This window comes from Ambystoma mexicanum, chromosome 3q (genome assembly GCF_040938575.1).
Source record: "Ambystoma mexicanum isolate Mex_15411 chromosome 3q, UKY_AmexF1_1, whole genome shotgun sequence".
NCBI classification, from domain to species: Eukaryota; Metazoa; Chordata; class Amphibia; order Caudata; family Ambystomatidae; genus Ambystoma; species Ambystoma mexicanum.
The window spans coordinates 1036433739-1036677531 of record NC_090926.1 but is presented as its reverse complement, the minus strand read 5'-3'; the positions used below and the strand labels follow the sequence as shown (position 1 = coordinate 1036677531).

At 47.0% G+C, this 243793-nt stretch overlaps 1 protein-coding gene across 1 annotated transcript; it reads left to right on the top strand.

Moving 5' to 3' along the window:
- The first annotated feature begins 5741 nt into the window (after positions 1-5741).
- On the top strand, positions 5742-239728 carry ENGASE (endo-beta-N-acetylglucosaminidase). Its single transcript, XM_069655216.1, has 14 exons — positions 5742-5923; positions 98667-98743; positions 99278-99479; positions 100028-100176; positions 100724-100881; positions 103362-103510; positions 141541-141706; positions 145052-145155; positions 155370-155478; positions 155717-155916; positions 180312-180460; positions 213020-213131; positions 237195-237312; positions 239284-239728. Exons 1-14 carry the CDS (start codon positions 5871-5873, stop codon positions 239686-239688), a joined length of 2151 nt encoding a protein of 716 aa, XP_069511317.1. The 5' UTR covers positions 5742-5870; the 3' UTR covers positions 239689-239728.
- Positions 239729-243793: the final 4065 nt, after the last annotated feature.

Sequence of the window (243793 nt, the reverse complement as noted above, 5' to 3'; positions counted from 1 at the left end):
GACAATCTAATTCTAAACAGAAATACAATTATTAACCTATTCAAACAGATTCCAAGATTACGATGCGTCGAAAATCGAGATTTATGGATGGTAGAACCTTGTGAAACTGGGAGAAAAGATTGTTCATATCTACATATTAAGTCAGAAGTTATCAAAACGATGCTTGAGAACGAAACAGCAAACTTTGATATCCTGGGATATGATCTAAGGAAATCACGGATTAAGACGTCAAGACAAGAGGATGAGATAAAAGATACGCCTCATAAAAACATCGGAAATACTCAATGGGGAAACCTAAAAGGAAGGGAAAGGTCGAACAAAATCAAAAACACCCAGTAAAGGAGAAAGAAGAAAAAGAAAACCAACATGGATTAAGAGGAAGTAAAGACTCGGCCCATAAGAGTAACCATGGGTCGGAACATCTAAGAACATACCAAGATCGCTCTAAGGTCAAAACGTGTATAAGGTTAAAAGAAAACCAAGGAGATGGATCTTCTTCCCCTAGGGCCAACTATAATTGGGATGTGGATGACAAACTATCACATAAAGAAAGAAAGCAGGCTAAATCAGAAAAGGGTAAAGACACTGCTCGCAATCGCGCAGCGGAAATTGTGAGGAGATCACCGCCAAACTGGTCATGGAAAGTGTCGGACATATATATAAAGAAACACAATTAGCAACCAGAAAACCTGATCGGGACCCTTCAGGTTGATCAACTGGTAAAAGAATGTTCCTTATTGACACGGAGAAACTTTTTCATAGAAATGGCCTCTTGGAACACACAAGGGTTCAGTCACCTAACTGTAAAGAGTGACGTGAATCTAGGGCAATGGGATATACTATGTCTACAGGAGACATGGTTAACACAGAAACCAGAAATGGATGGATATTCTACATTCGCTATACCCGCAAAACAGGGCCTAAAAGGCCATCCCACAGCCGGCTTACTTACAGCAATAAGATCAGGTATCGGATTGGAGGTGATAGAACAAAAAAACTCTTGCGATCAATTCCAAGTTTTAATAATATCCTGGAAATATATAGACAGTAGTAGTAGAGAAAAGGAAGAGCGTATACTACTAATTAACACGTACTGGAACCCAGAGTCAAGCAGGGACGAGTTATATCTGGAAAATCTTATAAGTATTCTAGATGAAAATGCGGAAAACCAAACGTGTAATCACACTATAATCACAGGGGATTTCAATGCTATATGCAAGAACATTGGAAACCAACGACCACATTTACCAAAATCTGCGCCAATCTTGAAAAGAGGTGAACAACTCGAAAGAATACTGAGTTCAAGAGACCTGCACAACCTGCATTGGGTACGATCAGATAAAAACCTGATGATCCCTTCTTGGCAAAGAATTGAACAATCAGGGACATTAGACCACACATTTGTGTCCAAGGAGCTGCTGGGAACTATAGTCAGTTTTGCGATAGTAAGGACTCAAAATAGTGATCACAATTTACAGCATATAAGGTGGGCGAACTCACAGAAACCACAACAGCTCTTTAACCAAGAAATAGATGTGAACATCAAGGAATCCAGGTTAAAACTGACGGAGAACGCAATAAAGCAGATTTCTGAAAAATAGTCCAGGATAATGGATGGGGAAGTTAATACAAAAAAAAAGAAGTCAGAGAAGACGATGGATTATACACTTCTGTTAAATAAATACATGAAGACGACAAACAAAACCAAAAAGATCCCAATGAATCATCTTCATGCCTATAACCAGGAACTAGTAACAAGAAGAAGAACTGTACGAAAACTAAAGCGGATGGCGATCAGATCCGATACACAAGAGGCGCATGAAAGTTGGAAGAGCGCCAACAGGAACTATAAATCCTGGATAATACAAAAAAGGCACTCCCTTTACCAGGCAGATTCGGAGCTAATGTTAAAAACATTATGCGGGAAAAAATCAAGAGACTTTTGGACCCTTATAAAGGGAACTATGACGTCATCTACCACCGCCCTACAAAACTGTGTGGGAGAAGGGAGCTGGATCTCCCACTTCTCCAACCTATATGCACCACTGCCCGACATAGAGAGTGCCTGCCTGCGAAAAAGGAAAAAGGGGACTGACTCGCCGTGGGAGATCATAACAAAGGAAGAAGCTATCGTGGCAAAAATCAAAAAACTTAATAACTCAAGGGCCCCGGGGCCAGATGGGATCACAAATAGTGACCTAAAACAACACCAAGAAATATGGGCTCCCTTGATTAGTAACATCTTTAAAACCTGCAACCAGGAGCAAAATATACCAGCTTCATGGAGAAAAGCGATAGTGGTTCCAATCTTTAAACGTGGAGATCGAGAAGACCCATGCCACTACCGCCCAATATCCTTGTTGGATGTCATTGGGAAAATATACGGCGGGCTCGCCTTGGAAGCATTTCAAGCCTGGCTCATAGCCAAAAACGGGGGAGATCCATTCCAGACAGGATTTGTAAAAAATGCAGGAACATCGATCAATATACTGACGCTAACAACAATCAAGGCCAAGGCTATGCAGACCGGTCAACCCGTATATATGGCATTTGTTGACCTGGTACAGGCGTTTGACCAGGTCAACAGGGACAAACTATGGGAAAAGCTGGACGCTATGAAATGCCCTCCAGCTATTATGAGCCCGATTCAAACATTGTACCAGGACACATCTATTAAAGTAAGGCTTGGGCAAGATGGTCTATTGTCGAGGGAAATTCCAACTTCCAGGGGGGTGAAACAAGGCTGCCCCCTGGCCCCTGCTTTATTTAACGCTTACATCGCTGATTACGCTGAGCACGAGAAGGTAATAAGATGCTTCCCTCCTGCTATTGGTGGTGAAAAAATATTGTGCTTGTTATATGCAGACGATATTATTTTGATGGATAACACGCCGATAGGTCTGCAAAAACAGTTGACGAATCTGATCATATATCTAAAGCAGAATAACCTAAAGTTAAATCCAGAAAAAACCAAAATAATGACCTGGGAAGGCAAGAAAAAGAAGAACCAAAGCAAACAGAACTTGTTTGCGGAGGGGCAAAAATTGGAAAAAGTAAAAGACTTCAAATATCTGGGAGTCATGATGTCAATCAACGAGTCAGAAATAACAATGCAAAATCTGTTATGGACAAAGATAAAAACGTTAACAACACAAGCAAGGATGATTGACAAAAAATACGGGAAATTTTCATTATTGGCAGTTATCAACTTCTTTAAGGCAAAGGTGGTCCCTGCAATCCTTTATGGAGCGGATGCAATGTTCCTAATACCTGACATACTGTGGATTAAACTAGAGAGCTATTTCTGGAAGAAAGTGCTTAATCTGGCACAATCTACACCTATGCCACTGTTAAGGAGAGAGCTATGTCTCGTGTCATTAAAAGCGTTCCAGGAGAGAAACATGCTAATGCTATATCGAAAACTCCAACTGAAGAATAAACTAAAACCTTTGGAGTTGGTGAAAAACGAGATGACAACGAACAAGATTCGGGCACTAAAAGATTGGAAACTGAGAAATACGAGGTTATTGAAAGATCTAGATGTCACGGAAGAGATACTTGAAACAAACCCAGCCAAAATATCAAAAAAACTATTTGAAGCAGATTGGATTAGGACAGAGGACATAGCGCGATCATATAAACTGACGAAAGATTTCCCAACGGCCCCGAAAAAACTATACGATACAAGAGGTTATCTGAAAAAGTTCCCGGATAAAAGGCTGGCTAGAACATACTTGAGATTTCGATTAAATCAACTACATACTAACGAAATCCAATCTATAAGGAAATTGTCATCAGATAATAAATGTAGATACTGCAAATCAGAGGAGATAGTAGAAACTAGTCGACATCTTCTACTCGAATGTGAAGGTACCAATGCATCGAGAGCAGTTTATCTAGGGAAAATAATGCAATCGTTTTCCACACTGACAGAGGATAACTGGTGGCAAGCCTTTAACGAAGGAGAAAATAACAAAAATGTGATCGCAGTAGCATCCTTCTTTGAAAACCTTAAGCTAACAACTAAGTAAAAGTAATAGGAGGAACTTCCAGGGGAATAAAAAAAAGAATTTCATCGAAGTGAAAGACTTCATGTGTGAAAATGTGTGAGTACACGAAGAGACTTAAAGGATTAAATAAATAAATAAATGGAAGGAAGCTTGATAACAGAAATTGGTTAAAGACCTTGAGAACAAATAGAACTATGTAAAGAATCCAACAGGTCAGGCAGCGAAATAAACATTATGGGTCAAAATGGAAGACAATGAAGGGACTTTCATTTCGTGCTTTCTTTTGGATCACTTAAGGCTGAAAGGGACCTCTTTGGAATTTATGGAAATATTGGACTTTTTTTTTTATTTTTACCTTTGAAAAAATTGTTTGTACAATTAAATCAAATAAAAAAATATATATATATATGTTTAGATGTTGTGCTGCAAGTATCCTGAGTCGTAATTCTTAGTTCCTCCATGCTGCAGAGGATCACAAAGGCAGAGCTCTCGAAATGTCCCAGTTCCATAATTCGTGAGAAAGACATCCAGTATCTTTTTTCCCCTCGCAAATCTGTTATTTGTAGTCCTACATTTAAAATGAAAACTACAAGTTCCAAAATTCGGGGGGGGGGGGGGGTGGGGGTGAGGGGCTGGCTGCTTTCTTGAGGATGGAACTGAAACTTGAGAGTTCTGCAAAACTTTGCAGAGCTCTCGGGTTTCCCAGTAAATACACTTTTACTGCCTCCCTTATCCCAAACGCCTGGTTATAATGGAAGACCAGTGCTTAAAGTGGGCCGGGGCCTGCCGGGGCTGGGCCCCGGCAGTCTCCAAAAAGTGGGACTGAGCCGGGGCCCCCGTCCTACAGCAACATTGGCGGGAATCGCGGGATGCATTATCCCGTCGCGGCCGCAGCCGCGAAGGGAGATGTGCCTGCAATGAAGTCAGGCAAGCTGACAGAAGTGGCAGCCAGTCACAGCGACGCTGTGACTGGCTGCCACTTCCCTCAGTCATAGTAACTGCGTCTGGTGACCCCTCGCGCGAGCGGTCACCAGAGGCAGTTACTGACTTACTGTCCCTTTGTTTCCCCAGGTCGCCGAGGCGTCTTTAACCCTCGGCGGCTCTGGGGATTCCTCTTTATAAAAGATGGCTTGAATTGTCTACTTTCAAAGCCATCTTTTATAAACCCGAAATGTTTAAAAAAGATGGCCTGAAAACTAGTCAAACCGTAGGGTATGCACACAAATATATATAAATGTTATATATTTGTGTGCGTACCTTACTATGGGTTGTGTACTTTGCAAGCCATCTTTTATAAACGTAGAAATGTGTTACACATTTCTATGTTTAGAAAAGATGGCTTGCATAGTACACAACCCATAGTAAGGTACGCACACAAATATATAACATTTATATATATATTTGTGTGTATACAGTACGATTTGCGTACTTTTTAGGCCACGCCCCCCCCCACAAGCCACGCCCCCAAATGTGGGCCCCCTCGATTTCTTACCCCACTTAAAGCCCTGTGGAAGACACACTGAGGCTCTTGGAAGTATTAAAATCTTCGTTTACAGAAATGGCGACAACGGTCCTTGCATTCAATCGGGGAGTGGGGAGCACTGAGGAAGGGCAGGAGATGTGGTCCTCATGCGCGCAGTGGGTGAAAGTTCATTTGAAACATTTGTATTGCGGAAGCTTGAAGCCGTGTTTCCGCCCTGCGATAAACGTACGCGTAAGCTTTGAAACCATGGGGTTGCTTCACCGAAGGAGTGAAGGAGGAGGGCTGAGCACGCAGGACCAACCCAAGCCCCCTGCATGTGACAGGGGCGAGGCTGCAGCAGGAAGTGCGGCGGGAGGGAGGCAGATCTGCGCCCAGGCATGGAGCGGGAAGCGGTGGATGGCGCCGGCGGGGAACTATATCAGAAAGACAGGTATATGGGGGCGGTCCAGGCTGCCTGGTGTTGGATGATCTCCTGCAATCTTCCCGCCCTCAGAGCTACCAGGTGGGCGTGGCTTCAGGGCCTCACTCTGTCACGGGAAGAGCATAACATACGGCTTCCCATGTCAGAGTGAGGGATAGTGGCTGCTTTTTCTGTGCATGCCGTTGTAATAGATTGGCGTGCATAGAACGGCATACGTTGACTCTAGAGTGTGTATTAATGTGATGGTCCAGATTTCACAACACAGAGGTGAATCGGGCTACACAATTGACCCTATTTACGTAAGGCAAGTTTAAATGTCTGCTGCCGAGTAGGTGCTGGCGTTTGGTGTCTGCCACCGCTAGTTTCCTTCACCTTTACGAAAAGAGACTGCATGTTGCTTTAAGACATCCTGTCTACACTATAAGCGGTTGCATGTGTTTCTCACCCGGGAAAGCAATCTCATGTCGTAAACAATACACAAACCCATTGTGGCCACCCAAGACCGTGTATAGTAATCGGGACATCAAGACTAACCGGCATTTCTAAGGCAATAGCCTATCGCAACACATTTGGATCGATCGTGCGTGTGGAGCAATAGAGCACGCAGGCAGACCCAAACCCTTCAGTCTGAGTGGCTCTTGCAGTGTAGGCTGGAAGGCGCACACCGCGTTCCTACCAAAATGATTCGGATGAATGAAAACTGGTTCTCACGCTCTCACGTTTATCCAACGTGTGGAGCCAAGTATGCTGATCTGATAAAGGGCAGTGACTGTGCTTTGATGAATACAACGTTTCTCTATACGGTGACAGGAAACCAAAAATGGCTCCAAGCAGGAGCATCACTCTGGATCATATGACCAGTGAGCTTTGGCGGTTTGCTCCCAGAACAATTGACCAGATACTAACATGAGCAGAACTAGCATTTTTCGAGTCGTGTAAAGTGCAATACGATGCGGCACAATAACATAACTCGCACACTAACCGTATCACCCACTATGCTCGCACACGTCAACCCTGCTGCCTATAATCTCAACTCGCTTGTTAACCGCGCCACCAAGATTAACTATGCCTCCCCTGCCAACTATGATACGCAGTAACACCTCTGTCACTCTCCTGTTAAACATGCTATGCTAGCCTGCGACCTTGCCCTCTTTCGCAAATACTACCCCCTAGCCGTTTGTATACTACCTCTCCCGTGCACCACCCCAACCCCCCCTTTCATCAAAGCGCCAGATGCCCGCTAGCACTGCCTGCGTTGCTCCCTTCACGGCCATTTTGTGCATCAGCATAACCCCTAGCAGCCGAGGACACACCACTTCCCCCACCACCCTCACCCAACCAACCATCCCTGATCTGGATTGGCACCCAGACACCCATCTGCCAACTAACCCCTCCACCACAGTCCCACGCTCGTGTCCCAAAGCACACAGCCCTGCCACCCCCGTACCTACCACATTGCACCCAAACTGACCCTTTCCAATTTATCCCCCAACACACCATCAGTTGCCTGCTCAGGCATCACCAGACTGTCTCAGATCACGCCCCATGGCCTCCTTAACGCCCAACTACCATCACAGCCCCACCACCTCTACATCATTCAAACCTCTACTCACCGAAGCACATTGCCCCCTGGCCCCTCGAAGCCACTGACTGTGCCCTCATTAACGCTCACTCAATCTGCGCCCATGCACTTGATATCCATGACCTCCTACTACTGCACGAACTTGACCTGCTCGCCGTCATAAAGACTTGGCTACACGAAGCAGCTGGAGCCAATCTATCGCTTGCCCTCCCTCCCAACTACTCCATCCTCCGTTCTGACGGATGAGTCAACCACAGGGGTGAAGTCGCCATCATCTCCAAAACATCCCTCCCCATCAGAACCATCCCCGCTCCTCTTGGTTACGAAATCTACTCACCAAAATCAGTCTGAGACCACAAAGCACCACAAATGTCCTGCTCATTTACTGCCAGCACATCAGCTCCAGCACTCCAGACTCTGACATACCCCTCCTCATCGACCCACTCCTGAAGCCGAACCCCAAATTCCTGCTTCTAGGCAACTTCAATCTCGGATTCATGGACCCCACTGATAACTTGGCTTCTGCCCTCTCCACAACCATCCAAGAGATGAATTTTATGCAAGCCATCCATGCCCCCCAGCCACATCATTGGCCGGGCGCTCGGCTGAATCCTATCCCTCAACACCCCCACCCAAATCCTAGCCATCAACCCCATACCCTGGACAGACCACTCTCTGATTCTATTCGCCCTAGACTTCAATGTCACCACCAAAAATCTGCCCTCCAGCAGCCAACCTTTCACAGCTAGACACACAAAAAACTCCCAAAGGAACTGCTAGAGCCAACCATCCTGGCCTCCCTCGTGGCATGTCTTGACAACAACCACCCGGCGGCCATCCTTTCAGGATATAACTCTGTCCTGAGTTACACCCTGGACCTCCACGCCCAACTTAAAATGACCACTAGGAAAAAAGACCACACCACAACTGGTTCACCAAAGAATTAGCTACACTCCTCAAAGTCAAGCACTCTAAAGAACACATGTGGCGCAAGAACCCCTCTCCCTCCAACAAAGATGCCTTTAGCATTTGCACCGCCTCCTACAAAGTGGCTATCATCAACACCAAAGCTAGCATCTACAACACCTGCATTACGGAAGCATGTTCCAACACTAAAGAGTTGTTCAAAATACTCAGAGAATTGGAATCTCCCTTCCGTCTCAACCTTTCCCAAGGACAAAGCCTGGTGCTCCCTGGTGCAATCCACTTTAGCCAACAAAATAAAGAACCTCAGAGAAAAAAACATTCTCAAGAAATCACAGATCCCTCAAGTCAAATCTGACCCACCCACCCCTTCCCTCACCCAACACTCCTCCCTTACAATTCACCCCAGCAGAAACTCATGCCATCATCCAGTGCCTCAAAGCATCCAACTGCACTGGCCTGCCCCGCCCACATCAAGCTCTGATTGGGCAGCAGGCCCGTACTTCCTGCAGCCTGGGACCTAGTCCCCTTGATCCACGCAACCTCCTTACCTCCACCAAGGTGGAGGTAAGGCTGGTCTGAATCTCGTGCGCCCACCGGCATGCTATTGTAGAATTTATTTCTTTTCACTGTTAAGGCAATGCGCTTTTCAGCACACTCTCTCCCTTCCCATACCCTCTCCCACTTCCTGAATGCCTGCTGCCTCCTCCCGCCCACCATCCCGTTGATAGGCCAACCCCCTTTCCTCCTTTCAGGGCAGCCCTCTGCTCGTGCAGCCCCTGCGGCTAAGGGCCCCTAGGCAAAGGGAGGCTCCCACTGAGGCGGCTCCATTTCGTGTCTGCAGGTGTCAGCAGGGGAAGCCAGTGGCAAGCCGTCAACCAGCAGCGACTAGTAAGGTAGGAGTGGCCTACCTTTTGGATTTGGATAGAGCCACCCTCTACCTTATTACCCTGCCACTTAGCAACCTTACCTACACCAGAATAATACAGTGACTATTAGCCTGTGCCATTCTGAGATCACACTACGGTTATTGGCCGTACTTAAATTGTTTTGTGAAAGCTAGGCTTTTCTCCCACTATACAGGACTCTCAGACCTAGGTGTGTTGTCTCTGGTCTTAAATTACATTGGGAAAGTAGTGCTGTCTTTGGTCTTGCCATCTTAGCAAAGCGTTACACAGCAACCTGTTCTACTATTGCCTGAGCGCTTGTCGTTCTGTTCACTTGTGCACTATTGCCTCGCCTCTCCTTGTCTCGTCTGCTTGCGCCCCCTCCCTATGTTGTTCCCTAGTTTTCTCCCCTCTTCCTCTTCTCTCCCCACCTACTCTATGGTGTTCTCTATCTCTCCCATCTCTTCGAACTGCTTCTCTATCGACTATCCTGCTCTCCTTACTAAATCTGGTAGGAAGAAGTTTAAAAAGGACATCCTGGTCTCCAACCCAGGCCACCCTATCGCTGACACCTATAACAGTGTTTCCTCCAGGCCAACCCTCGCTGACATCCTCTGTCGTTCCCTCGCCAGACCTATGGACTTTCTCATATGGTCTCTGTGCTTTCACCCTTCTCTTCTTCTCCTATTAATGGTGGCACCCAGTGGGAGGCCCTCCTGGCCCCCTTCCACCACTCTAAGGTTATCATTAATGTTTACCTGAATGATACCGTATTGGTCCAAGGCCCTCAGGCCAACCTTCTCCTCTTTGATAGACTCTTCCTGCGCCTCATCGATTTCCTTTCTACTCCTGCTGTCCCCTCTCTTCCCTCCATCGCTTGCTTACGTCCCCCTGCTGTCTCCTCCATGGCTTCCTTGCCCTCTCCTCCTTTCCCTTCTGCCCCCGGTCTGAACACACCTATGGTAATTCACATCGCCTAACCCCCCTGGTGGTTAATTTAAACGGACACAAGTGGTCATCCTGTTTCAGATTTATTTTCGTCCCAACTAATGTATAGGAACCATCTAGCCCCTCCCTTGACTCCCCCATACCTTTTGATTGTGCGGGTGCAACATATCGTGGCCTGAGCGTACCGATGGTAATTTGCATCCCCTGCCTCTATGGGATTAACTCACAATGACACAAGTGGTCATCTGTTTTATATTTTCTCAGGTCCCAACCAATGTATTGGCACCATCTAACTCCTCCATGGACACCCCCATACCTTTTCATTGTGTGCATGCATGATATCATGGCCTTAACACACCTATGGCAATTCGCATACCGTGTTTTTCTGGCGTTTAACTCACACTGACACAGGTGGTCATCCTGTTTTATGTTTACTCTGGTCCCAACCAATGTATCGGCACCATCTAGCCCCTCCCTGGACACCCCCATACCTTTTCATTGTGTGCATGCATGATATCATGGCCTGAACACACCTATGGTAATTCGCATGCCCTGTTTTTCTGGCGTTAACTCACACTGACACAGGTGGTCATCCTGTTTTATGTTTACTCTGGTCCCAACCAATATATTGGCACATCTAACTCCTCCCTGGACACCCCCATACCGTTTCATTGTGGGGGTGCATGATATCATGCCTGAACGCACCTATGGTAATTTGCATCCCATGCCTCCCTGGGGTTAACTCACACTAACACAAGTGGTCATCCTGTTTTATGTTTAATCTGGTCCCAACTGAAGTACAGGTACCATCTAGCCTCTCCCTGGACACCCCATACCTTTTTATTGTGGAGGTGCAAGATATTATGGCCTTAACGCAACTATGGTAAATTTACATACCCTGTTTCTCTGGGGGTGATTTGCAGTAACAAAAGCACTAATCCGCGAATGTATGCCTCCTCGTACCCCCCAACCGATGTATATTCACCATCAAGCCCCTTCCTAGACACCCCAAAATCTTTTGATCAGTGAGGCGCACAGATGGTGGAACCGAGTGCTGAAGTATTTGAGGATGACTTGGATAGGGGTGCACTCTGTGTGGGAGTAGTACCGAGTGGTGAGAGTGGAGCTGCGATTGTACTTGAGATTGAATGGTAATGTACTGGTGGTGCAGGATGTAGAAGAGGTGTAGGGGGAAAAGTAGATGTCGAAGGAGAGCAAAGGGAGTGAGAGGTGAGTGGTGGAGAGAGGGAGTAGTTAGTGGTAGAGAGAGGAAGGTAGAGGCAGGAGTTGTAGAGGGCACGCATAAAGGGGTGGAGACTGTCAAAGGTGAAGGAGGAGAGTGTGAGAGATAAAAGGGCGAGGAGTCTGAGACGATCAGAGGAGGAAAGAGGTGGGAGGAGACAGGAAAAAGACAGTAAGGGGGACAGAATGGAGGGTGTCGGTAGTCAGAGAAAGTGGCAGTGTATGGCGCTAAGAGGTGAGAGAGTAGAAGACAAAATAAGAGAGTAAGGAGGTATAAAATCATGAAATGGGGTGAAAGAGACAGAGTACAGCTGCCCAGTTCTATTTCTGTACACAATACATTTCTGCACCATTTAGCCCTTTCCTGCATCCCCCACCAGGGATGTAACGGTATAACGGTATACCGTTAAAGATACCGTGAACCACTTAATCGAACAATAATAACCGTCACATTGTTTATACCGGTATACCGTTTATACCGTTAAGTGTGCTTTTCAATCTGATTTGTAAAGGCTGCAGTAAGCAAGTGCTGCGCAGTCTTGGTCTTGCACTGTTGGATGTGCCATCTGCAAAGTAGTTTCAGATGGAGCAGTTTTTAATGCCATTCCATAAACCACACGTGCCTGACACAAAATCACTATGTTAGCAATAGGAATAAATACAGTGCCAAGAAGGAAAAAGGTTTATTTTGGGTTGGCGGCTTTGGGGGTATATATTTATAATGGAGAATGTTTGCTAAACGTATGACAATGGGGGATTTCCCTGGCTCTATCATTGAATTTACATATAAGTCACACTGCGAAATTCACTAATCTGTGTGGGTATTCCCTGCTGCCTTACCAAAGGGTAACATGTCCGTGATTACTGAACACCTTTTGGCCCGCAAGTAAACTAAAGGCTGTAACGTACAGAGAGAGTGCGTGCGTGTGTGTGTGTGCGCACACAAGCGTATACTACCATCAGCCTCTATTGATCTGTGGCATGCAGGTTATCAAGATGGCAACATGTTCATTTTACCCAGTAGCCAGTGGGGGAGCTAAAAGCCTAAATGACCACTTACGAAAAGTTATTCAGTTTACTTTGCCAGTCGCAGCAGGGCTCCCCACCCCTCCTCCTCTCCACACGTGTTTGTGTTTGGTGGAAGCAAGGGGTGGCATTTCAGTGGAAAGTATGTTGAAAAGCCCAATTCTGGCCCTGGGTGCCTGATTTTGTTTGTGTTGATAAATCTGACAATTTATGACCTTTTAGAAATATTTGTTAAGATTAGTTAACTCCACCTGCTATACCGCGATAACCATAATATACCGTCATTTGGCAAGAAGGTTATCGTACCGTCGTAAAACTAATACCGTGACACCCCTATCCCCCACTCTTTTTTTTGTATTGTTAGGCTGCAAGCGATCATTGTCCCATACACATCTGTGATAATCTGCATCTTCTGATACAAAAGGGTTAACCACTTATACATCAGGATTGCCTCTTTTCTATGTATCTGATTGGTCTGAACTACGCAGCTACAACTGTACAATCCATAAAATGCTCACATACACATCTATCGAATTCATATGCCAAATTTTGCCCCTATCATACAACCCCATCTGGGATTATTTATATTCTTATCCAGAAAACTCCACCTCCTCTCGATTCCTCCTTAACCAGCACCTCCTTTTCATTTGAAATATTTCTCACTGAAGGCTCTCCATTCATGTTACCGTAGATGTTCCTGAATACCATTTTCCCCGAATAGGAAATCTTCAAAGTTTTTATTCTTCGAATTTGGTAGGGTAAATGGTTAAATTAGAAATGATAGATTAGGGTGGGGTAACAGTATAGGATAACGTACGGGCAGGTGGGGGGGTGCAGGGGGTCTCTACCCGCATAATAAAAATAATTTGAAGAAAAAACAATTCAAAGATTTCTCCATTAGGAGAAATCGATTCAATCACATGCATCCCTCCATTCATACTCCATATACTTTTCTTTATCATATAACATAGCAGTGAATATTTATTGGAATTTCAAGATATGGTTCTGTATCATATAGCACTCCCATAAATTACCCTCACCCTTTTTTATTGTGGAGGTTCAAGATATTATAGCTCCATAGACCCCCATCATGAAATTGCATCCCAGGGCAACTCATAGATGGACGCCAGGTAAACTGGTATTATGTTTGTGTTGCAAGCAATTGTTCTATACCGTGTAGAGATTATTGGATGATGGCATTCCATCATTTTTTTTTCATCAATCACATTGAAATGACCCATTGCTTAGATTAACCTTTTTAATACAAGCATTTTAGATGACGCAGATTGGTAACAATAGACTACCTTTATGAAAAGGAATAACTTGAAAACAGAAACATACATTTTTTAAAATACTGCAATTTTAGTGCAAAAGGAGGCACCAGTTGTAATGGAGACAGCGCCTTAGGGTCTAATGCTGAAAGAGTAGTGGTGGCAGCAGCAGGACTTCAGCCACTTTATACTGAGTATGTAGTGGTAACTCGGCCTGTACAGTAGTAGTTGTTGAGGTATTGGTTGTGGCAACTTGAAGAGTGCATTGTTGAAATGTGGCTGCTTTAGTGATGAGGCCATGAATCTAAGAAGCCTTTGAAGCAATAGGTCTTCTCGAGGATGCTGACCACTAAGGGATGAACCTGCTCAGCCTCTTCTGGCTTGAAATTTCCTAGCACAGTCCTTTCAGTTCTCACTATGCCATCACAAGGTCTGTAGAACTACATGAGAAAGTCCACCCAGTGTTTTAGACCTTTGAGGAACCTGATCCATGGCATCGCCAGCATAGTTTAGATCCTGTGAAGGGCCCCTCTGATTGACTGTGCGCCTCGTTTAGTCCTGGCGCAGGTTACATTGAAATCTGAGCAACTCATAACCCCCCCTTGCTTGCGTGCATGGAGTGATGCCCTAGAGAGTTACCCGAGTCCCACTCAACAAAGACCTGGAGGTAACAGAAGCTGAATAGGTTTGCCTGCAAAAAAGGAAATGCTTACATTTCAGATTTTATGTTTTTACATACATTATTTCCTTTCTCACTTTGGCAATAATCTATTTGTTTTATAGTCCTTACTTTAGAGACCATCACTGTTAACTGAAAAAAGGCCATTACACTTTAAATGCACAGGCATTGCAAATAATTTTCACTGCTTTAAGACAAAACACATGTTGTAAGAGTCTATTTTAATGCTCCTCTGTGGTGAAGTCTGTGAAGCTCACATGAGATGTAATCAGGTCCTTGACAACTTCCTTTGACATCTGTTGCACAGAAATTGTGCCTTGTCACATCTACCGGTCTTTGTTTTTCATCCACACGGTTCCAGAGGAACCATAGTTTGCATGCATCACAAGCAACCTGAAACAAGTTAAATCATATGAACAGAACAATTTCTATTACGTAAGTGTAATTATATTTTGTATGCAAATTCTACTTCCCATTTTTGCTACAAGCAGTCGCTTGTTTCACACAATATCACAATCATAAAGTCAGACATTTAATTGAATATATATCAAATAGTACAGCAGATGGGGGGGCGCTGTTGAGCAGCCTGCAAGATGGCTGCCTAGCTCTCTTGCTCCGTGGCCTGTCTGCTTCTATCCGCCTAAATCAGCGGTTCCCTGCTTCATCCGAGGCTGTGGCCGGGCTCATTGTGTAGCTTATTGACTCTGCGACATACTGGTCCTTGTCCGTGCGAAAATCGAAGCTCTGGAACTGATCTGCTCCCATGGAGGGCGCCTGACGACTGAGGCCTTCGGGGCCGCGTTCTCCAGCTGCGGCGCTGACCCCCTGTGTCCTGTGAGGGTCTGCTTCCCGACCCGGACTGGCTGCCTGGCTCTTTCGCCTTGCTGTGGGCTCCCGCTGGAGCGGTGGACCTGATTGCCCCTCTGCCTGCCCTGCTTCGGGGTCGGGCCCTTGCGCACCGCTGGGGTGGCGTTTCCTTCCTGGCCCCGCTCTTCCTGAGGCCGGGTGCCTGCGTCCTGCCCACGGGGTCCTCTCTCCGCCTGGCCCTGGGGCGACGGAGGCGGCGGCATCGCTACTGCAACTGGCGGTTTGAGGCATGGCGCCGCGGGGGCTGTTGGAGTGGCCCCCGGCAAAGAAGACAGCGGATACCGGAACACCTTGGCTGATCCGCTCCTGTGCCGGGCGCCTGATCATTGTGGCCTTCGGGGCCGCGTAATCCAGTTGCGGCCCTGACCCCCCTGTGTCCTGCGAGTGTCGGCTCTCCGACCCGGACTACTGCCTGTCTCCTCCGCCCAGCAGCGTGGTGTGCCTCCGCTTGTAGTGGTGCTTCCTGGGGAAATCGCCCGGCTTGGGGCGGGGGGCCAACGCCCGATGGGCGCATTCAATCGTGAAGAATGGGGAGAGTTGAGGATTTCCCAATAGGTCTCTCAGGAGATTTTCAACAGCTTGTTCCATTTTGCCCTTGAGGGCCGACTCCGGGACCCCCACAATGCGGATGTTGTTCCGGCGGGATCTGGACTCTAAGTCGTCGCACTTCGCCTTGACTTGCTTCATATCGCGCACCAGGTCTGAGACCGTGTTTTGGAGCATGTGGACCTCGTCCTCATTGGTCCTGAACCTGGTCTCGGCCTCAAGCAGTCTGGCGCCATGCTGATCCAGTGTGATGCGCAGTGAGGCTACATTAGCGTTGATGTCATCTAATTTTTCGTGGAATGACGCAAAATTCTTTGCCATAGTTTCCATCAGTGTTGTGAGGTCTGGCTGAGGGGAACATGAGGGTGTGTCTGGATCGTCCTGAGGCAAGGCGGCCCACCCTGCTCCTGTCTAGAGAGCGTCTTGGCATATTTGTCCATCGCTCCCGCTTTGTTAGCCCCACGCAGTTTACTGGACATGTTTGGGGACACACTGAGACCCTGGGGGCAGTCCTGTAGGAAGTTAGCACTGGGCCTCCGGGCTCTAGGGGAGGATCAGGAGGGGCCTCAACACCCCCCCCCCCAACCCCGGACCGACCGCTGTAAAGGAGCCGAGGTGCGACCTACACCAGGCGGGTGCGTTTCAGGGCGTTGGTACCCCCGTGCAAGAGCAGACAGCGCGTAAGGCAGTCTCAAGCGGCAGCGTGTACTGGTGGAAATATTGTCGGGCGGGGCGCACCACAGGGGCAGACGGGCCGCAGGCTATCAGTGCTGGGTGCGGAGGGCAGTGCCGTCAAAAGGATTCCGTCGAATGCGGGGCGTTGGCGGGCAGATGCACAGTTTGTGAAAGCTGTCCAGGTGCCTCAGGCCGCACAGCGATAGGGAAAGGGCAGCGATGGAACAGCCAGAAACAGGGCAGCACCTCACGGACCAAAGGGGGTCGCGCAGCCCCACAGGGGTTAAGGACACGTAGTCCCAAGGCAACAAGGTAAGTATGGGGGCAACTATGCCCTGTAAAGTGGAGTTAGCGCAGCCCCTGGGGACATCAGCCTGTAAAGGGACCAGTGCGCAGTAATCCCAGTCCCCCAGCTCCTCACCTGAAGTGCACAAGTCCAGCATGGGATGTGGGGGATAGTAAGAGCAGTATCAGGGCCCAATCCAAGAGTGGCAGCCGGCCCACGAGGCACCAGGAGGGGAGCCAAGTTGTCCCTGAGGAATCCGGACCGGCACAGCCACCGCCACGGGGCCGGGGAACTCGGAGGAGGAGCTGACAGTCGGATCTGGCCCGGTGTACTCGCTGCGGGGGACCGCTCCAGCAGCCCCCGCGGAGTGGTGGAGAGAATCCGCCCGCTGTAGGGGCGAAGCCGACGCCACGGCCGTTCCACCAGGGGGGGGAGGAAGCGCCACTACAAGCGGAGGCACACCACGCTGCTGGGCGGAGGAGACAGGCAGTAGTCCGGGTCGGAGAGCCGACACTCGCAGGACACAGGGGGGTCAGGGCCGCAACTGGATTACGCGGCCCCGAAGGCCACAATGATCAGGCGCCCGGCACAGGAGCGGATCAGCCAAGGTGTTCCGGTATCCGCTGTCTTCTTTGCCGGGGGCCACTCCAACAGCCCCCGCGGCGCCATGCCTCAAACCGCCAGTTGCAGTAGCGATGCCGCCGCCTCTGTTGCCCCAGGGCCAGGCGGAGAGAGGACCCCGTGGGCAGGACGCAGGCACCCGGCCTCAGGGAGAGCGGGGCCAGGAAGGAAACGCCACCCCAGCGGTGCGCAAGGGCCCGACCCCGAAGCAGGGCAGATCCCAGGGGGGATCCCAGCAGCGTGTAGCACTGTTCGTTGAACGTACATTGGCTATCAATGCAACGGCACGTTGATTCGCGCCCAGAGCCACTACTAACTTGCTAACTACAACTGTACCCCCCCTCCCTCACTGCCCCCCTCAACACAGCAGTGTCCAGTAACCCACCCGAAGACCAAGTGCGTGCGTGCCAGCCCCAACAGGGCAACGCTCGCCTGTATGCCCAACTGGGGCGCATCCAGTGATCATAACAAGCCAAACGCGGCATTGCAATTGCAGCAGGGGTCGCTGCTGCCATGAACCCGTCTAAAGTGAGTGATCGGTGCAGTACACCGTAGATCGTACAGCGGTATCACATATTAAGTTTCCAGAAGGCATTACAAGTTAAAACTAGCAATGGATATACAAGATAAAGGATTCACAAAATAGCAAGGAAGTGCAAATGTCAAACATGGCAGTGGCACAGATGGAGGCTCAGACACTGGGGTCAGGGCAGGCCACCTCAACCCTCATCCAATGGCATGTCCACCGGCCCAGGGAGCGGAATGTGGGATTCAATAAATGTTACCGCCTCCTCCGGGACTGTGAAGAAATATAGCTTATTGCGATGGGTGAGCTTCAGCCTTGCGGGGAACAACATGGCGTATTCAACTTTCCTTTCCCTGAGCAGCTTTTTCACACGGTTGAACTGCCTGCGCTCCATCTGAACATTAACAGAGAAGTCGGGAAAGATTCGGATAGTCTGAGACTCCAGTTTCAGTTCACCCCTCTCACGGGCAAGGCGCAGAATATGATCCCTATCCCTGAAGCTGAGAACCTTAGCAATAAATTGGCCTGGGGAAATCGCCCGGCTTGGGGCGGGGGGCCAACGCCCGATGGGCGCATTCAATCGTGAAGAATGGGGAGAGATGAGGATTTCCCAATAGGTCTCTCAGGAGATTTTCAACAGCTTGTTCCATTTTGCCCTTGAGGGCCGACTCCGGGACCCCCACAATGCGGATGTTGTTCCGGCGGGATCTGGACTCTAAGTCGTCGCACTTCACCTTGACTTGCTTCATATCGCGCACCAGGTCTGAGACCGTGTTTTGGAGCATGTGGACCTCGTCCTCATTGGTCCTGAACCTGGTCTCGGCCTCAAGCAGTCTGGCGCCATGCTGATCCAGTGTGGTGCGCAGTGAGGCTACATTAGCGTTGATGTCATCTAATTTTTCGTGGAATGACGCAAAATTCTTTGCCATAGTTTCCATCAGTGTTGTGAGGTCTGGCTGAGGGGAACATGAGGGTGTGTCTGGATCGTCCTGAGGCAAGGCAGCCCCCTCTGCTCCTGTCTAGAGAGCGTCTTGGCATATTTGTCCATCGCTCCCGCTTTGTTAGCCCCACGCAGTTTACTGGACATGTTTGGGGACACACCGAGACCCTGGGGGCAGTCCTGTAGGAAGTTAGCACTGGGCCTCCGGGCTCTAGGGGAGGGTCAAGAGGGGCCTCAACACCCCCCCCCAACCCCGGACCGACCGCTGTAAAGGAGCCGAGGTGCGACCTACACCAGGCGGGTGCGTTTCAGGGCGTTGGTACCCCCGTGCAAGAGCAGACAGCGCGTAAGGCAGTCTCAAGCGGCAGCGTGTACTGGTGGAAATATTGTCGGGCGGGGCGCACCACAGGGGCAGACGGGCCGCAGGCTATCAGTGCTGGGTGCGGAGGGCAGTGCCGTCAAAAGGATCCCGTCGAATGCGGGACGTTGGCGGGCAGATGCACAGTTTGTGAAAGCTGTCCAGGTGCCTCAGGCCGCACAGCGATAGGGAAAGGGCAGCGATGGAACAGCCAGAAACAGGGCAGCACCTCACGGACCAAAGGGGGTCGCGCAGCCCCACAGGGGTTAAGGACACGTAGTCCCAAGGCAACAAGGTAAGTATGGGGGCAACTATGCCCTGTAAAGTGGAGTTAGCGCAGCCCCTGGGGACATCAGCCTGTAAAGGGACCAGTGCGCAGTAATCCCAGTCCCCCAGCTCCTCATCTGAAGTGCACAAGTCCAGCATGGGATGTGGGGGATAGTAAGAGCAGTATCAGGGCCCAATCCAAGAGTGGCAGCCGGCCCACGAGGCACCAGGAGGGGAGCCAAGTTGTCCCTGAGGAATCCGGACCGGCACAGCCACCGCCACGGGGCCGGGGAACTTGGAGGAGGAGCTGACAGTCGGATCTGGCCCGGTGTACTCGCTGCGGGGGACCGCTCCAGCAGCCCCCGCGGAGTGGTGGAGAGAATCCGCCCGCTGTAGGGGCGAAGCCGACGACTTAGAGTCCAGATCCCGCCGGAACAACATCCGCATTGTGGGGGTCCCGGAGTCGGCCCTCAAGGGCAAAATGGAACAAGCTGTTGAAAATCTCCTGAGAGACCTATTGGGAAATCCTCAACTCTCCCCATTCTTCACGATTGAATGCGCCCATCGGGCGTTGGCCCCCCGCCCCAAGCCGGGCGATTTCCCCAGGCCAATTTATTGCTAAGGTTCTCAGCTTCAGGGATAGGGATCATATTCTGCGCCTTGCCCGTGAGAGGGGTGAACTGAAACTGGAGTCTCAGACTATCCGAATCTTTCCCGACTTCTCTGTTAATGTTCAGATGGAGCGCAGGCAGTTCAACCGTGTGAAAAAGCTGCTCAGGGAAAGGAAAGTTGAATACGCCATGTTGTTCCCCGCAAGGCTGAAGCTCACCCATCGCAATAAGCTATATTTCTTCACAGTCCCGGAGGAGGCGGTAACATTTATTGAATCCCGCATTCCGCTCCCTGGGCCGGTGGACATGCCATTGGATGAGGGTTGAGGTGGCCTGCCCTGACCCCAGTGTCTGAGCCTCCATCTGTGCCACTGCCATGTTTGACATTTGCACTTCCTTGCTATTTTGTGAATCCTTTATCTTGTATATCCATTGCTAGTTTTAACTTGTAATGCCTTCTGGAAACTTAATATGTGATACCGCTGTACGATCTACGGTGTACTGCACCGATCACTCACTTTAGACGGGTTCATGGCAGCAGCGACCCCTGCTGCAATTGCAATGCCGCGTTTGGCTTGTTATGATCACTGGATGCGCCCCAGTTGGGCATACAGGCGAGCGTTGCCCTGTTGGGGCTGGCACGCACGCACTTGGTCTTCGGGTGGGTTACTGCTGTGTTGAGGGGGGCAGTGAGGGAGGGGGGGTACAGTTGTGGGATGTTATAACAAAACTGGCAAGTTAGTAGTGGCTTTGGGCGTGAATCAACGTGCCGTTGCATTGATAGCCAATGTACGTTCAACGAACAGTGCTACACGCTGCTGGGATCCCCCCTGAGAACTACAGAATGGCTATTACGTTAATGTCTTGGAACATCAGAGGGCTCACCAACTTCACAAAGGCCCGCAGGATCACTGCTTACGTCCAGAGGCACGGGGTCAAAATACTCCTCTTGCAAGAAACCCATGCCCTCGCACACCTCTCGTCCTCTCTCGCTCCGGCATGGGCGCCCAACAAATATTATACGGTCTACTCCTCCCAGTTCAGGGGTGTCCTCACCTTAATTCACAAGTCTGTGGAATTCTCTCTGCGTACCAGCCATATAGATGGAGAGGGTAGGTATGTAATCCTCCACTGTCTGCTCGCCAACACAGAGTGCCTTCTGGTTAACATGTACGCCCCGAGCATAGATGCACCTGATTTTTTTGATCATATCGATGACATGCTCCAAAGAAATGTTGGGATCCCGATTATCTGGGGGTGGGGGACATGAACCTCATACTAGACTCTGAGTTGGACAGATCAGGAGCTGCACCCAGAATGATGTCCAGGGCCGCCCGCTGCCTCCACGCCACATGGTCCCTACTGGTCTGGTCGATGCCTGGAGAGCGCTCCACCCGCTGCCTAAAGAGTTCACATTCTACTCTTCTGTGCATGACAGCCATTCCAGGATTGACCTTTTCCTTCTTTCAGCTGGGCTCATTGGCAAAACTCTCGATGCACAGATACTGCCGCGCACCCTCTCTGACTACTCCCCGGTCACGTTGGATATAGCTCTGCAGCCTCCTTTCCCCTGTCACTCCAATTGGCGCTTTAAGTCGGAGGCATTACATGACATTGTCTTTAAGGCCGACATCCTTGCAGATATCGCCTCGTTTTTTGATAACAACAAACGCCACGACATAACAGATGGGATTAGATGGGAGGCATTCAAGGTTTTCATCAGGGGCATGTGTATCTCCAGGGAGGCTGGGGTCCTGCAAGGCATTAGAAACTCCTTACGTTGCTCCGAGTCCAGACTTAAGGGACTGGAGCGCGAGTACGCTTCTGCCCCTTCCCCACCCAAGTTAGCACAAATACGAACTGAACTGGACAGATTTGAATCCCTTGCCCTCAGCGAGATAAGATACTTTGCCCGACCCGTTGCGGCTCCGAAGTATGGCGAGGGAGAGAGGCCTGGTCGCACCCTTCCCCGTCTGGCCCGGAACGAGGGGATAGAGCCCGGATAGACAGTATTATCGACAAGGGCGGAGTCCGGCATTGGTCAGACCAACCCATTCTTGAGACCTTCGCAGATTTCTATGAAACCCTCTACGCACAACAGAGCGAGCACAGCCACAGGATCTGGACATGCTCCTTGACCGCATCCCTATGTCCCTAATATCCAGTGCCACTAAAGAGCAATTAGACACACCCTGCACCCTAGATGAAATCACAGCGGTCATCTCCTCCCTCCCTAAGGGAAAAGCTCCCGGTCCAGACGGCCTAACTGCCGAATTCTATCAAGAGCATGTTGCCCTACTGGCTCCTCGCCTGTACGAGGTGTGGGATGAGTTGCTACGCCTCACTACCCTCCCCCAGTTCCTGAGTGAGGCTGTCATCACTGTGCTCCCCAAGCCCGGTAAGCCTCTCGACGAATGCGGCTCCTACAGACCTCTGTCTCTCATGAACACCGACACCAAAATATTCGCCAAGATCATAGCAAATAGGTTCCTCCCCATCATGAAATATTTGATCCACCCGGATCAAAGTGGTTTTGTCCCCGCCCGCTCCACTGCTTTAAACATTCGGCGGCTGTTCAACGTCATTTCTAGGATTGACCCCAATGCCAACGCGGTTGCTGTGACACTAGATGCCCAGAAGGCGTTTCACATGGTTTCATGGCAATACCTGTGGGCAGTGCTTGAGAAGATGGGAATCGGCCCGTGCATGCTGTCCTACATTAAGCTGCTGTATACCAACCCCGTGGCCAAAGTCCTGGTTAACTCTCATCTGTCAGCTTCATTCACCCTCCACAGAGGGACACGTCAGGGATGCCCTTTCTCTCCCCTGCTGTTCGCGATGGTTATTGAGCCCATGGCGGATAGCGTAAGGGACAATCATACACGCAAGGGATACGACTACGGGATACCCCCGAGATTATATCACTCTATGCGGACGATGTACTTCTGTACATCAGGGACCCTTCGGTCCATCTTGACCCGATCATTCGTGAAATAATCAAAATTGGTACATTCTCGGGCTTCACCATAAACTATTCCAAGTCAGAAATCTTCCCCCTCACGCCCGCAACTCCTCAACCTGCATGCAAATTCCTGCTTAATTGGGCTCCTGGGGCATCAAGTACCTGGGGGTCCCAGGTGACCCTCTCGAAATCCTCTTTACTGGCCGATAACTACGAGGCTACTGCGCAATATGCTGAGGCCAGAATGAAGAGATGGTGTAACCTCCCCCTCTCACTATCAGGGAGACTATCGCTAATCAAAATGGTCATAGTTCCAAAACTCCTCTACATATTTGCTAACGTCCCACTCTGGCCCGGGAAACAATACTTCGCTGACCTGCATGCGGGGTGCGCCCGCTTTCTATGGCATTCTGGTGCCGTGCGCAGGTAGTGGCAGCATATGACACTACCCTATGAGAAAGGGGGCTTCAATGCACCGGATCTTGCCCTGTACTGGATAGCTGCACAAGCTCAGCACGCTATACACTGGTACCGACACCAGGGTCCTCCCCCGCATGTTAAGCTTGAGATCCTCGCGACGGGAGAGGTAAACGTTATGTCCCTGATCCTTTTCCACTCGTATCACTCAGATGCCCCAGCAGACCCAGTGGCCGCCACTATCAGGGTGTGGAGACAGGGTTTGCTGCCCCACTCTGACAACCGCCCGTACTACAAATGGCTACCCTTGTGGTCATTCCCGGGCCTGGCTCCCACACAGGATAAGCTCCTTATGCGTCATTGGCTAGACCTGGGATATCATTAATTCTCCGACTTATTCCCTGATGGGAAATTCATCACCCCGCAGACGTGGAGGCCGGGGCACTCCAAGTCCCCACATGAGCTGCTGCAATACTTTAGACTCAGAGCGGCAGTCCAAGACATGTGGCCTTCGTATCCGGACGAATCCCCCGAGATCTGCTACATTGCTAATTCCGCAGGGGGCAGGGGCATAGTGTCCGCCCTGTATAAAATGTTGATGGCACGGGCTGTAGAACCTCCCCACACGATCCGGGATGCTTGGAGCCGGGAGCTGGGGATGGACATCACTGATGGTATGTGGGCAAAAATGTGCATACACACACGTAGGGTTTACCTCAACTCTAGATTTAGACGTGTACAATACAAGCTACTTAATCGCCTGTACTACACTCCTCACGTGGTTGGGAAATTTGCACGGGATCTCCCCCACCCCTGCCAGAGATGCAGATCCATTGATGCGGATCACGCCCACATGTTCTGGTCTTGCGGGGTACTGGCTCCGTTCTGGGAGGTAGTGCTTGAGGCCCTTTCTGAGATGGTGGGGTTCCGGATCGTCCCTGACCCCCTGGCTCTATTGTTCGGGCTGTGGGAGGGGACCGAGGCAAGACGTGTCGCTAAATTCCTGAACGTGGGGGCGATAGTGGCTAAGAAATGCATTCTGCAGTGTTGGAAGCGACGTTCCCCCCCTTCACTAGAGATGTGGTTAAAGGCCCTTACCTGGACACAAATGTGTGAAGAGGACTATATCAACACGCTGCCTGTGAATGCTCACTCCAAAAATGTATGGACAGAGTTCTGTAGCTATCTGAACAGCAGAGCGGACCTAGAACTTCTATCCTCTCCCCCATCACCGGAGCAGGCGACTGAACAAGCTGAATTGTGAAGGTCCTTGTTGTAATGAACCTGTTCCTGTTGTTATGAGCGATTTCTGTAGAGCCTTTGCATTGGTATCCACGCTTTAAACTATGTAATGTTGGCTGTTGATGTAATGTGTAACGTGCCAGTCACTGGTTCTTGCCAATAAAGAAAAGTTTTAAAAATAAATAAATAAATAAATAAATAAATAAATAGTACAGCAGATATGGGTGGTAATCATATACTCTCATTAGATAGTAAGAGAGAAGCCAAGATGTTTATCTAAATGTAGAGCGGGGAGAGAGATTGAAAGAGGGGTTGAGATTGACAAGGGCAAAGTTAAATGGAAGCTGCAATAGTAAAAAGGCAAACTGTACAACTTTGTGCCAGGCAGTTTGGTGAACAAACTGTGAGACTCGCATTCATTCACAAAACTGGGCTCATGGTGACGATCAGATGTTGTAACATACAGGCAGTGAACCTCAACATAGTTATCCACCTGTGGTGCCTTGTTAGGAGTTGGGCAGCCGACAGGATGGGACCACCCGATTCCAGGATGATGGACTGCCATTTAAGGCCCTCTGCCAGCCCAAGTAGTTTCTCACACTTGCACGATCTGAATAGGCCAAGGCCTAGTAAGATCGTTTGGCTTGTCCTCCATCTGTTTTCCTTTCCTTGTCTTGTTGCGCCTAGGAACACTTGTGTACAGGTGCTTTAGAAATGACTTATATTATCATAATTACAGGATTAGGTACACATGAGAGAGCTGTGGTTTGATTGGGCCTCTGCCAATCGGAACTCCAGATCAAATTTCCCGGTCATGTTCTCCCACTTCCGCAGTAGAGGCCACAATTACTGACCTGTGAATAGTATGAAGAAGGGACGGTGAAAAGTGGACCTTAAGTGTGAGAAGAGCAAAAGAGGACTAAAGAAGGAGGGCAACATCAGGGAGGATGATGACTGAGGTGAAGAATGGAAGGAGAACCTGTAGCGAGGGCAAAGCAAGAGGTGGTAGGTGGCGCTAAGTGGGTCTTCATTTGAATAGGACCAGGCTAGCGGGGTAGAACCTGTACATTACCTGGTTGACCAGGGGCCGAGAGCTGGTGAAGCCCAAGCCACCACATTCTGTGACAATTCATGGGAATTCTTCACTTCTCCCCAGAGGGGAGCTCTTCCCTGTGAGGCTAGGGAGGGAAGCCCGCTACGCAACATTCCCCCTAGGGGTGGCAGTATGCTGAACTTCACAGGGACAGACTCCTGTCTTGGGAATAGGGACGCCCATGAAGGAACTTCCTAGTCCTCTTTTCTATGAGATCCTGAGAACCTTAGTGTACCAAGAAGTCCAACCTGAACACATTACTGTTTGCTATTGTAATACCTCTTCTTTTACTCAACCAAGTCCTAAATCTACTCGGACGAGGAAGAGTAAAAGAGGCATACAGCATGGCAATAGCTTGAAACCCAATAGTACTGAGAAGAAGAAAAGTGAAGGAGTAATAACAACTGCACCTTTTAATAGAGATAGACAGTACTGGGAAAAGTTGGCCCCAAGGAGGCATAAAGAATACCTATTGGAAACAAAGGAAGGACTCTTGATCCGCCGCTGGGGAGGATCCAGCTACTGATGATAAAAACCAACAAAGTAATATCTGAGGAGAGAAGCTGGCATCAAGCCAGCACATCCCGGGAAGTTCAAACTTGGGAAAGAGAGACAGGCCTACAGAGAAGTTAGTCATTAGTCGAAGGGACGACCTGGAACGATTGAAGAAGCAACCCGCGAGGACCGACTCACTTGAACAGTGGGGAAACCAAGGCAGTGTGTGATCTCTAGGAGGTGGACTTTGTGGTCCGCAAACACCGGAACCGTTAAGTCGAGGGCTTCATGGAGCCGGGTTGAGAAAGAAGAAGCTGGAAACGAAGACGTCGGGAATCTTTTCCAAAGCAGGGTCAACCCGCAGTCTCGGGTTGAAGTGGCGACCTGCACCCCCCAAGATACAGGTGGTGGGAGCCCTGGCAGAGGTATGTGGACTAAGAAAAGCCAAGAGGGCAACGGGAGTAATCTCCCTCGTCACAGTGATTGTAAGAACTGTAAGAAAACCACTACAGGAGTAATCTCACTTGTAGCAGTGATCATGAAAAGCCAAGAGGGGCATGGGAGTGGTCGCTCTCATCGCAGTGGTTGTAAAGTTTATGAAATAAAAGCCCCACCATGGGGGAAAGAGTCAAGTTGGACACTAAGGAGAAATAATCCTTAGACACTTGATAAAGGCGCAAGAAAGCCCCCTTGAGGAACTGCATGGGCTAATCGGTACTATTGCAAGAGACTGTAAGATCAGTCACTAAGGCCGAGTAAGCTGGGCCAGGAGAAGGGAGTCATCCTCCTGGGCCCCATTTTTATTTTACTGAATCCCTTTTTACCAGTAGTAAGGGTCAAAATAGGATAGTGCTTGGACAGAGGACGGACATTGTTGCGTTGGACAAACCACCCTGACGACAAGCACCCTAGTTAGTTAATTTATTTTATTAATGTGTTATAGTTTATTAATAAACTTTTCACATAATATAAATAATAATTACAATCATCTATTATTCATCAGCATATTACAACTACATTTAAATAAATCTATGATTACACATATCTAGTTAGTTTTGTTAGGTAGGGCAAACCATCTAGTATAGGAAAAGATAGGTCTTTTTCTTATTATTTAAATAAAGGCGGAGTGTATAAGAATGCCACCACTTTGTCCGACTCCTTCTTTTGACAATCCCTGAATCCTACTCTTGAGTGTTTCTAGCCGGGAGCCCCAAATATGGACATGGTGGAATTAGCAAGTCTGCCGAAACTAAACCTACTTGCCCAGGAGTCTGCATCCAACAGCTGATGACAGTCTTGCAATGTTGTCCCAGGCCAGGAGATGTTCACTATGGTCGAGCACAGCTGCTGACTGCAAAGACAAGCTCGGCAAGATTGTTCCCTTGGGTGGGGCTGGGCTGGCTATAATGAAAACGGCATGAAAATCCACCCATGACAGACAGGGAAGGAATTAACAGTCATTTTATACTCACCTGCAACCTGACTGTGAAGGAATTAATGGTCATTTTATACTTGCATGCAACCTGTTTTAGGGCCAGGAGCTCTCAAACTGTAGAGTCAATCTAGCAACTGTGAGTGACGCTTTGTTTTGGACTGGCATTTTTTGTAATGTATATATTTATAACGCGCCGAAAGCCCAGCAGCATTATGGCGCAGGCGGACATTTTATTGGCTTTAGTTGAAGTTTGCTAAGGAAACCGGATGAAAAACGTGCATAGAACATAGAACATGGATATGCATATGCTGCATATGTCATTTCTTCTGTCCTCATCACCTTGCTGGAACCATATCCACCCTGGTGCTCATGTTTTGTTCCACAATAGTGGTATTTGTGTACAGTAAACCTTGTTTTGCAACATTTGGCTTGTGTCTCGAATCCTCTGGAGGATTCCCATCTCGCTCATTGTGTGTATTTTGTTTTCAGAAAAGATGGGGATAAAAGAGGTTTTTAATTTACTAACAAGTTGTCAGGGTATGTATGCACCTCGTTAATATAGATTGTGACTATGATTACTATGCCTTGTAGCAATTAATTGCACCACTAACAGACAGCAAATTTTTCCAAGGAAAAGTTAGGAACAAGAGCACAAAAATAACAATTTCCCATTTTAAACGTCCTTCACTTCCTACTTCCACATTTGATGTCCTCTCCCCACATATGTGCCTCAAGCAGGGCCATCTTGAGCACATTTGAGACCCTGGGCATGGACATCTTTGGGGCACCCTTCCACCAAACCAAAGGAATTAAGTATATTAAGAATATCTGGTCGCACCCTTCGCCCCTACCCCACTTGTCGTGATCACAACCTATAGGTTGATATGCTGCTTCGCAAAAGTAAGCAGGTTTACTCTTAAGTCCCCTTTCCCTCTTCATTCTTGCTGTAATTAGAATGATAAACAAGTAGCATTTGAAGGCCAACATTAGCAGTCTACGAAGGGGTTACTTCTGTTCTAGTATAGATAAAGGACACTTGTTATCAATAGCATCCAGGAAGGTATGCAGCCTATACTATTAATGCATGAATGTGTGTAAAAGGTGCATGTAACACAGAATAGACAGAGCCCTCGCGGTAGCTGCCTCACAGAATGCAAAAGTGCTCAAGCATGTATACAAGAGATCAAGTGGAAGGAAGGAGAAAGCTACGCATGCCATAGCATGGATAGTGGATGCAGATTAGAAGCTACCAGGAAGGTGTCTGTATTCAGACCAACTGGGATTTGAAGTGGGACATGGTGTTCAAATAGTGCTGCCATTAGAGATCAAAGGAACAAGTACCTGTGGTGTGCTATATATAAATGTTCACTGTTATAGTGAAAGCAACACTGTAGCCAGTGAAACCATGGGTAAGTCTTTTATGAAGCTCATACCATGAGAAGGATATTACTCTGAAGGGCTGACAATTTTGAAAGGTTTAGGATCTGGCAATTTTCAGAGGTTGGGCAATACAAGATTAAATGAGGTGCCCAGTACCACACCTTGGTTAAGGGGTGAATCTGACATTTCTGCCAACTCTGCAATTTCTGCATTTAAACACTTTTCTTTTCCAGTTCTTACCATAAACTAAAATAATCTCATTTTATAAAACTGGCTTGGAAAGTACACAAATCACATTACAAAACATGACTATGCTTTCAAACAAAATGTTATATAAGGGTATTATGCACACTGGTAATGATTCTAGCTTTATTCTCTACATCAAGGGAGGTATAAAAGTACCAGCATACCAATTGATGTGTTTTAATCTGGCATTGTCTTTCGTATTTTAAAGCTTTAAATATTTCCAAAACACTGTTGTGTGAAATAGTCATTTATAAACGTGCAGAAAAACCTTTGACGTTTACAAAAAAGCAAACTGTTTTATGAGTCAAATGAGCAGACCTTAAAATATGCTTGCCTGAGGCCTACAACATCGGGTCCGCTCTCTTCTGTCTACCGCCCCTTCCACTCAAATGGCCTTTATAAGAAAAAAGATCAAGTAGTGGGCTAAATGATGCCACCAGCATGCGAGAAGGCAAACCTCACCGAAGACAGCACAGTAATGCAAGAGATATTAGATCATTTGACAGGATCACTGTAATATCTGCTGGCAAATCCAGGATGCAATCGTGAAAGCTTTGGTTCCACAGTCTTGAATTTGGATACTTATTCACCTCTTGGACTAATGATTTATGCACATTGTTGACGGTGATTACCTAAGTTTTACAACACCCCATCTGAACAAGCCAATTTCTAGACCTTTGCCATATGGATGACATGTTAGTTTGTATAGAAACGCTTATCTGATGCAGGTACATTGCTGATAATAGCACCTTTTTGTGCTGTAAAACCAAGTAAATATGAAGGCAGGTTTATAAACTTCAGTTATAGGAAAGGCTCGGAATGTGCTTTTCTAATCCTGCATATAAACACATCCCACTGCAATTAGTGCTTAACACACTGAGCTCATTCCTTAACCATCAATATGCATTTCAGCTTTGGCTATTGCACATGATCAACATAATTCCAACAGGAAGGAAAGAATGCTACATGAGTTGTGCAGTAGTGAGTGCACAGATAGTGTATACCGCAGTGAACACAGACAGCATTACATGAGGAATTGATCAAGGCAGAACATCCGATGGGCAATAGGTTTAGAGCCTCAGCAGCATGCCATCAAATATCATGACAAGTGCTGGTTAAGTCTGGTGACAAATGGAATCTTACTTTAGATCAGGCAGCATTGTGGGGTCTCCTTCCAAGTTGGGGGCCTGGGGCAAGTGCCGATTTTGCCCTCCCATAAAACGTCTCTGGGCACAAGTCTTGTGTGTTATGCATGGCATGACATTATATTTTAACAATGTATGTATGATGGTGGATAAACTAAACCGGGCATGGCATAAGATATAATAAAAATGTCTCGCTTTAGGGACTTTTGCATGTTTTTACATGACCCCCTTCCAACAGCTTTCTAGGAAGTCCTTACTCTCATTACATCGATTGGTCAATGTCTTGCAAAGCAAATGAAAGCAATGGAATGACCTATGCCGGCCTCGCCTCCATACGGATACAACACATTTGGTACATCAGGCAAACCCTCCCCATGAGAGCCACAATAAGAGTTAATAGCACGTAATGGGTTAGTCATCTGTATTAAGTGGGATACAGACAAGGTGTTGGGCCAACAGAACACATGGCACATAAGTCAAGAGTTAAGGGTATTTATTTTAGGTGTCCGGATGGGTATAGGATACATGGGTATTGGTACTGAAGTTATCAGTCGATCAGGTTCGTCTTACAGCCTAGTATTGAGGGTATGCTTCCCTACTTTATATGATTGTGCACAGAATCACCCACTTCAGAAGAATAATCCCATACCTACGTACCATTATTAGAGGAGTTGACCAACATGGGTACCTTATACCTGCCCCTTAGGGGCCCTAGAACACAGTGATGGGTGGGGAGGGGAAACGCAACAGGGTCTCGGGGGGAGCCCTGCAGTAGATGGCGAGGCCTCAGTATGCAACTCGCAAGAGGATCGCTCACTTTGTGCAAACTTTTCACGGTCTCCAGCTGGCATCAGTGAGCTGCAGCCCTTCTGGAATTTGCATGACAAAGTCCCAAACGGGGTCTCAGAATGTAGAACCAGTAAAAGGGTCTTGGAAAACAAGCATTACAAGATGCTTGTGAAGGTCAAATAGATGGTGCAGCTGGGGCAATGATGCCAGGGTCCGAGCTACTGCCGTGGAAAACAATTGAAAAGAAATGGACTAAGAACACCCCAAAAGAAATGTGATCACATCACTTAATGAATGAATAGCACCTTAGCAAGAAATGTCTGTTCCAGCAGAGATAAGTGACTGAGGTATGAAATACAGTGGGTGCACGCTGAGGCTGGTTCCAGACCTTGCAAGGGCCAAGCCACACCTGCTTACATGGCTCTAGTCACTTCTTTTGGTTTGCAAAAAATGCTCCCATCTCTCTGCAGAGAGTACAGATAAAACTGATGAATCCAATGGAGTCCTCACGGAATTCCCGACGGTGACCTCCTCCAATGTTGCCTCGGGACGGCGGTCGTTACCTGATCCTGACCCTGGGGTGGCTTCATGAGGGAGGATCACACGAGAGGAGACCACTACTAGGGAGAAGTCATGATTTGATTGGACAAGACATAGTATCTCCGCCTTTCCCATGGGGAAGATTCTTTAATACCCAGGGCCTTTTTCTACAAGGAAGACCCTTCTAATACCCAAGAACTTAATGCCCTATTGTCAGCTCTTCTTCCCTCTTTTAGAAGAAGTAAAGAAACCTGTTTAATAAATATCTTCAAATGAAAATATAACAACTTTGTGTCCGGGTTTCATTTCTGACCCCTCACATAAAACAGGATTCTGAAGAAAGGAGGACAGTCGTACAGCTTACACTTACTTTGAAAATGCTCTCAGTACTGCAGCATTATTCAAATACTCACCGGCTTTACTTACTATTTGAAATACCCTCAAATATCTAATAATAGCTAGTGACATAACCTCTTGGCACACCCAAATGACATAAATTCATGTTTCCATATATCATGCAAATGTACCAAATCTTTTGTTGCCTAATCTGTCACACAATGTTTTATTAGGCTCTTAATCTATGACACGCCGGGCAACGATCTAGTGGCTTCCCAGTTATGTGCAGTAAAAACCGGTTTTGTTGACATTACGATTAATACCCAAAATGGAAGTTTAAAGAAAATGTACTCTATTTTTAAACAATCCATTCCTGTCCACAAGTACTTGGTAAGCCCATAACACACCATAACCAGGATCTTGTTTTTGGCCACATTTTTCACAACACATACAATACACACTTAAAGCTTGAGGTACATCAGATTCCATTATACCGAAATCTGTTATAGGATACAAAGTCATGAACATAATATTTGCCAATATGTTCTCTAACTCTGTGTCTCTTGCAGTCTTACATATCAATAAATCAGTCTATTTTTTTTGTTTTTTAAATTTCTTCTGCCTCTGTTAAGTCATGCATATTCGGTCAGTGTGGCAGTGTAAAAATGTGACTTCCGGGGTCTTCTTGAGCTTCTTACATATACTTTTATTACAGGTTACATTAAGCTACATAAAAGTACAACCACTGAGTCCCATCACCCAGGCTCTACGCTGCGTATTGCCAGTGCCACCATCACGAACAGTAACAGAATTCCTGTGCCTTTACCTGGAGACCTCGAAACCTGCATTAATTGGAGCCCTGTACACAGACCGGCACTGCGAGTCGCTTCTCGACTCTTGCCGCCGCCAGCCGTGCCACACGCTTCCTGGAGGAGGCGGAACCACGCACGGCACGTGATCTATCACGTGACTTCGGGAACAGCCAAAAGACACAGGCTACCACCCTTGCGGCGTTAAGCCCGACGGTGTCAAGGGCGCAGACTGTTTTGCGGCTGTTTGGCGCGAGGGCGCATATGGCTCTATAAAGGACTACTCATTATATTTACATCGGAAGTCAAACAGAGCCTGTACTATCCAACAACAGGTGAAGTGGAACTGAGGTAAGGGGCCTCACCATACTTGTATAGTATTGTACTTTAGATTGGTTACCGCGTGAGACTGCGGGATATTATTTCCTTTGATCACGCTGGTTTTGCCCATTAAGACTTGGGATATACTTACCTCCCTGAGCTACGTAAGGGGTTCATTGATAGGTCATCGCGATATACACATCCCAGGTTGCAAGCATTTCTGACACAGAAAGTGTCCATCCCATTCAGGTTTCAAACTACTGTATACACATCATTTAGCACTTTTTTTTTTTTTTTGGCTTCCGGTGCACACATTATAGAGTGTTCTGTAACCTAAAAAGAGTTGAATGAAACTTCGTAGCACAAAAGAAATGGAAGGAGCAGGGGATGGATCATATCTAAGTAAAAATCATGAAGTAAGTATATCAACTGCGCAACACGCTCAGGAGAATGTAAATCCAAATACCCCGCAGCAAATCCAAGTACTGGTACATGCTGAAGAAACTCATAGCACCCCAGTAAAAAGCACCATGGAGAAAAACCCAAATACTGCAATAGTGAATAACTAGAAGTGGGGCTTGAAATATACCATCACAACAAAAAGGATACAAAGTAAAATAGAAAATCATTTTGGGAGAAAATGACACAAAAGTCAGTGACATCGAAGGAGAATCACTCATCCTCTGGGAAGACCCTAGGCACTCCCAAACTCCGGCTTCTAGCACAGAAATACATCTCACATTAACAAATCTGGAAAAAGAAGCCCCCATTCAATTTGAGGAGGATAATGTGACTCCTCCATCGCCACAAAACCTACAACCAACAAAAAATGTTACACAATTTTTTCAGGAACAAAGTGAAACAGATCTCAAAGATGATGAGAAGACAAAAACAAAGTTAAATACAGACACATTGAAAGCTTTGAACTTCGTTCTCAACTCTTTGGTTTCAGTCTTCGAGATGTTAAAAGGAGAGGTTCAATCGCAAAACGGGACATTGTTAGAAATGACATGGCAAATGCTATTAACACAAAACTGAGCACTCCAATTCAGGCTTTAAACCTTGAGATTGTAAAACAAGGACTTGACATTTCCTCCATCCAGCAATCTTTGAAGGAAAAAAATGAAATCGGAAACCTTAATAACAGATTGTTGCAAGAGGTTCTCTCAACTCTGAAAGGACACCCGTCCCAGCCCAAGCAGAGAAAACCCCAGAAAAAAATCGGGAGTATTCACTTGATGACACACCGCTTTCAGACTCAATAATGGAAGAATTTCTAAGACTTGCTACCGTAATGGAGGAAGATGCAGATATTGGAAAAAACATACAAAAAACAGAATGTGATAAACGAAAAAACATACAAACTGGTGAATCCCAAGAATGGCAAGAACAAGGGGAACAAACATCAAGAGGTAGAAGAAAAAGAAGGAACCGTCTTGCAAAGAGAGAGAGATCCAAATCTATACACCTTAAAGGGAAAAAAAAACAAGACAAAGGGCTGAAATGTAACAAAACCGATAAAGAGAATGGAAAAATACATTACAAAATACAGCCAAATGGGTACAGTGAGGAACAAGTGAGTATTCCGGGTGACGTTAAAGTACCGCAAAATCGCATAAAAAGAAATAAATCTGTTGCAGGAAAGGGAAACCAGAGGCATAAAACTGCTATGCCTAAGAAGATCAAAATAATGGAAGGGAACAAATTGGATGATAGAGCTTTGGTAACAAAAGCAAGCATCGGTTTGCAAACAGAGGAGGAGACAGAGCAAAAGGATAATCCAAAAAAGAAAAATAAAGAGGCAGATAAGGATCTGAAAGGGCAGCCAAATTCAGAGAAACTATCAGCAAAAAACAATTTAAATGCTCAATTCCAAAAGGAGCCCATAGCAAAAACAGTAAAATGGGCCCCTATCTTTTTTAAAAAAAACCTCCAGCTCAAAAAAAATAAATCCAATGGGAAAGCCATCGCTCTAAGCCAACATGAGCAGGAAAATCGCCCCGATCTTCCTATTAAAGAAACGGGTGGCTGCCAAAGACCCAAGCCTAACTCTCTCCAATCCAACTGTCTTAGCAAATATGGTGGGGAAAAACATATCCAAAACAAGTGATAACAAAATTCAAAATGGAGAAGGGAAATTTGCGAGACTTGACATCCCTACAAACCGTGAGGAGAACATTGCAGGCATTCAAACCCCTTCTATAGTATCTGATCAGTCAATCCAAAGCATACTAATGGAAAACACCATCCAAAGGGTTTGGTTGAGGTCAAACTATGGGCACCATAAATCTTTGAATCGGGGAGTGATTTTAGGCATAATACATAAAATTAAAAGTCTTCATTCCTTCAAATCCGATGACATTGAGAACGTGAAATTTCCAATGTCAAATGACCCATTTTTGGTAGAACTCATATTGACGTCTGAAAATGCAAAAAATGCTATCCTACAAAACTCAATTGAATTGGAATCCTATGGATTAGAGGTCTCATGCAATGATAGAAAAAAAAAACATCATGAGCGAACACCATAACCCTGTATGCCCAAACAAAGGAAGAACATCCCAAAATGAGGCGACCCTCACAGGGAAGAGAAACTCAGAAAGAGATCCCAAGACAAAAGATAATACTCCCACGCTCCTTCCAGAAATACTGACAGAAGTATTACAGAAGCTGGGATTGGGCACGCAGCGACTTTAGAAGGAAAAATATAAATATCTTTAGTTGGAACACAAGAGGCTCTAGTGTCATCAGAGGTAAAGAAACACGGACATATCTATTCAATCAGGGAGATGCAGTTCTATTGCAAGAAACCTGGCTGGTAAATCCACTAAACATTGAAGGATATACAGTCAACTGTTTATCAGCTGCACAAAAACCATTAGGTCGTCCTTCAGGAAGCTTATTGATAGCATTGAAAAGCCAAGTTTTTAAAAACGTTACAGAAATATGGAAAAATCCCCATGGTATCCAGGCGTGTAGAGCTGAAGTAAACTTACAAGAAACCACTACAACCTGGATCTTTGTAAATATTTATTGGAACCCAGTGACATCGAAACTAAGTTGTTTTTTGGAAGATCTAGCATTACTATTTGAACTATTAAAAACAACCTTAGCATCCAGTAAAATTGTGGTAGCAGGAGACTTCAACTCGAACTGTTTACATCCACAGAAAGGAGACTCAGATCAAAGAACCCACGGAAAAGTGAGCAGGGGAAAAAAGTGGCAGGAATTCATGGAACAATGGGACCTTCACATGGTAGTTGGCACACAGGAGGGTGAACCGTATATAACCTGGCAAAGAGGGAACTCATCCTCTGCGTTAGACTTCATTTTCGTTTCAAAAACCCTGCAGGCTTTGCCTTCCACTCTAACAATAAAACAGGAAATTGGCAGTGACCACAGCAGATTGGAGCTGTTATTTGAAAACATCTTAACAACAGAGGCTGAAAGAGAACTACAGATGTTAGAAGAAAAAAAAGGAAAACTCAGAGTTGTCAAATACAAAGATGGGGGAGACAAATTGAATGGGAAACTTAAAGGGATTCCTGAACATATCTGGAAAATACAATGTAACCCAGACCGATTCACTAATTTTTCATGGGCAACCTTAGCGCCCAAATATTTAGCGGGAGAAACAAAACGGAAACATCTACATGCCTTTGATGAACCTACACAAAGGAGAAAAAGAGAGCATAGAAAAGCTCTGAGAGACATTCAAAAAGCAGGATATTCGTTTGAAAAAATGCAAATCGAGACAAAAAATCAAAAAGCAAATTATAAATCATGGTCAATCTCACATAAAGCTCTTCGGATGCAAACAGACGGTGAGCATATACTAAGAACCCTTAGAGAAAGCAACAGCAAGAACTTCTGGGAAATAATGAACCAATTTGAAGGGGATTACACTCAATCACTATGTAACTTAGTGTCAGAAGATAGCTGGGTGAGATATTTGACAGAGACATATAAGAGCGACAATAACCATGAATTTAGAGGCAAGCCAGAACTCCGTTGGCAACTTAACTTCAATGAAGAGGACATACACGAAATCATAATCAATTCCTCAACATCCAAAGCCTCGGGGCTAAACGGCTTGACCTATCAGGCATTGAAAAGCGAACCTGTGTTGTGGTCAAAGCTTTTATCTGTTCTCTTTGATGAAATACTAAAAAAACGGACTTTCCCAGCATCTTGGAAAACGGCCCTCATAGTACCCTTCTTTAAACATGGGGATCGCCGTGTAGCAATGAATTACAGACCAATAGCATTGCTGGACATTGAAAGCAAAATTTTTATGAAACTTCAACTAAATCACATCTTAAAATGGGTGGAAGACTTCAATATTTTATCACGCTTTCAAACAGGATTCCGTAAAGGCCATTCAACATCTCTTAATGGCCTGATTTTAAACATCTTAAATGAACAAAAAAGAGGGGGGAAAAACAAGTATTGTACGGAGCCTGGATAGACTTGTCCAAAGCCTTCGACCAAATAGAACGAGTTCTACTTTGGGAGAAACTCCGGAAATGGGGAATGCCAGAACCACTATTGTCCATCTTAGTGGAATTATATAGAGAAACCAACTTGAGAGTACGGCTCGAAGCAATGGGACACCTTTCAAGACTGGTTGAAGTTAACAGGGGGGTAAGACAGGGGTGCTTGGGAGCGCCTCTGTTCTTCAACCTGTTCTTAGCAGATATGGGCCTTTTCTTGCAACCGTCTGCTTTGGTAAGTCCAATATTAAATGGGAGAAAAATATGCTGGCTCGCATACGTGGATGATATAGTTCTCCTCGACAGAACATCAATTGGTTTACAACATTTACTCGACAAACTGAATGAGTATGTGGGATTAAACAAATTGACAGTCAACCCGGCTAAATCAAACATCTTGATTTTCAAACATCCGCTATCAAAAACAAAATGCATAAACTGGAATATGGGAGGAGAACGGATAAGAACAGTAGAAACCATAAAATACCTGGGATATAACATTTATGCCCATCCAGCAAATTACAAAGCAGAAAGTGAAATCATGGCTAAAGTAACACAATTCACATCACAAATGATCAAATTAAACTATAAATTTTGTAAGTTTTCTATTCTCCCATTGGTAAAGTTCTACCTCGCCAAAGTGGTCCCAGTCATTCTGTATGGCCTAGAAGCCAAACCCGATCTTTGGTTCATAAAATGGGACAATTTTGCGGGCCGCCTATGGAAAAAAGCTCTGGGTCTCACAAACTGTGCCTCCTCAAAAAGCTTGAGATTTGAGCTAGGTCTAAAATCGTTGAACTGTATGGCAGACTGGAAGCTCATCTCACTGTCTCGAGAAATAACAACAAGCAAAGACTCGACACTGTATGGAGACCTGAGACATGAAACACTGCTAAAGAAATCAACTATCCTCACCTTGTTAGAGGCGAAAACATTGGAAAGACTGAAGACTTTAGATATAAACAAAGAGACTTTTGTCCTAAACCCACTGAAAGTGAAAAGCAGATTAGAACAACGGGATTGTATTGAAACAGTAGAGAGAGTAAGAGAAGAACCAATTCAAAATCTATTTCTGAAGGGAGAAAAGAAACTTGGGTGTCTCTCTTGCTACCTACTAAAATCCCCAAACGGGAAACTGCGCTCAGACTTTCTTAGAATGAGACTGAATCTTGTCCAGTGTGGGGCTGTTCTGGAAAAGCGCAACCAAGGGGACGTGGCAAAAAAACTATGTTCAATCTGTGTCAACCCTGCCAAACAAACATTAAGACATGTTGTAATGGAATGTGAAGGCACATGGCCTCAACGACTAAGACTTTTCAGAGACTTTGTGTGGAGAGAGGAAGATATAATCTCAGACTTCCTTTGGGACAGAATTACCTCAGGAAGCAATGCAGCTTTGACGTTTGCAGCCATTCAGGTGATAATAGAAAGTGGACTGATCATCTAACATAATAAAATAAAGGACAAATGTACTTAAAACATTGATTAAACAGAAAATAGAAAATTGACAGGGTTGGTGGAAAACAATGAAATGTAATGTAATTTGTATGTGCTTTTTGCTAACTATTTTGTATTATTTTTGTAAAGGCTTAAGCCAAAACAAATTAAAAAAAAAAAAAAAAAAAAAGAATTCCTGGCACGAATGTAAGGCGAATCTCAATTCTATAAGCTCACCAACTCCTTAGTGCCTCTTATGACATCATCATAACTCTTCTGTCCTCTGCACCACACGGAGCTCCGCAGCTCCAACTGCCATACCGCACTCCAATAGACACAGGCACTGTTTCCCACGCCTTTTCTAATTGTCAGAAACATCCTCCTTACATGTTGCATTTGCAACGATCTCCCTACTGAACTCTTCTCAACGTGACACACATTACCTCACGTATGTATGTGTCGTTGAACACCTTATCTGTGTTATTCCTCACGGGCTCAGCTTTCCGGAGCTCAACTTCCTTTCCTTATTCCATGCGCTCTGCTTCCACTTTACTTCCACCTTTTTCTATTGCCATTGGCATAAACGTTGGCATCATCTTCTCTCAACTTAACTATTGCGCCGGGCGTTTTTATTATGTCCTCCCATTTACTGTGCCTTTCTTCTCACCCAAAATCTTTCCCTTGGGGTCTGCATAGTCCCTTCTGCTTAACTATGGGTTTCTGACATTCAAATAGGGATTTTCTTCCCATGAATTTAGCTTCACCTTTCAGCTTATGGCCCAGTTTCTCTCTCCAGCCCCTTTTATCACAGCTGTCCCTTTAGTCTTGGGCAGATAATCACTTCTCTCATAGGGCTCCCTTCCTCCCCTTTGCTACCCTGGGTGATGGATCTGCGCTGGAGCTTTCCTTACTTCTCGTCCACAAGCACACTGGACACCATGGGTGATGGGACTTCTGATCTTTGGGGGTAGTGGTTCCTTTTCTTCCTCTGCTGCTCCCCCCCTCAGCAGTCTTTTTCTTCTAGGCGCAGGTTCTTAGTTCCTCGTCGCCAGTGTAAAGATGTGACTTCAGGGGTCTTCTTGAGCTTCTTACATATACTTTTATTACAGGTTACATTAAGCTACATCTCAGGACAACCACTGGGTCCCATCACCCAGGCTCTACTGACAGATTAGAACCTTCTCCAGCATTCACCACCAAACACTCCACATGACATCACAGGTTCTGACATACACAGAGCACTTCATAACAGGCACCAAGACATTCTGCCATTATTAATGCATTTTAAAGCTCACCTCGAAGCAGAAATACCTTTCATAATATCTCTATCCAGTAATTCCACTTTTGAATGTTGTTACTTAATTGCTCTAATTCTGTATTATGCCCATTTTGTCCCATTATACTCTGCTATCTTGCAGGCTAAAGACTAGCTTATGAAGGCACCATGCTACCGAGCGAAAACATCATGTCTAATATGACATGTGAAACTGTAACTGAAGACCTGTTTGTTTGATTTCTTTTTCGCTATCGGGCTTAGTTAATATGAAATATTCTCTCCATTAATTTCAACCTTCGTAACTTGAATACCTGACTCAGTTATTAAAGGCATGGTCCAGTAAAAATGTTTATTGTCCCTACGGGTCGGCCATGTTTTTTTAAGCCTAAGTGGCTCGATTTTAGAAAACTTTCCTATGGACCTTACCCGAGTTTTCGTCCATTAAACGCACGCGAAAACAGGCACCAGGGAGCCGCCATTTTGTGATAATCCTATCACTTGCCGCATCGCTCTGGCTGACCTGCTTCTGCGGCACTAAATCAATTCCCCCGCCCCTGAGCCTGACATTATCAAAACATTCATATTCCCCGCCTCTCTCCATGACGTTACTGTGCTGCGTAGGCAAACGCGCCCAGTCGTCTTCTACGCAACTCCACATAGAACCCAGAAACCAACACAGACCATCTCACAACACAGCGCGCCACAATTCGGAATATGAAACTGTACTTTAAAATCAAACAGCATCATGGTACATTTGGTAAAGTACATTTATTTGACATTAAATGTTTAGAGAATATTCAGCAATTGCCATATGAACTCCGAAAGCCATTTATTTTCTTTTATCTGTATCCGCAATGGTACACAGGGTGTTGCTTTTCGTTAAAAGAAGCACTTTGGAAGCACGGTGAACCGCAAGGCTGTTCCATCAACTAGGCACTAGTCCACCGTAAAGGTTGATATGTTGCTTCTAGCCACTAGTACAGCGTAGGGGCATGTGGGCCCTTGGCGATCGTCCCATAAAATTGTCAGTGTGCTCCAGTTGTTCACACGAAGCTGCAGGTGTCTGACGAAAAAACCATCTGCCGGTGTCTCAAACCGATGACAGTAGCAGAAGGGGAGCAAATACCTGTTATGAAAACAATAAAATTATCATTAGTCTCGCCAGCCGATCTTCATTAATATTACTCATTTTATTTATTACGGCCGATCAGAAACTATTTGCTTGCAAGGATAGTTCAATGGAGTATGTTCGGCTCTAAAATCAATGCGAAAAGTAACGAAATAAATCGAGGCCAACACTCAATGAGAAACGACAGTTAGTCTACATGGGTGTGGAATGATATGATATATGATATGGCATTTGTAACGCGCCTATACACAAGTGTTTCAAGGCGCGACGAGGCAGGGGGGGAACAAGGGCAGACAGACAACGATCCTACTAGGCCAGGTGTCTTTCAGATAGAATACAAGATAACTAATAGGGCCAGCTGGTGGCAAGTGCAAGGTAAATGCCGGGAGAAAGGGCCTAAAGAATACAGAGACAGTCCCGTAGTGCAGGTAGGCAGTGCAGGGAAAAGTGGCTGGGCCAAGGACCGAGATCGATGAGACCAGTGGACCTGCATGCCCATGTGCCCACTACGAACACGTTTTCCTTGCTTTTTCTAGCTCTTCATTTATTCATTTATTCATGCATCCATTCATTAATTCTTCATTCCGGTATAAAAGCGTCTAAAGATTTACTCACATTATATTTGAAATTTCCATTGTGTCTCTGCGTAATGCAGTCTGTAAAACGGACCGTGCTCTTGACAACGATTTTTCGTATACTGAACTAAAATGAAATTCGGTCTAGTTTCTGAATTTTCTGCCTCATTGTCTCTTACGTTATTGCGCACCCCCTTCAAATGAGGTTCTTTCGGCATGGTCCCTGTCTCAAGGTCAAACAATAGATCCTTATACTTCCAGTGCGACTTGTGGGCCTCTTCTGGGCGCGAGCTGAAAATCAAAGCCGCTGTCCTTTGCATTCTTTATTTGCAACATCCCATAGTAAAGGCATCTGTGAGAACTTGAAGTTTAGAATCCCTCTATGTAGTGCGCCTCAATGTGCAAATGCGAACTGGCTTCTCTCCCAAATGCCACGGGCCGCTTGGCGCGTTCTAAGGCCCCCAATTTTGTCCCCGTTGTCTGCGAGCTTTGCAGCCCAAATGGAGACATTTCATTTTTGGCGGAAGGTCAGGGAAAGTATAAAGTACCACAGGAGTTGAGTTAAAAGTGACATTTATTGTTTGTTTGTTTTATTATTTGCAATACGCAAGCCTCCCCTCCGTTAACAGTGCGCAACAGTGCGCAGCATTTACATTTACATGAGATGAGACATGAGAAAAATATATACATACACATATGAGGTGAATAGAGAGAATTCAAAGATGACACCCAGCTTGTTCGCCCCCCATGATGGTGAAGGTAGGGGTTAGGGTTACAGGTACACTGTACAATAACATTTATTTACAAAAAGACAATCGTATTGCAATTATTTAAACCGAGATTTGTACTTCACAATAAGCTGTGCTTCTGGTGGACATGGCACAGTTGCAATGTTCGGTGGCAATGGATCACTGCTCTGCACAGAAACGTCCAAAATTCCATATCTGTGCTTCTCTAACACAGCAACAATAAGGCCTTTCACAAAGTCGAACTGCATTTCATCATAGACTGGTTTGATCACCCATTGCTTACTTCGTTTTGAAAACACCTTAGTGTAGCGAGGCATCCTTACTTTACCCCTAGTCCTAGATTGTTCACGTCCGACATTGCTGTTATGGGCCAAGACCGCTAGTCAGACCTTCCAGGATTTTGCGGCATGAAATGGCAAATTTTGAGGCATGAAATGGCAAATTTTGAGGCATGAAATGGCAAATTTTGCGGCACAAACCTTTATTTATTGCGGCATTTTTGCGGGACATTTTGTATTAACTGGAGGGTGTAAGATTGCCACATTGCAGGAAATAGGCAGAGTGCAAGGCTACAAGAGAGCCAAGGTATCATTATTATGTATCTTTTGTATTAATTTAATAGGAAGAGTCCCAGATGTCAATGGCATGGCAGAACAGTGTTTGATTTGGCTACATTTCTGGTTTAATGTTAATGCCTATTTAATAGTATTAACTAAATTGATCATTATCAATTGTAATGCTGAAAATATTCCCCTTCTATGTTCTCCAATCCTCAAACACCCACACACCTCTCTCACCAACACACATCTCACCAACTCTCTATTACAACTTACAATACTTAACCTCTCACTCTGTCATACAAATACTCACGTGCTAGGTCACACTGTCAAGTCACAATCTGCACTGCCCAGCCCCTGCCACACTCCAAATCATACTCCCAACTCACACCTTACACTCTACAATTCCTCCCGCAATATACAGTCCTTCATTCTTTTGTGCTGCTTCTGCATCTTGCATCCTTTCTCCCATGCTATCGCACTCTTCCCTCATCCTTTTTCCCAATCTGCAGCTCACTGCCTCTTTCTGGCCAACCGCTTCCTCTCTGCTTTCTGGCTCACTGGCCACACGCTCCCTCTACTTTCTGTACCTCTGCTCACTCTCAGATTTCTAGCCCACCGCATCACTGCTTCCTCTGCTCTCTTGTGCAGCGCTTCCTCCTCTGACCCACTGCTCTCCCTCTGCTTTCTTGCCCATCACTTAACATCTCACCCATCACTCTCCCTCTCTCTCATAGTGTAACCATTTTTTTTATTTTCTTTAAATGTAGATTTTGACCCAGTTCCTCAAATAATGGAGCATTTAAAAAAAGAACGGAGGATATGCTATTTTTAGACAAACCATTTTTGGAAATGAGCAGGGCACCTTATTCTCAAAGATGACTGGCGCATTTCCACAGGCCTGAGCTGGTGCGCAAATTGTGCACTGGCCAGCTGCCTTGAATGGTGTTCTGGGTTGTTTGACCAAAGTGTAATTATTTGCGGCGGAATTGACCGTAGTCAATTTCACTGCGAATTGATTTGCACTTCAGCCAAACAACCCAAAATGTACCTTTCACCACCACCCCACCTGCTCCCCTACTTAACTGCTTGCTCGCTGCCGCTTCCCCTGCAACCCTGCGGTGCCAGATCCGACCCTCGAACGCGGGTCGGATCCGACTCTGCAGGGTCCCTTTTTCGTTATTTTCTTTTTTTTCTGTCCCCACCTCCAATTTTGAGGAAAAAGGGGAAAACACTTCTGCAACCACCCTAGACCAAAAATACTGAACATGGGGAGCAGGTGACACCCCCGCAAGACATGTTCAGTATTTATCAAAATCGATTGAATAGTACTGGACGACATAGGTCAAATTGTAACATTCGACAGATTTTTGTCATCAAAATGGCCAGTACTTTGAATAGAATCGCTCTCCCGACAGTGTTCTGCAAGCTCCCAGCGCCTTTTTACACAGGAAGGCCCTCCAGGTGCCTGCCGCTGTAAAATGCGACCCAGAAAATGCATTATTATCCTGTTTGAGGAACAGAAATGCAAGTGACAGCAGCAGTTCATACCTTAAAAGAAATGCATGACAGGGTCAGGAAAGACCCTGGGCCTCATTACGACCCTGGCGCTAAGGGATTACCGGTACCGGTAAGGGTACCGGTAATCCCTTAGCGCCTGATTACGAGGTCCCTTTGCGGGTTCCCACCTTAACGGCTGGTAAAACCAGCCGTTAAGGAATGGACCCACAAAGGGACCTTTGTGCTAATTACGGTAACGCAATTTGCGGTACCGTAATTACCGCCTTCCCCATTCCCATTATGCCCTATGGGGCAAAAATGGGAATGGGGAAGGGCCATGGTGAAATGGGGAAGTCCCGCCCCGCCAACCTTGGAATGGGGTGTTACTTCCCCATTTCACCATGGCGGACTCGTTACAATACCGGCAGCAACCATGGTGCTAATAGCGCCATGGTTTAGCGCCGGTGTTGTAATGAGGGCCCCTGTCATGCAGTGGCAGCCCCATATCCCGTGCGTGTAGGGTTGCCTACAATTTCTGCACATTTAAAAGTGCATCTTGCTTGGAAATGAGGGATGCACTTTTAAATTGACAGAAACAACACTTTATTTGATCAAGGAGGTGCAAAAAGGCCATCTGAATCGGCACACATATAAAATGTGCCCATTCATGTGTTCCTTGTGGATTGGGCTGCACTTTTTTGGGGTGCGAGTGATGAGATGTGTTAGCACATCTCATTTCTTGTGTAAAAAAAAAAAAAGTTGAGAACCTGGCACCCTGAGTATTATTTTTTTTCAAACAGTAATTTTGGCAGATTACTTAAAAAAAATGTAAAAAAAAAAATGTTTTTTTTTTTTTTTAAAGATGCTGTTTTTGCGCAAAACGGCCGTTTTCGTGGCATTTTGCGGGATCGCAAAATCGCTATAAGCTGGAGGGTCTGGCTAGTAGAGTGCGATGTTTCATGCCTCGAAAGCTAAAATGCAAGCGCTTTGGCCTGTACTTTAGGCACATATTGTGGAACACCTCCAAATCTCCTGTGTGACAGAATTCTGTCAGTCCTCTCAAATCTCTTGATAGAGTTTTGTCGAAAACAATCTTCTCAATGGCTTTGTGTGTCGGTGAAGATGGAATCAACCACTTCTTCTTCCGGGCCTCCTCTGGGGACAAAGGGCCATGTTCACATTGGTGGAAATTCATTTGCTGTCCAGCGGTGAACGTTGGTACAGTGGTGCATCAGTGACCGCCATTTTTCAAGTAGTATTTCCACTGACCCATCACAAGTTTTTGAGCTCCACCAAAGATGGTTGGTGATTGAATGTGACCACTGCAAAATACTTTCAAAACCTTTTTTTTTCCTGCAGCCGAGATTTTCTTACTGATTGATTTAGAAAGATGCCATACGTCAAATTGATGATTAATAAGCGGGAACTGCTCTCTCATTGTCTTGGCAATTGAAACGTGTCTGTCCGTGGCTATGAGGTCGATGTGCATTCCCCTTGATTGTAGATAATCCACTGATTTTATAAATCCTAGTTTCTCCGTGGCCGCTGAGGATGTACATTGTGTTACCTGCCGACCACCGAACTCACAATTTTCTTACTATCCATGTCCTGAAAGTGGTAGGTGCAGTACTTGGCAGAAAATCCAGGGCTGTCGCACTGTTCATCGCCGGATAGCCTGAAACGTTTCCCTTCAAATGTACTTACTAGAGACAATTGTTCAATTTTCCAAGCATCACTAATGGCCGGAAACAGATAATCACGTTGGTATATGTAGTACAGCGATTTAGAAATGAAATGGAGTCCCACAAACTGAAAGAAAGCCTCTAACTTTCTAAAACTGGAGCCACTAAAAAGTGATCCAGCTGCACACAGTAGATTGTCTGCTGGCATTTTCCCCAGCATCGTTTGTGCAGACCATGAGAACCTATGATTTAATCTGCAGGCGGCATTTATTTTGACGTTATTGCCTTTTATTTGAGGAGTCACATTAATCAATGGCTTCCCACATACTTTCACCCTAACGGAATGCACACATTTCAGCATACTTATAATTTCCATCAAACAACTGTCAAATACAATGTATTCGCTCTCTTTCATTAGATTGTCATCCTGCGTCAATGTTGTTTCGGCCTGTGACGTTGCAGAGATTTCAACACATTGGAAAGTAATATCGCTGATATCAAGTTCTGATGCGTCTATGGATGCTGCGGCTGGTTCATTCTCTGTCATTTCGACATCTGTTACTTCAACATTGATGGGAGAACACAACAATGTCGACAGGTTTTTGGGTGGCAATCTTTCGGCGGGTGTAGATTGTGTGAATTGATCTGCAACTATTTCAGAGCTATCTTCAATACATTCAATATCATCTTCTTGTGGTGGTGCGGTCGCACTGTAGCAATGGTCCAATGCAACTTTGCTGTATTCTCCAAACACAGTTAATTCATGTTCTGGCCATTGGACATGAGCATCTCGAGCCTGAACACGCCTCGCCTCAATTAATAGTTCCTGCATAGTGTACATGGTCTGGCAAGCAACATCTCTCATTCGCTTCACTGTCTGTGTATAGTTCTGACACCCACGGGTAACTAGAGGAGAGATTCGAAAAGGGATGTTCAGTTTAAACACAAGATAAAGTGTAGTCCAATTGACTGGAAAAAAACATAAAATAGTCCCCAGCACAAACATTTTTTTAAAGTTATGAACTGTTTGTAACTAACCTTTTTTTGTTTTTTTTTCTTTGCAACTTTTTTGACTCGACCTTCAACATCTGCACGCCGTAGCTCCGATTCGTTTCCGCATGTCCTCCCTTCCTCTTGCGCTGCAACGACTATATTTTCTGTATCCGCATTGACAGCACGGAATGAGGCCCCATCGTCTCCCTGAAACATAGTACTTTCATTACTATGTATCAAAATATTGTTAGCATAAAACACACGTGAGGACGAACACACAGGTACATCTCAATAGCCAAACACGATTTAAACATTGTGTGCAACAATCAAACGACAAGTATTCGACCAGTGATGATCTATTTCGATGGAGCTGTCAGTATCCATGCCTCTGCATGGACTGCCATGAATGGTTGTATTGGAGAGGAGGCTTCAGCATCTCCCTGAAACTCAGTACTTGCATTAGTATGGTTTTCAATATTGGAAACATAATACACACTTGGGGTCGACGGCACAGGTACATATAAAGAGATAACCACAAATGATGCATTGTCTAAAACAATCAAGAAAAATATAAATATGCAGATTTCATCGACTTATTTCTCCGATTCCTTTACATCTGCATCATCAAAATGGGATGTTGTGATTGTAGTGGAAGCTCCGTCGTCTCCCTGAAACACAGCACTTGCGTTAATAGGGAAGAAAGGATAGCAAATGGAATCACGTTATATGATCACGCATGATGGAGCTGTCAGTATCCATACCTCGTGCTGCTGAAGAATATCTATGGATGTTGCAAATGTAGTGCGCACTTCCGAAAGCTGTTGCGCCGATTCGTATACGCATGGTCCCGCTTCCACTTCCCCTGGAATTACTTGAATGTCAGGCTCTGCATCAAGTGTAGGGGTTGATGCTCCATCAACTGCCTGAAACATAGTAATTGCATTAGTGAGGATTACAATAGTGAAAACATAACATACACCTGGGGTCGACAGCACAGGTACATATCAACGGCTAACCACGAATGAAACATTGTGTAGAACAATCAAACGACAAGAATTCCCGCTCTGATGATGACGCTCGATGGAGCTGTCAGTATCCATACCTCCTGCTGGTGAAGAACATCTAGAAATGTTGTAGATGTGGCGGATGCTTCAGCATCTCCCTGAAAGACAGTACTTGCATTAGTATGGATAACACTAATTATAACTGAAAACAAACACCAGTGGACGATAACTAAGGTGTATATCAATTGGAAAGCACTAACCAAACATTCGGTAAAATAATTACACGATAGAATAAAACTATTACTTGACATGCATAAAACAAGTCCGTAGCGGATTAGCCTAGTAAGATTACCTGATACGCGCTAGAAGCGGTTGATAACTCCGACCACGTCAAGGATGTAGAATGTTCTTGCTTCAGATTCAAGGGATAGTCAAGAAGTTGTAAAGGTAAATTAATGATTGATAATGAAATGCCAATATTAAAAATAGCCATGTAAGGCGACAGAATACTTGAAAAATGCTCAATACAGCACAGTTCCCTGTTCCCATATATATACATTGCGTTTGTGGGTTATGAAATCGAAAAAGAATATATTGATAAATGTCATTATTCAAAAAACTATACACTCATATCAATATCGAAATTATTACAAGGGATAGAACACCTACAATATCAATTAATCCATTCGGCTACCTACACACTACCGCAAGGCCTAAAGCTTAATCCGGACACTTGACTCACCGGTGGCGGAATGTGGACGAATAGAGTGGGAATAGCGTTTTCGAGCAATTTCCGTGTCGTTCGCTGTTTATTCTTCTTTGTTACCCAAGATGTTGTGTACATGTCCAAGGAAAAGTGCCGGCTGCAGATGCGGTATCGATCACCCCTCTTGTCCTGTAAGACTTGTTGGACTCTACTTTCCAGCTCATCCAGTGGATATCCGCAATGTCTGACCCATTCTCTTATTCGATCAACAGTTTTCGGGAATACATGCATTGTAGTGCCTTCAGATTTCGCATGGGTATTCGAGGGGCAACCGCTAATCGAACAGGCAGGCATTGTTGATAAATCTGAAAAGTAAATATCAACATTATTATACAATCTTCAAGAATAAAGATTTGATACAAAAGTAAATGAATCATACAATGATCAATGCAAGGTTTGTTTTGGTCGCAGGAACTATACCAGTTCATTATGTGCGGCTTAGTATTTGCATAAGTTGCAGAAATGTATAAATGATGTGACTAAAATCTGAACATGTGACTCGTCCCTTGGATGTTCTGTCTTGCACGAGAAGGAAATATGCTTACATTATAGACTGGACCCCCGAAGGATGCAATTCGATGACAATAGACACAGATGAAAATAAATAGATCTATTGATAGCATAACAATGGAAACTCAAGTCAATAGCAATGAGACCAATGAACATAGCACTATTGTGTACTCTACTCGCAAATAGATAGAAATTTAAAAATCTGCGAAATATGACTAGGATACATGGCCTTACCTTGACCAACAAACAGTTGGATTCAGCAAGCAGAGCAGTATGTTGCAGGAGAATAGGTGGGTGGCCACAGGTAGCACACTGATGGGTTTGCTCTAAGCGGTCACAGAAGTTCACGGATAGCACGACAACGGCAGATTAGTGTAGATCTCAGTGGTTGCCAGGTAGCACGTTCAGGAGTTGACTTGCAAAGCACAAAGATGTTCTCATGAGACATATCATGTGGTTTATAAAGTATTAGAAACAGGGGTGTGTTTGTGAATGAATGACGTATGCATGTCGTGGTCTTAGGGGGGGCGGCCTGCTTCAAGGGGTGGCCTGGCTGGAGACACAGGGTCTGAGGAGGCCATGTGACCGATGGCCCCTTGGCGTGGGATACCTTTTGAAGTGTACATGCTGTTTGGCACCTTGGCCGTTTGCGCCCGTGACGGCCCCCCAAGTCAGCGCTCATCCCCGGGTGCGAACCGCCTTTGATAGAGGGGGTGGGATGGATGGGCCTGGGGCGTGCAGATAAGGCACAGGAAGACTGCTGAATGGAGACACACTTATGTGGATTGCCGGGGGGTGGCTTGCTTCAAGGGGTGCCCTGGCTGGAGACACGGGGTCTGAGGAGGCCATGTGAGCGATGGCCCCTTGGCGTGGGATACCTTTTGAAGTGTACATGTAGTTTGGCACCTTGGCCTTTCGCGCCCCTGACGGCGCGCATCGACTGGCGCAAACCGCCTTTGATAGAGGGTGGGTGGGATGGAGGGGTTTGGGGCGTGCAGATAAGGCACAGGAAGACTGCTGAATGGAGACACACGTGGATTGCAGGGGGGCGGCCTGCTTCAAGGGGAGGCCTGGCTGGAGACACAGGGTCTGAGGAAGCCATGTGACCGATGGCCCCTCGGCGTGGGATACCTTTTGAAGTGTGCATGCAGTTTGGCACCTTGGCCTTTCGCGCCCGTGACAGCCTCCCATGCCAACGCTCATCCACTGGCGCGAACCGCCTTTGATAGTATATCGTTGCTTATCAATAACAAATGCCACATACCGGAGATTCTTGTGAGCACAGACCCACACTTCAACCGGTGTATTATAGTGGTCAAGACCCTAAGGCCTGTATAATCCAATGGTAATTGTTAGTATAGATATGTGTGAGTTTTATAGAGACATAACCTACTGAAAGACTTGAACAAGTGTTATTTAGTGCATGCATTATCGAGAATATGTTATGTTATCTTAGATAGATACTGCTTCACAGCGACCAGACCTTCGCCCATTCGGAGCACAGATGTCTGACGTCCATCCTTGAATGGAGACGCACTTGATTCATTTAAAAAATCGAAACAACCGTTGTTAAAATATATGTGGTGTTTTATTTTGTATCTTATTTTCATGACACAAAAATACAAGACTTTAAAGATTATACTGGTCAGGTTGCAGCACAGCGAGAGAAAATCCCCTGTACTGACCGTTGTCACTCGGGAATGTTTCTTTTATGGCACGACCGGCACAGGCGGGTATCACTCTTCGAACGCAGTGTCTAAGCCTCTCGTGGAGCCACCATGTAAGGGAACGATAGGCCACCAGCCTGTACCACCTATGAAAAGGAATGAAACAAACTGTTTTTAAATGACCAAGATAAGTTTAATAAACGTTTGTTGTCAGTGACAATTCTTGTAACTAATGGCATTCTGCACGGACAAATGCTATCTAGAAAATGCACACTATTGAACGACTTTCATGCGTTACTATGATATGAATATATCATTTTGGATATAGTAGAAGAACATGAAATAGGAGTGGCATGACAAGCAGAGTGTACTTACTCCTTATTCGGATTACGAGGACGAACAGTTGCGCGAAGTTCGTGCATAAGCACCATCATTATTCTCAACACGGCCCGTGTGAGGCAGGCTGCCCTGAAGTCTGGCAGCTCGGTGATGCATTGCGGTCGTGGCTCGCCTTCCGAAATGTAGGCCAGGCATCCCGAGTTTTCTCGGCAGCAGCAGTTCTCCTCCTCGGTTGGCATTAGCTCGCACCGATTGCATGTGCACCAGGTGGAGACGCTGTCCATGCGACTAGGCCCAGGCTCTTCATCTGTTGATTCGTCCTGCCAACTGCCGTCCGAATCCCCATCGTTTTCGCGTGCTTCCCTTTCCAGTAGTTCCTCCTCGGTATACTCGGGCTCGTACATGTAGGGCATTATTTTAGCCATTGTGTGGTAAACAAAGTAAAATAATTTACTGAGATGGTACAGGTGTTCACACGGGCTACAAGCGGCGAAGGTAGCTGACCAGAGCACAGAAACGAGTCACAAAATACTCTAAGTAACACAGAGAGAGGAATGGAATCGAAAATCTGCTGCTGTGTGTTGTGAGTGTTAAACGGTCTGTTTATACTTATTGAGGAAAGAGGCGTCCTGCCATTTGCATGGCGACACGTCATTAGCTGAAGCGCAGCGAATGTTGACACAAGACTTGCTTTGGCGTTGGGAAATAGGCGGTACGAGTCTGCTGATGACAGGCTCAGGGGCGGGGGAATTGATTTAGTGCCGCAGAAGCAGGTCAGCCAGGGCGATGCGGCAAGTGATAGGATTATCACAAAATGGCGGCTCCCTGGTGCCTGTTTTCGCGTGCGTTTAATGGACGAAAACTCGGTTAAGGTCCATAGGAAAGTTTTCTAAAATCGAGCCACTTAGGCTTAAAAAAACATGGCCGACCCGTAGGGACAATAAACATTTTTACTGGACCATGCCTATATCCCCTCGATAACTATTGATAACGTTGGCGCTATTTGGGAAATTGCTTCCTCTGTTAAAATTAAGTCTGCAAATTATAATGAATTTATTTTTTCTTTCGAAAACGGTCAAACATTATAAACAATTCTTTTTTTAAAAACTTTGGTTTTTATTAGCATTTTTTAATAAAACAATCCCCCGCCTACCCTCCATCCCCCACCCTAACCCCAGCACACCCCCCTACCCCGTGTCCAGATCCGTGCATTTGTCTAGGGAGGCCCCTAATGTTCTCTCCGTATCCTGTGCCTCGGAGATGATGCGATTAGTGACTGTGTCGCCGACTGACTTAGCGCCGCCGTTCCCCGGGTCGTGGGTCCCCAGGTCGATTGTCATGCATCTCGGGACTAATCCCGCCCCGCTCGGGCCGGGATCTATACCTCGGATTCATTGAACGTCCCAACCCCAGGATTGTTGCACTCCATACCAGTTCGTGAGGAATGAACTAGTATCATTGTTCACCATAGCAGTCAGTTTGTCCATCAAAAACATGTTCAACTTTTTCAGCCAATCTTCCTTTGAGGGGGTTTCCGGGCTCTTCCATTTCTGAGCGAGAGCTACTCTGCCTGCCATCAGCATGGTTTCCCACATCCTTGGATATCGGTATAGTTCAGTTTCCTCCGGGGGGAGACCCAGTAACATCGTTAGGGGATTAAGTGGTAAAAGTTCCTCTGTTACTTTCGCTATCCAGCCCCTCACCAACCCCCAGTAGGCCTGTACCTTTGGGCATTGCCACCACATGTGGCCTCTGGAGCCTGGCTGGCCGCATCCCCTCGGGCACCTTGGTGACACCCCGAGAACATCCTTGACAGTTTTGACGGGTCCCTGTGCCACCCCTGTAAGATCTTAAAATTATGCTCCATGTCTGAGGTGAATAAGTTCCCATGAAATGCTATTTTGAATATTCTAGCCCAGGCGTCCTCTGAGATCTCTTCTCCCGCCAGATCATTCCATAATGTGCTGAAGCTCCTCCTACCCTGAAGGTTATAAGTATTTAAGATGTTATACATACTAGATACCGAACCCTTTCTCGAGGTCGCCGAGTCGAGGAGCTTCTCGAAGGGGGTTCACTGTCTCCTCAGGTTTGGACCCCATGACTGGTCGCAGAGGATGCCCTTAAGGTGGAGGTATTCCAAAATGGAAAGAGACCCTCGTCCGAGAGCGTCCCTCAGGTCCTCATAGGATAGGAGTTCGCCCTCTCTGAACATCTGCCCAGCCCACTCCATTCCCATGTCTGACCAGGTTTGGGAATGCCGGAACCCTTTACTACCCAAGTTGAGGGGGTGGCCCCAGAGAGACGTCATCGGGGATGGCCATGTGGTAAGGTATGCAGTCCGGGGGCCCTCTTTCCAGATGTCCCAGAGAACTCCCAGGGTCGGGTGGGTTTTTAGGTGTTTCGGGATCATCTTGCGCGGGGCCCATAAGAGTTCACGCACCTTTAGAGGGTGGGCATCCATATCTTTAAGTATGACCAATACGTTCCCAGTCTTTCTTTCATGTGCTCCAGGAGGACGCACAGTTGGGCGGCGCAGAAATAAAGGTGAAAATCCGGCAACCCAAATCCCCCCTCCCCCTCCTCCCTCGGTAGAGTCAGGGTGGCCCTCCCGGTCCTTGGGGTTTTCCCCTGCCATACAAAGTCTCGTACCGCATTTTGTAGATCTCTAAAAGTCTAGTCTGTGCTGGGACGGTGGTTGGGAGAGCTGTGAAAAGGTACAGAAGCCGAGGCAATATGTTCATCTTTACTGCAGTCATCCGGCCATACCATGAGAGGATCATCTTACCCCATCTCCTCAGATCAGATGTGATCTCTGCCATTATGGGGTCATAGTGGTGCCCAATTTCGAAATGTCTCTGGTAAGAAGGACCCCCAGGTACCCTATAGCGACCTTCCCCACTGTAATACCATGAAACCTGTCCAGGGGGTCTAGCTCTGGGTCCATTGTTCTCATTGGGAGCAAGACAGATTTTGCTGTGTTAATTTTCAGGCCCGAGAAGCGCCCAAACGCAGCCAACAGTGTCAGGAAGGGGGGGGAGCGAGGAGCCAGGGTCTACCAGATAGGCTAAAATATCATCTGCAAACAGGGACAGCTTGAATTCAACCTCACCCCTTCTAATTCCCTTGATGTCCGGGTGAGCTCTGATCGCTATGGCTAATGCCTCCATCGTAAGGACATATATCAGGGGGGAGAGTGGGCAGCCCTGCCTTGTCCCTTTGGAGAGGGGGAATGATCCGGACAGCTGCCCATTCACCTGAACCCTTGCCGTGGGAGCTCTGTAGAGGGCAGTTACCCAACTCATAATGTGAGTCCCGAAGCCCATTCTTTGGAGGAGGATGTCTCCACTCGACCCTATCGAAGGCTTTCTCCGAATCTAGGGAGAGGACACATGCATCGAGCTCCGATGTTTGGGCGAAGTGAAACAGGTCTATTGTTTTGCAAATATTATCTGATTATCTGACCCTTGCCTTCCCCTAATGAAGCCCACCTGGTCCCCATGGACTAGTTTCAGCATTATCCCCTCCATCCGCCTCCCCACCACCTTGGCCAGGATCTTAACGTCAATGTTTAACAGCGATATGGGGCGGTAGGAGGAACTTTCTGTGGGATCCTTCCCTTCCTTGGGCAAAACTGCTATTATGGCCCCCATCATGGACTCTGGGAGGATGCCCTCCTCCAGCATGGCGTTGAAAACTCTCACTAGGTATGGGGCCAGGGAGGAGTGAAATCTTGTAAAAATAAACAGTAAAGCCGTCTTCCCCGGGGGGAAGTTCCCACCTTCATCCCACTAATCACCTTGTCCACCTCATCCTCGGTCACCGGGCCCTCCAACCCCTCTGCCATCTCCCTCGTTAGGGATGGGATCTGTATGGAGTTCAGGAAGTCTTCTATCTGGGTATTATCTCCGTCATATTCTGACCAATAGAGTGTCTTGTAGTATTGGCGAAAGGCCTCTCCAATATGGGGAGAGTCACAGCCAAGGGACCCCTGGGCGTCCCTCACCTCCTTCACCCTTCTACTTCTCTGGACCTCCCACAACTTCCAGGCTAGGATCCTATCAGCTTTGTCCCCTCTATCATAATATTTTTGTTTGACCATTTGGAGACTCCTCTCCTTTTTGTGTAGGAGTAGGTCTTTTAGCTGGAGCCTGTAGTCCTCCAGTGCGGCCACCCGGTCGCACTCCAGGGCCTGATCCGGGGAGGCGCCCGGCTGGAGATGGGCTATTTTTTTTTCTCGCAGGGCTTTCTCCTGGGCCTCTCTCTCCCTTTTCTTCCGAACTCCTATTTTTATGAGGACTCCTCGTAAGGTTGCCTTGAAGGCATCCCAAAACGTTTGCGTGTCCACCTCCCCGTTATCATTAAGCTCAAAGAACTCTGTTGTGGCTTCCAGGACATCCTGGGCATGAACCTTGTCTCTTAATAGGGCATCATTACATTTCCAGCATCCTCTGCGTTCTCTACACCCACCGCTAAGGTAACTTGGACCATGTTGTGGTCTGACCAAGGGACAGGGTCTATCCTATAGCCTGCGACATATGGGCGGAGGATCTCGTCCACAAAGATGTAATCTATCCTAGAGAACGAGTTGTGGATGGTTGAGTGGTAAGTAAAGGAGGGGACATCTGTTCTGGGGGTCGGGATTGTATCCACCAGGCCCAGATCCTCATTGACCCTCTGAAAGTTTTGCGCCATGGCTTCATCTGCGGGTCTGAGGTTTTGGGGGACCACCCGCTTTCTGTCTTTGGTTGGGTCTAGAACCATGTTGTAATCCCCCCCCACCACCAACGGGCCTTGTACAAACAGTTTGAGCCTGTCCCTTACTTCTTCCCATAATTGGGCTTGTCCTTCGTTCGGGCCATACACTACTGCCAGGGTTAGGAGGGAGCCCTGTAGAGAGCCCCGTACAAACAGGTATCGGCCATCGGGGTCTTTCAGGATGGCCTCTTTCTCGAAGCATACGTCTCTTGCTACCAGTATGGCCACCTCTCTTTTCTTTTCTAAATGGGAAGCGTGGAAGACCTCTTTGATTTTTTATATATTTTTTCTTTTTTTTTTCTTTTTCCCCCTCACATTTTAGGTTCTTTCCCCCTCGCCCAGTGTGTCTCTTGCAAGAAAAGCAGGTCTCGTCCTGAATTCCCTACAAATCAGGGACCTCTTCGTGGGGGTGTTCAGCCCCCGCACATTCAGGGTACCCACACCCAGGGCCGGCCGGCCATCAGCCTTAATCTATGTTTCCCTCTCTATTGGTCAACAGTATCGCATTGTTACTCCCTTCTCGCTCCCATTGCCTCGCCGTTTGGACACTTTTAAAACGTTGCTCCAACTGCCCCCCCAAAAGCCCTCCCAACCAAACCCTAACTGATTTGTGTGCCCCCATTCCCCTCCCCGGCGTCCAGCCAGTTAGTTCCGCCATTTCTGGCATTTTGGCCGGACCAACAGCCTGCCCTCCCTGGCCAGGTGTTCATTGCTAAGCTCGTTTTTGTGAGCCCTCCCCCCAGCTTCGTCCCCTCGGTCGCCCCTGCTTTACTTGCTTTTCAAGGGGACTCTAGTTTCGGCTTAACCTCCAGTTCTTCAGATTCCGACCTACAAGTGGTCAAGTCATTCCGTTTGTCTCTGTGTTACTCATTCTCACACCTTTGCTGGTTGGGTCCCCTAGGTGCTCATCCCTCAGAGTCGTTAAGCTCCCCTTCCTTCGCCGGAGAAGGCGTGTTCCTTTTTCTAAATTTCCTTGCGCTGGTCTTTTTTCTTCTTCCACCCGACGGGCCTGGGTCGTTTGCTCCGCCCTGAACCGGCACAGTTGGTCCCCTTCGGGGGGTCGGTTCCTTCACATAGTCCTGGATGGCTCCCTTGATGTCCTCCTCTGTGATCAACATCGTCCGCTGGCCCAGGTGTTCGAAGGCTAGGGAAAGGGGTAGCCCCATCTCTATCGTACCCCCTTCTCTTTCAGCAGATGAGTGAGGGGGCGGCACATCCTACGTTTGGCCAGTGTATATGCAGAGAGGTCCTCAAAAATGGAGACCTGGGAATTGTTGTATGTAATCACCTGAGCTTTCCTTGCGGCCTCTAGCACCCGTGTCTTTTCCGAGTAGTAGTGGAACCGGACCAGAATCGACCAGGGTCCCCCTGCCCATCCTCCTGCTCTGTTCACCCGATCAAAAGTGAGTTCAGTAGTCATCTCTTCTTCAAAGAGGAGGGCAATAATGTCTCGCACCACTCGAGTGACCTCTCTCTCCGTCTCCCCCTCTGCCTTGGGGACCCTGAAAAATCAAAGGTTGTTTCTCCGTTTCCTGTCTTCAAAATCGCCCATTTGTCTGGACCTCTCCTCAAGGGCAGATAGCCTCATATTTGTGTCTACCTCTAGGGTTGCTGATGACGATTTTCAATCTGAAGGAGCCTGTCCTCAACTTTGTCAACTCGTTCATCCCTTTTTTCAAAGTTTTGGGCAATGTCGGAGCGCATGTCCCTTATCTCTTGTAGAATTGAGGCAAAGCCCTCTCCATTGCCGCCGTTGAGGGTGCTGAGGCTTCCAAATGGGCCATTTCTCTATTGTGGGACGGGCCGCTATCGTGGGGTCCTTCCTCTTGGTAACGATATTTTTGTAGATTCTTTTGCCAGTTCATCTGGTTACCCCCCGGGCTCGCCGTATGGTATGCCTCGGTTCTGTGGGGACCACGGGATCACCTCGTAGGCTGGCCGGGGCTGTGTTGGTGGAGGCACCCTCAGGGGGAGAACAGGGACCACCCCCCTCTCGCTTCGGTGGTCCTTCGCGGCTCTTGGGTGATTGCTACCGGGCGGGCACACGCCCCGCCGGCTTCTGGCGGGGGCCTCGCACCCAGTGCAAATGCCCCAGGGCCTTCGGCGTCTTCTGTGCACTCCGGGGAGGGGAGGTTGCTTTATTCGCCGCGGGGGGGTGGGCTGCGGTCCCGTCCTGTTTATGATATTGGTGGGGGCCTGTCCGAGCCCACTCTCCTGCTGTCTGTTCCTCCTCTGCTGGCGGGGTCGAGAGCCGGGCCCTGGCGAAGGAAGAGGGGAGGTGGGCGTCTCTCCCGTGGGCGTGCAGCAGTGCAGACTCGAGGGTCCCCTCGCCCAGTGCCGAAATGCTAGTCGCCTCTCGGGGCTGGCAGGCGCGGTGGCGGAGGGGGGATTCCCGGCTCGCCACCCCTTCTTATTCGGGGCCTGGTCTGGGGGAATACGCCTTCCTCCTATCCGGGCACTGGTCTCCGGCGCCTCTCTCCGCCCGTGCGGATGAAGTGTAGGGAGGCCGCCGCCTCGATCGGGGGTTGTGGGCCCGGTCCGCGGGGGGTTCGGTGTCCCCGCTCTGTGGTCCCCTCACTTGGGGGCTGGGTGCCAGTCGCGACGGGGTGGGTGGTCCCTTCCGCGCAGTCCTCCAGGTTCGGCGGGCCTCGGCTCCTCCTCCGGCCCCGCGCCCGCTCAGGTCTCCTGTGGTGTCTTCGCTGCTGAGGCCGTGGTTCCGGTTCTCTGCCTTCCGGGGGTCCCTGAACGTCGCTGTTTCTCTCAGGGGGAGCCCCGGGGGTTCACTGCCCGCTCAGGCTCTTTTGTTCTCCTTGGGGGGGGGTTTCGGGGGAGGGGCTCAATCCCCGTTGTGACCTGGCTTCGGCAGGAGCTCGGGAATCAGGCAGTCATTGCCTGTGCGCCCCCTGGTGGCCCCCTATAAACAATTCTAAAGGTTTCTCTCTGAAACTGCACTGCATTTTCTTTTTAATGTAGCACAAATTAGCTGTTCATGTATGGTCTTTGCTTACTAAAGTTAACATGGCTTCAGTGATCTGTCTAGGATTTGTTTTTAAAAGGGCAGGGTACTTTTCGGTTTATAGCGCAAAGAATCGAATTTTAAATACTGAAGCCATCATTTTGCAGATAGAGACTAAGGCAGATTCTAGAAAATAGTGCGATAACTGACAGGTTTGACTGTGCCTGCATAAGGTTTCTAACCAGATCACTGCAGATATGTATTAAAGTACATTAAATAATTATGCAAAGGCAGAGCAATGGAATCTTTTCCACAGATAAGCGAACTCAGTGATCGTAGGAAGAATAACAAGTATACACTCCCGATTGTGAGTAGGGAGACCCTGCACCTCAAGGGCTTGGGGAGATGGTTTTGCCGGCACATAAAAGATGCCTTATATTGTCTTTGTTGCAGGTGGTAAGCTACATACAAGCTGGGATGGAAGGACTTTCAAGACTCTAAATGTCATGATCAGGCCTCAGTAGACCTGACCTGGTGATTACACTCTGATTTATTCTCACTCCACCCTTTAATCGGGTGCAATCTGCTTTGTATCTATGCCTGATCTGGTAAACTGAAATGTTATGGCAGCAAGCAGACATATGTGCATTTAATATGTACAGGAAGAATGCACTGCAATCTAGCTCTTGATCCCATCCAATCCTGCTCTCCCTAGAGGTCTCATGAAACAAACACACAATTTGAATATTCATATGTATGTTAATAAACGCCTTAATGCTGTTTAACCGTATGCACTATTTGGCCAATGCAAAATTGTAAATTATAGCATCACACAAACCATGCAAAAATGATTTACAAATAGTCGTATCAAAATCAAGACACAATAAGCATAATTTAAGTGAAATTATGTAATTTTACTCATTTATTAACCCCTTAACTGCCAAGGGACCCCCCACCCCAGTGCCAAGGCCTTTTTTGGTGATTTCGGAATGTCGCCATTCAATCCCTTGTAACCTTTTTGTTACATGAGATATCTCGGCCAAATTTGGCCCCTTTTTTCCCACATGTAGGCGGTGGTAACGCCACCAAGGAATCCTAGTTTGCTGTAGGGGGGGTGAGAGAAAATAACCAAAAAGTGAGAAAACATTGGGTTTTTGAGAAAATGCCAATTAAATGATGTACAAAGAAGCCTGTCATTTTTTCCTTGTAAGAGCTAAGAACAAATGGTTTGCTGTACTGAATTCGCCATTTTTCAGGCTTTCAAGAACAGGTTGAGTGTAAACCAAAGAAACAGATTTTGATATGGTTACCAGCCGTTTTGTTAGAGGTATGCTATTTTGGGCTTTTTTTTTCCAATAGGACATGCATGGGCGGAATGGAAGAGAAGGGTAGGAAAGCTGAATGGGAGGACAGAAAGACATACATTTCTGAAAAGTAGAAAAAATGTCAGTTTAGGAATGGGTGATTTGCGCAGGTCAGGCAACAACAATTTAGGTAAACATTCCATAGTTTGGGGAAAAATTGCGAAAATGACAGAAAGAAAGTTATGTGGTGGGCATGGTTAACCTGGTAAGGCAATGGCTTCTGTGAATTTCGAGAAAAGCCATGCTCCGCTACATTACCGCGACTCTTCCAGTTAGGAAATCATACATTTTTTGTAATGTTTCACAAAACAAGCAATAACACAAGGTAACGCGTGGGTCCTTCTATCTGCTATCTTCCGCTCTACCTGTGGTGTCCATAAGGGGGTCTAACCTCTCGCCCTGGCTTTTCAACCAATATCTGGCAACTCTTGCCTACTGCATTTCCATTTTCTGCTCAAACTTCCAGTTCTATGCGGACGACACCCAACTAATTTTCAGGTTTTCTTCAGCCACCGTCTCGCCTTCCCCCATCTCGAATTGCCTCTCTGCCATTCAAAATTGGTGTGCTGCCAACGATATTTGTCTAAATGCCAACAAAACTGAGATCCTCCTCTTTGGTACAACTTCGCCATCCTTTCCTCTCACACTCTGGGCGGCCTCCCTTGGCCCTCCTCCTACCCCTACTTGCGAGGCTAAGAACCTCAGGGTCATATTTGACTCCACACTTTCCTTCTCCGCACACATCTCTGACGTCTCTAAAAAGTCAAACTCCATACTGCACCTCCTTAGAGGTACTCTGCTTTTCCTCTCCTTCCCCCAGAAGTTCACAGTCTCCCAAGCCCTGGTTCTTTCCAGGTTGGACTATTGTAACAGCCTCTTTCTAAATCTACCTGCCTCCACTCTCCGCCCTTTGCAACTAATCCAGAACAGGACTGCAAGACTTGTCCTTGGCCTCAAGCCCTGGGATCGATTCTCTCCAGCTCTGAAATCCCTTCATTGGCTCCCAGTGGATGCAAGGATTACATTTAAAACCCTCTGCATTGTCCACAAGGCTTTCTGGGGCCTGGGAGCGAAAATACCTTCAACTATCCCTCCGTAAATTACTCCCTTCTCGAGCCCTTCGCTCCTCTACGTCTAATTCCCTCGGGGTCGGGCGTGTTTCAAAGAAACGTGCTGGGGGCAGATCTCTTTCCTCGGCTGGGGCCTCCCTTTGGAACAGCCTCCCGGCCACCCTGAAGCTTTAGGAGAACCATCTCTGGTTCCGAAAACACCTCAAGACCATCCTCTTCGATTCTGCCTTTGCCCCCCTCTCCCCTGCTGATCTGTTTCTCTCGGTACCGTGCACCTGGTCACCCTCTGTCCTTCGGGCCCAGGTACCGGCGCACCCTGCCTCCCTCCTGCACTGTTGCTGGCCACCCTTGGCACTGGGATCTGTATCTGTACCCATACAGTCCCCCACTCTTCCTCTAGACTTATCAGATAGGGTATATCTGACTAATCATGCACTTGCCACGTGTCTGGCTGCGCTACCTTTTTGTTTACACTTATTTATTCATCCCACTTATTATTTATTCTGTTCTCTCCTCTGTCCGCACTTTTCACTTCTCTCCCTCCACGCACTTTCCCCCCTCTTCCCTATTTCATGCACTTGCACGTTCTTAATGTCACTGGGCCTAGTAAGATTGTATTTTATTCTCCCCTGTTCCCCTCCCTTTGCTTGGTTGCGCTCTGAAACAAATGTGTATGAGCGCGATATAAATAAAATATCATTTCATTTACCGCAAGCCAAAAACGGAGCCATGGTACAGGTTTTTTATGCTTACGGCCTAAACAGATGTACTTAGCATGTGTAAGTAAAGAAAACAAATGTGGTGAGCAAGGGCACGCATATGTTTTTTGAAAGAGCACAGGCAGACCTTTTGAAGGGTAGGTGACTTGTGCAGGTTACAAAAGTGTGTAGTGGCTAAAGCAGCGACTAAATGTAGATTTGGGAAATGAAAAGGTTGTGTGACAAAGTGCAGCAGCAAATGTTCGAAAACGTTATAAAAACCACACAAATGCAACAAATCCCACATTCCAACAAGTGTCCCGACAAAAACGGTACCTAACATGTGTGGGTGCACCTACCTGGGCGCAAAGGGAAAAGGCTAAACCACTGGTAACCCATTTCGGCAGCGAAGATTTTGCGGGATTTTGCTCGTGTGGACAACCTATAGATTTGGGCCTAGGGTGTCGAAGCCACCAAGGAAAACAAAGAACCCCATGCATTTCCGAAAAGAAGACACCCGTGGGAATCCACAGAGGTGTGACTTGCGAATCGGCCCAGAATTTACTACCCACAATCCCTGGTAAAGTGCGAAATTTGGTGAAAAAAACACAATTTTCAGACATTTCCCTCTGCCCACCCACCGAAATGCAGCGCCAACAACACATGTCCTACCTTCCTGCGTTCTCACATGTGTGGGTGTACCTACCTGGGCTTAAAGGGGAAAAGGCTACACCACTGGTAACCCCCAAAGGGTTTGAGGAGCCAACCTACAGATTTGGGCCTGGGGTGTCTCAGCCAGCAAGGAAAACAGGGAACCCCATGCATTTCCGAGAAGACACCCGTGGGAATCCACAGAGGTCTGACCTGCGCGAATCACCCCAGAATGTATTACCCACACGCCCCAGCAAAGTTGGAAATTTTGGGGGAAAAACACAATTTTCTGACATTTCCAACCGACCGAAACATGCCGCCAACTACACATGGCCTACCTTCCTGCGTTCCCACAGGTGTCCCAATGAAAGGCAGACCTTGTATGAGTGGGTGTCGTCACCTGGGTGAGAATGAGTAAATCATCCGTACAGTAAGTGCTGTGGGAATACAAGAATCACTCTGTAGTACCCACTGCCACCCTGTTTCTCCTCTTGAAACCCATCCACAAGCACCTTTGCTCACACTCCTCATACATACAGTTCACAGTGCAATAGGACAGATAGGATTGGCTTAGCACATGAAGGGAAGGTCATTTGAGCAGTAAAGCCACGTCGAGGCACCAACCGTTTTACTGGTCATTTATACACCTTTTGTGTCTGTAGTCAGTAGGCATCCATTTCAGCAGTCACACCTCTACCAAATCACTTGATCGACAGCAACCGGATCTGCACACTTACAGCATGTGAACAGCTGCTCACAATGCAACCGTGTCTCTAGCGATATCTTTCACACCATTTTCCAGTACTTGCATATCAACTGTGTCTGCATTAAAATGTCATATGGCACCAACCGTATCTGCACACTCCCAGCAAGTGGACATCTGCTCACAATGCAACCGTTTCTCTAGCGATATCTTTCACACCATTTTCCAGTACTTGAATATCACCTGTGTCTGCATTCAAATGTCATGTGGCACCAACCGTATCTGCCCACTGATAGCAAGTGGGCATTGGCTCACTTGGCTACCTGTCCTGCAGGCGCTGTCTTTCATACCAACATCAAATACGCCCATAGCAAGTATGCCTGCATTCACTGGTCATGTTGAAACATTCATATCTGCAACCTTACCCACACTAAACGCACATCCACTGGTTCCCAGTCAATTGGTCGAAAACATTTGGTCGACAGGACAACTGGTCGACGCCAAATGGTTGAATTTTTTTTTTTTTTTTTACCCCTTTTTTTTTCTTTTTTTTTCCCCCACACAAAAACCCACAAAACACATATATATATAAAAAAAAAAAAAAATTCGACCATTTGGCATTCGACCAAATGGTGTCGACCAAATTGCAGTCGACCAGTTTGCAGTCGACCAATTGACTGGACACCACATCCACTACCATGCTAATCATTTCTGCAGTGCTGGGAAAGTGCATTCACAGAAATCAGATCTGCATGTACTACACAGATTTACCTCACTCACACACCAATGGTATCCAAGTCATTCCAACAGAAGATATTTCAGTCGCACCAAACTTGACGTTATCTCAGGTAAAACAATAAAGAAGGCAGTGTGGTACGAGGTACACAAGATATATGGTGTCCAAGTACCACTTTCATGACACTTAGACCTCAAGGGAGGGAGCCAAAGTGGCGTGTACTAATTTCGAAAGACGCACCTTGAGTGGAGGGAACCGGAATGGTGGTCCCGTCTTCTCCAAAGCACCCCGCGAGTAGAGGGAGCGAGACCGGCGTTACTTAGCATGGCAAGCCTCAGGTGGAAGGAGCCGGTATCGTATTCCTTTCCAATGTACGCCTGAAGTGGAGGGAGCTTGTCTAAGGCAGGCCGGATGTGGCGCGAGCTGCCCTAGCATGCCTTGCCAAGACACTCCAAAGGGGAGTGAACGAGAGTTGTTTTCCCTTCTTCTCCAAGGCACGCCTCACGTGGAGGGAGCTGGAGTTGCATTCCTTTCCAAGTTACGCCTCAAGTGAAAGGAGCCTGAATTGCATTCCTTTGCATGTCACACCTCGCGCAGAGGGAGCTAGACTGACCTTTCCTTCTAAGGCAAGTCTCAAGTGAAAGGTACCGAGTGGTGTGCCTTTCTAACGGAGGTCTGAAGTGGAGGGAGCAGGACTAGCATTGCTTGCTAAGGCACGCCAAAAGGAAGTGGACCAGATTGGTGTTCCTTTCTTGTGCAAGGCATGCCTCCAGTGGAGGCAGCAGGACTGACGTATTTTGTAAGGCAAGCCTCAAGTAGGAGGAGCCAGAATCTCATTCCTTTCCAATGTATGCCTGAAGCAGAGGGAGCTATATGGATGTTTATTTCGAAGGCATGCCTCCAGTGAAAGAGGCGGGAGTGTTGTGCCTTTCCAAGGCAGGCCTCAAGTGGAGGGAGCAGGACTATCGATGCTCGTGAAGGCACGCTAAATAAAGTGTAGTAGGTTGAAATGCTGTTGCATTTTTATTGAAGGTACACATCCAGTGCAGGGAGCAGGAGTACCGTCCCTTTGTAAGGCATGCACAAATTCCGATCCTATGGGTCCCTTTCAAGGAATGATGGGCCTTCCCAGAAATCAGTCGATCTTTGTATGATACAAAAGGAAACAAGGCTGTAGGCAGAGGGCTGGCTTGGAGGGGCTTTGGGGACAGTATACCAGAGTATCCCTCAATCCTTGTTTTGTACACACCTTACATTTTCTGTAAGGTTGTGTCTTCATGGGTGTGGCAGGAATATAATCAGCAAAGTGTCGACCTTTCAATGTGAACACATCTTTTACCTCTGGAAAAGAGGGAATTTGTAAATGGACAATAGTCAGAAATTGTCTTTCAAAGTTCAGAAATAAGAGGTTGTTTTGTGGAGCAGCTGCACTGTACACAACATAAACATTTTGCGTAGCTACATGCATAATGTGTATGGCCAACTTTTTGTACCACATGCGTGACTTGTGTTCAATATGGTATGGCTGAAACAATTGGTCTGCTTTATCTACTCCACCTACCTACTTGTAGTCCAGAAAGCAGTTGGGCTTCCGCACTTGCTGAGCCTGCCTGCGCACAGTGACTATTGAAGTACTTTCATCATGAATAGTACTTAGCACGTGCACATCCCTTCTGTCGCAGAATTGTACTGCCAACAGTTCATCCCACCGCAATGCCATTCATGTGAATAGAAGGTCCTGACACCTTCTTTTGGTCTTGGCACCCCAGGATCAGGAAAGGGAGGCTGAATCACATCAAGATACTCAGACTGGATTTCAAAGGCATCTGTTAATTCTTTTCAGCAGAGCAGGACACAGCATACAGCATACTGAAGACCAATCTGCAACTCTACACTTCCCTGGGCTCTCAGCCCCTTATATACAATCTTAAAAAGTGAGGTAATGCAAAGATCAATGTACAACCCCTTTTCCTATGTGTGATTAGTTGGCCTACCTGCCACTCAGAACTAGTTTGAACAGGTCTCATCTGACTCATTCTACACTAGTGGACTCTTCATGAACTTCTATGAAAAAAGTTATCCACTGACCTCATCATGACTAACAGAAATCCACCATCTTAGAAATTGACTGGCATATCACAAAATGGTGGATCAACCTATTCTTAATCAGAACTTGGTACCTGCTCCGATTTGAATCTAGATTTTTATTTTTATTTATTTTTTTATTTTTTTATTTAATTGTATAACAATGTTTACAAAAAACAGAAAAACAATTGTAAACTCCTGTTTACAACCTTGTGCAAAACAGTTCCTTGCTTTTGACTTTATCTTTGGTCCCGAGTCGCACTGGAAAGGAGGAAAGAAGCTTCAGCAGTTTCGCAGTTGGAGGGTATTGGTGGCAGGCCTCCCCGACACTGGATCCTTCTTTTATAAATTCAGCGATTTGAGAAACAAAGTCACTCCTATAACACATTGCTTGTTATTCCCATTAGTCAACAGTGTCCAGAGATTTTCCAAATCTAAATTTTTAGTAACTTATGATAAGCATGTACTACTTAACATACTTTGTATCGCACATGACATTATGACCCCAAACAATATATGTCACCCTAAAAATTTGTTTTCTTGCCTTTTAAGCCCTACAAATCTGATTTTTGCACACTCTGGACTGTTGATCAGCCTGATAAGCTATCTATATCTGGTTTGAGGGGGGTGGGGTCTATTTCCTATATATTCAGTTTGAAGGGGATGCGAGGGGCTCGTCCCTGTACACATGCTCCCTTGTCCAGCTTCTTACACACAAGTTGTCTGGGGAAGCCTTTACAGTTACTGCGGATTGTACCCTGTGCCAATTTGCCCACATTGTACAATTCCTTGAAGAGTGGAATTCCTGTGTAGACATTGTCCACATACAAATGGTGACCCTTGTGGAGCAATGGCGTGACAAAATCCCAAATAATCTTCTCACTTATCCCTAAATGGGCTGGGCAACCCGGAGGGTTTAAGGTGGAGTCTTTTCCAGTGTAGACTCTCATGCTGTAGGCATACCCAGTGGTACTTTCGCACAACATGTACACCTTGATCCCACATCGTGCTCTCTTGCAAAGAAGGTACTGCTTGAACACTACTTATAGTAGTATAAAATATCAATGATTATGTTCTGGCTAAGAACATACACCTCCGAAAATCCCTGACTAAAGTGCCTCAGAAATAGCTGAAGTTTGAATAGCCTGTCACAATAAGGGTCAGTTCTGGGTAATGCTGCCGAGTTCTACTCATTGTTATTAGATAAAAAGGGGTTGAAAATACCGCTTAAGTAAACCAGTACATTGAGATAGATGGCTTCAGCGATATTCCCATGAGCAGAATGCGACCCCCCAACATTTTCTCATCTCAACATTGGTCGCTGGAACCCATGATTGTGCTCTGGAATGGGGTTTGAGGGTGAGACTCCATGACCTCAAGAACTGTGCAGCTTACAAATTGGTTTGCTGAACCACATCTGCAACGAACCCATCATCAACAAAAAAAGTTGAAAAAGTAAATATGCTGAAACCCATGTGTATTTACTGTGCACCCTGATATTCCATTGAAAGGGGGCACAACAGACTGAGCCATTGCTGGAGGCACCCACTGCGACTCATCAGCCATGTCAGGATCTGGCACATTCCTTGCACGTCCTGCATGTCCCCTCACCATTGCAGGTACCCTGCATGTGGGATGTGTCGGAAATGATGCATGCACTCTTTCATCCTCTTCGTCATCAGATGATGATGAGGAGGAAGAACTAGCATCCATGGAAAACTCACTTCCCGACTCAACTTACTGCTCACCCTCAGAAGCACTACCTTGCACATCCGACTCTGTGCCTTGCTCTGAGCCGGACTCATCAGTGCAGCGAAAACCTCTGCACCAGACATTGTTCGATGAGAAGACATGACTACTGTCGCGATGTAACACTTCACTGCCAAAAGAACAGATAAAGACTGAAACAATAAGTATCTGTGCTTCTCAAAGTATGGAACCTCGTAGAGTAAGAGGTATTCATTGACACAGACCAAAATGTCCAGACTCTGCTCACAAACTGTAGCAGTCCTCTCCAATGTGATGTACTCTCAGCACGCTACAAAAAACAGAGTACAATTTTGCAAACACTCACATGAAATGCTAAGGTCAAGCTCACTGCTTTCTTACAAGTCGGTAGACAGCTACAACACACCTGCACCTACAACAAAGACAACAAAATATCTAAGCAAGATGTCATCTTCAGCTATACGTTACACAAATACAAGTGTGGGGACGAGGATGGAACCCACAATACCAATTCAGAGACAGCCAACGTGCGTTGCACCCTCCCATCCTCCATGGGGTGCAGGTGGATGGGAAATGTAGGTGAGAAGCAACCATGTAACGTATTAGTGATTGGGCGAGGTGAAAAGGCAGAGGCGATCTAGACGCAGACAGTGAAGATCAGGAAAGTACATGGCGGGCCCTTCCAGACAATTGCTGGCATACTTTAGACAAAACCCACTGCTCATTCACATAGGGTCATGTGTTTGAAGGGGGAAGGTTGCAAGGACGGAACAACTGCAAGGGCCAGCAAGTGGAATTGAGCTGCTGGAAGTGGCGATGGTTTGCAAAGAAATGGGCAGCACGGACATATTGAATACATTGACATTCCATGAACACAACGTACTAATCAATTGCTAGGAACTCAACTGTCAACGTATTTACTCACCATTTTATTACCATGCCACACAATCCAGTAAGGCCATCAGATACTGGTCTGCCCCCCCTTGCAACATAGCGCCTGGGCAAAGTTCAAAATGTCTGCAATGAAAAGGTTCATGCCTCTCTTTAAAAGATGCACCCTGTCTTGGTGAAACATCAATCCACCTTTGATGAAGCCATGGTGAATTGCCCGAATTCTATCATTGCTCTTAGTCAGTCTTGCCAGCTCGGCATTCAGGTTCCTCACCGAGGAGTTGATGGCCTTTTCCTTCCCTGGAGTTCTCCAATACCTCCTGGGGATCATCTGGGACCAGGCCACCACAGTTTTTGAAAACCTCTGTGATATCCATTCCAGTTCCTCCATCAATAGCTCACGTACCCCTTTCCGACCCATAGACCCCAAATCATTTCCTGCCAGGTGCACCAGTATAAGGTCGGGGGGGGGGGGAAACATCTCCTTTTGCCTGGGCATTGCAGATGGCTCCTCTGTGCTGCTGTAGGCACATTCCCCTAACCCCAAACCAGTGGACAGAGAGAGCATCCCTCCGAGCCCCAGATGTGGTTGGCCCTCTGAAATGTCCTGCAGCCCTTTGGATGAAAGAGTGGCCGATAATCCACACAACCCTCATACTCACTAGGAAATGGAAAAATGAAAAAACCCCATGAATATGGCCAGACATACAGTTTATCAATTAGCACAGCTATTGCTTCAACACATGTCTCTTGTAACAATCCCAGGCACACGCTACCCCTCCCCCCCCCAATCGCACATGCACTTCACATGTGAGAGAACAGTAGGTAATTATGTAATTGGCACATACTTTTCTGGGAAAGAGGGGAAGGAAACATTATGTCACCTTGTGCCAATGGCACAGTTGTGCTGGCACAATTGTAATCAGTGAAGGTTTCTGTTCCTGTGGCCCACCGATTGTGGAAAAGTTAAAGATCTGCAAATCTGCATATTTGTTTCTGTTGTGCTTATCAACCACAGCGCATGTTTTGGAAAGCACGGCAATTAAAACAAGTGTCATCCGCCCAGCATTGAGATTGGTGTGCTTCCTGAATTTGTAACTAGTGCACTTCTTGGTCAGCTTGCATTAGCCCGATTACCTCTTCCAAGATGGCTGCCTGTTTTTCACCTCAGACTGTGTAGCCTTCTCTGGCCCCCTGCCAATTGGCTGCCTCTTCATTCAACTTCCAATCGGGGCGGACCGGGAGGCGAAAGCCGGCCTGTTATTCAAAGGCCCACTTCTGGCCCCTTGACCTCCATTTTACTTTCTCCTGCTCCCTGCCTACAACGCGCTCTCCGTGTGCATCCTTATTCGCACCAGCTGTTTTTGCTCTCTGCTTGGCCTGTAGACCCCACATGCACTGTGCACATCTTCATTAATCATCAGCTGTTATTTTGTGCTCGGCCTCCAGACCTCGCGCTCTCCGCGTGCATTTTGATTTGAACATCAGCTGTTTTCACGGCGTGTAGACCCTGCAATCTCTTTGTGGATTAATCAAACTGGATCGGCTGTTTCTGGAGTTTCAGGTCTATTTCCTGCATCGGCGCACGCAGTCTACACAGGTAAAGATCTGCATATTTGTTTCTGTTGCGCTTATCATCCACTGCGCATGTTTTGGAAAGCACAGCAATTAAAACACGTGTTATCCGCCCAGTATTGAGCTTGGTCTGCTTCCTGAATTTGTAACTAGTGAACTTCTTGGTCAGCTTGCATTAGCCCGATTACCTCTTCCAAGATGGCTGCCTGTTTTTCACCTCAGACTGTGTAGCCTTCTCTGGCCCCCTGCCAATTGGCTGCCTCTTTATTCAACTTCCAATCAGGACGAATGGGAGGCGGGAGCCGGCCTGTTATTCAAAGGCCCACCTCTAAGGCCGGTGTCTGCTTACCAGGACGCTACATGACGTTACTACCACAGCCTGACCCTCCCTGGGGCTGCCAGCTCACTCAGCTATGAAACTGGACTACCAAGACTCTTACTTCCCTTTCTATTGGTTAGTTTCCTCCTTCTGCTTACCCTTTTGATTTCCCTTCATGGACCTCACTCTACCTTCTTCCTGTTCCAACTGGTCTTCCCTCTGTGCTCTCGTCTCAGCACTCACCTATAATCCTACCTTATTTCTTTTACCTTTTGGTGCCTTAGCAATTGCCTTGAAAGTCCAATTTGGGTGGGTTACTGTAATTCAAATGTGGGTGTGTTTGGGAAAGTCAAATTTGGGTGGGTTTGGGAAAGTCAAATCTGGGTGTATGTTTCACTTGTACTTGGCCCTCAATGGTAACCTGCTAGCCCAGGGACTGCTCAATACCTCTGTTCTTGTATATTTCTCCTACTGCCTCTTCTCTCTACCTGTCCATGGCGTTATCTATTTCTTCTATCTATTCCGACTGTTTCTCTATCAACTATCCTTCCATTCTCACTAAGTCTGGTAAGAAGAAATTCAAAAGGTTATCCTGGCTTCCAACCCAGGTCTCCCCATCGCTGATGCCTATTCCAGCACCTCTGCCAGACAAACCCTCTCTGACATCCCCTTTTTCGTTCACTCACCAGATCTCTGGCCCTCTCATATGATCTCTATGCTATGTTCTGTCTCCCCCTCTCCCATTAATGGTGGTACCTGCTGGGAAGTCCATCTGGATCTCTTTGTCTCTTCCAGCTTCTTCATTAATGTCTATCTAAATGGTACTATCATGGTGCAAGACCCTCAGGCTAATCTCCTCTTTGATAGGCGGTTCCCTCACCTCATCAACTTCCTCTCATCTCCAGTTGTCCCCTACTCTCTTCCCTTGGCTACCTTGCCCCCTTCCACTTCCTCCTCTGCCCCATCTCAAGCTCCTTCCACACCTCCATAGGGCATACCTCTGATTTGTACCCCTCCCCGGAAGGTCATTAAGTCTGGCAACCTTCTCCATCTTGCCACTCTCTCTCAATCGGCTGTTAAAACTCCTCTGACATCTGTCACCTCGTAGTGAGACCGAGGACATCAAGGTCAAGTTCTTCTGAGACGTGGTTCACGGCCAGCTCTGTCACAAGTTTTGACACTCTCCTCCCCGACGGCTACAAGATCCTCTCAGCCCACAGATCCAACCGGCCTGGAGGGGGTGTAGGCCTGATCTTCCCTGAGTGGATTCCTGCCTCTCTCATTCCCACTCAGACTTACTCCTCTTTTGAATGCCTAGTCTGCATGCTCTCTCTCTCCTAGCCACTCTTACTGTTGCTACTCTCTACCGGCCCCCTGGTCAAATCACCTCCTTTTCTCTCTGAATGGGCTGACCTCTCCTCCTCCTTCTTGGCCTCAACCACTCAACTCCTCTTGCTTGGTGACCTCAATATCCATCTTGATTCTACCTGTCCCTCATCTGCACTCTATCACGACCTCTGCTATTCACTCTCCCTCTCTATCCTTCCTTCTGGCCCGACTCACTCTGCTGGTCACACACTTGATATCTTGATCTCCTCCGGCCTCCCGCTCTCTACCCCCCTTTACCACCCCTCTCTCCTGAAGTGATCACTGCCTCCTCTCCTCTGATCTCTCCATCTCCTCCCCCCAAGCCAAGCCCACTCCTAGACTGCCACCCACCTTCTCGGATATCCGGCCCACGAAGCATGTCAGTCGAGGCCTTCGCTGCAACTCCCCTCCCACCCCCCTTCACCCCAGACTGACTCACACCCTCACACAGACCTCTCTTCTCTACTTCTGCTACTCTTGATACTCTTGCCCCCGTCATAAGGATCCGTTTGAAGTCCCAAGCCAAGTGCAATTCTTGGTGTGACTCTGACCTAGCTACACTTAAAGGAAAGTGTAAGGTGGCGGTGAGGAAATGCAGGGGTTCTTGCTCATCCTCTGACAAACGGGCCTGCCGCCTGCTCCAAAGGCAATACTGACTCGCTGTCCGCACTAAGAAGAGAGTCCACATACAAGCCTGCAGCATCTAACAATTCGGCCGAACTCTTCAAAATCTGCAAGGAGCTGGCTGACCCTGCTGCAGTCTCCACCCTTCCTCTCGCCTCCGAGGTTCTTTGCAATACCCTTGCCTCTCACTTTATCTCTAAAACCCAGTACATCCTGTCCACCCTCTCCTCCGCTCCCTCCCACATGCTTCCCCCTCTCCTTCTTGGCTTGCTCACCCCCCTCCTCAGCTACCCCTGTCCCTCTTTCGCCTCTTTTCTCCCCTGATGAGGTAGCTAAACAAATGAAAACCTCATCAAAACTGGTCCATCCCTGTTCCTCTAAAACCATTAAGGATCACACTGACACCCTTGCCCCGGCCCTTTCCGATTTCTGTAACCTCTCCTTTGCCTCTGGCTCTTTCCCCTCCCCTCTTAAGCACTCCCTTGTGCATCCTCTCCTCAAGAAATCCATAGCTGATCCATCATGTCCATCAAACTATTGCCCAATTTCCATTTCTCCCTTTTTGGGTAAACTCCTGGAAAAGCTGGCCATCTCTTAGCTTGATCTTCATTCCGACTCTGTTGGCTCCCTCCATAACCACCAATTTTACTTCAGAGCTGCGAGAAGCATGGAAACTGCTCTCCTGAACATCTGTGAAGACCTGCTCTCTAACCTCGACTCTAACATTCCCTCTGTCCTCATCCTACTTGATCTCTCCTCTGCGTTCAACACGGTCAACCATATCACCCAGCTTAATTGTCTCCGTGACAACCTGGGTATCGCTGATCGGGCTCTGGCCTGGCTGACCTCTTTTCTTTCCGATAGACCCTCGCAGGTACAACTTGGGTCTTTCCTATCTTCTATCTCCCTCTCCATCTGTGGTATCCCCCAGGGGTCTAACCTCTCACCCTGACTTTTCAACCAATACCTAGCAACTCTCGCCTACTGCATCTCCATTTTCTGCTAAACTTTCCAGTGCTATGCTGACGACACCCAGCTCATTTTCAGGCTTCTTTCAGCCTCCTACTCTCCTTCCATCATCTCCGATTGTCTAAACGCCATTCAAAATTGGTGTGCCGCCAACGATCTTTGTCTAAATGCCAACAGGACTGAGATCCTCCTTATTGGTACACCATCTCCATCCTTTCCTCTAACTCTCTGACCGGCCTCCCTTGGCCCTTCTCCTACCCCCACCTCCGTGGCTAAGAACCTCGGGGTAATCTTTGACTCCACACTGTCCTTCTCCGCACACATCTCTGACGGCTCCAAAAAGTCATACCTTTTTTATTGCACCTCCTTAGAGGTACTGTGCCTTTCCTCTCTTTCCCTCAAAAACTCACTGTCTCCCAAGCTCTGGTTCTTTCCAGACTGGATTAGTTTAACAGTCTCTTTCTAAATCTACCTGCCTCCACTCTCCGCCCTTTACAACTAATCCTTGTCCTTGGCCTCCAGCCCTGGGATCGTATATCTCTCCAGCCCCAAAATCACTTCATTGGCTCCAAGTGGATACAATGATTACATTTAAAACCCTCTACATTGTCCACAAGGCTTTCTGGGGCCTGGCTCCAAAATACCTTCAACTATCCCTCCGTAAAAACCTCCCCTCTCGAGTCCTTCGCTCCTCTACTTCCAACTCCCTCAATGTTAGTCGTTTTGCAAAGAAACGAGCTGGGGGTAGATATGTCTCTGGCTGGGGCCTCCCTTTGGAACAGCCTCCCGGGCCACCTTAAAACTTAAGGGAAGCCCTCTCCGGTTCCGGAAGCACCTCAAGACCTTCCTCTTTGCCTCTACCTTTGTCCCCCCCCTTCTCCCCTGTTGATCTGTTTCTTCTCTTGGCATTGTGCACCTGGCCACCCTCTGTCACTCAGACCAGGACACGTCCAAAATTTTATCCATTTGTGATGATTGGCACACATTCTGTCAGGGTACCTATATTGACAGAGCATACAATGCACACTTGCTGTGGAGTGCATTTCCTATGTCAGAATAGTCACCCTGCCAAGTTATCATGGTGCAGTACGTGCAAGTCACCTTACCACCGTGCAGTAATGAAATTTTATATTTTATTTATATTGTGCTCGTACACAAGTGTTTCAGAGCGGGACCAGGCAAAAGGGAAGGGAACAAGGGAGAACAATAAAGAAACCACGATCTTACTAAGCCCAATGACATTAAGAAAGCGTGAGTGCATGGAAAAGGGGAAAGAGGGAAAGTGCATGGAAGGGGGGGAGGGGTGGAAAGTGCGGAACAGAGGAGAGAACAGAATAAATACTAAATAAAATAAATAAGGGCGATAAACCATGGTAGTGCAGTGAGCAAGTGGCATGTGAAAGTTAGTCAGATAAGGTATATCTGATAAGTGCAGAAGAAAAGTGGGAGGGGGACTGTATGGGTACAGATAAAGAACCCCAGTGCAGGGGGTGGCCTGGAGGCAGTGAAGGAGGGTGGCAGGGTGAGCAGGTACTGAAATGTGTCTGTGTATGATGGTGTGTTTGTTTTATGCATGCATGCAAAAAGTCATTTGATGTTTGTGCTTGTATGATGTATGAGAGCATGTGTTTCTGTGTGTGCAAAGGGGGAGCAGGGCTAATGTAGAGGTGGGGGCTGCTGGGATCATGGCATTCTTTTTTGCTTTACCCAGTAAATATGCTTTACTTTGCATCAAGGGTAAAGCAAACATAAGGGTTTTTAACTGGCTAGACCGGCTAAAATAGGTTTCACCAGTCTGCATGCACTTTCTTACTGTGACATGCCAATTTGTTACTGGGTGTCTATGATAAAGCAAACATGTTCAGTATTATTGCATGGCTAGGCTTGCATACCTTGGTGCAGTCAGCTATAATTTCTTACTGTGGCGTGGCATTTTTGATTGGGCATCTATGATGAAACAAGCATGTAAGTGTTTTTACATGGCTAGAGTGGCATATTTTGGTGCAGCCACTCTAGCTATAACTTCTTAATGTGGCATAGCATTGTTTACTGGGCATCTATGATAAAGCAAGCATGATTTGTGTTACTAAATGACTAGACTAGCCTACATTGGAATAGCTAGGCTGGATATGCTTTCTTTCTGTGGCTTGGCATGTTTTACTGACTGGGATTTCTTATGTGGTAATACTGACATATACTGGTGCAGCCTGCATGGACATGTATGCCACAGCCAGCATGAACATGTTTTTATACTGGCACCAGATTTGTACAAGGGCACCAGATATAGTTTGGTCCCTGTACCACCACAGACCCACCTGCATAGCCTGGATTTATCAAAATCTTTTGTGTGATTTGGTGTTCAGCACCATCTCAATACATTTCTTCTATAGGCTTGTTCAACATGTTGCCCACTAATTGAAGATTCTTGCACTACTCTTTATTCTCTCTTGGTCCCTTTTGTCTAGTTCTTTTGTAGGTGCCCAGGCCAATCAAATGAGCACGTGATTATTGTGTAGCTTCATCCTGGAGTCGTTGCACTGCACAGGGATGAAACCAGCCACGAAGTTTGTCGATTAAAAGGTGTGTTCCTTTTATTTGCGGTCAAAGTGGTGAAGCTTGGCTATCCGGTCGCCGGGGTGCTTGGCACGGGCGATTCGACCAAGAGACGTTTTTGGAAGGCGAAAAGGGCGAACTGGTTGGTCCCACCAGCTCAGAGGAAGAAGACTCGTCCAGCACAAGATCTTCTCTTGCCGTTGGGAAAGTGGTGAGTTTGTTGCAGCAGGGCTCCACCGGTGTTGTCGTCGTTGCAGATGGCTCAGCTTCTTCCCTCTTCGGATTCTTAGGTCCTGTGGCGACTTCTGGAGTTCCAGTCCCAAAAGCCCTGCTTTTATGCAGAAAAACCCCCATTCAACAGCCTCGCTGTCACTCAAACATGCTAAGTGTGGGCCAATCAGAATAGAGAGCGACTTGGGTTGCTAAGGCAACGCAGTCCAGGGTGCCAATTCCCCTCCCCACCCATCCTGTGGAACTCAGACAGAGTGGCACCATTTGGAGGGCTTCTGTGGAGAAGCCCGCCAAAAAGTGGAACAAAGGGCTCGACCTTGGTCAGAGTTACAGAGACGGACCCGAACTCCATTTTCGAAAAGAGTTCTAGCAAAAAGACCCAACCGTGAATTTAATAATAAATAAATAAACCGGCGGTATCTTTAACATTGCACCAAAAAGTGGTGCGTTTAAAATCAATGGGAAAACCCCATAGAGAATATTCCGGTGGAATATATTTCGCGTGGTAACCACTGCCACCAGCCAGAAACTCGACAAGGGGGGGACTGGACAGTGCCCCCTTGAAAACAGACCCAGGGGCAATATAATTAACCCCTTCCAGTACTTCCACAATATGATGGTTTGTACTGGTTCTGTTCACAATGTAAGACTAGTAAAGTCAATGGTGACTTTACATGCCCTGGGAGACAGTAGTCAGTCCCAGGGTATGGAGTCTATGTTTGGTGGTCACTATGACACCCCTGTGTTACTGCACTGAGGGTGCTGTGTAACACATACACAAAAAACAGATGATACCCTATGGAGTAAAAGACCCCATAGCCCAAAATCATCACACAAATAGTCAGAGACATACCTCAAATCATGCCTAAGAGTGGGAGTAAAAGAGTCTCACTCTTAGCAGGAGAAAAAAACAAAACCCAAAAATCCAGCAAAGCTGCTGGGGGACTCACTAGGTTTGAGAAATTAGCCTTATAAGAGAATTCTCCCTAACAGACTCTAGCGCCCTGCTGGCGAAGCCACTACGTGCCTTGGGTGGGTGTCAACTCCGTTGGTCTGGGCGAGTATGGCTCCTAGCCCCACTGGGCTTGCATCAACTACTATTTCGGTGTGCCAGTCCAGGTCAAAGTATGCCAGTTTTCTGGCTTCTGCTAAGGACTGCATGATGGTATCGAATGCTTCTTGGCATTCTGCTGTCCAGGCGAAGAGCATGTCCTTCTGGAGAGGTTTTCGGAGTGGTTCGGTGATGGTGGCGTAATGCGGTATGTACCTTGCGCAGTAACCGCCATGCCAAGGAAGGAGCGTATGTCTGCTATCTGTCTTGCTGCTTGTAAGTTGAAGATGGTTGCCACTTTGTCGGGGGGGGGTGGGGTCATTCCATCTGCGGGGAATATGTGACCGAAAAATGTTAGCTTGCTTTTACTGAATCGGCACTTTTCCACGTTCAAAGTGAGGCCAGCATCCTGGAGGGCCTTGCATGTGGCGCGAAGGGCGACATCATGTTCTTCTCATGAGCGTCCGTACACTAAGATGTCGTCACTGTAGTAAGTCCAATTTGGAGAAGAGATTGGATTTATTCAGTTGGACTATCGTGTCCTCAATTCGGGGGCTAGGGTGTCGTTCGCGCTGAATCGCGTTGTTGGCCACTCGCATGTCTATGCAGAGTCTGAGTCGTCCTCCATCCTTTGGCACTATTACCAGTGGGGACACCCATGGGGTCGGGCCCGTGGCTGGTTCGATTATTCCATCTTCTAGGAGTTGGCTTAGTTCGGCTGACACTGCGGCTTGGAGATGGAAACCAACCCTCCTTGGGTGTTGTGGCACGGGCCGAATGGTGGGATCTATGTGGAGTTTTACTGGGGGTCCTTTTAATTTCCCTAGGCCCTTGCAGATGAGGGGGAATTCTTCCATGATGTTGTCTTTTGACCTCGTCTCTGTATGCGTGGGTTTTGGTTGGACGTTGAACACGCTCTCTTGTTTCCACTACTGGTTCTGTCGAGTGGATTTTGTAGCCATCCCGCACATGTATGTCTATGAGCCCTAAGCAAGAGGCAGTCCTGTAGCTGAGGAGGCATCTACCTTTGGTTGGGCTGCGGATGACGTGGATGCTTGCCACTGTGGAGTGGTTGTTGTGGATTAGACGACGACTGAAGAATCCACTTGTTTGTAGAGGAGTAGCAGCGCCCCATTGATAGATCTTGGAGTCAGACGCCGTCAAGGTTGGCTTGTTGGGAATGTGGTGAAATTCTTTCTCCCCCATTATGTTGACGGTGGCTCCTGAGTCAACAAGGAAGCAGAATTGCTTCCCTCCTATGTCAACAGGTATCTTGGGTGCCTCGCGGGCTTCACCTTCGTCCATGATAAGATTGATGTATTCATCATGCGGGTACTGATCATATTGATCGTCATATTGAACACTCTGTGGGTCCGTCTCATAATGGGAGTGATGTGTTGATGGTCCATTGTATTCGTCTCTGATGAGAGATACTTGCTCGTATCCTTCATTACCCTGGGTCTCATCTGTTGGGTAGACGTCTTTGACCACGCTGACGTATCTTCTTGGGTTTTGGTGGTACGGTCGTGTCTGATAGGTTTGAGCTTGTGGGTTTCTGTTCGGTATTTTGAATTGTGGAGCAACTGGAGGTCTTTGTGTCGGAAATGGTCTGCCTTCCCTGCAGACTGAAAGTGTCCCTCTCTGCCGCAGTTTCCACATCCCTGGACTAGCGCGGGGCAGGTTCCGGTGTGGGGGAAAGCCATCCCACAGCGGTAGCATTGACGTTGGGTTTTCGGCATCATGGAATAGTTGGGGTTAGTTCCTCTTTCCCCTGGTCTGCTGTTGTTGGACTGGAATGCTGCTACAGTTTCGTTCTTGTCTTTTTTTGTCGAAGTGGTGCCCGATATCTGAGTCACTTGTTTCTCGACCCTTTCTAGAATTCTAGCCATCTGACTGACTTCTTCTATGGTGATCGGCTTTTTGAGGAGTTGCTTCTTTAGGGTTTGGGATGTACAGCCTTCAATTACTCTCAACCTTATGGCCTCGTCAAGTGAAAAAGCATTGAATTGACAATTTGCTCCTTTTATTCTTAGGCGGGTGATGAACTCATCCACAGTGTCGTCAATCCTTTGCGTGCACTGATTAAATATGTATCTTTCATAGTCCCTGTTAGGCTCAATTACCAGTCTTTTGTTTAGGGCTGCAATTAGTGATGGAAAGTCAGCCTGTTCAGCTGTTGGGATGGTTTCTAATAGGATTTTGATGTCATTGCCTGCTAGGTTTAGGAACATGCTGCGTAGCCTTGGTGACTTCTCTTCCCCGGCGGCATCTACGAAGGTATTAAAGTCCTCTAACCACTCAACCCACCGTGGGCCCTTGTCCGCTTGGGACATCATGGAGAAAGGGGGGGGCATACGCCATGCCGTCGTTGCAGTGTTCTCTGTCGGAGCTGGTGGATTTGGTGAACTCATGATGAGGTGGTGGTGGTGGTGGTGAGCAGGGTGTGCAGCAGTTGAGATGGGCTTGGGCCTGCTGTCCGACGTGGTTGCTGTCGGTGTGTGGTGTCACCCACCTTTACATTTTTTTTCAGGATTCCTCTGGGCCTTGGTTGCAGCCACTGGCTGATTGCCGTGCAGTCGAGAAGTGGGGGCACTGGATGTGCAACCTGGGTGAGCAGTCTTCGCCTGCGTGAGGCCAGTGCTGGAGGATGGGCCACGTGGAGATGAAGGATGCCTGGGAGTGGAGGGGGCCCGAACCCGTGGTCGTGTGCGCCTTTGCTGGACTCGGTGGGCCCGTGGTGGGGCGTGTTGCTGTTCACGCGCTGTTTTTTTCTTTTTCTTTGAAGGTGGAGGAAGAGGGGCGGGTGTGGGATCACACGCGCCACCGATGCGGAGCGGGCCGGAATCGGTCCGTGGGAGGAGGCGGACCTGGGATCAGGCACGGTCGCCGGCAGGCTGGGGTGCCTGCAGCGTGAGGAGGGGGCGGGTCTGGGATCAGGCACGGTTGTGAGCAGGCTGGAAGTGCCTGCAGCGTTCTTGCGAGCATGGTCGCTGCAAGTGGAGGAGGAGGAAGAGGACCCGGTGGTCCGGTAGTGCGCCTCGTCGCCAGTTGTTGTGCCCGGAGGGGGCACGAATAATCAGGACAGACACGCCGGGTTAGGCTGTACGTCTTCTTGTTGGGATACTTTGTTTCCGGTTTATGGCTGTTCCCTTGAAAACCTCGGACAGTGACGACGAAAATTCCGAATATGGGCGGTGTCCTCCTCAGCCTTATCTCCCTCCCCCTACTCAGGATGGAGGAGGGGAGGAACGTGCCAAAGCGGGGCCAAAGCCTGCGAAAACGAAGCAGCGCGGCAAGATGGGGAAAAAGCCTGCGAAGGGCTACAATGGGAAGGGGCGGGGCTACCCCCTTTAAAGCAAGCGGGCTTCCCACTGCAGGCAGCATCCAGCCTTGGCAGTGGGACGCCCGCCTGCCAACAGAGGACTTTGTTTTAAGCAGTCTAGTTGGGGCTTAAGAAGTACTTGATATTAAACAATGCAGTGTGGTACACCGAGAGCAGCAGGAACGTGTTTAAAGGCACAGGTAGCAGGGTCAGCGGACCCTTGCATCCGACCGATGAAAATGATCAGGTAACAGGGGTAAAGGTGTGCACGGCAGGTAACCATATAAAGTTGTGGGATAGCACCACTAGGTACGCCTGAAGAAAGGCAGTCTTCTTGGTTATGGCAGTTGCCTTACATAAGTTAAATGGAAGGCGGAGCCCTTTTGTGAAAGTTGGGAGGGGGTGCGTACAGGACAGGTAAAAATTGAACCTGGGCTGAGACCAAGGGAAAATAAGAATGCAGAGGTACAAGTCTAACAAGGAACTAAGTCAGCTTCGCCCTCTAGTCTAGACTGGCGATCGCCCAGTTGGCAGCTCGCAGAGGTGGAGCAAGGTTAAGGTGGGGGAGAGCAGTCTAATAAAGGGGTGGATGAATTTCTATGGGTGGAGTATGGAGCCCCTGGTTGAATATACAAGAGAGCGAGTGCACTGTCCAGCATGGGGCTGAGGAAAGTTCACTGGAAATTGGGCAAAAGGGGCACTAAGCTCCTGGAGATGGGTTACACAGAGCAGGCATGGGCTGATCAACCCAAAACCCCCGTAGTATAAACCAGTGAAAGGCAGACATTTGTCAGCAATAGGGATAAAGCTCCGTAGTGGAATTCAGCACAAAACTCTGGAAAATGTAAAAGGAGGAAAGATGGCACAAGACCAGGGTTTCTTGGGGGGCAAGTTTAGCCTGAGAGGACTGAGGAAAGGGGAAGTATGGCAAAGGTGGCGCCTGAGATTCTAACTAAGGAACAAAAGCTCTACTTCACCCGGCAAGAACGGCGCTCCCCTAACTCCTGCAAGGGCAGGCAGAGCAAGGTTAAGCTTGCTGGGAGCTTTAGCCGAGTAAAAGTGGTGAGGAATGTATTGCGGGTGCAGTAGGAGGAACAAGTTGGAAGGTGGCAGGGGCAGAAGTGTCCCAGAGCAGGGGCACCCGGGCGCCGCCATGGTTGAGGCGGAGCATGATGGAAAGGTGGCTGGGGCAGAAGTGTCCCGGAACAGGCCCGCCCTGGTTAAGGCAGAGCAGGATGGAAAGGGGACAGAAGAAAAAGGGTCCCAGAGCAGGCACGCCCTGGTAAAACGGAGCAAGAGGGAAAGGTGGCAAGGGCAGAAGTACAGCAGAAATGGCCGTAGCATCTTAAATTCCGCTGAATAATCTCTAAAAAAGGGTGTTCATCTGTGGGCAATGGGAAAGAGGGTCTGGGTGTCAAGAGGTACATCAGGCTGGAAAGCATAAAAAATCGACATGCCACCTTTTCTCCGCACCAGCAGTAGCCCGGAGGAAATGAGATCGGTCTGGTCGGGGTGCCGGGTAGGAAAGGGGCACAGCTGCAGGGGCAAGTGCGCGGATAGCCTTGGAAACAGCAAAAGATAGACGTATTGGCCATACATCTGGGAGATACCGACCCGACAAGCCTGGGAAGAGGGCCTCTGACGCAGGCAGGGGTTTTGGCCAGAGCAGTCACGGCTTGATTAATTTAAATTCCCTTGAGTATCTTCTGAAAGATGGGGTACATTTGTCACCTATGGGGTTGGAGATATTCTTCTGGACCCTTTGCACAGATATCCAAGAAATGTAAGGAAGGGAGCAGGGGGGCAGCCACGGTGGGCCGTAACCCACCTGTGGCGTGGCGGTGTTGGGGCAACCAAACACAAGAGACAGACTCCGGATGAGCCAGGAGAAAGCTGGAAGGGTCTTCGCTCTTCCCAGAACAGCGCCCCCTGGGAGTCTAAACGGCAGGGACGTCTGGGGGAACAACAAGGGCTCAGCTTCCTCCAAGGAAACAGCGCTCGCCCCGCCCACGAACACCTGAATAGGCAGGCGAGGCTCAGGCACAAAGGGCTGGGAGAGTTGGGCCTATGATGGACTTTTGGAAGGAAAGGGGGAAGCAGGTTTTTGGACACGGAGCAGTCGCCGCATCTTCTGAATTATTTCCACCAATGTGTGCAGACTGTTTTATGATACTGTGGAAAATAAATCTGCGGCCTTTTTATGCCAAAAAACAAAATAAGACTCATCTGACACTTTTCTGGGGGAAAAAAGAGGAATGAGTTATTGCTAAATAATGGGTCCAAAATGGACAGATGCACGGGTTATGAGGCTGCTCGGCACATTCAGGATATTGCAGCGAGCACCACTGGGTGTGTATCACTGCCCATGTGCGTCATTGGTCTTCACCCAGTAAACACCTCATGACATTGGCTGTGAGGCGTCGTCATCGACACGGCTCAAGCTTCTTGCTTGTAGGCTAGGCTCTAATGTGCATGCCCAGAGAGCCTGCAGATGCCTCCCTTACTCTTCACGATGACATCACATGACTAGGCCCGTGAGGCGTTGTCATGGACCTGGCACATGCTCCTTGTTTTATGGCCTGGCTCGACCGTGCACGTTCACAGCTCTGACAGCCTCTGTGCTCGCACTGCCGAATCGCCTCACAAGTACAGTTGCCTTCGTTCTGTCCTGTCCCATCCGTATCATGTCGGCCCGGCCCCTTCCCTGCACCCGTGCCAGGGATTTGTGATGCCGTTCTTGCCACCCGCAGGACACTCATGTCCTTCATTTCTTCCCTTGTTCATTTCCCTTTTCTGGCTTGGCCGCCATCCACCAATCTTCGCCCCTTCGGTTCCACTTTCATAACACTGGCTTATACCCCTGGCGCTTATCTCTAGGAATTCACCATGGCGTCTAAGTACCTTTTTCTTTTACCCTACACACCAACCGGGCTAAGTGAACCTACCTTGTTTTTCATGCCATCGACCTACTAGCATTGTGTTTTCTGTAGGGCAACTTGGGTGATCCCAGGACTCCCACTGACTATCCCTGCACATTGCTTCAGATCCTATGAAGTAAGTGCCCATTGTGGATAACCCTTCATTTTTATTTTTCTTCTATACCTTCAGCACTATTGTTACTCTCCAATTGGTCCCTTACACACATTTTCTCTTAATTCTTATTTATACAAGAAATCTATACCTGAAGAAAACTAACCCAACCAGGGCTTTAGTTGAAACATCGACATTTGGCACTTTATTTTGGATGAAGACAAACATTTACTTTTTTGAATGATAGTATCTACTGCATATGATTGTATTTATATTTGTTAATTGGAAACCATTGATGGTAACAACATTAGAGCAGACCTTTGTGGTTGACAATATTTTGGCAACCGTAATTTAGATTGTGAATCAAGAGGGGTATCTTGTTTAGAACCCGATTTTAATTATTTAGGACTTTCATGTGATTTAAACTTTTGCACTTTTGTGTATTGTTTTCAAACCTTGTGTATCTTTTATTTCTATTCCTTCCACTCTTCTCTGTGCCTTATGTGTTGTATGCAATATGTTTTGACCATTTGTTTTTTTAACATGTATGTGTTGAAGCCAATGCCATTGCTGCAATTTGTAATTATTAAATGAGATTTTTTGATCTTTTACTTGGACAAAACCTACCGTCACTATCCCTCTTTTGTTGGAGTGAAAACCTAAGAAAGCACCATCGATATACCCCTCACCATGCATATACTGCTCGTCCCGGTGCTTTGAAATTGCCACTCAATACAGTAAAATGATTTTTCTGCGTCGCGGGCCAGCAGAGCAGATGGAATATGTGTTTTTTAGATGTCGTGAGATTTTCTACATATCTAACATTGTTGGAAGCCTGCCTCCTCTTTATAAATTATACTGGTCTATCGCCTATTATTGTAGATAGGATTGAGTCCAACGTATTTGCTAGAGATGTTCACATGCAATTTGCCATCCGCATTTCTAGTGATGAGAGCAGGCCATTTGGTCATGCCCATTTAGTAAGCACAATCCACCCCATTACAGTAGGCCTGTGACCCTACCGTCAAGCATACCTTCTTGGTGACAGTTCCTTTAAGAAAATTAGTCTGTTTAGTCCCTGAGCAACATGCAGTATACTGAGCATGCAATCACTATTGACTCTGCTTACCTGCAAGTAAAACAGCTTCAGAGACACAGAAAATGCTCCATAATATTTGTACGACAGGATGATACCAAGAATAGCCTGGGGAGGTGCAGGATAGGGAATGGCAGGTCAGCCTATTAAAGGCTTAGCCCAGCATCACAGTCTCAAAGAACACCCAAGGTCAACCAATTGGGCACATCGAATCGGTGCCCTACGATCATTCACATCCGGGGTGCAGATCCTCACAGGGAGCCCCCACTGTAGGTATTTGGAGTATGAGCTGTTGGCAGGTGGTTGGGGCGGGTAAGAAGCAGTTTGTAGAAGTAGGGAGGTGAGGGTCCACTGATCAGTCAAGTGAAGGAGGTTGTTGGATCAAGAGTTAAGGTGATAGTCTGGTTAAATTGGATTTAGGGTTGAGGATGCGGGCTGGAACATCACCAGAAGGAGGCAGATGGAGTACATCAAGAGGAGATAAAGGAGGCGTGCAAGGTCGTAGCTAGGAAACTCAGGAAGGCACAAGAAGGCATGTTTACCACAGGCTAGAGGATAGGGGTAAGACCCCAATTATAAGGGGTCCAGTCCATGGTGGGAGGAACATGTGGCATGGGTACGTGTAGGAGCAGGAGCAGAGCTAAATAGAGAGGCATTGCATATGTTGGTTCGGATCCTAAGAGAGGATCAGGCTGTATCTACCCTTTAGAAACTGGGAAAGCCAAACGCAGATGGCTTTGTCTTAAAGTAGCACAAACGTATCTAAAGGTCGTGGCGGGGACACAGTCATACCTGCAGGGTCTACAAGGTGAATAGGAGATGGTCCTATCAGAGTAACAACCCATGATATGCAAGACGAAGCCTAAGAGCATATACTTGACCCCCTATACTTAAGGATGCAAGTGATGGAGAGCTACCCAAAAACCTTGTGAATTTTTGAAGAAACTGTTACACTAGTGAAACAGTTGACAATTACTCTACCGCTACCAGTACCTGTCTTCAAAAATGTAAGATGCAGTGGTCGTAGACGTTCGGACCTAGCACCACAGATGTAGATTCACCTTTGGAATGAGGATAACCTTGTTAGTGTGACAAGGCCTGTATACTGGCCTTCTCTGGTTAGGATAGGGATACCTCTCGACTAACCGGAGAGGGAGAAAATCCTGATCCAGCCCTACCCTTGAGGAGGATGGTGGCAGTTGAGGGTCCCAATTCTTGCTCGCCCCTTGTGCAAATCTGTTTCTGAGCAGTTCACCTTTTGTCATCTCCTTGCCAAGATGCTTGCTAGTCTTTTTTGTGGGTTCTCCCAAGGACATTGCTATTCTGCGGCTGGCACAAGTTAGGAAGCGAGAAAAGGGTTACATAGTATTGGTTGTACGAGTAGGGGGGAATTAAGCGGAACTGTATAGAGAATAAGGGAGATGTTGAGGATGGGTATAGAGAAGAACAGGAAAAAATAACATGGTCAAGCGCTTTCAGTGCAAAATGTTCTCACAACCTTGTGAACCTAGGCCTAAGGGGCACCACAGCTTTGACTTGCACGCTATATGATGCCCTAGCATTAGAGTGAGAATGACATATGATATGATATGTTATGGCATTTATAACACGCCTATACACAAGTGTTTCAAGGCACGACGAGGCAGGGGGGAACAAGGGGAGACAGACAACGATCCTACTAGGCCAGGTGTCATTCAGATCGCGCAAGTGCAAGGGTAGAGGGGAAGGGAAAAGTGCAAGGGGGAAAGGGAGAGGGGAAAGTGCAGTACAGGGTTAATAGCATACAGGATAAATAACAAGGGCCAGCTGGTGGCAAGTGCAAGGTAAGTGCAGACAAGTGCTGGGAAGGGGGGCTGTAGGACATCACGATCTTGATAAATCAAGTAAGGCCGCTTAGCCTAGCCTTCATTCTGATGATCGTCGTGGTCTTTTGAAAAGGCTGTCTCTTGGTATGCTGACCACTTGGGCAATGCTCCTCCTTCTCAGTTTGTCGAGGAATGCAGGCATACCATCGGATGTTTGGTTTTGTTCTACGCAATGTGTGTTTCTGGAATACGCTGCACATTCTAATTTGTTCTGAATTCTGGGGAAACTCTGCTGCGAAGTCCATGGTCCCATGATGATCAGTGGTTCAGGCAGGCTCAGCCATGCGTGATTGACGCCCAAGATTGCGGCTGCTCTGAGCTTCTTGGAAATGTAGTCCCAAAGCCCTTATTCCTGTGCCCTCTTGCACCCCCATCAAGCACGGAGTGGTTTTCCCCTCCCCAGCAACAGCCCCAGAGAGAGGTAGAAGCACCCAGAGGCCTACAAACCAGATTCAGGCCCTCAGTCAGGCAGGGGCCAGAGGATGGGTGCCTCCAGAATAGGCACAAGCTGGGGTCGTTCTGGTGTAGGTTGGGGCTGATCTGAAGGCCCAGATCCTCTTGCGCTTTGAAGCAGTCTTGTTTTGCATGGGTGCTTTACAAATGGCAATAAATAAGCGACTATTTGACACCTTAGTTTTCAGGGTTCAAAATAGGGATTTGACTAGCAGGAGCTGAAAGCAGATTCTTGGTATTTGGCATGAGTCAGTAGGTCGGACTTACCTCTGGAAAACCAGGCGCTGTTATATAGTGTTCCACAAATGTAACTCCCATATAAGATGCAAACTATAGCCATGCCAACTATATTGGACCAATTGTCCTTTAAATGCCCAGATGTGTCCTAATGCTCCTTTATAAACCCTCCAAAACATATAGATATAATGTCACATAGATATGTTTGCATAGTAGCTACTGGTAGCTGTTGTTGCCAAGACACATAGGCTCTCCTATGCTCTAACGATCAGCTAAATAGCTCCCAGCAATTTCAAACTCATTTTGCATTTGCCCCCAAAGGGAACCTCTGTGTATTAAAAATAATTTTAAAAAACAACCTGCTGTATGTCACCATGCCACCCGAGATGGCCTGGCAAACATTAGTCCAAGCTTAATTCTATAGTTTCTTGAAAACACACGAATCCTCATGAAATGCATGGGCCATTCTGTTGTAGCTGCCACTTTGGCATTGATTGACTTGAACTTAGCATAGTGGACTATGTGGCCACGGTACTGTGCTTCTCCCAGTGGTCCCAGTCAGTTCCTTTCAAGCCCTTGAGTAAGTTCTTGTGTGCATGCGAATGACTTGGAACTGAAGAGTGATGTGTCATCAAAGCAGGCTATTTAATGAACTTCTGTGTCCACCGCCATCGGTCCACTGTCCAAACTAACCTATCCTAACACTACCACTATTGGAATAACAACAGTCAGGAGAATGACTCCATTCTTCTGTGAGGTGATTTTCCACCAAGTTCAGTTCAATAAAGTTATTTGTAGGTAGTTCTTGGTAACTACTTTTAACAATTCATATATTTCTGATATTGGATTCTCCAGAGTTTCAATTGTTTCTTTCACTCGAGTATTCCTTCTTTCCTTCTTGTTTTCCTCTTGTTCTATTCTGGATAATTCTGACCCTCTCCTTTCAGGAGACCAGTTTGTTCCTTTCTCTTTATTCAAACTTATCTTCCTTTCATTTAATGCCCACTCTTTTTCTTGACTAGCACAAGTTTGAGGGCTCCAGTATGGGTTCTCCCTCTCTTTCTGTATTCTTGATACTTTGTCGTGACTGGGATGAGTATGTGCGTTTCAGAAACCACCTTTAGACCCCCTTCCAGGTCTCCCACTTTTCCCCTTACGTGGAGTGTTCAGGGATAGCGTCACCGGAGCTCACATCAGGCTAGGACCTTAACTTGTCAGATTGGCTTCTCGTTTTTTCGGCCAAGTCGCAAACAGTCTCTCTGTTTCTTCCTGGATTGACTACAATGGAAGTGGTAGCAATGTTGTTAATGGACCTCCAGGTCCACCATGGCCTGCCTGAGGTCACACCACCTCTAGCTCCCTGCTCAGGAAGCCTAGTATTCTCAGTCTTCCGTGTCTCTTCTCTCTAATCGCGCCATGCATTGGGAGTCCTACCCAAACTTCTCTCTTGCATCGGAGGCTGCCCATCCAAGTTCCTCTCTGCATCTCCCGGCCAGCTGATTTCAAAATGCAGCGTTCTTTCTCTCCCTTTAGAATTCTCTTCCTCCACGTTTTATGACGCTGCTGTGGGACTTCCGCAGCGTACTGTCAAAGTCCTTCTTCTTTGTGTGGCTCATACTCTGTGTTCTTCCAGTGGTTTTCCTCGCCCCAGTGCCATATAGGTTTTCCTCCACAGGTACCTATAAGGGATTTGAATAACCATAGCAGATTCTGTTTCTTTTTCTTCATTTCTTTCTTCACAGGAAGTTAATGAAGGAGGGTTGATGATATATTTCTTAGGGAGTTCTTCATAAGAACTGGAGCTCTTTTAGTCTCTCCCGGTGAGGTCTCACTTTGCTTCTACCACTAGGGAGGGGATTGTGGGTTCACCTTCATTGCCTCACAGGGAAAGTATCCACCACTGAGAGAAGTGACAGAATCCCACGATTCATCACATATACCACATGGGTATGTGTCCCCAAACACTTCCTTCTGGTCATGTGTTTCATAAAACGTAAGATCCATCATCGATTTGCCCATACGAGTTTGCCATCACTTATCTTGACAACTGCTATTTGTAGATGCAGCCTAGTATGATGAATTTGGTTAAGTCTTCACATCTTTCATGGGAGGAACACCCCCTGATGTGGCCGGAACGAAGCAAGCTCCTGCTGACCTGAATAAACCCTAATGGTGATAATATGAAGGGAAGTTATGAAGGGGGAGACTACCCTTATGGAAGTAAGGGAGACTTACCAGGGGAGACATGCCCCTTTTTTTTCCCGAACCCAGTAACCCTCTTATTATGCCCAAAAATCTTAAAATATACTGTAAGGGAGCACAACAACGTTCTGCCAGATGTCATACCAACCTGTTGATTTCTTCCTGCTGACGAGGAAGGAGACGGGAATGATGATCACTTGAGCCTGGGATACAAGGTGCTGCTCTAGTCCTTGGCGGGGAGGGAGAGAACAATGTTGTGCCGGATACATTTAAACTAGCTACAGCTGGGATAGAGAGAGCGCGAAGAATAGTGGGAAGAGACTTTCTTCAAAAACAGAGGGGGGTAGTGTACGTGCTGGCGAGAACGGCAAGATGGAAGAGGCAATAAAAAGAGAGATGGTATCCAGAAGGAAAATGGGTCTTGTAAAGACCTGAAGCTGTGGGGATATATTGAAAAGCCAGAACAAGAACTTTTCATTGGTGTGCAAAGCCACCAGTGTAACACTGTGCGGTTGCTGAAAGGAGCTGCCTGCACCCCACAATGCTTCAAGAGAGAAAAGAAGAAGAAACCGGCACCCAGAAAAATAAGGCAGCGGCACGCTTCCTCACTAGCGATAAGGAAGCAGACCTTGTAACGCAGAGAGGCGTGTCCAATACAGCTTGAGTAAACTGCCATCCATATGAGAGAAGGAAAGCAACATCCCCACAGCTGAACGAGGGAGGAGCGCCTACTAAACAGTGCACGCTGACAAAGGAGATTGGAACCGCTAAAGCAGAGCAGCTAGGAAGTGAAAGGTCCTGACGAAAGCCGAGAAAACCAAACCGGAGCCTCAGAACTGGTGAGCCAACGGGAAAGGGATTAGCTGGCAAGGCATAGGAGGGAAAGACCCAGCTCCCTCCTCTGATCTAAATGTACATGTAAATAATATGAATTTTATGCAATCAGGATACTCAGAGTATGATGGCAACTCATAAGTATTAAACTTGGAGAGGAAGCCCCTGAGAGACGGGTCGGGAATCCCAAAGGGTAAACCCATTGAGGGATGACAATAAGGCCACAAACGCTGGCGAGAGGAATAGACCATTCTCTGATCCACGGATATGTACCTTGTAAATACTATAAAAGAGAGTCCTGATGGAAAAGGATACCGAAAATACTAATATATATATCATGGCAGGAGAGTATACCAGGCAATCACAAGTGTGTGAATATAGGGAAAGAGAGAAACCCTGGCGGGAGGACTACCAGGTATCCTGACAATCTAAAGACCATAGATAGATAAATAAATATGTGACTTTGTTGTGGATCAAGAGGAAAAGACGAGAACTATTATTGTCAAGAAATTGTGAAGAAGAATCCAGGGGAAGGGAGACACCCTATGGATTAAGGAGCAATGTCATTGAGAGACTATGTTTGAGTTAGTAATTTCTTTTAGGAACACTTTTTAAAAACTGAAGGCCTAAGACATTATCCTTTTCACTTTAAGATTTATTTAATCAGAATGTGAGAGTCAGAATAGTACTTTGGACACAGGGCAGTTTTTGTTTTGGACATTCTGACACTGACAGAACGGTAGTTTTGAGTTTAGGTTGGAAAACAACTCAAGTACAGGGGCGGCAAAGCATTTTCCCAACCCCTTTCACTTTAATCAATGGCTGTCTGTAGCAAATCCGTGTTTAAATTGTTTCTGTCTTTAATTCCTGACCCTTAGCACTTGCTTCTTGCAAGCATCCTATTTGGCATACAATATTGATATCCTTGCATCAGAGACTCTTTGGGGGTACAGTAAACCCCTAGTTCAGCATCATCATAATCTTGTGTAGTACATTTGACTTTGTGGCATCAGGTTTTGAATATGGCTAAAGGGAGCATGGTGTAGCAAGTGTGTGGTTACAACTAATGACTCTTTCTGTCATTCAACTAAAGAGTCCTCTTAAGAGAAACCCTTACACAAGTTGTGTGATATTTGTTTTGAAATCGACTTGGTAGGTCACTGAAAAGCCATACTAGATCGTGTGAGATTGGCATCATGGAAGGCGACGGACAACTGATTCAATATATACTAAAAGCTTTTTATTATTGAAAATGTCAGGATGGTTGAACGCCTAACTGGCGATATGCTAAGGCGGGTTGGCCCTACCTAAAGAAACTAAGGATAGTCTGAGTCAGTAAGTACAACTGAAAAGTCTTTGTCCAAAACCTATGCTTGCTCTCACAACTAAGACAAAATAATCTGTAGGAATGTCGCCCATAAACTAAATTGTGTTCCAAAGGTAAAGTTCTGAGCTATTTCCAGCTCGGGCTTAGTCTTCAGCTTCCCGTCCCAGATATCTATATAGTTCAGCAAAATGTTCAATTCACCCTGTCTTGGATTTAAAGTCATAAGTTCCATACCCTTGTAAATGTTAGGATGCCATTCCTCAAAGTCAATATAGTTCCAAGACAGTAGGTCTTGGGGCTCCCTTCACCAAGTTCAATACAGTTCCAGGGCAGCAGTTCTCTGGGTTTCCTTCCCCAAATTCAATGTATAAAAATGTCACAAAAGAAGTACCTTGAAGCGTTCTCTTTAAACTGAGTTTCAACAATTGTTTCCAGCTCAGGGTTCCCTTTCCCAAGTCTCATATGCATCAATGGTGGTTTTCCTTTCGACACATGGGGGGGGTTTTCTTGTTAGCATATGGGCGTTCTTTGGCCTTGGAGTAGTTGACTGACCACATTGTCCACCCATTACAGGTCACGCAACCAAGAACCTTTGATTCACCACCAGCAGTTAACCAAGTTCTTTGTGTATTTCAATATTCAACAAACAAGTGATTTCTTAAATGCAGCTCTCAAAGCAAATAGTTTCTTCAGACTTGACTTCAACACCCCAGTCTGAGTCCTTCATTCACTTTTGCTTCCTGTTTTCTCTTAGTTCATCATTACCTTTTGGCATATTTGCTATTTGCATTCATTTCTATATTTAAGTTTAGCAGTTTTGCTGTTAATTCGGTATTCAATAGTAGAAGTTTGCTGGTAGTTAAATGTTCAATGCAAGCAGTTTGCTTATTTTCATTCAGTTCGGTGTTCAATATTAGTATTTTTCTTAATTTCATCTCCAGTGCTGCTTCCTTTTTGTGACATGCTATTTTGCTCACCCTTAGCGCACCTTTTCGTAGCATGCTTTGTTTCTTAATAGAGGCTTTCGAAAATGTACCTTTTCATACGTGACCACTCTGTTGCATAGTATTCCTAGGCTTCCCTTCTGATCATTATCATTCATTCCTTAGCATTGCTCAGGGATCATGAATGCATATTTGTTCACCCGCAAGTTACTTTGTATTCACTCGCGCCTTTCATATATCGTGTTTCTTATTGCTTGAAACTTACCGGCTGTGTTCTTGACTTCCCGCTGGATACAATGAGGGCGTCTTTTTCATCTGTGGTCAGGGCCTCATCATTGGCTCCTTCAACACTCCTGGGCTAGCTTCTTGGCCCATGGGAACCAGCTTTCCTTATGCAAAAAGGATTTCAGAAGGGATCAGCACACTTCCCGGCTCTCTTCTGTGGGCTCCTTCTGCTTCCTGTAGACACGGCTCCCTTGCCACGCTTCCTCACTCTGCAGGCTCTCGGCGTAGACTCGACTGGCTGGTCCTGGGCAACTCTGGCGTGTCTGCTGCTCTCCCAACTAGCTCTCCTTCCTTCCTGCTGCTGCTCTTTTTTTATAATCTCCTGGGACATCAATGGGTTGCAGGTGGGCATAGTTAGCTTCACTTGCCTGAACCTATTAGTGGGACATGTCTGTTCAGTATACTGGTGTGCCTCTCTAGCCATCTTCTTCGTCTCAGTACCAAAGTGGTGAAAGTGCATGGAGTTTACTGCTCCCTCCTCGTACTAGAGCGGGGAGATGGTGGAATGTTCGTTACTCTGTTGTTTCTTCCTCATCTCAGTACTGTCCGGTATCACAAGGGGGGGAACAAAGGAGAACTGATCTATAGTGACCCATAAAGGTCAGGAGAGGGTTAAACTGGTTGTCACTAGGATGAGGGGGACACCATGTCTCACCTAAAGGTAGCCTACTCCTTCTCCTCCTCTTTCTAGTACATCTGGGTTGACCTTATCTCCTGTCTTTTCTAGAAACAAAGGGATGTGGGGAACAATATCCCATAACCACCTCTGGGATAGAGGTTCCTACCTCCAATCTCCCGGTGATCCTCCCTCGCTCGTCTACCCCCAGGGTTGGGATCCAAAAGCGATGGCCCGTCCCTGGCCACCTGTAGAGGATCCAAGGGGAGTATATGTGAGGACGCCCTCCGGTTTCTCACAATGGAGACTGGGTCTCATTTCTTTTCATCACTTTATTTAAAGAGATCAGGACACAGTCTTCTACCTCTTATCCACTTAGGCGACTAGCTTGCCGATCACAAAGACTTGTTGATAGTGGTAGGGCTTTGATTAATCTGATTGACATCGAAGATCTAAATCCTTGGTAATATGTGATATTCTACATAGTTTAATATTGTTGGAGACACTTGTTGGAAGCCTCCACCTTCTTTTTCTTTCTTTTTTAATTTTTTTTATTTTTTGTGTCTTTATTATTGTGCAATTGGTTACTCATAAACTTTGGCACGTACAAAAATAGAAATACATATATTTCATACACCATCAAATATGATCTACAATATACTACGAGGGACAAATACAAAAAATGTAATTACAAGCAATTCATGCAGTAATAATAGCATAGAGGTCTCATCCAGATGGGGAACAGTTAACCAATTGTCTTGATAGCAATTAAATAGTCTTGCCAAACATTAAAGGCCACAGCCGTAGCAACCAAAGATTCTGCAGAGTACAAGGTGCTCCAAAATTATGTTAAAATCAATGAGGTCAGTGAAATCACAATATCCCTTGATATAGGGAACATTCAAACAGGGACATGTTAACAAGTGGCGAGAAGTTTCAACTGCATTGTGACATAGGCTACACAGTCTTACCTCTAAAGGTATATATACCCAACTCGCAGTATGCTCCCCGGTGGCCAAAATATTCAATTGCAGGTAAGTGATATATTCATGTCGCTTAATTTAGTCAATTTAGTCAAATAACATGGGGGCACTCCACCTTAGAAGCCCTGCCAACCGTATTCTCCACAGCGCTTTTACCCCTCTAGTTTGGATGCATTCTCAACTCTTTCCTAATCACTTGTTTCGTTTTTAATGTGTCTTTGGCATTTGGCAAAGTCAGCATTTGTTCCATGGAGAAGGAGATATTTCTCAAATGTGAGGAACTACATCTTCTTAGCTCTTCCAAGAAATCATTCTTGCTTTCCTTCCACAATTTGAGAGCTAGTGTTCCCAATAAGGTCCGTTTGTTAAGCTCGGGTGCTAACAATTGAGCGTGGAATTTACAACGTTGGATTAGACAGTTATCGATTGTGTGCCTAGCTCACACTTTAAATGCCTCAACGGGCATGGATTTTGGTACTCCAAGTATGGATGGCAATATCTTCCTCTCGAGGTGTTTGAGCCACGACACACATCGATCCGATAGGTTAACCATTCCATTAAAAAAGGCCCAGAAGTGTACTGGTGGAATAAATAGTTAGCTCTCCACCACACTGTTCCCATCCTTATGGGCTTTTTAATTGCCATCCATTTTTTTTTTCTCTACAGGTTTTCATAAAAATGTGGTCTTCATAAAATGATAATGCTGGGAAAGATTTAATAGGAAAACCCAAATACATATATCTACTGCTTCCAATGGATTTTGCGCTAGCTTCCAAGAAAATTTGCTTTTACTTCTTGTTCTAGTGCCTATTATTAGTATCTTGGATTTGGTTTTGTTGATGACTAGGTGGTTGACTGTGGCATAAACATGAACGCTGCAAGCCAATAGGGGTGCGGTCAATGACATCCATGTTATGACTTCATTGCCGAGACGAGGTAGGCAATTACGTACCGTACTCATTAACTTGTCCAGATCCAATATGCATAAATTAAATAACGGGTGCAAGTATGCATACCTGTTTCAGGCCCCGGTTTGTGGCCAGACTGTTGCTCTCTCCTGATTTAAATGAATATTGACCATAGTGTCATTGTATAATAACTGAATAAAATACACTAACAGGGGTCTAGGCCCCAGGATTCAAGCTTGTGCCACAGTCACGGACGAGAGACCAAGTAAAACGCATTTACAAAGTCTATGAAACACAAATACAATTTCTTGCCAGGACATTTGAAGGTCTCTGGCATCAAATAATGCAGAGCAACAATAATACAAATGGTGCTGTGCATTTTTATGAAGCCTGTTTGAAACTTGCTGAGTAAGCCTTTTTCTTCAACCCAGCAGGTCAACTTTAGCAGTAGCGAGTCAAATATGTTTGAGCTGGACGTCAGCATAGCAAGTACTCTGTAGTTGAAGGGATCCATCCTATCCCTCTTCTTAAAAACCGATACCAGGATGGAATCCCTCCAACCAGCTGGAATTTCATCAATACTTGTTGAAAGACCTGGGTAAGAATCAGAGCTCAGAAGTACCACATTCACTACTCCTCTGGCCCTGGTGCTCTTGATGACTTTGGCTTATGTATTTCTGCAAGCACATCATCTGTGCCCCAGCTAAGGCAAGAGCCCAGTTCAGGTATTGGTCGTAGAGATTTGACATACTGTAAGTTGTTATCAAAGTATAAGGAGGTCAAGTGCACTTGCCATTGATCCTCAGATATGGCATTCATTTCTAAGAGGTTATCGTTAGTCATATGTCGTCTATAATATGCCCAGAATGTCCTACTGTCATTGGATTCTAATAGCCTCAATAGGAACTTACAATTGCTGCTGTTCTTGGAGTGCCTATGTAATTGATATAGTTCGTAGACTCAGCTGCTAATAACTTTGCCTTTTCTCTTGCAGGTAGGCTGTGATCTTTCTTAACTTGTTCTTTACTTTTCTGATACTGCCTCCTCCTAAATTGTATGGCTATGTCAAAAATGGCCCACATTGTTACATTTAGTTACCTCTATTATGATATAAGTGAAGACAATACTGAACTGGCTTGCATATTCAGTTCCACAGCCAGTCAGTGAAACACCACCCTCCTCTGTATTGACAGTGTAGAAAGATTTTCAGCCTCAGATTCAAATGCCAAATAATTCCGACTTCTGCAGACCACAGTCTACACAACTCCCACCTTCTATTTCTATGATCTGGCACTGAAATCTGAGAACTTGAGGATCTTGCACTCTTTACGTTTCGCATGGGCCTTGCGGATAGTTGATTTGGTAGTCCCAGTATTTCTCCGGTGGCAATAGCTTTACGGTGCACAGCATGTATATCCATGTTTTGCTGAACCGCTCAGTAAGGCTGCTGGTCTCAGGGGGGAAGCTAGTACTCTGAGGAATTTGACTTGACAGTTGTTTTGAATGCTGTGGGACAACTGCGCACCTTGGGTCCAGATGTTCTTATTTCAGAGGTCTTCATGCATACAGGGAGTATTCCACCATGGTATCTTTGAAGAATGTCAAATAATCTGAGGGTGGCAGACAGCCTGTTTGATGGTGCACACAAAACCAGGGGATAACACGGGCATACTTTCCTCAGAGTACAAAACGGGCACTTGAACATTAGCCATTCGCTGGTGAAATTTGGCTATAAGCGAGTAAGGCGTAGAGTGCTGTTTGTATGTATAGAATTGAGGTGGCAAGTGACATTTGTATGGCTGGCTATTAGCTTGCAACTTTTTTTTTACCCCTGCTTTCTGATTCACGTTGGCTCCTTCATGGGGTTAATGCCTGCTGGAAACAAGGAAGGGTTGCATGGGTAGGAAGAGAACAGAGCAACACTGGACATAACGTTGAAGTGTGTGTTCTGCCTCCTTGGGCGTGCTATTTTCTGGGAATTAGTTCTTTATGTGTACAGGTATTTTGGGCTGTGTGTGAGTATGTGATTGTGTAGATTTGTGTTTCTCTGAGGGCATGTCTGCTTGGCGTTTGAGCCTGTGTTTGTGTCCGTGTGTTATGCCTGCTTTTCACATCTCACCTCTCTGATTTTTCACACAGTCTTGGAAACTGACATCTGTTTGCTTTTCTCTCTTGCTCAGCTCCGACAAGGACGGCCCAAGCACAGGAATAACAACTATTTATGAAGTGGTGCGCTATGATTCTACCCCTCTCTCAGGTGCGTGACCTCCAGCGCATATGCTTAACCTATGCAGAGTGTATGTATTTATATAGGCATGCACACAAAAGCCATTGGGCTTAAAAACACAGGACATGCTGCTGTCCCTGGCCCATGTAAACTCAATTACTGTACTTGACTGACAAGCTATGTTCAGGTGCCATCTAGACTGTTTATTGAATGAGAACCTGATGGGCGAGTGCCATCCTGCTGAGAGTCTGATGGTGAACGTGGTAATCTAGGTCCTAGATGTGGCAAGAAAACTCCTGCTGAAAGAAGGACCCAGTATTCCAGGTCCCCATCTGTGGTGAATCCTTCCTTAGTATAGACGTGAAATTAGAAGATGGCCTTAAAGATGGCTTGGGCAGATTCAGTTGTGCCCGACCTGGTGTGTGACATGTAACCTATTTTACAGTAGTCCCACTGGTCTGTAGAGGCGTACACTTGTCTGCCAACTTCCCAATTTCTCAATGGGCATCCATCATCTCTCTTCCACCTCTTGCACATTCATCTGTTTTCTTCTTGTTCTTCCAGTAAGGCATCATGACAAAGACACCACAGAGCCAATCAGCTTCTATCTTTCGAACTTGGAGGAGCTCCTGTCGTGGAAACCCAGTTCCCAGGATGCTTTCAACGTGTGCATGGTGCCCCTGGCTGAACGCCTGCCCTCCCTCCAGAGCAAGAGGCCTAGGACCCTGGTGTGCCACGACTTGATGGGAGGCTACCTGGAGGACAGGTGAGTGAGTGAGGATGGGACCGAAGCCTTCGTGCTATTATGAAAGAATGTGTGGTTCTACATTTCAACAATAGTCAGATGGCCTGTTATGTCATTGCAGTGGATTTCTGAAACTTGGGTCAGTGGGTACACTGGTGGCTGCTAGCTCTAGGGGTTGGCTAATGGCTGGTGGGATTCAGCCTAGTAGCTTGGGAGATTGGTCTGGTAACTCGTAGGGCTGTCTGGTTTCTCTAAAGGTTGGAAGTGAGTGGGTGGGGGTGAATTACCTGGTTGCTGGGTTAGTCTGGAGAGTTAAATGTAGGTGGAGGGCAGGAGTTGCTTGCGGGTTTGGGCAGTGGCCAGTGGCTTTTTGGGCTAGGTGGTTGCGTTGATGGCTAGTTCTTTAGCATTGAGGGACCTTGACTGCTCTCGGGGATTGTAGGTTGGGCTGAGTAAAAGATGCTTCTTTTGAGTGTTGGTTGATAGCTAGATGGCTATTGCAGCAACTCTGCTTGGTGTGTTGTGTGCTTTGTTGTTGCCTCACTCTAGACTCTTATTTACATCTGCAGGTTTATCCAAGGTTCAGACACCCGCCAACCCTACGCCTTCTATCACTGGCAGTACATTGATATCTTTGTGTACTTTAGTCATCGGATGTTCACCGTGCCCCCTGTCGGCTGGACCAACGCTGCCCACCGGCACGGTGTCTCGGTACTTGGTAAGTTATACTCCCCTGCCCCCCCATCATGCAAATATATCTGCCTAGTACACGTTCCCCACACCCCCATTTCACAATGGCACAAATCAGATATACCCAAGACTTTGTGTCCGGCGTATGTCCGGTGTGTCCGGTGTGCCATTACAGACGGGCCCCGTTGTAAGAGATTTGCCTGTTGAGTTACTCAACCTTGCATATTTTCTTTTGAGTACTTGGGTGCTTGTTTCTCTTCATCTGTTGGCTATTTCATTTTGCATAGTATTGTTGTTAATTTCAAATGCCTGTGTTTTTTCGAGCTATGATATCTTTCTGCTGGGTTAGTAGATATGTTTGGGATTTCTGTTAAATGCCCTTTATTCTGTTTGGTAAGCCCCACATTACCTTCTGGTTGGAGTGTTGGCTATAGCAAATATTGGTATATTAAAAAGTAACCAACGTGGAACTGTAAGAGATATCACCAAAAACCTAGGCCAGACATCCCTAATAGGGGTTATTCATGATGACTGATGACCTTTGAGGTGTCTTCTCACCCCCTATTTTTGTTTAGGGACATTTATCACAGAGTGGGACGGCGGCGGACAGACCTGTGAGAGATTCTTGGCCGGGGAAGAAGCCACGTATTGCGCTGTGGCTGATCAGCTCGTGCAGATTGCGCAGTTCTACCAGTTTGATGGCTGGCTGATCAACATTGAGAATGTGCTGAGCGTGAGTAGCCTCTAGGGAAGCAGCTGGGTGCGAGTAGTGTTGTCAGGTTGCGGCTGCGCTTGCCTAGTGTCTCTGGGGCTTCTGTAGGGAATAGGTGATCGCTTAGGATTTGAGTGTAGGTAGCACAGCCATGGCTAAGACCCAGTTTGTCCGACGTTATCCATTTGCACCTTAACCAGAAATCTGTGAGAAAGCTGGGAGCCAGGTTTTCCCTTCAAGTGGCACAGCGAGGAAATGTTCATCTTAAAGATATAAAGAAAATGTGTTCATAGCTACCTTTTGAGACACTGTCGCTGGTGGAGGTGCCAGTCCTCCCAAGAATAAACTTGGCTATTAATTTACTATTGCTCCTAATAAAACAAGTATTAGGCTACAGTGTCTTTAAACCTCAGTGAGCCAGTTGTTAAATAGAAAAAACCATAACCTAAAGAGAAGATATTTCCTCAACCTGGATGTTGTCGCCAGTGGAAAAGCGCATCTGGTTCATTTGTGCATGTATTGTATGTATCACACACACAGGATTCTTCTGCAAACCAATTCAACATGGCAACCCTCTATGTTTAAAATTCCTGAGCAGATGGTCGCTTCTTATCCGTGCAAGCGCCTCTGTTGTGGAACGCCTTTCTCCTTACTCTACGTAATAGGGGAGATCACCACCCCCTAATAAATGCTGCCAGAAAATGCAGCGACACCAAATGCGGTGAAACAACCACAATGAGATGGGCGGGTGTGCATGATGCATCACATGGGCATTGATGGGCGCGAGTAGTCTCCCAGGGCATTGAAGTGTTTGGAAATTGGGTTGTATTTGGATGCAGCAGTGTCTGTAGTGTGGGGGGCTGCAGTGTGTTATCGATGTCTTTGGGTAACCTTTGGGCATGGGAGTATTGTTTATTCTTCTCTCTCCCTCTTTCTTTGATAGTTCTTCCAGGGTCTCTGTTTTTGTATGTCAGCCTTTCCTCTAAAATGGTAATAATGCAGCCGAGCCACAGCATGCAGGGCGTGCCTTGTGAGAGTGCACTGTGTAGCAGCTTGTCTGGACAGCAAGGCGTGGTAGTACCACAATGGCAACAGGCATTGCTCCATGTGAGCGGGAGCCATCAGGAGCCGAGTGCCACAACTTTTACAACTATTTTCACTATTCTGCGACTGTTCTCTATCAAGTTAAACAGTATCTTTGCATCGAATGCCATTGCATCTAATGCCATTCCATCGACATTTTTCCATCTAAAACATTCCATCTAATGCATATTTTTGGAGAGTAAAGGGTTAATTTTTGTTGCGGTGCATTTTAAAGGTTAAAAAAACTGTGGTTTGGATGGAGGGAACCCCCCAAAAAAAGGAAAAAAACATGCATTTGATGGACATTTTTAGATGGGAACATTTCGATAGATTGGCATTAGATGCAATGTCATTTGATGCAAAAACCATAAACCAAGTTAAACCATAATCTTCATGTTGCCACTATATAGCAGTAACCGCTAAACTGAAATTGGTTTCACTTTACATTCACAAAGCCTAAATGATCGCTCAGCCTGAGTGTACTGCATCCAGTTTAAATGCTTAGATGTTACAGTGGATAACGGTCAGGACATTGCCACAGGATTATATTTCAACATGTGGTGGCTACATGGGGGTTGCTTCCTCAACTGGATACGTGTGCGGTTCTAGCAGGTGCCTTAGTGACCTGTCACTTGTGCTACGGTACTGCATAATATTCATCCCTCGGACTCTGAAAGTCCAGAGGAGATAATCGATGTTCGTCTTGGGATCCAGGCGTTGTAATATATGACCAAATTCCTTTCAGGGCAGCACCCTTTTGTCTAGGGGTGGGGCCCTGCTGAAGCAGCTGCTGTTGAGGTAGGTTTTAAGTATTGGTTCGAGCAGAGTTAAGATCAGTGAGTAGGGGTGATTGGTTTCTCGAAGTCCATATATGAATGTTGCAACTGAGAGAAATTCATGAACAACAATACAGAGGACCTCTTTCTTTTGCCCTGTTCAACCCACCTTGGTGTCAACCTAGCCCATTCACAACCGCTTGAAACATGTGTTGCGTTTTGGTCCCCCCTGCCTACCCCGTCCCAGACTGTAGTCCCACCTCCAATGCACTGTTTTGCACACTTCTACCACTGACAGGAGGACACGTGGGTATGTGAAACTGGGGTGAGGGGTGCTGGGTCAAGGGGCACATAATGTAGTAGGGCAAGAGAGAGGGTGTGCAGTGGGGGATACAGATGGGATGGGGGGGATCAACATGAGGGGGACATATGGTTATTTGGGGGCGGGGTGTGAGGCACATGTGCCAATGCATGAGTGTGGATATGTTTGATCGATAGTTTGAAGCAGAAAGTAAACATTTTGGGTTACATGTCTGGGGCAGAGAGAATGCCCTCACACTTGTTTGGTGAGATGTCCACTCCCCTGTCCTCTCCGAGAGGCGGAACTCTGACTTTGTTTTCTTCTGTCCTATTACTTCCCAGTCTGCGTCGGTGAAGAACGCTCCCCGTTTCCTACGATACCTGACAGACCAGCTGCACGCAAAGGTGCCAGGGGGCCTCATCATCTGGTATGATAGCGTCATCCAGGATGGGGAACTCAAATGGCAGAACGAGCTCAATGAGAGGAACCGGTAAGTGGCAGGGGGGTGTCGCAGAATGTAAGGTTTCCAAGGAGATCCACCCATGCATTTTTGCATGCAGAGGGTGGCCCCGGGAAAGTTGATATGGAGAGGCCAGGCGTTCCTCACACCTCGGATTTACTACAGCCTAGCATTCCACTATGCATTAAATCCCCTAGTCAGACGCGACGGTTTCACCTGCCTAACATCTTCTAAGCCTATATTCATTCGAGCACCTGTCCTGAGGTTTTCTTGATCCAGAATAGTGTGTCCTCCTGGAACGCTGATGAAGCTGGACTGGAGCCCTGTGTCCATATGTAAACCGCAAAGTGGCTGCAAGAGGCACTTGAGCTTCCTGTATCTCAGCCTTCTGTGGGTAGAATAAAACCTCTAGAGAGCATCCCGCCTCAATCCAGGTTTCAGCCTCCTACAGGATTCACTTAATTCGTAGCGACTGGATGGAGGTAACCGCAATAGCCTTCAGTTGGGATTGCTCTTTGAAAATAGAGTGGCGTGGAATGCCTTATTATTATTGGGGAAAATGAGATATCCCCCGACAGATCGTGTGTGACTTGCATGACTAATAATTGTGTATTTAAGTGTAATAAGATCCTGGAGGAACTAAAATGTTCACATGCACAACGTCTTGAGTCTCTGATTTTGGTTAACCAATGACTGTGGGAATGTGATTGGATAAAATGTTCCACACCCCCACAATATAAATGATATTGCAATTCAGAGGGTGAACATAAACAATTGGGATTTCTCCCAATCTATTTGGAAAAATGTGCTAATTCTATTTAGAGTGCATTATGAGGATTCGATTTAACTTGTTTTTATAGTTAGCAATTTTCCAAACAAATCTACATAATGCTTAATCCAGCATTGCCAATATGCAGCATAACAGAAGAGTGAGAGAAATAAAATCCATACAGCAGAATTAATACCACAATATATATCCAAACTTCCCAAACCTATTCTAAAGAAGATTCCCCTACCCCCTTAACAGATTGAAAAAGAAACCTAATTACAAGAGTTAAACCACCTACAGGGGGAACAAGACAAACACACTACAAACCGAAGCTGTGGATAAGTACAGGATGGGAAATAGGGTTGAGCCAATCATGAATTCCTGAAATATGTAGAGATTATAAGGTACCCAACACATGTGGAGCTAGGTATATAAAGCATTGAAGGTGTCCCATGTCAACTGGTGTTCCCTTCTCGCATATGACACTTACAGGAACATACATGGGATCCAGTCTTCAAGCTGATTCTTTTAACCAGGGAAATCCTCAATATTAGAAACTACCTTTATTTCCGCAGCCCCGTTGTCGCTTTTGTGAAGCAGCTAGATCAAGAGTTATTGAAACACCTACGGGTGTGGTTGCTTAAAGCTCACTGATCCTCTCGTTCATGTTTTCGCTAATACATGTACAATGCTAATAATATGCAGTCCGATTTTCTTCTGGTCTCGTTGTTTTCCTGGCAAGTCTGTTTCCTTAACAATTAAGATATTGGTTTGTTTGGTAAAAGGTATTGTAACTTGTATGAGTACCAGGTGTGTAATTCTGGTTAATTAACCTTGTGATGTATTCATGACCTGTTCCTTTTTGGAGGAGGCTTGCTCTCCTACTTCTTTCTTTTTATCAAATGGTTATTATTTCTGTATTATTGCTATATTGCTTGTTTATATTGTCTGTCATTAGTATTCAGGTTTTCAGATTGTGTTTTTATTGTTCATATTTTTGTGAATGGTTCATCTTTGTAAACCAATCCTCAATTTAAAAAAATGTAACATTCTCACCTACACAAAAGCCTACACTGTTGGCCTAGTTCTGCTTCCCTGGTGTCCGTTTGTGAGCGGCCTCCTTCTGGCTGATCCCTGCCGCCCAGTGCTGGGATGGCTGGCCAAGATGCCGATTGAGCGAGAAGACAGTTTCTCAACTGCCTGACCCGCACCTTTGAACACATTTTTGGGGTTACAAGATCCTCATGTATATGATTTGTGGTATCAACATTCATCGGCTGGCACTGATCTAAATGAGGCTCGAGCCCGCCTCTGTTTTTGACCCACGCCTGGCTCAGTTACTGTGCACTGACACAGCCTCAGTCTGCACAGCCACTGACATACACATCAGATCCCTGCTTATCCTGAGCCATGCTCTGCTCACCCCTTGGCTACACTGCATATCCTCAGCCATGCACATCACATGCTGCTGCGGGGTGTGTGAGGAATTGGACCATCCACACAGGGATTGTGCGCTCACCTGGGCTTTTTTGATTTTTTTGGAAATGAAAATGAATGATGAGAGATCAACCTCTGAAAATGTGTGAGGCCATTCCGCACACATTTTACCTGCTTACCGCACGACAAACTCATTGTCACGAGTACTCCAGGAGGACACAGCCTGTAGGCACTGTCCTCCCCTGTCCTGTTCAGCTGGAATGTGACGGCTACGGGTACATCAAAGCATTTCAAGAAGGTGGAAAGAGACACCTTCCTCTGCCATGGGCAGCCTCATTAAAATATCAAAGACTCCATGGATCTGCCTTCTTATTGTCTAAACTGCTGGTGGCAGCGCATACTAATAGGAGTTAGTTGAAACAGGCCTGCGTCAGGCTTGACCGCAGAATGGACAAGAGGAAGGCATGACTCCTACCTCTTGGATATGCAATGTGTCAACTTAAAGCTAGTTCCCACCCCTCTGTATAAAGGTAAAAAACATTTTCTCCTGATGACAAATCCAACTATGCCCTTGCAGCCAAGGAGCACAAAGAGGCCATCTGTACCGTAAAAAAGTGCTCCTATGAGAATAGTATTAAGACTGCAGCGTTAGACACAAATTAACTTTTTAAGATCCTAAAAGAAGTTGAAGACCCTTGCCCGATTAATCCCACAGTCGTGAAGACTCAGACTGGTGTACCCAAATCGAAAAGGCAATGTCCAGCAAGATTTCCATGATCAAAGGGGACATTGAATCCAGGTTAGCCAGATTGAATCCCCATCTCTTACTGTTTTTTCCTGGCACCGGCCAGACCTGCCTAAACCCTTCAATTTTGTAGAGGTGACTGAAGCAGAGGTTCTGGGCATATTAATCAGTACAAAACCTACTAACTGTAAAGTGGGGGGTATCTGCCCTGCTAAAAAAGTCAAAGCTTGTCCCCTGTCCCTTGCCCCTTTCTTTACAAAGTTTGTAAATGCGTTGTTTAAAGAAATGCTAGTTCCAACAGATGTCAAGCAAACATGGATAACCCCTCTTCTGAAGAAGCCATCATTGGATCCTTGTGTGGTGGGTAATTATCGCCCGATTACAAACTCCCCTTTTCTTCTGAAGGTCCTGGAAAAGATTGCACATGGACGGATCCAGGCGTTCCTGAGCGCACATAGCACAATGGGCACAAAGCAATCAGGTTTTCGGAGCGCTCATAGCACTGAATCTACCCTGTTGGAGCTTAAAACCAATATTTTACAACTTATGGATAAGGGCAAAGCTTCATTGCTGATGTTCCTAATTCTTACGGCTGCTTTTGATTTGGTTGATCATTCCATCTTAGCCAGCAGACTACCTGAGCGGGCCTCTTTCTCTAAGGAAGCAGTCAGCTGGGTGCTATTGTTTCTATCAGACCGGACTGCCAAGGTTTTGCATGAGGATGCTATGTCAGAAGAACATGATTTAAACTGTGGAGTGCCACAGGGCTCTTGCCTATCACCCACCCTTTTTTAACATATGAGCGAGAGGGGGGAGTTTGATCAATTGGATGTTGAAGGCACTTGTTATGCCAACTATGCGGACGATACTCTGTGTCTTTTCCCACTTTCTGGCGACTACACCAACGACACTGAGGTTATCAAAGCCACGTACAACCAAATTTATGTCTGGATGTTACACAATGGCCTGGCCCTGAACAACTCAAAAACCGATCATATGATATGATATGATATGGCATTTATCACGCGCCTATACACAAGTGTTTCAATGCGCGACGAGGCAAGGGATGGGGAACAGAGGGGTAACAGAAAATATCTTACTAGGCCAGGTGTCATACAGATAGCACACGTGCATGGGAAAGGGAAAAGTGTGTGGGGGAATGAGGGAGGGGAAAGTGCAGTACATGGGATACAAGAATAAATAAGATGAAGAAAACGGTCAGCTGGTGGCAAGTGCAAGGTAAGTGCAGACATAAGTGCTGGTAAGGGACTGTAGGGATACAGAAAAACAGTTCACAGTTGTGGGGGTTGCCAGGGAGGCAGTGCAGGTGTGCAACTAGAGGAGCCTAGGTGCATTTATGTATTTGTGGGATGCTATATTGTGCTAAACCTCCAAGGCCTCAACGCACTTTAAATAAGACCCACAGATCCGACATACAGATACAATAATTTTTCCCCATTTCACAATAACCATTCTTGAGCAACCCTTTACTCCCACTTCTGAACTTAGAGGTGGTGCAGTATTGTTCTGCAGGAGCATGAGAATATAGCAAGGTGGAAGCAAAGCCTTAGATGCTAGCTTTGTTCAACCCACACCACGCCATTCTCCTTATATTTAATTGTTTTATTTTTGGTATTTATTTAGTTTGAGGAGGGTTACTTCTTCAACACCAATTGGCTTCCCTTCTAAGCTCCTGTTAACTCCCCTCTCCGCAAACGAGACTGGGCATTATTTCCTGTGGCTCCAAGTGCACCTTTGCTCATCTTTGTCACAGTGGTTACAGATCACTTGAAGTAAATCAGTGGGTTCCTGCCTCTACCAGCTTCTTGGTTCTTATTGTGGTAATCGATTCATCTACTTCCTCTTTACGCAATGGCAGGCCTTTTCCAGGGCAATGCAGGTCGTCTTTTGCACCACCAATGGCTGGTCCCCCAGCACCCATTGTCGAGAGCGATTCCATATCCTGCTACTCTTCTGAACAGGGTTCGCAGGATTCTTTTGTGCGTGGATATCTTTGCTATCTGGCCCATCACCCCACACACATTTTGATGATTTTGTTGAGTGAAAGAAGCAGCTTAGGTGGAAAACACACAAGCGTCCATACCAGGGGCCCTCTTCCTGTACAAGGGTTCCTTGGCAGTGCCACCATCGTCGAGGGGGTTGGATTAACCTAAATCCCATACCGGTGTGGAGGTGGCTTTGCAGCCTAAATTGGGCACATGGTTTGAGGTGTGCCTAACGACTTCTCTGGCTGGCTTCCTGGTTGCTTTATAAAGGTGTCTCAGAAGGGGCCAGGGAATGAAGTGCACTGCAGCCTAAGCTCCATACACGGTGGGCCTAGAGTGTGTACTAAGAGATGAAAGAAGCACGATTCTCAAAACAAGGCATTTTTGTTAGTTGTCTAGTCGTAACATACTGAGGTGTTGTCCAACCTTTTTCATGGTGCCGATATGTCCAGAGCCAAGAGTTGGTCCACCAGACTTAAGCACCAGTTCTCCCCTATACATTGGTGTTTGCACATGTTAGTGTAAGTCTCAATAGAGACCGTCTAAGGTAGAGTTGCAGGTGGTTATTCTGTCCTCCTATAGCAGTTTTGCAATCTGACAGAGCGGCACTTGAAAAGGATTGTAGATGCTTTTGCAAGTAAGCTGGATCAAATGACACCAAGGCAGAGGTGAAACAAAAGGCCAAGGCTCTGACTGATCACACTGCTTCAAGAGCTACCCAACCTACCATTGGACTTCCCTGAGAAATAATTTGGGTTCTCCCCAGTTAAAGACTGGATTATAGGTCCTTTTCATCTGTTGATGGGAAAGGAGGCTCTTTAGTAAGGTATTGTGCTGCCAGATTGAATGGTCTCCCCTCATCCGAATCCCTCTTTTCATCCTATTAAGCAAGCGTGAAAAGATGGGACCAATTGTCCGGAATAGCGGAATCTAGGAGCATTTACTCGGATTTCTGAGGTGCCATTGAAAGAACCATTGTTTCTCCTTGGAGACACCAGCATAGACTGGACTTGGCCATAGAACTGCCTGGCCCAATCAGCATTTCCCATTTCCTGGAAATTGGCCATCACACCAGTATTGTGACCTCACACACAGACTCCTCCCATGAGAGACTTCTTGGTCCTAGTCACCCTAGTACCAACTAATATCCAGGGTTCAGCAGCCGATGCCTCACCTTGTTAAGTACCATAGGAGTAAGGACCAACTATTTGGTGTGCCACAAAATTCATGTACACCAACCCTATCTAGTGACTCTTTAAAGACACTAAAAGAGTTGATACCATCGGCCCCTCTCCTTACTCCGTCTCTGACATGGCCACCGTCACTGGTAATGCTTGCTTTGGTGTCAATAATGCCCCCCCTCAGAAGCAATCGATTGACTGCGCACATATCTGTCCATGGACATCTCTGTCGTATCCAGACACTGCGTCAGGTGCAGAGGTTGACCAGGACCTCGGTGAGGAGGAATTGTCCAGATTGACCGTCTTTCACAGACATATGGACCTTGCCCTGGATTCTATGAAACGGCACACTCCACTTTTTATCTCTACCATATGTTTCATGGGGCACGATTTATAGGACATCTTTACACAGAACAATGTGTTGAGGAACCATACTAGTCTGATGGTGTGAATTGAACATTAAAATACAGGACGAAACCCTGACTGGGATCTGCGCCTGGCATCTCACCCACCTGTGCAGTTCCATATCTCAGCGGCGTTTCACAAAAACAAGACTCCTTCAGCGCATTCTACTTCCCTTACAATGAGTGCAAGCACATGGACTAAGCAGAGGTGCACTGAAAGGTGTGAGGCACATCAATAGATCCTGGAAAAGCCTTGGCCTGGTTAGGGTGCATCATACATTTATTATTGGAGTACTAGGGTGGTAAGGGAGGGTGCTGGGGTATTGGAGGCAGGACCCCCCTAAAACAAATGCTGTGAAAAATGCATCAAAGATGCAAATGTGATCAGACGGGCCTGATCCTTCGCAACCTTCTATTGCACAGAAAGGGCTTGTTGGCCGTGTTCACAGAAGTACAAAAGGATAAAGCCAGAGAGTGCACACATAGAAGCGCTTGGTAGGGATAGCTGAGCCAATGATGAAGTCGCCTCCTAATGGATGACTCCTTAAGTGTATAGGCTCTGCTCCCTGTCAGCAGGAGCGAAGAGTGCAATGAGTACACCACGAGCAGACAGTGCCAAAAACAGCAGGAACATGGCCCACTCCTTCGCTCCGGCGGTGCAGCAGCCAAAAAAAAGAAACCTTGAATGATCCCAGAGTATCGTCGTGGAACATTCCTCTCTGGCCGGAGCAGGCAGTGATGTTTTTCCTCCAGGCTTGGGTAGCAGTAGCAGGGGATGCGTGAGTTTCACTCACTCCCTGAAGACTACCTCCTCGCCAGCTTATGGCGGAGATGTGGCTCTGCAGAGATGGCTGGGGTGGATACACTTTGGGAGGACGGCCAATGTTTCCACTGCCCTGTCTTTGATCTTGTCAAGAAAATGGGGGTGCTCTGGAGGAAGGGGAGAGCAGTGACACTTAATTGAAACCTTTGGGGATTCAACACGTGCATGCCTAATGACGTTTTAGGAGTAGTGTTGATGGCTCAAATCCAGCCCTGTCATCAGCAGGAGACGCATCACCCCAGCCAGGTGTGGCTGCTGCGGTTCATGTGTGTACAGCCGTGCCCTCCAGAGTTGCGTCACTGGCTGGCATTGTAGCATGGATTTGGATCCTGCAGGACATAATGGTGGGCTTGTGGGTGGGGTACTCGGAGCAGAGCCGACCCGACCCTTAGGACAAATTGCTTTGAGCTCATGTGAACCCCAATAAATAGGAAATGTAACAGGCCTGCAGCATAAGCTCAGCTGTGAGCCTGGTCTTTGATTGGGAATTGAATCTTGAACCTTGTTACCCAAAACAGCCTGCAGTGTCTCACTAGCTTCTGGTATTGGTTGGGCACCCCAACCCCTCATGGTACCCGAACTGCGTAACACAAGTGTGCCTTTGTAGACCTGCGTAAGCTTCAAGGTGTGCCCTTTAATTTGCTTAAGCTTCAATTGCATCCCAAGCGTCTCTTTAAAATCTGGCATCCAGGTTTAATGCCTTGAACGGGCAATGCTCCCACAGGCAGCAACCAGCAACAGCTGCCTCTCAAAGACCTTCACATGTGCTCCATTCCTTGCAGTGGCGACATCCGCTTCAGTCCTCCCTGAGCAAGTATTCTTGGCAACACTACTCCCAGTGCACAACCGAAAGCCAATGGGTTTGGCTTTTGTGCAGTGAAAATGTGTCTGCGCCAAGCAGGGGTGTTACTAGGTCTGGAAAAGATCAGGGGTTAAGCTAATGTCAGGACTGGCGAGATTCGGGGCTAGCTATAGCCTTTTGGTTGTAGTCCCTGAGATTTTACCTGGGGCTACAACCTAAAGACCCGGGACTATAGCCCCCTCAGCCTTCCCCAGCAACGCCTCTGGCTCCAAGGTTGCTGGGATAATCGATGCAGATGGAAGGAACATGGGTACACAGCAGTAGGAACATTGGGAAGGAACCTGTGGAGCACAGGAGCCATGGGGGATGCAGCATAATGGGCTCAGGCGTGGCCTCCAATGGCTATTGTCGGTCCTCATGGACCGAGCTACAGGTCACAGTTCCTGAGGTGCTGCTGCCTTGCATGGCACCATGAACCTAGGAATGGACTCTTATGACCATGTTCCGTCATATAGTGCAGTTTGTAATGTAATGCATCATTTGTATAGCACCTTTCACCATTTGTATGGTCCCAATGCGATGTAGGTTGTCCGCCCTCGGAGGGACCGAAGTCCAGGAATGGGAGATTCAAGGAAGTGCTATTATGCATGTGTGCATTTTGGCCAATACGAGGACATGAATGGGTGTTTTATACAGTGCTAACAAGCTACCTTACAGTTGCTTCTGGGCACTTTGAGGCACTGCAGTTTGATCAAAGCCCAAAATAAATGTCCTGGTTCAGACTGCAACTCCAACAGGAGAGCATCTGTGCACCACTGGGGACTGTGCAGAGAATTGGCACTATGCCCCTCGGAGGGACCATGAGAAAGTATCCTGCCCCCACATTCCCTATTTTTTAAAGGGGCAGGGGTAACTGGTCCCGCAGTTGAGGGCCCATGCATATCCATCACAGGACAACATGCAAATTACTGTGCCCATGTACTGACATAATTGGCCTAGATGTGTCCATGTGATGCTGTTACATAGTCAGTTAATGTCTGGGTGTGACCTTATATGTGCATGCACCTTACTGATCCTTTTAGAGTGCAGTTGCCCTTTAATTCAATATGGGTTTGTGACTCCCAGAAACACAGAGAGGACAATGAAAAAACAGGTAAAGAAGGGCAGAAGAAAAGATGTGAATAGACCACCTCCTTTCCTGTTCTCTCGCCACCTCCTCCTTTCCTGTTCTCTCGCCACCTCCTATTAGCCTGTTCTCTTGCCACCTCCTCCTATTCGCCTGTTCTCTCACCACATCCTCCTCCTTTCCTGTTCTCTCACCACCACCTCCTCTTCTCCTGTTCTCGCCACCTCCTCTTCTACTGCCTCCTCCTCCTCTCCTGTTCTCCTGCCACAACCACCTCCTCTCCTGTTCTCTCGCCACCTCCTCCTTCTACTCAAAGTTTGGTACAGCCCTAGTGATGGGCTCTCATCTACGTCACTAGGAAGCCTTATGTTGCCCTGCATTGCTGTCAAAGAAGCTACTGGAAGCTAAAAAAAAAGACCTAATTAAGAGCTTAATCGGATCACTCCACATTTACCACATCAAAAAATTCAGAGTTTCAAAATAAAACTCTAAAAAACACCAGGTTTTGGTGGCAGAAATTTCTCCCATGCAAATTTAACCACGGGCCCAAATGGTACCCAGTCAGGTATTGGGTTCCTTACAGGTATAGGTATTCTTGTGCTAGCCATATAAGGGAAGTAAGGGAGGATATGATAGAAAATATAAACCGACACAGTGCAGTTTTGATTTATTACAGTGACTTGCGCTGTATTAATTTAATTACCTGATTGTACCAAGGTGTCCTCACAGTAGGGGTCACCTGGATCATCCACAGACTGATGACAATGGGCAGGTTTCCCCTGCAAGGAACTATATGCCTGTCACAAGGATTCCGCTCCAAGAGCTGGAGACTGGTGAAAAACAACATGTTTGGGGAAAGGAAGAGGGAAGTGGCCTTGATTGGCCTTCGGGGCTTGAGGTGCCCTGAGCGCCTGGCCGCATATGCCAGAAGGGGCCCGGCAGTATTCAGAGCCTGGGCTGCAGGTTTTCATCAACCCAGGCTTTTAAATGGCCTGTAGAGCTGTTGGCCCGAACGGTGCCCAGTCCGGATGGACTCAACAAATGGGTCATGCCCTGGGCTGTATGGAGCCGGTGGCCCAGGTGAAGATGTGCCATGTCCATGGGCCGCATAAGAGGATTTGCCCCAGGGAAGGCATCATGACCTGGTAGTGATGCAACCTGACCATTGGCCAGACGGGGCAGATCAAAAAACAGAGCTCCTTGCAGCATGCATGGTGCAGCCTAGGAGAAGGGGTGTCCTGTAAGGGAAAGAGGCATCTGTCCTGGGCCCAGGGCAATCAGTGAAGTGAAGCCCAGATGATGCAGGTGGGGAAGATACTCATATGTTGTTAAGCCGTCTGCATGTACGGGGAAGTTGCACCAACTAGGTCTCTGCCCTTCCTATGGCTAAACGGGTCAGGTGGCCGATGGACTTCTAGGAGGCCTGGCCACAGCGTCGGTGGGGCAAAGAAAAAGATTTATGGAGGGCTTACCCTTGAGGAGTGAGCCTCCTCAAAATCAACAGCACTTGGCCCGCGTGGACGAGCGTGCATAACCAGGGAGGAAGGTGGGCTGCTCTGGCCCTGGAAATGACACAGGTACTGCCACGGAGGAAAATGGTGGTACATAGACCACAAGTCACCTGCCCATAAGAGGCAGACTGATTTTCCCGCCTCACCACCTGCAGCTGAACTGAGGTTTCACTCTTTGAAAATGTCACCACCAAAAGACAATAAAGGTACAGTGCTACAAACAGTTGTATGCAGACAAGAACTTGTCCCTTGTGGCCACTGGGCTTCTAATTAGGGCAGACGGCAGCTGCCTATGCTATTTAAGGAAAGGGTTGAGGGGGAAATGAGATTGGATAAGAGAAGGATGGGAGCCAAGGGGGGGGATGTGTGGTTGGGGGGGTGCTGAGTGGGTTGTCCTTGTTACACATGTCATGCCCCGTTAGCAGAGGCAGCTTTTGGAGCTGGGGGATGGAGGGGACAGAGCTGCAGCGAGGTTGGCCGGCAGCTCCCATTGACTCCCCACCCCACTGGCTGCACCACTTGGTTGCTCAGAGGTGCTAATTTCTTTAAAGTATAGGTCTGCCCAGGTGAGGGAGAGGCTAGAGGGTGGGCAAGTATATGAGGGGGTATGCTATGTTGCCCTATGTTACTTTTTGTTAATATAATAGCCCTCCCCCACAGCCCAGTCCCCCTGTGCACTGTGCCTTGTTTCTTTCTATCATGGAACACAATACAGCCCATGGCGCAGGTGCAGCACTGCAGGGGCTCGCAGTTCCAAGGCATGCCAGGGTGGAGGGAGGCAAGCCCCGCCCACCACAGCAAAAGCTAGGCGCAGGCAGGAAGTGGGGCCATAAATATGGTCCCTGTGGTGCTGTCCCTTTAAGGGTTCAGCATGCGCAGAGTGACGTTGCACTCTTCCACGTGCCTATAAATAAACGTGGCGTTCCTGGCCGCAGCAGTGCGACCCGGGAAGCCCGAACTGGATGAGTCGGGATCTGCAACCCAGGGCACGGCGGTGAAAGCAGCAGTGATTGAATATTTTTTATGAGGATTTCACTGTGCGAAATGCCTCGGAAGGGGGTGCAGACCACGCGGCTGGCGGCCATTTTACAATATGGGCCTAGGATGATCGCAGCTCGATTTTAGGGTGTCAGTAAGCCATCCAAGCCCAATTCTTTTGACACTTTAGCGGCGGACAGCTGCTACTTGCACTTGATGTGCTGGTTGGTGTGAATTTCACCCATTTTCGTTGAGTTTGAGGTGAGGGGAGGCCTGCTATTCCATTGTTTGTTTTCCCTGGACCCACCAAACTCAATTTCTAGGGCCACTGGCTGGCCTATTCCTTTGGCTTGGACATATGCTTATCCTGGTTGGGGGGCCTATCCATGTTGGGTGCTGGAACCCTGAATTTCATAATTCTTCACTGCTCACAACGTCTGTGGAGGCTCCAGTGACTGCAGTTTCCTGCTGGGACCCTGAACGTCTTCATTTTTCACTCTGTTCAACGTCTCGGGAGGCTCCAGTGTTCCAGTGTTCTCCTGCTTCGAGGCATGTGAGTTGCGTCCCCATCTGTAATTTAGGTGGGGTGCCCGTGCGCTCATAGCCATGAATGATCATGCTGACCAGGGAGCGCCTGTGCTTTGACCTCCAGCCCCTGTGCCCTAGGTGATGGCCCTGATGAGATCACCAGACACGCTGCAACCAATTCCTGAGTTTTACATCTCGGGTGCCCCGTCCAGCCTGAAGCCCTGATGGGAAAAGGTGGATAGATCGGCTGGACATGTACTTTCGAGCCACTATTGAAACAAATGATGTTAGTAAGCAGGCAACCCTTTTATACTCTGCTGGGCCTGTGGTGTACAAGGTTTTTGAATCTCTTCAACCGGCGGACACCTCATATGATGCAGCAAAAGCGGCTCTTCACAATTACTTCTGCCGCTGGCAAATGTCGACTATGAGCGCTTCATGATGAGGTCTACCCGTCCGAAGGAAGATGAAACCCCGGACAACTTGTATGGCCGACTGCGCCGGCTGTCAGTGACATGCGCCTGAGACAACCCTGACACGATGGTCAGAGACCAGCTAATCCAGGGGTGTGCATCTGGCAGGCTACGCCGACAGGTACTGCGGGAACCAGGCATCACCTTACCATGCATCCTTGAGCTCGGACGATGCCAGGAAGTCTCTGAAGTGACGGCATCCAGGATTGAGGCCGGGGTGCGTTCTGGCAAAGCAGGAGGTGTGTGCCATTGACAGTGGCATGAGTGGCAGAGGTGTCAGAAGGCCAGGGGGCAGCTTCCATGACCAGGGTGGAAGGTCAGGAGACTTGTGCCTAAAGTGTGGGTACGACCTGCCCCACCCTGCAGAGTGCCCAGCTGTGTGGAAAGCGTGTGGCCGGTGTGGTCTGGCCGATCACTATTCCTGCATGTGTCGAGCCCCTCTGCCCGTGGTGGTGCTGAGAGATCCAGTCCAGTCTGGCTATTTTCGTCCGTCATGCCTGCCCAATGTTGCCCAGGTGGACCAGGGAGACGAGGGCCCACGACTTGAAGAGGAGGAGAACATTTTCTTTGTGCCTAGCGTGGGGGTCCTGCGCTCGAACAACAGGCAGCAACCAAGGTGTCTGGTCACTGTGAATGAGTCACCTGTCCTGGTGCTGGTTGACACTGGGGCCTCAGTTAACGTAATGGCGAGAGAACATTATGATGCCATGGAATCCCCCCCAGTTGGCAGCCCCCAAGGCACGCATTTTCACGTTTGGAGGGTTGCAACCCAGTCCGCTGGACGGAGCTTTTGTGGCTGATGTGGGGCATGGGGACTCTTGCATAAGAGCTCACTTCTAAATCACAACTGTGAGCAGCAATACCATGCTAAGCTGCGCGGCGACATAGGCCCTGGGGATTGCCAGCTTTGCATAATCTGTGTATGTTGAGGACATTCAAATGTTACTGGACAAGTATTCCTGCTTGTTTGAGGGGATTGGGCGCATTGCAGGGGTCCCCGTGAGACTACACATTGATGAGTCGGTGCAACCCATCTCTTGCTGGACAATCTGGTCCGCCTTGACATCATCGAGAAGTTTGAAGGCCCCACCCAGTGGATGTCCCTCATCGTCATTGCCAAGAAGCCAAAGCAGCCAGACTCCGTGGGAATTTGCGTTGACATGCGGCTCCCCAACAAGGCGATCAAGAGGGAGCGGCATTTGATGCCTACCATCGATGACATCATCACTGAGCTGCAAGGCGCCCGCTTCTTCTCCAAACTGGACTTAAGAGCCGGTTACCACCAGGTGGAACTGCATCCCGATTCAGGATTGTGGTCCCTCAGGTGAAAATGCATCCAGTCATTGAGCTGGCCCACCAGGGACATCAAGGCACAGCCATAACAAAGGCACGTTTGCGCCAGATTGTCTGGTTTCCCGAGCTGGAGAGGCACGTGGAGGAATTAGTCGCATCATACGTATGGTGTCAGGTGGTGTCCCCAGCCCAAAGATCCTGCAATTGAAACCATGCCTCGCGGCTCAACACCGTGGGAGGTGGTCCATGCGGACTTTGGCGCCACAACCCGTGGCACCCACTTCCTGGTGGTGATGGTGGACGTGTGGTCCAGGTACCCTGAGATGGAGTTCATTGACTGTCGCTTTTGAAAACGTGGTGGTGGCGATGGAGAAGATATTTGCCACTCGTGGGCCCCCCAGGGTAATATGTTCGGGCAACAGAGTGCCGTTCCAAGGCAAGAGTTTTGCCAGGCTGATGGAGGGCTATGGGATCCACCACAGGAAAGTCACCCCACTGTGGCCCAGGGCAAACGGCGAGGCTGAGAGAATGATGAGGACTCTGAATAAGGTGTTCTGCATCGCACAAGGACAAGGCCAGTGTCTGCAGAGAGCATTGTATCAGTTTCTGATATCCACAGGGGTGGCGCCGGCGGAAGCCTTGTTCAGACGGTGCCCGAGAGGGCTGCTGCCCGAGGTGGGGGAGAAGGAGCCGGCTGTGATCGATGACCAACAGGTGGAACGAGACCGGAGGTTAACAAAGGAGCAGGAGCACCTTTGTAGGGAACTCCGGCCTCAGCAGGTGGTTCCCAGGGAAGAGGTGCTCATAAGGAACCGACACTCCCAAGGGAAGATGTCACTGACTTACAAGCCGGAGCCGATGGACGTGGTGGCAGTAAAAGGGCCCATGGTAACGGCCTCGGGTGGCAAGGCATCTGTCACACGGAATGTCAGCGTCTTTAAAAGACTGGGGGAGCCCCGGATGGAGGTGACCCAGAGTCGGGAGCACTCCAATGCCAGGGCTTTAGAAAGCCCCTTTTGGGCCCTATATTTGTAAATGAAGGCACATCTAGCGCATTCGGCACTTCCAGTCCCCATGTTTCCTCCTTCCCAAACCCGCCTCCTGGCCCTCCCGCGCACCTGATTGGCCCTCCTCCCCATATCTAGAATCCTTGCAGGGCAGCCCTCTGCGACTAAGGGCTGCTCCGACATTGGCGGCTCCAAGATGTGTCTGCAGGTGTGCGCAGGGGAAGCAAAGTACGCCAAGGAAGCCAGCAGCCAACAGACACCAGCAAAACTGTAAGTGTGGCATCGGTGGGCTGTAGAGCAATTACTCTACTCCAGAAAGCCCTCGCCATTCTACCTTACCTCTCCATAACGTAGACTGCCATAGTGTACAACATATGTACACTTGGAGAGATTAGTGACCACCAGCCCAAATCCACTCTTGGCTTCACTGTAAATGTTGCATCACGCACTAACATACTAGCCAATGGTAACTAGTGCTAGACCTAAGGAGAACGGTCAAGATTAGCCTGCGTCACCTTTAGACAGGTGTCATAATGTTAGCATGTGCCACACTTAGATGTTATTCTCAGCCTTAGCTTGGCAGTATTTTAGTATCGCAGTAAATTGGTGGTAATTTAGTGTTGTAGTAGATTTGTGGTGAGCATATTTATAACACTGCCCTACATGATAAGACAAACCTTCCCCTTTTTATAACTACGCTCTATTCTGGGTTTGACTGTATGCATGTACCCCTTGGCTTAGCACATTTAGAAGAAACCAAATATTGCCATAGATTGTGTATAGTTTGGGCATAGATTGTGCCGATGACTTATATACAACATCAGCGTATTTTATTGAAAGATCCTGTTCAGCTTCCATGCATTGCTGAACACACAACACACCGGCTTTCTAGCTTGCTTTTATATTCCCCTTTTGTTTCTTACTTTACCTCCAGCGGTAAATACTTTTTACCACTGTGGTGTAGGCACCAGGGTGCTTCCTAGTTACTTCCCTCACCTAAAGAATGATCACCAGAAACATGAAAAGAAAAAAAATGTGTACACCAACTTTTTTTTCGATCTGCAATTATTATTTATAACCATGTCCTTTATTAAAAGGAAACAAAAACATTACATTTCATAATAATACGTCTGTTGACTCTTACCAAAGCATCGATGTTAGGCAGAATCCCCTGCAGTACCCTTAGGCAACACTACAGACAATTAAGTCTATAAGGTGCAGTACAGTTCACCTTTGGTACAAGCCTGTAAGTTATATAAGTTATAGTTATAGTGGTAGCAGTAGCGGAGCAGCCAGACTTATCTCAAGAGTATATGAGCAGTAGCAGAGATTATATAAAGGGACTACAATTACTGTGACTCAAGCAAACACTGACTCAAAGATTCTGGTTAAAAAAATAGAAGTACATTTATTTTTCAACCACCTGTTCACAAAACACTTCCACTTCTATTAAACAAAACCACACTCCAAATATACTACACACAACCAATTCCTTTGGTTTGGGTCAATTCTAGGTAAGTACATTAGGATTTGACAGACCGGTGTTGTGAAAGAAAAGACGTTACCGGGGGTTTAAGCAGCGTTCACTTTTTGACAGTAATGACAGTTCGGTCTTACGAAAGAAAAGCGTACCCGTGGGAAGAATTGAAACCGTAGTCAAACACACTTAGCACATTGAATAAAAACCAGGGAATAGTGGAGAAAAATCATAGGCAATACTTTCGTCAAGGCATTAGCATCAGAGGACGTGTTCTAAAATACAGATAAAGTCAATAGGCCTGCGCCAGTGTCAAAAGGAGCAAGGCTCTGTTGTCCAGGACAACACGGTAGAACAGTTTGAGATTAAAGTTGCCAGGAGTACTTGGATATTGTCAAAGGGAGGAAAAAGTTGTAAGTGGGAAGGAAGAAAGGACAAGCCATTGGCAAGGAAAAGGGTTCACCCCGATTCCTCAAGGTTGGATGGAGAGAACGACCAATTGGTCACAGTACTTTATTCAAATGAAAGCTGGTGCTACGGCAGTTGTTCCTGGTAGTTCCTGCAGACTCTCGGTTCCTGCAGACTCTCGGTTCCTGAAGCTTCAGTCATGGGGACAAGGAGGACGTCTGGAGCGATCTGCACTACCCATGGATGAGGCCAGCAGCAGCAAAGCAACGGTGAATAAAAGGTGCGCTCCTTTAAAACAGGAGAGGGCTCTTCTGATGGCTATCCGGACCACAACAGCTTTGTGCAGCGATTTCGACCCAGGAGAGCATTCTCTGGCTGTAGAAAGGTGAGCTGGTTGATCCCACCAGGCTCAAGGGAAGAAGACTCCGGACTGGATCTTCTCTGTCGTTGAAGGGTAGATAGCTCAGGAGTTTAGCAGGGCTTCACCGGGACTAGGGTGTTGCAGCAGCCGTCTTCTTCTCCACTGCTCTTCGGTTCTTGTAGTTCCAGTGGCAACTCTGACTTCCAGCCCAAGAGTCCTGCCTTTTATGCGAAAATCCCCTACTCCAGCCAATGGATACAAAGTGTGACTTGGGTCTCCAAGGAGACCCTGTGCAGGGGGTTGCTAAACCCCTCCCTCACATTCAGTCCACCTAGACACCCAGACGCCAAAGGAGGGCTTTTGGACAGAAGCCAGCCAAAGGTCAGCGAACAAAGAAGGCAAACCTGGTGTGCTGCGCAAAGTAAACACAAGAAGGATATTAACAAAAATAAATGGCGATAAAACCCGACTGGAGCCAACATAAAAAGTATTTGGTCAAGCAGGTTTAGGTTCGAGGCTAATACAAAAGCATAAAACAGCACCACGTTTATATAGTATAATCGCGGTAGAAAAGATAGGGTAGATACCACTGCCACCAGCCAAGTCTTAGTGTTAAGGGAGCGAAACAAAGCTCCAAGAGGCGCAGACAAAAAGGAGTAGGAATTAACCCCATCCAATACTCCATGTAAGATGCAGTGTATTGGATCTGCAGTTTAAATGACTACATGAAGTAAATGGCAACTTTACCTGTTTCTGGGGGACAGTAGTCAGCCTCAGAAAAATGGAGTCAGTGGGAAGTCTTGGAAACAACCTTGTGTCACTGCACTGAAGGTGCTGTGTAACACGCACAAACAGCTGGGCTCATGGAGTGGTGTGGCTCCAGAGCCCAAGATCACACAAATAGTAGAAATACACCTTGTAAAACACATGTAAGAGTGGGCAAAAAAGGTTCACACACTTACCAGGTAGGAAAAAGAATCCCCAGAAATCCAGCAAAGCTGCTGAGGGACTCACTAAGTAAGGGAAATTGGCCATAAATGAGAATTCACCCTAACAATCGACATCGCCGTGGTTATCTAAGACAAAAAATATGAACATACATTGCACAACATTTTGTGTTAGTTCACAGTGTGCGAAAGAAAAACAATGACTCCGTTGAAATTAATGATCTATTCCGGTCTGTCTAGCCACAGAGATAATCCACTTTAATTCAATGCTCTCCTCAACTTTACTGCCACTTACATGGGACTTTGAAGTTTGTGCTTTATCTGTGCAGCCCCTCTCAGCCCTGCTTATCTGCGCTGAAGTGTTACGAACTCTGCACTGCCCTTTCGCGCTCCTGAAAGACGGCCTTGGGTTCCCAGCAGACTTCAATGCCAGGTCAACACAGGCTCGCCACTCCCTCCCTTTCGGCAGCCGGCAGCAAGAAGAGCCCACACCTTTCAGCTCACCCATATTTATCTACCTTGCCTGTCAACTGCCCTTTTCTGATGTATATTAGCAACTTCTAGCCTCCTGATCCCACTGTCCAATCACCTGCGGGACTTTGTATATATCTCTTCTTGCTTTCTTGCTTCCTGCGCAAACAACAAACTCTCAGAATGCAAAAAGACAGCCCCTTCATTTCTTCAGTGCACATTTCTTTTCCATGGAACGAAAAGGGAGAAAAAGAAAATAATAGAGAATTTCCATCCGTGTTCGCTGACATTGCATTGCAATGTTAATCAGGAGGACTAATTAGTTACTGGGGTTTCATTTAATAAAGGTAGTTAATTAATCTGGGTTATTTTCTCCAATGCAACCTTACACAGATGGCAATTCCTATGACTTTATATGTGTGCACAGAGCATTCTGAGTCTGTAGCCTTTTAGACAATCATTTTCCTTTACCATTGAAAGCTTGGTTCACTGCCATAATGAGATCAATGTGTCCTTTTAATTTTCTGCCTTCACCTGCACTAATTTGAATAATTTGCTGTTGCTTTTCTGCATTTACACTAACCCCGCTGAAAGTGCTGTCCTGTAATCCCACATGCACCCATTTAACTGGCTGCTTTTATTGAAATCACTGTCATAAGCTCCTACACGGCTCAGTCTCAGCGATGTAGTGCCTAGTACACGTCTTGCTTTGTCAGTCACAAGGATACAGCTCCCAGAATTATTATTTTCTCTGCTTCCGGGTATATAGGGCCAGCTCACTCTGGCTACAGGGAAGTAGTGGCCAGCTTCCTCTTAATCTCCAGGCAGCATCCAGGTATATAGTACCTAGTCCACCATGAAGGTCTTGCACAGGGCCGGCAGGTTCCCAGTCTCGGGAATACAGTGCCGAGCATGCTTCTTCACTTTGCATCAAGGGGTTGAATGCCCAGGCCACTCTGTATCCCAGGGGTATAGTACATGGCCCAATCCGTGGCTACCATTCAGCTGTATAGAGCTGAGCTCACTGTAGGAAGGACCTAAGCGGTAACTTCAGGGATGTCCTGCTCCACTTACTCTGCACCTCACACTGTATCTACAGGGATATAGCGACCAGATCACTAGGCGGCTTGAAATGGGCCACACAGTGCTATTAAGGAGATGCCACTTAGCTGTACCCCTTCTCTGTATCCTACCTCCCGCTGTATGTCTGTTTTTTTTGTTACCTCTGAAAAGTGCTCCGTTATGCATCTTTCTTCTTGTACACCTCTGTAAAGCGCTCCGTTGTGTATCTGTACTGGTGTATACCTCTGTAAAGCGCTCTGTTGCTTCTCGAAGCTTGGTCTGCGCTCAATAAATACCATAATAACCTCTGCAGCTTGCACTGTGGTTTCCATACCTAGCACTCTGCTCGCTATGCATTCTTCTTAAACCTCTCTCCAGCCTCCAGTGCCTTCTTGACTCTCTACCTGCTTTCATGGCTTCCAGCATCCTCTCTGCTCGCTCTTTACCTACTTTTCCTTTTGTCTTCTTCTCCCTCTTAGTCTCAATACACAGGCTTTACATCCACGTCTTCAAATTCAGATTACCTGCAGGTGTTTGCTCTGTGTCACGCCTGACGGCGGGCGTCCTGCCTTTCCTTGGGCATTATGTGGGTCCCTGTGGTAATATGCCAGCTTTGCGTCTGTGTGCACACACGCTGCTCCTTGTTCTTTCTACATTCCATGAGCAGGGCTTGTTCTGGCTGCTCATAATCTCCACACCCAGGGACATGAGGCCTCTCAGTCTAGATGCACCCAATTCCTGGTCTGTATTCCTCCTGGTAAGGGTGGAACATGTTAGAGCATGGGGTTCCCAATCATGAGACTTAGCATTCTTATAGGATTAGAGTGGGGCCTATTTACGTTGACTTTCTTGGTTCATGGTTCTTCAACATCCCTTGTGGATGAAGACTGGGACATAACATTGTTACTTCACAGAAAACTTCAATACAAATTTAAAACCTGATCAAACATCAAATATAATATTACATTGTTGCTAGTGGAGCCACCACCATCCCCAAAGCCCTACAAAACCCCAAACCCCTAATCTGGCAAAGGTGGCTACTGCTCACTTCCAGGAGAGCAATGTTCGAATGGTGTTTGCGTGACCAATAAAAGGAACATCCGAGCAGAGGAAAAGTTTCCCTCATCAAACATTTTGCCTTTACACTTCTAAATGACATATGCAAAGCAACTCTACATTTTCGCAGAGCCCTAATGTTTGAATTCAGAATCTATCAGATTGTAATATTGCATAGGAGAAAATTAATTGTTCTACAACCTACTAAGTAATTGGAAACTAGAACAAAATCATCCCGAAAAAAGGAGAAAATGTTTCATGCATGCAACACATTTTGTAATTTGGTAGTTGTTACAAATGCTGTGCACCCCCATTGGACCGCTAGACGCAGCGACAGTTTGCGTTAAACATACTTATCCCAATGATGATTCAACAGGACAATCAGAAAATGGGAGGATTCTGAGTCCCCCCTCAGATCACCTCCCCCTCCCAAGTCATCAATTGGCTTGTAATTACAGACACTTCCGAAATTGACATCCACAAGCTGTTTACAACATGTATTATCAAGCTGCAAGTCCACTGAGTCCCTTTTGTCTGAGATGTGTGAAGGAAACGTGGTTGTGTGCCAATGTCTCTCCCGAGAACCTATGTAGAAAAGTGTGAATTCTGTACATCGCATTCAGGTGAAGCGTGGATGCTGATGGGGAAACCAGGAGTGGCAATGAAGTGGGGCAGATAGCAGCTAGGACTGTGGGATGTTTTTACCCATGCATCCAAGCCCTACCATAAAACTGTGCATTACTGGCATTGAAAACATCATGATGGCCACAACTCCCCAGAGAGTGCACAGGGAAAACATGAAGAATAGGCTGCCACCTATTTTTGCCTATGTTGTGAGCACAGGAGGGCACTGCCTAAAACCACCATTGGGCTACACACACAGTAGCCTGAAACCATTGGGAATGGCAATGCTGATTGCCAAAAGCAACCCAGAACTGTGAGGAATTCATTTTCTTAATGTCAAAAATGGATGCAGTACTGGTGCCCACCACTATCAGAAAGCCGGCGTTTTAAAACCACCAGACTTTTGTGTAAAACTGAACAAATGAACCCAAACCAGGCCAAGGAAAGACTTGCTAAGAGGTGGATACAATGTAAAACTATATTCTGAAATGACTTGAAGGAAGTAATTATTTAATGTATATATAAAAAATAGCTGGGGATGTCAGCAGCTTAAGTGAATTTGGGTTTAAAGCCACTAAAATCGAAATGTTTAGGATAAATGAGTGACCTACTTTTGAGTGTAACATAGGTTGCAACTGTTAAATGTCATAGTTATGAACTTAGAATCAGCATTCTAGCTGCATGTGCACAAATTGTCAGTTTGATTTGAATGTAGAAAACTGGGAACTAAAGTGACATTTAGCTGAATTCTGCCTGACAACTACCCCCGACAGGAGTTGTACTGACTCAACAACTCTTCCCAGGCCTGGCTGCATCCTGCTGCCCCCACCAAAAGGAGGTGACACCTCTCTGATTGAATTAGGGGAGTGGTACCTGCAGACTGCAGGAAGTTGAACAAAGCCCTGTCCTGGACCCAGGCAAATGTTATATTGGGGGGGTCATAAAATGGCTTCCTCTTGGGAGAAACTGGGAGGGGCAGTGCCTGTGAGAGCCAGCTGAGCTTGGGGGAAGTGGATAAACCAGAAATTCCACCATGTGCTTTGGAAAACCACACCCCTTTGGGGCCAGAGCATGATTTTAAAAAGATGGATAATTCACAGTGCGGACTTGTCAAAATTATATAAATAACATAATAATTCTTGTGATTTTTCTGTGCACATTTTAAGAGGTGTTGGGACCCTGTGGGATGTTCTTGGGGATAGTAGCAGAAAAAAGGTTGTTAGTCCAAATGTATGCATGTTAAAAATCTGACACTTTATCATCTGAAACCCATATCCCTGGTGCACATGTGTGTAAAATTTGGAAAGGTTTAGAGGTTGTTATCTGGATGAAAAGGGGAGAATTCTGTCATAAGTGGACACGACATTGTACAAAGACAGGGATCGGATGGATTGGTGCTACAGAAAATATGTTAACTGGACCTATAATATTAGAAAAATGGTACATAGATAAATATGTATTTGGATCAGAAATAGATTTGTGTGCAATTTGACAAGGGGAGGTTCCTCTGACCATAAAACCTACAGCATCACTCTGACACTCCATTTCTTTCCCCCAATCAAGGGAGAGAGGAAAAGCTTGGCCAATGATAAATGAGGGGCAGACTTAGCTAGGCCCAGGCACACACCCATTTTCAAAACACATAAAAGGAACATTGAGACCCAGGTAGAGACATTCACTTTCCACTTTCTTGCGGGACGCTTTGCCGGGAGACTTCAGGCTTCACATCCAGAGATCCAGACTTCAAATCCATCAATCTCCAGAGACCAGAAATTAACTCCAGAATTTGTAGCAGAGAGGCCTGAATCCACAAGCTGAATCCTCTTCAGCAGGCCTCAAAACCAGCCAAACTATTCAACAGCCGGGCGAGCTGTTTGAATTCTTTGCCAAGAACATTTGCAAGAACCTGTAGCAGTATCCAGAAAGCAGTGCTGTATCCGGAACCAGAGAGAACCAGAGACCAGATCGCTGTGAAGAACTGCTAGCAGAAGTCCAGCGAATCCTGACCCGATCGGTGACGAAGCCGCATTCCTGTCTAAATTATAGTGTGAGTACCCAGTCAGGACGGTGCCAAAACCAATCTCTTAGTTTAAAATAATATAATCCAAACTATTTTAACCTAATTAGAACTGCCTCCTAGAATTGTGTCATTCTGTCATCTTTAAAACTGTCATCTGTCATTCTGAGCTTTAAAATTTAAAATCCGAAAAACTACCTTTACTAAATCGGCCGTATCTCCGGAACTGTCATCTTAAAGCTACGATTCTAAGCTTTCCAACGAGCCTAGAACTGACTTCCTACTCCTTATAGTGCCTCTGTAATTGCGCTCGACGCACGCGCCTTAATTTGCCGCGATTTGTCATTTTGCTTAATTTCAGCCACGTGTAAAAATATTTGTCCTTGCTTTCCTTGCTGAAATTCGTGTGCAACCTGACAATCATTCATAGAGCATTGCTAAAGTGATCCTGAATTCATTTAAGTATCTCTCACTCACCCTGAACCTCTTATAGGGAATTAAAAGCATTTTCCGCATATTTGTCACTTCTTTGCAAACCACATCAAAGTATATTGCCTGTGTTTAAGACTCCTACCTTTTTTCCTCTAAGCTTGCTAGGGGGGAACTGAATTATATTTGATTGCATTCCTGAGAACTGTGTGCTTTCCTCCCATCTCCTTACCTTGCATAGAGGGGGGTGAATTGTCAAAGAAAAGTGATTACATTGTCTTTTGTTGAAGTCATATCAAGTTATTTTCTGTACTGCATTTTCATTCATCATTGCCTTGTCCTTGAAGCAATAAAAGCATTCTCAGCTACTTTATCCTCTCTATATCACTTCTAAGCCATCAAAAAGAGTGTACCACTGTAACATTATGCATTGTTGATTACTGCTCATATTCACGAGTGTGCTATCAATTTATTTATAAAAGTGTGATATATAGGTATATTGTTTAACTTTCAAATAACCCTTTTAAATTTGCAAAACAAACCTACTTCTTGGCTCAGCAGGGTCGGGGGGATTCTGAGAGAGGGGTGTTATATAAGGGTTGTCATCCAGAGTAAATGAACTGGACATAAAAATAGATCAATAAGGGTTTCCCTCAGCATCCCAGACTAGGCATTGACTTAGCTGTAGTGTTGAATTGAATCCGCTTACAAAGTGGGGGCTCTTAGCCGGGATATTCTGGATTAGATTTACCATTTGTGCAGCTTAATAAAGTGTGCCAACTGACCGGATACACGTATCCGGTTAGATCACCACGCTGTTTTACACTGTGAAAGCACCCCTCAAAGGAACGCTCTAAGGAAACGGTATGTTTTGCAAAATAAAATACAAACTTCTGTAAGTCAGGAAGGAACTCAAATTCCAGAATGACGACACTGGTAGACATCAAAATAGCCAGAGAGCACTTCTTACATAAGCTATTTGTGAGAGGTGAATGGACTGAGCAGGGCCAGGATGCGTGGTTGCAGGCAATCACACGACAGGTCACTGCAACTGGGTTAGATATCTGGAGAGATCAGGGTCCCTTACATGTGGCCCTGAGTGAACTATACATGGCTCCTAAAGCTAAAGATGAACACGACGAGATGGTTAGGATAGCGGCATATTTGTATCTATACATGGGAGCCATGCAGGACAAATGTGCTGAAGGCCAAGGTCTGGCAAATAGGCAACAGATCACGTTAGAGAAGGCTCAATCTGACCTGGTCCCTTCTGAGCAGAGGATGCACAGAAGCCAGGAGTCAGAAAATGAGAGCAGACAGTATCTCATTAAAATCATAGAGGACATGTGTATCCTGCAACAGGAAAAGTCTGACCAGGATACCAGATTTCTGGTCTTGCAGAAGGAGTACCAAGAAGGTTTGGACTCCCTACTGCAGAGCCAGAAAAAGCTGGAGCAACAATTAGATTTCAATAGGGCATGTGCTGAGCAGGTAGTCACCCTGCAAAGCCACCTAGATAGGGAAAAGGCAGAGAGCAATAAACTGATCCTGAAAGACCTGGATACCCAGGCAGAGTTTGATTAGGAGTGCCAGAAAGCTGGTGCCCTTCAAAGGCAAAGGGACTACCTGGCGGCACAGATGCAGACTCTTAGTCAGGAAAGGGACTCCTTAGGCCAGGAAGTCTGCCATTTAAAAAGAAAAACTGAAGAAAATCACTTGGCCCTCCAGGGGCTGGGTGACCTCCAAAAAGAGCATCAGAACTTGTTAGAGCACACCAGGAGGGTGGAAGAGGCTCTGGCAAGAAAAGAGCAGGCCAGTAGGGATGGGACTCAGGAGGTAACCCTCCTGCATCAAATACTGGCCCAGTACTCCAGGACCAATCAGGAGGCACAGAGAAAGAATGAGGCTCTCTGCCAGCACAATGATAGGCTCCAGCAACAGGTAGCCATGCAGGAGAGACTGATAGTCTAGTAAGGCCTTAACTGAGGAACTGAAAGCGCAGGCTCTTGCATTGCAACAGGGAGCAGGGGCTGATAGAGATGAGGTTCGCTGGGAAAGGGAAACGCCTGAGCATAACCTCAGGAGCCCTAGTACCAGAGGCCTTCATCTCTCCCAGTCCCTGGACTCTGCCACCCCCATGTCCCCTGGAGCGCATGAGCACAGAGCCATAGGGATGGCAGATTACTATCCAGCCAAAAGGATGGGGCTCATAGGCCAGTACCACCCAGGAATGGATGGGCGGGCATCCGGGTATGGGCACCTAAGTACAGTGCAATTTAGTGGGGAACCCCAGGAGAGTAGGCCCACTAAGGGCATCCTGAAAACCTCTGCCCAGTTAGGTCATTGGGGAGGGTACCTATTAAATCCTGGTAGCAAGGAGGGATCTGAAGACTCCTCTGAGCGTCACAGGACACAGGAGACCAGGTCCCCAAATTCTGCCAGCTATTCCCAGGCTCGCAGAATCCGGGAAAACCTGGAAGATCAGACGGGCACCTCTGGGAGCAGTGCTTCTGAATCAGAGGATGAATGGACCAGGGTTACCCGAACCAAAAAGGCCAATAAGGTGAAAAGGGCCTTGCTTAAGGACCCCTTAAAACAGATTAAGGCAATCAGGAGTGTGATCACGCCTTATCATAAGAACGCCAAGTATTCTGTTTGGGAACACTTGGAGCTCTATGAGCAAATGATGGAGACTTTCCATTTGAAGGACAGCAGTAGCTGCATCCAGTACGTCAAATGGACATTCTCCCTTGAATACTCCAGTTTCTTTGCGGGGCTGGAGGACCAAAACCATTCAAGATACACATATAGGGCGAACATCTTGAAACATTTTTCTGTACATAGAAATCCCCAAGAGGCTCGCAAGGCAGCCTACAATTTGCAATGTGGGGAGGATCAGGCCCCACAAGAATTTGTGCAAGAATTGAAGCGTGCCTTTGCGATGACCACCAGAAGGGTGCGCACGGACAGCAGAGAATTCATCAACACATTTTTCCATGCTCTTTCCAAGTACATAATGACCCAGCTCGTGAAAGATTTTCACGAGAAAAGATCTTTAAACTGGGTCATTGAGCAAGCCACCCGGATCTATGAGGTGCAGAAGCCCATAGAAAATAAAAGTAATGCGCATAAAAAACCCAAAACCAACAGCATCCCTGCTGCTGCCAAGGTGGCGGAGGTAAAGGTTGCCCCGTTTTAGATTTGGAGATGGGGGGGGGGGGCCTAAAAACCTGCCTGCGCCAAATAATTCACAGCCCAGAAGGCCCTCGAGCCAGTCACAGACAGGGAGTCAAGGAGGTAGTCCCACAAATGGGGTCCCTCGCTCCCCTGATTATGTAAGTCCCCGCTACAAGGGAAACCGACCCATCCTGGGTTATGTGTGGACTCCTCCAGCCCAAGGGGGGGGATCCAGTCAAGCACCTAACCCAGAGAACTTCCTTCCAAACTTCCCACAGGAGGGCATAAATTCACCAAACCCTGTGCCGAACTTCTTCCCCAGGTATCCACAAGGATTCCAACCCCAAAACCATCCGTCCTTCTTTCCCCAATTCCCTGAGCCCAGACAACCTAATCCGGGAGAGGGGAGGCCAAGGGTGGAGGGGTACCCAAATCTTCCCAAACCGGGGTATTACCAGAGAAGGGATAGCTATCCTTCCGGGATCAGCCCAGGGGAGAAAACAGAACCCCGTATCAACCTGAGCGGGTTTCCCAACTTGAGCGCCAGGTCCAAAATATGGCGCGGGATCTGGGTCACATACTGAGGGCTCAACAGAACCCTCAGATGAGCATGCCACTGCAGAATGCCCCAAACTCTGGATCTGGTGCTCCAGAACAATGACGGGGGCAGCACCCCGATAACCCACCGGTTCCCAGGGAGGAGGCACAAGGGGAAGAGGGGTGTAAAGCCTTGGAGGAAGCTTCCTTCCCAACTTGTAAACAACCCCTGGAAAACCAGGAACTGGAAACAAAATCTCCTGCCCCTGAAAGCCTGCCTCCCAAAGCGCAGAGGGGGGGTAGGAGAAACAAAGGACCCAAACAGAACCACTTTGTGGAGGAGGTACAGGTCTTCCAAATTGAGGGAGAGGGATCCTCGGAAGATCCTGGGAATAGGATCTTCTCCTTCAGAGATGGGGGAACTCCTCCCAAGGAAAAAATGGGTCCCAAGAGATTTCAATCCAGACTGGGTAGATGTGGGGATTGAGCTGTCGCCGCCCATCATTCTATCCCAGAACCAACAAAACCAAAAACCCCTGGTTCAAACCCATCCTGGTGACTGCCTCCCAAAAGGCAGGGGCGGCCCAGAACCGGAACCAGGGGAACCTAAAACCGAATCAACAGACTGGGTAGATGTGGGGATTGAGCTGTCGCCGCCCATCATTCTATCCCAGAACCAACAATACCAAAATCCCATGGGTCAAACCCATCCTGATGACTGCATCCAAAAAGGGGGGCGGCCCAGAACCCGAAACCATTTCCAGTTGCCAACTTTTTCTTTCAGATTCCCCAGGCTCTCCACAGAATTCTGCCCAAATCTCTTCGCTAGCAATGCCCAAAACCAGAAAATTAGCCCACCAGTTGTCCAAAAATGTGCATTATCTGTGCCCCCTTGAGGAGAAGGAGGGAAGATACTATGCCCCGGTACAAGTACAGGGGCAGGGTACATTGTGGCACTGGTGGACACTGGATCCCAAGCTACCCTTCTGTCCAAAAGGGCCTTTGATGAACTAAATGCAGGAAGGGGGAGAATTACCGTATTCCTCTCACCTCTCTTCCTGGACAACTGCAGAACTTTGACGGGAAGGAAATTCCTGTCGAGGGGACTGCAGATTTGGACATCAAAATTGGGCGACACAAGGTGAAACACCCGGTCATAGTAGTAACTCCAGAGGGCACCCCTTGTTTACTAGGGAATGACCTCCTGAGAAGGTTGTCACCCCTAATAAATTGTGTAAACAAGGTCCTCTGGACCCAGACTAGCCGACCAATAAAATTAAAACGGAGTGTCAACCATGTTAGTTTAAACGGCACCTGCCACATGGTTGAACAAAAATCTGACCAAGTAGAATTTCACTTCCAGAACAACCAAATTCCAGACATGACAGTAATAGCAGTAGGACAACAGACTGGTGATGGGGGGTCCTCTCTATTTCTGAAAATCAACCTTCCTTCTAGTTTAAGGTGGTATTCCACACTGGAAGGAAATACTCTGAAATTCTTTACCAATCCACAATCAGACACTCCCACTCCTATAGTCCAGAAAGATGTGAAATCAGCTCAGAGCCTGGCTGATATTCAGCAAATTGGAGAGCAGTTGTTCATCCCTGTTCAGTTAAATGATGGGAAGGACTCTGTTATCGCTCGAGTGTGTGTGAACAACGGTAAGAGCTTCATCAGCGAAGCCATGTTCCGCCAACTCCCAAAAGATCCAGCCATTCCCACATTCAAACTGATAGATAAATGGGAAATGGATCTGGAAACGCCCAATTCGAAACATCTCCTGCCAAGCAGGTGTATGATCAAAATTTCCATTGGCAACAAGAGCATAGTCCATAATTGTTGGGTCGTGCAAGACGTCACTGCCACCTTTTACTTAGGCAGTGACATTCTCAATCGCTTCGCCATTAGTTTGGATCTAATAAACTTCAAAGCTTGGTCCCGATTAGCGGATAATCCCATGCGTTTTCATGATCAAGAAAAAGCATTTAGGTCAGTTCAATTGCTACCTTATGCAGTTGAAATTCAGCTTAAAGAGGAAGTCACCATCCCAGAAAGGACCCGACAATTCTCCCTGGAAGTGAAAGTTAAAAGAGGACACAAATTGAAAAACCCTGATGCTTATATTCATCTAAATGCTTCCCTCCAACAGCAAGGGTTAGGGGTAAACCCAACACTATTAGTCAACATAGAACATGACACCATTCCAATAGAGGTGGGTAACAGCGACTTAAAAGAGTATTACTCTAGCCGCAGGCACCATTATTGGAATGGCGGTTGATGACCGACATTTCTCCATTGATTTAGGAAATGAACTGTTAGGACAAATCCCCAAGGACTGTTTTGACAGTGACAGTGAGGACAATACAACACCAGACAGGATTTTCACCCGGCATGGGGGGAACTTCCTAGTGTACACTTCTTGCCCTTATGGTAAGGAAGATGTGACTTGTGACTTCAGGAGGGATGAGGTGATTTTCCAGGTCCATGAGGGCTGCCTTTCCCACCTGAAGCCTCCTGTCCAAATCAGCACTCTGACCAGGGACTTCTCCACCCAGCTGGAGGAGGCCGCTGAGATAGCTAAACCAGAAGTCTTTCCAGGCTTCAGGCAGATGGTGGAAGAGAGAGTCAACCTAGCTGATGCCTGTGTGACTCTGGAACAGAAGCAAAAGTTGAAACAAGTTTTCTTGGATTTCCAAGATCTCTTTGCGGTAGACTCATATGACTGTGGTCGCACCGACATCCACACAACAATTCCCACGGACCCTGGCATGACTCCAGTGTTTGTGAAGCAATATCGTTTGCCTCTCGCATCCATGGAGTCCCTTACTGAAATAATTAAGAACCTTGAGTCCCGGGGAATAATCCGTCCAGTACACAGCACCTTCAATAATCCGGTGCTGGGAATATTGAAGCCAAACGGCCAGTGGAGACTCTGTGCCGACCTTAGGGAGCTCAACAAACGGGTCCATACTTCCCGATGGCCTCTGCCCTACATTGACCAAGGTCTGGCCCAGATCCAGGGGTCACAGGTATTCACTGCAATAGACCTGACCAATGGATACTGGACCGTGCCTGTCAGTAGGGAGGACCAATACAAACTGGCTTTTACCTTTCGGGGCCAGCAGTGCCCATGGACCTGGACTCCCTTCGGATACCTCAACATTTTCCTACATAAGGCCATGCCCGACCTGGGTGCGAGGGGTAACCTGGCTTATGTAGATGATGTCCTCATCAAAAGTTCATCTGTGGAGGAACACATAGCGGAGATCCGTTATGTTCTGGCGCAGTTGAGGGCCGCCGGAGCAAAACATTCCTTTCAGAAAGCACAGTGGTGTAGAACCCATGTTAATTTCTTTGGGCATGAGATTACTCCTCAGGGTCTCTGTCCCCAAGAAAAGAAAGTGGAAGCACTCCAGAAACTGAAGGATCCCACAACTCTGCGGGAACTAAGGAGCCTCCTTGGACTGACTAATTACAGCAGAAAGTTCATTGAGGGCTACGCAGAGATCACCAGACCCCTGATTCATCTCTTGAAGGGGGGGGTCGTCAAGTGGGAGTGGCGTCCAGAACAATCAGAGGCAGTACGACAACTCAAAAGAAGCCTCTCACAAGCGCCTTGCCTAGCTTACTCTGTCAGAAACAAGGAGTTCTTCCTGGAGACAGGGTTCTCTAATACGTGCTTGACGGCAGTATTATACCAAAAGCATGACAAGGTCAATAAAGTAATCTCCTATGCGAGCAAAACTTTATCCTCTGTGGAGGAATAATTCAATGATTCTGAAAAGGCACCCCTGGCAACGGTGTGGGCATTGAAGAATTACCGTCCGTTCATCCAGGGGGAACACATCATAGTGGAGACTCCACAGCAGCCTCTGCAATATCTCCAAAGTGACAGAATCCGGGCCGGAAATGTGAGTAATTCCTGAATTACTTCCTGGATTCTGTCAATGCAAGGCTTTCCTGTGGAGGTCAGATATGGCCAAAACAAGAAGAGTCCCCTCGTGCAAGGTCTGGCTGATTTGCATGATTGTGCCAGAGAAAACTGTCTCGAGGACGAAAGTCTAAAAATCAAGGACAACATGGAGGCATACCTTAAGTCCCCACACAAAGTCTTTGAAGAAGACAAGTGTGAGGGAATGCCCACTGTCTGTGGATGGATGCTCTTACCATGTTGACAACAACGGGGAAAAAGAACTCGTGGCCGGTGTAGGGAACGCATGGGTGAATGAGTCCCCAGAACCCTCCGCTGGATACAAAATTGGTCCCCGAAGTAGTCAGGTGGCAGAATTGATGGCTGTGCATCAAGCCATCCTCACTGCTGTCCAACATCAACTCCACAAACTGGTCATAATCACAGATTCGGATTATGTACGGAACGGGTTCGTGGAGCACCTGGTTAATTGGAAAAACAGAGGCATGTTATGTGCTAATAACAAACCCCTGAAACATGGGAAGTTAATCCAAAATATTGATCATCTAGTCACCTCGAAGGGGATGACCATCTACTGGAAAAAGATCAAGGGTCATTCCAAAGTAGAGGGACCAGACAAAACTGGAAATGACTTAGCTGATCAGCTGGCCAAAACCGGGGCCATCCAAGGGGATCTAATAGAAATAGAGTCCCTGTTGGGGAAATCCAGGTCACTGCTATCACTAGGTCCCAGACAAATGCTCACAATGATCTTTCAACTGCACAATGGAGTAAGGAGACCCCTGATGCTGATTTGATTACAGCTCAGAAGGGGGACCCAATAATTGGTAAGTTTTACCAACACATTGAGGACCCTGAGACTTTTCCCCTGACGGATACCGATTACATTGGGAAAGAGGACCCAAGAGTGTTGATGAAATGTCCAAAAAGGTTCTGAATCCAAGACGGTTTGTTGGTAAGGAAATCCCAAGCTGGCCATGATCAGTGGGTGGTCCCTACCTCATTCCGAAGCCTGATGTTAAATCACGCCCATGATGCGGCCACCGCCGGTCATAGGGGGTTTCACACAACACTGGAAATCTTGAGAGGTTGCATACTGGCCACACATGGGGCAGGACCTCAACCAATACTTGAAGGGGTGTCTGGTGTGTGTGCACAATTTCAGCCATCATCCCTCACACACCGAGCGCCTCTCCAAAAGAGGGGGATGACACTGCCATGGTCAGATTTGCAAATCGACTTCGTAGGCCCTGTAATTCGCTCGTCTAGAGGAAACAAGTACATTTTGACCGTGGCTACCAGTCATTTGGTCAACCAAATGGTCGAAATCCAAATGGTCGAATGATTTATTTATTTTTTTTTACTTTTTTTTTTTTTAGGTTTTTTTTTTTTAGGGGGGGGTTCCCCCCAAACCTCCCTTTTTATATATTAATTTAATTTTTTTTAAACAAAATATATAAATAATAATAATAAAAAAATTCAACCATTTTTTTTTTCGACCATTTGGTTTCGACCAAATGGTCATTCAATCTTTTTTTTTCAACCAAATGAGCGGACACCGTTGACCGTCACATGCTTGTTTACCAAGTGGGTGAAATGTCTCCCGGCCCCAAACTGCAAGGCAGAAACAGCAGCTGCCCTGATGATTAACCACATCTTTTCCCGTTTTGGTCTACCTCAAAGGATTGAGTCAGACAGAGGTGGCCATTTCACCAGCAAGGTAATGACAAAGATGTGGGAGATACTGGGGGTTAAAAGGAAGCTACACATTGCTTACAGGCCAGCTTCTTCTGGAGCAGTAGAGCGATACAACCGAACCGTTGTGAGCATCTTAAAAAAGTTTGTGGCAGATTCTGGGCCAAGTTGGGATATCCGATTACCTCTGATCCGATCCTAACGGCCATCAGATCTACCACTTCATCTGCAACTAAAATGTCACCATTTGAGTTGATGACCGGACGCAAGATGGTGCTTCCCCAGCATTTGCTCTACAGGACCCAAGAACAGACACTGATAAATGCCTCCACAACTCATGAATATGTGGAGAATTTAAGGAAACACCTTCAGCATGCTTTTGCCTATGCTCAGCGGAATCTAGAAAGATCAGCTGATAGCATGAAAACCCACTACGACCTGAAGACCACCAGGAAGGAAAATACTGTGGGGGACCGGGTCTATCTGTACAATTTCCAAAGGAACCAGGCCAAACGGCGAAAATGTTTGCCTACATGGAAGGGACCGTTTGAACTTATAGACAAAATCTCCCCTGTAGCCTATAAGATCCACATCCCCAAAGGTAGTCTGGCGGAAGGGGAAGACAAGTGGGTACATATAAATCAGCTAGAGTGTTGCCAACCCAGGCACACACTGCAGCAACTGGAGGAGTCCTCTGCAATACCAGAGGGGACCGCTCCAGATTAATTCAGTTCCCATCCTAAAATATCCCACATATAGTCTCTAAAATATTATGATTGGAAAAAAAATGTTTGATGTTATATCTTGTTTTAAAATAAGCCTGAAAAATGTATCCTGATTTATAAAATGTATGTGTTTGCCACACCATTAATAGTGGTGGAAAAAGGTCTAGGAATGTGTATTGCCGCTTTGCTTTGTCGTCCTAGGAGAAAGAAAACCCGGACACTGACCACGGAAGGCGACCTGGGGACCGGGAGCGAAGATCCGAGGGGACTGGGGTACCACCCAATCCTCCCATCAGGACCAGCAAGGAGAACTGATTGATCGACTGGAGGGAGGAAAAGATGCTGAACTGTGCCATCTACGGAATTGGAAGAAGATGAGGCGAACATCCCAGATCTTGCGAGTTCCATCAGTGAAAGATCAGAATGTCCATCGCAAGAGGGAGGAGCTTGTGGGATGTTTTTACCCATGAATCCAAGCCCTACCATAAAACTGTGCATCACTGGCATTGAAAACATCATGATGGCCAAAACTCCCCAGAGAGTGCACAGGGAAAACATGAAGAATAGGCTGCCACCCATTTTTGCCTATGTTGTGAGCACAGGAGGGCACTGCCTAAAACCACCATTGGGCTACACACACAGTAGCCTGAAACCATTGGGAATGGCAATGCTGATTGCCAAAAGCAACCCAGAACTGTGGGGAATTCATTTTCTTAATGTCACAAATGGATGCAATACTGGTGCTCGCCACTATCAGAAAGCCAGCGTTTTAAAACCACCAGACTTTTGTGTAAAACTGAACAAATGAACCCAAACCAGGCTAAGGAAATACTTGCGAAGAGGTGGATACAATGTAAAACTATATTCTGAAATGACTTGAAGGAAGTAATTATTTAATGTATATATAAAAAATAGCTGGGGATGTCAGCAGCTTAAGTGAATTTGGGTTTAAAGCCACTAAAATCGAAATGTTTAGAATAAATGAGTGACCTACTTTTGAGTGTAACATAGGTTGCAACTGTTAAATGTCATAGTTTTGAACTTAGAATCAGCATTCTAGCTGCATGTGCAAAAATAGTCAGTTTGATTTGAATGTAGAAAACTGGGAACTAAAGTGACATTTAGCTGAATTCTGCCTGACAACTACCTCCGACAGGAGTTGTACTGGCTCAACAACTCTTCCCAGGCCTGGCTGCATCCTGCTGCCCCCACCAAAAGGAGGTGACACCTCTCTGATTGAATTAGGGGAGTGGTACCTGCAGACTGCAGGAAGTTGAACAAAGCCCTGTCCTGGACTCAGGCAAATGTTATATTGGGAGGGTCGTAAAATGGCTTCCTCTTGGGAGAAACTGGGAGGGGCAGTGCCTGTGAGAGCCAGCTGACCTTGGGGGAAGTGGATAAACCAGAAATTAGACCATGTGCTTTGGAAAACCACACCCCTTTGGGGCCAGAGCATGATTTTAAAAAGATGGATAATTCACAATGCGGACTTGTCAAAATTATATAAATAACATCATCATTTTTGTGATTTTTCTGTGCACATTTTAAGAGGTGTTAGGTCCCTGTGGGATGTTCTTGGGGATAGTAGCGGAAAAAAAGGTTGTTACTCCAAATGTATGCATGTTAAAAATCTGACACTTTATCATCTGAAACCCATATCCCTGGTGCACATGTGTGTAAAATCTGGAAAGGTTTAGAGGTCGTTATCTGGATGAAAAGGGGAGAATTCTGTCATAAGTGGACACAACATCGTACAAAGACAGGGATCGGATGGTTTGGTGCTACAGAAAATGTTAACTGGACCTATCGTATTAGACCAAGGGAGGTTCCTCTGACCATAAAACCTACAGCATCACTCTGACACTCCATTTCTTTCCCCCAATCAAGGGAAGAGAGGAAAGCTTGGCCAATGATAAGTGAGAGGGTCAGGTTTAGCTAGGCCCAGGCAAACACCCATTTTCAAAACACATAAAAGGAACATTGAAACCCAGGTAGAGACATTCACTTTCCACTTTCTTGCGGGACGCTTTGCCGGGAGACTTCAGACTTCACATCCAGAGATTCAGACTTCAAATCCAATCTCCAGGGACCAGAAATTAACTCCAGAATTTTTAGCAGAGAGGCCTGAATCCACAAGCTGAATCCTCTTCAGCAGGCCTCAAAACCAACCAAACTATTCAACAGCCGGGCGAACTGTTTGAATTCTTTGCCAAGAACTTTTGCAAGAACCTGTAGCAGTATCCAGAAAGCAGTGCTGTATCCGGAACCAGAGACCAGATCGCTGTGAAGAACTGCTAGCAGAAGTCCAGCCAATCCTGACCCGATCGGTGACGAAGCCGCATTCCTGTCTAAATTATAGTGTGAGTACCCAGTCAGGACGGTGCCAAAACCAATCGCTTAGTTTAAAATAATCTAATCCAAACTATTTTAACCTAATTATAACTGCCTCCTAGAATCGTGTCATTCTGTCATCTTTAAAACTCAAAACTGTCATCTGTCATTCTAAGCTTTAAAATTTGAAATCCGAAAAACTACCTTTACTAAATAGGCCGTATCTACGGAACCATTTGGGCTAGGAGCGAGTGTCATCTTAAAGCTAAGATTCTAAGCTTTCCAACGAGCCTAGAACTGACTTCCTACTCCTTATAGTGCCTCCGTAATTGCGCTTGACGCACACGACTTAATTTGCCACGATTTGACATTTTGCTTAATTTCAGCCACGTGTAAAAATATTTGTCCTTGCTTTCCTTGCTGAAATTCGTGTGCAACCTGACAATCATTCATAGAGCATTGCTAAAGTGATCCTGAATTCATTTAAGTATCTCTCGCTCACCCTGAACCTCCTATAGGGAATTAAAAGCATTTTTCGCATATTTGTCACTTCTTTGCAAACCACATCAAAGTATATTGCCTGTGTTTAAGACTCCTTCCTGTTTTCCTCTAAGCTTGCTAGGGGGGAACTGAATTATATTTGATTGCATTCCTGAGAACTGTGTGCTTTCCTCCCATCTCTTTACCTCGCATAGAGGGGGGTGAATTGTCAAAGAAAAGTGATTACATTGTCTTTTGTTGAAGTCATATCACGTTATTTTCTATACTGCATTTTCATTCAACATTGCCTTGTCCTTAAAGCCATAAAAGCATTCTCAGCTACTTTATCCTCTCTATATCACTTCTAAGCCATCAAAAAGAGTGTACCACTGTAACATTATCCATTGTTGATTACTGCTCATATTCACAAGTGTGCTATCAATTATCAATGTATTTATAAAAGTGTGATATATAGATATATTGTTTAATTTTCAAATAAACCTTTTAAATTTGCAAAACAAACCTACTTCTTGGCTCAGCGGGGTCGGGGGGATTCTGAGAGAGGGGTGTTATATAAGGGTAGTCATCCAGAGTAAATGAACTGGACATAAAAATATATCAATAAGGGTTTCCCTCAGCATCCCAGACTAGGCATTAATTTAGCTGTAGTGTTGAATTGAATCCGCTTACAGGACGGAGGTGGGAGGGAAGAAACGATCAGTCCAGGGGTATGTGAGGGAGAGGGGAAGGGACATTTAGGCGGGGCGCCTTTTTTGATCAAACATTTTATTGTCTTTTAAAAACATGAATGATAGAAACTATACATACAACATAATAAAACAAATAATAAATAAACATCGAATCATTGTTTCAACAGCACGTGTCTACGTCCTCCATCTTTAGTCTGTGTATGTGCTTGGTGCAGAGTAGCGTTCCAAATTTGATTCAGTTTGCATCCTCCCATCTCTGCAAAATCTTTGTCGCCTTTCCAGGGCAACCTCTGGCGGTGTATTGCACCGCTCCATCAACATGCAGATATTTACGTCTGTCACCCATTGTGAGTAGAGGGGGTTGTATTGGAGCCTCAGTTTTGCTATATTGCATTTTATTAGTCCCGTGGTTGTAGAAAGGAAGAGCTTTTCGAAGCGGGTGGAGAGAGTAGATCAGGGGTTAAAAGGAACAGATAGAGGGGACAGTCTGTCTCATACGTGACTAATGAACTGTCTTCTCTATTTACCCCCTACAGCATCTTCTTCCAGTCATGCGATGGCATCTTCACCAACTACAACTGGAAGGAGGAGAACCTGGAGTACATGCTATCTGAAGCTGGGGACCGCCTGGCCGATGTGTATGTTGGGGTTGATGTCTTCGCCCGCGGTGAAGTCGTTGGAGGTCGCTACGAAACCAATAAGGTACCTAGGAGGGAGATACTCCCTATGTGGAGAAACCCCCCCACCTCCCAACTGAAGTCTTTTTTTCCTGCAATAATTCACAGCGTTGGCAACACACATGAAGCACTATCAGACATTATCTCTAACCCCTTGCATTTGATCATCTTGCACTACATCTTCGGCATCTCATGAGACCCTGTCGCACTGTACAGGTGACCTCAAACATGAGGTCCTATCCCATTAGACCTTTGATCCCAAACAGGATGTTTTATCAAATTGGATCTTTGATCCCAAGCATGAGTACCTATCGCATTAGACACCTGACCGCAAACATTAGGCAGGTGGATATCATGCTTTCATCAGGGTTTATACACTAATATCGAGATTTAAATATACATCTTTTGCACTATGGTGTACCAAAGAGCTTAATGCCCCAAACAGAAGCACAGGCGGAAAACCCACGGCCCTTAGATATTACTTAAACAACTCCTTTAAAAATAACAGCAGATAGATTTGTACCTACAGTTCATCTCCTAAGCAACCAACAGGAGCCACGCTTTGTCAGCTGTGCACCTTTGTCTAAAACCCACCCCGACTCAACATTCAACAGATTGTTGCCAAATTATCCTTTATTTCCTTATTAAAACTCGCAAGGTGAGGGCTAGAAAAATGTAGATCCAACTCTGCCATACCCTGTGCCAACCCGTTTAAAGTTCATGCTGGACATTTACTGATCAACATTTTACTCCTTGAAGGCCATGTCATCATTCCTTCCGCCTTCAAGGTTTTCGCCCACAACCCTTACACCTGTGCTCCACTTTACTAATGTTACGTTTATGAAATGTGCCTTCCCCCTCTTCCTCAAAACTGCCAGACCCCGAACCTGCAAAAAAAACAAAGGACAAACGTATCCATTCAAAAAGAACCATTCACTAACCAATCTCGTATCTTCCATAATTATCTAAAATAATTGACATGAGGTGATCCAAGCGCAGCATCATCTCTTCCCACAATCTCCTTCAATGTCACCAGTGGGGTCTAACAAATGTTTCCGGTACCAACACAGCTATGACCCACGGGGTTGACGCACTGTTTTCTCGTGATGTGTGATTAAGACAAGCACTGAGCACCCATGGGTTACATATTGAACACAGGGTCTAAATTAACACAAAGGAAGGGACCTTCCATCTGCATGTCCCGCTAATCCTTCTGGATGATTTCAGATGGTGGGACACACTGTAATTTTGCGTCAGCTCTATCCTCCATGATTTTTAACCTGTCCATGGAGCCCCTGTGAACAACTAGTATGAGTCTAAAACATCAGTATACCTATGTATGCCAGTGCAAATCATTTAGACCTCAGAGTATCCTCAGCCCATTGATCGGATCTCTCCAAGACTGAAATCTCTGCACTGGCTCCCAGTGGCTGCGAGGATTAAAGTGCTATATAAATTCCAATAAATACAAATAAATACAAATTAAGTTCAACACCCTCTGCATCATCCACAAGGCCTTCTGGGGCCTGGGACCTCAATACCTTCAACTCTCTCTTCCTAAATATCTTCCTTCTCGATCTCTTCGCTCATCTGCCTCCAACTCCCTCAGGGTCAATCGCTTCTCCAAGCAACAAGTTGGTGGGAGATCTCTTTCCTCGGCTGGGCCTCCCTCTGGAATAGCCTCCCTGCCTACCTTAAACTGGAGGAGAACCATCTCCGGTTCCGGAAGCTCCTCAAAACCTTTCTCTTTGCTTCTGCTTTTTCTCCTCCCCTCCTCTGCTGACCTCCTAGTTGTAACTGTAACTGCACCTGCACTGGCTACCTGGACACCCTCTGATCTCGGGACCAGGTCCTCCCCCGCCAGCGTTTCACACCTGCACTGCCCATCTGGCAATCCCCGCACTTGGGGACTGTCTCTGTATCCCTGCTGTCCCCCTCCCAGCCCTTGACACCTGATGTCTGCACTTATCCATGCACTTGCCACATGCTGGCTGCTACTTACTTATTGTTAAAATGTTTGCCGTGTACTGCACTGGCCCTGCCCCTTCCCATGTACTTGCGCGATCTGAATGACACCTGGCCTAGTAGGGTCGTTCTGTCCTCCCTTTTTTACCCTCCCTTGCCTCGTTGCGCTTGGAACACTTGTGTATAGGCGCGTTATAAATGCCATATCATCATGTATCATATCAGTTGCCAACACGCACTACCCTCCGAGAGGGCCTTGTCACCACCACACACTGCATGGAATTTGTGCTCCTAACCAATGAGAAATATAGGTCATCATCTAGGCCAAGGTAAATGGCACGAGTCTTGAAGGCAGGGATCTATGTAGAAGCACAAGGACTTGCATTGGGTTGAGATTAAGCCGCCTGGATACATATTACCGAAAAAACGCATGGACTGGGGTGAACTAGCTCAGCTAATCAGCATTGTTCCTCCAGACAACCTTCTTGGTCCTTGAAACTTCACACATTATGATGGCAACACCCTCTTTGTAGGGCTGCCTGACTTGAACTCTCTCTGAAATCGGTCCTCCCTGCATCCCCGCGCCACTTCAAGTGATGCATAAATGTGACCACATTACCATTGTCTGATCACCCTCTACTGGGAACGTCTTGCTGTCCCAATCCTCAGCACTTCATGCACTTGTTTTAAGATACCAACCTACCTCTCAAACATACTCGCCATCTATAGGGGCTCTTGCATCACATGTGACCTGGACCCCATGAGACTCGAAATTGCACACTGCAAGAAAGGAAGAACCTTCAAGCAGGCTTTCCCCAAAAATGCCTGAGACTATGGAACCCTTAATACATCACCATTCGTCTCCCCCCTCTTTGCCCTGTTCACCAAGAAAACACTTTACACCCTCCCCACCCACAATACATGGAGATACGCCAGGCACGGACCTTCGGTCAACTGACCTATATTCCCTTCCATTGCAACTATGACCTCTGCTCTTTCTTATCCGTCTTCCTTCCGATACTCTATGAACTGTGGCCATGCTCTGTGCATGCAACTCTGTTGTATTCCGTTTAACAAATAAAATAAATAATTGAAAGCCTCTGGTTGTGGCATCAGCCCATAGATAAAGAGAAATGCTGTATTGGTTCATGAGGATCAACTGAGAGCATCATATTTAATGCATGAATTCACGTGTAAAATTCACACTTTTGTATGCATTACGAGTTGGAAACTTCTTGGTCAGCACTGACGCCTGATGTTGGAGAAAGCCTACTTGAGGGTTCCCGTCCTTTGCAGAATGGCATTTATAGTGTAATCTATTTTCTTTGGATCGCCTACAGCCCTCACCCCAACTGACCATATCCTCATTCTTGTACATTGACCTCTACTACTTTTATCTCCGTAGGCCCTACAGCTGATCCGGAAGTATGGAATGTCGGCTGCCATATTCGCTCCCGGCTGGGTGTACGAGTGCCTGGGGAAGGAGAACTTCCTGGAGAATGAGAACAAGTGAGCACTGGTGCCAAGACAGGGTGTGGATTGGGGATGAGCGGGCCGTAAGTGAGTCTGCTACTGAGATGGGGTGAGAAGGCAAGGGGATTCAACAGAGCAAGCTAGAGTGAGCGAGCCAAAGGGAACTGACGCCATGGAGAGCAGGCTGAAGTGAGCCAGGACAAGTGAGCCGAGGTGAGCAAGGCTATCAGAGCGAGCAAGTGTAGGAAAGTGGTCCAGACAGAGTTAGCTGAAGAGAACAGGTCATTATCTGTCCTATCTGTCCACCTGTCTATAATAGTAATTTATGTAAATATGTCCTACATAAGGCGCTATATGAAAAACGTATTATTATCTATCTATCGATGATTTGTAGAGCGTGGCTTCCACCAGTGGCGTCATGGCACGGGACGATGCAGATAGATAGGCTGAGTTTACTTGAATAGGTACGTTTTCAAACAGTTCTTGAATACATTAAAATCCTGAATACAACAAAGAAACATAGGCAGAAAATTCCAAAGCCTAGGGCTGGCTATTGAAAAAGCCCATTCACCACAGCGTTCTCGCTGGTAATGGGGAACCACCAGAAGTACAGAATCGGCGGAGTGAAGTCGTCTTCCTGGACAGTATCGCGTGACTTTACTGCATTGATTGAAAGCCTTTCCTATATAAAGCACAGTGGATAATACATTAAGACTTAAAATGTATCCGAGCAGGCACAGGAAGCCAATGCAGATAACGCAGAGCTGAATAAACCGGGTGGCCATGAGGAATACCCTTTGCTAAACAAACTGCTGCATTTTGCAACACCTGCAAACTATGTAACAGATGGGCAGACTGAGAAAGGAATACAGCGTTGCAGTAGTCGAGACTGCCATTCCAAATGGCTGCAATAATCGGAGCATGAAAGCACACAGGAATGGAGGGTAGCAATTTTCTCAGCTGTTTAAATTTGAGGAAGTCCGACCTGCAAATAGAGCTAACCTGGTCTTCAAGAGAGAAGATGAGAGTTTAACACATACTTTTTTGCCAGAGTATGTAAAAGGCCTACTGTTGACGGCCAACAATCGGCGGAGGTCCACACGGCAGAAGAATATATAGGGTGAACTATCAATACCTCCTGTTTTTTCACAGTTCAACTTTAGCCAGTTAGTGCCCATCTAATCACTGACCACCACAAGGCAAGATCTGGGACATTCAGCTGTATGTACCTTTGTGCTCCAGGTCGAATCGAACCAAAAGTTACATATCATCTGCATATCGTCCGCATAAGCAAAGGGGAAAGTGCTGATGCCGCAAGTAACACCCAATGGAAATTACCTGAAAGAAGAAAGATAAACTGATTGCAGACGGAAAGACAGGCTTGGAACCATTCTTAAGCTGAGCCCATGACACCGACATCACACCGCCTAGTCAGAAGGATCCCATGATCTATAATATCAAAGGTGGCCAACTGGTGTAACAAAGAAGACCTGCTATGCAGCCTTAATGCCTTATTAAAGTCAAATCATCTAGAACGGAAACCAAATCTGATTCAATAACAATAAGGGGACGAAAGCCAAGTTGAAAAGAGTCCACGATGTGTTGATCTACTAGAAAGGATCTGCGCTAGGGAGTGACTACAGCCTCCATCACTTTAATAAAAAAGGGGAGTTGAGGGATAGGCTGGACGTTTGAAAAAACAGATGCGTCCAACGAGGGTTTTTTCAACGGGGGTTGGCATGAATTTGGCCGAAAGCCAGAGACAAATGTGTAGCTTCTGTTAGAATTTCATCAATGTTCCTAGCCATTGATTTTAAAATAACGTAAAGGGATATCGAAATGCAAAGCAGATTTTATACACATTACAATGGCAACTATCTCTGAGCAGTTTGCGAGCTAAAAAGATGTAAGAGCTGGCAAATCAGATTTACTATTGGAGGGCAAGTCGAAGGGCGGAAAATTACAAGTAACACAAGCTAGGCTTCTAATTATGATTCTGATGGCCTCAATTTTGTTTTATAAATAAGGAAGACCGGTTGTCACAAACTCTGTGATCCAGGTACTGCAGACACTACTCTCGGAGTGGATACCGCCTTCAGTTTGAAATAGTTGTTTAGGAATATTTTCAGCAAATTGCATAGCAGCGGAATAGTAAGAATGCTTGCAGCCTTTAAGGCCTTGATATAACGCAAGTTGTTTTTAAAACGGGCCTTTCCATAGGGTTTCATAATAGACCTGCCATTTACAATTGGCCTTACGAACTGTTAAACGAATGGGGCGTTGCTCGGATGTGAACCAGGGAGCTGAAGGGCGAGTACGTTTTTTCACCCATTTCAAAGGTGCCAGAGGCTCAGTGGCTGCGGAACAGGCTGTGATAAGCCAAGTAATTGGCATGGGTGAAGTCAATGGACCATCTGCAGAAGAACGGTAGTTCGAAGAAATTTAGTTAGCTGGTATGGCAGGCTCAACCAGCCTCCAATTTCTTTGAAGAAATGTAGGACAACTATGGCGAGCTGGTGGAAATGGAAGCATAAGCTCGAAGGGGATTAAGTAGTGGTCAGACCAGTTCAACACTTGGCCAGGCAACGGTCAAAATTAAATAGTGTGCCCTTTAACCATGGGCAAGTCCAGTAAACAATGACATACTGACAGACTTTCCATACAGTATACAAATGAAGTAACTATAGAGTTCTTGGCAGAATCTGCCCACAGATTAAGATCTCCAAGAACACAAAGGCTATAATAAGTTCAGACTAATTCAGACTTGGTGGAGATAAAAGCTTTTCCAAACGCCTATATGCTAAATGGACGATAAACGATAAAGAAGGGGAGTCCAAAAGATGAGTGATCAAAAGTCTTCCCATCATAGATTCCACCTTTGCGTCGCGCACGCAGGGCAAAAGCAGGAACTACAAAGGTGATTGGCCTCCCGATCAACATGGAAGACGTGACGCCCACCAGATCTCGGTTGTGGTTTTGGATGAAAGAGAACCTCTGAAATGTATGGGTCGCTTGCGATTTAACAGACAGGCATATAGTGTTGATAAGAGAAGTTATTTTAGGAGGGTCATTTTCTGCAGCCCAGCCAGGGGTGGGGGAATGGTGTTCCAGGGGGCCTGGTCACGCAAGGTCTAATGCAAGTATTCCACAGGAACTATAGGAGGGCGACCAGAGCTCACTTTGCGCAGACGGGCTTAACACTGTGGAGAGCAAGGAAATACTCTCTGCTCTTTGGTATGGTCTCAGTGGGTGTCAGATAGTAAAAATAGATCGAGGACGCTCCACGGTGCGAGACGCTGGTCGTCCCTCCAAGACCAGGCAAGCTTGGTACTGTAAACAACAGCTACAAGGACACGAAAAACCAGATCAAATTCAGTAAGAGCGGAAGTAAAAAAAGAAAAATTACCAAACAATTAATCAAAAAGTGTACAAAATGTGAAAGTAGGTGCCCAGTGAGCCACCAGTGCTAACTGAGACCAGTAGGCAGATAAAAGGGAATCAAACGTCAAATGAAGGTAAAGATTAAAAACCCACACAACGTGAGTTCGCCTTAGCAAGGAATCAGCCGATATATTAGAGAAGGCCAAATAGAGCAACCTCAGGAAAGTGGGTAAAGCAAGTGAATGGCAGCGGGTGGGCATTGAAGTGGGTGGAAAGCAATAACAATCTAAAACCATTGAGAGCAAGCATGGTTGTTTCAACTAAAGAGAAAGGGTCAGTCGGGAAGAGTGAGTAAAGTGGGTCAAAACCATAGCTCCGAATAGAGTGGGGGTTGGGCAAGCAAGCTGTAGAGAGTGGGTCAGAAGAGAAAGCTGAATTGAATGAGTAAAGGGGACCTGATTTAAGGCTACATGCCGTAGTCTAGAATTCTGAAGCCATCTCACTGTTAGAGTGAGCAAATCTGTCTGTCAGTCTGAAACTACTCATAGCTTAAGTTCTGCCCTTGTTTTGTAGGCTAGTTCATCTCTTGGAGTGCCAAGTGCTGGCCTCCATGTTTGCTGTAGCAAAGCCTTGTAGCCGCTGCTTAGCTCTTGAGATTGAAGCCGAGCAACCTGACAATTAAAACGTGTGACAAGAGCATGACTACCCCGTCAAAAAGGTGAATTTGACATGTGTATAAATCATCCTGGGTGTAGCAACTTCTGATTTAATTATAGAGATAATGGCTGCAAACTAGTATTAACATTATGCTCCTGTTTACATATAAAACAAGGCTTTCTTCTGAATGGGCCGAGCTTGAGCCCACGCCCTAGTTAATATGTATTGGTAATATCATTGAAGGCAATTATTTCGCATGGGCCAATAAATCTCGATAAGAGGTGGACACAGAGGCGTATGCAGATTTAGGCATGAAAGGTCTCCAATCCCAATAAAACCAGGGATTTTAGGAAACAAGGCCTCCGTTGATTCCCGGATAATTCACCTGATGATCAAGGAAGCAATGATGACATGTGTCAGACTCCGCCTCTTGTCATTACACTGCAGGAACATAGTGGTACCCCTTCTGGTAGTGTAACCTTTTCCCAATCCGAGATAACCCTCTTGGCAAAAGAATGCCCGTAGGCCCTTCAAACATCCTCTGCTTGTGGAGAAGGAACAAGAACACGGCCTTGCCCGGGATGCATGTTTGGTCATGGACACTGTTGATTTATTTATTTATTTAGTATTTATATTGCGCCGGTAGCTCGCAAGCCTCGGGGCGCAGATACAAGGACACAGTGGACAGACAGACAGCGGCTAGAGCTGAGGACGGGACGACCATGTAAGTTTACTCTGAACTAGGCATTGACGAAGGTATTTTATTTGAAAATGTGGGTTTTCACCTGTTTGCAGAAGCAGATGTAGTTAGTTTCCAATCTTATGTGGTCTGGAAGGTTGTTCCAGAGAGAGGCTGCGATAGTCGGGAAGGATCTGCCTAGGCCGCTTTTGATTTTTTATGGTGCCACTGTGATTTTACCAAGGTTGGATGATCTAAGTGTTCTACTAGGAACATATGGATTAATCCTGGTTTTAAGGTAAGCAGGGGCTTTACCGTGGATACATCTGTGCACGATGGTTAGGGTCTTAAAATGTACCCTGTCCTTGATCTTCAGCCAGTGAAGCTCCCTTCTGTAATTGCTGATGTGCTCTGATCTGGTCTTGAGCTTAACAATTCTAACCGCATTGTTTTGGACAACTTGGTAAGCTTGTAGACACTGCTTGGAGGTACCCAGGACTAGAGCGCTGCCTTAGTCAAGGCGTGACATAATAGTCGCTCTTGCTATGGTTGCACAGTTTTCCTCTGATATGAAGGGTCTGATGGCTTTTATTAGTCTAAGATGGTATGCACAGTTTTTTTTTTAATATATTGCACTTGGGCATCTGCCCCAAGAGATGCTTCCAGCATCATCCCGAGGCGTTTAACCTTACTGAGAACCCGCTCCTCAACTACTTACCTGTGCCGTCCTTGCAGACCACCTCAGGACAGTCTGCGTTGGAGGGAGCAATCCAGCAATAAATATCGCTTCATCCACTGAGCACCTTGAGACCTTGCCTTGCCTGCCTGCTTTCCTGTGCCTTGAAAGCTTAGATGCTCTTTATGGTGCCATTTATGGTGGACTTGCTGATGCCACTCCCCTAATGTGTTCTCTAGTGGTCTGGCTCCAGTATCACCCCCCACTCCCTGAAGAAACTTTGAAAAAGAACCATCAATATGAGGGCATCCATCGTTACTTGCTAACTGCAAGCCCTGGGCGCATGTTTGCCCACCAGATTGTCATCATCCTTGCCACCCCGCAAGTCCCCTGCTGAATAAGGTGTTCATTGTAGTCTGCAACCACAGTGCCACCCAAGAATTAAAGAGGCATGTGGTACTGTACTTTAAACATAACCGGTCGCCATCATCCCCATCTATTGGACCCCCAGTAGCCATGTACCCCATAGGGGTATCAACATTCCCAATTATTTGACTTATTTTAAAGTGTACTGTTTGGCCACCCTTATGTGCGTTTCTCAGTGTGAGGGTAACTTCCAAGATCACCTTAACAGCAAGGTGCTCCCATTTGCCTATACTTGTGGGTTTGCATCTCCCGCTACACCACCTCTGTGTTCTGCCCTGTGATTTTGTTAGAATCGCTACTGCTGCTGAGAGCCAGACTATCCAAATCCTCTCTGAACCCAGCTTTGTCTACTATCCGGTGCCGCCGTTAACCATTATTCTCTGAAATCCCTTGTGATTACCTCATTTTAGTGACCGCAGAATGTCTTCGGAAATTAGCTTGACTGTTTCTGTGTCTGAATTATGCATGGATTCAGTAATTGTCTGTGGTTTACTTGCATGCATGATGCTTTGAGCATGCACACCTCAGATGTGCAGTGCTTGGCTCCAGTATAGTAGCTCTCTGTGTGCCATTGATTCCGGCCTGATCTGGCTCAGCATGACCGTGCACCATCCACAAATCTCTTCTGATTCCAGGTCCCATGGAATCGGCGTGCATTTTACTTCACATCTGCATTGATGGCCAGTTCTGTGAAGCCAAGAACACACAAGAGTAGAAGACATTTCCAGGCAAAGCAATGTCATCCAGAGATGTCCTGTGTTGCACCGTCTGGGCTCAGGATCTACATGTCTGCAGTGACTTGACCTAAAAAAATATTTTTCTGCTGCTGTCTCACGCTATAGCCAATAATACTACCAAATGCAAAATTGGTTCGCTGTATGCCTTCGTCCTGGTATCAATGATATTGTCCAATGAATGCAAGGTGGTCTCCCATGTTCTCATTTTATATAATGATGGTATTTCGTAAACAATAAATGAACATCATTATGGGTTTCGTTTGCTGATTGATAATCATTTGGAATCACTGGCGTGAAGTTAACCCGTCCACCTGTTCTTCGGCTTTCAATAATGGGACCTGTATGAGGACAATCTCACCCAAAGCATGTGAAGACTGACCAATCCCCCACTACTGGATGTTTAATTCTCTTAGAACATTGGGTCAGTGGATTAAGGAAACCGCCCTTAAGCACTGTGCTCATAGAAGGTTCTCTGGTACTTGTTCCATGAAATAGGTTCATATTTTTGGTAAATGAGAATGGCTCTTCCGAGCAGCGTGTGCCATTTCTGACTGGTTCTGCATCCGCTGCTGCAGCAGCCATTGCCTTCATTTTTTGGTTAGAGCACACTGATTCCAGCAGCAGGCCTTTGCAGGGGTCCTGTCTATCCTTGAAGCCTTGACAGCTGTTGCGTTGCCTCCCTGCTGCTCTTGAGAGAATCATGTGGCCTCTAGAGGGGCCCCTCTTCCACACAGGAGGATCTGAACCTTGTGCCTGCCTTGAGCAGATGCAGATTCTTGTTAGACTAGAAGGTGAGCCCTTGGATCTACCACCCTGTTGTGTGGGAAATTCAGATATACTCGGAAGGCTGCTCCTCACAAGCTCTGGCCTGCTCTTTTGAGCCTCACCTTTCCAAATTCCATTGCCCGCCTTTAGCCATGAAGCCTTTGTGCCTGGACTGGTGTTCTTCTGAACATCCTGTTTCAATGCTTTGTGACTTGCCCTTAGATTTTGTCTACATCCTTGGCACGCTAACACCCTTAACTGGAGTGGGAACTGCAAGTGCAGCAAAAATGGCATTAATTCAGTTTCTGCCCAAAACGTTGCAGTAATTCTGCTAATGCCACCTTTTTTACTCCATCACTGAACTCTTAATGAGGCCCATTGTATTTTATACATTCACCTGTGACAGTCTTTTAGCATTGGCTTTGTGAAGTACCGTTCAGGCTGAGGGTGAAACGGATGTCAGGAGCTGCTTTGTTTTGCTCTATTCCAGGTGTGGTTTGGCCCTACAATTATCTAATCTTTTCTAATCCACGCAATTGAACAATGTGCGAAGAATGGTGCTGATCATTATCATGCTTGCTTTAGGAATGATTTCTCTTTTTGCAACTTTCCCTGAAGATCCAAAGAAGACTCCTGAAGTGGCCTGGAATCCCTTCCTGTGTCCGGGCAGGTGAATCCCTGTTTGACTACCTGATCCCCAAAGACCCTGAGTGGTGTTCAGCCCATGGATTAGTGGGACCAACTATTTTCGACACCTTCTCCAGGATTCTACCCTTCAGACACTTAGGCAGTGTCCCTGGTTGCCCGTTCGACTGACCAGCTCTCTCGTGGGCTACCTTGCCTTAAGCGTGGCCGTTTCGGGTAAAGCCTGTGCCACAAGCCACCTTCTCCCCAAATTTCAGCATCGCAGCATCAAGGGATCCTGTCCGGGAGCAGCTTCTGTGACAGCGAGTGGAAGGACTGTCGCTACCTGGATACGGGGAATGTTGCTAGAACTTGCTTTTCTCCAACCTATGAAGTGTCCTGAAGAGGTCTTCATCAGTGTTTCTTGCATTTCTTCATCGACCGAGATTGCATCTTGCAACGCTTTCAGAAATAATAATCCAACCCGCAACTCCTGGGCACCACTCGCCAGAACCAAATGAGGAAGCTTGAACCCCTAGAAGAGCCACAGTAATGTGGGAAAATCAGAGTATGGGGGGCTAAGTAAATGCAGTGCATCTTTCCCCCTGTGTCCTCCATAGGATAACATTGGTAATAAATCGCTTTGTCTACGGCATTCCATTCGACTCATCTTTTGGTCGTCGAATCTGGATGTAGAGTAACCCGGAATATAAGTACCCATTTACTTAGCTTTAGTAAAATTGTTGAAAATCTTCTTTGAACTACCACCAACACAAGTACATCACAACTTGCCTACCGAGACTCCCTTCAGGATAGAAACACTGTGGCTCCTGTGACCTTAAAGGCCCCATTCTTCTTAGGGTTTGGACTGCTTAAGTTGGGTTATTAACTTGTGACATGGTTCTATCATTTATCACATCTGTTTACTTGCCTCTATTGCTGAATACATTATTAGATGTGTTTATGGACCTATGGTGAATGTATATATTTGTATCATAGCGTATTGTGTGAACTACCTTTTGGATTCTGTTTTCAGTGTGTCCAGAAGACCTAGAATATATAACTGTTTTATACTGTGTGGACTCATTGAGGGCCGCTGACCCCACTCTATTGAGAATAAGCCTCAACTGCTCTCCATTGTAACCTTGATTGGGTTTTGGCTAACCTTTGAGTCCCTCTTCACTAAAACTATGATGGCCTCCTAAAATCTGTCCACCAGGCCAGATTCTAGAAATCCATCTGCACACTTTCTATGGACATCATTTCACTAATCCATTGTTAAGACCATGCCAGAATGCAGACATGTGAGCAGGCAAAATCCGTTTTCGCTGCTGTGATGGATATGTTTTTAATCGGAATCCTCTCAATCTAAAATTGGAACGTAGCTCGAATTTCTTTCCTTGTTAAGAACTATGTCAAACATATTGGCTGCCCTTGTGAGATTCTAAAACTAAGGCCCTGATTCATGGAATTATTTGCGGGTAAACCGGGGATTTGCATGCCATTCTGCCCGCAAAACCTTGTTTGACGAATGGGGATGTGCGGGCAGAATGGCATGCAAATCCCCGGTTTACCCGCAAATAATTCCATGAAACGGGGCCTATGAGTCTAAATGGGTGGTCTAGTTTCCTGAGAACACAGCTGCAGTATTTCAGAGCAGAATGGAGAGGCTGCTTGAAGTTATGGGACTTCAGTCCTTACTAGATGGCTCGAGATTTATCATTTTGCTTTATGTATTACTTTTGTGGGTGTTTATGAAGTAATTAGTAATCTAATCTTTTTAAGTAAAAACATCTGGCTGGGCAGTATTAATTTTCCATTGTTTATTTTATACCGAAGTAGGTCTTACTGTTCAGCCACAGTTACCAATGGAGAACCAGGAAGCTAGGTGTCCAGTTTACTACTGCAGTAATGATAGCTGGAGCCTGTGGTATAGTTTCCAGTCTGACTATCTACCTCTCCTCAGCTCTACAGATTAGGGAGGGCCTGTCAAACGTGAGCTGAATGTGAGCATGTCAGGGAGACAGCTGGCAATCCACCATGCGTACCAAGGGTAAGGCAATGAGCTAAAAGTGCGGCAGAGAGTGTGCTGAAAATTCCTGGTCAAGGAAAGACAGCCCAAGTCATCAGGCTATAGAAAGCGAGCTGAAGAGAAGCTACAGGAAGCCTGATGGAGTGGATGGGCAGGGGTGGAGGGAGCTGAATAGAGTTGTCTGAGAGAATGAAGTGAACTGGTAGTGGAAGGGATTCTTTGACCTGCATTCACCTTATGCTAATAAATGGCATCTCATTGGTTTCTCTTCAGATTTTGGTCCCTGCTGGAGGAGCACCTCCCTACCCACAGCTTCTGTTCTCTGCCCATCACCACCTCATTCTGCCTGGGCTTTGGGCAGAGAAGATTTTCCTACGGGAAGGTAGGTTGCCTTTGCGCCTGTGCCCTTGAGGATTGAACACCCCCTGTGCTGCTACTGAATACTCTGTTTTATTGCCCGCCTCTGATCCTCTACTGCACCCCCATAAGTGTCCCCTGGGTCCCTCTGCCAGCCTCCCTTATCTAAATGCCTGTCCTCTATAACTGCAGCCTGTGCCCAGGCAGCTATACCCCTTTGCACTGCTCTTGGGGTGCCCTAACAGTCTTCTTTGTCCCGTCAGGAGGTAGACGTGGGAGCCTGGTGTAACCTGAGCGTACAGGAGATGCAGCCATTGTTTGTACACCCCAAGCTGGAGGCAGGAGAGGTTCTGCCACCAGGGTGGGTTAAGACCCTGAGCTGCCATCAGGACGCTTGGCATGGTGGATGCTCTCTGCTCCTGGAAGGCAGCATGCCCCCGGGGGTTCCAGGAGTCTCGGTCAGGTTAGTACTGCTTTCCCTTTATCGAATCTAGGTCTGGAGCGAGTCCTGAGGGCATGCCTTGAGGGCATAATGGTCATGGGATGAGTGTGCAGATGTCATTGCTAAGACCTTGAATAAGAGGGAGGGGCCCAGTGTTAAGCTCACAAGGTGAGCGAGGCAGCAGGGGGGAGAGGAGAAAAGGAAAGTAGTTGTCACAAGGAACTCATGAGGCAGTGGGAGGTAGGATAGTGGGTAATACTGAGACCATAGTACGAAAGGTCAGGATAGGAACAAGGGCATGCATTTATGGAGCAGATATCGTTTATAGGTTATGTTGACGGTAGTGTAAGCAGACCCTTGGGTGACCTGACAGGGTACACTTGTATGATCTTTGATTGAGAGAGCAGTAGGCAATGCTCAGGTCATGGATTAGAGTGCTGGGAGAGTACTAAGGCCATGATGTTGGGAGGAAGGTGGCATTTGTGAAGTCCAGGCACAAGGCATAAATGCAGTACTGATGTAATAAATATGTGGGGAGGAGGCAGTAATGAGGCCATGGGGAGAGATGCTAGATGCAGTAGCAGAGCAATTGGCTTTGAAGGCATGCAGGGGCAGTACTGAGACCATAGTTTGAGAAGCGTGAAGATCCACAAGGGGGATTAGGAACAACAAGACTGTGTTTTGAGAGTGGAGAGAACATGCAGGGGAATAGAAGCAGACCAACAATGAGAGCTAGGATGTAACTAGGCCATAAGACACTTAAAAACAATCGACCGGAAATGGAAAGGAAACCCTGTTTCAAATGGTAACAGATGGGAGCGTTGTGGGGTTGGATGTACAGGGCGGGGATAGAAAAAAGAAGACTAAGAGAGGAATTGTAAATGGAACGAAGGGGAGGAAGGGCTAAGCAGTAATCAAGTCTAGAGAAAATTAGCGCAGTGATGAGAAGTTTAGAGCCATGGAATGACAGAAAAGGTTGGGCCGAACAAGGTTAAAGAGGAGAAAGCGACAGTTACGAGCTATAGAAGAAATGTGAGAAGAAAAAAGGAGAAAAGAGTCAAATAGAACACAGGTTATGGGCTGTGGAAGAGAAAGATAGCTGTGATGGAGGAAACCAAGGTGAAGAAGGGGACGAAAGAGGAGGAGAAGTTGGCGGACAAACGAGTATCTCGGTATTAGACTGGTTGAGATGAAGGAAATGAGAAGTGTGACAAATCTGAAAACCTTGTCACTGATTTCCTGGAGAGAAACCTCTCCTGGGTAGCCAGGGAAAAGCAGAAACTAGCTGACTCTGACCCTGGGGGTGGTGATCTGTAGGAGGACCCATGTGGAGAGGGTGAGCTCCAGGAAGACGGGAAAAGACTGAGTCAAGACAACTCTTCAGTCTAATCTTTAGTGCCAACCATGTGTTGTTGAAACATGGCTTATTGTAATACAGATACAGACTTCTAGGCTTTTCTAGCCCAGAACCTCATTTACCTCCCCCAACCTTATTTGGTACTGAGTCGAGGAAGAGGGATGGAGTAATGAGGATGACTAGACACTGTAAGCCAACGCTGCATTCTAGTTATTGGAAACTGCAGAGAAAGACCGAGACATTTAAAAAGGACACTGGTGAACCGAACTGGAGAGAATGAGATAGCCAGAGACTGGAAAGGCACCCGATAGATGCTGACACTGGAGAATGCGTAGGCGAGCAGCCTGCGGAGCGCATTGCAGAGGCCAATGGGCATGGTGTGCAAAGGAGACGTGTCAGGAGAAGTTCACTGCTTTTCTGTTTTGGGCAGCCGGTGATGCAGAACACGGAGGAAGGCAAAGCAGGAAGCGAACACCGCAGAAAGTACAATGCCTCTCTATGGCCAGGAAATCCAGACACCGGTGAAAACTAGGAACGCTGAAGACGCCGTACAGAGCCGGTAAGCCCAAGGAAAGTGAGGTGCTTCTGGGCGAATGCTGTCATCCGTGTACTACGTGAGAGAGCACAAGTAAAGATAGTGAAATAATGACTGATACGAAGATTGATGCGAGAAAGAGCCCAAGTAAAGGCAAAGCAATTATTACCAACATGGACATTGTTATTATATTTATTGAGCGCAGACTAAGCTTCGAGAAGCAATGGAGCGCTTCAGAGGTATTTAACAGTACAGATGCATAACTGAGTGCTTTTCAGAGTTAACAGAACAGATATGCAGGGGGTTAGGATACAGAGGGGCATAGAGGAGGGGTACAGCTATACTGGGTTGCAGGGAGGAAACGGCCGGGCAACGTCTAGCAAGTCGGGTAGCTCGAGGGGCGACATGATGTTCTAGGTGTTGAGTTGGAGAGACTCCTTGAAGAGGTGGGTCTGGAGTTCTTCTGAATTATTGTAGTGTGGGAGCAAGTCTGCTGACAGGGAGGAGGTTCTATTGTCGTGGGGTGTAGACCGAGAAGGCTTGTTTTCTGTTCCTTTCCTTTTTGCTACAAGGATTTCAAGACTGCACATTTCCTGGCTTCTGGTGGTGCCATGTCTGCCGGAGATGCTGAGTTTCACTGCATATTAGCCGGGTGACTTGAGGGCTACTGCCCTATGAATGATGCAGCAAGACTTGAAGGAGATTTGTGCGTGCAGTGGGAGCGAGTGAAGGTCGATGAGGGCCAGAGTGTTGTGGTCGTATCTGTGTAGACCCTTGATGAGGAATGCAGCCGCGTGTAGGACACGTCTCAGGGGCACAAGGCAGGACGATGGGAAGCCTTCAAGGGAGGGCATTGCCCCATCCAGCTGGGATAGCACCAGTGCTTCAATGTTTGATCTAAATCTGTCCAGAGGGAGGAAGGGCTTGACTTTCCTTTCTGAAGGAGGGAGAGCTGATTCCAAGCTGTCTGCATTTTATTAGCTATATGTGTCTTGAAGGAGAGATGTTCGTTGATGTGGAACCCGAGCGACTTGGTTCTGGAGGTGTTATGTTATGTTAATTGAACTTGGTAAAGCGCACGTACACCCAAAGGCATCTTGGCGCTGGCTACTGCAGGGGAATCAAAACCAGTGCGGTAATAACACCAAGGAGAGAAGCGGCTAAAACAGGGTAGTTTTAAGCAGCCGGCGAATAGTGAAGTGGTCTTCAGTAGCGCGGAGGGCCAAAGGCAGCTCATTCCAGGCTCTAGCAGCCGCCACCGAAAAGGCACGGCCTCCCATACGAGACAAACGATAGCGGGGGCACTGAGAAGGCACGCAGATTGGGAGCGCAGCAGACGAGCAGGTGAATAGTGAGTAAACTTTGCTTGGAGATACTCAGCGCCCAAGCCATAGAAGGCACGATGCACCAGGCACATCGAGTTAAACAAAATCCGACCGGCTACAGGAAGCCAGTGTAGCTTCTTGAGCAACGAGGAGATGTGGGATCCAAAGGGGGGGGGGGGCGGAGTACAGAATGGGCGGCAGCATTTTGTAGCAATCGAAGCTTTTGGGTCGGGTAGCGCGGCTGGGCCAGATAGAGAGAGTTACAATAATCAAGGGTGCTGAGAACCAGGGCCGCCACTACCGGAGCCTGGCATTCAGCAGGAATAAAGGGCAAGACTTTCCGCAAAATGCGAAGTTTAAAATGACCAGCACTACATACAGAAGCGACCTGATTATCGAGAGACAGAGAGGCAGAGATTTTAACACCTAGATTGCGGACCGATTGAACCGGAAGCAGGAGAGGGCCCAGGCTTGATGGCCAGAAATGCGAGGTCCAAAAAAGAAGGGGGTAAGAAGTACCCACCACCAGGACCTCGGTCTTACTGCCATTCAGTTTTATCCAATTAGTCATCCAATGGCCTAGGTCCTCCAAAGAGTTCCTGAGACGGGCGGCGGTCTCAGCTTGAGTAAGATTAAGGCGAACGAGGATCTGTGTGTCGTCCGAGTAAGAATAATAGCGGAAACCATGTGAGTGAATAAGAAGCAGAAGAGATCTAATATAAACATTAAAAAGAATAGGAGAGAGTGCTGAGCCCTGAGGGACACCACAGACAAGTGTAGCCAGCTTAGATCGAAAAGGGGGAAGAGAAATAGACTGAGAGCGATCCGACAAGAACGAAGTGAACCAGTCAAGGACCTGGCCAGAAAGACCGGCGTTGGAAAGATGAGAGAGTAAGATGGAGTGGTCGACGGTGTCGAAAGCAGCCGACCGATCCAAATGTAGGACTTCTCCGACACCACCCTTGTCCACCAAACATACCAGGTCATCAAGTACCGAGTTCAAGACGGATTCCGTACCCCTCCCGGGCGAAAACCAGACTGAAAGGGGTCGAAGAAATTAGAAGACTCAAGAAAGTTAGAAAGAAGAGGAGACACCAAAGCCTCCCATCAATTTCATAAGAAAAAGGGGCAGTGAAATAGGACGATAGTTGGACAGTACATCAGGTTCGAGGGACGGCTTCTTAAGAAGAGGGACAACCAGGGCGTGTTTAAGGGAGGGAGGAATAAACCCTGTGGAGAAGGAGATATTAACAGCAGTGGTGATATGCTCAATGATGTTAGCAGATATCTCCTTTAAAAGAATAAGGGGTATGGTATTGTTAGGAGATCTAGAATTTAATCTAGAGATGGCTGACAGTACATCAGAATTAGAGAACTGTGGGAATGAAGACAAGGAGGCAGTAGGAGAAGGGGAAGGAATAGCCTTTGTAGGAGCTGAAAGTGACGGCAGACCATCCTTTATGTGGTCACGGATAGTAGAGATTTTTTCGAGAAAGAAATCGGAAAGAGAGTCACACAGACCTTGTGAGGGAGGAACTGAGGCCTTACCATTCTCAGGCGAGGAAAGGGATTTGACAAGATCAAAGAGAGCTTTAGGTTTATTGAGAGCAGATTGAACTTTCTGACTATAATATAACTTTTTAGCAGAAGTCAATGCCTTGTGATAGGCAGAGAGAGAGTGGCGAAATAGATTCTTAGCAGAAGAGGAGTAATCTAAGCGCCATTTTCTCTCCGCCTGACAACAGTGAAGTTTTAGTGCTGAAAGATCATCAGTGAACCAGGGTTCAGGGGTGCGAGTTTTAGGTTTACAGAGTTTAATGGGGACTAACAAGTCAGCTGAGGCTAAAAAGGCTTCATGTTTAAGAAGAGAGCAGTCCACAGCATTGCCAGAGTTAGCAAGCAGGGGGAGGTAAGGTCATGGTTAGATACTCTCAGCCATCTACGCTTGAAGACACAGGGTTTAACAGGACGGGGAACAGGAAGCTGAAGAAGATAAGAAAATGCTATCAGGAAGTGGTCAGACCAAAGCACAGGACTGACAGAAATAGAGGATAGAGCAGGTGTAGGGGCAAAGAGAAAGTCCAGGGTGTTCCCACGAATGTGAGTTGGTTCAGAAATCAACTGGGGAAGACCCATGTCCTGCATAGAGGATAGGAAGTGGGTAGCAGGACAAGTAGAAGTAGTATGCACAGGAAGATTAAAATCTCCAGCAATGAGGAGACCAGGGTGTTTTATGTGAAGCTCGAGCACAAGACTAATAAATTGTTCACAGAATAGGGCATCGTACCCAGGAGGGCGATAAACCAGCAGAATGGACAAAGTGCACGTAGGGGAGACCAAGATGCGACACAGACAGCATTCCATTTTTAAGTTGTGATCAGGAATAACATAGGAGGCTTTAAATTTTGTTTTAAAAATAAGAGCTAGTCTGCCCCCAGGGTGAGCAGAGGGATGGTCAACATGTAATATATCATATTCAGAGGGAAGAACCTGAACAATAACGGGGCCAGAGGACTCCGTAAGCCATGTCTCAGTTAATAGCAGTAGATCAAGTTGATTATGAGAAATAAGATCATGTCATTCCAGCGCATGGGCCGACAGCGAGCGAGTATTGAGCAGGGCACAGTGAATTGCCGCGGTAGAAAGGTTTTTAGAGATGGTAGGTGTAGCCATGAAGCCCAAAGGCCAGAGGGTATTAATAGGGGCAAGGGAAAGTAACACATTGCGATCGCAAGGAGTAAGACCCGGGGTTACAGGGGTAGAGGGGTACTGTCATGATGCCTACCCCCGGAGCACCAGGCCAGGCCCAGCACCCCCGGGAGCAGGCATCACACCCCCGGGTAAAAGCCCAGCGGCCCTTTATAGGGGCTCTTTGCACACTGTACTGGCGCCGTTGGAGCCAGGCTCATGTTGGACATCAGTCCTGGCGCCATAGGCGCCAGGCTCATAAGGGGAAGTGTTTGGTGCACTTACCTGAAGCAGACCAGGCTGCATGAAGAACCAAGCCAAATGAGGCTTAGGAGGGACTATTTTTCTGAAGGAACTATTTTGTTACTTGGGTGGGGCTGTGGAAGAATACTCACCTGGAACTTCTTCCAAGGCTATTTAAGCCACGCCCGGACAGCCACACGTGCTTCGTGTTGTTCTGCATCCCAGCAGCTGAACGCTCACCATGTCTGCTCCTGCACCTGGACTCCAGCCACGCCCGCCTCGAACCTGGAACACCTGTAAGGAAGAAGAGAAGAGAAAGGTGAAAACCAAGAACTTATTCAACCTTCTTACCTGCATCCGGAATCTTCACGCCAGCATTCCTGAAGGAAGACTTCCATTTAAAAGCACCGCGTTGCTCGCTGCAGCGCCGTGCTTCACTCACCTGTTCCCGAGACGCCGCCCGCCTCCATCGCGGCTCTCAGCACCGGCCGCCACATCTCTGCACCTAGGGGAGAGAAGAAGAGACAAAAGGTGAGCAAGGGAACACAAGAGGAAGGCCGAATTTTCAGCCATATTACTTACCGGCTTTTCTTGGTGAACCATTCCACATCTCGGGTCGGCGCAGCATCTTTGGCAGGTACCGCACCCCGGCCCCTATGGGGAAAGGACAAAAGACATTACTGGGGAATTATAAAGACATTTAGAGGGGTCGCCCTCATCACTAACTCACCTGATTTTACCACCGGGAATTTAACCCCTCAACGCATCGCCTTTGTTCTGCAACTGAAATAAAGGACAGATCACAGGTTAGGAAAAACAACATAAAAGGAGGCTCACACTTGAACTTTTGCATCTTCATACTTACGGCGTATCGCTCAGAAAAGTCAAGTGGATTTGCCAGCGCCATTCTGAAAACCAGTGAAGTAACTGGACGAACGCGCGCCCCTGCACCAGAAGCAGGATGGAGAGTTCATCCTTCCAAACCATAAGGTGAGCTTAAACCGGGGGTTTTGGAGGAAGTCAGAGAAGAACGAAGGGGGAAAAGGGGGGAGCAAGCACACTATTCAGCAGACAGTTAATCCCCTTTCTCATCTGCAGAAGGATATTCCTACGGGCCAGACAAGCAAGATTTGGGGGTCCTGTTCAATCGGTGGTCCGAATTCTGCACATCACACTTGAAGAGGCCACAGCAACCCAGACCAGACCAGCGCCTCCGTGGGAGCCAGGTGAGCGTTACAGGTACTGAGCATCCTGCTGAATCCGCGCACGGACGGGCACAGACGCTGTGCGGGCGAGTGCCGAAGCACATAAGAACAGCTGACAGTGAGGTGAGCAACGCCCACTGCAGAAAAGAAAAGAGGACTGGCTGCTAGCCGGCGCTATCCCGAAAACACAATTACAAATGTTGCAGGAGGCACACGAAATGACGGATTTCAAGTTTAAAATACACAATAAAAAAACACTTTCAATTTAAACACTATAGTTTGGCAGTAGTTCATAAAAGTAGTAAATTCCCCCCAGTAGCGTAAGAAGGCTAAGGAGGAAGTCTTGGGCATGAAGCCCTCCGAGTTCATGGTTGATAGCCAGGTCTGTATGTTTGGCTGTTCGGTGTTGTTGGTGAGGAGTATTAATTTGGTCTTGGAGGGGTTGAGCTGCAGTGGAAATCCACAACTGGATCTGCGAGAGGCAGATTTTGAGCCTATGGATGTCCATGATGGAGTCGATCTTGAGGTATAGCTGTGTGTCGTTGTTGTATTGGTGGATGTTTTGTGTTGCTAGGAGGGCTCCCAGCGGCTCATGTATAGATTCAAGATCACTGGGGAGAGGATGGAACCTTGCTGGACTCCACAGGTGATGGGTAGCATTGGTGATCTAGACCAGTCTGTCTGAACAAACTGCTGGTGATTGGCGAGGTAGTACTTGAACCAGCATAGGACAAGGTTGCTGATCCCTATGCGCCGACGTACGGTGTCCGTAAGCGCCTAGTGGTCTAATGTGTCGAAAGCGGCCGGGAGGTAGAGTAGAGCTAGGAGGTAGAGCTGGCAGTCATCGAGGATGTTGAGGGTGTTGTTGACCACCGGTATGGTTACTGTCTCCATGCTGCATCTGGGTCTAAACCTGAATTGGTAGGTTTGGAGGAGATTGTTGGTTTCAATGTGTTGCTGCAGTTGTGCGGCTACCGCTTTCTTGATCTTAAGCAGGAAGGGAAGTTGGATGATGGCGTGATGGTTACCTAGGTTGTCAGGATCCGGAGTGGGTTTCTTTAGTAGAGGGAGGATTTGTGCTGTGTTTAGGGCCGATGGGAAGGTGCCTTGAGATAGTGAGCTGTTGATGATCTCCAGCTAGGGAAGGAGAGCTGGTGCGGGCAGAGTCTTGAGGCTGGATGCTGGGAGGATGTCCTGTGTATACGATTTGGCTTTGAGAGTGGCAGGGTTTCTACCAGGTCCTCTGTCGTCAGTGTCTTGAATGTTGTTCAGGGTGTGGCGATTTTGCGAGGAGAGGCATGAGGTGGGTCTGCGGATGCAGAACTGGTGTCTGTGCGGGCAAATCTTGCTGATTTTATCAATGAAGAAGGTGTTGATGGCAGTGGATTTTCCGATAGAGTGTAGTATGGCATGGTCGGGTTGCGGGTTGATGCAGTACTTGACCACTTTGAAGAGAGCTCTGATTTTGTTGTCAGCTTCTTCTATGTTATTCCGATAGTCGGAGGCCTTGGGTGGGTTGATTAGTAGGTGGCCTTGGCTGTGTTGATTAGTTGTCGGCGGGTTGCTTAGAGTTCCTTGAAGAGCGCTGGTCAGATGCGATTCTGGAGCGGCACCAGGTTTTATCGTGTTTTCTGATTACTCTTTTGCTGCGGTTGAGTTCTTGCGTGTATCAGGGGGCTGACTATTTCAGTTTGCAGGTGCGTTGTTTCAAAAGCGCGTTTTGGACGACGGAGTGGAGTCTGAGAGGTTGGCGTTAGGTGCTCCCAGTAGAGTTGCAGTTCGGTTGGGGGTGTTCCGTCCATGTAAGGTGGAGGTTTGCGAGGTCTTCTGTGAGGGCTTCCACTGGCAAGCTCTTGAAGGACCTGAAGGTTTGTGTGACGGGTTTCTGCTAGGAGTTTTTTACTGCGGTGGTGTGCAGGATGTTGAATGGCACTGCTAGGTGGTCAGGCCAGTCAAGCAGCAGAGGAGAGCTGTAGTGGAGAGAAGACAGTGCAGTGATGGTTAGGTCAAGGATGTCAACTTTCTTGTGTGTTGGGTCTTTTTTGTGCTGTGTGAGGCTGAGTGTGTTGAAGGCCGAGGAAGCTTCCTTCATCAGTTTAGTGGCCTTGTTGTCGGTAGGCTGAAGTCGCATAGGAAGATGTTAGCATGCGTGAGGAACATGGTGGTGACCAGGTCAGTGAAGTCTCAGATTAAGGTGGTGTTGGGAGATGAAGGTGACTGTGTACGTCGGAGAGAGCAGGAAGTGGCAAGACGGTCTTCCCAGGAGCCAATGTTGTCGATGTCAAGTCTGGTGCAGGGCAACAAGATCTTGTGGATTACTGCGAAGCCTCTGCCTGTCTTGTTAAGCTGGTTTCTGTGTTGGATGCTGTAGTCGTCTGGGACAAGGACCTCTAGGATGTGGGAGGAGGTGGGTGTCAGCCAGGTTCTCAGTGATGAAGATGGCCTCAAGGTCGTGTGTAGTGATGAGGTCGGCAGTGTCTGCTGCATGGGTGATAACTGAGCGGATGTTGGAGAGCATCAACTTCCATGTTGTGGATGGTGAGGGGGTGCTGATGGCCTTGGTACTGATGTGGGTAAGGTTTCTGTATTGCAGAGTCCATGCCTTGGAGGAGGGGCAATGTTGATGGTGGCTTTGCTGGTGATGGTGGGGATGGCTTGTGGAGACGGAGGGAGAACAAATACCAGTGCGTGCTTACCTGTTGTCTGAGCAGGGGTTCAGGCCCTGGGTCCCCCGGTCAGAATAGGTCCAAACAGGAATTGCCCTTTTATTCGTCTGATCTCCACTTCCGGTGCCCGAGTGAGAGATGCCCTTGATCTCTAAGAGTTAAGAGCAAAAAGGAAGAGGCAGGGCTAAGAAGGTGGGTGTGGCTGTTGAGAGAAAAGTTCTATTCTTACCCATAGGCAGTGCAATTCTTACCGATATTAACATTACTGAGAGAGCCTAAGTGAAGGCAGTAGAATTATTACTGATGAACCTGTTGGGGGGGGGGGGGAGCATAACTAAAGACAAGGGAACTATTGGAAGTATAAACACAGAGAGAGCCTAAACAAAAGCAGTGGAAATATTGAAGACACGGACACTGAGAACAAGAACCGGCATTAAGGCAGAGGAGTAAAATGAGAAGGGGTCACTGACCCAGTATTGGGAAAGTGTTGCGAGCTAGATAAAAAAGAAACTGAACAGAGAGCGGAGAAGCCCTGGCAGGCTAGTGAACCAGGCAAAGAGTGAGTCTGGGACTCAAACAAAGCAAGAAAGTGACAATAACCTGGTAGGTGAGTAAACCAGAGGTAAGAAGATAAAGGATAAAAAGGGAAGATTCAGACCCCTTTTTCAGGAACAATCAATGATACGCTGGCAGGAGAGTATACCAGGGTAAGGAAGGAGGATTGAGAAAGTGTGCTACACAAAAGGGAAGACTCATACCCCTTTAAGGATTCAATAGAACTGTATTTTGATTCAAGAAAATGAAATACTTTTGAGGAGGCTCAAGGGAAGAGTTTCCCCCTTGAACAACTTGGAACTGTGATAAAATATTATCAAAATCACTGGGCGATATCTAGGGGAAAGAAAGCCCCCTTTCCTTGTGGGACTTTATTTTATTTTCTGCACCTAAGAAATTTGTTTGAAAACTAGAGAAAGCTATACATAGCTCAGAGAAATCACAATTTTCATCTAGAGGTTGACGGTCAGTTTAGGATTTTGGACACAGGACTGAAAACGGTTTGTTTGTTTAACATCCTGACACAGAAAATACATAGTTCTCCAGCATGGGGTCTGGCATGGATTCACATGCTCATGAATATTCCCCGTCGTCAGGCTGGGAATCCTCGGTAAAGAAAAAACCAGTATCAGTTTCGTTTCTGATCTGTCTTTCGTAGAAGTAACCAATCACTGATCTCTGCGTCATACTGACCACAGCCAATGACTGCCCTCTACCTAAGCCCCGCCTCTGGCAGCCATCTTCAGATTTTTACCGCACGTTCATGTGTTGGGATCCTCGTGCTATTGCTCTCGAGCGTTAGTGCTATTTTTTCACTTTTTTTCTCAAAAACTTTGTTTTTTCGGTCAAAAGAGCCTCAAGCTCCACCGACTCTCCATCCGATCAACGGGGACCCGTGTCGGATTCGTCTACGCCCCTCAAGGGTGAAGATTTTGTCGAGCTACGGTTTTGGAGGACTCCAGAAGTTTCTCAGGCCCATCTCGGTCATGGCCCAGGAGAAGGGAAGCTCGACGCCCGGAAAGCTGTTCAGGGTCTGCCCTGGATGCCAGCTGCAGAATGTCTTTAAGGAAGACGAACACTCCTTTTGTCTCTACTGCCTACATGAGGACAAGACGCACGTGGAGAAGGACTGTGCTTTTTGCGGCAACATGTCGGAGCGGACCATGAAGGACCGCCATCAACGTCTCGCCAACTGGCTGGAAGGGAAGAGCCCGTCCGGCGAGAAGAAGAGGAAGAAATCCGAGCGGTCTTCTAAGACCTTTGAGGATGCCCCGGCGACGGGGGTCCAACACAAGGCCAAGCACCGCGAGTCCGCTGGCACCGGGAGCGCCGAACGGTCGGGCTCTACGGGCGCCAGGCAGGGCGCACCCTCCCCGGCACCATCAACCACGAGCCAACGCTCTGGGTCGGGTAAGAGGAAGGCCGAGCACCCGGCGAAGCTCCTGGAGAGGCCCCGGTTGAGCTCGAAGGCGGAGGGGGAGCGAGGCAGTGTCCCCCCCCCTCAAGGAGAAGGCGGTGAGCGCACCTAAGGTGGTGAAAGCCTTAATCCATCCGGCCAAGGCCTCTATCGAGACAGTCGCGGCGGCCCTGGCTCAGCCTCTGGAGGCTACACCAGTGGTGGCGACCTCTGGGCTCAGAGTCTCCCTGCCACCGCGGAGGGAGTCCTCTTTTATGCCCATCGACAGGACCCCCGTGAAACCTCCGACGGAGAAGAAAAAGGGGGGGCAGGAGGTCGTCGTGGATTCGGCCTCAACCTCTGAGGAAGAACTGATCGAGGTCTTAAGCCACGGCGTTGGCGTGGAAGAAGACCAGCCCGTCGGGAGGGATCCCGACGCAGGAGACGACGACATCGTCGAGGGTACCGACGGGGCCCCTGACCGCCCGTCGGACTCCCCTCTGCCAGCGCCGCAAGACAACTCGGCGGCCATTTTGTTGGCTATACAGTCCTTATGCTCAGAGATAAGGACGAGACTGCCGTTACCAGTGGAGGAACCACTCCCGTCGGGGGACCCGGAACCAGGCCTTTCTGGCAGCCCCCCTCCTAAGAAGAGAAGGATTCACCCTCCACCTCCTTTTCAGCCGTCGCGCCCCGTTCAGCCCTCCTCCCCGTCCACGACTCGAGGGGATGATACGGGGACTGACACGGCCGCGACGGGTACGGACGACGAGGTGTACGACGAGGATCTGCCGTCGTCACCTCCCACCCGGGCTTCCCCGCCCGACGAGATTGGATCTTTTCACTCCATGATCGCCAGGGCATCCGAGCTCTTCCAGCTCTGCCCTGAGGAGAAGAAGAAGGAAGGTTTCCTTTATCAGCGGCGCGAGGCCAAGAGGAAGACGGTCCTCGCGGTACCTCTACTGGACGATATTTGGGATGAGGGCCTCGCCCTCCTCAAGAACCCATCCACGACGCCGGCTAGAAGAGACCGGTACGAGAAGTAGTACCGGGTCCTGGACGCGGCCCCCTTGTGCCTCCGGGCAGCCAGGAAGAAAGCGGGGGGGGGTGCGGCCTCCACGTCGACTTCCCCGCCGGATGGCGAGGGAAAGAAATTGGACACGATGGGGCTCAGGGTCATCTCGTCTGCAGCAACGACGATTAAGGCGGCCAACGCCTTGGCTATCTTAGCCCGCTACGACAGGGAGCTGTGGTACAAACTGGCTCCCCTGCTGGACTTCCTACCAGACGACAAGAGGGCGGATGCCCTGGAGATCTTGCAGGAAGGTGAGGTGGCGTCGGACCACGCCATCACGATTGCGACGGACATCGCCGACACTGGATTTCGCCAGTTGGGCAACGTCGTGTGCCTTAGGCGGCGTGGATGGCTCAAGGCTACTGACTTCCGTCAAGACGTACAGACCAGAGTCCTGGACATGCCGTTCGATGGGAACAACCTGTTTGGGAAAACAGTGGACGATTCCCTTCAAGCCATTAAAGCCGACACGGAGACGGCCCGGGCTCTCGGGGTTCTCCAGCAACGGCGGCCGCCCTTTCGGAGCGGCGGAGGCAAGGGCGCCTCCAAAGGTTCCGGCGGCGGATTTTCCACCTACCGTCAAGCGGCCCGTTCGTCGTCTCAGGAAGCTTACAGGGGACGAGGCAAGTCAGGCGGACCCCGCCGTCGTCGCCAAGGAGGTCAAGGCGGCAAAGCCTCATCTAAGCAGGATTGAACCGACCATGGGGTCGGGCCCCCACCGAAGCACCCCGGTGGGAGGCCGGCTGGCGAGCTTCGTCAGCATGTGGGAGTCCATCTCCACCGACCGTTGGGTGCTGGACGCCCTAGCCCAGGGCCACGCGCTCGAGTTTCAAAGAAGGTGCCCGCGCGTCCCCCCTGTGGCCAGGAAAGAGCTTCACGTCCCTCAGCTTCTCCTGGAGGTAAAAGCGATGCTCGGGAAGGGCGCCATCGAACTCGTCCCAAAGAGGCTTCGGGGCTCCAGAGTTTACTCAAGATACTTCCTCGTGAAGAAGAAGACGGGAGGATGGCGCCCCATCTTAGACCTACGACGGCTGAACAAGTTCATCAAGGCACAGAAGTTCCGGATGGTCACCCTCCAGCACGTCCTGGGTCAGCTGGAGGAGGGCGACTTCCTGTCGTCGTTGGATTTGGAGGATGCCTACTTCCATATTCCCATCCTAAAGGGGCACCGAAAATTTCTCAGGTTCGTGGTCCAAGGGCGTCACTATCAGTTCAGAGCCCTTCCCTTCGTACTACGATCGGCACCCAGGGTATTCACCAAGTGCCTTGCACCAGTGGCGGCGCAGCTGCGCCGAGAGGGGATCCACGTCTACCCCTACCTGGACGACGGGCTCATCCGAGCCAAGACGAGGGAGCTCGCCGTGGAGCACACGGCAAGGACCGTCCAACTTCTCACGGACCTGGGATTCTCCGTGAACTACGCCAAGTCCCACCTGGTACCCGCGCAAGACGCACTGTTTCTGGGAGCGAAGCTCGACACAGTGTCCCTTCTGGCCTCCCCGTCGGAGGAAAGGACCAGGGCCATCCTGGGCAAGGTACAGCGGATGTTGGTTGCCAACGCGGCCAAGGTGAGGTCCATCAAGTCCCTCTTCGGAATGATGTCTTCTTGCATCTACCTCATTCCCATGTGCAGGCTCTGGAGGCGCCCGTTGCAGGAGTTCCTGGACGCGCGCTGGATCCAAACGACGGGCAGCTTCGAGGAGAGGATCACACTCGACGAGAGTTTCCGACGAGCGATCCGGTGGTGGGGCACCCGCGCGCACCTGACGGCGGGCGTGGACTTCCAGACCCCAGGCCACCAGGAGACAGTGACCACGGATGCCTCCCTGGAATGGTGGGGAGCGCACACCGAAAATCTGCACGCGAGAGGCCTTTGGCTCCCGACGGAGAAGTCCCTCCATATCAACGTCCTGGAGCTCCGTGCAGTGTTTTGGGCCCTCAGGTCCTTCCTTCCGTCCCTCAAGGGCAAGGTTGTGAGGATCTTCACCGACAACACCACCACCATGTTTTACATCAGGAAACAGGGCGGAACCAGGTCCCCAGCACCGTCCAAGGAGGCGCAGGACCTGTGGCATTGGGCCATCGCCCAAAGGATGTTTCTGGTGCCGTTTCATCTGGCAGGGATAAAAAACACCATCGCCGACTCACTCAGCAGGGAGCTGCGCTCGTGCCACGAGTGGGAACTACGGCAGGATCTAGTGGATCGCCTCTTCCGACGGTGGGGCACACCCCAGATCGACCTGTTCGCGACGGCGACGAACTCCAAGTGCCGGAGGTTCGCCAGCAGGTTTCCCCAGCCGAGGAGCATGGGCGATGCTTTCTCGTTCCCCTGGGAGGGCCTGTTCCTATACGCGTTCCCTCCACTGCCACTGCTGATCCGGCTCATCAACCAGCTCAAGAGGTCACGGTGCAGGATGATCCTCGTCGCACCTGCGTGGCCGAGGCAGATATGGTTCCCGGATCTTCTGGACTTGTCAGCGTCCCCGTCAATCAAGCTGCCAGTGGACGCGGATCTGCTCTCCAGGGAAGGAGGCGCCATCCTCCACCACGACCCGAAGTCGCTGAACTTGCAGGCCTGGCTCCTGCAGCACTAGAGTTTGGAGGATACGACATACCGGCCGACTGCAGAGAGGTTCTTGCAAAGGCCAGGGCGTCCTCGACTCTTAAATGCTACGGACACAAATGGAAGAGGTTCTCTGTCTGGTGCCACGCACAGAAGATTAACCCTCTAAGGATTACGGCTCCCCAAGTACTGCCGTACCTGTTGACACTGGCCAAAGCTGGACTGGCACACGCGTCCATCAAGATTCATCTTGCTGCGATCTCCCGATACACCAGAACCACGGGGCAGACGTCCTTGTGGTCTCATCGTCTGGTGAAAGAGTTCATGAAGGGACTGTTCAGATCGTTCCCGCCGGTGAAGGCTCCGGCCCCAGCGTGGGAGCTCAACGTGGTGCTGACCAAGCTCATGGGACCTCCGTTCGAGCCTCTGCACTCGGCCCCGTTGAAGTTCCTGTGGTGGAAAACAGCGTTTCTTGTGGCCATCACCTTCGCACAACGGGTGGGAGAGATCCAGGCCCTTTCCTGCAAGGCCCCGTACTTGACTTTTCACGACACGAGGGTGGTGCTCAGGACGCACCCCTCCTTCATGCCCAAGGTGCCGTCGGACTTCCACCTCAACGAACCCTTGGTGTTGCCTGTGTTTTTCCCGTCGCCTTCGTCGCCGGCTGAGAGGACTTTGCACTCGCTGGATATGGCTAGAGCGCTGAAGTTCTACGTGGACCGCACGAAGTGTTTTCGGAAGACGTCACAACTCTTTGTGAACTTTGGACCTGTCAATCAGGGGAAGGCTCTCTCGAAGGCTTCCATTTCCAGATGGCTCTCCGGCTGTTTCATGTACTGTCATCGGTTGGCAAACCGACCGCTGCCTGGCCGCCCGAGAGCCCATTCCACCAGAGCGATCACATCTACCACGGCGTTCCTATCTGGTGTGCCCCTGCTGGACATATGCAGGGCTGCTACGTGGAGGTCGACGCACACCTTCACGAAATTCTACTGCGTCGATCGGGATTCCAGGGAGGAGTCCAGGGTCGGCCAAGCAGTGCTGCGCAACCTGTTCGCCTGAGGTGAGCATGGTGAGGAGGTAAGATTGCTTAATGTTGAGTTTGATGTAATGCTTAATGTTGAGCCTTTGCTACCTCCCGTGGTTGTGCATGTGTGTACTGCTATGTATTCTTTATTCATGAGCATGTGAATCCATGCCAGACCCCATGCTGGAGAAGGAACAAGTTACTTACCTGTAACTGTTGTTCTCCAGCATGGGTCTGGCATGGATTCACATGCGAACCCTCCCGCCTACCCCTCTGCGGCTCTTCACTTGGTCATACTGCCACTTCACGTGCTTCCAAATCTGAAGATGGCTGCCAGAGGCGGGGCTTAGGTAGAGGGCAGTCATTGGCTGTGGTCAGTATGACGCAGAGATCAGTGATTGGTTACTACTACGAAAGACAGATCAGAAACTAAACTGATACTGGTTTTTTCTTTACCGAGGATTCCCAGTCTGACGACGGGGAATATTCATGAGCATGTGAATCCATGCAGACCCATGCTGGAGAACAACAGTTACAGGTAAGTAACTTGTTCCTTTTGTGTAGGCCGGGAAACCCCTCGAAGACTTGGGGATACATTGTATTTCCCTAACTCCTTTATCATTTTGACAATAAAAGTTTATAACCAAAAACGTAACGTGCCACTTTCTGATTCTTACTCTTGTCCCCCTTACAGAAGACATCCAGGATTGTATAGCAGAAAGGCATGCAGAGACTGCAGTGGAGAGAATCATTGACTTCAGTAAAGGAGAAGAACATTTGAGTAGTCTCCATAGATGTGACAGGATAGATTAAAGGATGAGATGAGTGAAGACAAGGGGATAGTATAGAGAGACAAGAGTAGTGGGTCAAGAACAGACCCCTGAGGCACACAGTAGAAGAGTGGGCAAGAAGAAAAGAGGCTTCTGTCCCAGGACACACAGTAAGACTGGTCTGTGAGGTAGGATTGAAACCAGGAGTGAACAGGGCCAGAAATGCCCAGTCACGAAAGACAAGAAAGTAGAGTAGGGTGATCTACAGTATCAAGGGCTTCAGATAAGTCAAGAAGGACCAGGATAGAAGAACGTGTGTTGTGACGGGCTGAGAGAGAGTTTGAAATTTGTAAAAGAGCAGTTTTAGAGGAGTGGGCAGGACGAAAACCAGACTGTAGTAAGGGGAGGCGAGAGTGGAGGTGTAAGTAAGAGGCAATGCCCTACAGAGGTTTGGTTAAAAAGGAAGGAGAGAGATCAGATGGAAATTAGAGGAAAGGGAAGAATCAAGAGCAGGTTTTTTTTCAAGATAGGAATGAGGGCAGCGTTTTAAAGGAGGAGTTGGAAAGTAGATAAGAAAGAGAAAAAGTTGTGTAAGAGTAGTGAGAGGAGGAAGAATCTGAGGGTAAACGGAGGGAATTGGTGCAGATGGGAGAGCATCAGAGGGGGAGCCCGTAAGACTGGCTCGAATTAGGAAATGAGCAGCATTAAGATCTGAGGGGAGAAGACCTATAAAATGAAGGCAGAATGGGAGGGGCGGGGGTACTGATGGGAAAAGGGGTAGAGGAGGAAGTAGGAAAAGCAGTAAGTAGTAAGCTTGGAAGGATATTGGCTTGCCTAAATTGGCAAATGAGGAGAGGGAGAACCTAGAAGCTCCAATTAAGTTGGAGGAACTAGAAGTAGTGATAAAGCATTTACCTACAATCAAGGCCCCGGGAGCGGACGGACTCCCTAGTGAGTTCTACAAAACATATAAAACGGAGGTGCTCCCCCCGTTACTGGCAATGTTGAACGAAGCGTTAGAAACAGGGGCACTGCCGCAATCCCTGAGAGAGGCAATCATTATCCCGCTTCTCAAGCCTAACAAGCCGAGCATGGACTGCAGGTCGTATAGACTGCTATCCATGCTGAACCAGGACAGCAAGATACTCACGGCTGTGCTGGCAAATAGGCTGAGACCAGTCATCCACAAACTCGTACATCCTGACTAGACCGGATATGTCCCGCATAGAAGCACATCCGATAACCTTAGAAGGCTTCACCGAGTCGCAATTATCTCATTGAGTGAGGTGAAGGCCTTTGATTCTGCCAATGGCCTTGGCTGATGAGAGCCCTAAAAGAATATGGTATAGGGCCCGGGTACTTGAGTTGGTTGAAACTACTGTACAGTATGCCACCAGCTAGAGTCAAGATGGGAGCAATCATCTTAAAGAGGTGGCAACTCAGTAGAGGCACCAGACAGGGAGGCCCTTGGTCCCCGATGTTGTTTATCCTTGCTCTGGAACCCTTAGCGATATGTCTGAGGCAACAATATGAGGATGTGGGGATCTATACGAAAGGAGGACCACATTTAATATCAATGTATGCTGATGATATGCTGTTACACCTAAAGTATCCTGAGGAAAACTTGCAATACATCTTAGAAGTAATGGAATGATTTGCAATGCTTTCTGACATTACAGTTAATCCTAAAAAATCATGTATATTCCCTTGGGGAGATGTAAGGGGATCCCGCGAGAAAATCTATCAATGTTACAAATACATTGTGAGACTAGAACCTTTAGATACCTGGGAATTGATATTTTACACATGGTTGAGGATGAATATAAACATAACACAGAGAAGGCAGTGGCTAACGTTGAGAATAGCATGAGATTGTCGGCTAAGCTCCCTTTGGCCATGGTCGGGAGGGTGGCACTGTTGAAGATGGTTGTATTGCCGAGGTTGTTACACTTTTTTGGGAATATACCATATATGAGACCCAAGCGATTCTTCGTTAAACTTCAAAGCATATCTAGATGGTTCATATGGCATAACACCAGGAATAGGATAGCCCTGTGGAAACTCAGAACATGTATGACAAGGGGAGCATAAAATTGCCCAACTTTGAGGTTTATTATTTGGCCAGTCAACTACAATATATGGCTAGGTGGTTAACGGAAGACTCAACAGCGGAGTCTAGATTCTTGAGGTCTGAATGTGTTCCATATTTTTTGAAAGAATGGATATGGCTGCCAAAACCAGAGTTAACGGGGGCACGAGGATGCTAAAACTGGGATGGAAGATGTGGCGCAAGGCCTGCCAGGTCATGGAAAACCCGACCCTGTGTTCTCCGCAGGTGCTGCTCGTGGCATTGACCGGTGGAGACGAGCAACTGAGGAAGACAATTCGCATGTATTGGGAACCGGTGGGCATTGCAACGCTGGGAGAGGTATGGCAAGATGGGAAGGTAACAGAATTTAATGTATTGGTGGAAGAAACTGGTCTACACTCAGGACAGTATATTACTTACACTAGATTGGTGAGGTGGGTGAAATAGACATGGTCAGAAATAGTGCTGGAAGGTCAGCCTGACACGGCCATAGAAACAATTTACGATATCTCAGAGGGAGGGCACGAGGTCTCTCGAATTTATGAACTGCTAATGTCCAGGGCGAGAAAGGAAGTGACCTGCTGAGGCGGTATTGGGAAGAGGAAGCTGGAGAACCCATGAATGATGGGTTGTGGGTGAGGGTTCAGAGGTACCGCAAAAAAGTGTCCAGGAATGTGAGGCTGCAACAGATTCAGCTATATGTTACTGACAGAGCGCACATGACCCCCCCCAAGGTTTTCTCAATTCAAGAATGCAGTGATACAAACATGTCCCAAATGTGGGGAAGTGAACGCGGGGATGATGCATATGTTTTGGGCATGTCTGGAAATTGGGAAATTCTGGTAGGAAGCAGCCTGCTGCTTAACTGAGAAAGGGATCATACTAGATGTGAAATCTGTGTGGGCATGCATGGTAGGGGGGTTCTCCAGACCGCGCAAACTGAAACATGTGAGCAAACTCAAGGACTTGGCCTATTTACTGGCCAAGTGCAGGATTGCCATGGGTTGGAAAGTAAACTATAGACCTATGTTTGGTGGCAAGATCTCCAGAAATGGGCAGAAGCGGAAATAGTAGTATGGAATGAAGCGGCCAATAGAGAGGGGGATGAGGAAGCAGAGACCCTGATGGCCTGGAGACACTTGGTGGCCACACTATCTGGGTCCGCCCAGGCCTGCCAAGGTGAACACGATTCCTCCGGAAATACAGTGGGGGAGATGCCCCTTGAGGAGACAATGGCAGATGGCGAAGCGGAGTAAGCTCGAGTTGGGGGCCGAGGGGACGGGAGAGACAGTGGACATTTCAACATGATATGCTTTACATGATATGCACTGTTGGGTTTGTTTTTCGTTATTTTTTGTTTTTTGTTGTTGTTTGGTTGTAAAAGTTAATAAATTGTTTTAAACATTTTTTTTAAAAAGAGTAGTAAGCTCAGAGGCTAAATCATCAAAATCAGAGGGAGATAGTACAGAATAATGAGTGCAATCTGGTGGGCGGGGAGAGTGGATACTATTGAGAAGTTGAAAAAGAAAACGTGTGTGTGTGTGTGTGGTGTGAAGGGGAAAGGGCGAGAGATGAAAAGTACTTTTCCTGCAAAAAGAAGGAATCCTAGGAGGAATTGGTAGGTGTCAGTAATGGAAGCTAGACACAAAGTTGTCATGTTTTTGGTTAAAGACCTTTATTAACTTAAACTGATTGCGGAAAATGCCTCCGATCCTGAGCAGAGTTTCCCTGCCTAAAACCAAAAACCAAGGCTCTGTCTGTGTCAGCATGTCGGAAATCAAAAGCCGTCCTTGTGTCCAATCATTCTATCCTGACCCTCACACTACAAACAAAATAATAAACTGAGAAGAGAAATGTCTTTAAACTGGTATTGGCAAAAGTGTTTTTAAACAACAAAAAAAAGAAATGGCTCCAAAATTAACGTTCTCCAAGATGCAAAAGACAATTGTTCCAGAGTGTTACTCCCTTACCCTGCATTCTGCTATGACAATGTATCTTGGTCTAATAGTTCTTCGTGTCGTTCTTGGCCCACAACAATCCTGTTCGGTAAAATGTTCTTTAGCCATGTAAATCTTTCTTTAACACAAGATTCCTTCTTTATTCAACAAATCGTGTCCTTTGGCACTTCTTGTAGTTAGTTTCTCAATGTGCCTACTATACTCCCCTTCCAGGACTCTTTATGCACTACCAACTGCCTGGTGTACTCTCTTCTCTTTCACGTTCAGGTACCTGGTATACTTCTCTTGCCAGGACTTTCTTGTATTTTTAATTGCCTGGTATACTTTTTACCGGGACTTGTATTCTCAATTGGCTGCCCTTGACTGCCCTTGTCAGGACTTCTTGTCTTGCGCTTTCAGCAGGGGTGGACTGGGAACCAAAAGAGGCCCTGGAATACATTTTCAAAGTGGCCCTATGTTACATTTTTTCAGCAAGCCCAACCCTTTCATATGGGAACATTTTGAAATAAAATAGGTTTCCACACAAAAGAAGCCCAGGGTGCAGAGGCCTACCAGGAAATCTCCAGAGTTCCCTATAAGCCAGTCCAGACCTGGCTTTCAGTTGCCTGATCTACTCTTGCCAGGCCTTCTCCTTTCTACAGTTCCTCTTTATATTCAAAATCACATACATTTTTTGACTAGGTATATCTATCTGTTTCAATGCTCATTTCTACTTTCCCCAGCACGAGCTGACAGTTCTGTTCTCAACCTGTCAGGAGCCTCGATGGTCAAGTCTCTTTTCACTCAAAAGTATCTTGCCTTCGAGGGTCAGAAAATAGTAAACCAAAATAACAAACAAAAGTTCCTTTCAAATGTTCAGGGGGTGATGCTCTTCTCGTACCAAATCTTTATCGATATCAGGACCTTTGGTGTTTGACTCTCCTGTGTTCGAAGCCTGATAAGTTTCAACCAAACCAAAAACCTTTGTGCTCGTGGCTCTCCCTTTTTGTCCCCCTCTTCTGGGCGCTTACACTTCTCGATCCTCAGCGCCCCTCCACCGGATTCACTATGGCTCTCGATTAGGGTGATAATCGTTCACCCCTGGATCCCCCTCTTCCGGGTGCTGACCCTTCTTGTTTCTCCTTTTACATTCACCAGTCTTTGGGTGATGACTTTTCACCCTTGGATCCCCCACGGCCAGGCTCAGACCACTCACGAATGGTTGCCTCCCTCTGCCGGGTGCACAATGACCTTCTCACTCCATGTTCCTTATGTCATTCGCCTCTTCATGTCTTTTACATGGTTCAACATGGACATCCCTCTGCCGGGTTATCTTTTGTCAACACACTGCTTCTTGGGACTTTAGACGTTGCCCCTCTTTATTGGCATCCCTCCGCCAGGTTCACTCTTGCCACTTTTGTAACACTCTGTTCATACACTCATTTTACCATGCAGGATTCATTTTCCTTAGCTTCACATTCATCTGTGGGTCAAAGACTTTTGACGGTACAGAGGATTTTACAAGACCCCTGTATGACCACTTTGATCTTTTTTCGCCTCTTCCCAAGTGCTTCTGGATACGGTAGTGCCTACCATCCCGTAATCGCCCAGAGATTCCTGCTTGAGCACCCACGTGGTGCAGGCCCCCTCTGTTGCTGGTTTTCCCCCTCTTTCTTCAATCATATCTTTAAGTCTTTCAAAAGTTCCTATTAACCGTTGGCTACTTTTTGTTCAACACAGTTTGGTTTCTTATCAGCTCTCCCCTTGACTCACCGGGTGTGATGAACCGCTTGCCTTTCTTTATCCTTGGAGTCAAGGTTGGTACCACCGAGACCACCGTCCTTCCCTGGGTTGATTATCATTGGAGGAGGGTCTTGCGTACTGTAGACCTCTGCTGCAACACATGCTTGCTATTGTTCGCAGTCTTATAATTACTTCTGGAGAGGTTTCACGGGCCTTGCTCGAAAAGGGTAAGGTTGCTTCTCTGCTTGTCACACTCACTGTATGTGCTGTCTTTCTCCTCCTCTTGAACTGCTGTGCTGAGTTAGCTCTCACATGGTGCGGTCTGCCTTGCTCGTTATGTGCATTCCTGCTCCACCTTTTATCCCTGTGGGGAAGGGAAAATGTCGCTGGGTGTGTGTGATTCTGGGCAGGTACATGGCTCTGGTGCTAGTCTGTTGTATTTCGTGTTGTGCGAAAGTGTTTGTGTAGGAAAAGGGGGGGGAGGTGCAGTGTTTTTGATGTCCTACGTAGTAGGGTGGGGAAAAGGTATTAGAAGAAAGGGGATACCGCGTCTCACCCGTCGGTGTCCCTCTCCTCAAGGAGCCCCTAAGCCCCATCCAGGTGATGCTCCCTCACTAGTCCAACCCCAGGAACTGGATCCAAAAGCGATGGCTGTGTCCTAGTCACCTGAATGACAGATCCCCAGGGACTAGCCAGGGAGAGCTTAAGGTTTCTCACAGGTGCTGAATGGAAAGGCTAGGTGGGGGGAAGTAGTGTGGTTACGGAGTTAGGGGGGCATGGGTTTAATTATGTTGACATGTGGCCAAGTCCTATAGCTTTGAATATCATGTGATAAAGAGGGGGCTGATACGAGAATTTATGTAATGTAATGAAGCTGTGTAGGAGGCAGAACCAGTCATTGGATGAATGAGCATAAGGCTGTTACTGAGTCATGAAGTGAAAAGTCACTGGTTTACAGCTCAGGGTCTTGTTCAGAGAGCAGTAACATAAGTATTATTATTAATTTCTTCATGCTGGAATCTCCACACTTCTGATCATTGTAATACTTGTAACACAATAGAATGGTACAGCATGAGATTCATACTTTAAATTAACACACGATACTCACTGTTGTCTTCTGTTTTTTGTCCCTTCCCATCCTTATTCTTTCCCTTCTTCTGTTTCATAACTCTCGCACTTCATTCTTCCACGTCCTTGCCACTCCACCCTGCCCCTCAACTATCCTCCTCTGGGGGTTCCTAGGCTGTTCTCCTTGCAGATTGCAGCACCCTCTCACCTCCTGCTCTCCATGGTCTATAAACTTGAAAAAGGCTCTGATGTTCAAGTGGCCCTGGAGCTCACCACTCAGGATGTCCCTTCCTGCCTCGTAGAGAAGATCTCTGAGCCTATGGGTAAGTGTCTGGTGGATAAGTGGCCCCGGCATGGCCAACTGTCAGATGGTCGAGTTTCTGATGAGCACTTTTGTGTTGTGAAAAAGCCAAATGGACATGTGGCAATCTCGTGCCTTGCAGATTATCATCATTCCAGCTTTTGTGATTGGAAAGATGCTCAGTGTATGGCTGGTTGAGTCCCTGAGTGACCGATTCGGAGTGTTGTGCAACTGAAGCATTCCCACACATGCCTTTTTTGGTGGTAAATGCAATGACATGAGATTGGTCAAAGTGCCTTATTTGATTTAGAACTCAGCAAAATGTTGTTAAGCAGCACCTCAACAGTCTGTTCTAAAACATGCAAAAGGAAGCCCAGAAGTAGTTATTCAGCACAATAGACTAGATATCGCATGAAGTCTCCATTGATGGTGTGAATACTCTCTGCATGATGCAGCGGACCTCTTCCAACAAACATGATGTGGCAGGTATCCATTACATCTAAAACAAAGAATCGACAAACCATAGCATTGAAAAAAAAACATCGAATGAAAATGGTAAAGGGTTTAGTTTACTAAAAATGTGTTTTAAACCATTAAAAAAGGGGTTTGGGGGAACCCCCCATAATAAAAAGTTTAATAAAAAAATGCTTTTGATGTTTTTTTTTTTTATTTAGATACTTTTTCTTCTATGGTATGGTTTGTCGATGCTTTGGATGTCGAGGCTATCACTAGGCACCGATGTGACACACTCATTTACGTAAAGGAAAATATTTTTATAAACTTAGAATGAAACATACTTTTTGCAACTTCTCTCTCTATGCTTTGGATAAAATGTGTTACTCTCACCTCGGCTGATGTCCCATGTGCTTTGATGTAGATCTGTTCCACATCTCCCACAGTGTAATACAGCACATCTTCTGTTATGTCACTTTCAGTCCTCCATAGACTTCAGCGTAGAATTGGATTTATGATTTTGGGCACTCTATTGTACTCCACCCATTTCTCCATCACCAGATCTTGCTGTACACTGACAATGCTATCTTGCTTTCCCTCACCCCCATGGGACATAGAATGCAGTTTGCTGTGTTTAAGAATTTCTGCCATGATAAAGGCTTGAGTGTCAACTATTGCAAAGAAAAAGCTATGGCCTTCACGGGAAGAGGAAAAAGGGAAGTAAAGCTCAACCTGATGGTGGATGATGAAATCATTGAACAAGTGACCACATATGATTACTTAGGACTTAGAATTTCGAAAAAGGGGAATTGATAATATCAATTACAAAAGTAGGGGCAGCCATGGCAAGGTGGACCAATAGTAAAATTCACAAACTTGCATGGAAATGGGGCAGCAAATTTCTCCATTGAGGCATATAGGTTGCAGGCAAGAAAGGTTACTATATATGGGTCAGAACTATGTGGATTGTAAGCAAATTGACATTTTGGAGACTAGTTTTTTGAAGAATATAATGGTCCTGCCTTCCAGTACCCCAACAATCCCTATGCCCATGGAAATAGATCTACAATAGGTGAGCTGGGTGATGGCCATTAGCCCAATTTTATACAAGATAAGGGTATGGAGCACCCTGATCTTGGGGAAATACAGGGATGCCCAAAGGGATTTCTTGGCACAACAAGGGGTGGTAGGCCCCTCTGGTGCAACTATGTGAATGTTACATTAAATAGAAGTGGATTGAGGGAAGTGTGAGGTAAAACCCAATGAAATAAACACATGGACAAAGAGAACTGTAAAGAAATGTTTCCATGATGGAGATAAGGAGCAACTGATGACCCAACTATGTAGTAAGTCTTTCAGGGTGTGTTATTGGTGACTAAAAACAAAACTAGGTTATGAGACATACTTGTATAGAATGGAACCTAAATGTATTCACTTGTGGTTCCTAAAATTCAGATTTGGAACTCTACCTCTGGCTTACAGGATGCGTAAGTGGAATTAGAGTTATTCCGTCAAATGTTTTCTGGGTAGCACTCATGCAGAACATGATGTACTTGTTTGTCCACTGTGCCTGGAGTACAGAGGATTGTATCTGAGGTCAAGATTCCTGGATCGGAACATTGCACAGTCTGACAAACAATCATTGTTTTTTGGCCGACTAACGATGAGCCTACAAAATATGTGGTCGCCAAATACATATACAGTGCCTTGCTTAGGAGAATTTTTTTTTTAAAGGAACTGCTTGCTAGAATTCTTTTTATATGTAGATTTTAACATTTACTATCTTATTTATGTGGTAGAATTCCTGCAGAAGATAACATGTTATGAATATTTGTAAAACAGAAGATGTGGATTAACGCGTAAAGGTCTGTGCGCTGGTGTTCACTGATTATATTAATAGTTCAATTAACCTTAAGGAATTGGAAGTGTAAGCTGCATTACCACCTGCGCCAACCAGTCCACCCTGGCTGGTACTAAAAGTCGTATACAAAATAGGAGTTGAGGTGGATCTAGCGCATCTCCACCTCAACTCCTATTTTGTATATGTTATGAATATTGAATGCAATTTGTATATTTTATGTATTGTCGTTTGTTTGCCGCATGACGTTCTGTCAATCTGAGGGTAATGCAATGAAAATGACCGATTTACTCTCTTTCCTAGTCTTTCATAGACGTGCTCGATTAATTTCCTTTCTCAATCTTGTCAGACATGGAACAAATGCTCATGTCTTTCGCTAAGTCTTTTGGATACTTGAGACCCCTGAATCTTTCTCAGTAGTTTATCATCTGGTAAATAGCAATTCATATCCTTCATTCTTTCCTAGACATGAAAAAACGTTGAGTTTTTAGACATTCTTAAAAAATGTTTGTTTCCGGCCATTCTTTCAGATACTGGGAATAGATTATTCTTGCTCAGTCCGTCATAGACATCCAACCAATGATTCAGTTACTCTCGCCTTCACAAAATCTTGGAACAAATGGTTGATTTGCTCATTCAGGATTTGAAAGTACTGATTTCCTTTTAGGTTTTTACAACTTGCAATCAATGATTCAATCCTCTTCTGGTCGTGGCATCTACTTGGAACCCATGGCTGAATTTTCTTTCCACTCCTTCAGGTACTTGGGGCAATGCTTCTTTTCTGCGCTCTAATTGTTTGATTTATGTGTGGCCTTGTGTCCCAGCATGCAACAAGTGATTTCACACAATGGGCCCCTTTACGGGATTGGTGGTATCTCAGTGGTAAATCTGCCGAGATACCACTAAAGTGAATCACTGTTACCGCCACTTGGTCCAGCGGTATTAGCGCTGGGTTACAAGTGGCATTTTGGTGGTATTGGTCCTTTTTGATGTCCATAGGGGATTTCTGTGGTAGTACTAGCGGTAATACTGTCGGTGGTAATACCACCAAAATTGCCATATTGTTGTGGAAAGGTGACAGATTTACTTACAGCTCTTGGCTGGAGGTGAATATACCACCTCTCTCGCCACATGTGGTGTCCCGTGGGTGCCAAACTCATACCCTGTCTCTTTAATGTCTATCTGGCCCACCCAATCTCTATCTTCTTCTCTCACTTTCAGTGTTATGCGGATGACACCCAGCTCTCCTTCAGGCTCCCCTCAGCCTCCTCTCATCTCTCACTCATTCCTGATTGTCTATCCCTGATTCAGGATTGGTGCGCCTCTTCAACTCCATTCTCTCCTTCTCTCCTCACATTTCGGTCCTAGCCAAGAAGACTCGCTACCTGCTGCACCTCCTCTGAGGCATTGTTCCTTTCTCACTTTCCCACAGAATCTCACTGTCTCCAAAGCCCTGGTTCACTCTAGGCTGGACTACTGCAACAGCCTCTTTCTCAATCTGACTTCCTGTACTCTTTGCCTTCTTCAACTAACCCAGAACTGGACTGCGAGGCTTGTCCTTGGCCTCAAGCCCAGGGACCGTATCTCTCCAGCCCTGAAATTTCTCCACTGGCTCCCGGTGGATGCAAGGATCAAGTTCAAGACCTTCTGCGTTGTCCACAAGGCTTACTGTGGCCGGGGCCCGCACTTCATCCAACTCCTTCCAGAATACCTTCCTTCTCGAGCCTTTCTCTCAACTACCTCAAACTCTGAGGGTCAGATGTTTCACTAGACAGAGAGTGGGGGGGTAGAACTCTCTCCTCTGCAGGTGTCTCCGTCTGGAATGGCCTCCCTGCCCCTCTCAAACTTGAGCCGAACCACCTGATGTTCCGGAAGCAGCCCAAGACCTTCCCTTTCTCCTCTGCTTTCTCTCTCTCTCTCTTTACCCTGCTGACTTACCTGTCTGCTGCGCTGACTGGGTGCTCAGCTACCCGAGACGTCCACTGGGTACAAGGCTCCTCCATGATCAGTCTCCCCTGCACATTGCCTCTTGGCCTACCACGCACTTAGGGGCTGTAAATGTAACCCTACAATCTCCTATAACCTTGCACTTACCCAGTGCCGCGCTTCCCCGGCTGCACTGGCTCAGAGCAATGCTGCCTTGGTTGCACTTACGCTCTCCCTCTCACCAGCATTTGCCTCTTCTCCTTCCCCCTGCAATTTGCGCTGTCGCACTTGCCCGATCTGAATGGCACAGGACCTAGTAAGATTGTTTTTCTTGTCCTCCCTCTTTCTTCTCTCCCTTGTCGCTCCTAGAAACTTGTGTACTAGCGCGTTATAAATGAGAATTATATCAGATGCACCACACTCGTAGTTGGGTGATGCGGTAATGCAGCAGAGTTTAGGGCCCTTTAGGAAGGTGCAGGCAATGAATGGGCTCACACACAATAACTCAGTTCCAAATAACCAAACCAATTCAGGAAGATGGCAAAGTACTATTTTATTAAAAATGTATCTAAAACAGGGAGTTACAACAAACATCAAGGGGCATATGCTCGATTTCTCTCCGAAATTCTTTTTACAAAACAAAGGTTAAATATCATAAATACATCAGAGGTGATGTCATACTATGTGGAAAATTATGAACAACCTACTAAAGGTTGGGATTTGCTTAAGACAAACATCTAAGTGTATCTTCTATAAGAACTCAGATTGTGATTGGCTGCCCACTGTCAAGTGGACAATCTATGCCTTCCTCTAAAACATGTTATCTTCAGAAACATTAGATACATGGTTTCTCATTGGTTTTCAAACTATATGGACCTCTGCAATTGGTTGGCACATTTGTGCCATGTCTGGAACATTCGGTTCACTTAGCAGCTCATAGGCCCAGACCCAAGTGCAAGGAGATTAGGCATGACTCTATCTCCCCACCCACTTAGCCCAGCATCTCTCATTAACCAAGCCGTCTCCCATGAAGATTGTCTTTGAACTTGGCCTTGCAAAAGTATCCTTGTCTTTAGAATACATGGGGGTGCGGGCACTCTATCGTGTTCTGGAACTCCAACTTCGGACTCTATTTTCACTCTTGGCTCACGTGACAGGAGACCACGATTTGGTACATTTTGCAGGTTTTAAATGCTTTTAATGAATTAAACTTGCCACTCTTGGTGTTCTTTCTTTGCACCTTAACAAGGGATGATTCATCGTTCGCTCCTTTCCAGAATAGATAGCCGACCTTCACTGCTTTAATCTGGACTCCAGGCCAGAAAGCCTTGCCATGCAGCTCCACGATTCAGCTTATTCTTGCTGCAACATAGTTTTCCCTTTCCCCTTCATGGGCCCTGGCTTACTAAATTCATGATACCGATGTCCAGCTTCTATACAATGGCGGCTTTGCCTGCATTCTTTTTGCTACGTGTAGCCAGTTTCTATGATGACTTAGTCAGCATCTGTACAATTGTTGAACAGTTGGTTCTCTACAGCACTTTGTCCATGTGTAAACTTCTTTCTTTTTATTTAAGAGGATGTATTGATTCATGTCATTTGTTTTTGTAGGATCCTTATATCTTCTTCAGCCAGTATCTCGGGACTTTGTACATGTCTCGTGTGACGACACTAGCTTCTTTCTTTGCTCTTTCGTATTCCTTCAGGGTGTTCCTCCCTTGTTTGTCATCACTTCAGGGATACACTCGGTAGGTTTGTCTCAACTTTTATCTTCTTGCAAACACATATTGCAGTATTGACACAACTGCTGGTGTCAAACTCAGCACAATCTCAGGTCTCCAACATATTGGGAGTACGGGGGCAGGGATTCCTGCTGAAGCATGCAGATGCTCCTCTACATTTCCCCCTCTGGTCGAGGCCTCAACCACCTCCTCCATTATTTCCACATCCTGGTATTTTCTTTTGAAGAACTGTTTCTTTGGTGTCCATATCTTCATCACCCCCCTCTGGGAGCCTGCTGATTTGCCATGTTCATCTACACTCCAGGTCATGTTGTTACATTGTCCATTCAGTGTTCAATAGACCCATCGTCCCACATACTTCTTATGATTCTTTGGATACAGGAACTTTGTTCCTTCAGGTGCTATGATGCTGGCCTCTATATATTTCCGGATAGCGTCACCAGTTAGCTCCTTGGCGTTTGGTTCAGGTTTGACATTGATCATGATCGTCATCCCTACCACCTTCTTTGCCGTTTTCTTGTATTGGGCATCACCATCCTAACTACACAGAATTCAAACATTACTATCACCAGTGTTACTCCAATAACCTTAAATATATTCCCCAATCACTGAGGAATCCATGAAAACAAAGAAGCAATCTGTTACGTTCACCTGATATCCCCGGGCACGTCTGGAAGGCTCTGAGATCTGGAACCCTGGATGCCTAGTTGCCCAGTGCTGAATAATGTATCTTAGTTATTTGTAGGGTGAGCTATCCGTCCTGCGTTTCTTGTGCAGGGCTGCTTGATGTTTGTTGGCAAGCTGCCTGAGTTGCACAGCTGGTGCAGTATGCCTTCCTTGGGCCCAGGCTTGCTGTGACCCTGAATCTGCTTGTAGGCAGGTAGGTTTGTTAATTGTAAGTCTTTGTTCTGTTTATGGTGGGAATTCGTTAATGTCTCTATCTCCTTCTTTTCTGGTGCGAAGGTCTTGATGCCTGCGTGCCGGATGGAGAGGCACGTTTCTAGGTAAGAGAAAGCGCAAAGCGCCTTTATTGTCTTTTAAAGCTAACCTGTGTTTTCTTCTTCTTCTCACAGGCCGCTGTGGTGCTGCGAGTGGATGAGAGTGCGATGAAAAACAGGCCCCTGGAATCCGTTAAGGTAAGTACATCCCTGTCCGCTTGTTTAATATTGAAAGCGAACCTGAATATGTCTCTTTTCCTTTGCAGATGTTGCTGTGGTGCTCTGGATGGAAGCGTTGCGTAGCGTGATGGAATTCAGGTAAGACTGATGGAGTTCGATGTTTTGGAAGTGCGCGTTCTAATATTTTTTCCCTATCTCGTTATTGCAGGTCGCAATGTTCGAACAGTAGCTGTGCTAGCGGTTCGCCGGAAGTCCTTAAGGTAGTACTCACAGCTGAGTGATGTTTCTTCTTCTCTCGGTTTCCACAGATTGCAGCCCAGTTGAGATGCTGAGTGCTGGATGGTGTTTTCTCAGGTAAGACAGAATAATCTTGTTCTTGTAGGATTACAGGAAGATGCTGAAGACCAGGAGCTGGACACGGTGAGCGTCACGCTGCTGGTTGCAGAATAACACAAAGCGTGTTCTGCAGTCAGGGTGTGGTTTATATAGCCCAGGTAAAGTAGTACCAGGGAAAGTAGTTCCAGGCCTGCCACACCCAAAACACTAGACCGCATGGCTTGGTTCTTAGAACTAGGTTGTGCGGGTGCTTCCATGTTGGATTTAAAGGCCCATGTACATAAATGGGACCTAGTTTGAACAGCCCTTCCTTCCTACATATGAGCCTGGTGCCAAAGGCGCCAGGGCTGGCTCCAGGAGCCCTTTTGCAGTGGTTTTAAGGCTCTCCGGGTTCTGGTGGGAGCCTGCTTGTGGCACAACTTGTGCCCCCTAAGTAGTGGTCATGACACAAACCAACTGTCATCTTCAATATCATCCGTGTCATCGTCCATCTTGTTATGCAGGTCTGTCAACATTGTTATGCCCTCTGTCAAGGTTCCATTCTGGCCGTTGTAACATGATGGCCCGATATTGGCACAAACTCCACCTTCCATTGCTGTGGTCATATCAAGGACATATCGATTCTGGAGGGTCAACAGTCGTATGGCCTTCAGCTCTTCTTTCATGACGTTGAATTCCTTTATGGTAGCATTGATTATCTGCAAAAGTTCCCATCTGGTGATTTGTAACCACTTGGCGTTCACCGCTGTTTGGATCCTAGGCATGAATATGGTTGTCATTATCATAGCAGTTCTACTGAACAACCTGTGTTCCTCAGGAATAGTATACTCTGTTATCGATTTGGCTGAGAAATAATTTACTCTTTTTGTCTGTCAAAGTTCAAGCGATCTTCTTGTCCTCAAATGGGCATCCATCTTTGGAAATTCAGGTCGCTCTGAGGAATCACTGATGCTGGAACATGAATGCGCACCAAGGAGCACACTCCGCCGCAATCCTTGGGCAACTTCAGATAGGCTCTAGATCCACAAGCCCAATATTGATCCATAAGGACGGCTGTCCCTCTTCCCATTCTGGGGACGTCAATTGTGGTCTTACATTCTTTATTATATCCCACATGGTTCTTTCCATGTCTTCGGAAGCATAGTGATGCATTAACCAATGGGATTACAACTACTGGGCCCATGTCAGTAGTTTGGAGTACTTGGCCCATGACTTTAAGCATCCATCATTAGTTTTCTGCACTTCTTGCACATAGTCTGTCTTCAAAAGATGAGCTGCACAGGATACCATTCCTTCTTCCCATCCCCTCTTGGTAAGCACTCGTCCGTAGATCAACATTTGAGTTTGTCCCCAACATCCAGGTGACCCTGCTATTTCTATCACATCAGGTCAATTCATACCCTTCATTTCTTCAATGATCACCTCATCCTGTCCTGCAGCAGGATACACAAGCATCTTGCTCTTTCATCCAGGCTCCTTTTCCATTTGTGCAGTCTTGATATGGTCATCCTGATAAAGGTAAAGGAACACCATTTTGTTCTCCATCGCAAGGTCGCCCAACTTCCTTGGAACTGTCCTTGTGTAGTACATGTTGCAAGATGTCTGAGGCACTTTGCATCGTGCACTGGAACCTCCTTCATAATGAAAGTCCCTACTGTATTCATGGGATAGGGGGAGTGGAGAGCAGACATAGCAACCCTCATCATGTGCCTTTTCCCCCACCTTTTTCATGTTTTGGTGCCACATGTTATTCCCCAGGTGAGCTATATTATCTATATAGATATTTATCCCTTCACTATCTTCTGCATCTCTTTTGTGTCTCCCAATATACTTGGAAATCAAAGAGCTTGTCTTTATTTGTTTTCACAGTGGTGAGTACCATAGGAACTCTTTCTTCAACAGAAGTACTAAGATGATAAAGGCAGTGAAAAGTAAGGAAAGAAAAACAACAAGAACAGTCATGCAAATATATATTGTGCACAGAAATCTGGGCAACCATTTCTCACACCATCCTACTGCTTGCTGAACTTGTTCACCCTCTACAACCATGCCATTTTCTTCATGATTCATTTTTAGTACAATCATCAAGTTCTTTTATATTTGCAACTGTAATTTGTTCAATCATAGCAATAAGGAGTCTTCTTTTCAGTGGACCATTTAGGATCCTGTAAGAAAGTGTGAATATTAATGTCTCTTCTAACCAAGAGCCATTGAAGTATGAACACAAAGACAGGAATCACAAGCTGATGAATGTCACTGGTGGCAGGTACCATATGTTTTAAAACAAATATTCTCCACAAAATTAACTGAATACTGGTCTTATTTCCAATTTTTGATCAAGAACTGATGTTTAAGTGTAACTCTGATTAATTATTCTTTGCTTCAATATATTTCTAAAAATTATTTTCAAAATTCCTGAATTCTCGCACAATCTGCTTAAATATATATAAGGAGTGTCTATTGAATTCCAGTCCAAATAACGTATGTGTTAATCATTCGGGGCTTTATCGTCCTTCTTTTTAGTCATCGATCAGGTCTGCACACGTGGAAATTCTTCTTGTCTTGCTTCTGGATCAGCAACGGTGGGATGGAAGGTCTTGTCTTTATAAATATTCACGTCGCCCAGGTGGAACCAAGCTCTTCTTCCTTGTATCTTAACTGCAGAAGGGCACACTTCTTCGGCAATTGAAAGGGCCATGGAAACGTGGCTCATGCCACTTCCTGGTAACATTCATAATTAATACTAGGTCCCCAGCATATAACTTAGGTGGTGGTAATAGTTCACTTGGATTGGTTGCCAAATTATCTTCTTCCGTGTTCGTAGACCGAGCCCCCGACACTTCCCTTGATCTGAAATGAAAGAAATACTTGTAGTCATACATGTCAAATAATCATGCATCTCATCATCTAAAGTTTAGGCTACACTCTGGACATCACTCCTAATCCTAGACAGAGGTGTAAGAGGCGTTCTCATTCGACGCCCTGTTACTAGTTCATGCAGCATGAGGTAGTGCTCTGATCCTGGCTGATTCCGAAGGGCATATAGACCAGGGGTAGGCAATACAGCCATCCCTTTTTCAAATTCAATGTAATCTTGGCAATCCTTTCCTTGAGGTGGCCGTTGAGTCTCTCTCATAATCTGTTCGCTTGCAGGTGATATGCAGAAGAGAACTTGTGCTTTATACTTAATAAAAGCCCTACTTGTTTGAATAGCTCATTGACAAAATGTGACCCATTATTGGATCTTAGTACTTGACACACACCCCACCTCGAGAGTACTTTACACACTAAAACCTTCACTGTGCAAGTGGCATCATGATGTGTACACAGACCTGCCTCGATCCACCTAGAAAAGGGACCCACCACCACTAATAGATACCTATATCCATTACATATATGCAGCTTATCAATATAGTCGATGTGTAAATGCTGAAATGGACCACTCGGTCAAGGTATTATGCCGCTGATAATTCTCAGTCTATGCCCAGCAGTAAACATTTGACATACAATGTAATTCACCATAAACAGTGAAACGTGTTCCAATAAATTAGGGATGAACCAGTCTTCTGCAATACTAGAACCAAGACTTTCTCTAGTTACTTTCAATACTTTGACTGGCATCACAGGCTTTCCAGTGCTATCCTGTCATCATAATGGTTCCGTGGGGGATAAAGAACATCCCCTTCATTTCCACAGTTCTTTCTCTTCCTGTGTTTTGCTTCCCTGTATTTCTGTTAATTGGGTATTGACAACTTATAAACCCCTCTCGCACTAACACAGTTGTAACTGAATTCTCTTTAATACTCACAGTATCAAAACTCAATTTCTGGAGAATACGCAACTCTTTTGGCTTCTATGTGTGAGGCTTCATTCCCGCAAGAGAGAAATTCTGTTTGCTTGGTATGTGCTGCACATTTAATGACCTGTATGGCTACTGAGAGTTGTAGTGCCTTAATGAGTCTCTCCAATAAGGACGCATGCTGCACTGAAGAGCCATCTGCGTGGCGGTAACCCCTCCTCTTCCAACGTGCCAACTCTGTGTGTACGTGTCAAGTTGGGAAGCACGAGAGGGCTGCGTACCTGGTTTCTTGGTCTTTGATCTTGCCGGGGTCGCCAGTCTGTATCCAGTTGAAAGATGAGCTTGTGGCACGAGAGACCAGCCTCTCCACCACCCACAAACTGATACTGGGTGGAGGATGGGTCGATTCCCAATGTCACGGAAGGCACTCTCCTGATTAACGTGACGAAGGGACTGTGCAAGCACAGGCAGGAGAGGCAGCGGTCTTGTAACAGATTATGGGCCGGGATGGAGTCCGTAGGAATAAAGTCCAAAGTACGTGAACTAAAGCGTAGGTCTTAGATTCCGGTGAGGCAGGTATCTTCTTGGTCCACAGGAATGAGTGAAGAAGTAAGGCTGGACAGGAAAGGAAGGAACCAAGACAGGTCTGGATATCAAACAGGAGGAGCCCGAAAGGAACTCTAGGGCAGCAAACGCTGGGGACCCTGGTTAGAGGATGCGGGCAGACCTAGGATGGTCCAGGTAAAAGTATGCCGACAGAACCTGAGTATTCTGGTAAATACTGACAGAGCCTGGGGAACCCAGATATGGAAAGCTGGCAACCCCAGGGAGAGCCCAGGTAAGGTAGCTGGATGGCCCAGGGAGGAACACTGGAAAAGTAAGCTGCAGGCCCAGGGAACAACTCAGGTAAGGAATCAGGCAGGCCCAGGAAGGGACTCAGGTAAGGTATCAAACAGGCCCAGGGAACAACTCAGGTAAGGAATCAGGCAGGTCCAGGAAGGGACTCGGGTAAGGAATCAGGCAGGCCCAGGAAGGGACTCAGGTAAGGTATCAAACAGGCCCAGGGACCAACTCAGGAAAGGTAACAGGCAGCCCAGAGTGGGCTCAGGTGAGTACATGCGGGCCAGGTAGGAAGCTCGCAGAACGAAGCAAACCGCGTTGAGATGCGTCTTGCCTCGAACTGCAACCTCCTTTTATGGGTCGCTGGCGCCCGTGAGGCTTGGAACGCAAGCCGCTTCACCTCCGGGCGCCGGCGTACCCAAAGCGAGTCCTGGAAGGGAAGCCCTTCCTAGGGCTCGAGCCCAGTCCACGGCGCATGCGCGGAACCGAGACAGAGGTCTTCCGTGCATGCGCCGTAACCCTCCGGCTCTGACACCCAGCGCTCTCCCCCTGGCGAGCCCCCAAGTGCGGAAGCGCGGGTAGACTTGCCAGGAGGTGAAGGGACGCGCGGGCGCGGCGGACCCCGGTCTCCAATGTGGCGTGACACTATGCCCCCTCCCAGGAAGGCCTGGGGCCCCGGGTTTCCAAGGAAACTGTCTATAGAACTCACGCACCAGGCGGGGAGCGTGAACATGCCGATGTGGTTCCCAAGTACGATCACAAGCTGGGTACCCTTTCCAATCCACCAAGTAGTGGAGCACCCCCCTGCGACAACGAGCATCGCAGATCTCTTGAACCTCAAATTCCGGGACGCCGTGCACCATGACTGAGGTTGGACGAGAGCAGGAGCGGCCGTAGGTATCGACTACATAAGGTTTTAACAAGGAGACATGGAAAACTGGGTGTACACGCCAACAGGGGGGTAACTGGAGACGGAATGCCACTGAGGACAGCTGTTTTGTAATAGTGAATGGACCAAAATAACGGGGAGCCAGTTTGGCAGGCAAATTGCGAAGCGGCAGGTTCCTAGAGGATAACCAAACCTTGTCCCCGACTCGAAAATCTGGTTCTACACTCCTCTTCCTGTCTGCCTGAGCCTTCATCCGATCCTTGGTTTCTCTCAGGACCTTGCGTGCCAACTCCTGTTGCTGTTGGATGCTTGAGACCAGGGCATCAGCAGATGGAACAGTACTGGTGAGTACGGGGTGGAAGGGTAGTACTTTGGGATGTTGACCAGTTGAACAGAAGAATGGACTGACCCCAATGGAGGCATGAACAGTATTGTTATAGGATACTTCAGCAAGGTCTAATCCAGCCTTCCAGTTGGACTGAGTAGCGTTAGCAAAACAGCGGAGGTACTCCTCCAAAGTCTGATTAGTCCTTTCGGTGAGCCCATTGGTCTGTGGATGATAGCCCGAACTTAGAGCTCTATGAATTCCTAGATGGCCACACACCTTACTCCAAAAGGAAGAGATGAACTGGGAGCCACGGTCTGAAATGATCTTTTCCGGAAGGCCATGTAATCGATAGATGTCATGCAGAAATGCAGAAGCCATTTGGGTCGCTGTAGGAATCTTGTTAAATGGAATAAAATGAGCTAATTTGGTGAAACCATCCACAACAACCATTATGCAGGTGAATCCTTCGGAAGGGGGCAGATCCACAATGAAATCTGTGGCGATGGTATGCCACGGGTAGGGTGCCACTTCAGTAGGTACCAGCAATCCCAACAGCCGTCTTCTCGGAATCTTGCACTGGGCACAAACACGACAGCTTTCGACGTATTTCTGAACTTCGGTAGCCCATCCAGGCCACCAAAACTGTTGGGATATCAATTCTCGAGTAGCTCTCATTCCTCGATGACCTCCGATGGGTGAATCATGGAATCCATGCAATATGCTTTCTCGAATAGTTCCCTTAGGAATGTACAGTCGTTTCCGGAAAAACAAGAGCCCATCATGTTCGTACACTGACCGACTTCTAAGAAGGACCGACCTTTCAGGATCCGTCCGGGTGGCGTCAACGATTGACTCAAGGTGAGGTGACAAGGTCAATAAAAAATGTTGAGGGGAAATCAGTGGTTGATTCAGACAGGCCGTCTCTACCTCTTTCTCCAGGGATCGGGAGAGAGCATCTGCTTTCAAGTTGGAGGTACCCGGAATGCACGTGACATGAAACACAAATGGAGAGAAAAAGAAGGCCCACCTGGCCTGACGAGGCGTTCGACATTGTAAGGAGCATAGGTACTGCAAATTGCGATGATCCGTTCGAACCTCCACAGAAAAACGAGCTCCGAGTAACTGATGTCTCCATTCCTCAAACGCGATCTTAATAGCCAATAGTTCTTTTTCAATAACCGCGTAGTTTCTCTCGCTGGGATTCAATTTACGAGAAAAATAGGCTACTGGGTGTTCTACTGACGTTGCTGGATCTTTCTGCAGGAGAACAGCTCCGACGGCGAAGTTGGAAGCGTCGGTCTCCACAATGTAGGGTAGATCATCCTGTGGATGGCGCAGAATTGGAGCTGCCATAAAAGCTGACTTCAAGGTGTCAAAAGCCTGAGAAGCAGGGGAATCCCACTTGAAAACCACTTTACTACTGGTCAACCTGGTAAGGGGCGCTGAGATCTGAGAAAACTGTGGAATAAAGCGCCTGTAGAAATTGGCAAATCCATGAAAGCGTTGAAGAGATTTCACGTCGGTGGGTGGTTTCCACTCTTCTATTGCTTGCACCTTCTTAGGATCCATCTCTATCCCATCCTGGTTAATCACGAATCCTAAAAACTCAATACTAGGTTGATGAAAGCAGCATTTTTCCGCCTTAGCGAATAGATGATTACAGGACAACCGGCGAAGGACCTCCCGAACGTGTTCCACATGCTCTTCAAAGGATTTGGAGAAAACCAGGATATCATCCAAATACACCCAGACTGACAAACCAATTAGATCACCAAAGATGTTATCCATAAACCGTTGGAAAATAGCGGGGGCATTGCATAGGCCGAATGGCATAACCCTATATTCATAATGCCCAAAAGGTGTCTTGAAAGCCGTTTTCCATTCATCTCCACTCTTAATCCGAACCAAGTGGTAGGCCCTGCGTAAGTCTAGTTTGGTGAAGATCCGAGCTGTGTGTAAAGTTTCCAAGATACTGCGAATCAATGGTAATAGATAACGGTCCTTAGCAGTTATGTCATTTAGTTGCCGGTAATCCACACAGGGTCTCAAAGTACCTTCCTTTTCTTCACAAAAAACAAGGGAAATCCTGCGGGAGACTTGGACGGAACGAAGTAACCTTTCTGCAAGCACTCTGACAAGTAATCCTGCAGAACTTGTCTTTCAACCCGGGTTAAAGCATACAGCTTCCCATGTGGAATAACTCAGTCTGGTAACAACTCGATGGAGCAGTCGAATGAACGGTGTGGCGGAAGAGATATGTCGCCTGGTTCAGAGAATACTTGTTCAAAGTCAGCGTATTCCTGTGGGATCAAAGAAGTAGCACAAAGACGGATCCCACTGCCATATGTTTCTAGAGTGGTTGAGAAAACCTGGTTAGGAGCTGATAATTTGCACTTCTGGGCACAAACTGCGGAGGAAAAGGTCAAGGTCTGTGTTCTCCAGTCTATAACCGGGTTATGGTGTTGTAGCCAAGGTAACCCCAGGACCACCTTATAGGTAGGAGACTTGATGACATCCAAGGCGAGTTCCTCAGAATGACCGGCGATCTGGAGGATTAGGCCCACAGTAAACTGTCGGACAGGCCCGGAGGACAAAGGAGTCCCGTCAATGACCTCTACTGGTAGGGCGGTGAGTCTAGACAAGAGCGGAATCTTGTGACTGGAAGCAAAGGCCTTGTCAATGTAATTACCAGAAGCTCCGCTGTCCAACAGTCCAAACACTTCCAGATTCTTATCAGGCAACTTAATTTGGATTTTCAGGGTCTGTAATACCGCAGGTTGCATGGGAAGAAGTATAGAACAAAATAACAAAATGTGAAAAGGTCTGAAGATGGAATAGGACCTGTCGCTGCCCTTCCATTACACGACAGGTCTTTTAGTTTCCCGCCTTCTTCTTCTGTGGTCGTAAAGGACACATACCCAGATAATGCCCGGCAGCTCCACAATAAAGACATAGGCGTAATGTTCTTCTCCGTTTCTTTTCTTCCTGAGACAATGGACCTTTCATGGCTCCCAACTGCATTGGCTCTGGTCCTGAATCTGTAGGACCAAATGATCCGGCGGGTAAACTGGTCATTCTGGGATTGTTTCTTTCAAGCCGGCGTCTTTGCGTTTTTCGCTCGGCTAGCCTCTGATCAATGCAGAGCACCTGATCAATCATATGTTGGAGACTCTCTGGTTCAGGGATATGGAGTAACTTGTCCTTGTACTCCTCTCTCAAGCCTCGACAAAACAGGGTCTTCTGCGTGATCTCAGGCCACTGGGAATCAGTTGCTAATAGACGGAAGCGACTGATACATGTTATGATGTCGGTGCTTCCCTGTTTGAGATCCATTAGTTGATTCTGTGCTGCAGAGGCCAGATTTGGCGTTTGGAACACCTCCAGGAATGCCTTTTCAAAGGCTGCAAAGTCATTCAAAATTGGACTGTTTGAAACCACAAAAGGGGTTACCCAGGCTAAGGCATTCCCAGTTAGGTTCCCCAAGATGTACCCGATCTTGGCCTTAGCATTGTTGAAATGAGTCGATCTGAAAAGAAAATGAATTTGGCAATGGTTGCAAAACTCCGACACCCGTCTAGGTCTCCATCAAACTTGATGGGTGTTGTATGAGCCAAGGAACTCTCCGCCTGTGAAGTACTTATTGCTCCTTAGGTTATCATTTGACGTAGCGTCTGATTCTCCTGACGCATGGCGGCCATCTCAGCCTTGAGTGCTTGTAACTCGTTCCGCAGGTCTTGCGAATCCTCCATCTCTATGTCTGAAGGCAGGCATCTCAATCTGTCAAGTTGGGAAGCACGAGAGGGCTGCGTACCTGGTTTCTTGGTCTTTGATCTTGCCGGGGTCGCCAGTCTGTATCCAGTTGAAAGATGAGCTTGTGGCACGAGAGACCAGCCTCTCCACCACCCAAAAACTGATACTGGGTGGAGGATGGGCCGATTCCCAATGTCACGGAAGGCACTCTCCTGATTAACATGACGAAGGGACTGTGCAAGCACAGGCAGGAGAGGCAGCGGTCTTGTAACAGATTATGGGCCGGGATGGAGTCCGTAGGAATAAAGTCCAAAGTACGTGAACTGAAGCGTAGGTCTTAGAATCCGGTGAGGCAGGTATCTTCTTGGTCCACAGGAATGAATGAAGAAGTAAGGCTGGACAGGAAAGGAAGGAACCAAGACAGGTCTGGATATCAAACAGGAGGAGCCCGAAAGGAACTCTAGGGCAGCAAACGCTGGGGACCCTGGTTAGAGGATGCAGGCAGACCTAGGATGGTCCAGGTAAAAGTATGCCGGCAGAACCTGAGTATTCTGGTAAATACTGACAGAGCCTGGGGACCCAGATATGGAAAGCTGGCAACCCCAGGGAGAGCCCAGGTAAGGTAGCTGGATGGCCCAGGGAGGAACACTGGAAAAGTAAGCTGCAGGCCCAGGGAACAAATCAGGAAAGGTAACAGGCAGCCCAGAGTGGGCTCAGGTGAGTACAGGAGGCCCAGGTAGGAAGCTCGCAGAACGAAGCAAACCGCGTTGAGACGCGGCTTGCCTCGAACTGCGACCTCCTTTTATGGGTCGCCGGCGCCCGTGAGGCTTGGAACGCAAGCCGCTTCACCTCCGGGCGCCGGCGTACCCAAAGCGAGTCCTGGAAGGGAAGCCCTTCCTAGGGCTCGAGCCCAGTCCACGGCGCATGCGCGGAACCGAGACAGAGGTCTTCCCCGCATGCGCCGTAACCCTCCGGCTCCGACACCCAGCGCTCTCCCCCTGGCGAGCCCCCAAGTGCGGAAGCACGGGTAGACTCGCCAGGAGGTGAAGGGACGCGCGGGCGCGGCGGACCCCGGTCTCCAATGTGGTGTGACAGTACGGTAGATGTCACATGAGCGGAGTCACAGTACACAGGCACTTCCTGTCCTTCATGTTTCTCAAGTGCGACAATAAGGGCTACTAATTCTGATGCTTGCGCTGAAAAATGAGGCGGTAGCCTTGCACTCGCCACCACCTCGAATCTCCATTTAATCTGTGTCTTACTACTGCAGCGCATGAATGCCTTTCCCCACTTGTCTGATGCATTTTCAAAGAACCATCAATAAAGAGAATCTCCCCTCTGGCTAAAGCATTCTCCTTCACACAGGGTATATAATAAAATTCAACATAATTGGCACAGTCATGCACATGGTCGTCTTCTTCTATGGGTTCAGCTATGAACGTGGTTAGGTTCACTATTTTACATCTTATGATTTTTATTGCTGGGTGTTATCACCGCATAAGCTGACGCTCTTTGAGATGTCAATGTGCCCTTGGGTTTCTCTAGAATGGCAAATATAGCATGCTCCATGTAAAGGGCCATAGGACAGTCCATGACAATACTTGTGGACTTCTTAATTGCAAACACGGCGGCTGCCAAAGATTGTTTGCAAGGGAAGTGTCCTCTCATAACTGGGTCTAGAATCCCACTGTAATATGCCAAAGGTTGGTACCCCAATGTGGTTTTTTGTGTAAGCACTGCTGTCATTACTGACCCATCTGTATGTGAAAATAGATACAATTCCTTGCCATAATTGGGAATTCCTGAAACTGGAGCTGTACAAATTGCTTTTTTCAGTTCTTCCAATCCTTCCTCCCTTTCTTTGGTCCATTCTAGATTTGTTTTACCAACTTGTGCTTTCTTTAACACTTGCAGAAGTGGCCTTGTGTATGTACTATAATCAAACACCCAGGCTCTAACTTAATTGCACAAATCCAAAAATTGTTGCCTCTGTCTCACTGTTAGGTTTTGATGTTTTCATGATTGCCACAGTTCTCTCAGGTGTCACTTTCTTTCCTTCATGATGTTTTCATGATTGCCACAGTTCTCTCAGGTGTCACTTTCTTTCCTTCATGCGAAATCAACTGACCTATGTATAACCTTTCTTAACAGTACTGTGACTTCTCCTTGTCCACCTTAAATCCCTTATTTGCTAGAATAGTCATTAATTGGATAGTCTTGTCTGCAGGCATCCTCTGTTTTACTGCAAATCAATAGGCCATCTATGTATTGTATCACTGTACTTTCGAGATCGATATTTCCTAGATCCATCTATAGGACTCTGTTAAAGATCGATGGGGACTCACAGTACCCTTAAAGCAGCCTAGTGTGTTTTAGTCTCTTTTGGTGAACTATAAATGAGGTCAGGTCTTGGGGGTCCTGTGCAATGGGATCGAGATAAACAGATTTTTCAAATCGATCACTGTAAAGTATCAAGCTTCTACTGGGATACTATACAATATTGTCGCTGGATTGGGAGTTAAAGGAAACTCAGCATATACAATTTGATTAAGAGATCCCAAATCCAGGATCCACGACCCTCCTTTAGATCTTTTAATCTAATACACCACAATATTACACAATAACTCTGATGGCACCAGAATCCCCTGATTCATCAGTGCTGAAATAATCTGAAATATACCTTCAGCAGCTTCTCGAGACATTGGGTACAGTTTTGCTTGTGGTAGAATTGCTCCTGCCTTAAGCTTTATTTTAACCTCCCCTACCCCCTTCAGTAAACCTACGTCATAAGGGCCTGTGGTCCATAGGGCACTTGGCACCTTTTCAAGATCCTCTTGAAAGAATGCTGGTTGTAGCCTCATTATCGCCATTCTTTGTGGAACTTCCCTTTTCTCTATCCTTAGCCAGTACATGAAGAACACTACTTCATATCACTTCGGTCCTCTCCGAACATATCGTCATCAGTTATGTCAGTCAATCTGTATACCTCCTCAAGAGCTATCACTGTTCTCCAGCATCTACTGCTTCGAGCATTGCCATTTCTTTTCGTATTATAGCTGCTTCCAACTCTATAGGAATAGTCTGTCCACCCTTCTCATCTATAGGTATTCGTGGTCTAAACATTGCCGGTCAGGTGGCACAGCGAGTAGAGCGCTCGCTCTGACATCCAGTGCAGAGCCTGCTAACGCAGGTTCGAATCCCGGCAGGGCCAAACTCAGCCTTTCATCCTTCCGAGGTCGATAAATGAGCACCACACACTGTGGGTAATAATAGGCAGCGCTCAGATAGCTGAGGGTTCGTAGTGCTATATAAATGCTAAATTATTATTATTATTATTATTATTATTAAACAAAAGTCGGGTATCTTCACAATCTTTCCCAACAAGCCAGGTAGCCATGTCAATACAATGCTCACCCATATAGAAAAATCTCTGTGAATGTGAATGCTAGTATGAACTCTCCCACGTTTAAATGGTGTATTCCTGGTGTGGAGCACACTATTCCTTAGTCCGTAAATGAAATCGTCATGTTAAGTTTTGTCATTAAATCTCTTCCTGAAATGTTAACCAGTGTCTGCCGTGAATATAACAGAGGAACGGACATGTCACATTCTCCTATGGAGACTGGCAATTTATCAGTGAAAGGAACTCGACTCGGAGCTCCAGAGAACCTTTGAGCATTCATGGCAATACCTGACATTGGATATTTTACCTCTCGTATACACAAACGAGTTGCTCCAGTACCCACCCTGCGATCGCCTTTGTCTTCATTTGCTTGATTTAAAAATGTTGGGCGTGACGCAGCGCCAAAACAAGGGTTTTTACTGCTCGTTGCCTAGTTACCAAGTTCTACATTAGCCAGAAATATCTGCCTGCTACTTCGAGGTGGAGTGGGCAGGAGTACCCACCACTCCACTCCTGGAGACCCCAGCAGCTGCTGCATGCCACACACCACAGGACCGCTGCTGCCTGCAGCCCCATGTGCATCATACAACGTGCCTTCTGCTGCAGAATTGAAATGTGGTGAGGCCTTGAGAATCTGAACCCCCTGCAATGGCCACTGGTCCCTGCTAGCCTCCCTCCTCTACTTACAGCTCCTGCAAGCGGAGCCCAGCCTGCGATCGCCTTTGTATTTATTTGCCTGATTTAGAAATGTTGGGTGCGGTGCAAAAACAAGACTGTTTACTGCTCGTTGCCTGGTTACCAAGTCCTACATTAACCAGAAATATCTGCCGGCAGGCGGAAGAGCCGGCCAACGAAGAAGGCCTAGAAAAAGGCCCTGTTTGCCCCTGTACGCCACAGTGAGGCACACCTGGCCTAGCCCTTGCATACCTACCTTTACAGGTACCTGTACTTTCCTCTGCGCCCAACTACTCGCTGATAGTCCTTCATAACCCACGGAACCTGGAAAACTCCCCCAACTGACTTATGACTTTGCTCCGTTATCTCCGCTGCTGTTACATTAGTGTGTTCTCCAAGTGTCATACTGTAAATACTATATACCTAGCATCTGGTCAGCGTCCAGAACTTACCCCAGCCATACTTTTTGTCAAATGTATATTTCAACAGATGATTATTACACCCATATTGATTTTGACCTGCAACTCTCACACAGTATTACCACTTGTACTAAAGAATGTGTAGCTGTCAGGATTACCCACCGGAACTCGCTCCTATCGTATCTTAATTTAATTGTGTCTTCAATGACCCCTCTTGGCTGCCTGTGATGCCTGGTATCCCCCCAATGCTGTGCTATTCTCTAACTATTGCATTTGTGTGCCGTGCCTCCCTGCTACATGGGTATGCACCATGCATTCGCCCGCTGCAGTCGCCTGTGAGGATGTAGCCATCCTCTCTCAGGAGGACCGCCTTTCCCCTTACAGTTACACAATGCTGCAGCCGCCTCTGAAAACATAGAGCTTAATCCCCCATCAATAATCTTCTTGTAATGTAACTAAGGACCCCTGTGATGTACATAAGTAACCATGTGTTGTAACTAAGAAAATATTCCTGTCATGTAACAAAATAAAGTATGCTCGTAACATATTTAGGAAGTATTCTTGATGTAACTAAGCCTGTCATGCAACTAAGTAAGTATTCTTATGATGTTACCCTTCAAATACTCACTGTAACTAAGATCCCTACAAGTAACAGTGCCACAATGCCTATGGGCTGCCTATGCACTGTGCAAATGTAAAAAATAAATACAAAAAAAGAAAAGTATTTTCCTCCTATTGTCACATCAACCCTTGGCTCCTCTTGTGGGGGGTGGGGGGAATCTGGTGTCACTGATAGTACTAAACACATCAGGTCACCCTGTGAGCTGTCCTATTGTGGATACAAGCTCATCCCCATCTCTGTGAAAGAATTTCCTCCTACCACAGTGAAATCTCCTATTCTAGGTGTCAATACTTGTCCTGTTTTTGCATACTTCTGTGTCTGCATAGGGGCTTGTTGCGACTGCACTTGTGGCGGAGTCATTTCCTGTCATGTCCCTGCTGTTGTACCTGCTGTACTTGTGGTGCTTGTGCCTGATAAAATGTGTGATCTTGGCAAAGCTCTCTCTGGTCTATGTGCTGTATGACAGAGGATAAGCTGTCCCACATCTGGTAAATAGGCCATTTTGTACATTCCCTTGGCTCCCACATACGCGCGCAATATGTCCTGTCATTCCACAATTCCAACATACTGGAGGAACCCTCCTGTTAATCCTCCATTGGTTATATCCTCCTTGAGTACTCTAAAATACACCTTGATTATTCTGAAATCCGCCTCCTCTTCCTCCATATCCCATACCACTGCCTCGTGGCGTAAACCCATATCCACCTTGGTCCATCGGGCGTGAATTATTTGCCTTCAATAAACCTATTGTTTCCTGCATTCCCAATCCTTCTCCGCTTGTCAGCACAGAAAAAGTTGGCAAAACTGGCAATAGAAAGGGGGGGTACTAACTTAGCTTTCTCAATCTTCCTTTTCGCATCTTCAAGGTTTTCTCTTGTAATAACCAACATTGGTGCACAATTGTTGGCTGTATCTCAGCCCATGACTTCACTTCCATTCCTACTTGTTTTTTCATCTGCCTTTGTACTGGTTTAGGCAACCCTTGACATAAAATATGGTAAAATGGTGCCACTGTCTTTTCCCACGGCTCGTGAGTTTCAAGCTGCCATTTCTCCTGAATATCATGAATGTAAGCAATGGGATCTTCATCTTCCTCCATTTTGCGTGTCATAATTGCACCCATATCTGATGTGTCTGGATACTGTACCTTGCGAGCCCTCCAAACGTCTTCTGTACGCGCTGTATTTTGTGCAGTCACACTTGAATATCCTGCTCTTCTCCATAGGTCATCAGCCCTCTCTCCAAGAATGGCTGCCAAGAGGCCGTTTATGTCTCCTATGGCCAGCATATTTCCTCCTGTCATTTTCTCTAATTCGTATATACATCTCCCAACCCCTGAAGTCAAACTAGGTCGCTTGCATTTTCGTCGTACATGTCTCTTGTGACGTCACTAGCCTCTTTCTTTGGTCATTTTCATATTCCTGCAGGGAGTTGCACCTTTAGGTTGTCATCACTTCGGGGATACATTTGGTAGGGTTGTCTCAAAGGGTATCTTCTTGCAAACACATGTTGCAGTATTGGCACAACTGCTGGTGTCCATCCATCTGTGGCCATAGAATGTATTGCCGTCTTGCTCCCTCTTTTTCAAATAAGGGAAACTGTGTTAAACCCTGTCCCATTGTCGGATCCCACTATTCGTCTAGCCATGGCAGGGATAACCGTCCCTATCTGTCTTTTGGTCGTTAATGACCTTAACTTGCTTACATATGGTGGAGATTCTCCCTTCTCACTATGTGATCTTCCTGGGGAAGCTCAGGATATGCTATGGGATCTGGCGTTCTATATTTAGGCTGTTCCAGATCTGACCTTCCATTTGCGGACTTCCTTCAGGGGCGTACGCATTCCCTCCTTTAGCCCCAAGACTAACCTTTCCTCGCCTGACATGTCTAGGCCCCAACTATTATGACTGACATCCTCCTCACCTTTACCTAAGTTCAATCTGCTCATAGACAAAGCTCAACGTTCATCACTTAGCAAGTTTCTTTCCTCACTTTGCGATTGAAATACTGGGGATTGATCATTTTCCTTCGAGCTCCGTTCTCGCTATGTCGTCTTAATTGTTGATAGACCTTACTGATCCTTTCTCCAATGCTTTCCGCATCGAATCATTCTTCTTCTAGCGCTACTCTAGATACTGCGGGCATTACTCCCTTTATCGGAAGAATCGCTTCCACTCTGTCCCATCGTATTTCTCGGCTGTCTCATTTGTTCTTTACTAATGAGACTGGCATCAAACCTCCTTTTTTTGTTCTACTACTTAGATCTCCCTGTGCCCTCTTGTATCCTTCTAATTGTTTCTTCCTCTTGCCTTCATTCTCTACTCTCCTCCTTCCCTTCTTTCCGCTTCTTTGTCTCTGTAATCTTTTGTCCATTAGTCTGTGCTTCTTCCTCCTCTTTCTTTCCTTTCTATCCCTTTCTTCTATCGCCCTGTATATTGTCGTACTTTCTTTGTTGTGCCCGTTCTTCACTTTTCTCTTGCTCCCCTTGATATATCTGTTCTCATCGCTCCCTGCTTTTCCTTTTCTGCTCATCCTCTTTTAATCTCTTCTCTCATTCCTTATCCTTTCTTTCTTGTTCATCCTTGTCTTCTCTTTGCCTAACTTCCTCGATACTTTTGCCATCTATTTTGAGTAATATCTGTCCTCCCACCCATTTGTTTTGTACGAGTGCTACTTCGTGAGCCTTATCCTTTTCTCCTTTCCCTCTTAATTTACCTGTCTGTTGACAAATTCGACCGCTCACTTCTTTCTTCCTTATCTTGTATAAGTTTACAAAGATCTTGCTTTCTTTTATTCTCTTCCAGACTATCGTCACTACTGTAAGCGGGGGGTTCATATATTCGATTAATATACCCTGTCGCTGCTCTCAGTTCCATTAAAGGATACACTCCTATCTCCTCCGTAACAACATTTTTCACTTCAGGCAAGGCAAGGGGAGCTAGGGCTCAAAGCCTTCCTCCTTGTGCTGATTAAGCATCCACTGCTCAGGCGGCGGGTCTAAAATTGCCAGTCTTTTCTCAAGTTTCTTGCCGGTATACACACCGTGCAAATATTTAGTCATGTGTTGCAATACAGCTCTTGACACCTATCTCCCATGGTGCCACGGCATTAACTTTTTATCTGCTGTGCCCTTTACCAATTCTGGACTGTACTGGTTGAGCTTGGGCATATGTTTTGGCAATGTCTTGCATAGGTGCATAAGAGGAGTATCCCCCATAATGACAAGTCTCAATTGACTGTCGATACTTACCAGACCGTTAAACCTTTTACCTTGGCTTAAATCGCCACTTTTCAACATTTTTTAAAAACAACAATTATAAGCAAGCACCAGCAATCGCTGCTCAATCCTCTTATTTTAATGGCTTATCTATTCTTTTGATTGGAGCCAATTGTTTTACTACACTTTATCTTCACTCACTGTTATGTTTTCAATTTTTCACAATTTCTATTGCTCCTCAATATTTTACTCGACAGACAACATTTAGACTAGTCAGACATGTACAGTTTTTATAAAACGCCTTGATCACTTCCACCCTCGCCTCTACTTTTTTTTACCCTGTATAGGACTTAAGACATCACCTTACGCAGTCCTGACCACAGGTTTTTATATTTCACCCTACTCCCACTGGAGTTTGAAATATCTTCTTATAATTTCCTTGACTTAGGACTCTTAGGCAGCCTTTCTTACCTCTACAATTATTTCCTGTTATTCAAATTTATCACAATCCCGTCCCTTTATTTTGCCATTCCCCTTAGTCTACTCACAATTTGTTAATTGACTCGAGACCTTCGGTATCGACGACTCCTCCAATCCGACCACTTTGCCTTCCGTGGAAACCTGGCAGGGATTTCTTCAAAGGGGGACCTGCCCACTGTCTCGGTTCTTCTTGCAAGTTTATTTCTATTCAGCCGTTCTCCACAGGAAGCTCTGCGATCTTCCAGCTAATGGCAGAGGATGCCCGATCGTCCGAAAATCTAGAGCAGAACTAGTTTGGACCGCTACCACATGAGCTTTGTGCCCTTTAGGAAAATGCATGCAATGGATGGGTTCACACAGAATAACTTCAAGTCCAAATAACCGAACCAACTCAGGAAGATGGCAAAGTACTGTTTTATTAACAATTTATCTAAAACAGGGAGTTGCAACGAACATCAATGGGCGTAAGATCGATTTCTCTCGGCGATCTTTTCACAAAAACATTATATATCAAAAATATGTCAGAGGTGACGTCAAACTACGTGGCAAATAATGAAAAACCAACTGAAGGTCGGGATTAGTTTAAGGGGAGCATCTAAGTATATCTTCTATAGGAACTAGGAATGTTATTGGCTGCCCACTGTCAGGTGGACCATATATGCCTACCTCTAAAACATGTCATCTTCAGAAACATTAAATACACGATTTTTCATTTGTTTTCAAACTCCAACATCCATCGTTATATGGACCCCTACAATTGGTTGGCACACTTGTGCCATGTCTGGAACATTTGGTTCACTTAGCAGCACATAAGCACAGACCGAGGTGCAAGGAGATGGGGCATGACTATCTCCCCACCCACTAAAGCCCAGCATCTCTCATCACCCAGGCCTTCTGCCATGAAGATTGTCTTTGAACTTGGCCTTGCAAAAGTACCATTGTCTTTAGAATACATGGGAGTGCGGGCACTCAATATCGTGTTCTGGGACTCAAAGTTCGGAATCTATTATCCTTGGCTCACGTGACAGGAAACCACAATTTGGTCCATTTTGCAGGTTTTAAATGAATTGAACGTAGCACATTTAGTGTTCTTTCTTTGCACCTTAACAAGGGATGATTCATCCTTTGCACGTTCGTTCCTTTCTAGAAAAGATAGCCGATGTTGGCTGCTTCAATCCTGATTCCAGTCCAGAAAGCCTTGCCATGCAGCTCCACGATTCAGCTTATTCTTGCTGCAACATAGTTTTCCCTTTGTTGCAGCAAAGGGCCCTGGCTTACTAAATTCATGATATCAATTTCCAGCTACTATACAATGGCGGCTTCACCTGCATTCTATTCACTACTTATAGCCAGCTTCTATGATGATTTAGTCTACTTGCGTTTCAGCATCTGTACAATTATTGAACAGTTGATTCTCTACAGCACTTTGTGTATGTGTAATCTTCTTTCTCATATTTAAAAGGTTCTCTTGATTCATTCTTTACTCATCATTAGTTTCTGTAGCATCCTTGCATCTTCTTCAGACAGTATCTTGGGACGTCGTACATGTCTCTTGTGACGTCACTAGCCTCTTTCTTTGGTCATTTTCATATTCCTGCAGGGAGTTGCACCTTTAGGTTGTCATCACTTCGGGGATACATTTGGTAGGGTTGTCTCAAAGGGTATCTTCTTGCAAACACATGTTGCAGTATTGGCACAACTGCTGGTGTCAAACAGAGCACAATCTCAGGACTCCAACATATGGGAGTACGGGGGTAGAGTTTCCGGCAGAGGCATGCAGCTGCTCCTCTCCAACGGTATTACCACCACATTTATTTCTGCACCGCCCAACTTAAAATGAGACCCAATGATTGGTAGACAGGGCTGCGTCTCTCAGGATGTTGTAAATGATCGTCCACCATAGTCATATTTAGCTGGGCATTGGGTTTTCAGATCTCAGCAAGTTTTTCAAATGAACCCTCACAATGTTTGTTATGCTTTGATGTGCATTGGGCGTCATGACACTGCATGCAGCAAATTTATTTTCATAATGTTTGTTAGACTTGTCTGGGCTTTGCCTTTTGTATGCCAGCATGTAACAAATAATACTTGGGCTGGTGTGGTGGTCAGTCAAAAGGCTGAATCAATAATACCGAACGACAAAAATCTCGAAAAAAAAAATATCGAATAATTTAATTATTTATTTATATGTGTTTTTGGGGGTCAGGTAAGTAAAAAAAAAAGGGTTAAAATAAAAAAAAAATAGAAAAAAGGGGGGTTGGGGGGAACCCCCCCATTTCGAAAAAAAAACGTCATAAAAAAAATTGATATTTTTGTTTTTGGCCTTTTTTTTTCGATATTTTTGTTTTCGAGATTTTTGCGTTCGGTATTATCACTATAAACCGGCTGGTGTATGGTACCTTGCAGCCCAGCTTTCGATTAGTAGGTCAAATATAGTTGTACTGGCTCTTTTTGAATGTGTTGGATACTGAACTTTGGTTCCCTACTTGCTCAAATGCAAGGCCATTTCTGGCAGTGTTCGCTGCTGGGCTATGTTCTTTCACAGGCATCACACAGGTTTAGGTTTTTCTTTCTCCCTGTCTTTCCTATGTTTGCATTAGGTGCTGGACTTCGGTTTGCCAACATCAAAAGGCTTCTACGCATCCATGATTACATTTGTACCGGGTACCAGGCTTAGTTCTCCAGTGTGAATCAAATGCATTAGATAGCCTTCTCATCCAGCTTCTCTGCGCCTTTTCCACTCTCAAGCACTGACTTGTGCCATTCTCTGTGGCATGTAGCTCCACTCTCTAAGTCTGCGTTTAATCCTCCTAGAGCCTCTTCCACATCTGTACCTGCTAATCTTTTCCCTTCTTCTGATCCTTTGATGTGTATTCTGTTCTCTGGTGATATTGACCTCGCGCCCCAAAGAAAGGAACATTTGTTAGGATTACTAAGATTCTTGTTCTGACCGTAGGCCTTTGCTATGAAGTAATTCTTCCAGTCTAACTCATCTGAGAGCATTGCTTACTGAAAGGTCCATTAAGGATAGAATGTAACATTTTCCTAATCCAGCATTAAAAATATAGAAAACTGTTGTGAGGGAGTGATATTAATTGTGACCGTCTACATCCTTTCTTTTATCCCATTTTTCAAGGCTCTTCCTTTTGTGAAGAGGAAGGGTTTTTCTAAAACAATCCTGTTCAAGAATATTTTATATTTGCACATCTGTTGATCACATTGAATATCCATTTTACCTCAGACACTGTTTTTCCCTGAAAGAATAAAATGACATGAAGTATGTTTTTTTTTAGTTAACTAAAAACGTTTTTGCAGGTGTTCAACCACCCCAAATCAAGAATGCATTCAATGGTGCGTCCCATCAACAAAGACCACAACTTTTAATAATCCCTTCTTCACCAGAACCATAATGTATTGGCGTTTGAAATTGATTTGATAATTACTTGAATGCATTTAAACAATATTTCTGCTTGTTGTACAACTGAACAAATCACTTCTTCAAAAATCAGTTCCTGATACAATGTTCAGACATCATTTAACTGACGGGTTAAATCTGAGTCCATTATGCTAAAGACTCCTCAACATCATTCTATGTAGTTTACGGGTAATCAATTTAAAATTGGAGCACACTCTGTGACTCTCTAAACTCATTTGCCCGACAGGATACCCAAATAGAACACATACCAAATTCTTCTTTGTTTCTCTGCACTAATTAAGTGTACCCGGAAATCAAATAAAAATTCCCAATATGCTTCTAAATATGAATTAATTGGCATGTTGGTGCTCTGAATAATATTTCTAGATAATTGCCCTAGCTAATGACCATGACACCCAGCTCATCTGTTGCCGCTAACCCCATCCTGGCTGGTGGGAGGGGAGGGTTCAACTCTGCTTTCTTTATCTGGTTGGCTAATGTTCAGTGCTCTGCTCACATATCCTGCATCCCTTGCTGTCTTTCCAATACGCCACAGGATTTTGTGTGTTGTCTGACCCTCTGTTTGCAATACCGATTTTTTTTATTTTATGTATTTTTTATTTTGTTTAATATACATTTAGATAACTAATTAATCTTTAAATGCAAGTCCCTGCATTGTTTTAAAAATACATTCTACCTCTGGACATCACTTTGCTCTAATGTTGGTTGAAGCCGGCGTTTTCTGTTGCAGCTTTGTGTTAATGATCTCATCTGTAACTTGCCTTGCACAATACAAAACATCCTCTGCATGTAATTGGGCGTTATCTACATCTAACTTGCTGAACAATGTTTATTCTTTCTAGATTGTTCTAATTGCTTCTTAAGCGTAGAGAAGGGAATGTTTTAAAAAGGATATTCCTGAATTCAAATGATATTGAATGTAAAATGACCATGGCCCTTTCACTTGTTCAATGTTAAGGTCTATAGCATGAATCCAATGTTGCATGTATCTTAGTAATGCATTCAATGGGCATTCTTTTTCTAAGCGCTAGCGTACAAGTATTCATGTTTACAGTGAATGCATAAAGCTCCAGGAAGCTGCATCTGGAGGCTATAGTGAAGTTATACTTGACTGCAGTGAATGCATAAGCTCAATACATCTCTGTCTAAGCGCTATGAAAAGTATATAACACTGCTGTTCAAACTTGGCCTTGCCAATCTGTTCATGTGAAAATGTATAGTAGGTGTCTCTTATATGCTGCATGTAATTCTAACCACCAAGGTATTCTGTATACCTCTTGCTGGTTAAATACAGAATGTAGGTGTTTGAAGGTGTATTTTAACTGCAAAGATAGACTAATTCATGTTACTGTGGCTAGCTGTCGTCTTGCTGGTGGATCTTGGGTTAGCAGCTTCACCTCCTAATGGCCAGCATGCTCTTTCCTTGTGGGGATGCTCTTGGTCTCTTCCTGGGTTTCATTTTGTGTCCTGTTGCTCCATAAGCCTGGTCATCTGACACTTGTCACAGAGAGACTTGTGACGCATGTTGCCCTGCAGTATGTGACCGACCACATGGAATATTTACTGGTATTTGCATTTCCTTTCAAAGTGAGTGTCTGGTGGCAAAGAAAGGTTTGGACCATGGTAAAGCTAACATGAAAAATGGGGGTCTTGCCAAAGGCCATGAGAGGGAGATTATGGGCCATCACTATTCTTTCTGCCCATTGTGGAAAACATAACCTCATTTTTAAAGAAAATATTGTGTTCCCATGTAATTGAAACATGAAAATTAATAAAATGGCTTGGATCTAATTAGCCATACTACTAACTCTTACGCTCTAGGTTCATCAGTGGGACTGGAGTAGAGGAGAGGGTGGAGCGAAACGTGGCTATTTTGTGGCAGATACATCGGGTCTGATTACCTTTTGAATCCTGCAAATGTTTTGGTGGACTGTGATTTGTTCATTGGAAGAGTATCTTTTCTATCTTAGCCTGGAAGTGGACTGTTATTGGAGCCCTAAAGGTGGGACTAGTACCTTTGGGTAGGTGACTTTTTTTTGTTTTTTCAGCTGTAAATAAGATTTTACTTTTTCTTTTTAAAAACCTGTCTGGTTGTCTTTTACTGTAACAAGTGACTGCATTTTCTGAAAATGGAGACAGCCTGGTGACCCTAAACACTGCCTGTCTTACAGTGTGTGCCTCTCACCACTAGCAAGAATGGCTATGACTGGGTGGGCAGTTGTGTGTCCTTCCGTGCCTCTTGGGAACCTCTTCCGGTCACTGTGGTAGAAGGTCTGCTGCCTAAAGCCAGGCACCAAGATACAGCAACCTGTCATGACCACAAGCAAGCCGAAAGGATAGTCGAGCGTTTTACTGGTCCGATAAATCAGTGGTTGGTTGGGTAATTGGCTGGTTGGTTTTATGAGGGGCTGTTTGCATAGGTAAGAGGCTGGTTTTGTGATTTTAATGGCTCCGACCGTGAAGGGCTGGTACTTGGACCATGAAGGCTGGTTGTTGGAGCATGAGGGGCTGGTTGTTAAAGCGAGAGGTTTGTTGTAACAACAAGAGTAGGTGGCTCACTGTATGAGTGAGAGCAAGGTTGACTGAATGGCTCTTTAAGCTTCTGAGTAAGAGAGTACCAGAATTATAAAGTGCCACCTCTTCCTCTTATTTGGAGCCAGAGAGTTGGGAATCATTATGTAACCCCCAAACCAGGGCACTCTATCTTTACATGCAATGTGCCTCAATGTCCTGAACGGGTTAGTTGCTATGACCCAATCGACCTCAATGATGCACGCCTCTTCCTTTGTGCCCAGGCTGATGCAGGGTGGCACTGGGGTATAACATTGTCTCGGGCACCAATGAAAAAGTGGCCCACCGTTGCGAATGTCAATTCATTCCTTTTGTGATAGACTGTGTGAGTACTACCCAAGAGGGAGGTTTTTGATCAGATGTGATGCAAATTGTTCAATTAATATTTATTTAATGACATTGGTCAAAACTACTAGCCACTGGTGACGTAACATCAAACTGGTCCACATGGGCCAAAAAAGTGGCTTACTTGGACCAAGAATTGGTCCCACACTTGTATTTTGCGTTTTTGGTTCGAGCATTGCCCCATTGCCCTACAGACCAGTCCGAACCTGGGTTGAGGGCATTGGCAGTGAGGGGCTGAGAATTGTGCCATGGCACATTATTACTGTGTTCTCCATAAGAAATCCCCTGCACATCCTTGATCTGATGTGCAAAGTTCTATTTCGCTTTCTGCTGCAAAGGGCTGTCGCCCTCTAACACACGTTCTCTTTCCTCCAGGTGAACCCATGATTCGCACCCAGCACCCCCCAGCACTCGCAGACACCGACCCTTCCTATGCACGGGTAACTGGCCCCTGCATGCAGCAGAGTGACAGCGGCTGGACGCCGAGGTGAGTGCTCCACGCGTTCACCAACCGCCCTCCACTTCAATTTTCTAGCGAGTTGTGTTTTTAATTTTAATCTTTATTCCAATGTTCGAGGAACATACAAAAAATGCAACATACAAACAAATCCGAGACCCTATTGCTGAATGGATAATTGTTATGCGTTGTGCGTTCCTTTCTCCAATAGAACATTGTAAATTGCCCGTCCTGTGAAGTATGGTGCTGGACCCTTCCAGAATGGGGGAGAGGATCTGGGATATGGGAGAGATGCACGGTACAAGCCCGCACACACAATACAGGAAAACGCAGTCCTCGTGGTCCCACGAGTAGATCCCTGTCGGCCATCCTTCCCAAACCCAGCAGGAGCATCTGGTAACTTGCAGTATTCATTTTCCGACGGTCCTCAAAAGCCTGTAAGGCGTTCCCGTGAGAGAAAACTAAGCTTTTCCCTTTATGGGTTACTGTCGGGCATGCTGGCTGCAGGCCCAGGGCCTGCACATCTCTGTCCATGAGCTCTTTTGAGAGGACACAGGAGCTCCTTGGTTTTATTGAAAACATTTTCAGAGAGGTAATTTATAACGAACTATAATATCGAAAAAAATCAACACATTTCCTATTTGTCCCCCCAAACCCCATTTCCCCTTTTTTTTTTTACTCCCACCCATTGTAACCCCTTACCCCACCCCTATATATATATATATATATATATATCATCTTTTTTTTATTCAATGTTTCTTTAGAAGTTATAGTTTCGTTATAAATGACCTCTCTGAAAACGTTTTCAATAAAATCACTGGACACCAGCTCCTCACCATATGTTGAGTGTTCGGACTGAGATGTTAAAGGTATTTGTACCGCACACCGTCACCAACGGAGTTGCTCCCAGGTGCTCTGGCGGATCTGTAACGAGAAGGTGGGATGGGTTAGTAAGTTGAAGAGGGAGCAGGATAGTGAGAATGGTGGTATTCTGTTGGCAGCTTCAACTCGGTATACACCGGGTGCTGAGCTTTGGTGCGAGTATCGGATTGATGACAGTCTGCTTGTGCTGTTGGTGCGGCTTATGTGGTGCGGTGCGGTGTGGTGAAGTGCCTGCGGCTTGTGCGAGAGATGGTTGTGTCCGTTTCTTTGAGTGAGATGAGTATGAGGAAAGTTTGAGATTTTTGCTTAGTGGGTTATATGACATTTAACATGCTAAGATTTACAGTTCTGTCTAAGTGTGGCACTAGCTAACCTTCATAATCCTATCCAGATGCGGCTCAGGCCAATGTTCACAATTCTATCCAGGTGTGGGACATGCTAACATTCACAATTCCATCTAAGTGTGGCATTTGCTAGCCTTTGTAATTCCATCGAAGTGTCCTACTTAAAAAGCCCACCCTTGACCACCTTCTTCATCCAACTATTGCCCAATCTCCAACACCTGAGTCATAGCCAAACTTTTAGGCCACTTGACATACACCCAGCTCTGCGTCTACACAGAATCCAAATCCCTACTCTAGTTTCAGACCTCTCCAAAGAACGGAAACTTCCCTTCTCTCCATCTGGAATGACATGAAAAGAACGACAGACTCAGAAGGCTGTGCTGCACTCATCCAGCTTGACCTCTCGGCTGCTTTTGACACCATCAACCACTCCATCCTCCTGGAAATACTCCACTATCTATGCATCAGGGATTCTGCCCTAAAATGGATCTCTTCCTTCCTCTCCAACCGCTCACAAATCATGCTTCTCCCTCCATTCGTCCCCGCCCTTGCCCTGTCTCCAAAAGGGTCCCACAGTCGGCCTCCCTGTCCCGCCCCTCGTCAATCTCTACCTTCGAACCCTCCCCGCACTCATCAGCTCTCAAAACCTAACCTACTACAACTACGCTGATGACTCGTATCATTTTCAAGATTCCCAAGAACACGGCCGCCTCCCATCCACACCTCGCCTCCTGCCTTGCTGCAATCCACCACTGGATATTCATGATCTGTGGTAAACACTCACACTTCCCGCAACCCACCACCTGGCCACCCTCTTTAGAACCCCCGCCCACAGCATCCAACTCTGTAAATAACCTGGAAATGCACCTTGGACTCAGATCTAACACTCATCACATCAACACTGTATCCCAAACTTGTCATTACCACCTCTGCATCCTCCGACAAATCTTTCCTTATCTCTCCTACCCTCAGAGTCTCTGCAATGTTGATGATCATCCTTTCCCGCTTAGACTAGGCCAATTCCCTCTCTCTGGGCGCTCCCGCCTATCGGCTCAGAAAGCTCCAGCGGAACCAAACCTCTGCAGCCAGACTCCCCCTTGACCTCTCATCCAGATAATGCATCACTCCTGCCCTTACAGTGCTCCGCTGGCTTCCTAGCAGCTGACGGGCGACATTCAAGGCCATGTGCATTACACACCGCAACCGTAACAGTACAGGCCCTGAATTCCTCCAACACAAGGTTACACAGTACCAACCCATCAGAAACCTTAGATCTGGCTCTGCCCGCCTCCCTGTGATTCCCCCTTTCAATTCCACCAGAGTTGGAGGATCCTCCCTCTCCATCTACGCTCGCACCCTTTGGAACTCGGTGCCACCCTGCCGCAGTGAGTACTTACTACCTTCCCTTCAAGAAGGCCCTCGGAACCTGGTAATTCCCTTCAGCAACGTGACTATTTTTCCCCATTGCACGCGTACCTTCTTGACACCTAGGCCTCGACACTTTCAGTGCTTCCCCAATATATTCTCCTATGCAAGGTAAAGTATACATTCGGAGCAGACTTGACGATCTGATAACAAGGCTACATCAAAAGCAAAGCTCCAACTGAGGCTCAAGTTATGTATTTACGCACCACTTCAGTGGACACCACCGCAGGCACGGCCAAACCCACACGCACGCATCTGCCTCCATACACCAGAATAAAACACAAAGAACCACATCTCTGCCATCAGAATGCAGCTATGTGCTATGACAAAAAAATCAGTCTAGCTGGACACATTACGAGTCTCTCGTACTAACACCCTCTCCTACCACCTCTGAGCACCCATCCACATGCCTGACCATCATGAGTTGCTTACTGGAGCTCAGCCATCCCACCCAAATCCCTATTTTGGCCAAATGCACAACCACATTCTAATCCTTGTGGCAACTTTCCCATACCCAGGACTTCGGTCCCCCCACACAAGCGCATTGAGGCCACACCTATGGGATAAAGGCGCTATAGAAATGACAAACTGCTACTACTTGAGTGTTGGGAGAAACCCACAGAGGGAGCACTTTTGGTGGTTATAAAATATGCTAATCAGTGTACATAAATCCTGTTCAATTTGTCTACGGGTTTGTCTGGCTTTCGTCCTGGGCTCGAGACTGAGGGAGTGCTTGTCGCCACAGTGGATGATCTTATGCACCTCCAGGACCAGGGCATTTTGGGAGCTCCCATTTTACTTGATCCCTCTCCCACCTTTGACACTGTCAACCACTCAGTCCTGTTGGAGCGCCTTGCGCAAGCATCACTGGCACTGTCTTGACCTGGTTCAGCTCATTTCTGTCCGACCGGGCTCAGTCACTTTCTTTCCGCCCCCTTTTCGGTCTGTCCCTGTTCCTCTCACTTGTGGTGTACCCTAAGCGTCTGCCATGTCACCCATTTTGTTTAATATCTGCATTCAGCCTCTGGCCAAACGTATCTCCTGCCACGGCTTCCTTTGTTATTCCTACGGCGATGACCCCCAAATCATTGTGCGCTTGCATCATTCATCAGAGGAGACGGCCTCTCGTTTTAGGGCCTGTCTGGCAGCCATGAGGGGTTGAATGATTGGAAATTGGCTCATGGCGAAGGACAGCAAAACTCGGGCGTTGGTGGTATGACTGCACTCTGGACCCCTCTGTTTTCGCCCCCATCTCGTGGACCTTTCCCTGCCCCGGTTGCAATGGTAAAAGACCTTGGTGTTCTGATCGGTGCCACCCTTTCCGCTGACAAGCCGATTGATGCGGGATGCCAACAGGGCCACTTTCAGCAGAATATTCTGAGTAAGGTTCTTCTCTTCAGACCCGTGCAGATTAGGGCTGCGGCGGTGGCTTCCCTGGTGCTGTCCGCCCTGGACTGTTGAAAAACACCTTGTATCTGGGGCAACCATCATATCTTATTCGGCGACTTAAGGTCATCGAGAATTCAGTGGCTATGGCGCCCACCTTTGCACTGCGTATATCTCATGTCACTGGCTCCCGGCCGACAAGCGGATTTCCTTTAAGTCCATCTGTCTGCTCCACTGGGCTTACTACGGCAAGGGAGCAGGGTATCTGCATCAGAAATGGGTTCATTATCCCCCTGCTAGAGTGCTGCGGTCCACTCACCTGTGCTTAGGCGTTGTCCCTCGGATTGGCGGCCAGGCTTCTTCTGTTGCTGCTGCTAGAATGTAGAATGCTCTTCCTTCTTTTCTTGTTATTGAGGACCATCTCTCCTTTAGGCGAGCCCTGAAAACCCACTTGTTTTGACACTTCCTGTTCCGTTTTGACTCCCAGTGCTGTCCCCAGCGCCAAGATGCCACTCTGCGAACGTTGCGCCTTATACATTCCAAATAAAATAAGACGTTAAGTGATTCTTCTATAATGTTGCGTCACTCGCTTGACGTGTTCATCGATGTGCAGTTTAATTTGGGGGTTCTTTAGCTTTCCCAAGCCTTGAAAGAGGTATGGGAACGGCCTCTTAATCAACGTGTCCTTTCCAGCCTTATGCTGTGTCGTGAGGCGACATTATGTTACATCGCCATCCTAAATCTAAGGTTGCCCGCGCATTTGATGGGCGTGCAGATTGAGTGAATGTCCATTTTATGTTGCATGTCGTCAAGAACAGTTCCAATCCTGGCAGAGGAGATTGTGATCTGTTTGGGTAAATGCATGCGTGATGTTCCTTTTCACTAATGATGTTAAAGGTGGCACTGGTATCCAGCAGGTACTTGAGTGAATGTCTGTCTATTTTCAACAGAGGGATTGAGCTATGAGCAGTGATGTTTAGCAAGAGCAAGTTTATTGAATAAACATAGAACACACAGACCCAGATCGCACAGCCTGAGTTGGTATTACTACAAAATATCACAGACCATCACAGCGACAAAATATCACAGACCATCACAGCAAAGCTGAAAAGTCAGATTTTTAACCGCCCCATTTTGCTGCATATATATGTGGGGTTAGGGGTTAAGTTAATAACAAATGGGGAGTGGGGGTTACAGGAGGTCTCCCCCCAGCAATATATATGCAGCGAAATTGGGTAAACGAACCAAGAAAATCCGCATTTTTGGCTTTGCAGTAATGGGGCCGTCCACCTGATATTAGCTGCCACCCCTGGTGACTAAATTTACCAAAACGGGCACATCAAAGGATGCCCAATTTGTGGCTGCACAAGGAATTGACCAACTGTAATTAAAGAGAATAAAAGTTCCAATTGTTATCAACAAAAAAAGTATATGCAAATTTAGTGTTTTAATTATTATTGGTGTGTTTATTAAGCACGGACATAACTTCAGGAAGCAAGAGTCCGCTTTACACTCAGGGGAAGAGCGCAGTGAGGGAAGCGGAGAAAAGGGGATCTAACGAGGCAGCAAAGGTGGGCAATTGGCAGCGAGGGATCTCCGAGCAACCAGGGCAGGAAACGGTGGCTGGCAGATCACCGACTCTCAGGTAGAGTGGGGAGTGGAGGGTGTGTGGTCGCCATTCCTTGAAATGGCAGGGTCTTGTGCTCTTTCCTGAACTCTAGAAGCAGTGCAGTGATGCTGACTGGAAGGAGCTTCCAAAGACTTGGGGCGTAGACAGAGGAGGCCGGCCTTCGGTCCAAGGCAGTATTGTACATAAGCATCTACATGTGGTGTAATGAAAGGTGTAGATTCCACTGCACCAACACTCCGGTTTCTGAACAATATGCCAGAACGGAGCTCTCAAATGTAGTCCTAAAAGTCCTGCCTACCATTGTGTGTTCCTGTACGTATTGTAAATGCAGGGCTACATGTGCCAGAATGCAATATAAAGTGGACCTAAAAGTCAGGACTGGTGGTTATCCCAGACTTCACTTGGCACAGCTTGAGATCTCTGCAAACTACCCCATACATGGCTGTAGTACTTTGTCAGGATTGCAACACAAACATGTCTGTGTGATAGTCTCCTCTTTCTGGTCATTCTGCATAGTACCAAAATGCGTGCATGTGTAAAACAATAAGATATGTATTTGTAAATCTGCAACTAAAGGTGTTAAATCCCCTCCAGCCGATGGCTTCCCAAAGCCAGCTTGGCTCAGCACTGGGAACATCGCAGGTATTACTGTGCTTTATTGGGTATTGTTTTAGCACAATGGTCTTTATGCAGAGGCTCCCTGTGCTTTTGTTGATGGACTTGTGGACTACAGGTGGGAAAGAGCATGAAAATGAATGGGGCTTCTGTGCATGCTTGCCCAGTGTATATTGATAATCGCACACCCTTGAGTCAGAGAAGGGAAATACTTAGCAACAAGCTTCTTTATCCTGGGCCCATGCCTCATTTCCATACATGGAAGGCACAGACATTGATTAAATGGTGTTTATTTGATCTAAAAGAGTAAACTGAGCTGTAGACGCATCCCTGGTGCAGAAGGGGCACTAGTGGTTTACATCTCTCCTGGTCTGTGCTCTGTGAGTTTGTGTCTGATCCTTTTAAATTGGGGAGATCTTAAAATATTTTGGGGCCCGGGCACAGAATGTTTTGGCGTCCCCTGAACCAAACCAGATTGTACAACTGCTGAAGCATGGACGAAGGAGAAAGATTGGAAGGGACACATACCACAGCATAGAAAGTGCACATCAAAGGTTCACTGAACATAGACTGGGACAAGGAGAGGCCATGGTTTCTTTAAGTGGTGTTGCCACGAGTGTGCCAAGAAACAAACTGTTGTGTGCAATATAACAGTGGTCACTATTATTCTATAAGAGGCAACACGGGCACATTTTAAAAATGTACTTATTTATGTACAGAGAGGAACAATGGAACAATGCTCTTTCAATCACAAAAGAACATACAATAGAGTAAACCAATAAGTGTGGGGTTTTGGGAAGAGCTACCTGGGGAACTAAACTCCGTACCTGGAGAACTGAACCACTTCTGGTGGCTGACAATTTTCAAATATTCTGGGTAGTCCATGTTAAGAAGCCATCCACTGTGAGATTGAATGAGGTGTCTAGTTTCACACACGTGGCACTTGACCGCATTGTTTCCCAACAGTTGTCAAACTGAAAGGTGCAATTATTTGTGAATGTTTGACTTCCATGAATTAAAAATAATGTCCTGCTTTGTAGAATGCACTTAGAAAGCACAGACATCACATTATAAACTAGCATGACAATATATATATATTTCTGAGGCTTGTGGAATCTGCTTAGATCACATGCTGTGCATAGGCCGACATCTAGTGGAAGCTGCGGAGTATTACAGTTTGTTTTTCGAAACTCGAAAATGGGCGTCGACACAGGCGTGCCAGTAATACTATCCCTAGTGTGACGTCCACTGTACCCAAGATCCCTCACGCGTCTAGGATCCTCCATACTGGTCGGAAGCATCTTGCGGAGTCCCCTGGCCTTAGCCATACTTTTGCTTATTATTAAAGTTTAAAATTATTTATTAACATCCTTCCCCACCCCAACGTCGACCCTCGACACTCGACGACGGCTGGAGAAGACATCGACCGTCGGCTGCTGCACGACGGATCTGGGCCTCGGAAGGCCGCTGGCCTCGGCCCGGGCCGAGTAGGCCGCTGGCCTCGGCCCTGCAAGTAGGGAGAGTGGGGGGTGGTACATACTCTATACTCTTGGTATATAGGTACACCTTATAGGTACACCTTATATATTTCCTACACTTACCAGCCCGCTGCCTCAAGGTGCGTATGGAGGGTACCCCTTTCCAATTCTGCCCCAAGTGCAACCGCAAATACCCTTGGGTCGACAGGCACGCCACGTGCAATCTCTGCTTGCCGAGGGACCACCCCGAAGCGAACTGCAGAGCGTGTAGTAGGTTTAAGCCTAAGACACTTAAGGACCGTTCGACAAAGCGTTGGGCCCACCACGCCAGGCAGGCGGCCATGGCAGCGGAGGGCGCCTTCAGCGATGGCAGCGACGCCGTACTTTCGGACGGCGAGGGCATTACGGCGTCGAAAGACTGCCGAGCGCAGGTCCCCGACCTCGGAAGGTTGTCCGGCAGGGCGGCTATGGGGAAGACCCCCGGCGACGCAAGCGCTACACACCCTACACACACTAAGCACACTAAGTCCAACCGAACCTCGACGACGTCGACTTCTCGGAAAGAGGCACAGATAGAACGGTCCGACTCGGTGTCCTCTGGCCGCTCTCGATCGAGATCGCCTCATGACGCAAGGCAATCATCCACTCTTGCCAAGAGTGCCTCGCTCCCTAGATTAACGGAAGTTCGATCGTCGGAAGACGAAGACGACCTACACCCCCAGGCCGCGCTCCAGGAGACCGAGGCCGCAGTTAACACCAGCGAGGCCCCACGCTCGAAACACACAGATACCTCCCCAGACCCTCGACGCCAGCCGTCGAAAGTCTCTGGGGCCTCCAAGGGGCAGGGAAAACATTTTTCCACGCATGGGGAGGGGGGGAAACAGCGGAAAGCACAGCCTTCCACTCCTGTAAGACCATCCTTCCACCCTAAGCAGACAGACAAACACAAATCTACTGGGACATCAACATCCAGCAAGGGTACCCTTGATAAGTCCTCTAAGTTGCCTACTAAAGTCATACCCTGTTCCAAAGAATGGTCCAGTGAAGACATAGACAGGGTCATGTCAAGGATGTCTTCCTTAGCTGATTTTTATGACAAAAACCCAGAACATTTCCTTTTGTATGACCCTCAAGGGGCCACACCCTCAGGCTCCTCTGATCCTATCCCCCTAAGTAAAAAGGCCCGGTTCGAAAGACCTGAACCCTTCGAGATGCAGCCTTACTCTACTCCATACTCTACTCCACACCAGGAGTTTGAAATTATGGAGGAACAAACCGGGACTGAATATTATGCGGATGATGAGGACCTGGAGGAGGTAGAAGATGAGCAGGAAATTTACAGAGTAGATTCCCCGGTAGAGAGCGAAGCCCCAGTTACCGACTCGCCAGTTGATAACCAGCCCCTCCTTAATGAAGTTCTCGCTCGCGCAGCAGAACATTTTCACATCGACACCCACGGTGTACAGGAGGAAAGGGACTTTGCAGAAGAGTTGGTGGGAGAGAGGAGGCCGGTCGCTCAGACCATCCCTATCCTTAAATCCATCCAACGTAGAATAGATCCATCCCTGGTGAATCCTAACCTCACCAGAGCCGTCAACCCCAGAGTCGAAAAACTTTTTCGGGCAGCCCAGTCTGACCCTCTTTATATAAGAGGACATCTTAAACCAGACTCCCTAGTGGTTACCAACACTCGGAAGAGGGCTGGGACACCCTTATCGTCGTCAGAAGCTCCTCCCGACAAGGAGAGCAAAAAACTGTACGGGTTTGGCAGGAAGGTAGCCTCAACGTCCGCCTACCAAGCAAGGATTGCAAACTCCACCACCCTGTTGGCAAGTTACAACTGCCATCAATGGGAAGAGGTCGCGGCGCTCATAGCCTCTGCTCCTGAACCGTTAAAGGGCCAGTTGGCTCAGATCTCGGCAGAAGGGAGAGCCGTGTCTGGTTGCATATTAAAAGCAACTTTCGACGCCGCGGACAACGCAGGAAGATTGATAGCAGAAGGTACTGTTATCAAGAGACATGCGTGGTTACGGCAGTCGGGGTTCAAAACAGAAACCCAGGCTTCATTAATAGACAAGCCGGTGGAACCCGATCTATTTTTGGGGAAAGCGGTCGAAGACGCACTTAAGAATGCCAAGGACGAATACGAGACTCTCAAATCCCTTGGCCAGCTTACCAACAAAACCCCTAACCAGAGGGGGAACAGTAATTTTCGTCGCCCACGCGGCCAAAATTCACAAAGAGGCAACTATGCCCAAGGACAGGGTACACAATGGAACAACAACCAGCAGTCTACCCAAAGTTACGGCAGGGGTAACAAGAGAGGTCGTGGAAGAGGCAGAGGCAGCCCCAACAAGGGAGGTGGCACGCCTCCACCAAAGCAGTGACGCTCAGTTCAGGGTCCCTTCTCACGCAACCCCAGTAGGGGGACGCATTTCCAACTTCACCCAGGCTTGGGAAGGGATCACCTCAGACAGATGGGTGCTGTCAACAGTGTCCACAGGATATTGTATAGAATTACTGCAGCGTCCCCGGAACCACCCTCCACGACAAAGAATACACTACTTAGAACATCAGAAGATCCTTCTCGAGGAGATCGCCATTCTGCTAGAAAAGGACGCGATAGAACTCGTCCCAGGACACCAGGTAAACAAGGGTATCTATTCAACCTACTTCCTTGTGCCAAAGAAAGATTTGACAATGCGCCCAGTATTGGATTTACGGCCTGCCAACAAGTATGTCAAGCCCCAAAAATTCCGTATGACACCGCTACAAGAGGTAATCCCCCTCCTAAAAAAGGGGATTACATGGCAACCTTGGATATGAAAGATGCTTATTTTCATATTTCCATGCTCCCAGCGCACAGAAAATACTTGTGCTTCAAGGTGGACAGTCGCCACTACCAATTCAAGGTACTGCCCTTCGGGATAGCTTCAGCACCAAGGGTATTCACCAAGGTACTGGCGGTGGCAGCTGCACACCTACGCAGGGAGGCAATCCCAGTGTACCCTTATCTGGACGACTGGCTCATAACGGGGGAAACCCCAGGAATTTGCAGGTCAAACATTCAGAGGACTATCGACCTCCTCCACGAATTAGGCTTCTCTATCAACGAGAAGAAGTCAAGTCTGGTGCCAAGCACCTCCAAACAGTTCCTAGGAGCAATCCTAGATACTCAGAAAGGGTTGACCTTCCCTTCGGAAGAGAAAATTCGGAATATACTACTGCAAATTCCACATTATCAGTCAGGTCAACAAATAACGGTACGCAAAGCAATGCGGTTACTGGGCATGATGGCGTCATGCATTTACCTGGTCCCCCACGCGCGTCTGCGCATGCGTCCCATGCAGGAATGGTTGGCGAAACAGTGGTCTCAGGCAAGTGGTCAGTGGGACGATCTAGTGGTCGTTTCGCCAACACTCGTACAGAGCTTACACTGGTGGACAAGAGAGAATCTTGCAAGGGGAAAACCCTTTTACGATCCAGAAGTACAGGCAGTGGTGACTACAGATGCATGCCTGACTGGGTGGGGAGCTCACCATCTCCACCACACAGCTCAGGGTCTCTGGTCTCACTCAGTAGCCAAGAACCACATCAATCTGCTAGAGCTTCTGGCAGTATTCCGAGCGCTTCGGGCGTTCGAGCCCCATCTGCTAAACTTGTCGGTGCAGATCCGGACGGACAGCACGACAGCCATGTTCTATCTGAACAAACAAGGAGGGACTCGTTCGCCAAATCTGTCCAAGCTTGCCCAGAAAATCTGGATATGGGCACTCAGACGGAACATCTTCCTGTCATCACAACATGTTCCAGGGGAGCTCAATTCCCTAGCGGATGCCCTAAGCAGAGACTCCCTCCCAGAAGAACACGAATGGGTCCTTCACAGAGATATCGTAGAAGATCTCTTCTCTCGGTGGGGTTTCCCCACTATAGACCTATTCGCCACAAGCGAAAACAAACAATGCCCAGGATTTGAATCCAGGTTCCCCCAGCCAGACTCCCAAGGGAACGCCCTGTGGATGAACTGGTCAGGGATGTTTGCGTACGTTTTTCCACCAACTCCTCTCATCAGGAAGGTGGTGTACAAGATGAACAAGGAATCGATGACGCTCATCCTAGTTGCTCCCATGTGGGCGAGACAACCATGGTTTCCACACCTACGCAGGATGGCGATGTGCGAGCCCATCAAACTCCCAGCCTGGTACAACCTACTGTCCCAGCAACAAGGTCAAACAGTGCACCAGGAACCCAACTCAATGAACCTGGCAGCATGGCTCCTGAGGTCATAGAGTTTGGCCATCTCAATTTACCACAGAGGTGTATGGACATCCTAAAAGAATCCAGGAAACCAAGCACAAGGCACTGTTACTTTGACAAGTGGAAGAGATTCGTTATTTGGTGCCAGAATAAACAAATCAACCCAGTTGATTGCACTCCTTCCAACGTTGTAACATACATGCTCCACCTGCTGGACGCAGGTTTGGTTTTTAACTCTCTGAAAGTACACCTGGCAGCCCTCTCGGCTTACACCACATCCCATAACAAAGTATCGTGGTGGAAAGTACCAGTAGTTAAAGCCTTCATGGAAGGAGTAAAGAGACTTCACCCTCCTATTTCGAACCCACCGCCAGGATGGGACCTCAATGTGGTGCTAGCTAAGCTCATGGGCCCCCCTTTCGAACCCATGCATAAAAGTAGTCTCAAACACCTGACTTATAAAACGGCCTTCTTAGTAGCCATTACCTCTATAAGAAGGGTCAGTGAAATTCAGGCTCTGTCAGTGCAGGATCCTTTCTTTACTATCCACAAAGACAAACTGGTTTTACGCACACACCCTAGGTTCTCACCTAAATTTATATCTAAGTTCCATGTAAACCAGTCCATCGAGCTTCCGGCTTTCTTCCAGAACCCGCAAAGCTCAGCTGAGGTGAAACTACACACCCTTGATGTGCGTAGGGCGGTCCTCTACTACGTAAATAAAACCAGACCGCTAAGGAAAACAGATCAACTGTTTGTCTCCGTAGCTACAGGCAGAGAAGGGGATCGCGTCTCTAAAGGCGCGATCTCGAAGTGGATTATCAACTGTATACAGCTGTGTTACTCTCTTTCTGAAAAAACTCTGCCTTTTACGCCAAGGGCCCATTCTACTAGAGGCATTGGGGCCACTCTGGCTTTCATTGCAAATGTTCCCCTCGACACCATTTGCAAAGCAGCTACTTGGAGCTCTATTCACACTTTTACTCAGCATTACTGCATTGACACTCATTCCAAGACAGATACACAAGTGGGACAAGCGGTTCTAAGACACCTGTTTGCTCATGACCCTTCTCACATCCCACCTCCTTCTTCTGGTACTGCTCGCTAATCTATGCACAGCATGTGATCTAAGCAGATTCCACAAGCCTCAGAAGGGATACATTACTCACCGAAATCGTATTTCTGATGCTTGTATCTGCTTAGATTCACATGCGACCCACCCTTCCTCCCCTCCGAGAGAAGGCGCATGATTGCTTGTAGTCTTACCTTCTGTCTATCTGCTTGGATTATCTGTACTCACGCTACTCCTCATGCTTCCTCATGTCAGAAAAAATACAATCTGAGGATCCTAGACGCGTGAGGGATCTTGGGTACAGTGGACGTCACACTAGGGATAGTATTACTGGCACGCCTGTGTCGACGCCCATTTTCGAGTTTCGAAAAACAAACTGTAATACTCCGCAGCTTCCACTAGATGTCGGCCTATGCACAGCATGTGAATCTAAGCAGATACAAGCATCAGAAATACGATTACGGTGAGTAATGTATCCCATATATATATATATATATTTTAAATTGTGCAAAAGCATGATTGCAGCTTTTATTTATTGTCCATCATATATGGAAACATAGTAGTATGAGACTACGGTGAGATATGAACCTAAGAGATTCCAACTGTGTTGTCTACTATATTCTAAATATTCCAACACGCCCATGTGTTACGTTTACCTGCGTGTAGCCAATGTTTGACACAGACTTGTAGATTGTTATTCATGCTGTAAAGACAAACCTTTGAAATGGTAGAAAAAGGCAATACATTTTTGTAAGCAGACCTTAAACTGAGCTCGCAAGAGCCTTGTAACATTTGGTTAACTCTCTACTGGATTTCCACTCAAATGGCCAGCATGAAAAGAGAGGGCAATGTCCTTCCGCCGACAGTACTATTAAATGAGCGAAGAGGATCTGTCCAGCAGCAACTTCCCTCTTTTGACTCGATTGTCTCTAATGGGACTCCTGAATCCCCACTTCCTACTAACACCATGCGAGCTTCATTGGGGTGGACACCCATAATTTACACGGCACTAACTCTAGATTCGCACCTGACTGATGCTCTGTTCATTATTGTAACGCGCCTTTTTTTCTGGTGCAGGCGGGTGTTGCTATCATTGAAGTTTATGTACTCAAGTTTATTTTCCCAAACAAAGTTGAACATGTGAGAAAGGTTGAGCTACGGTGAGCACAAACTGTGTGTACTACAATTAACCCAGAATACATTGGAATGATTCGATCAGTTCAGACCTGAGCTATTAACGGAAGGAAGATGGCAGGCTCTGTTCCTATCGCTTATTGTGTTATCTAGTGTTTAGAAATGTGCGCTGCCTGTTTCAGGCCACCAGGTGGCGGGCCTTGCTAGGGTTTGAAGCCTAATCATCAGCACGGTGATCTGCATTCTAGTTCGGTTTCCCCTCTCCACACTCATCCCCTCCCGGGCATTTAATCTGATGGGTTGGACGCAGAGGAATTGGCCTTAAATACCACCGCCTGGCTGCTACTGTGAATGAGGGCTGTACCAACATAATGACTTGATGTCTTATACATGTCATCAGCCAGAAACCAGAGGTTTAGGTAAGCAAGGGGGAACAGTGATACAGCCTCAATAAGAGACTGGGACCAAATTCGTGACTTTAATGTAAGTTCTAGTTACCTGAAAGGCAGATAGGACTGTGGTGATGAAGGGGATGGAAGGAACTATATATATATATCCCATACAAATCTGAAGCCACACAAATATACATGATTTGGCCTTTTCTTTGAAAGTGCGCTGGCTGTCACTTAGAGTCTCGGCGTGTTAGACTTGAGTGGTTCTTACTAGACTTTGGCTTATCCGTCTACCTGCTTTGTGCAATGCTGCCCTCCAGCGGCACTTAACGGAATACGTTTAAACGTGTTGAATAATAAATAACCAGCCGCTCTCTACAGACGCAAGACTCTAATGGGGTTTCTTTGCCTCTCTGGCGTTTGATTGGTGTACCGTGTGCAATAAAAGCACCGAATCGGAAACCTTGCGTGATCACTCTTGAGCTCAAATTACCAACCCAATTATAGAAAGTCTTCAAAAATACTATTAAATAGTTAATGTTTTTCAATCCATCAATCTTTACTAGTTATACTACACGGAGTTGAGGAGAACCATCTCCGGTTTCGGGAGCACCCAAGACCTTCCTCTTTGCTTCTGCCTTCGCCCCCCTCTCCACTGCTGATCTGTTTTCTCTCGGCACTGTGCAGCTGGCCACCCTCTGTCTTCCGGGCCAGGTACCTGCTCACCCTACCACTCTCCCTTGCCTTGTCACGCTCTGAAACACGTGTATGAGTGCGATAGAAATAAAGTAGCATGTCGTATATCATATCAAGTAAACAAATGAAAGCTGGCCAATGCACTTCCTCAGGGCCAAACTGAAAAAATTAAAAAAAAAGAAGAAACAACTATTTCAGACACACCTGTGTCACCATAATGAAGGTTTGAGTTAGCCTACTGTGGAGGAAAAGGACCAGTGACAAAGAATAATACAGGTGGGCGAAGTTAAAGTCCAATGCACAAAAACATATAGCAGCTTACCAAAAGAATAGTCTGCAGTTCAACCATAGAGGTGCAGCAACAAATACAAAGGTGGAAGTCAGGGAACTGCCAACGCTTCCCTACATACTAGAAATCTTGCAGAACCGGCGTGTACGTAGACGCGATGACGTCATTGTGTGCCCACTATTTATGTCATCTCGTGTAACCTGATGGCATCAATCGCTGTACAAAACGGCGGCAGTGTTGTAAAAATTGGGTAAGAAGAAATTAGTAAAAAGACAAACCAAGGAAAAATGAATCGGTGACACTAAAAAAATATGAGACCAAAAAACAGGAGAATTAGTGAAATAATTAATAAAAATAATTGGCAGGGGGGAGATATGGGGGGATAGCAATGCACAATGGTAGTAGTGGAATATAGAACCAGAGAGATGTATGCAAAAAATTAGGAGACAACCCCAAAGCAAGTCAAAATTTAATATGAAAGAATAGTACTTTAACTGTGTGAAATACACCCTGAAAACAAATAAAATAACACAACACAGTGCAAAAGGAGACAAGTAAACGAGAAGGTTAGATGCCATACAAAATTCAAAGAAGGCGCTATAGATTGCATTCTTTGTTCGTTCCACCAGGAGAAACAGAATCAAGTCTGTCTATCCAGTACACTTCAATTCAGTTACATGTCTTTATACCGAACTATTTTATAAAGAATGTAAACTAATCTAGAATATTTTATAATGAATAATTTTATAGAGATTGCATTTTTGTTTGTCCCCAATCCCCTGTTTCCCACCCCTAAATACCAACCCCAACTGTTTCCCAAAACTATGTAACCCTTTACCCCACCCCTAAATACATTATCTATAAAATGTTTCGTTATAAAATATTTGATCTATGTTCATTCTTTATAAAATATTCGATATAAAGACTGCATACCTTCAGTTCTATGTCCTGTTACCAACTTCATGTGGGCCCATGGAAATGACCTGCATAATCTGAAAACGCATCTGTGATAACTGGTGGCAATGTTCCTGAAAATGCCTTGTAAGCACAGAATTCAGGTTCTTTGTTGGTATGTTCTATCTATGTTAATTCCAGCAAAGTTTGGCAGGTCTCTTAGATTGTCCAACATAGTAAATTCTGCACAGAGGTTTTATGACATGCATGATATGTGCCCTATCGCATGTTGCAAAGTGCCTCCATTTGATAATGTTGCCTGTTCTAGGATGGTAGACTATATTGCCCTTGACATTATTGCAGTTCACAGAATTAAGGCAAGGATATGCACCCAACCTAGTCTTGTTGGCCTTGATCGGGTTGCCGGTTTTCTTGATTGCAGTAACCGGTTTCTCAAATTGTTGCTACGTTTATATGTACCCATGAGTGGAGCTGTACACGAATCTGTTATCCATGGTGATGATGTCCCAATGTTTTTGAATGATGGTATAAAAAAAAAAATTAAAGTTTTTTAAAATATTGCTTCTTCACAGCGCCATCTTCCAGCCAAAGACTTACCAGGTCAGGATAGGTGGCAGGTGGACTCGGGTAGAGCAAACCGCTGTAGTTTCTGCCAAGGGTGAATTTGGGTAGAGCAAACAGCTGTAGTTTATACCAAGGGTGACTTTGAAGTCTTTGATTGTATGTCTGTCAATCTGCCCATATCCAATATACACCTTAAAAGAGTGTCCTCTTGGGCTCCAGGGCATTACAGACACACCGCAGTCCTGCACTGCAGGGGATCCCCATTATTGAGCGGCTGCACAATGGGCTGTGTTCAACCCTTGTCTCTGGTTTGTCTGAATCTCAGGGGTCCCACACAATATTTTTCAGGCGGGCCAAAAGAGCTGAAACCCACGCGGATTTAGTGCGGACTGACAATAAATCCAGGTTGCATCTGTCACTTGCTATGGCAGGAGTGGCTTGTGCGGTTTTAAGGTGTGTCTCAGCTAGAGCTGAATGGACTTCCTGCAGTGTTCCTTGGAGCCATGATTTACAGCTCTATTGTCAGATAAGGGCTGCCCAATAGGCAGCAGGTAATGTAAATGGGTCCATCAAGCCACGTAATAGTATTTGTTTGCTTTATCCTTGATGCCAAATAAAAATGACATGCCACATTAAGAAAGTATTGACAGACTGACACTACTCTTTCAGTAATTGTGCTTCAAGGGTAAAGCAAACATTATAAGCATTATTATCCATCCCATGTAGGCCAGTCTAGCCAGGTAATAGCACTAATCACTCTTGTGTATGCACGGGTTATGTCACTTGTGTGCTTCTCCCTTGAAACAGAGTAAATAAAATGCCATGCCACAATAAGAAAGTATATTCAGCCACATAACGTTTATCATGTTTGCTTGACCCTTGATGCACAGGTACTGTGCGTCAAGGGTAAAGAAAACATGACAATAGTTATTACCTGGCTAGACTGGACTACATTGAGTGTAGGCAAATGACAACACTTTACTTGATTGCTTTACCCTTGATGCGTGAGGTAAAACAAAGATAAGTGTTATTACTGGCTGCACTGGCCAGCATTCAATGTAGGTCATCTAGCCAGGTTATAACTAATGTCATATTTGCTTTACCCTTTATTCACAGTAACTGTGGATCAAAGGAAAAACAAAGATAAGTATTATTACGACTGCTTAATAACTTGCTTATTATTTTTGCTTTACCCATGTTGCACGTGACTGTGCATTAAGGGTAAAGCAAAAAAGAATGCCATTCCCTAGCAGCCCCCACTCCTATGTTTAGATTTGGGGGCTGACACACAAACACGTTCACCCATGCATTCACACATGTGCAACTCCTTGCATCCAGGCATTCATAAAAACAAAGACTATCATATATACATGCATGCACTCCATGCGTACATACACATTACAAAAAAACACATTTGACTTGCCTGCATGCATCCTCCACACGCTCCCACACAACCACGGGCAGGACTGTATGCCCCCCCTCCTCACTGTGATGTAAACACGCTCCGGGCAGGAGAGCACTCCTCTCCTGCCAGGCAGCATGTCTAGGCTGCCAGCGCAATAATAGGTGACGGAGGGGACAGTCTCCCGACTCCTTGCCGAATGTGCACTGTTTGTTGTGGAGCCGAAAGGACCCTGCATCAAACTGATAACCAGTGATGTTACCGAAATGGCTGTACGGAAACCTGTTTTACCAAAAAAATATTACTGACTTTTTCAAATGTATTTTTAAAAAAATAGATTAGGGTGGGGGGGGATACAGGAGTAGTTGGGGTGGGGTTGGGTTACAACTAGAAAAAAACGGGGGCTTTGGGAGGAGGGAAACCCCAAAAATAAAATACCAAGATATTTTTTCAATAAATCAGCTCTGTAAAAGTTTACGGTAAAACTCATTTTGGTAACATCACATGGAACCATTTAATTGCATATAGCTTATAACAAACCTTTGCAATAACGTTTACACTTGTTATTTATTACAATACATACAATACAATCAGGAATCTATTTTAAAATCTTTGTCAAAAAGTTAAAAATTGCAATATTCAACAAAATGTCATTGCTATTTAAATGTTTCGTCCAGAACTCCTGTCTTTAAAAAGCATTCATCATAAACCTACCCAAAAAATCATAGAGTAGTTCAGACAGTACTTCACAAACTATCACAAATCTCTACTTCATTGTCACAAAATCTACAAGTACGGTAATTCCTCAAAATCTTTTCCCTAGCACCCATCCGGTAGAGCGCTCGCTTTGGCATCTGGGCAGAGCCTGCCGACGCAGGTTCGACTCCCGGTAGGGCCAAACTCAGCCTTTCATCCTTCCGAGGTCGATAAATGAGCACCACACACCGTGGGCACTAATAAAACGCATTAAAAAATGCATAGTTGGGACCCTGGCTGAGAGGCAGGCATCACAGTCCCCTATGCAAATAAAGCACTGTGGGGACTGTGCTGCCTGCCACTCTGGCACGGTGGTGGCCTGCCACACAGACGAGCAGGTAGTGGTCCCCCGCCCATAGTGCTCACTGGATCCAATTTTGCCCGAACCAGCTCAGCTTCTCATTGTTCTAAGGTCAAAGATTGTTGGTATTTAATTTAGTTCAATGTCATTTTCAGCCTTATACAATTCCTTTTTTTAATGTGATATATATGAGAGAGAGACACTGACTGACTTTAGGCCTGGTAATATTTCATCGTGCCCCTCGTGACTTCGGAGGGCCATAAAGAATGTCGGTCCGTATGTGGCGCCCCCTGCTGTACGGCCATGATATTGACACTCCGCTGCTTGGAACCACGTCGTGAAGGCTGTTTGTGAGCCCAGTTCTATTGCCACAGTATATCCCTGGGATGAGAGCAAGTCGCTAGATGCACCGGGTAGAAAGGCACCCCCATCACCCCCTGTGCTTCTACTTTGGGCTTATGCCAAGGGACGATTGAATGTATCAATAGCTAGACAACTTCCATTTAGCTGGCATTCTCGGATGTTACAGGGATCATTCCAAGGACCCAATTGCCTTAAGATGCTGCCTCCGCACAGCATTGTGTGACCCAGACCCAAGAGCATATTGTAGACCTAACGTTATTTCCACCTCAGCAGGGTGATCCCTCACAGACCGTAACATGGCAGTACTGGCAGGCTTGCAACAACATCTAGGATTTCTAAGGGACCCTGTGTAGGCCTAGATCGACACAGCCTCCATGGGCAGTATAATGTGCCGCTGGGCTATCCAGTCTCGGCGCCACCATCAGGGTTCAGAAAGCCGAGTGGTCCTGTGTGTTTAGAGTGGCATGACATTACCTCTGCTATGGTTAAAGCATTAAAGCGCTGTACATGTCATTGAGGGCAACATTTGCGATTAAGAGGGGGGGGTTAGAATGTGCGGCACGAGGTGTTAAGGGCACAGGGGTCGGATGGGGTGTGGAAATGCAACGGGCCTGGGTGGCACCTAGGTATGGACTGAAGAGTAATTCCTTACGGGGTGGGGTGCTAATCTGAAGCAGCTGCCAAGATGGCTGCACGTCTTGGAGAAAGCGAAGGACCACAAAAGAGCAGAGAATCCCATCTGCTCCACTTTAAGGTACATAGGCTTCCTTTATAACTGAGGTGGAGTGAGCTTGAGAAGGGCCGCAGCGTCATCGGTCACGCGGCAGCACACATAGATGGTCTACGGAGCGCGCTCTGGGTACCCTCAGACTGCTGCAAGGCCCCTAATTGGATGCAAGGGGACCACATGAGCCTGGTGGATATGGAGAACAGAAACCATACCAACTAAGAAAGTGTGCTGGTCACTCCCCAGGACAGATGAGCCAGGGGAGGCCTGTTATAAATGAAGTACCATATCATATATCAGAACACTTTTCTTCCTCTCCCCCTCCCAACTACTGCCTGGAAGTGAAGGCTCCGGCAAAGCAACACTTGTGGCCTGAGGCCTAGCCCTTGTAAGGACATTAAGAGAAATCTTCCTTGCCCGCCCCTCCCCCTCTAAACTGTCTCTGGGACTGATGATGGAGCTGGCCTCTCTTGTACATGGAAATGGGTAGTGCAAGGAGGACCGCACAAATGAGGCCAAGCACAGAAAGCCCAGCAAAGTGGGTTCCATGCTGGAAAAGTGAGCTACTGGCATGGACACCACAGTATGACTGACCGGGTGCAGGGTGTCTTTCACCCCATCAAAAGTCCTTTGTAAACCTGTTTATTTTCTTCTCTTGTATTTGGAGCAGAATATTTCGCAGGTTGTACAGAATCCTTTGCATAAGGCACCCTTTTACTTGCATTGACGTTCCCCCTAATAAAGTGAGATTCAATCTCTTCCACTCTGCCTTCTCGAGGTCGCAATTGGAATTCTTCTCCGGTCCCTCCCCAATCTGATCCCCACATATCTAATCCCATCCGGGCCAACCTCCCACCACAAATCTCCAAGAGTGCCCAAGAATGGTTAAGGGGAACACCTTTTGTCTTGCTCCAATTTATTTCTATGTTCAGGTGCACTGCCTGATTGCAACATCATATCCGTTAATAGCTCGGCAGAGTCGCCTGAATATTTTGGGAACACCATCATGCCGCCAGCGCCCTGAAACACCTTAGCCATCAACGCTGGGAATACTCTGTTCCTGATCCTTCTGGCATATCCAGACCGCCAACGCACCAAGATCAACATTGAAGGAGAAACATTGGTTCCTTTTTTCACTAGGATATACAGAATGTAAGATTTACCTTTTGTCAAATTCTTTGCTGAAGGCCTATTTATAATGTTCTCAAAAGCTTCAGACATTTTTCATTGAATCCGGGTGTGCTCTACATTGGTTAAATTCTCACTGTCAAAGACTTTCTTAGCATCAAAAGAAGCTGTGGCTACAGGATGCAGTGAAACTTGGTATGTGCACAGAATGTCAACAGGTTGCCTCACAGTGCCCAAAGCACAGCTCCCCTCCCGAGATCTTGCCGAAGAGCAGGGAGTCATTTCCCCAATGGAGTCTTCCAGGCTGACAGCAGGCTGATGTTGGGCCTAATTTTCAGGTCTACATTGCGCAATGTCTGGGAAAGTGGCCTTCAGGAAGCAAAGTGTTGAGGGGCTCACGCTTTGCGTCCCTCGAGGATCCACTTTCTATACCTTCATTGGAGACTTCAGAAACCCATCCAGACCTGAGGATTTTCCTAACATCGCCCGTTCTCATGCCATAATCGCTGCAACCAACTTGCTGTCTTTCTCCTCGTCGAAATGACGCAGCAAGCTCATGTGCACTGTTGGTGGATGGCATCTACTGGCGCGTTTACTCTATTCCTCTTGGGTCCCTATGTTAATCTTTAGTTTTTACATATATATTTTGATGTTTTCTCTTTGTACCTGGTCTATGTCCCACTTTTCTCACACCCTTGTAAACTGGCTCACCGCCTGTTCTCATTTTTGTACTGTTGTAGATGCACCCTTCTGGGGAATGGCTCTGCCATCTTTAAATGTGTATTTGTGGGTCATTTCTGATTGAAATTGACATTCCTGCTCGTCAAATGCAAATACCAAAGGACAAGCCGATGTAGGGTTTCTAAAACATGTGATCCACTTGCTCCTCAGGGGAGTTTACCTTCGCAGTTTGCCAATCGAGCATTGTTTCAGCATGTGCATCCAGGTGGTGTGACTTGGCCCTCTAATGGTAATGTAGCCCAACTCCTCCTGCAGAGCAACTAAACACCAGAAGCCAAGGCTCTCCTGTAGACAGCTGCCGATCTGCTCGAGCTGCTGTCCAAGTCAGGAAGTTCTCAACTCCGCCTCTTCTGGCCTAGGGTCCATGTTGGGCATCCAGTATATGGTGGAGGGGCGGTGGGGTGGGGGGGAGGGGTGAGGGTGTCGTCGGGGGAGTATGCGTCAACTGCCCCGCTAGAAAAGTTCCAAAAAAAGCAGAACCGACCCCAAACCCTCATGTCGGAACAGGGCTCCCTGAGATAGAAAAATAATGAAATTCCCAAAAAGTGTTCACACATTCACCTGATTGGTTCTCAGCGCTGGTGGGATGGTCCGGCTTTTACATGTGAACTCGCTGCAGCCTGTACGCCTCGTCAAGTGACATCATTTTCGCTGCATCTCAGCCTCCCTATTCAAGTCTTGGAGCAACCCGTTGCCACACTGTAATGTGTGAAAGGGAGGCTTGGGGAGGTTGGTGGTGTGGGGGAAGGGCAAATGGGCAATAAAGGACTCCTGATGACGTGTGTAGATTTGTCTAAATAGCCAATTAGAATATTTGCCATACAGCTGCTTTTCGAGCCCCGCATCATCACCTGGCATTCAGCATCTCTACTGTCCATTTTTCAGCATATTGGCTGAAGGACGTGACATTTTGTTTCCTGGAGTGACCATCTTAGTCTTGCAAGATTAGCCATGCTTGCTAGATACTCTAAGCAGTCACATACTTGGATCTGTTGCAACTCTGCAAGTATGCATCTCTCCCTGAACCCTTCTCTTGGTGTGCCTCACTCTGATGTCCATCTCTGGAAGACTGTCACTGATTGTGATGTTTCTCTTGCAGCCCCTTCCGTCGTTTAGTGAAGCAGTCTATGCCTCCAGCAGACTTCTTTCTGCTCACTCTCTTGCGCGCTCTCTCTCTCTCTCTTCCCCCTCTTCCCCTCCCACCCCCCTCTCGCACAGTAGGCTAGTCTAACTGCACACCGTGCTACACAGTCTGCAGATAAACAGAATGGAGCGAGGAAGCCCATTAGGCTTGTTAAGATCTGCTCTCTCTCACATGCTGGTTTTCAGGCATTGTTTTGGTCTCTGAACTATCTTTTCCTCTGTCAGTTATCACTGTCTTGCTTTTATGACGGTTTCCTGGCTCCTGATGTCTTGAAGAGAGACTTTCTCGGAGGCATCTCTGGGCGTCGGCCTCTAATGTGTATAATTGCTTCCTCCTTCTGGTGTTGTATTATTGACTGTATTCGTTGATGTCTCTCACACTGCACTCTCTCTCCCACTCCCTCTCACTCCTTGGGTGTCTCTCTGATTTGTTTCTGCTCATTCCTTTTGTAGGTGCTACGAGGTGAAGCTGCAGGACTGCCACCTTCAGGACCTCTTCATCCACGTATCCCGACCCCCATCTAACCCAGACAAGGAGATCATCTTCACCTGTCGCCTGGGGGAGATCAGGGTAAGAGCACCTCTCCTATTCGCCGAGTTAAGATAATTACGCCATACGGGCCAGGACACTGATACTGGCATCAAAGGTCATCTAGCCAGTGACCCTTTCCTCCCCTGGTGTTTCCTCTGTCACAACATCCTATTCCCATAATAGGGTTACCCTAAGGACATCTTCTCTCCATGACTGTCTGTAATCCCAGTCCTTTCTTCTCCAACATCCTAGCTCCAAATTATTATCCCAAAGCAGTGTTCTTCCTATGTCCCCACATGCACACCGTAGATCTTCCCCTTCATTCTGTGACCTAATACAATTTCTTCACCACCACCTTAAGGTGTCCCTCTGCACCCCTTTCTCTCTGCAATGCTCAACCTGCTCTTTTCTTGCCTGTGAGCAGAAGTTATACAAATATACAAGAAAAATACACAAGTAGAAAAAGCCAATTGGTGTCAATTGTACAAATGACCGGGGTCCTTGTAGTCTTGAGGAGTCTAGACTGGTGGAAGGGTGGGTGGGAGCGTTTTGCAGGTTGAGTAGTTGAAGTACCTTCCTACGTTGGCTCTCCAGCCCAATAATTAGGCAAGGAGAGATCAAAGAAGGCAGAGCCGCTAAGAAGCCACAGGGGAAAAACAGCTGTTGGTAATCTGAGAAAAACCTACTGTCAGAACAGGAAGGCAGAGTAACAAGGGACAGCAATGCTATTTTCTGACTAGCTTAATTGAGATGCAGGGAGCCATTGTGGATGTGGCTTTTGAAGTTCAGAGTTCCAGAGATGAACCGGAAGGAGGAGGATCCAGGAAGTGGGGCAAAAGGATAATATGTTGCGGCTGCCACTTTCAGTGGGCAAGGAAAGGGCCTTAGGAAGTCTTGGCTGATGGTTGTGGCGATTGCTGGGATCCGGAAAGCTAAGATAACCCGCTACTTGCTATCAATGGAGAGATGCAGAGTGCAGCCCAGGTTTGGAGCTAGTCTCTACCCTAGAACGCGAGCCAAGAGCTCTCAGCCTGTGGCAATCACTCCCACTCTTGTTCAGGAGAAGTGACGGAGGAAACGGACTACGCGACCGGGTAGCGGCCCGAATCATGCTGAGCTTCAGGAGATGTGTGCCGCATCCCACCCAGAAATAACAATCTTAAAGTTTAGGAGTGGAGAGCATATTAGTTTTGAGGGACGAGGAAACCGAGGCAACAGTGAGAGCAGAAGGAAGAGAATAAGAGAACTACGGGGTTTAGGAGCAAGGAGGGGAAACTGTTCACACAGCTGCGGGGGAACGGCGAGTGAGAAAAGCGGAGATTAACAGAGGGATCTAGGAGGCAAATGCACCAATGTGATAGAAGAGAGGTGAGGGAGCTTACGTCACGGATAGATTTGAAAGCAATACAGAAGTTGCGAAACTAAAGACCTACAGAAAAAAAGCCCAAAAGTGTCCAAGGAAGGTGGAAGACAGGGCGTAGGCCAGATGGGAGAGGACGAGTGAGGAACAAAGATCAACCTGAAAAAAGATTGAAGATTGGAATCCAAGTAGCCACGAAAATGAGAAGAGGACGAATCTGGTAGATATTGTAAAGTTGATAATGGCAGGAATAAACAAGAGGCTCCAGATTTGGGAGGGAGGGATCAGATATGACACTTAGATTATGAGCATGATAAGATATAGCGTTTATAACACGCCTACACACAAGTGTTTCAAAGCAAGCATGGGATATGTAAGAAAGAAAGCCAGGAGGAAAATAAACTGGAGGAAGGGGGAACATCACTGTGTTTACTCCAATGCCATTTGTACCCCATGCACCATTCTGTGTCCCTTCATGTCTGACCCCAGCATCCTGCCCTCTCCCCTATACCCTTGCTCCAAACCCTTTTTAATTCCCCCTTTTCTGCACCCTCCTATCCCCCCAATATTCAGTTACCCTAAGCAGTTTTCTCCTCCTGAAGCCCACTAAGGGGGCATATGACTGATCCTCTTTCTTCTCGCTCCTGCAGGTGGTTGACGCTGCTGGCCTGTCGGCACCCCAGTCTCGTGTACAGGATTTGAGGGCCACGCATGTTTTGTGGCGGAGAGACAGTCCGGAAGCTTCCCAGCTCTACCTAAGCCTGACCTTGCACTGGTCCTACCCGCTGCAGCAGGCTCGCCAGTTTCGAATCTTTTGTCGAGGTGTGACATGCCATCGGGCAGTTGCGCTCCCCAGTGTTGAGCAACCCCATCTGATCGGCCTAGCGCATGCTGCTGCCTATCGTGTGGTGAACTTGGCGGTGCCCGAGGCAGGCCCCGGCCGCCGCCTGGAGTTTTCGGTGCAGCCAGTGACTAGGGATGGCTTCATGACAATGCCGGCACAGTGGGGGCGCATCGTTCTGGAATATTCAGACCGAACACACACCTTAGTCTGAGGCGTTGAATGCTACAGTGAATAAACAGCACATCTTGTTATCTTGGTCTCATGATTTACTGCAGGCAAAAAACAGTTTTCCCTCAATCCAGGGGGGCATGCTAGTTGGTGCTGCAAGAGTCCCCGGAAGTTGGGAGTGGAATGGGGGTGCTGTTTCTGAATCCCACTACACCCACACACTTCATAAAACTCACTCCACAATTTGGCATGATTTGAACAACATCGGTGTGATTCTGCAACTGGTTGTAGAAATACCTTAGTGGGCTGGACACCGCAGGCATTTTCTTTTGTGCTGATGTTTATAGAAGGAACAGGGTCCTTGCTCTCCCTTGGATCATCCCACCTAGTCCTCAAAGTTCTGCTTTTCAATATTAAAGCACAAGGACCACTATGAAAATCAAGTTTTGCCCACTGCTGTGGTCCTGGGACCGGATGCAAGGATCAGTGGTATCATCTCGTTGGTCTGGCCCACAGCTGTGGTGCAGGTGCTATCTCCATATCTGTGAGCGTGACCCCTTGGAATCGTTGCGCTGAAGCCACTGCAGAAGCGCAGTCATCGAGCGGCTGGAGGGTCCAGCTTTCAACACTTGGCACCAAAAAACTGGAATGCACTGCCCACTACACTAAGAAAGAAAAGATCCTACACTACCTTCAGCAAAATGTAGAAAACTATACTGTTCTGTTAGATCTAACCAATATGTATAAATACGTTGTTCATCTGTAACCTAAGCAACAGCATAATATACATATGTTACCACTGTATATTCTACTGTACCTTTCCATATACTGTCACCCGTCTGACTGTCTCCAAGTGAAGGATTCTGTAAATCGCCACGATGCCCTACGGCCGTTGTGCGCTTTATAAATGCAAATAAATAAATACATTAAAAAAATAGAGTCCTGGCTCAAAAGCACACAGGGCTTTGTGGGCTGAGCTCCGCACAGCTCCTGGTGGGCTGAGGGATTAATGTGGGGGGCTCTCCCTATCGCACCCTTCGCACGACTTTCCATGGAAGGGCCAACGTGTAGGATCACCTTTTAGAGCCGCTTTGGGAAGATTCCTGTGCATTGAATGTGCTGCTGACCTGTGCTCGCAGAAGGTGCCCCACAGGAGAGGCAGCTCCCTCTTCCCATGTATTGCTCTTTGTGCAGAGCACTTCTGCAAACTAAATGCGCCTCTCATTATCTATGAATAAACAGACGATATCCTCTGCTCTGTTACATTGTTTTAGATACTATTAAAAGGCCACACAATCTTTTGATACAATTTTTTATTCTTCTCCGAAAAGTTAAATTCATTCATTTATGCTTTTTATATTTTGTTTAGTCATTGGGTGGCATTCCTGACACTCTATAAAGCACCATCAGAGCAATTTCATTGTTTGTATTATTCATTTTTACAACCACGTGCCCTGAATAAGTATATAGATCCTGCAATTGCAACAGCAATTCACCATGATTCCTGGCGTAGCAGGAGTGGCATCTCGCTCCTGCTCACTTCACAGGAAGTGACCCCGATGATATCACATTAAGTGACGTTGCATAACCTCTACCCCTGATACCATCACTGGAAGGGTATCCGGTAATATTACACCTACACAAGGGGCCGCCATGCATATAGTTGCCGGGAAAAGGCTGTGCTGACATTATGTATGGTGACCACTTGTAAGGGGAGCAGGGAAAACATTTTTTAAAAACGGTTTGAGGTGTTGTCTCTCTCAGGTTCACAGTGATTCAATAATTGTACAGATGCTGAAACGCAAGTAGACTAAGTCATCATAGAAGCTGGCTATATGTAGTCAATAGAATGCAGGCAAAGCCACCATTGTATAAAAGCTGGACATCGGTATGACAAATTTAGTAAACCAGGACCCATGACGAGAGAAGAGAAAAACTATGTTGCAGCAAGAATAAGCTGAATCATGGAGCTGCATGGCGAGCCTGTCTGGTCTGACATCAAGATTGAAGCAGACAAGGTCAGCTATCTATTATGGAAAGGAGCGAACGTACAAAGATGAATCGTCCCTTGTTAAGGTGGAAAGAAATAATGCCAAGCATGCCAAGTTTCATTCATTTAAGACATTTAAAAGCTGCAAAATAGACAATCGTGGTCTCCTGTCACGTGAGCCAAGGATGAAAATGGAGTTTGAACTCGGGAGTGCTAGAACAACGATGGAGAGTGCCCGTGTATTCTCAGAGACAAGGATGCGTTGCAAGGCCAAGTTCAAAGACTATCTACACTGCAAAAGGCATGGGTGGTTAGAGATGTTGGGCTAATTGGGTCGGGAGGTAAAGTCAGGCCCACCTCCTTGAACCTGGGTCTGGGCTTACGTGCTGCTAAGTGAACCAAATGTTCCAGACATGGTACAAGCATGCCAACCAATTGTAGAGGTCCATATAACAAATATAGTTTGAGAAAACAATAAGAAACCGCATACTAACAGGGTAATTCATAGAAATACGCACAAAAGTGGCGCACGCGGCTGGCGCACAGTGTCCCCATGCGATACACTGCGCCAGCCTCGTGCGATAAAATCCTTTTCATCGCACAGCGTATTCATGGATTTTAGCCTCCAAAACCAACCGTGGCGCAGAGTGGCGCAGCGACCCTGCAGCAGTGCCAGTTACGCCCCCAAGAACGCCGTCGTGCAAGGAAAAGCCTTCAAAATTCCCAAATCATCGCAAAGGGCTGCGCTAACCCTGGACCAGTTCACAGGGCTGCCAAACAGCAAACGCCAAGCGGGGAACGTGCATTTCAGTGGTTCTCGGGAAGTTTCACACGCGATTGTCCTGGGTACGTGTACATCAGAGGTGCGCGGGAAGTAACGCACGCGATTCCATCAGGTCACGTGTATTCCAGGGGTGCGTGGGAAGTATCGCATGCAAAAACAGCAGGGTACGTGCATTTTAGGGGTTGCTTGGGAAGTATCACCCGCGATTCCATCAGGGTATGTGTATTCCAGGGGTGCGCGGGAAGTATCACACGCAAAAGCAGCAGGGTACGTGTATTCCAGGGGTGCGCGGGAAGTATCACACGCAAAAGCAGCAGGGTACGTGTATTTTAGGGGTGCGCGGGAAGTTTCACACGCCATTCCATCAGAGTATGTGTATTCCAGGGGTGCGCGGGAAGCATCACACGCAAAAGCAGCAGGGTACATGTATTTCAGGGGTGCGCGGGACGTATCACACACAATTCCATCAGGGTACATGTATTCCAGGGGTGCGCAGGGAGCACTACACGTGAATTGCCCGTGTGGGTCCTCCCAGGTGTTCTCTCTACACCCTCCACGGCCCCTGCAGGCGGCCCACACCACAGGGGACTACCCTGCACATGTCCCGCAGGCAGCCCATCCACCATGCCCATGCCCCCCAGCCAACCCACATGTCACCTTGCACTACTGCGCACCAACGCATGTCCCCCTGCACCCCCACCCCCCAGCATCCAGGGGCACCCTCCACCAGGCCCCCACTCATGTCCAACTCATGTCTCCCGGCACCCCCACCCCCCAGCAGTGCAGGGCACCCTCCACCAGGCCCCCATTCATGTCCCCCTGCACCCCCACCCCCCAGCAGCCAGGGGCACCCTCCACCAGGCCCCACTCATGTCCCCCTGCGCCCCCACGCCCCAGCATCCAGGGGCACCCTCCACCAGGCCCCCACTCATGTCCCCCTGCACCCCCACCCCCCAGTAGCCAGGGGCACCCTCCACCAGGCCCCCACTCATGTCCAACTCATGTCTCCCAGCACCCCCAGCAGTGCAGGGCACCCTCCACCAGGCCCCCACTCATGTCCCCCTGCACCCCCAGCATCCAGGGGCACCCTCCACCAGGCCCCTACTCATGTCCAACTCATGTCTCCCAGCACCCCCACCACCCAGCAGTGCAGGGCACCCTCCACCAGGCCCCCACTCATGTCCAACTCATGTCTCCCAGCACCCCCACCCCCCAGCAGCCAGGGGCACCCTCCACCAGGCCCCCACTCATGTCCAACTCATGTCTCCCAGCACCCCCACCCCCCAGCATCCAGGGGCACCCTCCACCAGGCCCCCACTCATGTCCAACTCATGTCTCCCAGCACCCCCACCCCCCAGCAGTGCAGGGCATCCT

What these genes read in the sequence shown, in the direction of transcription:
- ENGASE (XM_069655216.1), top strand. Translation starts at nt 5,871, where the DNA reads ATGGAGCGGGAAGCGGTGGATGGCGCCGGCGGGGAACTATATCAGAAA. An exon ending in ACATTGAGAATGTGCTGAGC is followed by an intron (nt 100,882 to 103,361) that starts GTGAGTAGCCTC and finishes ATTACTTCCCAG; the next exon opens with TCTGCGTCGGTGAAGAACGC. An exon ending in GAAGATCTCTGAGCCTATGG is followed by an intron (nt 180,461 to 213,019) that starts GTAAGTGTCTGG and finishes TCTTTCCTCCAG; the next exon opens with GTGAACCCATGATTCGCACC.